Genomic DNA, 288,358 nt, shown 5'->3' with positions numbered 1-288,358 from the left:
GGTTCTGTTTTTATTTCCTATGACCTCAGAACAGTTGCTGCTCTTTCACGGTTCACTCCCGACTCCCCAGTCAAGTACACGTGTCACGAAGACTCGCAGCCACTCTCTGGCATGAGCTTGCTTTGTGTTGCAGGGAGGAAGATGGGTGGCATCTGATTTAAGAACTGAAGATGTTCAGGTTTCCCAAATAAAAACTCTCCTATCAGAGAAAAGCCTCTTAAAAACAAAAGAGTTCTGTTAATTGAGCTACAGATGGCTGGTCCCTGGATTGATACATATTATCTATTAACAGAAATATAAGATGTGAGCAAAATTGATGGCAGCTACTTGTCATTTTTAGGGGAAAGGCGAAATGTCCCCTCCTAAACGACATTAGTATAGGTTTATTGGGGCTTAACTTTTTGGATATTAAAAATTGTCACTGCTGTTTGAACAAGCGTAGATGTGACTGTGTGAGACCATAAAGGTTGGACTGTTCCACAGCATGAAGTGAAGAAGATGCTGAGACATTCTAAAGAAAGATGAGGACCTGGAATGACTGGAGACAGAAGAAGTCCGAGCATAGCTATATTAATCATTCCATGCTGGCCTTAAAAATACCACAGATCAGGTCATTTGGACAGCAATGTGCTTGCTCAGGCTTCTAGAGGCCAGAGAGTGTAAGACCCAGGCCAGCAGGGCTAGCACCCAAGTGGTGCTTCTTTCTGGCTTGTAGGCAACTGTCTTCTCATTTTATTCTCATCTTCTAAATTGGTTTGCTTGTTTACTGGGCATGCGCCCATGTGGAGCAAGAACGTCCTCTCTCTCTTTTCCTCTTCATATAGTTTAGGATTCCACCCTTATGGCCACACTTAATCTTAATCAACACCTAAGAGATCAGCCTATGAATACAGTCCTATTGGAGATTAAGGCTTTCACTTAAGAATTTGAGGGGGAACTAGGAGACTTGGGGTCCAGGAAGTTGTCCAAGAGTTGGTGCATAAGCAAAGTATGAAGGACACCCCCCACAGGGGATGGCTAGTGATCACGAAGTTCATGATGCAAATAAGTTTAACCGTTTGCTATAAGTGTGTTCCCGGGGAAGGACGGCAGTTCCGTAGCAACAAGAACAATATTGTTGAGGGATAAGGATGTGGGAGAAGGTTAGTTATAAAACAGTCCCCTAACAAAAGGCCCTGTCAAGATCGGGGAAGAACTAAAACAATCCCTATTCACTGATAACATCGTCTTACACATAAAAATCCTAAGGAGTGCATAATAAAACTATCAGAATTAATAAGCAAGTTTACAGTTATAAAATATAAGTTCAATATACAAAAGATTATATTTATAGATACTAGCAATGAACAATCCAAAATTGAAATTAGGAAGATACATCATCTCCAAACATCAAAGTGACTAAAATACTTAGGAAGAAATTTAACACAAATATAGGATGTGTGCAATGAAATTACGTGTGGAGTATAAACCAAAATACATTTATGGGAATTTCAGAAACCAATTAAGAAGTTTCAATATCCAAGCAAACACAAAGCAGAGGGCGGAATGGAGGAAAAGGTGCTTTCCCTTTGCCTAAGTAAGCCTCATGCCCAAGCTCAAAACCCATACAATATCCCAGCTGATGATTTCTGCCCTAAGGGGAAGAAAAGGGTTGTATGAACCCAGCAGTCCGGAACTTTGGAGAGCTATGAGAAACGTACTTCTGTCTGTTCCCAGTCAGTACTATCAGAATGGGTGAGCGTCAGATGCCCTGGGGGCTGCTGAGAAGGAAAGGGGAAGAGGAATTTTCTCTGTGGCCATCCTGGCACAGAGTGACCAGGCAAACCCATAAAAACACAGATCTTCTCCTTCGGGAGACAAGGAGATGAGAACATGTATCCCACAGCCTGACCTCTGAGAGCGCTGCTCAAAGGACGAGGGTCTGTCTTGAGTGAACAAGGACGCCGGTTGGAGGATGGAATGCTGAAGGTCTGGTGGCTCTTGAGGACAAGGAGTGGAGTGGCATGCTATTCTGGAACCAGAGTGCGACAAAGACACCAGGGAGAGCAAGAGAGCGCAAGCATCCCGAGAAGCAGTCGGTGTGATACGCTCGAGAAAGTATTCATACAGACCCAAAGAGGATACACCCCTTCCATGAGGACGTAGAAGCCTCAATTATCAGAAACCAAACTTAGGCAAAGTCTTCCCCTGGACGAATCACTCTGGAGAGGTGGTCAAGTTTTAAAAACTAAAAATGACCGAGTGTTGACCAAGCATGTGTGATCCCCGGTGTGACACATGCGTAATCGGAACTTTATCCTACCATATACAAAAATCAACTCAAATGAAAGGAAAACTTAAATGTGGAGTAACACTGAAACAAGTACCTGAGAGGAGACGTGAGGGAGATGTTCCCGACACTGTCTTGGCAATGATCTCTCAGACGTGACAGTAGGAGCCTGAGCAAGAAAAGCAGAATCCAGCCAAGTGAGCCTGAACCAAACTCGAAAGCCTCACCCAGCAAAGGAACAGGAGCAGCAGACACGCAGCCTACAGAACGGGAGAGGCGCTTCCAGGGTATCCCCCAATAAAGGGTTAATATAAACATACTGGGAACTACGTAAGCTTATACGTTTGTATCTTTTAATCGATGAAGTACTTTAAAAGTGTATTTCCAAAGAAAACACATAAGTAGCCAAAATATACCTGGAAAGCTAGCGGAGGTGACTACCTACCAAGGAGCTAGAAATTAAAGCTTGATGCAGAGTAAACTATGCTTGACAAAATGATCATTACCAGAGATTACTGATAAGCATTCACAGTCATTACTCAAAATATGTAGAAATTGGGAGTCCTATACGCTATGGGAGGGAAACTAAAATAGCATTGCTGCTACATAATGCAATACAGAGGCTCTTCGATTTACTGGAAAATAGCACTAGATATGATAGAGCAATTCCACCCTGAGTATTTCTCCAAAAGAACTGAAACCAGAATCCTGACTGGAGATCTGCGTTTCCAGGCTTGCTGTGTTGTTATTAATAATCACCAAGGGGTAGAAGCAGCTTACATTTCTATCAGTGGAAAAGCAGATACAGAAAATGTGGCAAGGCTAAACAGAACCCTCGCTCGGATATAAGACGGGAATCCTGCCACGTGGTATAACACAGATGAGTACTAAAGACATTCTTAAGGTAATGTCAGCCTGTCCCAGCAGCACAGAGGCCACAAGAAGACACGCCCGTGGTGGGGAGTGTCTGGCCTGGCCACACCCATTGACAAGCAAAATAGGAAAACCAGGCCCTGAAAGTGATGTTCAGTCGATAATTTCTCCCATACAGGAAAAATGTTCTAGACTCTACAGGGTAATATTTGTAATAATGTCACGCTGTTTATTTACAGTGAAGTCTTAAAAAGCCATAGCATACGAACGCTTGCTGCCAGAAGATACAGACATATATTCTTCCCTGTATCTGTAGGAGTTTGGCTCAGTGATCCCCACAAGGATGGTTGGCTGCCCTACTCTCTTTGATAAAATGGTGCGCATTTACAGACAACCTCTACCTGTATAGTTTATACCATCTCAGATTGCTATATGCTCGTTATATTGTTTTATTAGGGGGAACGAGACAAAAAGTGTGTGTGTGTGTGTGTGTGTGTGTGTGTGTGTGTGTGTGTGTGTGTGTGTGTGTGTGTGTGTGTGTGTGTTTGGGGCAGGGAATTACAGATCATTATGAGGGTTTACAGCGGCCGTGTGGGTGCTAGGAATTGAACCTGGGTCTTCTGTAAGAGCAGCCAGTGCTCTTAACTGCAGAGCTGTCTCTCCAGTCCCCACTGCTTAATATTTTAAAGCTTCTTTCTCGCTAAATACAAGCAGAGGAAGGTCGGCCTAGGGGAGAAAAACTGAGGAATGAAGCCCAGGGAATAAGTTCACTGCATTCCTAGAGAGACCCTAACAAAAGAGCGCTGTCCTTTTAATTCAAGAAAACTACAGATGGTTCCTGAGGCGTCCTCATACGTGAAGTGCTACACCAACAGGAGCAGCACCTAAGCTAAAGAACGGTTTTAGGTGGTCCTGGTTGGAAATAAAGGGAAAGAAACTTCTAAAAATGTTCTATTTTCAGATCTCTCTCTCTCTCTCTCTCTCTCTCTCTCTCTCTCTCTCTCTCTCTCTCTCCCCCCTCCCTCTCCCCCTCTCTGAATGGAAGATGTTCAAAGGAGATCTGTGTGCAGAATCCCCTGGCTCCCCAGTTGCAAACAATCCTTAGTCTCCTAAAGCTAGGGGATGTGCTCAGAAATAGCAGTCTGAGTGTATAACCAGAGCTAACACACACACACACACACACACACACACACACACACACACACATGAAGTGCTTATGGATATAGCTCTGGGCAGCCAGCGAGGTCAGAGAAGAGGGATTCCCCTGGTGAAGGCAGCTGTGACCCCACCCCTGCCTTCCCACCAACCTTCAGGATCTAAGTTAGGACTTTGTGAAGCTGCAGGACACATGGCCACCAGTTCAATGCATGCAGGAGCAACCCTGCAGGGCTGCACACAGATGCCATCTGCAGACCCCATCGCTGAGGTATAGCTGGAACCTCAAGCACACAGGAAGGGGGAAATTCTAATCCAGTCTAATTTATTCTAATTCCATTTTCTAGCTAATCTATTCTTCCAGCTCTATCCATCTACCCCCTTGCTTCCAGTTCTTTTTTTCACTGAGATTCATTATCCAGTGTGTCAGTGTTTACCATTGAGGGAACTCCAGACTTAACAGAATTTCCCTAGTGCCCCCATCAATGTTCGGGCCAAACAGCCTGGCCTCCACTTGCCCTCCCAATAAAGTAAAAAGGTCCCCACTGAGATGATTTTGCCCACACAGGGATTGCAGGGAAATGACTGGAGAAGGAACAAACAGTGAGAGGTACTGGCAGTGGGCCTTCAAGAATATTTCCCACAAAGTTTCCCCCAGATAGAAACCGGTCTTGTCATTATGCCAGGGCTGTATTTACTGGTTGTCCTCACACCTCTTTGACACTTGTCATCTGCTCACTAACTGAACAGTCTCTGGGCTCAAGCTGGGAAACCAGGAACAGAAGAAAGAGACCAAACAGGAAGACGTAAGAGCCTACAGGATGAGATTTGATGCCAAACTTGTGAGAACAGTCACGAGCTGCTAGGACTTGAGATGTTCCTCTTTCTGAAAGGAAGTGGGTACACCCTAGGGAGAAGTTAAAAGGTCACAGGGCCAGTGTATTAAAGGGACATGACTGCAGACAACCAAAGCCACAGGACAGAAGCATCAGTTATGTAAAGCCATCAGAAAACACCCCAAGCCTTGTTCCACGGTCACCCAAGCCCAGGTGGGAGGCTTCACTCTATGTGTAGAAAAAGTAGGTTCTAGATCAAGGGCAGAAATCTAAGAATCCCTCTGTCTCTAAAAGATAGCAGAGGAAAGGGGTTAATATCTACTTCTGCTTTACCAGGAGGGAGCAAAAACACTCCCATTCCCCCAAAGATTTGCCACGGTAATTTTTTATTATAAAGTTAACTATATATGGAATTAACTAAAACTCAAAAGATGGCTGGATACATGTGGGGGTCTTTTGCCTAATCATTTGAAGTGGGAAGACTACTTCTAATCTGAATCTTTGAGGTAGGAAGACAGACCTTTAATTCCTATCTTTTGAAGTGGAAAGACCCACCTCTAGCCTGGACCACACCTTGTATTGGACTCCTATGTAAGGACATGGAATAAAGAAGTTGTACTCTTTGCCTGCTTGCTCTCACCCTTGCTAGGAAATCCATTTCTTCACTGGCATTAGAGCCTACTTCTTGAGAACTACAGCATATTCTGAAGAAGAACTGAAACATCCAGCCTTGTGGAGTGAAAAACTATCAGATTTTTGGACTTTCTGTTCATAAGTAGCCATTTTTGGAATAGCTGAGCCATAGCCTGTAACTTATTCATTCATATATATATATATATATATATGTATGTATATGTATACATATATATGCATATATGTGTGTATGTGTATATGTGTATGTGTATGTATATTCATATATACACACACATGCATATGTGTGTATGTGTATATGTGTATGCTATACATGTCTATGTGTATATTCTTTCTATAAGTCCTTCTGTTCTAGAGAACCCAAGTCCTCCTCTATAAGAAGAGGCCTGCCTCACCCAGATCTCTCCCAGAGGAGACGCCTGCTCACCTAGCCGTCCTCCACAGGAGAGGCCTGCCTATTTGGTTTGGCCCTTACTTCAAGGCATCTCTGGAACTGTCTCCTGTTAGTGTTAAAATCTTTTGGCCCCAGTTCTGAAGTTGGACCATGCCAAGTTGAAACCTCTACTCTTTTAATAAGCTAAAACACCTAAAGCAAATGACCTTCTCTCTAGCCTCAAAAACATCTCAGAGAAATGATCACGTGCGTGCGTAGACTTGATGCTGAAAGAATAAGAAGGAAAATTAAAAACTAAGGTCAGCTATTGGAAGTAATTCAAGCTATGGCATAAGGCAAGAGTGCCCAGGAAGTACACGGAGGGGTCAGAGAACTTAGGGCTGGCAGGGAAAGGTCGAGGGTAGCTTGGTGAAGGAATACTTGCCTAGGATGGTGGTTTGAATAAGAAAGTCCTCCACAGGATCATATATTTGAATGTTTAGTCACCAGGGAGTGGCACCATTTGAAAGGATTAGAAGAATTAGGAGGTGTGGCTTATTGGAGGAAGTGTGGCACTGAGTGGTCTTTGAGGCCTCTGCGCCCAAGCCCCTCTCTGCCTGTGAATCAGGATGCAGCTCTCAGCTACTGCTCTAGTGTGATGATTGTCTCCGTGCTTCCTGCCGTGACTGATAGCACACTAAGCTTCCGAAACTGTAAGCAAGTCCCCAAGTAAAATTCTTGCTTTTAAAGGAGTTGCCTTGGTCATGATGTCTCTTCATAGCGAGAGAACGGGGACCGAGACATCTAGCACGTGTGAGTTCGGTCTTCAACAGTGAAAGAGTCAAAATCAGCCTTTGATGAGAGAGATTGCTGAGAGTGCTAGGCACCAGGTAGAGAACCTTCCAGAAGTTTCTATTTGTATAGCTGTGTTCAATCCCTTGCCTCAATATCAGTGGATCTATTTTATGTACTTCCAGGTGTAGAAATACAGCTGTAGAAAGATGGCGTAAATGGCTGTTGTCCGTAGAGCACTATGGTGGTTTGAATGGGAATGGTCTCCAGAGTTAGCTCCTCCCACCCCCATTGGTGGAACTGTTTTGGAAGGATTACAGATCACAAGGTATGATTTGTTGGTGGAGGTGTATCACCGGGCTTTGGCTTTGAGGTTTCAAAAGCCCATGCCATTCCAAGTAGCTCTCTCCAACTTTCAGATCAGGATGTTAGCTCTTGGGTACCAACACTGTGCCTGCTTGCCTGCTGTCTTGCTCCTCGCAACGATGATCATGGATTCTAACCATCAGAAACTGTGAGCCTCACTAAACATTTCCTTTAAAAGTTACCTTGGTCATAGTGTCTCTTCACAGCGATACAAAAGTAACTGGGACAAACACTGCGAATAAGTTTTGTCCCCACAGAAATAGCTGATAGAAATCACAATCCCAGTCACCATCTTTTATTGTTTCCTGGGAAGGTACCCATTCTGCACCCATTAGCAAGTTCACAATACATACCTGAGTGTCTATGTGTAGCCCTCATTCTTTTCTGTCCTGCATTTCCAAGTCTTGCTGGCCTCTTCATGTGTTAATAAGTCATATAACCTCTTGGCATGCCTCTTTTATTTTTGTGTGAGAGACTGATTTTCACCTTTTGGAGAAGTATGCTTTAGCAACAGACACCACACCCTAGGAGAAGACCATTAGAACAGCCTGAGGGATGGGCTTATCTAATGATAAGATCTCTTCTTACAAAGTGGATGGATAGTCCCAAAGCAGCCGGTGAAGAAATGGAAGTGTTTGGTCAAGGTAAGACGGGTCCAGGGAAGGGTGAGGAGTAGTCAGTAATTCTAAGGAGAATTAATGTTCTTAACCAAGGAATTAATCGTTCTTAACCAAGGAATTATGTTCAACACATAGCCCTCCCCATGGCTCTGTACCACCCATCCTCCTGGATGAGAGGCCTCATCAACTCATCAACTCAAAGTCCAATGTCTCTTCTTATGTCCACCTCTGCGGACCAGGAAGTCTACTCAGCTGACATTTACATAATCAAGGGAGCCTACCCATGCATTCCTTGAAGAATAGGGAATGTTTCCCTAGAAGGTGATTTCTGTTCTTAACTAGACCACAGAGCAGATGCCACTAAAAGAAGAGAGATCCTGAAACTGAATGTTGCGCGCCCCTTCTGATAGAGCGCACACTCCTGCTGCTATCGCATCTTTGGAGGCTACCACACTCCACCAATCCAGCTTACAGACGAAAAATTGAAGTCTACGGCTGCCTCTGAAAATGTATGAAGTACTCAGCCTCCTCAAATTTCTCTGTCTCAGGAAGCCTTATTCCCCCTTTCCTCCACCCTGTCCTCCCGACTCCGACCTCCAGACAGACTGAACCCAGAAGAACCATGAACTTCCCTTTGATTTCCCAACCCTGAACATGGAGGGGAGGAACGGCACAGGGATGGCAGGGTCTGTGGGGGAAAGCCATCGTGTTCTGACCAGTACTCCTTAAGAAGGCATCTCTGCAGATGTTCTCCAACCTTCAAGAGCATAAGTCAGATGGCATCTCTTAAAGAAACTTTTATATCATTCTCATTTGTCTAGGTCAGAGGAAAACTTCCCACCCAGCATCAGGTAGCATGAGTTCTCATATCTGAGCAGCCAATGGGTGTATCTGCCTCAGGAGCCGGGAGCTTCACTGCGCCTCCGAGTATGACCGCTACAGATGCCTGAAAAAAAGTGGTTTGTCTGACAAGACCAAGGTTTTCCTGTGCAGCAGAGGGCTTCTTCAGAAAAAGTACCCACGTGGCTAAAACTGAGGAGGCTGTAGCCACTGGCATCCCAGGTGGTGCAGTTTTTCAGCGTCAGAAGTCCTAGAAGGAGTGCTGCCGTAGAACGCCATCCCAGCAGCCACTGGGATGTAACCTTAGGGTGATATGGCACAGATATGCTGGCGTTTCTGAGTTGCAGAGTCCTTGATACCTCTCAAAGAATAAGCACGCCCCAAATTCAGCTGCTTGGGGAGGGGGCGAGTGCCAGTAACACCTAATTCCAACACTACTATTATTCAAGAAAGGTATAAATGCCAGTGTAATTCAAGAATGTGGCCGCAAGATGGCAGGCTTTAACCTCTAATCCTGAAGCTCCAGCTCTCGGCTGCCTGCAGGGCTGGGGGAGAGACCTAGGTGATAAACTGGATGCGGGCAGAGGCGTCACTTCGTTTATTAATATTCCCAGATGCAGTTTGAGGAGATTTCATGTCACTTGAGGGAGCTGATTTGTTTTGGCAAATCATTTTCTTTAAGAAGAATAATTTCCTAATCATTTGTCAGATAAGGCACTTTTCAATTTTAGTTCCTCCCTTCACTGAGAAAAAAGTCTGCCTGAAAGATTCAAGATAAAGAGGGTACTTATTTGGCCAGAATAAGTATCTATGTGTTCACAACATAACGATGCTGTTTTCCAGGGGTTCCGGGGGGTAAATAACTTATCTGCTGGTAAAACAAACATGGATGAACCCAAACCAGAAGGATAAAGTCATATTAACAGTGACTCTAAATGCTACTTCAAGTGCCAACTACAATTGTAATTTTCACCATCAACTCTGCTGGTTCTTTCTTCTAGTGATTTCACCACCAACTCCAAAGGGAAAAAAAATTGATTCAGAAATTTGCGTCTCGAGGCGTCTGAGCTTAGCATCTTTAAAAACCAGAAAACAGATAATCTGCTCCAATCTGCTTAGGAAGATGATTGCGTGCTTGTGTGTGTAGAGACTCTGTGGGTGTGGGAGGCAGGGACCCCCACCGAAGGGACAGACAAACTCACATTGGGGACTGTGGCTACCTAAATAGCATAATCTGAGTTCTGGACAAAACAGGGACGTAATTTGATTGCATCTGGATCAAGTAGGTTTCATAGCAATAAGAAGCAGATAGGGGAATAGAGAGAGTTAATGGGGAGCATTCTCAACTCAAATTAAGGCATAATTTCCTTAGGGTTTTCAAAATAACAATAGCTTGTTGTTAGCATGTATACTGGGAGGAGACTTGGCCCATCCTGTTCATAAAGACAAACTCCTGGATCCGCAAGAGCCAGTAATTAGATTCCACTACTCTGTGTCCCAAACAGCCTTCTAGGTGACCATTAGCCTCTACCCTAGAGGTGGAAGTGGTGATCCAGGAACGTTGCACGAGTCAGGACTCATGAAGACAGTGGCAATTAACCTCCCTCCAAGTGTGTCTGGCTGGGAGGGGAAGCAGAGACAGGACTGTGCATGGTACATTAAAAAGCATTTATGAACAGGCAGGTCAGAGGAGCTCAGGGAAAGAGCCACGCAATGAGTGATGGTTATTAATGACCACTATTATCCTTGTCCTGACCCAAGGACTGTTCCTTCAAGATTGTTTATTTAGTATGCAGAGGTGACGCCCGGCACGAGGGGCTCTGAGACTCTGCTTACCCACCGGTGATACACAGAGAGGAAAAATAGCTCCATAAAGTGAAATTCTCATCCTAAAAATTAATATATATAAATGAAAATTTTAGAACCCTCGTGTCCTACCAGAAGAGAAATGGATCGATTCTCCGTGCAGTGAATCACATAATGGAGGGCATCGGGCAGGTTTAACATGAATAAGATATTGATCTCTCTTGTTACTTGATTCAACGTCATTCCTTCTGGATTGCCAGAGGCCTCTGTGACAGGGTTGGCTTTGGTCTGGAGGGCAACCGAGAGCTATACTTTCTGGTCTTTTATTTATTCGTTAAAGTTTTAGGCTAACAATATTTCCACAGGGGAAAAAAGGGAGAATTCAGAGAAAGTCTTCATATGTGCCAGGTTCTTTTCAGATTAAATCAAGTGTGGACAGTCAGCTTCAGAAGTATGGGGAAAGGAGGTAGACAGCCAGGCCATTACAGTGTGATTCATGCTGTTGGTTGAGGTTTGGTTTGTAGTTTTCATTTGTTAGACTGTCATAATTCATTAATACAACTCTATTAATATTTTAGGTAGTACCTCCCCAAAAGAGAATCTAGGTAAGAGCAAAGTCCCCTTGTTATCAGCTCAGCTCAGCTCACCTGAATTATCTGTCTTCCGTGGATGACACTGCTAATGTGCAGTACATGTCTGAGAGTTTCTGTGTTCTTTAAATTTACACACACACACACACAAAATATACACACACAGTCACACATGTACATGCATTCGTGCATACACACATACACAGGTGCCTGTGGACACACACACACACACAGGTGAGCGTGGATGCACACACATGCACATGCATGTGTGCACACACACACACACACACACACACACACAGAGTCAGAGAGAGAATGAGACTACATCAGCTTTCCCTTACTATAACAAAACACCTGAGGCAATCCATGTAAAAGGAGGACGGTCTCTTTGGCTCAGTTTCAGAGATCTTAGCTCATAGTCACTTGGCCCTGGCACTTTGGGCCTATGGCAGACAAATATGGTGGTCAAAGCTTTATACTGTGTGGTGGCTGGGAGGAAAAAGAAGGACATGAAGGAATCCATGGCCTCAATATCCCCTTCACTGAACCATCCCAGAAAACCCAACTTCCATCCACCAGGCTCTACCATCCAAAAGTCCCACCACTTCCCATTAGTGCAGAAGGTTGGTAACGAAGCCATTAGCATGCAGGCCTTTCTCATGTGTTTACAATCTAAACTATAACAAAACTGTCCACATTACAGAACTTAATAGGCTTAGGAAATCATTCAGTGAAGGTAAAACTCCTTCATCTTTTACTACAAAAAAAAATTACCTTTTGTTGTTCTGTTTTGTCTTGAGGGTCTCATTTTATAGCCCTGGCTGTCCAAGAACTCTCTCTGTAGAACAGGCTGGCCTGAAGTTCACAGAGATCCATCCACCTCTGCCTCCCAAGTACTTGGATTAAAGGCTTGTGCCACACTACCCAGCATGCCTCATGTTTAAAATGAGGTAAAATAGTCAAATCCATTAAGCTGACACTATGTGGAACAGACACCAGCAGTACAGACAGTGTGCGGAGTTAACAACGCACAGAGACAGACCAGCTGAGTGCTTATAGAAACATTACTTCCCTCTCTAGATCATGATTTCCCTGTGTGCATGGCTGTGTCCAGAACCTCCCTTTTCATTAATCATATTAGATGGGAGCTCACCCTACTGCCCTCATGCTAATTCAGTTATTCCTGTAAAGACACTCTCCAAATAAGAGTGTGTTCTGAGATATAGGGTATCTTTAGCAGGAGGCGGGGAGGAGGTGGGAGAGAAAATTTTAATACATAACAAGTGTGAAGTCTAAAGGGAAACACGGTTCTACTTTTGGGCATCTAAATTATCCTCACTGAAATGTGTCCCTGCAATGCCATTCCACTTGCATCCACAAATAGATAAATTAGGGGCTGGGGATAGGGCTCAGTCAGTAAAGTACTTGCCACACAAGCCTGACCACATGAGCTAGATTCCCAGCACCCACATAAAAGCCAGGCACTGTGAAGGTGGAGGTGGGAGGATCCTTGAGCTTGCTGGCCGCCAGACGAGCCTAATTAGCAAACTCTGGGTTCAGTGAGACTCTGTCTCTACAAAGGAGGCAGAGAGCAGTTGAGGAAGACACTTGGCATGGATCTCTGGCCTCCATGTGTGTGCGTGCATACATAAACACACACAGAGAAAGGAGAGCAGAAGAAGAAACAGAAAAATCAATTGCAAAGTATACACTTAAAAATCCTTAAGCCAACAGAAGGAAAAGAGCCCAAAAGAAGGAACAAGAATCAGGGACCTACTTGTTCACTCACGCAGGAATCTCACAAAAACACTGAACTGGAAGCTCTGATGTAAGTTCAGAGGACCCGGTGCAGCCCCATGCAGGCCCTGTGCGTGCTGACCTACATCTCTGTGACTTCGCGTGAGCTTTCTCATGCTCCTTCTCTCGTTCCTTCCTTTTCTCCTTGCCCTCTGGTGCTTTCACTCTTTCTGCCTCCTCTTCTAAGGGGTTTCCTGACCTCTGAAGGGGAGAGTTTAATGGAGACCTCCCATTTTCTGTTGGTCTGTCTCCTCTAACTCCAAAGTGAGAATTTTTGTCTTATCTGACTATATTTTATTTTGTTATGTATTTTAAAAAGTGAATGAATGAAAACTTTGCCACTAGGGTAAAAATTAACAACTGAATTGTCACTTGCTGGGAAAGGGGGGAAAATCAGTTTTCTCCAATAGAAGGATACTGGGTATTACCAGCCACCCCAGGACAGGCCTCAGTTTTAGGACCCCACAAGGACACCTGCTTCTCAGCCATAACATATGTGCAGAGGGCCTAGGTCAGACCCCTTCAGGCTCCCTGGTCTCCATGAGCTCCCACTGGGTCCTGGTCAGTTAATTCCGGGGCCTGTGTTCTCGTGACTCCACAGACTTGAGTATGTGTGTTTTTATTCCGTTCCAGTTTGGTCTGGACTGCTTTTCTTTTAGGGTGTGGTTCTATTTTGTTTCCCTGGTTTGGGGGGTGTTTGTTGTCGCACTGGTTTTTTGTTTGTTTTCTGAGAAAGAACTTAAATTTGGAAAGGTAGGGAGGGGAAAGGGATCTGGAAGGATTAGGAGGGGGTGGAAAATATGATGAAAATATATTTAAATTTAAAATGGTTTTAAATAATAAAAAGAAAATATAAAAAGAAAGAAATTAAAAACGTTTAGGAACTGAACGAAAGTGGAAAAGATCTTAAATCTTCCTCTAGAATATGGCTTTTTATTCTGCCCAGTTTCACAGAATTTACAAATCATCTCTTGAAACGCACTGTCTGATTCGCTGTGTTCTAATTTCATTTCTGTTGCTGTGATAAACACCCTGAACAATTTAAGGGGTTGTTTCAGCATACAGGTCATGGTCCATCACTAGGGGGTCAGGGCAGGAGCTCAAACAGAAGTTCCTGAGAGCAGGCCTGCTGGCTGTACACACAGCATTGCCTCCAACGAAGGGACTCACTTCACAGCCAAAGTACAACAGGAACCATGGAACGTGCTATTTACCAGCTCGCTCACAACTGGCTTATATTCAGCTTTCTTATACAGCCTGGACCCGCCTGCTTGGGGATGGTGCTGCCCATAATGGGCTGGACCCTCCTTTTTCTATTAACAATCAAGACACTCTCCCATAAGTCAATCTGATCAAGGCAATCCCTCAACGTAGGCTCTCTCTCTCCTCAAGTGACTCTAGTTTGTGTGATACTGACAGTTAAAGCCAACCAGGAGACTCAGATTAGTCTTGCCACCAGACTGTGTCAGAGAAGAGGCTACAAGAGATGCCATGTTCTGGATTCAATGCTGCAAAAACACCAGAGCCTAATACAGCCAGGGGAGCTCCTGAGGTGCCTTAGCAGATCAAGGATGCTGAGCCTGAGGGTAGGGTAGAAGGCAGGAGCTCAGGCAACCGATCTGTTTGTGATGAAGCCTTCCTGGGACTGATCACATATCAGTTTCACTTTACTATTTATGTGGGAAGAACCAAGTTGTGGCTCCAAGGGTCTCTGGGTGCCAGACCCAGTTGTTGACTTAGTAACCCAGCAGCAGCATGAATGATAACTAGAATTGTGGGCAAGGTTCTTCCCACACTCAGAGGAAGACTTCTCAGAAGCTGGTACTCTCTTGACTGGTCAGTGCTTGAAATGAGGTCTGCAACGCTGCAACCAGAGGGGTTTGTTTGATTTCCACAGGACTGTGGGTCCCGCCATTCTCAGAAATTCCCGTAAGACCATATCTAGCTATGGTACCGGCTACAGAGCTTTGCTTAACAGTGGTTTCTTACATGCAAGAAATGCACAGCTATGTGAAGGTCTGAACCATTGCAGACTGCCATGGAACAGCCTACCAGGGAAGAGCTTAAACATATCCTATGGAAAGCAGAGGAAAAGCCCCAGGGGATTCTGAGTATCCCATCAACTGCTAGGTTAAATCAGATGCCGGAAAGCAAAACCACTGTCATGACAGAAAATGGGGAAGAGATACCCAAGTTCTCTCACATCCATCCAGAATAATTTGACGGTTCTTTTTTTTGTTAACTTCTCAGGGAGTCCTTCAGAGGCATAAGCTCCAGTGTCATTGTCCCTCTTTCCTGTGGTGGCTCACAGGTAATACCCTTGTCTTCAGGTCTCACTTCCTCTATTCCAACAAAGCCATGCCTCTTCCCAGACCGTTCCCCCAGCTGGAGACCATATATTCAACTACATGAGCCTATGTGGGCCAGTCTCATTCAAACCACCACACCCAATGCTGAATCCACAGAAGGTTTCTTAGCAAATCCACGCCCAAACTTTAGTTCACACTTTGCTGAAACAGAAACAATTTGATTGAGCTGGGTGAGTTCTCCCAGAGATGAGGATTTCTGTGCACCCACGGTTCACTGGGGAAGTCATGCCAGGGTACACTAGAGGGGAAGGGGAAGTGAGATCGGGAAGGACCACAGCCAATAAAGGTGTGACCAGTGAGTTACCTTGGCAGTGGCAGGGCTTGGCTGGGGTGGGGTGGGGGGTGCTGGAGCTGATGCCTCCGAAGGAGTTCATGCAAAGTCAAAATGACTGTTTACAGTTGTGGTTTACAACTCTCAGGTCACATCATTCAGGGAGGACAAAGCCCAAAAGCAGGAAATGAAGAAGCCCTGGAGGAACACAGGTTACTGGTTTGTTCTTCACGGCTTTCTCAGCCTGCTTTATCACATCATCTAGAACCACCTGCCTGGGGGTAGCACCACCCATTGGGCTTGCCTCTCCCATAGCAATCATCAATCAAATAAGTAGATAGATAGATAGATAGATAGATAGATAGATAGATAGATAGATAGATAGATAACCTCCCAGGGTTTCAGGAAAGCCAATTTCAAGGAAGTATTTTCACCACGAGAGGTTTCCTCTTCCCGAATGGTTCCCGTAAGCAGCCATGCATTTCTCTGCCAGGACTGTCTTCCAATTGATCCTGTGCTGTACTGTGAAATGCCTCACACCCACACCATCTCCACTGACACGGATGACGATCGTCTGCCTCCCATTGTAACTCTTCAGTTCCCTCAGCCTAGCGTCCACTGCCCCACCTCAGCTTGAGTCCCTGACACTCTCTCCTTCCGGCTTCCCAGCAAGACCATCAGAAAAGAGCTTGGTGAAGCAGAAGAGCAAGGAACCACAGCGTGGGCCTTGTACTGCAAAAGACAGTGCTGTGTCACCCATTCAGGACAGAAAGGCAAAGGTGTTTAGAAGAGCCACACCCAACCTCCTCAGGAAAACTCTGGGTTTATCAAGAAACTGTGTGTGATGGCTAATCCTGGTTTCATGATGTCAACTTGCCTACACCCGGAATCAACTAAGACCCAAGCTGCAGGCACTTTTTTAATTATTTGGGGGGTTTTCTAGTTTGTTGTTTTGTTTTGTTTTGTTTTGTTTTGTTTTGTTTTGTTTGAGACAGGGTTTCTCTGTGTAGCCTGAACCCTGGTACTTGCTGTTGGTCTGTATGTAAACTAGGCTGGCTTCAAACTCAAGATCTGCCTGCTTCTGCCTCTGTCTCCCGATGGGATTAAATTCATGCACCACCACTACCCGACAATCTTCTTAGTCCCATTATTTGACATAGGAAGGATCCAGCCTAAATCTTCTAGTGACAGTCCACACAAAAAGATGTAGAAGAAGGAAGCTTTTTGCCTGCTCACCTGCACTCCCATGGGCATGTTCATCTACTCTGCTGCGGAACGTCCCTTTCCGCGTATGTGAACTAACATCTCCAGGATCCAACACAGACTGAAGATAAGCAGCTCTCTGGGAGTCTTCTAGGACTCCATCACCAGACTGGGACTTCCTAGACACTCAACCTCATTGACTGAACTACTACCAGACTATAGACCTTTCTGTCATGAGACAGCCACTGCTGGACTCCCCAGATCACAGACACTAGCAAATCCCCATATGTATTTCTATTGCTTCTATTCCCTTCAAGAACCCTAACACACTATGAGAAAGATAGGAATAGAGAGTGTTTTCACAATGAGACCATTAGAAACAAGTGTTTCTAAGCCCCAGACACTGGCCTATATGACTCCAGCGAGGTTGATTTGTATAATATCACGTGAGGCTATGGAGTTGTAGGACGTTCACAGGCATGGATTTGACGAGCAGCATCCTCACACAGTAGGTTGACACTCTAGGACTGCCAACAGGCTTCCCACTGGGGCAGAGTCCCAGTGGGGACCTAAACAGGGCAGAGAATAGGGGTAAATAGAACAATTCTGGACAAGAAGGCAGAGAACCGACAGGCCCTCCTGCAGGAAACAGGGACAAATGACATTCAGAACTACAGATGTTTTTCCTCTGAGGTGAAAGTGTCAGTGTGGGTAATGATTTCAGTCCAGACGTTAATGCCCCCCTGGCCTGGGGACTTGAACTAATTCAGTCACCTTTCTACCCGGTTAGACACTGGGGCTTGGTAGTAGGCTTCAAATACTGTTCTCTTTTTTAGTACAGCCACTGGTATTCCTATCTTACCTTTGTGGTGGTGATGAGAATCCTGGGCCAGGGACTTAGCTCATCCCTAAAAGGAAAGAAATCTTTTTCAAATTCTAAATCCCAATTCTCTGCTTCAGATAATAGACAGATAAACCAGGGCATCTCTCTGCTTCCCTTCTATCCCCTAAAATATCTCTACTTTTGCTCATTTAAAGCTTCACAAAGGTTTAATTGCTTACATAGGCCACACTTAGGAAGCACGGGAAAGAGGCAGAGAGTGAAGAATAACACCCTTTTCAAGACACCATTAAAAAGTAATTTATATTTCAAGATTTCCATTCTGTCTTCTTGGAAAGCCTGAAAGGAATTTCTTCCTTTATCTGGTTGCCAGACAACCTTTCTATCCAGGCTTCATTTCCCTCTCTTAGAAAAGAAATAAAAAAAAAATCTGGCTTTCGATACCTGCTTAAGAGAAAAGGCTGACTTCGGGTGTCCCTCAGGAAGGACCCGAAGTATAACCACCCATCTGTAGGCTGACTGGAATCAGAAGAATTTAAGGAGCACACTCAAAAGCAGCTGCTGAAACTAAAAACTGCTAATAAATGCTAAACACTAGCAGGAGTTATAGGAAGGGCAAATAAATGGTGTGTTGTATTTAGTCCGTCTCTGTTTTGAGAAAAAAAAAATTTTTCCCAAAAAAGTGTTTTACCTCCACATTGGGCATTTTAATTCATGAGAAAATTGCATCTAAATGGGTGATTTTTCTTATTAATTTCCAGACTTTAAACTGACTCTTTTGGGGTGAAGGGGTCCAGTGATATCTGGGTCTGACCTCATGATTCTCTGGAATCTAGATTTTAGCATGTGACCTCTGGACAAAGATGAGTGTTTTCACCAGTGAGCTCTCTGGGCCAGCACGGGGAAAGGTGGAGAAGCAACTGGCCAATGAGACAGGGCAGCCCAAGGCGAGAGATCCCGGCTGACTTTTGGAATGGAAAAGAGAATCTGACTCTCTTTGGCTGAAGCCCTCATCCAGCTCCCAAGAGAACATTTGCTATGGGGAGCCAGTGCTTCTCCTCCCGGAAGGGACTCGGTGTGATATTTTAGAAGCAAACAGAAATACCCTCGATGCTTAGGACCTTAAATTAGGACTCAGCCAAGTTAGCAGTGCGGTTATAGATTTTTCTCCCCAGCACACTTTGCCAGTTGTAGAACTAAAGACTGTTTGTCACACAATAATCTGTGTGAAGATGAGGTATTTTTTTCCTCTGCCAAAGAAAGTTAGCCCCACCAGAGCCCATATTTCCTGAACTTCCCGCTCTGCCTCCCCTCTGGTTATGGCTGGCCAGTCGTGTCAGACTGTGACGTTGAGCTCAGACTTAGGGGATAAGACAAAATCATTACCTATGTCGGGAATAAAAGCCAGTGGCCATCTTGAAGAAATGTGTTTGCTAGCTTGTTTTGTGTTCTAGTGCCCCTTTTTACTAAAAAAAAAATATCCCTTTGCCAAATCACTTTTGTTTTGTCGTTGTGTTCCTTTGTATAGCATACAGAGTATTCTTTACCCAGCCTCTGTGTGTTTAGGTGAGCATGTTCCTATAATCCACTGAGGACAAAGACTGGTGACACATTCCGGTAGTTTCGAATAAGCAGAAAGAAATCACATGCATTTGCTTTGTAAGTTTGTAGTCTTGGTTTGTTAGGCCAGGAAGGTCAAAAGCAGCTGGGCTTCCACGGGGCAGAAGAAAAGGCGCTGCAGCCATCCAGAGCACCTCCAGCCCAGCGGGCCTCTCCCTTCTGCCACTCACCCTCCGCTTCCTGGCTTCTATGTAATGACTGCTTCGCACGCAGCTACCGTGTTCTACGAGTCTGGCTGGGGGAAAATGCACCTCACATGCATTTGCAAGTGGACTATTGCAGTTCAGTCTTGGCCGGGCTCCCATCTCAACAACTTTTTTAATTCCCATCCAAAACACACAAATGGAGACATTAACTGTCACACTGGCCCAGCTAGACAGTGTCCTAACCTGGATCTTCAGGCATTAATTCAATCTTTTTCTATTATACTACATAAATCCCCTCTGCTGAAAACACACAATGGTGTCCTGCGGCTTAGCCCACAACATTTAAAGGTTTTTCCTCAACATTTTCCCTCTCTGCTCTCTCTCTCTCTCTCGTCCTTCTTATGGCCAAACATATCCCTAGTCTCCCTCTTTCTACAGCTTTCTCTTTTCCTTCCTCTCCCTCCCCCTCCCCCACCCCCTTTCTCTTTCACACACACACACACACACACACATACACATACATACACACACACTCACACACATACATACACACACACACACACACACTCACACACATACACATACACATACACATACATACACACACACTCACACCACACACATACATACACACATACATACACACAAACACACACATACACACATACACACATACAGACACACTCACACACACATACACATACATACACACACACTCACACCACACACATACACACATACACATACATACACACACACACATACACACACACACACACACACACATATAGACACACACACACACACACACACACACACACACACACACACACCTTGGTTCTGTGGTCACGCTCTCAGATAACCTTCGGCCTTCTGCCTAGTTGGAGTTACTACTACTGTGACAGAACACCATGCAAAGCAGCTTGGAGAGGAGAGGGCTTATTTGGCTCACCCTTCCTCATCGCTGTGCAGCGGTGTAGAAAGTCAGGACAGGGATCCACACAGGGTGGGAACCTGGAGGCAGGAGCTGATGCCAGAGCTCATGGAGGGTATTGCTCACTGGCTTGCTCCACATGGCTTGCTCAGCCTACTTTCTTACAAACCTGGGACCACCTTCCCAGAGACGACACCATGCACAGTGAGCTGGGCCCTCCCCTGTCAATCACTAATTTTAAAAACATGCTCTGCGGGTCTGCCTACAGCCTAATCTTATAGAGGCATTTTCCTAATTGAGGTTCGCTCCCCTCAGATGACTTTACCTTCTGTTAAGTTGACCCAATACTAGCCCAAACTACTGACCACTTGTCAATTTGAAACAAAACACATCACTGTTAGGTCACAACCTTTCCTTTCTTGTTCATCCCCAAGATCACCTGTTAATAAAGACATATAAAACATTTTACAAACTCAAAAAGTCCCACAACCTTCAAAATTTTAAATACTTAAAAATTCGGTCTCTTTAAAATGCCATCTCTTTTAAAACCCAAAGTCTTTACAAGTATGTCTCTCAACTGTGGGATCCTATAAAATACGTTAAATAATTTCCTACTTCAAGAGGAGAGAACCATGGCACAGCCATAATCAGATCAAAGCAAAACCAAATGCCAATACTGAACCACTCAATGACCAGTGTCTGAGATCCACTCACACTGATCTCCTCCACAGTCTTCTGGGCTCCTCTGAAGGCTGTGGTGTCATTTCTCTAGCTCCCCTCTGCAGCACACATGGCTTGTCTTATAGTCTCAGGCCTGCTGGTGTTCTTAGTAGTCATCCCATGGTACTGGTGTCTCCAAAACTGCTGGGGTCCATTTGCTACAACCCTTGTACACTTTCACCAGGAGCCTCTCCCATGCTCTCTTCAAGGACTCCAGCCCCGCCACACAGTGCCAGGCCTCAGCTGCATTCCATGGCCACCTCATGCTTTCAAAGCCCAGTGCTACCTGGATGACTCTTACACTCCCATGAGGTACAATCTGGGCTACTCTGCAACAGTTTCTGTTTGCCGACCATGAGGTACCACTTCCCAGAAGACTTCTTCTCAGCGATGCTGGTCTCATCTTAATTACAGCTGGTTCTTCAGCCCTGACTGACCAGCATCCATTGTCTCAGGAAGACAAAGGTTTGACTTTAGCGGTTCTGGTCTCTTGTTCACCACAGCCGACTCTTCAGCCCCAGCTGACCAAAACCACAGATTCTTCACAGAGATGGCCCCGTAGAGTCTTTGAATCCCTTGGAAGCTTCACAAGCCAGGCCTCCATCATCTGCACTGCTCTCAACATTCTTACCTTCCAAGCTCCCACAGAACAGCTAACTGAGCTCTCCACACTCAATGGTATTTCTTGCCCAAAGTTTCAAAGTTCTTCTACAATCCTCCCTAAAACAGCATGGCCATGGCTGACACAGCAATACTCCACTACCCTAATACCAACCTCTGTCTAAACGATTGTTTCTAATACTGTGATAAAATACCTAGACCAAAGCCACTGGAAGAGGAAAGGGTTAAATAGACGTATGCTTTCTCCTCCTTGTCCATCACTGAAGAAATTCAGGACAGGAACTCAAACAGGGCAGGAGCGGATGCAGTGTCATGGAGGAGTGCTGCTTACTGACTTGTTCCTCATGGCTTGTTCAATCTGCTCTCTTATAGACCACAGGGCCACCAACCCAGGGGTCTTTAGATCACAGCACCACCCACAGTGAGCTAGGTAGGCTCTCCCACATCAATAGCTAATTAAGAAAATGCCTTACAGGCTTGTCTACAGCCCAATCGTATGGAGGCATTTTGTTCATTGAGTTTCCTTCCTGTTTGGTGACTCTAGCTTGTGTCAAGTTAACATAAAACTAGCCAGCACACCCTCTTTATTGTTTCTCCCATGAGAAATAAAAAGACATCTCCCAAGAGCTTTCTCTCTCTGCCACCCTCGCTCTTGTCAGACTTAGCAGCCACCTGAAAGAACTTTCTCTAAATTCATTCTAGAACTTTTAACCTATTCTCCAAGTTTCCTCGGTGCCTTTCAGATAAAGTCAAAACCTTTAGTATATATAGCTTTCTAGGATTCCACAGTCAAATCTCAAGCACTCCTCACATTCCCCTATTGAGATATCCAATATCAAGGGCAAGGCATACACTTCTATTCTTGCGTCCTCTTCTTCACCCTGCTCCCTTATTGGCAGCAGGAACTCTGCCCTTCTCTCTTTAATGATATTTTCCTAGTCTTTGGGAACCTATTGCAAATACCACCACAACAACCTTGCCTAAGCCCTGAGCTCGTTCTGCCCTTGTCTGGGCCTGTATGCCTCAATGCCATCCACACTCAGCACAGGGCATTGCCATTGCTGGTTGGTCAGCCCTGCTTTGCCCTTGCTGGCCTCTTGAAAGCAGCACCAAGCATCCCCTCTGCTATATCTACAGCCCCATTAACAGGGCTTAGCTCCTGGGATGCTCTCGGTGCTGCTGATTAAGTGAACAGATCGTCTTGCTCACACAGTGCTAATTTGCATTTGCTCTGAATCATACACTTTAGAGCTGAAAGAAATAATGGAAAAATATCTTTTCTAGCATGCTCATTTTACAAATGAAGAAAGCTCATAAGGATTTAAAGTGATTTGTTCACGATCATAAGGAGACATAGAAGGGCACTGACCCCTGGTCATCTGACTCATACCACCTCTCACCTTATGATACATGTGGAGTCATGATCCTGGAAAGAGGAGCTGGCTCAGCTGTTAGGGTTACTTTGAGTAGGAATAGTCCCCATAGGCTTGAATGCTTAGACACCAGTAGTAAGTAAGGTTTTTGATGAATTAGAAGGATTAGGAGGTGTGGTCCTGTTGGAGTAGGTGTGGCCTTATTGGAGGAAGTGGGAGTGGGCTTTGAGGTTTCAAAAGCCCGTGCTGGGCCCAATTGTCTCCCTTCTTCCTCTCCCTCTCCACCCCCCCTCCCTCCTTCCCTCTCTCCCTCTCAAGGTCAGGCTACAGCTCTCAGCAACTTCTCCAGCATCACGCATGGTTGCCACCATGCTTTCTGTCACCACGTTCCCTGCCATGAAGATAATGGACAGAGCCTCTGAAACTGAAAGCGAGCCACTAACGATATACTTTATTTTTTATTAAGAATTGCCTTGATCATAATGTCTCTTCAAAATAAGAGCAGTGACTAAGAGTTGATAAAATGCATAAGATCCTGACTTCCCAGCGCCCACATTACAAAAGAAAAACAAACAAACAAACAAACAACAACAACCACAAAAGCCAGTTCCTCATGGTCATGTGTATCTGTAACCCTGTCACTGGCGCTGGGAGGCAGAGACACGTGGATCCTCCGAACTCACTGGCCAGCAAATAAAGCCAATTTGTGAGCGTGTTGTTTACAAGTTCAATGTTTAAAAAGATAAAATGGAGAACAATTGTAAAGGACATTTAGTGTGGACCTCTGGTCTATACACATGCACACACTCACCCCAAGTCATAATACCAAAACCCAGGTGCTTGGCCCATGAGTCTGACAAAACAGAGAGAGCTGACTCTTTCCTCTGCCTGTCCCCTAGGACCCCAGACCCTCATTTGAATTCAAGTAGTTAGCCGTATGGCATCTGTCGATGGTGGTTTTGCTCTGCAACTCTGCTCTTGACTCTGGATGTCACTTTTGAGTGCTCTGCAGTGAACTGATTTGGTTGGTTTAAAATTTAAAACTTTTTCAGAACCGTTGATGCCTCTGAAGCTCCTTCCTTAAGATGGCGTGTATTGAAAGAGTTGAGTGAGATGATTTTGAAGACTAATGTCTCCTTCCGATACTCAAGATTAAACTATAATATTCCCAGCTTCCGAAATAATATGGACAAACGCCGATGTCTGGCACTTCTATTCAGACTCTGGGCTCAGAATGTGATGCTTAGGATAATTTTTACTTCTTAGATAGAAAATTGAAAGGAAGATGGCAATAGCAATCATCTTAATAATAATAGACTGAAGTGATGAAAATGGAGCATACAGACTCTTCTAGTTTCCGTTTGCCTAAGACACCCTGAACAAAAGGAAATGTTCTCTTCAGGGGACGGGGTGGGGGTGGGGGACTAAATGAGCTCCTACTCTTTGAGCCTTGCAAGGCAGCTTGTCCGTTCAGCTGTCACCCCCCCATCCTCCCTGCCCCACACCCACCCCTGTCTAAGGCCACCATCAACATCAGTTTGCATTCTTCTACAGAAAGCCAGTGTCTTAGAGGTTCCAAGAATTCTGTTCAAGTAAACACACAACAAAGATTTTTCAATCACTTGCCACAGAAAGGGAGATGGCCGTTTTAGCGAGAATGAGTAGCATTTAGCAGTACGTCCGTGCACTAATGTATGCACAGCCTGCAACAGAGGAGGTTATCTTCCTGCTGCTTCAAATACGCTCGGTTTCTACTTCTTTGTCCTGCTGATGGCTTGAACAGGCGTCGGCAGCCACATTACTGTCATTTTGTGCTATCTCAAAGTTAAATCGTAATGAGCTTTGAGAGTGTTAGTTGTTTCTCTCTTGTTTCTGAGGAAACGAAGGCTCCCTTTTCATTTTGGAGGATCTGAACCTCCAAGTTTCTATGATTGCCTCTCACGCCTTTTCTCTTCCTTTATTCTCTTCTCTTCTTTGGCTCAAAAAGCAAACTCATTACCAAACCAAATGTGTAAGCCTCCCACACAAAATCTGGGGGAGAAAGATATCCCATTTAATACAGGGAAACTATTTCAGAGGTTAGCCGCGGTCCACGGCTTCATCAGCCAGTGGGGTGGCCAAATGTGACCACCGCCCAATTCAGAAGTGCCTCACGGGGACTGAGCAGAGTCACTGACATAGAAAAGCAGCCACTTCTGCCGCAAACAACTTACAATTTAATAATTAAAGTGACAATGATGACAATGAGCTCATAAGCAGTGTGTGCCCATCTCATCGTACACACACCACAGGCACTGCACCCTTATCTTGGTTCTTCATGAAACACTGCAAACACAGTTCTCCTTGCAGGCAACATATTTTCCCAGCCTCTCAGTTTTAAAAACACAACCTTTAAAACCTCCCTTTGCTTAGCCAGGTAAAACTGGCTGTGCTTGCCAGGAATTCCCATGTCACCTGTGTAGTAAACAACATGTTGTTACTTCTTGTTGGAATAGACTTTTTTAAAGGCAAAACTTTGATATTAAATTTCTTGGCATCTCTATAGCCTGATTCAGACTAAAGACAACACCTGAAAGTTAAATAGTTTTGCCATCTAACACATATAGGGGCATCTATCACAGGATTCTGTGAAACTAGTGTCTGAGACTTGTGTTAAATGAATCTCTTACATGTATGGGTGTGTGTGTGTGTGTGTGTGTGTGTGTGTGTGTGTGTGTGTGTGTAATTGCTGACTCTGAGGTTTTGTTGAGGTAGTATCTCATGTGGTCCAAACTTACAGCACAGTTAAGACAAGTTTGAACTCCTGCTTCTGCTTCCCACGTGCTAGGGCTGCAGGGCGTGTCACCACATCAATTTAACAAATACTTGTAATAACTTGAAACCTATCTTTTCTTTACCACTCAACCGATACAATGAAGATTAACCCCATCAGTCATTCAAGATTTGTAGAGATCCACACATCTGATAAACATTTCTTTAGGCTTACCCAACAAGGAGTGTATTAAGACAAAATTTTTAAATAAATGATTAATGAAAAAATCAGTTTCATTGAGGCTAGAGCAAAATTTTAAATATTTTTCAGTAACTACAATAGAAAGACAAATGCTTCAAGTCAAAGAGAAACACACAGAATGTGTTCCTTCTCAGTTCTCAGACATGGAGGGTGAATAACAGAAGCAGTTGACAGTGCTTCCCATTTAGAATTGCTAAGAACCTAAAAATGTTCCTTAATTGGTTTTTCTTCCTAATTCTGGGTGGCAGGACCATATGGTTACCCAATCATTCTGAGGATGAAGAAAATAAACCACAGAGGGTTAAACGATTTGCTGAAGTTACCCATACCACCACCTTCTGCCAGCAGGAGCAGTAGTGATCATTTATTAGCATTCACTGAGTGGCAGACAGAATGGCAGGCATGTGTTCAAATTACCTCACTTCACATCGGCACCATGAGTGAGTGCTGTTCCCTCAACACCGATATGTGTGGCTTTTATTCTTTTTATATTCTAGCGTCTCTGAAGGCGATTCGTTTTACAACCAATGTTGTCATAATTTAATGGTCAGCAGTATTTCTACCTTAGTTGTAGATAGAACAATGGCGACATTCTAGATCCCAGGAAAGATAGAATTAAGCACATTCTTTTTGCAGGTAAGGAAATGGAAGCTTGAAGAGTAAAGTAGGGGTGGGAGAGATGTCTCAGTGAGTAAAGCACCTACTGTGCAAGCCCGAGGACTTGAATTTAGGTCCTCAGCACTGATGTAAAATGCCAGGTGCAGTGGTGCATTACTGTGATCCCAGGAGAGACCAGAAACTCTCTAGGACTGAGGAAAGGAGACTGGAAACTCTAGGACTTAAAGGGCAGACAGTGTGGAAAATCAGCAAAGTCTGTGTTCAGTGAGAGACCCTGCTTCAAAAAACAAAGTGTAGCACTATCGAGGAAGTCATTCAAAAGTGATGGCCTCATGTTCACCCACATACACACGCACATGCACAAGCATGCATGCACACAAGCACACATACATGTGTACACACACACACACACACACATGCACGCACGCAGGCATGTGCGTGCATGTACGCATGCACACATGCAGGCCCTCATCTAAGGTTGCTTGTGTATCTTGTGAGTGACAGAACAGGGCTGTGAACCTGGAAACCTTGCCTGCAAACCCGTGCACTCAGCTCTCTGCAGAAACACCTGCCATAGATATTCCACTCCCATTTCACTCAACTGGTGTCACTTTGTGTCCTGCAGTGACACAGTGCAGGAGGAAAGGCATCTGAGAACTGTGTGTTCTAACTAGAGTGTAGTTGATTGTTACACTTCCCAGCTATTCTACATTTCCCTTTTGCAAAGCAGACAAGTAAAACACTCCCTGAAATGACATCATAACCCTCTGTGAATTCTATCTCCTAATGCACAGCCTGACTTTTCCCCAAACTGTGGAAACCCTTCTAAGACCATAATAAAGTTTCTATTACTGGTTGTGCTTTATAAAACAAACTTGGCAAGGCTTAGAAACTTGACAATAACAAAGTGGACACGTGTTTTTCATTAATAGAAGTCAGAATGAGTTGTATGCAGAAATTGGAATACGTTAGCCACTGGGATAGGGAAGTCGTTGGTTCTAGCAGCAGCAGCGTGACTAATTAGGTTTGCTTTTGTGAAGGAATTGGTTTGTATTGATTCATTTATGTCTGATGTAGCTCAGCAGCCTTCTCCCTGCCTGGGAAGTCTGCCCAGACTGCTAAGGGAAAAGAAGCTGACTGGCCCTTTGAGGCTATATGTACCTTTTAGCGAAATCATGAGTGCAGAGCCAGAATGAACAGGTCACCTGTGCTGGTACCCATCCCTGCTCAGATACAGGCTAACTACAGAAAGTATGGCCACAGTCGGAAAGGCCTGAAAAATCACAGAGACACTTTAAGTGCATTGGAAAGTTGTTTCTTGACCCTCAACAGCTCATGAAGTACCCACACTACAGAGGATCTCAAACCCAGGACTACGGACAGCCATGCCTTCTAGATTCAATCAACTGAATCAAACAGGACCCCATATTATTCTTTATGATGGGAAAAGCTCCTTCCTCTCCTGCATGCAAACCTTCGCTTACTGGCATCCCATCACAGCCAGGAGAATCTCTACAGTGGCAGAAGAGAAGTCATGCAGACATAGCTTCTAGAACAACTCTGAGAATGGCTCTTCTTAGAGCATTTTCTGGGGGATCTGCAAGGGTGAGTTCCAGGTTAAGCGTTGTTGACTAATTGCCCCAGCCCATGGTTAAGTTACAGAACGTTCTGAATCTGTTCCGAGTCTATTTGTGATATCACATGTACAAGTTGATATTGGTAAACGTCACCTCTGGAGTTCCTGCAGCGCCATTTTCCCAAGAGACTAATGGTTTTTACTGAGTTTACCCTACTGTTTGTCCAAACCTTTATTTGCGGTATGCACTGATATTAACTCATGGACAATAGCTTGAAGACTGGTGATGAGTCACTGAGGGTAATGACCTCCAACCACTTTTTATCCTGGGATCAATCTGTATAAAATTTATATTCCTGACGAGAGTAGCTCATCAGTCTGGCACGTGTGAGCCATGACCCTCCCATTGGATGTTTTGCCAGGAATCGCACTGCAATACCGATTAAGTCGTTACCAGCAGGAAGGAATGACTGGGCCAGGCCAAAGCAATAATGGCAGGGTCCCGGATCAATTGTAGTAGGATTAAGAAGGAAACACTAGACCCTTGTAAGAGCTACATCTGGGAAGCTCCTGGGAGAAGAGAGTCCGTGGAAGTAAGCCAGTGCTCAGGAATGGGAGAAACTCAGGACCAGATACAACCAAAATAGCTTACTTCCACAGACCCTCTTCTCCCAGGACCTTCACCTCAGCAAGAATCATCATAGTCTACCTGTGGTAGAGACACACCCACAGACTGGCTTAGCAAGCCTGCAGGGGAAAGTGCAGGGAGGGGGGCTGTTCAGGAGTTGGAAACTGGAAAACAATGTTGCTAATGACAAGACAGAGAAAGTTGGCACAACTACACAACTAGCCTTGACTTTGCAGAGCAAGCGGGTCCATCGAAATGGCAGGAAATACCTCCCAGAAGGCTCCAATTGTGTACCAATGCACATATGGATGTGCAGACTGGTGTGGACGAGGTGGGGGTGGTGGAGAGAGAGAGAGAGAGAGAGAGAGAGAGAGAGAGAGAGAGAGAGAGAGAGAGAGAGAGAGAGAGGCACATCCTGGGGTAGAAGCAGGGAGTAAACGTGATCATTCTCAGTTCCCATGACTCCTCAAGGACCTGGCCTTTAAGCACTTCTCCGCCACGGTCCTCTCAAACATTAACAAACTGATTCACAGTGTGTTATGCTTTCGCATTTTGAGACCTATTATCTTTTATTCCAACTGTGGAATAAAATATTTTATTGCTAACGCATAGTGAAAAGAGCATTAATTTGGTGTCAGGAGGCTTGGGTTTGTGAATGTAGGCTGGGGAATCGTGTCTACACTGATCCCCTCCTCACAGACATTACTGCAGGGTGGGGTGCATGGGGAGGAATAGTGTTTAGTCACCTTCCCCTCTTCTCAGTGCTTCCCACCCCCACCCCAGGTCCAAAGCTTTTCCCAAGCTTCCCTACTCTATAGATCAATTGCATACATCTTTCTGGACCAGCCCAAGGCAAAGGGGCACAGAGGAAAGGATTTGATTGACTAGTATAAATCTCAACTCTGCCACTGGTGAGCAAGAAAGTCTTGAAAAAAAAAGTCTTTTTTTTCTCTGATAGTCTTTTGAACAATCTATAAAATGAAGATAACCAGGCCTCCCTTTCAGGATCCCCAGAGATGCTCTATGTAGGAATACCCATGTGGGCATCTGGTGCTCTTTATCTCCTCCTAAGTGCTCTCCCGGCCAACCTTTTCACAGCCAACTCTGCTTTCCAGACCTTTGTGTGAATTCTCTGTTATCAGTTAGATAGTTGTCAAGAGCTCTGGGCTGCTTAAATGTTAATTCTTATACCATCTAGATAAAGAAAAAAAGACCTTGCCGACATACTGTTTAGAAAATTATTTGGCAGTGTGTGACCTGGTTTGTTTCTTTTCCACGAAATGTCCTGCTACAGAAACTCCTCCATGATTATGTCCCGTTGCCTAGCAGCATGAGTAAGATGTTGAAAAGAGGATCATTGTAAGTAGAAGGCTTCTAACTATCCTTGATACTTCCTATCTGCACTTTTTTTTTCTATCTGTACATTTTTTTCCTACTCAGATTAACTCAGACGCAGTCCCGTGCGATTGGGCTTTTCATTGGTGAACTCTGAAATAAACATTTGTTTCCCTGCTGTGTCTCTTTTCCTGCCACACCAGCCACAGCCTGGCAGTCAGTCCTTGTCCTAGCTGCATGCATCACCCTCCAAGCTGCAGCCGAGATCAACACTGGAACTAGTCTATGAGACACAGACATGGGCAGCAGGAAGAGACAGGGTTTTGTAAGAAATCCCATTACCCTGTCCTTCACACTGCCTGGCACCATGGACCTCTGAAGAGCTACTGAATTTGTATTCTGTTTCAGCCAACTTCAACAAAACCTTAGCAACATCTGCTTCATGTGAGTAGAAACTAAGCCGAATGAACGAACGAGTAAGCAAGTTTAGAAAACTAATATCAGTTCATCAAGCCCAGGCCAGAGACAGGATCTGAGGTGAAAGAGCGTGGTTAATGGTTTCCCTGGGTGGAAGACACATTAAGTCTAAAGGCTGCTTCTGCTGAGTGTGCTTATTTGGGGGGTGTCTGGAAACATCCCTAATAATTGAAGAAGATCAAAGAGCTCATTATAGGGTGGCTCTATCAAAGCTTCTAGAAGCCAAGTCTTCTGTCCACACCCAGGAGAATCCACACGAATGGAAACAGCATTTTTTCCTTCATGTTGAAACAAACCAAGTAATACGCAAAGTAGGAGAGAGGGGGAGGGGATAGAAATGAGGGGAGGAACCTGGATCCCTGAGTACTTCATGGCCTTTTGAGACTCAAGAAAAATCCTGCCTCCTTCTTCCGCTTTTCATCACAAGTGCCCAACTAGTGCCAAAAATAGTTTCACTGTTTTTACTCCTTCTGAAAGGCAGCACGCTGAATGCTGGCAATGATATTTATTACACGATGTATAATTAGACCTGATCTCCACTCACATTCAGAAGCGACGAACCATGCAGCTCTAAGTGAAAGAGAAAACAGGAAGGTCTCAGGAGTAAGCACGAGCCAATCATTTTACACGTTTTCTTGTACAGCGCTTTCTCCTCCAGAGCCATAGTGAGGTTTAAAGATGGGCTCGAAGGTAGTAATGCTCCAAGAAGAGTAAAAGGAGAGACCTTTAACCATTTTACCTGCTTTTGAACCACAGGTGGACATAGGAGAGTTTTCTCCTGATCACAGATGACAGGTACAAGGAGAGAAAGGGACAAAGACATGCAAGGTTGTCTTTAGAAAAGGAAGCACACCCAACGAAGGACAGAGCCAAATGGCAACAAAGGTGCACGCAGTTAAAGATCCGTCTTCACCTGCTCTCCACAGCCAAGAGCCAGGCAAAAAGGAATAATGTATGGAATGTTTGTCCAACAGAACTCTGTACAACTGATGATGACTTGTGTAGACTCAAGGTTATGAGCCCCGATTTATTTTGTAAGGAGGATGTTGCCAAACATTGCCTCGTCCTTGCCAGAGAAGTCTTCTCTTAGGTATGAAAACATTTTAGAAATAGGGTGTTTTTCTTCACTTCCGTTCCTGTGGCTCCCAGTGGTTTGCATAGAATGAAATCAATTGTAGCAGAATTTGAAAGAACCAAAACATCATACAGTCCACTTAGGGTCTCAAAGGAGAACTGAGTTCTCTCACGTGATGTCTTTTCGTTAAAAAGCTGGATCCCCACTTCTTCTAATATTTGGGACTTGGCTGCAATTAGCTCTGTGCTTCCTAATTGGCTTGGGACTTTTTTGCTTCCAGGAAGTAGCACTTGAATGCAGAATTAGGATGAGATCTTGCTGGGAGGGGAGCCATAGCTATTCCAACATTACACCCTCCAGGGAACTGAATCCATACACTAAAGCACAGCAGTTGAGAGACGTTCTCAACAGACTTGCTATGGACATGCTGCTAGGGCTGGGGAGGGAGATGTCACTGCCCGTCCCATGTGGCTTTACGTTGGATTTTTAGGAAAATAGTGCAGGCCCTTTCCTCTTCCTGCTGAGAATGAGTCACTCGTGCCTGTGCTCAAGCAGAGAGAGGCTGACTGGGCCGGGAGCACTCAGCTAGCTGTACTACTCAACTACACTGTAGTTGCCTTTAAAGTTGGTTACTGACAAGGAAAACTCCATGTTTCCATCTATGTATCTAGACCCAGATGAGGAAGGAAAAAAAAAAAAAACCCCTGCCTTTATCTTACAAATTTGAATGTTATTGACTTGACAGCTATAAACTCCTCAAGAAATTGAGATAAAGACAAAACCTGACTTGAGGAATGATGGAGTCTATATTCTCTGAGAGCTTAAGTGTATGCACACATGCTCAGACACTCACAAACAAGATGACTTTCCCGGAGGTCAAGCCACACAGGGCACTGTTAGGCGGAGAAGGCAGCTTACCCTCCCTCCCACTCTCCGTGGTCATTGATTTTGACATTTATATAGCACTGCACTTCCTAAGCACTGCTATCAACTATTTTCCCAAGTAACCTTCCTGGAAAGATAGAGGCCAAGAATGTCAGATTGCAAATGAGACACAGAGGTTAAGATCACTTACCCAGCATCTTAAATCGAGAATCGTTACATGAGGACTATACCTTTTCATGGAGAACTGAAAATAAGATAGCTAACCGTGTTGTTCCCAAGACTCTGGTTAATCAGTTAGACTCTATCTAGCAGGAAAATTCAAGCCAAATTTGTAAGAACTTTCCTACTCAGTTCCTGATCCTGTTCTTATTCACTATGGCAACCATCTATGTGCTTCTAAGATGCCTCTTCAGATTTACTATAGCATTAATATAAGAAAAACACATATTTGAAGTTATCCACTTAATAGCTTGGCTTTAGAAAACCTGCTTTTGTTGTCTCTAGTCTTAGTATTCAGAAGCCATGTCTATGTATTGTTGTCCAACTCAACTAATTTCATATTTTTTAACTTCTGCTTCATTAGTCCATGTAAGTAAAGGATTCAAAGCTGTCACACCATTTTAAACAAAGGGAAAATCAACTTATTATAATTTAGCCCTTGCCTTTAACAACAACAGCAACAACAACAACAACAGCAATATGAAATAAAAAGAAATGCAGACTTAGTATCAGGTGTCTCGCTTTATCAGCTGTAACGCACCATACAAAGGAAGGTTCGTTGAAGTTAAAGTTGAAGGTAGTAACGATAAGACCGTGGATATCTACTTAGAAAAGGGAGAGGCAGGAAGGGGTGGGTGGTTGGGTGGGGGAACTCTTTCATAGAAGAAGGGGGAGGGGGATGAGATCGGGGGTTTATGGACAGGAAACCAAGAAAGGGGATAACATTTGAAATGTAAATAAAAAAGATCTAATAAAAGAAAAAGCATCAAGCTTCACTTCTACTCCTTGACTTCCAATGATATTGACATAATCAACCCTAACTAACCCTGAATCAGTTTTGGAAACATTAGAGGGGCTGTATGGCTGGTTGCCTGGTTTGGTTGTCTAAGCTTCTGACTAGAAATATGTTGCCTACGAAACTTACCTGTTTGCATAAGGATTCAGAATGCTGTGAAATCTAATTGAAAATGACCTGGGACTAACTTGTTCTTTTCTCAAGCAGAGGACACTGTAAACATCTGCTTCCTTTTCAAAATCAGAACATACGATAGCCTGTGGTGATTTTAGCCAGGTACAAAATGTGAGCATTTCGACTCAGATGGTAACTCATTAAAGATGTCTTATCTGAAATTCAGCAGCAATCAAGAAAATGAGTACCGACTCACGTACCTTAAGCCTAGCAGAACTAGGCAATGCGCTGTAAATAGCCCTCCACTTCATGCTGTTGTGAGAGTAACTACACAGAGAACGCAAGCCAACCAAAAAGTGGCACAAAGAACACCTTGACCCCATCCGGAAGCCCTTCTTTCAGGTGCAGCCTATGCCACCGTCATCTTCAAGCTTGTATTTCCCCCACTTGTGCTCTGGCCTTCGTGTTCTGGCTCAAGTCAGCCACTAAACAACCGACCATCATCAACCAGCCACTCCTGAGACACGGTGAAGGCCAGACCACCAAAGAAGCTGTAGGCTCTGCAGTCAGGCTGATTGGGTTAGACTTGAGTTCATTATGATTTCAGTCACTGTCACTGTCCCCAAATAACTAAAAGTGGAAAATGGACATCAATCAATGGTCCTGTTCTCGCAGAGGGTAGAAAGAAAGAAAGAAAGAAAGAAAGAAAGAAAGAAAGAAAGAAAGAAAGAAAGGAAGGAAGGAAGGAAGGAAGGAAGGATAAATAAACAAATGCGTCAGGTGGTGCTGAGTAACAAGCAAATACAAAGCAGGGGTGGAAGCTCCGTAGGATGGAGGTGAGGTAGGTAGCTCTATTACAAAGCACAGTGTGGGGGCCCTTGTCATGACATTCAGCTGAGGCACAAGTCATTTAGAAATGGGGGAACAGCATGTTCCATGCAAAGGATGAGAGAGGAACAAAATCCTTGAGGTTTGGTATGCTCAAGGGAGAACCAAGAGGTCACTGGCTCTGAGCAGTGAGAGAAGAGAGACTATGGTGATCCTAAGGACTAAGAAAGTGGCAGAGAGCTAGATGGTGTGGAAGCCCACTGGCTCACCCCTGAGAATCTATGGATTTTGAATTTGCTTAGAGCAAGAAGAGAGTCTAAGTATTTGTGCAAAGGCATGACAGAAGCAGATCTATATGTTTTAAAGAATTTTTCTATGCAGTGTGTACTGGGGATTGGTTTGAGGGTGGTGGAAGCATGGAGAACAAGTCAATGAGTCCAGATGAGGGATGGTGATGGCAAGGATAACTGATGGAATTATGGAGGTGTCAAAGGAAACAACTGTGACTATTGAAAAGATGCTACCTTGGAAGTTTCCTCGTGTAGTGCATGTGTACCAAGAAAGAGAAACAGCATCAGAGATGACCACATCAATTATAACAGTGATGATGGTGGTATCATGGCCTGATGGGTAGTTGAATAAAGAAAGGAAAATCAGAAGGGTTAGGCTCAGGGAGAAAAATGAGCAGCAGAGAGAATTGGCAAGACAGATGCAATTCTTTCGGAACTACTGAAATGAGACCATGTACATAGAGAAGTAGCTGGAAGGTGATTTGGGGTCAGAGGAAGTGAGGCTTTTTTTTTTTGAGATGGTGATTATCACACCTAATGTCTAAAATATCATCCTGTCCCTAGAGTAATGAACTCAGCACAAGAAGCTGCCTCTCTTGGTATACAAACACTGCAGCCAGGTAGAAATAGGAGAGTCACAGTGGCTCTCAGAGCAAAGTACCCAAGTGCAGTGAAAACTAAGATGACTTTATTCCCAGGAAGCACCACAGTCCCTAGCTAGCATTGCAGATGCCCTGCTGTCCCCGGCCATGAAAGCATTTGGTGAGCTGAATGCCTGAGCATGAGAATGCTACCACCTTCAGCCTCCTTCAACTTAAACAATGTCTGTTGACCTTTTAACAGCCTAGGACCTTGTTTCAGATCTCTAGCTCAGCTGCTTGGGGTCTCAAAAACACAACCCTGGATGGTAGGCCTGTACTTGGAGGATGCAGAGGCAGGGACAGAGAACATAACCCGCTTGGAGGGGTGGCTGCACACAACTCGAAGTCCAAGAGGTAATCAGCATTAGAGCTGACAGACAGACATGCAGACAGACAGACAGATAGACAGACCTATGAATCGTGAACTATGCACTCCAGCAGCTTCAGATGAGAGACGCCAGCGTTACCCAGACTGAGGAAATCATTCACTGCAATGAACCTGTTCCCTGTACCCTCCCAGCAGATCCTTTCTGTCCAGTGAACACAGCCCATGAAGTTGAAGACACAGGAGCGCTCAGCATCCAGAGGCAAAGTACATGCTTTATTGATGATGGTTTAAATACTTTCACTTGTAAAGATCTACCTGTTACCTTCTTTTGTACTTTCTTGGGAGTTGAAAATTCTAAGCTATATGATCCCTGATGTAATTTTAATCTTTAATATTATCTTTAGAAAAATTAAATGATTTAGACTTACAAATAGTTGGCAGCCTATCAACATTGATTTTATTAATTCTTCCACAGAAACCTGGTGATGTCTCTTTGTTTCTTCATGTGCTAAATACACCTTTAAATACACCAATTACCAGTCTGTTTTGCTATTTTACAGAATGTCTGTTTTACTGTATCACCAATTTTGGCTTTGAAAAATTTAAATGTTTTGTACTTTCCTTCAGGAAAGAGGCCAACTTTGTCTTCAATACCTGTTCTCATACCGTTCCCCCTTATGGATGTGTTTATAAAACTTACGATCAACACCAATATTTAATTTCTTTGAAAGATGGTATACTGACTGCAACCTGCTTGTGTGCAGGTGGTAATGACAGAGTATTTGTTTTAACAACTCGGTTAGATTAGACAGTCTGTTGAAGAGGGAGGTAAAAACATGAAGGGCAGCAAAGATCAGTGCAGATGTGAAGGTAAGAAGAGACCAGACGTGAGGGAAAAGAGCTGTTAGTGTCTACATACTAAAAAGAAAGGAAGAAAGAAAGAAAGAAAGAAAGAAAGAAAGAAGGAAGGAAGGAAGGAAGGAAGGAAGGAAGAAAGAAGAAAGAAAGAAAGAAAGAAAGAAAGAAAGAAAGAAAGAAAGAAAGAAAGAAAGAAAGAAAGAAAGAAAGAAAATAAAAAGTTGAAGCTGAAATCAGGATGCTTACAATTGAGAATACACAGGGTACATATTACCATAAACATTCCCATTACTTGCCATTGTTCCTAAGAGTCAAGAAAATAGTTGTAATGCTGCCTACAATTATTATACAGATGTGATAATAGGTAATTCAGAAATACTATGTTCTGTGATGATTACTGTTAATCATCAACTTGGCAGAGTCTAAAATCACCTGAACAAGGGACCCCCGGGTATGCCTGTGCAGAGTTATCTTGACTGACTTCAGTGGAAAGCTTTGCACACTGTGGGCGGCATCATTCCCTGGACAGAATCCTGGACTGGGTAAATAGAGAAAGGGAACTGAGCGATAACATACAATCATTAGTCTCTGTTCCTGACTGGATGCAATGTGTCCAGCTGCTTCAAGGTCCTAGAGCCCTTACCTCCCCATGGTGGTTGATTGTACCTTCCTGTGGGGGTCCCTGCAACTACCAGGGCTGACAAAGCCACTATCTGTGTGAGGCAAAGAGGAAATCCAGCTCAGCATGATGTAGTTAGCTAGGCCTGTTCACATTTCTACAGTCTGACACCAGGTAGCTTATTTTAGCCAGATTTAAACACAGTACAATTTTGGAAAAAAGTTTCCTGATGATAGATAATTAACTTGGTCCTTTGTGTACAACAAAACTTTTTTTACCAGATATTTCTATTATTATTATTATTATTATTATTATTATTATTATTATTATAGGATATTTTTATTTACATTTCTAATGTTACTCCCTTTCCCGGTTTCCCAGCCATAAGCCCCTTATCCCATCCCCCTTCCCCTGCTTCTATGAGGGTGTTCCCTCTCCCCAACCACCCTCCCCCACCCCACCCCAACATTCCTGTACCCTGGGGTTCCAGCCTTGGCAGGACCAAGGGCTTCTCCTCCCATTGGTGCCCAACAAGGCCATCCTCTGCTACATATGCTGCTGAACCATGGGTCTAAATGTGTACTTTTTAGGTAGTGGTTTAGTTCCTGGGAGCTCTGGTTGGTTGGCATTGTTATTCTTATGGAATTGCAAACCCCATCAACTCCTTCAATCCTTTCTCCAAGTCCCCCCCCCCCTCAATTGGGATCCCATTCTCAGTTCAATGGTTTGCTGCTAGCATTTGTCTCTGTATTTGACGTACTCTGGCAGAGCCTCTCGGGAGACAGCTATATCAGGCTCCTGTCAGCATGCACTCCTTGGCTTCATCAATATTATTTAGTTTTTGGTGGCTGTTTATAAATGGGCTGTACCCCAGGTGGGACAGGCTCTGAATGGCCATTCCTTCAGTCTCTGTTCCAAACTTTGTCTCCATATCCCCTCCTATGAATATTTTTGTTCCCCCTTTTAAGAAAGACTGAAGCATCAGCACTTTGGTCGTCCTTCTTGAGCTTCATGTGATCTGTACTCCATTGTGTAGATGAACCACATTTTCTGGATCCATTCCTCTGTTGAAGGGCATCTGGGTTCTTCTAGCTTCTGGCTATTATAAATAAGGCTGCTATGAACATAGTAGAGCATGTGTCCTTGTTATATGGCACACAACAAAACTTAAGCATTTACATTGAACTCTTTACAAAGTACATATGGCCTCTTCCATAAAGATGGGTTCTGTTGACTCAGAAACATACTCAACATAAGGGTTTAGGAAGAATGACTGAGATAAGCAATGTCTGTGAGAGCTGGGATTGATCTGGCTCTAAGATAGCACAAAAGTCACTTAGACGGTTGTAAAATGCATTCCACATCTCCTATAAGGAGAGGTTTTATTGACTGAGAAGCAATGCTCAAAGCATGGGGGGAGGGGATGTCTGGGATAAACAAACATAAGTCTGGGGGATTGAGGTGACCGCTGGTCCTACAGATATCGAACATCGTCAGGTTATAGACCACATCCATTCCCAACCTTCTGGGTGGAAAACAGGTGAGCATCTCCTGACTTTGAAGAGACAAACCTGCATGTTTAACTTTCCTGGGTCTCCTAGTACTTATCTGTGTGTATGAGGACATTATACCCTCAACACTTTTGAGCTATCAGTCAGAATAAAACTCTTTCTCACTTAGTTTTATCTTGCCAGAATATTTTATCACCAACAGGGAAATGAAATAAGAGACCTTACCTTCCTTCCATCTCTTACATTTCCTCTCCTATTCTATTCTCTTCTCCCTCTCCCAACACACACACACACACACACACACACGCACACACACACGTTGCATCTGACATCTTTCTAAAATAGAGAATAACTACTCAAATTTTAATTTAACTGAAACAGATAAAACTAAATCTGATCAAAGAACATCTATCCTTCATTGTATAGAAGATAGAGCCCGGGGGGGGGGCAGTGTGACATAAGAAGGTATGTCGAAAATAAAAGCAGAGAGGAAGAAGACAGGAAATAGTTGTCTCTGACATTTAGGGGAGCCTGATGCTGGATGTTTTCAGATTTGTGTGTCTGATAAATAATACACGAGTGCTTGTTGAGGACAAATCTAAGTTGAAAAACAACCCATGGAGAAGAGAGATGTGATCAGCAATCTCAACAGAGAAGACTAACCTACCTGACACCCAAGATACCAAAAGGACTGTTTTTCACCCATGGTAATTAATCCCCTCATAATTAAATAGCCTTCTAACTACTACCACCAACACCTCTCCCCCCCCTCCTCCTCCTTTCCTCCTCCTCTTCTTACTCTTCCCTCTCCTCCCCTCCCCCTCTCCCTCCTCCTCCCCTCCTCTCCCCTCCTCCTCGCCCTCCTCCTTCTCTTCCTCCTCCTTTTCCTTTCTCTCCAGCAATAGATTAAATTATCTACCTAGGTAAGCTAAGATTATGCCTACTGGATAAGAAAATTTCATCATTTAAAAAAAGATATTAGGAGTAGTCAATCCTGGGATGTTCTTTATTTAGAAAATGATGTTCCTATTTTCCAAAATCCTTAGCGATTTCCTTCCCATTCAAATGGTTTGGCAAATCTCACATATCTGGCATTTTGTAAGCCATAGGGCTTATCAGAGAAGGAAGTTGGGGATCTGGGATTATAGTGCTTTCTAAGGAAAATTTAAAACCCTCATACTTTTTTACATTTAAAATTAACATTTTAACATTCATATTTAGCAAAAGAAATGCAACTATTTAATAAGCAAATGAAAATGTTATTGTCATTTAAATGTGAAACGTTCCCCATTGGCTCATGTATTTGGATACATAGTCCCCAACTGGTAGTACTGTTTGGAGAGGTTGTGGAACCTTTAAGGGTGAGTCATGCTAAAGAAAGTATATCATTGGGGTTGGGCCTTGAGGCTTTTTAGTCTGCTCACTTTCTGCTCTCTGACTATGGATGCTATGAGACATATTCCTGCAGCTGCTTTCCTACCATAGTACATTGTATCCCCTTGAACTGTGAGCCAGCATAAACCTTTCCCTCTTAAGTTGCTTTTTGTCAAGTATTTTGTCACAAAACAAGAGCAGTAACCAGTACAGAGGCATTCATTATTACTGGATACATTCATTTAGCTTACTCAGAGCTCCCCATGGATCAGGCACTGCCGGAAGCACTAAGCAGCACTCTTAAGTCTTCATGACTAGGAACTCAATTAATCCCAGTAATAATCCTATGTGGCAAGAACTATCATTTTCCCAATTTCAGTGGGAATGATGAGACTGAGTCACAGAAAAATTATGTTAATTTATCAAGATCAAACAATGAATATGCTGTACAGTCAAGCAGTTGGAACTCTGGGTATACATACTTAGATACCAAGCTAGGCAACTTTTTTTTTTTTTATTAACTTGAATATTTCTTATATACATTTCGAAAGTGTTATTCCTTTCCGGTTTCCGGGCAAACATCCCTTCCTCCCCCCTTCCTTATGGGTGTTCCCCCCACCCTCCCCCATTGCCGCCCCCCCCACAGTCTAGTTCACTGGGGTTCAGTCTTTAGCAGGACCTAGGGCTTCCTTCCACTGGTGCTCTTACTAGGATATTCATTGCTACCTATGAGGTCAGAGTCCAGGGTCAGTCCATGTATAGTCTTTTTTAGGTAGTGGCTTAGTCCCCTGGAAGCTCTGGTTGCTTGGCATTGTTGTACATATGGGGTCTCAAGCCCTTCAAGCTCTTTCCAGTTCATTCTCTGATTCCTTCAACGGGGTCCCGCTTCTCAGTTCAGTGGTTTGCTGCTGGATTTCGCCTCTGTATTTGCTGTATTCTGCAAGCTAGGCAACTTTGTGAGGAAAACAAAAACTCAAAAGAGATACCATTTTTTTCCAAAGACAAAACCAAACAAACAACAGACAAATAAACCTTAAGCACTGGTGAATATTGGTAACATCAGTTTCCGGAAGGATGTGAGCAGATGAACACTCATGCATTATTCCAACATTAGAAAGCGACCCACAGCTGCTTTCTAAATTGCATGTTACACAAAACCTCTGTGCCTCTGAACCTCTGGGGAACTCTGATCTGCAAGAATAAAAGGACCAGTATGTAAGTTTACATCAAATCATAGGGGGTACGCATTTAAAAAATTTTAAAAAAAGCTGTCCATCATAGCACTGTGGTTCAATCATTTGTGTTACAGACACAGTATGAAAAATATGCAGCTATTAACTGAGTATAATTGGCATCTATCGATCTACAGAAAGTTGCAATAATGTGTAAAGTGTGCCTCCTACCCTTTTGGCAAATTATGAAAGCATATTTAACAGTGACCTGAGATACAGGACAGGAAATTATTAAATACATATACAAATATGCATTATGTTAGTTTTATATAGATGTGTATTGCCTATACAGTTTAAGTATCTAATTTAGCTAAACATAATTGTAAATGTAAATGTAATAATCAGCTTAGAAAATATGTTTTAGGCTTTCAGCTCTACATAGAAAATTATGTGAAGAATATAGCTTTTTTTTTTTTTTTTTTTTTTTTTTTTTTTTTTTTTTTTCGAGCTGGGGGGACCGGGCCTAGGCGCCTTAAGCGCCCTAGGCAAGCCGCTCACCACTGAGCTAAATCCCCAACCCCAGAATATAGCTTTTTAAATCAAAAGTGAAAGGTTCATTTATATTCATGGAGATTTCTTCCATACAGGCATTGCCTCGTACTGTTTCCTGCAATTATAGAATAAACATTATTTTTTCCTAATGGGTATTTCTAGCAACAACAATGAAAAAGCAGAAAGAATACTTTGTTCATTCTTCAACTAATACAGTTACTGATCAGTGGAGAGCAATAGCATTTAAAAAAAAAAATCAGTGCAGATCTGCAACCTTTGTGTGTTTCTTCAGCATCACAGGAGGGGACTGCATGCTGGGGAGGGTGTGTAGGGCTGCTGGTGTTGAAAGGTTTCAAAAACCTCCCTTTCCTTTGATAAAAAGTGGATCCTACATGCATTTTTTTTCACCTCTAAGTTCCTCTCTCCAGATTCCATGCAGTGCAAAGCTTGAAGAAGCAAAGGTGAAATCTGATGCTGCGGCCGAACGTGAGAATGGAAGACTGAGACCGAATGCTGGCATCTTAGGGTTTCTTCTTGCATGAAGCATGCTCGCCCTGCTTACTTGACGCATGCTCACCCTTCTGAGGCTGGCGAAATTTAAAGTGCTGCTGCCATCTTCAGGAGTTCCCCACTGTCATATCAGAAAACAGTTACAAGTCGGCTGGATACAGCCTCAGAGCCCTTTCCAGGAATCTGTCATTGTGGTTAGAAGACAGTGATTTCGAGAGAGGTGATTTCTGATAAGAACCTAAGGCTATTTCCTACTCAAGCAGCTTTCACTGTCTGCTTAATATTATGGGATGACAACCTCTCTTTGAGAGGCAATATAAACGAAAAATTAGTGTCCAGAGTGGGGAAAGACTATGTTGAGACTTTGAAAATCTGTGGAGGCTGAGGGTTATCACATTTTGAGTGGCACTGCTGGCTTGGAAGCCATTGACATGATCTCTTTATGGGAGGCACCTGCTCAATTTCCACAGGCAACATTAAATTCAGAGACCATTTGGTTGAAAGGAACCCGTGGGCTTTCATTTCTAACTGATAAGCTTGGTGGTGGGTTTACTGTTGTGAATCCTGAGCCCAGCCTCCTTCTCTGATTGCTTGATTGAGTTACAGGTTAGTTGAGAGGAAAGGGCAAATTATCTTCTAGTCTTCTTGGCAGGAAGCTTACTACTTGTTACTTCACTGTGTCACGAAGAAAATTAAGCCTGAAACAAAAATTGGTCCACTATCTTTCTTTAAGAAAAAAAAAGATTTATGTATTCATTCTCTGTGTAGGAGATAGGGTGTGAAGGGTACTAAGCTGTGTGGGAACCAGCTTTCTTCTACCACCTAGGTCCTGGGGATTGGACTCAGGGCATTAGGCTTGGCAGTGAGCCTGTTTACCTGGTAAATCATCTCACTAGCCAGCCCTCGCTCCCTCGCCATGGTCAGAGATGCTAATTGTCACGATTGGCATAGGAAGGCCATGGGACTATGGCCTCTTGGCAGGTTCTAGTTCAAGCATCACTTCTGAATACCTCACTTTGCATTTGTTCTTTTTGTTTGTCGTTTGGTTCGTTCATCATTTGAAGGAGGTCGAAGTGTATCGTACAGAGCCCCGGTTTGCTCATGGTTTGTATTATTAAAAGCTGAGAATAAGCCCTTCAAACTCGTGCTTGGAAAATTCTCACATTTCAGAAGATTTTCAAGTCCCCCTTCAACATGAATCTCACCACTGAAGAACATCCACAGAAAGAAGAATGCCACATGGGTACAGTATGCAGCCAGCACCGTAAAGGCTATTAGGTCATCTCCATGACACTGGACATATTCTGCTGTATTTATCCTTGCTGTCTGAAACCTCGCCTCCGGAGTTAATTATTTCTTTAACAATGAATTTCTGGGGGTCGGTGAATACTCTGGGTATTCTGGGAGGAGCATTGCGTGTACCAAGTCTTCACTTGGTGAAGGCCACACATCCTCGTTTAGCAGATAACTCGGAACTGTGCACAGTCACACAGGCTTGCGGCTCCAGTGTGCCTTCCTGATGTTCACACAGCTCTCACAACCGCGTCACTGAAGCTGTAGTCAGCTTTCTTCCTGAGCTCCTTCCTGCCCACCATGCTTACGAAACAGTCATGTGATGGATGCTCGGCTGTGCCACAGTTGAGGCGTTGTGACTCTTGTTAATATAGCCCTTAGACAGGAAAAAAAAAGTCAGGCCTAAAATTAGGCCATAAACCAAGAAAATGTAAAAATGGCAAGTATGACTCAACGCTCTTTGTGCTCACTGCCACTGGGGGCATCGCCGGCTTATACATGGCAGGAGAAGGAGTGAACAGATTGTAGGCTGGAGAAATTCCACAACCTGGAGATAATCTCGAACCCATGTATAATGCCATGAATTAAAAATAAATAGCCAAGGACCCAAAACATACAGAAATGCACTTAAACACAATCTGGCAGCAGGGCCCAACTACAGATTTGAATATTTATTCCTCCTTTACTTCCTACCCCTTATTACATCTGACCACTCGGGCCTTGAAATGTAAAAACAAATGGTCCCTTCCACAATACCCCCTATTTTGTTTTATGTGTCCTGATGTTACTATTCCTGAATCTCGGAACACAGTCTTAATTTAATGTTAGGGCAAATCCGGCCCAGTTTGATTTCACAGCACTTGCTGTTCTGTCTGTTCCTTTCACAGAGGTCTAAATGGCTTCTAACTCAGAAATGAAACAGTGAAGCCACTACATCTCAACCCAGTGCCCTCAGAAGCCTTTGGGGCCACCACACAGCTGCTTGCAGCTTAATGGACCGCTCGCTCTTTCATGCACTGCTACATGGGGTTGCAAAAAGTAGACCATCTCCAAAGGCATTAGGATTTAGACTTGAAGAAAGTGGTTCTCATATGACTTCACCTGAAGGTCAAAAACCAGTCCTGGACCTTTGTATCTGGGTAAACTTTGCATTCAGGCAAGTCCTTGGAGAGCAGATCCATGTCTCCTCATGCCGATCCGTTTTTCTGCTCTAGCAGTCATCATTAATATTAATGCTGAAGTGGAAGGTGAGACATTTCGGTCCTGGGGCAGAAAGTCAGTACAAACGGGCTCACTGTGGATCAGCCCTGCTGCTAATAATGAAGAAAACTGCACACTGCTCTAGGGTCTTTTTGGCAGGGCTCAGATAAACGCTACACAGACACAATCTGTAAACAGGGATGTCACCAGACCTATAATGACACTACACATACTGGAAAATGAAAACTTGGTAAAATTGTTGGGATTGTCGAGACTAGGGAACTACCCCTTCAATCAAGGAGCTCCTCTACATGGAAACGCGGATGGGAATTGCCCCCAGAAATTAAGAGTATGATGTTCTCCATCATGTAACCTCAGCACGTAGCAAATACAACTTAGCATCTGCAGCATCTGCAGACACATTCTGGTTCATTTACTTGATAACCACAGTTAAGCTAACATCTCTAAGTTCAGACCATAGGACCTCTCCTCCCCTTGCCTTTTGCATTCAGTGCCTCCTTAGTGAGGGCCACCTTGTCGATCTTCCATCTGTCCTTCCTTAGTCTAAACCCTCAAGGTATTCCTTGTCCTGACTGACCCCTAGGCAGTGTCCTGGACTTGTACTCTCTAATTCCCCTCGTGTGCCACCTTATCCCACCCAAATCTACCTGTGGTTCCTGAGCCTTTAAAGTAACATTTCGCCTTCTCAGCCTGGTATGAAAATTCTTTCGCTGCCTTGCTCTTTAGTTATTTCCCTGATACAGAGATGCGGATCTCACTCTTAGTATTTTCCTTACACTATGGCTGAATCAAAATCCTGATAAAAAGCAATGTAAGTGAAGAAAGATTGTCTGGGCTTACAATTTGAGGATGTATTGTATGGTCCATCCCGGTAGACAGATGCTTCAGGCAGCTGGTCCTTGCATCCGGTTAGGAAGGAAAGAGCAGTGAATGCTGAAGTTCAGATTGTTTTCTTCCTTAGTTGGTCCAAGACCCCAGAGCATGGAATGGTAGTATCTGCATTCAGGGTGGATGTTCTCGCTCTAACTAACCTGATATAGTACCTTCACAGATGTGTCCAGAGGTTTGTTTCAATGGTGGTTTTAAATCCCATCAAGTCGACAAGCAAAAATTACCATCACAGCACCCTAACTAGGCTAGCCTTTTTCCTTGTCCCTAGAAGAACCTCTACGGATTTCTGAGTTATTCTTCAGGCAGTTCTCTTCTCTGATATGAATCTTCTGTTTTTTATTTAAAAAAACCAAACAAACTGTTTATGTGGACACCAACCACTTCCCAGGGACTCTCCCAGTCTGTCCACTTGTGCTTTTCCCTTCTAAATAGTGTTTCTAAAGTCTGGCGCTCAACATGCCTCGGGATCAGCCTTCAGCAGAGAGAGGGAAGGATAGAAAGTTCATTTACGCCACAATTTCCTGAGAGAATTTATAGCTGCTGGTGCAGCACTGTGAGAGATGCTACTCATTTGTCACCTGCTATAATAATAGTAATGACACATATAGTACTTACTATAAGCCAGGCTCTATAGGCTGCTTTCGTATTTTAACTTATTTTTAAACCCACAGCACCCGATGAGGCAGCTGCTATTATTTTTCCCCTTTTAAAGATGAGAGATTTTTACCTCATTTCCCCAAGGTTACCAAGCTAGAGGACTACCACACCAAGGTTCTGATCTCGCACCAGGAATGCTCGTCCTTAACACACATTTCTGTTTGTCTTCCAGTGACTATTTATCCCCATGCCTGTCTTCCCAACCCTAAGAGCCATCACTCTTTTCTCAGACCTCAGATCCCTCCTTTCACCCCTTTCCATAGCTGGTTTAAGGTACTATGACTGTTAGCTGTTCGTGGTTTACTGACCATGTCTTGAGTCCTTCCTGGGAGGGAAACCATGATAAAATAGAAACAAATACATTTTGGAGCTTTCTTGCATGACAGTTGAAAAGATGCTAGAGAGATGGTTCCATGGGTAAAAGACCTGTTGTGCAAGTGCGAGGACCTGAGTTCAAAGCCCTAGAACTCACATAAAGCTAGGCACGGTATCAAGTGTCTGTGATGCAGCAAGATGGGAGGTAGAGACAGGTGAACTCTAAGCTCTTGGGCCAGATTCCTTGTTATAAGCAGCACCCCAACAGCAGGAAACTGTTTCAATCAAGGTGCAATGTGAGGGCCAAAATCTGTGGCATTCTCCTCACACCAATTCCTAGTAAGGTATTTAAAATGGGTTTTCTCATGGGAAACCTTTAAAACAGTCATTTCACACACACATTAAAATTAATGCCAATGAAGGTTTCAGGGAAAAGGTATCAGACTTGAAAGACTGATTACAATGTTATCCTGATGGAACTGTGTTACATGGAGCTCTGAATAATGCTATAATGTATCTTCCTAAATAACCCATGAGGTCACACACCCTGACTGATGTTATTCATATCTACATTGTGCAAAACCACCGAGCACAGTAAGAGACATCTATTAGCTCTTTCAAACCTCCAGAAAATGATTTGCCCAAGTCTAGAATTTTCTTGTCAGTGCTGTTTTCCTATTGTTTCCCAGAATATGTTTATTTCTCCCTCAGGGTCGCATCCTAAGCCTTTGGCCCCTGCAGTTTTGTTCTCTTTGTTCATCTTTCTCTGGGCCATTACACCATCTACACCATAGACTTAGCATGTGATACCATATTTGCCAGCAGGTGCTGCCATTTGCCACAGGATTTTGCTTACTTTTAAAATTCCCCAAATCTGAGACTCCAGATTGTAGAAAATAGTACAGTGCCTAATTTGTCAACTTGGCAGGTTTGAAACGCTATAAAATCAGTTCCTTGCAATGAATAACACTTCTAATGTGCAGCACAGTCTTAACGAGGAGGGCTCTATTGCTCTGCTAAGACAACAGGGGATCACATTACAAAAACAAGCAGCAAGAATGTGCGGTTGAAGAAGGGGTAGGAAAACTTGCTTTTATCCACAAGACCAGTGGGAACAATATGTTCAAAAAAGATAAGAGTTTCTCACTGGCAAGGAACAAGGATCCTGCCAGGATTCTCCGTATCTGTCCTCTCTCTCCATTTCCACACCAAGGTCATCCCTCTGTGCCTCATAAAAAAATCATCCTAGGGCTGGGGAGATGGCTATAAAGAATTTACTTCACAACTGTGAAGACATGAGTTCAAATCCTCAGAACCCACAAAGAAAGTCAGGTGTACTGGTGCATGCCTGTAATCCCGAGAGTGGCCATACTGGAAGCGGAGATGAATGGATACCTGTAGAGTGGCAAACTTTGTGGCAAGCAAGCCTGGCCTAGCTGGCAAAGCCCCAGGTCACCAAGAAACTGTCAACTGAGGATGGACATCTACGATTTTCCTCTGATTTCTACCTGTACCCACTCTCGCTCTCTCTCTCTCTCTCTCTCTCTCTCTCTCTCTCTCTCTCTCTCTCTCTGTGTGTGTGTGTGTGTGTGTGTGTGTGTGTGTGTACAAACTCCTTCCTATATGGTATCTTTGTTACACACACACACACACATTTTGAAAGGAAAATCTTGGACTAGCAATATGGCTCAATGGATGACATCTATGTTTAATCTCAAGACTCCACCATGGAAGCAGATAACTCACTCTCAACTTCTGCAGACACACACACACACACACACACACACACACACACACACAAACACATACAAACATTAATAGTAAATATGCTTTTTTTAATTTTAAAGAAAAAAATCCTTTTTAGTGTCTTATGCTCCCCACCACCACTTTCCCGCTAGTGTCTCTAAACTATCATGAACATTCTAGAATAGTCCTCCCGGAATGAAAATGAAGTCTTTAATGCTGCCCAGGTGCCCACAAACAGTGCAGCCGTCTTGCATCATGGGACACCAGACCCTATAGACCAGTCTTAAGTTACTTGTTTTAACCTTACTTTTTCCTGTTTCCAGATTCTTCGCTTTGATAAGACAAGGGATTTTATTTTTCCCTGTAGATTAAACTCCTTCCTATATGGTATCTTTGTGCTTGCTAACCTATACCCCTAAAATTCCCTCCTCTTAACCCCTCTGGTCAAAGGCATTGCCATATTAATTTCCCAGTAGTAATTAAATGTATGGAACCTTGCTGGTTAAAATAGTCCCTTTTCTTAGCATCCCTGGCAACATCTGAAATATAGGACAGGCATGCTAGAACAAGACAGAATTAATGACGTACACTGCTAGGTAACACTTATATTGAACACGGCATGCGTAGACAGCGTATAGATAATTCCTGGGAGATCAAGCCCTTCCGTGTGCCCACAGTCATTTCTTTTGCATTCTCAGCGGGAATGTAGTTTGAAAACAACCTCGCACCTTCTCAGGAGTTGTCTTGACTACATGAATAGAATCTCAAAGGTTCCCAGGAAAATACTCTGCCACATTGAAGGAACCTTTCCTCTCTGTCAGCTCAACCCTAAGTGACAAAGTTTATTGCCTTCCTGGAAGTCACAGGCTACCTAGTGTAACACGAGCACTGGAGGCCAAGTACAGAGACTAATACATCCACCGGTATCCCCAGTGGAAGGGCTGCCGTCATGCGATTCCCTCCTCTGTACTTTGATAGTTTGACCAGACTGAGTTTCCAGGTCCACTTGGTCCTCCAGAGGCCTCTCTACCCACACAATCAGCCAGATTATATCTCCTCTATGCTACTTCCTGGTTTTCTGGATTTGATGACATATATTGTTGGAATCCAAATCAAGACTTACATTCAAGTTCTAACTTAGCTACTTTCAAGCTGAGATATTTAAACCTCTGCTATGCCATCAGTGAATGGAAATGAAATTTTTTACCAATCCAAGAAATGAGCTTAAAGAGGATAATGTGAAACGCACTGGCAACTTCAAAGTGGCATACGCAAGTAAAATGTCATATATTTCTGCTCTCAGTCAATAGTAGTTAGACACACGCACACACACACACACACACCCATACAAACACACATACAATAATAGTAAACGCACACACACACACACACATACAAACACAATAATAGTAGGGTAATTACACACACACACACACACACACACACACACACACACACACACACACACACACTTTTGCACCCAGAGTTCATTCTTTGAGTGTATGAATAAACCTGAAACCCTAAGAGAAAGGAGACCCTGGCCGAACTGGTCGGCAGGCTCTAGCTGAATGCCATCTAGTGGACATAAAGCCCCAAAGAGGCTGTTGCAGATCCGAGCGGGCTTTAAGATCTCAGCCTGTCAGCGTCATCAGTGCACAAGGTAAGCTTTAGCTTTAGGAGAACACAAGTGTGGCCACCTGGGAGGTATGGCACAGAGACTCCCAAGAAAGATCCTAAAGGTTGGTGATTCTCTCCCCACCCCACCATACCCACATTCTCTTCATTAGAATTTTTTTCAAGCATCAAAAGCTTCTTTAATCTAAAAACATCTTTTATTAAAACTAAAAGGCCTGTGGCGAACAAGCCCTCAGATCTCTCATCTCATCACTTTAGCTAAGGTTTGCTGGAGGTGAATAAACAGTAATTCCTTTGGGGATAGAAATCAGGGAGGGCAGGGAAGAGTGGTCCTTGGGCATCTTGACAGGGTCAGAAAGAAGACTAGTTGAACCCAGGACAAATTTCACAGGACCTCCCCCACCCCCAATTTTGCCTTTATCCAGACCTTCTGAAAGCTGTTTAGCTGACTTTTTGTTTTGTTTCGAGACAAGGTCTCCTTCTGTAGCCCAGATTGCCTGGAGCTTAATCTGTAACCTAGGCTAGCCCACAACTCGTGATGTAGACCAAGATGGTCTTGAACTTTTTATCCTCCTGCCTCAGCTTCCCAAGTAATAGCATTATTGGGCTGTGTTGCCACACCCAGGTTTTGAATTGAAAGAGCTATATCTCGAAGCTTACACTAAAGCCCATAATTCAAGCAAAAGTGGCAGGCATGTGTATATTTTACATTTTAAATATATCGCTGAGGCCATCTCAGCACACAGGAGGCTGGGAGTCAGGGGGCGGACAAGAGGGGACTGCTTCATGGTTTGAGTCCAAAGCAGATGGGCTTTCCTGCCAACAGCCCTGGCTTGCAGCACAGAGTTGGAGGCCTGCCTCTTCGGAAATGTGGCAGAGCCCTGCTTCACTGTGTCTGTTCGTCTTCCACACACTTCCTTCTCTATCTACAGTATTTAGAAATATGAGAGACGATGCTGGGAAGAACACAAAGGCTTTCGCAAACTGTCTCTGGCTTCATTTTCAAAGCTGTCGCTATCAGGGTTGGATTTAGCAACTTGGCATTCACTGGGCAGGACCACCCCTGTTGGCAGCCATCTGGAGTGTCTTGGAGGATTTTTAAAGAGGCATCGCTTGGAGAGCATTTCGTAGTGGGAAAAGTGCTGGTGTTGAATGCAGGGAGCCTGGGTCTGAGCTCACTACCAGTAGTAGTAGCTAAGTGATTAGGAGATCCACTACCATCCCTTGGCCTGGTTCTTTACCAGTTATATGATCTGGCAATTCCTTAAGGCTTCATAGTAAGACTTAAAAATCTAGGCAGACTCCCAAAGTGTTATCACTGGATAGCATCATCAGGTTACCTGGACACATAATTAGGAATACACACTTTCTCTCCCCACCCACGCCACTCATTAATCAGAAATTCTGAGGGTAGAGGGCTCCAATATGCACTTGAGAAACTCTCCAGCTAATCTTGGTATGCGGTCAAGTTCAAAACCCACTGATAATTCCTTGTGCGACTTCCTCTGAGTACATGACTCACAATGAAGCAGTAGGTCAAAAGTGTACTGGGGAGCAACTTGCAAAAGCCAGATCGGAGTGTGGACTGGGGTCCAGAGCATGAGAACTTCGTGTGACTTCCCAAAGCCTTTCATAGCCAAAGTTCCAAGAGTACAATTGGGAATTTTCTTGATCTAGTACTCACCGGTTTCCACATCAGAAGTGATAAAAACAAATTTGGCTTTTGTTGATAATGCCAACATTCCGTGCCTTTTTTTTTTTTTTTTTTTTGTCTCGAATCCCCATAGATGCATGTCATTAACTGTTTCCTCTTCAGCCTTTTGTTTTTCCCTACCTTTTCTGACAACTCTTTATTTTCTCTAAGTTATCAGGGACAACCTGCAAGTGTGGTGTTGAGTTCCACATGGGAACCATGGTTTCCTAGCAACCGTCAGAGCCTGCTGGGCCATTCTGTGAGTCACCAGCTTGGGGCAGCTCTTGATAAGCAGCAAGGTTTGCAGAGGATCCTTTGTGGGCACCACGCTGGAGTCTGCCAGTCCATGCGTCCTTCCCAGGACTACAGTGTCTGTAGAGAAACGGGTCACAGATAGGACATAGAGAATGATGATGGAGAGGGTACTCTCCATTCCAGGCTGAATGGCTCCTGCTTTCGATTATTCTATGGGGTAATGTTGAGGAAAGACCGGAGGAATCACAGAGGGAGGGAAGGCTCTTTTTTAAACATCCATTCCCTGGGCACCCACGGTAGATCTTTAGCTAGATATTGGAGTTTGCGAAATCAAGAGACAGGGCCTTGCCCTCAGGAAGTGTAGATTTTAATGGGGGAAAAGAGGCTGGTAAATTAAATTTACTGATAGATGAGATGCATACTATATAGGAGAAATTATTCATATGTTATTAATATTGATTCTATGACACAGTGTAATTTCCAGACCTCATGAATTGTAATAAGCCCTCTTCCAATTTTATAATTTTTCTGTTTCACTAAAGAAAAAAAATCATCCTCACAATGGATATTTCCAAGTGATTTACGTCACAGGCAGCATGGCTCTTACAATGGATTTGATCTAATATCTGTGACCATATTAGCATTTACTTCTTTTTGTAAAAATTTTTTTTAATTTACTTATAGGGGTGAGCTTGAATGCCACACCACGAGCATGATTTGCAGGATCAGGTCCCCCCTTTTCACCATGAGAGTCCAGGAATTAACCTGAGGTTGTCAGGGTTGGCAGCAAAGTGCCTTTGGCCATCTTTAGCTAGCATTTACTTCTCAGTGCTATATATTTAGTTTTTCTTTTCTCCCTTGATTTTGTAAACTGTCTCTCTGGCTTCATTTTCAAAGCTGTTGTCAGTGTGTGTGTGTGTGTGTGTGTGTGATGTGTTTGTTTACGTGCATATGTGCATATGTGCATATGTGCATATGTGCATATGTGCCTAGAGTCTGTTTTCGCCTTCCACCTCGTAGGTTCTGGGGAATCAAGCTCAGGTCACAGGGCTTGACACCATGTGCTTTTATCCTCCGAGACATCTTGCTAGCCTTTGACTCATTTCTTTTTATGATGAGTTTTTGTCTTTTATTGATCTTTTTTGAAATGGGACCTTGGTGGATTTATCAGGTCCCCTCTTCTTTTAAACATATCGATTTCTGTTTTTGTTTTTATCGATTCTTCTCTCTTGCTTTCCTTAAGTTATATTGGTTTTTTATGTCCTCTTGAGTGGAAGCCATAATAGACTCCATCCACTCTCATTTTTCTTGTGGAATAACAGACGCACTCACAGTTGTGGATATCTGCTGTCATCTGTCTTAATATGAACTATTGCTGAACGTCCTTACTTATTCTTGGTGGCTTTGATCTATCGAAGACGTTAAGATCACCTCTATTGATACTGAATTTCTCATTGTAGTTGCAAAATAATTGCATTCTTCATTATGAATTGCACCTGTAGGCTATAAGAAGAGAGGAAGAAAGAGTAGGGAAGGTGGGAGAACCGGTGGAAGGGAGGAAGCAGACGAAGCAAACTCCTTGCATCATATTTATTGCCCCGCACCTTGAATTCTAAACCACCGTCTGATATTAATTTGTTGCTAGTGGTCTCCTTCCCTGTCTTACATAGAAACATGCTTTGGATTTGATCCAATGAACATGTTCCTGGATCGCTTCTCCCTCTTGTTAATTCCATGTTCGTCTCCCGCCAGTTTTATGTCTGAGAGCGCACCCTACAGACCGAATCAGCTAGCTTCCAGCTGAATTTAGCTGGGGAAGAACCCCATGAAGAAAGGCAGAAGCCAGCCAGCCTCTTTCCTTCCCGCCTGTGCTGCAGTCCCTCCTTGGCTCAAGCTCCGGATGCATCGCCCTGTCATGGTGCCAGCTTCTGCCCTGGTACCTGAGTAACTCTCCCTTCTCCCTGTGTCCTTCTAGGCAGGTAGACGCTTAAAGGCGGTACAGTACCTAGGCTGCCTCCTGCCTTCTGCTTGGTTTCTCTAGTCATGTGGACACGTAGTCAAATTTCTATGTTAAAACCCCCTTTGATTTAAATACAAGGTGGCATTTTCCTAAATGGTACACTCACTTTTTAAAATTTCATATTAAAAATTTAGCCTATTCACGTCTGCTGTCAGGGCTATGAGTTGACTCAACGTTCATTCCAAACTCTACTTCTTTCTAGTATCAAGGTACCAAAGGCTTTGTGGTGCAGTAACACCTAAGTAAAAGGCTACTGGGAGTTTTCTAGAAAGGGTTGTTTGTTTGTTTGTTTGTTTGTTTGTTTGTTTGTTTGTTTGTTTTTTGGAAATATAGAGTTACTCTTTCCTCCTGAGTCCTTCTGATTTGTTTGGACATTGGAATTGATACCTCAAAGCTTCAGCCTCCATTATGACACTGAGGAAAAGGCAACCAGGAACATGGTGAGACGGATCCTGACATCCTTGAGGCACTGAACCAGTGCCAACAACTGCCCAGACTTCCTGTCACGTAAACAAAAGAACATGTTTATGTTTTTAGACAATGACTGGTACATTTTTATATTATTCTCTATAGAATGCAATTCCTAGCTCATAATTGGCATTTGGAGTGGGTCAACTCTTTATTGTGTGGAGGCAGGAGTGCCATTCGCAGTATATTCAGAATCTTTGGGCCCAGCTGCTAAATACCAATAACACTATTCAACTACCGAGCGGATAAAAACAGCCGCTAAGTTCTTCTTAAAGAGATTCAGTTTTGTCCACTCTCCAAACAAAACACAGGTACAGATAGCCTGTTGCAAATACACTTTCAGAACAGTTTTTATGGAGTTCCTGCCTCCCCTCCAGAAACCCATCCATCCATCCTCCAGCAGAACCCTTGTTATTAAAACAAACAAACAAACAAACAAAACCATAAGGTAGAGTGTTCATTCCACATTGGGGTGTATGAGAGATTTTAAGTTAAAAAGAGTAACAAGATAATCACGGAGATTGTTCTTCAGAATTAATGAATGCTAGCATTCTGCGTGATTTAGATTTTAGTAAAGGAGGCGAAATGTTATGGGGATGAAATGCCATGTTGCAATTAACATTCCCCTAACTCTCTGCTCCATCCCTCCGAGGCAATGGCTATTACAATTCCATACACCTCTATGTCACTCTTATTCCTCAATGTTATTAGCTGCTTATATAGAGTCATGCTGTTTATATAAATGCCTGTATGGCTTTGAGAAGTATTGAACTATACCTGGATGCATGGTAAACATACCATCTTAAAATTTGCAGATCTCTTACTGAGGTTGATCCACTAATGTAATTTGCTAGTTGTAACACACACGTGCACACCCATGTGCACAGAGTCAATTGTGTGCTTTACTATTGTCCCTTTGCCTTTTTTCTTCTGATGATGTAGGTTGTTTCTAACTTTCTGCTATTGCAACCAATGCCAGAGTATATTTGCAATTGCCTTTTAGGTACATAAAAGCAGAAATCCTCAATTTGGTCCATTATCACTGAATTCCTCATAGTATTAGTCTAATTTAAAATCCTACCAATAGACTGAGTTCCTATTTCCCTAGTCATTATTCCTTTGGTAATGTCACACATACTGATTGACCTTCAACAATCATATTGATAGATTCAAACTGGTATATCTTTAGCTTCTCGTTTTCTGATTACCAATTAGATTGAAATCTTTTCTTCTTTCTTATTCTGTTTTCACTTTTGCCGTCTGGCTTTTCTTCAAATTGTCTCTAAAGTATATCGTTGTTTCATCTTTCTGTAGGAGACTTTTATTGTTCACATAGGATTCATTCATGGTAGCTTAACATTTAATAAATTTTATAATGCTTATAATGTTAGCAGAAATTTTTGAACAGTAATACGCTTATAGGTTCATCCTTTGAAAATTTTTCTATAGTGCTCTGGCCTATTCCGGTGTGTATGGGTTTGATTTGGTTTCATTTTTAACTTCTGACATCAGGCTTCTTCAAGGAATCCCACCATCAAATCTACCAGGTAGCCAGTGATGACTTTCAACCTCAGAGCCTTCTCTCCCACCTCCCAAGTATTGTAATCTCAGGGGTGTGCCACCCTGCCCAGTTCATTTAGTGTTGGGTGTTGAACTCAGTCAAGGTCTCTTGTATGCTAGGCTAGCACCCTACCCACTGAGCTACATCTCCAGGTCCCAAATAAATTCTTGAGTAACATTTTTTTTCCTCTCAATGTTTTCTCTCTCTTCTCCTTATGTTCTGGCACTTAGTGTGGTGAAAAGGCAGTGAGCTGAGACACTTATGTGCTCCCTTTTCCAGATGATGCTTTGTTTACTTTTTGGCTTTGCCTGAGTGTAGGAAGAAAAGTGCACTGGGCTCAGTGTGGGAGTCTACCCTAATTTTACTTGATAGCTAGTAGGTATTAGAGTTTTCGAGGCTTAGGACCTTTTTTCTCCTGTTTTTTGCTTTATTTTGGGTTTGTTGTTGTTTTTGGTTATTTGTATCTTTGTTTTTTTTTACCTTTTCTGTGGCTGTTTTCCCTTTTGAGGGTTGTTATTAAACTAGTGTAGATGTGTTGAATTGATTCTCCAAGTGTCTTTCTTTCATATATATATGATCTTGTTGGCTTATTTTTCTGTGTTCTGGAACAATTTTTCAACCTCATCCACTAATTCACCAATTCAATTTACTTTAGGATTCAATTTTCTCTCTGTAGCCTTTATTTAAAATTTTAATTTAAGGATTCTATTTTTGTTCTTATGGCAATATCCCCACCCTCAGAATATTCTATTTTCATAAATTGAGTGTCCTAGCTAATCTTGTATTGAAATATTAAAAAGAATTGGTAAATTTCCTATTTTTCTTTGTATATACTTTGAATAAGCTCATATCAGAAGTTATAACCTCCAGCTTTCTTTTTAATTATTCAAATATTTATTGAAATAACTTCCAGACTTGTTGATCTTCCCTCTTTACCAATCCTTCTTTCCTTGTAGATTTGATTTCCTTTATTTTATGTGTATGAGTATCTTGCCTACATTTATACATGCCATGTATGTATGCCTGATGCCTACAGATGTCAGGAGGACATTGGATCCATTGGAACTGTAGTTATGGACAGAGCCACTATGTAGGTGATAGAAACTGAACACAGGTCCTCTAAAAGGGCAACAAGTGCTCAAAACTGTTGAGCCATCTCCTGACCTATCATTATACATTTGTCTTTCTGTTTTCATTTTTAAAAATGTACAGTATATGCTGATCATGTTTTCCCCCTTACTCAACAGCTCGCAGATTCTCTCCACTCAACTCCACACCCTCTCTTTCTCTTTCTCTATCTTTAAAAATCAAGACCCTAACATGAACATGCACTCATGCATACACACACACACACACACACACACAATCCCCACAATAAAACAGAAATGAAAATATGCAAACAAAAGAAAAACAAGACACAAAAATGTACAAACAAAGCAATTTGAGACTCAGAGTCTACAAAAATAAAATTGATTTCATTTTGTGTTGGTCATCTAATAGGGCCATGGACCCTGCCCTGAAGTATGGTTAATATATTCAGTGACATTCTTTTAAAGAAAACTAATTTTTCCTTTGCAAGGAGGTGTCAAGTGCAAATGGCTTCTTGGGTAAGGGTGGGAGCTTGTGCCCACTTTCCCATCTCAGTTCTGGCAACACCCCTGGCTGGGACCTTGCAGGCCCAGTACATGCTGTCAGTCTCTATAAATTTCTGTGTGGATCAACACTGTTGTGCCTGGAAGACATTTTCCTTGGAGTCATCCGTCTCTTCTCAATCTTACAATCATTCCATTTCTGCGCAGCTCCCTGAGCCCTGATGAAGACATCCCCTTTAGGATGGATTTCAAAATTTCTCCAAAATTTCTCATTCTCTGTGTATTGTCCATTTGTCAGTCTCTCAGTTAGTTTGCATCTACTGTGAGAAGAAACTTCTCTGATAAGGGCTGAGTGAGGCACTGATCTGTAGGTATAGTAGAATGTATTAGGAGACATTTTATTGCCCTGTTCCTTTGACAGAACAATAGTACTTTGTCTTCCTCTTGGTCTGTGGCCGACTCAGTCTCAAGTTCATGGCTACCCAATCAGCATCAAGCATGGGTTTCATTTCATTGAGTGAGCCTCAACCAGAAAGTATTGATTACTCCAGCATTTGTGCCACCATTACACCAGCACATCATGCAGGCAGACATACCATGGTAGACAGGGTTTGTATTGATGTTTACCTTTCTCCTCTGGGAGCATGCAAATACCTTTTAGTACCATGAATGCTAATCAGTAGAAGTGAAGGCTTTGGTTAGGTATCAGGTTGAGTTCTACACATTTGATGAAATATGTAATTGTTGTTTGGAGGTTTCTTTGGTTCCCCTTTGACCAATAGCTCAATTATATATAGCTCTTTCCTGGCATTAAAGTTTTTACTTGGTGGTACAAGATGGGGTATTGTCTCCCTTGTTTAGTGACTCCATTAGATCTCTTTCATGTATGTATTTGCTTTAGGAAGCTTCTACAGTGATAGTTTTCTGTACAGCCCCTCAGTTGGCCCTTAGTGTTTCTCTGTATTCTGTCACTTCTCCCTCTTTTCCCCCTCCCTTCCTTCCTTCTCCCCATTTAGTCTTCCCACTCAAATATATTCTATTTCCCTTTCCTTAGAAGATCATCCCCTCCATTCAGTTCCTTACTTCATATCACACCTCTGAGGTCACACAGACTGTAGTACACCTATTGAAGGCTTAAAAGCTTACATCCAGGTACAAGAGAGAACACACAATATTTGCCTTTTGAGGTCTGTGTTACTCCAGGATGATTTTTTTCCATCACCATTCATTTACCCGCCCATTTCATAATTTAGGACTTTTTAACAGCTGAATGACATTCCACTGCGTAAACGCATACATTTTCATTATCCATCCAATCAGTTGATATGCATCCAGCTATTTCTAATTTCTGGCTATTTTAAGTAGAGCAGCAATGAACGTGAATGAGCATGTGTCACTGACCTCCATGGTGCCCATTCAAGTTTGCAGTCCTACCAGCAGTAATTGTTCCCCTATCCCCAATTCCTCACCAGCGTGAGTTCTCGTTCATTTGATTGATCCTGTCCATTCTGATTGGTAAGAGATAAAATCTCAAAGTAGTTTTAATTTACATTTCTCTGATGACTAAGTACATTGAACATTTATTAAGTGTTTCTTGGCCATTCGTGTTTCATCTTTTGAGACCTCACTGCTTACTTCTATACCCCATTTTTAATTGGGTTAATTGTTTTCTTGATGTCCAGGTATTTTTTAGTTGTTTGTATATTTTAGACCTAGCTCTTTACCAATTGGCCCTTGGTGTCAGCAGTGTTCCGCTATTGTGTGTAATTGTTAAAGATCTTTGCCCATTCTGTAGCCTGTCAATTTGTCCAGATGATGGTGTCCTTTGCCATACAAAAATCTTAAATTTCATGAGGTCCCATATATTAATTTTTGATCTTAATGCTTGTGATATTGGTGTCCTCTTCAGGTAGCCTTTTCCTATGTTAATGAGTTCGAAGCTATTGCCGTTTTTATCTTCTATCAGATTCATGGTACCTGGCCTTATATGGAGATTCTTGATCCATCTGGAGTTCAGTTTTGTGTAGGGTGATTAATATTGATTTATTTCCATTTTCTGCCTGCAACAATCCAGTCTAACCAGAACCATTTGTTGAAGATATTTCTTATCCAGTGTGTATTTTAGGCTTCTTTGTTAAAAATCAGGTGTCCAAAGGAATGTGGAATGTGTACTTATTTCTGGATCTTCAACTGAATTCCATTTGTCAATATATCTGTTTAAATCCAACATCATGTGTTATTATTATTACTATAGCTCTGTAGTACAGCTTGAATTCTGGGGTAGTGAAACCTTTAGCATGTCTTTTATTATTCAGGTTTGTTTTTAGCTATCTTGAGGTAGGTGTGTGTGTGTGTGTGTGTGTGTGTGTGTGTGTGTGTGTGTGTGTGTTTCCATGTGAAGCTGAAAATAGTGTTTTTAGTTTGGGGAAAGAATTGGGTTGGAATTTTGACGGAAATTGTATTGAATCTGTAGATTGCTTTTTGTAGAATGGTCATTTTTGACTCTGTTAATTCTACTGATCCATAAGCAATGGAGATATTTTCAACTTCTGATGTTTTCTTCAATATTTTTCTTAAACATCTTAATATTTTTATTGTACAAATCTTACACTTGCTTAGTTAGAATCACCCCAAGGTATTATTTTGAGAATACTGTAAAAGGTACTGTTCCTTGATTTCTTTTTTAGTTTGTTTGTCCTCTGTATTTAGGAAGGCTACTAATTTTTGTGTGTTAATTCTGTATCCTGCTACTTTGCTCAAAGTGTTTATAAGCTTTAGAAGTTTCTTTATGTAGTTTTTAGGGTCATTTACATATAAAATCATATCAAATGCAGATAAAGATAGTTTGGTTTCTTTCTTCCATATTTGTATCCCCTTGATCTCTTTCAGTTGTCTTGCTTCTCTAGCTGAGTAAATACTATATTAACTAGATAGAGAGAATGGAAATCCTTGTCTTATTTCTATTTTAGTGGAAATGCTTTGAGGTTCTCTCCATTTAGATTGATGTTGGCTGTCGACATGCTGAAAATTGCCTCTATTATGTTGAGATGTGTGCCTTGTATCCCTAGTCTCTCCAGGACTTTAATCATGAAAGGAGGTTGGATTTTGTCTAAAGCCTTTACTGCACCCACTTACATGATCATGTGGAATTTGTTTTTCAGCCTGTTTATGTAGTGGATTACATTATTGGTATACATATTTTGAAAAGTCCCTGCATCTCTGTGATGAAACCTATTTGATCATGATGGATAATCTCTTTTGATATTCTCGGCATCAGTTTGCTGGTATTTTATTGAAAATTTTTGCATCTGAATTTTTGCATCTATGTTTAAAACAGTATACTGGTCTGTAATTTCCTTCCTTTGTAGGGTCTTGGTGTGGAAAACTGTCAGGGTAATTATAGACTTATAAAAACAATTAGGAAATGTTATTTCAGTTTCTAACTGTATTGGCATTTAAAAATTGGGTAGAATTCTCCACTGAATCCATTGGGTCATGACTTTTGAGGGAGGAGAAATTTACTTTGGGGTCATGGGTCTGCTTAAATTGCTTATCTGATCTTGATTTAACTTTGGTAGTTTGCCCATATTAAGAAATCTAGTCATTTGGGCAAAAATGCTCAATAAAATACTTTCAGGAGCCATCATGGCAGAAGCTACTAGAAGGTGATCTTCCTGAGGTGAGTCTTCCTGAGGATTATAATCCATGACAGATTTTCTCCAATAGGAAAGGCCCAGGAGAAATTCATTTTAGAGATGACTCCTGCTATTCCTATGCTTTTCCTATATATAACAAAATATATAACACTCACTAGATATTAGCCCATCCTGTTGAGCATGTCTCTAGAGAACAATGAAGATGTACTTTCTTGTAGTGATGCTCTATAGATGGTTTCTTAATCCTTAATGGTGATCCTACAAGAATTCTTAAAATTATATTAGTAATTATTAAGCTCTTTTATAGTGGGACTGCTATTAAGTTCTCTCCAGTAATCAAAACTGCAGTGAGAACTCTGCCAGCTTTTAGTGTCATGAGTTAATTGCTTCTGAGATAGCAAGTAGGCAAATACTACTCAGAGCACATTCCAAAGGGTTGTAAAATCATTAACCAAGGTCATAAAAGGAACTAGCAATTTATTATAGATGCTAGAACAGAAAATAAAATATTGACTGTGTTTATCCCTACAAAACTTCACTGATAACTTTGTTATGGCTTTTAATTCTCCATGAACCTGTAGAGCTGTGACAGATAATGCATGTTTAGCCAGATAATTACTCCTAATGGATATGCATGTAACCATTGTCTGTTGTAAACTTCTTATTCAATTTATGATTTAAATTAATGTGTAAACCTGTGATGAACTTTTTACCATGTGATCATGTATGTATTCTGAAAGATGTATGTGCTGAAACAAAGAGAAGAAACATTCAGCTTATCCTCTTTTTCTTATACCCCTTTATTCCCCCCTTTCTTATAAGCCCTTTCCTCCTTTATCTTAGAGAGCTTTCATAGGAAACTTTTACAACTTAGAAATAAAATCACTTCTCAAATTGTAGGTATTTGTATTTGTACTGGCTAGTTTTATGTCAATTTGACACAATCTTTAATCATTGGAAAGAAGGAAGAGTTGACAAAAATGTTTATATAAGGTCAGGCTACAGGCAAGCCTGTAGGGTATTATCTTAATTAGTGATAGATGTGGGAGGACCCTGGGATGGTGGTCCTGGGTTCTATAAGAAGGCAGGCTGAACAAGCCAAGAGAAGCAAGCCAGTAAGCAGTACTCCTCTGTGGCCTCTGCATAAGTTCTTGCTTTGTGGTTCCTGCCCTGTTTGAGTTCCTGCCCTGACTTCCTTTGAGGACACGCAGTAATGTGACATTGGCATAAGCCAATAAACCCTTTCTATCCCAAATTGCTTTAGTCTTATGCTTTATCACAGCAATAGTAACCTAACTAAGACAATATGATTCTTGCATCTTGATAGACACCTCCTTATTTAGGTTGGGGAAATTTTCTTCTATGATTTTGCTAAAAATATTTTCAAATATTAAATATCAAATATTAAATATCAAATGTTAAAAATAGTTTCTTCTCCTACCTTTATCCCCATTATTCATAGATTTTTGTCTTTTCATAGTGTCCCTGATTTCCTAGATGTTGAATGGATTTTTTTATATTTAACATTTTCTTTCACTTAGATATTCATTTCTTCTACCTTGTCTTCAGCAGTGAGATTCTCTCTTCCATATTTTGTAATCTGTTGGTGAGGTTTACCTCTAAAGTTTTTGACATCCTAAAATTTTCATTTCTAGTTTTATTTCAGTTTGGATATTCTTTAGTGATTCTATTTCTTTTCTAAGTTCTACTTTCATGGTTTTAAAAATGTTTTCTTTATTTCTTTCAACTGTTTTTTTGTGTTTTCATGGTCCTCATTAAGGGATTTATTGATATCCTCTAAAGTTCTTGGTCATATTCATAATTACTATTTTGAATTCCTTGTCTTGCAAATGAGATGTATTATATTTCTAAGGGCCTACTGTAGAAGGGTTACTGAGTTAGAGTAGAGGCAAATTGTCTTAGTTGTACATGGCTTGTACTTTTACACTGGGGTCCAAGCATCTGAAGTTATAATAATTGAGGTTTTTCTAGGTTTTAATATCTAGTCTTGTTTTTGTTGAGAGGGCATTTCATTCTTTGGTTGCTGTTGCTGTCTCATGTATGGTAGCTGTGTGGTCCCTAGTACAGTGCTTGGGCATGTTGGTAAGTGGCAGAGAGGAATAGAGACATGCTAAGAGAAAAGGCTGAGAGGGGCTTGCAAAAGAGCTACAAGAATCCAGTACACACCAAAAATCAGGCCCCCAGGGAATGGAGGTATGGTGGGAGGAGGGGACTCCTTAAATTAGGCTGCATAGGACAGATAATAAGTCTGTAGGACAAGGGTGGAAGTGCTAGGGAGACCCTGGTGGAGTCTCCAGTGAGTGGAGTTTGGGTGTGAGGACAGCACACACAAGGCTATAAGACTGAAAATGAGAATAAAGAGATTATAATGGAGGGCTTAAAGGATAGAAAAAATTACCTACCTGAGTCTCAGCCCAGTGTGTCTGCTGAAAGTCTCTGGCAGAAAGTGTTTCTGGCTATGGGTGGCTGACAGGGAGGAATGGAGATAGCTAGAAGAGAAAGCTGAGAGGATCTGAGGAAGAGAACTAAGTTGGGTCTGCCCCAAGAGGCAGAGTCCTCAGGAAATAAACCTTTGTAGTTTTTAAAATAAACTCTGTTGTTTGTTTGATTTGGTTTGGTTTTAAAGACAGGGTTTTATTACGTTGGCCTGGAGTTTAATACATAATCCAAGCTAGCCTCGAATTCTCCATTCTACTGCCTTGGCCTACTGAATATCCAGCTTCAGAAGCTACTCAGTTAACCCATGTCCTCTTTCTCTTTTCCACTCTGGTGTTTGCATATGGTGTTACCTCTAAATGAAATATCTAGCTTAAGCATGCCCCCATACAAACTGCTGGATAAAATGTGAGTTTTAATGAAATAATGTCTGCACGCTTCCTGTTTCAGGATTTAAGATATTTTGCTCAACCAGAATTATGTGAGCCTTTCCAGTTAAACTGTTTGACTCCAAACAAAGGAAGGAGGAATGTTTTATATTTTTGTAGTTTTATTTTTACAACATTGTCAGTTTATTTTGTACCCTGGAATCTGGAGAAAACTTATGCAATAAGGTGAGCTCCTGAGCTTTTCTGCATGTGACACAAGTCCCTGTGCCAGCCTCCTCTCCTAAGGTTCATGGGAGCCTGCTGTGATAGCACCTTCATTTCACTTGACAGTGCAGGTCAGACCCAGCTGTTCCATGTGCAGTCAAGATCCAGATGTCTTTGGTCATTTATAGGCTTCAGATTTGTCCCACACCACATGAGCCCTGAAATTATCTAGGGTCTGCCAACTGCAGGTGGGTGAGCACATCCATGAACTCATTTTCTGACTTTTCCAATCAAACGTGTATTTATTTCCTAGAGTTGTTATCACAGGGAGATTTTAAATGATGGTTTCTCATAGTTCTAGAATAGTGCTTCCCAATCTTAACGCCATGTCTCTTAAATACAGTTCTTGCGCATTGCAGCAACCCCCAACTATAAAATAATTTTCGTTGCTACTTCATAACTGTAATTTTGCTATTGTTGTGAGTCATAATGTAAATATCTCTGTTTTCCAATGGTCTTGGGCAGCCCCTGTGAAGGGGTTGTTTGACCCATCAAAGGGGTCATAACTCACAGGTTGAAACTTTAGGAGGCTGGCAGTCTATAGTGAAGGATTCCGTGGCATCATGCTCCCTTGAGGACACCAGGCAAAATTCTTTCCTTACCCCTCTAACTCCTGGTAGTTGCCAACAGTTCTTGGCTTGTAGCTATATTAATCTCTAAATTTCCTATTTCTCATAAGGGCATCTACGTGAATTATAACACATTAGAGATTAAGTCAGCGTTATCAATAATGCATATGTTACATTAAGAAATAAAAGCACTGCCCCTTAGAGTCGTTTAGAGCACCTTCAGGCTTTAATTCTCTACTTCATGTTCCTTATATCTTCTGCCCTCTGTCTGTCTGTTGGAGTGTAAATCAGTGCCTTCCTGAAGGATATTTGGTGAATCTGTCCTTGTGTCCGGGTGTCTATCCCAATGTGTGTCCATCCCTTTGTGAGTTGTGTGACAGTGTCTGTCTGCCCCTAACAAAGGACTTCACTTTGTATTTATTAAACAACACAGAAAGCATCACATGGGGAAGGAATGGGATAGAAATTTTTAACAATTTGACAAGCGATTAAGTTACTGGTTCCAACTGATCTCAGCTGACCCAGATAATAAACATTACTGCTTACCAAACAACATCCGTATATGAGATGCTTTCAACCTACCAAGTTGCTTTCTGTCAGGTCCAAAAGAACCTGGGGACAAATGGCTCTCTGTGGTGCCTATTAGACCACTTGTGTGGTCTCTAGGCTACGTCACAAGTACCTACTACAAAATCTGTACTGGCATCCTGGCTTTTCACAGCTCTTCATACCCCATTCCCTACCCTAAATTTCTCCAGCTCTTGAGCTTTCCCCCTCCCGCCTTCTCATTCCCTTATAACCTGCTATTTTGGCGGTGTACTCTCTTGGTCATGGCCTTTTTCTCCTCTCACAGTAAAGTCCAGTCCACTGACCAAGTTCAGTCTACTAATTTCATTCTCCGCTCCCAACTCTTGCAGATGCCTCTGGCTGTACTCATTCTCAGACCTACATTAAAAATCTTCCCCATATGTTGAAGTGGTCATCAGTTTATACCCTTTCAACTTCTGTATTGGCCACTTTCAGCAAAAGATACACACACACACACACACACACACACACACACACACACACACTCCTCTGGGTCAAGGGTACATAATTTAAGATCACAGCTAAGTGTTAGCTTAGGCTGTAAGGTCGATTACATGGGAAACCCAAAGCAAGTGGGGTGGGTTATCTCTGTTTTTTTCTTAAAGGCAGATTTGAGCAAACAGTAGGCTAGCAATCTTAAGTCTTATGTGACCTTAAGTGTATTGTCAACTTTGGCTATGAGGTCTAGCAAAAGTTCCAATCTCTCAGAATGTAAGAGATATTACCAGAATATCGCATTGCCACAGGCACCTATCACTGGTTTTGAGCCCACCCTAATCCAGACTCCAGGGTGACTGAATTGACAAAGACCTAAATTCAAAATAAGACCACATGCACAGACACTGGTGGTAAAGTTTTAAACTTATTTTTAGATGCAATTCAACTCATCCATATACAAATGTTATTTAGTAAGATTTTTCTTATTACAACATATATAGTGAAATCCTAAGCTTAGTTTTATTTCAAACGTTTTCTACAAAGCTCTTCCAGTTTCTGGCCTGATGGTGGCATCGTTTTCTATTCTCTGGTTATTTAGAGATGTCCTTGGACATTTCAAATGAGTTGACTGGAAGGAAGAGGATTGAAGTGTGTGAATCAAATCACCCTCTTAAGGTGAAGTAATGTTATTTTACGGACTTTATTAACATCTCATTAACTGGTGTATATTAAGTGCAATTGATAATGGGCACTAGAAAAAATAATGGCGCTGGGCCTTTCAGCTATAAAGAAAATGCAGATAAAATGACCAGTGATGTCAGAGCTCCCTGCCCTGAGCCATCTGTCACTGAGTGTAAGCTCACAGTGCATTCTTGCTCTTCACTGAGGAGGAATCTTTCCTTCAGAGCGCTTGCTCCGGAACCGGCTGGGGAGATATTTAAGGGTGTTTTCCAATAATGGTTTAGTGTCAGTAAAAATGCAAAGATAATATGCAGTGACATTTTCTCATTCTTCCTGCTGAAGGGAGAAGGAAGCCTTCAGGCACAGTGTGAACTTAGGGGCTGTCCACTCCTGATGTGGCGTCAGCAGCCTGGACGAGGCACTGCTTCTGTGCCCACAGCTTACCAGGCCCTAGCATTGGCCCACTCGTCTAATCCTCACGACTGGGTAAAGCTAAGGCTTTCCTTTGGCCAGCATCCTGTACAAGGAGGCAGCAGTAGTAAAGAGGAGGAGATGGGTCGTTCTTGTAGAAATTAAAAAATATAATATATAATATGTGATGTGTGATACATATGGCTGAATGGAGTGGAGTCACTTCCAAGTGATATAACTTTAGAGTCAGATGTAGTTCTTCAAGTCTTGTCCTACTGAGTAGCAACCACTACCAACTCATCTTTGAGCTTGTTAACTCACCCACAAATGGAAAAATTAATACACCAGCCTGGTGACATCAAGCAAATCCAAGTATGTATAATATCTGCTTTCCTTATATGTGAGTCCTCATCTCCCACTTTTCCCATCTTATAGAGAAAAAATGTCCCTGAGAGAATTCTAGCCTGTCCAGCTAGTCAACCTGGGTTAGGAAAGTTCCACTTTCCTAACTACTGTTCTAACAAATGAAGAAATAATCTTAAAGGCATTGAGAAATCTTGCCAAGGTCACAGCTCTGGCAGGAGCTGGGCTCAGATCACCTGACTTCTGGTTACAGCTGCACGGAATGGAACCGTCCCTAAGCAGGGCACTCTCTGAATTACAAAGTGATGTAGCTGTACATCAAAGCCCAAAGCTGTAACAAGCTGCTGTGACAGCAATTTCAGGTTGAGTTTCTATTGACCTGTTAGCTGTCTACTCCTGACTGAAACATCAACTATCTTACCCTTCCTGTGTACAATGTGAGCTTTCAATAAAGAGCCAGGGAAGGACCATCCATCAGTGTCACCTGCTCTGTCTAGAGTCCTCTTGGAACAGAAGCGGGGGGAAGACGCAACATGTTCCACAATCTATGATCTGAGACACAGACTCACTTAACATTTGACCTGCTCTGCAAGGAGGACTTGGCTTCCTAACCTCACAAGGTAGTGAAACAATGCTGTAATGTGGAATAATTAAAATTATCAAAAGCAATATGAAGCAAATATGAGTTATCTACAGTTTACTGTTAATCAACAGCATATCAATACTCAGATCTCTACATCTACTTTTAGTATCTTTGTCTCTCTCTCTCTCTCTCTCTCTCTCTCACACACACACACACACACACACACACACACACACACACACACACACGGGGAGGAGGGAGATTAAGGTTTACTGATGTATATTCATCATGACTTTCACAGAAAACAAGGTAAATGTTAATAAATCCTTTTCCACATTTGGATCCAAGTCAATAATTTTTTTGAGAGTCCTAATACTCAGAGGCAAGCACCAGAGTAATGCTCGGCTCAAATGCTGTGCAGCCAGCCTCATTTCCACCTCACTGTGCTAAGCTCCTGATTGTTAGGCCTTCTGCAGTGGGAATCCTTTGCTTACTATTCCCCTCATGCACAGACTGCATGATTAGCCTCTCAAATGTGAGCAATATTTTATGCCCAGGTGATCACAGGCTACTGCGCACTTTGCATATAAGGGAAATAAATCTCCATAACCCTAAAGTCCTTCCTTTATAATCAGTTTTCTTTCCTATAACTGCATCTCTTTGAGGACTGTTGGGGGCTTTATCACAACAAATAAGTCAGTGTAGAAAAGGAAACAGATGGGTTTGACTGCGTTCTGGATTGTTTTGGGTTTTGTTTTATTTTTTTTTTTTAAACCAACTCATTTTGGAAAGTATATGTGTGGTTTGGTCTGAAAATTCCACAAAAGGGTGAAAAAAGAATGGAGATTTCGATCCAAAAAATAACAAAGGGCAGTAATTACGGTTTCATCCAACAAGTGGCCTGGGAATGCAGTCAGAAGCATGGGGTTCCAAAGGCTGATTCCAGGATGATCACCAGCTCTCTTTGTGATCTCGTGGTCAGTTACAAGCTCGGTTACAAGGCTTGGGATATTCGTTTGCCTCACAGATTTGATGTAAGAAATGTCTGTCTATCCTGAGCACATTACCTTTAACTAGAGATTCTTCTGCCTTGTCCTAAAGAAACATTCAAGGATCAGTTCAGTTTAAAATAATACAGGGTTGCTAAATGGTGGTGTCATGCACCTTTAACCCCAGCATTCAAGAGGCAGAGAGGCAGATCTCTGAGTTGGAAGCCAGCCTGGTCTACAGATCTAGTTCCAGGACAGCCAGGGCTACACAGAGAAACCCTGTCTTGAAAAACAAACCAAACAGCACAACAACAGAATCCCAATGTCACCAACCGATTGTCTCTATATTGATAACTATTAGCCCAGAAGGAAGAAATAACGAACGCCTAGACCACCCACTTCCTGAGAACTGTTTTGCAATGGGTATTTTTCTTACATGGCCTGCTATTCACCCCTATCTGGAGCTGTACTGAACAAGATACTTCTCTTACCCAGATGGACCCCACCACTGTGATTGCAGTGGGGCAATCCAATTCTATTCCCTAAATATTTCAATATAAAAGCCAGGCGAGGTCTATTGGAGAAATGCCTCAATGATTAAGAGCAGGTACTGCTCTTGCAGGGGTCCAGAGTTCAATTCCTAACACTCAGGTCAGGCAGCTTACACATGTGTGTAACTCCAACTGCAGGAGAGTGATGCCTCCGGCTGCCATAGATACTGCATTAGGGTACACATATCTAGTCACAGATATATATATTTACATATGTGGGGAAAGTAATACAAATAAACCATTTTTATTTTATTTTCTTGGATATTTTATGAATTTACATTTACCTCCTCTCCCATAACCCTTCCCCTTCCCCCTGCTCCTATGAGGATGTTCCCAATCCCACCCATCCACTCCAGGTCTCAACGCCCTGGCATTACCCTACATTGGGGAAAGGAGCCTTCACAGGACCAAGCCTCCTACTGATGCTGGACAATGCCATCCTCTGCTGCATACGTGGCTGGTGTCATGGGTCCCTCCATGTGTACTCTTCGGTTGGTGGTTTAGTCCCTGGGAGCTCTGGGGATCTGGTTGGTTGATATTGTTGTTCTTCCTATGGGGTTGCAAACCCCTTCAGCTCCTTCAGTCCTTTCTCTAACTCCTCCATTGGGGTCCCCTTGTTCAGTCCAATGATTAGCTGCAACCATCCTCATCTGTATCAGTAGGGCTCTCACAGAGCCTCCCAGGAGACACCCATATCTGGCTCCTGTCAGCAAGCAGCTCTTGGCATCAGCAACAGTGACTGGGTTTGGTGGCTGCATGTGGGATGGATCCCCAGGTGGGGCAGTCTCTTGGTGACCTCTCCTTCAGTCCCTGCTCCACTCTTTTTCCCTGTATTTCCTGCTGTGAGTATTTTGTTCTCCCTTCTAAGAAGGAATGGAGCGTCCACATTCTGGTCTTCCTTCATCTTGGGCTTCACATGATCTGTGAATTTTTTCTTAGGTATTCCAAGCTTTTAGGCTAATATCCACTTATCAGTGAGTGCATACCATGTGTGTTCTTTGTGACTGGGTTACCTCACTCAGGATGATATTTTCTAGTTCCATTGCCTAAGAATTTCATGTAGTCCTTGTTTTTAATACCTGAATAGTACTCCATTGTGTAAACGTACCACATTTTCTGTATCCATTCCTCTGTGGCATCTGGGTTCTTTCCAGTTCTTGGCTATTATAAATAAGGCTGCTATGAACATAGTGGAGCACGTGTCTTTTTTATATGTTGGGGCATCTTTTGGGTATATGCCCAAGAGAGGTATAGCTGGATCCTCAGGCAGTTCAATGTCAAATTTTCTGAGGAACCCCCAGACTGATTTCCAGAGTGGTTGTACCAGCTTGCAATCCCACCAACAGTGGAGGAGTGTTCCTCTTTCTCCACATCCTCGCCAGCATTTACTATTACCTGAACTTTTATCTTAGCCATTCTGACTGGTGTGAGTAGTATCTCAGGTTGTTTTGGTTTGCATTTCCTTGATGACTAAGAACGTTGAACATTTCTTTCCATACTTTACAGCCATTCAGTATTCCTCAGTTGAGAATTCTTTGTTTAACTCTCTACCCCATTTGGTAATTTGATTCTCTAGGGTCTGACTTCTTGAGTTCTTTGTATATTTTGGATAATAGCCCTCTATCAGATATAGAATTGGTAAAGACCTTCTCCCAATCTGTTGGTTGCAGTTTTGTCCCATTGACAGTGTCCTTTGCCTTACAGAAGCTTTGCAATTTTATGAGGTAGAGCATAAGTCATTGGTGTTCTGTTCAGGAAAATTTCCCCTGTGCCTATGTGTTCATCATCATGAAATGTGATTTTAAATCCAAATCTTGCTTTCCTGGTGTGTTGGGATTTCCAGTGTTTGCTGTCATGGCAGAATCGGGTTCTGATGATGCCAAGTAATTTTGGTTTCAGTTGCTTAGGTCCTTGTGCTTGCATCTTGCCATCTGGTTATCTCTGATGTTAGTGGGTCTCGCTGTCTCTGACTGAAGCTCTTCCCTCTTGTGGGCCTGTGAGCCTGTTATCTTAGGAGTGAGAGTGATCCTGACAGACCAGCTCTCTGCTGGTAGGTTTTGGGTCCAAGCGCTGTGGGACAGTCCCAGCTCTGGATGCAGATGGAGACCAGAAGCATCCTGGCCTGGCCTCCCTGCAGCTCCTGAGCCTGTGCACTCCTGGCAGTCTCTCTTTGGACAGTCAGTAGAGAGAAAGAGGGATCCTACCTGTGGGCTTAGGATGGAGAGTGCTTCTGGCAGACAAGTTCTCTGCAGTCAGGTTTTGTGTCTGTGGGCTGTGGAATAGCCCCAGCTCTGGGCCACAAATACGTCTTTAAAAACTAAAGTCTATCTCCAGTAGAAAGATAGAGCATCAAGTGGAGGGATGGGGTTGCCATCCCACAGTCAAAAATTCTGACCCAGAAATTGTTCCTGTTTAGAAGAACTTCAGGGAGAACAATGGAGAAGAGACTGAGGGAAAGGAGGTCCAGTGACCTGCTAACTTGGGACCCATCTCAAGGGGAGGCTCCAAGGCCTGACCCTATTTCCAATGCTATGGTATGCTTACAGACAGGAGCCTAGTATGACTGCCCTCTGAGAGACCCAACAAGCAGCTGACTGAGACAGATGCAGATACTTACACCTCACCATTGGACAGAAGCCGGAGACCTCTGTAGTTGAATTAGAGAAAGGCTAGAAGAAGCTGAGGAGGAGGCAACCCTATAGGAAGACCTATAGTCTCAACTATAGTCTCAACTAACAGGACCTCTGAGATCTCTCAGACACTGAGACACCAACCAGGCAGCATACACACATTAGAGCTGGTCTGACACATGTATAACAGAGAACTACCTGGTCTGGTCTCAGTGGGAGAAGATGCTAGTGACCCTAGAGAGACCTAAGGCCCCAGGGAGTAGGGAGGCCTGACGGGGGTTTGGGGAGAGAATCCTCTTGGAGACAGGTGTGTGTGTGGAGGAGGAATGGGATGAGGAACTGTGGGGGGGGATGGGAAGGGCGGCAACAGTTTACTGTAAGAAAATAAAAGTAACAATAATAATAACAAAAACAACAACAATAATACCAAAAACTAATGAGCCTCATCTCAAAATTATGGTAGGAATGTTAAAAATATTAGGTAGTCACTGTGGAAAAAGAATATAGTGGTTTCTGAAAAGTTTAAGTAGTGATATATCATATGACCTTGAGACTTCCTTATCATATATGAGTTCAGGAGAACTGAAAAAATAAGTTCCTCTCAAAATACTTTGCATCTTTTACCATAGCCAAACAGAAACACCACAAAAAAGAATATTGTAGGCTTAATATCTCTGCTGAAATAGACATAAAACTCTCAATGATATACTCTCAATGATATACTAGTAAGTTGAATTCCACATCATATCAAAATAATGATGCATTACGACTCAGTTATTCCTCTCCAAAGAGTCCCGTGTTCTACCAAAGAGATACATGCACATCCATATGTATTATGGTTCTATTTACAATAGCAAGGAAATGGAACCGACCTAGAAACCCGTCAATGGAGATTAATAGATAATGAAAATGTGGTACTCATACAAAGAGGAATATTATTCAGCTGTAAGGAAAAAATGAAACTATGAGGTTTGAAGCAAAACGGTCAGGCAGAGAAAGTATACTATTAATCGAGGTGATCTAAATTCGGAACGGAAAACATCCCATGTTCTTCTTTATATGTGGTTCCTAGACTATTATATATATATATATATATATATATATATATGCAGATGTGTAAATAACTGTAAGCGCAGGCATAGTATAAAACTCAGAAAGGAGACCAAGAATAATTAATGTTAGCCGATAAAAAGGCCTGCAGGCAAAGGGCACGGGGGTCATGAAAGAGGATGATGTAACACAAACCTTTCTAGTGTCAACTTCCTCAGAAGTTTCTTTTTCCTGTGTGTGTGGGGGGAGCAGGGGGTGAGCAGTGAATAAAAATGTGAGTGCTGGTTAAAATGTCAAACCACATAGGAAGCCCCATTGTTTCAGAATAGCCATTCTGACCCTACAGAAGTTGACTGTGATGTATAGTGTTCCAGACTGGGCAGGGGCTCATGTGGCTTCCTTAAACAATCTTTGATGTTTTTCTTTGTGAGCTTCTTAGAGTAAAACGATTGAAAGGTCTGCACTCATCATGATCAAGTGGGACTTATCTCTAAGTTACAAGGATAGTTTCACATATGCAAATCAATTTAAGAGATATTTTGCCTGAAGAAACGGGCAAAGGACTTGAATGTGTAATTCTCAAAAGGAGACAGAGAGGGAAGTCTAATCACTAGAGAAATGCAAAACAAAACCCTAGAGGACTTCCCCTCACATGGGTTAGAGTAACTGAATTAAACATATGACAGATAGCAGGCATTGTTGGGGATGTGGTGAAAAGAATACACTCCAACACTGTTGGTGGCAGTGAAAATTACCATACCAGTGTTGGAAAATGCTATAGAAGTTTCTCAAAAAATGAAGAATTGAATTATGATATAACTCAGTATACACCCAGAGGAGCCGAAACCAGCACGCCAAAGAGACATCTGCACTGCTGGGTTCCTTGTAGCATTATCCCAAGACACGGCAACAACCTAAGAGTTCATCAGCAGATGGATGGAATTTTTAACTGTATCGTGTGTATCAACATAATGTATTAATATCAATCAGGAACAGAAAATAAAATACTGCTGTTTTCACAAACGTGGCTGAACCCAAGGAGCATTGATTGAGTCAAGCAGAATAAGGCAGGCACAGAAAGACGTGTGCTCCCACTTCTGCGGAAAAGCTTCTGCGAAACCAGAGATGCACAACAGAATGGTGATGGGCAGGCACTTGAGGGAGGGTAGTGCTGGGGAGATACTGAGTAAAATGCACAAGGGTCGGTTAAACAGGAAGCAGTCCTAGGAACCTATTGTACAGCATGGCAACTGGCTGTAATTAACAATAAAAATGCACTTGAAAACTGCCAAGAGAGTAGATTTTAAATGTTCTCATTACAGAGATGATTAAATATATGAGGTAGTAGATGTGATAATTAGCTAGATTTAATCATTCCATAATATAGACACATACGAAAACATCATATTTGTTGGTGTAATAGGATACACCTGTAATTCTGGTACTTTTGAGGTGGAGGGTCATAGACTGCAAGTTCAAGGCCAGACTTGGCTATGCATAGCCAAATTTTGTCTCAAACATAAGCAAAAATTATATTGTACACATAATTTTGGGGTTTTTTTTACCGAAAAATAGATACTTAAAATTCCTTTTAAAAATATTCATAGCAGCCTTGTTGATAATAGCCCAAAAGTAGAAATAGTAGATATATCATTTAGCTGGTGAAAATGTAACATATCCATAAGTAGAATAGTATTTAGTCATAACAATAGTAAAATCTTACTATATGCTGCAATATAAATGAATCTTGAAAAGATTATGCCAAATGAAAGACGCATATGCTGTTTGTGTCAAATGTCCAGAGTTCGCAAAGCCATGCAGACAAAGTCAGACTAGTGGTTGCACAATGAATGAGAACAGGGGACAATTCTGACTTTCTGATAACTCTTTCCCAGTGATGGAAATATTCTGAAATTAGTGGTGATGGCTGGGCAACATAATAAATGTATTAAAACCACAGCATTGCACAGCTTAAAACGGTGAGTTTTATTAAAACATGCTTATGCTGTATGTGCGTGTGTAGGCTGTAGGATGATGGATGCACACATGTATGTGCAGGGGTGTCTTTCCATGCATGTACAGAAGCCAGGGTCAGATGTCTGGTGTCACCTTCTGTCACTCTCCATCTTTCTGAGAAAGAGCCTCTCACTGAACCTGAAGTTCATTATTTCTTCTAGACTGACTGGCCAGTGGCTGCCTCATTACTATGTGTCTCCGCACCTAAGGATGGGGAATGTGTAAGTATGCAGGGCCCTACCCTGCTTTCAGATAGGCTTTCACAGCCAGTGCTCTGGTTCACAAAACCATCTCCCCCAGCATCATAAGACACCAGAAGAATGAAATCAGGTACCTATGAGATCCAGGATACAAATCTCTCAAGACTCAAAGACTCGAGTACCATTTAAAGGCATCTGTGATAAGCTGCATACAAGTGAATCAGACCAAGTTCGTCTGCCAAAGAAAGAGAGACGAGGCAGATAATCAAAAGAGCAGCAAAGGCTGCTCACGACTCTCACAGAGGAGCATAGAGCACCCCATGTGGGTCTCTGAAAGTCCCAGCTGCACATCTGGAGACCCCACATCTGTCTATGGATGCTGGTGATGATTTCTGTTACTTAGAACTAAATCGTCCCTAGGATGCCTATCAGATAAATAGCAATAATTACAGCAGGTATCCCTCCCCACCTGCTCTAGTTTGCTTTCTGTTGCTGTGAGAAAGCCCATGGCCAGCTGTTTCTAGGGGAGAAAGGCTAATTTACCTTACACCTCACAGCCCATCAACAAGGGAAGTCAGGGTGGGAACTGAAGGCAGGAATCTGGAGGCAGGAACTGAAACATAGTCTATGGAGGAATGTTGCTTATTAGCTTGCTCAGCCTGCTTTCCTATACAAAAGGACTACCTCTCCAAAGTGACCCCATCCACGGTGAACTGGGCCACCCCATATTAACAATTAATCAAATAAAAAAGTCTCACAGACTTGCCTACAGGCCACTCTAATGGAGGCATTTTCTCATTTGAGGTTCCCTCTTCCAAGTCAACCCTGGTCTGTGTCAAGTTCACAAAACAAAACAAACACCATGAACCAGCATGTCTAGGATTCTCAGAATCTCTGAAGAACCTTTAAAAAAAAAAAGGTTTAAATAGCAAATATCTGAAGCTACTTAAGAAAAAAATAGGTCAAAACAAAGTGTGGTGGTACGTGGCAATAATCCCAGAACTTTAGAAGGCCAAGGCATAAACAGGAGAAGTTCCAACCTGGACTACATAGCAAGACCCTGTCTCAAAAAGAAAAGGAAAGAGATGGAGAAGGAAGAGAGGGAGGGAGGGAGGGAGGGAGGGAATAGTAATCTCATCTCACTTGAAAATTCCTGAGGCCCAAGCATGGCAGGGGCTTGACGTAACATATGTTTAGCCCAAGGGTCAGTAGGTAGAGAAGAGACAGCAGCAGCTAATCTGTCCTGACACCTCATTCGATGTTTGGGAAAAGCCTTATTTCAGAAAATTGCTCTTACGTTCTCTTCCTCCGTCCTACCTGCCCTGACCTTCTTTTCAACCGCAGGCCTAAATGGTTAAATGCTGGGCAGGATGCTGGCCAAATCTACAAGGGAGGGTTGGGTCATTACAATGTCTGTCTTTTGTTAAAATCACCCACGTAAGAGCCCAGCTTTTCTCCCAACGCATAAAGTAATGTGATATATGATAGGAGACAGATCTGGTGAACACCCTCCGTAATAGCATCTGGGAAAATTAACTTCCATTGATTTGCTATTAAAATTCTACATCCATAACTACTTTGTATAATGATTTACTTGGTGGCGCTGATCTTAAGTCATGAGCTGGCAGGTGCCCGGGTACTTGTATAGAAGAGAGAACAATCCTTTTAAGGACAAGGTGTGGGGGGGGGAGCCTAAATTCAGCATCGCTGTTCACCCCAAGGATCCACGAGACCAAAAACCTCTGCATTTTTCAAAGATGAGTACTTGGAAAATCAGGATGATATCTGTGAGGTCATTAGACCTAAGCCTAAATCTAATTTGAATAATCACATTTCATTCCACCCTGAGTCAGTGGAGGACCCTGATTAATAATCAGCATTTTCTACATGCCAGTGGAGTGTTTGTTGCTATAAATAGACAGAGTTAACAATCTAATTAGCTAGAGGAACTGGCAAGATGAATACTCTGTTCAGGGAGAAAGATAGATGACAAATTTTTAAGATCTGTGAGCACTGCGCTGTCCCTGACCCTAATCCATTTGCAGTTATTGTCAAAGGTCACTCTGTTAACCCTCATTTTAAAAACACTCCTTCCGGTAGCTGTTAATTTTTCTTCCTGGGGTCACCATTTCCACAATAAATATTCTGAAATGATACCATAGAACACCGGGGCCCACGGGAGGAAACATGTGGTAGACTCACTAGGCATTCCAACATTCCACCCATTGTTATAGCCTTGGACTTGCCATCCTCAGTCACCGGGCCCTGACTCTAGTGGCCAGGGAGGAAAGTTTCTGCCATTGACCTTGTCACAGCTGTCCCTTGACTCTCCTGGAAGCTCTTCGACTCCTCCATCTACTCATCTGCAAGGGAATAAACTTAACATGGGCCAGGCCTTCTCGGACAAAGGAGTGTTTGCATCTAAATGATTTATAATTATAATCTGAGATTCGTAGTCTGATTGTGGGCGGAGAGTTTACTGTTGAACTGCTATATGCTTTAAAAATTAGTTTTTCTTAAATTTGTGCACATGTATCATGTACGTAGATTGACTCTCCTCTCCTTTCTCCTCTCTCATTTCTTTCCTCTCCCCCACTACACTGCTTCCTCCTCCCCCTCATGTTCCTCATAAGCTTCCATGCCATTTTTCATTGAGTGTGTCCCATTAACTAGGGACACACTGCATGGGCACACATAGGGTTTATTTACTTGAGCAAGGGCACCTTATCAGTGGCTACACCACTGAAAACTATAACTCCCCCTTCCACGGTGACCATGAACAGTCTATACTTCCTTAGGGAGGGGTGGGGTGGGACCTCGTGAATCCCTGCCCCATCCACAATGCGATGTTGATGGGCCCTGTCTTGTCCCTATGTTGTGCTCGTGGTCCCTGGCTGCTGTGTGTTCGTGTGGAAACACATCTTTGACGACAGTAGGACACATCTCTTTTTCCTCCATTTGTATTTGTATTTCATTTGCCATTAAATGTCTCCTTTACTTCTCTTCTTCCTCAACAGGGGGTAGCTGATTTCCCAGCTAACAGCACAGATCCCTCTTGTTTAGTCAGTCTCTGGCCTTTACAGAACACTTCAAAGATGGGATCTCTGTTGTTTGTCTAAGTGCACGCAGCATGAGGAGCATGAGGTGTGAGAGGAGGGCCTGGGGGACATGTGGCTGCTCTTCCTACTGCCAAAATTCTCCACAGAGTACTCTGTATCTATGGCTTCTGTCTTCATCACTGTGCCAGGTGTCACCAATGGTATCTTGGGGACAAGGTGTCATTTCTATGGCTTTGTGAAGCACCCACCACCACTGAATGTCTTTTTCATCCTTCCAAGCCTCCAATCCCTTCATTCCTTTCATTTTTTCCCTTGAACAGTTTTGTGCTATGGATGCCAGTTAGAGCTGATCTCAGGTAAGTGTGCACCCAGTAATTTTATACGAAAGTTTATTTGTTACTTATCTGAATTAGTGGGATGTCCTTTGTTTTATCAGGCAGCCCTACTTGGTGATGATAAATTTTTGTCTCTTTCCCCCCCAGGCTTCAGACTTTGCACCTATTACTTCCTTTATCCTCACTCGTCCCTTGCTGAATTTATCTTTTGTACCAGGCTCAACCAACACATCACTTCTAGATCACCTTTCTCCTTCCTCTGAACTCTTTAAACATATTCAGCAGTTTTATATGCCTCCCTGTCACATACATCTCTTCTATTGTCTTAAATTATTATTCAAACCTTCCCTGTGTTGGTTATTTGTTGCTTACACTTGATTTTTAAACTCCTTAAGGTCACAATTCTTCAGATTCCCAAGTCCTGTTCGCCCAGCCCACTGATGAGCTGCCAACAACTTAGGAAATCCCCAGCCTTTATTTTCTACGCATCAAATAATCTCTTACATTTTTATCCTACACTGCTGCCTGGAACTGTTTCTGCTACATTTCAGTTTGCTCATTCTCACTCCACAGGAAGCATGTCCCACCTCTTCCCCCTCCTCATTCTTAGCCGATGACCTTGCTTCCCACACGGCTAGAAAAATAGAAAAAAAAAAATAGCAATCAGAAAAAAAAATTCCCATGAGCTCTCACTTGTATAACAAACAACCTAGCTAGCTGTGTCTGTCCCATACATCCTGTCTTCCCTCTAGTGACAGGGAATCCACTCAAGGCTCCTTTTTAAGGCTCAGCCCCTCCCCTGTGCACTGGCTCGATTCTCAAGAGCTGCTCAAGGACGTTGCCACAGCAAGTCTCTTTTCTGTCCCCTAGATCCTTTTTCTTCTTTGTGAAGGCTGCTGCCATTACCATGTTCCAGTATTTCCCTCTTTAATAAGTAAACAAAAAGACGAACCTCTCTCTTCTTGACATCAAATCACCTTGCAGCTATTTTTCTGCCCCTTTGCAGGAAAAAAAAAAATTCCTCCAAAGAGTTTGTCCTGAATTTCCACTTCGCCTGCTAACATTTTCCTTTGAATCCACTATAATCACGATTTTGTCCCACCTACGCCTCTACTGCTCTCATCAAGGTTACTTATTAATCACCCCCTAAATTGCTACACTGAAGGATAACAGCTCGGCCCTGCCTGACTCCACCAGTCAGCAGTATGTGAACGAGTTTATTGCTTTACCAATTGCCCCTCTCTCTTTTATGTGATAAGTTTTCAAACGTTCTTGAAATAGCCCCTTCTCTTAGCTTCTACATCATCACTTCTTGCATGCTAGAAGTCTGAAATCAAGGTGTCAGCAGGACATGCTCCCGTTGAAGCTTCCAAGAGTTTCCAAAGAAACCTTGCTTTTCCTCTTTTTGTGTCCCAGAGATTGCTCTTAATCCTTGACAATCCTTAACTTACAGATATATCATCACTCCAGACTCTATCCCTAACACTGCATAGCATCCACCCAATCTATCAGTGCTTGAATCCAAATTGCTTTTTATAAGGACATCTTCTTGTTGGGCAAAGATAAATCCAGATCTAGTATGACCTCATCATCGTTTGATTACATTCCGCAAAAGCCCCATTCCAAAGAAAGTCTCTTTTTACAGGTGTTAGGGGTAAAGCCTTGAGTGCCTTGGGGGAGGAAGGCAGAAGGAGCACAGTTCAACTAGACAGTATCTAACGGGTCTGGAAACATGCTCTAAGAGTCAGGTCAGAAATGGAAGTTTTAACATTGCTAGAAGGTGTGTATGTCCAAAGACAGCCCGGCCGTGCAATGGATCAGACACATGTCAGGGTTTCCTTAAAACTGAAAACAAGCAAAGAACATTCTACCTAAAGGCGTGAAATTGTCATCCTGGTGGGAAAGGGTTTGGCAGAACGCCCTTGCTTCACTAAGAGGCAGATTGATCCATAGAGTAATCTACTTTAATCAGTGTTATGTAATCCTGCAAAAGGGCATGCAGTGCGAGCTGGGATGCAAAGAGGAGGCAGAGCTCAGGAGGCAGAGCTCGGGGAGGCATCTTGCCCTACATTGTTATGCGGTGCGACTGCGCAGCTGGCACACCTTCCTGCCTGCTCTGCCTCTAGCACCTCGCCCGCCCGGCAACTAACCCACTTTAGTCAAACCTTCCAATGGTAAGGCAGGTTCTATATTTAGACAGTGTTCTCTGCCTGAGGGTGAACTGAACTGGCTGCAGTGTCACACCTTGACACAGCTCTGTTCCTTTGCTTTGTGTTGGTTGTGGGGACCCTCAGCCTTCTCTGGAACAGGAACTTAACGTGTTCTAAGAGCTAGCGCGACTTCCGAAGCTCATCAAAATCAATTCCTTTTCATAGCATCTAAGAGTCAACGTTGGAGCCTGAGTTGGAGCCAGTCTTAGTATTTCTTAACTGTGTTTCTTTGGACCAGACCTTTTGTCTGTGCCCCATTTAGAAAATGTAGACACTAGTAGTATTTGCCTCAAAGGTCATAAACTAATAAGAAGATGCATTCAAAGCTTCATAACGCTTTTCGGCACATAGTAAATGTAGAAGAGATTTTTGACTATTCCTATTGTCTTTGTATCAGGCCATCCCACTAAGGCTCAGAGACATGATGCGGCTGTCCAGGTTAAGCATCAATTTAGTACACAGTCAGATCTGGAATTGCTCTGCCAGGGCACTCCTCTCTTATTAGGTCCACAGTTGGCACACTTAGACTAGCTCCCGTGAGATAGATAAGAAAGGTAGGAGTCATGCCTCACCAACTCCATGGGCTCTGGCTTTAATTTGTTTCCCAGACTGCCTAATTGTCACTGTGAAAGCCTGGAGACGGTCCTAAGGGAATGAGATAATAACAGTAACAGCAAGTTAGATTGGAGGGGTGTGAGATTAAAGGCAAGAGTATCACTTAGTGGCCATTACAGTAGTCCAGCCGGTAATGATGAGATGGGAAGAAAGAATGGGGAAATTAAGTTTATTAAAAAAAATCACAATAAACTAAGATGGTTTATTACCAACAAAAGTGCAAAGCCAGTAAGTTAAGTGCTTTCTCATTTAGAGCATGAAGGCAGACTCTAGACTTGTGAGGCCAGTTTGGTAAGAGTTTGTGGTCACTTCACCCAGTTAGAAATTAAGAGGAAAAGAAAACTGCTAGGATGATTCCAGAACTACTTCAATCCTATGAGGAAGGAGAAGAGGAAACAAAGGAGAAGATGCCCCCCAAGCTACTACCTCCAGGTAAGAGAATGGTAACAACCAAACATTGACAAGCCCAAGAAAGTATTGGTTTACACAGATAAGGGGGTCCCATGCTGCTGAATAGAACAAACATTTTGAAGAAAAGCACACATAGCATTTCCCTCAAGACAAAGAAGGAAACTTATATTTGGAAAAAGAGAGGAAAGGTTTCTGAGGGTAAACAAGATGGCCCAGTAGGTAGAGGTTCCTACCACAAAGCCTGACAACTTGAGTTTGATCCCTAGGCTCCATTTGAAATATGAAGGAATAGAGAGCTGACTTTTGCAAGTTGTCCTCTGACCTCCACATACATGCTGTGGCATGTGTGTGTGCATGCACACGCACCTATAAAATAAATAGGTAGATGGAATTATTTTTTTCCAAATCTCTGTATCCCATTCACATCAGTTCACCAGGTCACAGTCTTAGGCCTCGCATTAGAACTCAGATTGTTAAGGGTTGAAACCAGGTGCCCCACCTTAGGTAGAAGGTTCCTGTGGTAGTTAGGTGCAGTCAGGGTAGGTAATTGGATATGAAGATAAGGGGAGATAAAACCTTGAGGGTGACTGCCTGATTTCTGAGCATCAGTTTGGAAGATAGAAGCCTTCCCCAAACTTAGAATAAACAAAATGTGCTCCTAATATCCAGTTCTTATTCCGAACTCCAGGCTAGACTTGAATTCATCATGATCCTCCTGTCTCAAACTCCTGGCTTCTGGGATGCCAGATATGCACCACCATGTGTTGCCAATTTTTTGGTTTTCATATCTACTTCCTAATAGAAGCCTTGAAACATCCCACAAGTCACACTGATTGTTATCGTTACAGATATAAGAACGAAGATTCGGAGCCATTGCAGACTTGACATCACATCTAAGTGCATTTTCAAATCTCTCTGGGTCACGGCAGAAGGTCTGATGGGAAAAGAGAACCAAATGTAAAGAAGAAAGCCTCACAAAGACAGCTTTGAGTGGGTAGCTCGAGATGCCCATCCAACTGGCAGGGTAAGGGAACATCCTAGCCTCACTCTATTCCTGGTTTGACAACCCCAAGATGGGAACATTTGGCAAAATACAGAATCTACCTAAGTGCTCATCAACAAATATCCATCCTTAGTGAAGGAAATCCTGCTATGGGTGACCTAGAACACATTATGCCGAGTGAAATAGCCAGGTACAAGAAGATGCATACTGCATGTTTTCACAAACATACGGGATCTGTGGAGGGCGAGCGGACAGTCGGCACAGAGACTGGGGTTGGGGATAAGAAATGCTGACTGAGCTATACAAAATTTCATTTAAATAGGAGGATTTGTTTTCAAAATCTGCTGTCCAACATGATAATCAAAGGTGATAATGGTGCACTGCCTATCTCAAAGCAATTAAAGAAAAAACTGTGTTCATCAGTGTCACGAAATCGTTCTACAGTATATTAAATCATCACATTGTTCTGCTTTAAGCATGTATGGTTGCCAGTTAAAAATAAATGTTGTGGGTGGGGGGAGGAGTAGGTAAACCTTTGAAAAATCCTAAAACAAATCCATGCGTGTGCTCACAGGTATGTTTGGTGTGTGCTATTAACAAGCTGGTTGTGTTCTAAATGCAAGGATACAGCAAGGGCACCGCAGAGTTCGTGCTCAGAGAAGGCAAATCCTAAACTAACAAGTAAGAAGTGTTCACAGCTCAGTGTGGTGGCACAGGCCTATAATCCCAGCACTCCAGACTCAGAGACTACAGGAATACAAATTCCAGACCAACCTTGGGCTGCATAGCAATTCCAGGCCAACCTGACAAGATCAGGTTCAGACAGACAGAAGAAGGAGAAGGAGGGAGGGAAGAAGGAAGGAAGGGAAAGAGAGAGGGAGGAAGAAAGAGAGAGGGAGGAAGAAAGAGAGGGAGAGAGAGATCATTTCAGAAGAGTCACTAAGTGCTACACATAAAATTGCTACAGAAAGCCTCTGCAGTCAGAATGCTGAGAGGTTCACTTTTATTCTAAGCTCAAGGGAAAACGAGTGTAGTGTTTGGGCAGAAGAGTGATTTTTCTTTTAATTTATGCTTTTACATTTTCCTTTAGTTGTGGCACGGAGACGGGATGGTGGGGCAGCACCAACGATAGCTGGAGGAGCACTCTGCAGCTTAAGAATTACCTGAGAGCAGCTTCAGTTGGGGTAAAAGCAGCAGAACTTGGAGAAAGTGGATGAATATGGCATAGCCCATATTTTGGGCAAAGCACTAATGGACCGGATGTAGACCAGCAAAAAAGAAAAATGTGGGGGCTGAGAATAACTCCTGGAGCTAAGTCCTTGTCTGTCCTGGTAAGAGGCGATAGCTTCCAGCTCAGGCAAGGAACACAGTGAGTCAAAGCAGCCAGAGCTGCAAAGCTGCACACAGAACCAGGAAGGAGCCAAAGCCTCACTGACTGTAAATGTGAATTCTGTTTTCACCACTGATGGTTTTAGATATATTCGCAAGTTTCCCTACATCTCTGAGCGTGCGTGCATTTGCTGTGCCTGTTTCCCAAGATTGCCATGCTTCACATAAAACACTTAACACAGTAGTAGGATGTAGTAACTGTTAATAAACACTAGACTGCTGCATTATTTTAAGATTTATTTTTAATTATGTGACTGGGTGCCTGTGTGTGGGCATGTGTACATGAGCGCCAGTGTCCTCAAAGGTCAAAAGAGGAGATTGTATTCCCTGGAACTGGAATTAGGGGATAGGGTGAGCCAGCCACCAGATAGGGGTTCTGGGAACCATCTCAGATCCTCTGGAAAAGCAGGAAACACTCTGACCAGCTCTCCAGTCCCGTTCTTACTTTCATTAATAATTATTTACAAGGAAATGAGCTGTTATGCGTTGGTTCCTCACTGTGCTTGACTTCTAGATCCCTTCCTTCTCACTCCTTACCACATTTCTAACTTCATGATATCTGAAAATAGTGTCCCTGAGTTGGGTTCACAAAGTGAAAGCAATCGTTCACCTGTCCTCCGGGTGCTCACGCTACGCCAACAAACACCAGGCTTCTAAATCTACCCCAGGCATCCTTGCCAGAGACATCTGGCAACTACACTGTTTTCACAGACTACCCCAGCCAACCCTGCTCAAGCTAACGAGAGTTTCCTTGATTATACTGGCATATTTACAAGCACAACTCAAGTGTTAATGTTATACAATAAAGTGTGGTTATTCATGAATGGGGTTTACATTGGAACGCAGATGCATTCATTATCTGATTGATTAGAGTTTGCAAGTTTAAATACATAGCAATGAGAAGATGATGATGATGATGATGATAGATAGATAGAGAGAGAGAGAGAGAGAGAGAGAGAGAGAGAGAGAGATAGAGAGAGGCTACAACATGTAGGAGAAATTTATCAGAACCCAGTTTTTACTGTATTATGGAATCAAAGCATCATGATACGGCCTTTACTCTAACCTCACATGGTATATACTGCAAAAGGTCCTGTTCTTGTCTTGTGGGCAAAGATCCACTGATCTCTGGTCCTGCAGAAATCAAAATTGGAACAGAGGTAGAAACTAGGCATACTCAGGTCCTGCTGGAGCCAAAGGCCTCCTCTTATCACTACCTTTTAAAAAATTCTAGTCACAGCAACTGACATTGATTTCAGGTCCTGTTAATAGGTCACAACTCCTAGTTTAAAAAGCTATTGCCATAGTAAGTTTTTGTCAACTTGATACAACCTAGAGATGCCCAAGAAGAAGAAGAAACCTCAGCTGAGGCATTGCCTCCATCAGACTGGCCCACGGCACGCCTGTGGGGCATTTCCCCGATTTCTGATTGTACCTGGGCTCTATAATTGGGGGTAGGGCCATAATGGGGGGAGGATGGGGAGGGGAACACCCATATAAAAGGGGAGAGGGAAGGGTTAGGGGGATGTTAGCCTGGAAACTGGGAAAGGGAATAACAATTGAAATGTAAATAAGAAATACCCAAGTTAATAAAGATGGAGGGGGAAAAAAAGGCATTTGAGCAAACCGGTACACAACATTCTCTGCTTCTGTTCCTGCTTCCAGGTTCCTGCCTTGAGCTCCTGCCTTAGCTTCCCTTTGACAGGTCTGAAAGCCAAATACCCACCTACTCCCAAAAGCCAAACAACCCACACCCCTCCTCCAGTGCTTTCAGTCATGTCTCATCACAGCAACAGAGAAGCAAAGAAGGGCAAGTTTGCTACAGGTCTCGGCTCACTGGCTTTTATAGAGTCAATGCTTGCTTCTCGGAGCGCTGCCGTCTGTAGCCTCCCCCGTGAGGTGGGCCACGATTTCCATGCATTCGAGCTCTCTGCAACTGGATAAGGCACTTGTTACTTGCAAATTTTCGAAGATGCTTTCAGTTCAAGTGCTTGCCCATCTGTTAAGACCTATTTATTGCTTTTTAAGAGAAAAAAAAATTAGCAGCACATTAGGGATTCCAGGCTCGTGCTAACCAGGATTTCCCCCTCCTTGTGGAAGCCTTCCATCTGTCTGCCCTCTTTTGGACACAACTCAACTAGGATCAGATAGCTCATCAAACCAAGTGTGGGTGCTGTCAAAAATATGCCAAACTATTGTGTCACTTGCTTTATTTTTTTAAGGAGAATTAAAATCATACTTAACATAATGAGTTGTTTGTTTTGGTGCCTTCTTTTCCTCTCATTGCAGAAACCTCAGTTTACTGCTCTACGCAGCAGCCCTCCAAGTCTCATCCCAGTGTCTTCCATGCAAGCTAGGTAAGACCATTCCACCAGAACATAGACCAGTGATGGATTAAAAAAAAACCACAGTGGGGCAAGAGGAAACCAAGGGCTCTAATCCTGAATCTCACTGAATCAGGATCATTAATGTGAGAGCAATTACCTCATCAGGCTTGTTTTGTAGCCCTTGCAACGCCTAGCCCAAAGGAGGTTGATGCTCTTCTAGAATCCAATCCCCACAATGATGAGTCATTTAATCTCTGACTAGTTCTCTTTCATGATGTAACTTTGATATTTAAAGTAATAGCTGGAACAGTAGGAACAGCTACCTACATTCCAATGATTTTTGAAGTGTTATCAGAAATTGAAGGTCATATAATAGAAGATAAAGAGTTCAGTAGTCACTGCCAAGTTACTGAACAACAGAGCCTGGTGTCTAGTGGTGAACTCTTCCTTTCCCCACCAGATGGAATCCCATGGTCTCAGTTCCCTGGCCCCGTCACAGCCATGAAGAAATGGATAACCTCTCTAACCCTCACTTTCCTCGTTAGGTTAACTGGAGATTAATAACAGCAAGTCATACGGAGCATTTAATATACTCACTTGCAAAAATTAAGCCCACAACCGGAGGACGCCATGGTTATTGTTGTGAAAGGAAGTGGAAATGTCTTGTCGAAGCAGAGTAATCCAAATGTGAAATCTGGAAGACAAAAAGGGAAGAAAAAGTAATAAGGAGATGTACTTGAGAAAAATCTGATTGCAAAATCAAATGCTGAGGTTGGAAAGGTAGTGAGCGCCACAGTGCAAAGTAAGAGGCTGGGGGAGCTGGGGAAGCAAAGCTGGAAAATTACCTCAAATGGAGTCTTTAGGAAGTGCTGCTTTCCTGAGTCTGCAATGCCACCGTGCTGGGCCCTGCTTAATCATGCAAATATCTTGTCATCTAATCACAGGAGCCTATCGAAGCAGACGCTTATTTTTCAATTTCGCTTCACACCATTTTCCTCTATCTCTTCTGGTTGCTTTCTGATTCTGGAGAGACCTCTTCAAGAAAGCTAATTTTTTGTTTACTCAAAATATGCTTGTTGTGGGCTCTGTCTCCACTAAGACCCACTCTTGTTCTATAATGCTAAATCGCTTTCCGTGGTTCTAATCAGTGTGCCCCTCGAGTAGTGCTTAAGTATTCTACATACGGTATCTGAAACAGAAATAATTAAAGAGGAGGGCAGTCCCTGTAGACTAAAAATAACTGTGGTAGCATTCCGATTAGGTTTGAGCAATGCAAGTTGCTGCACTGAGATAAACTATTTACCTGGTTTGCCCATTTCTTAAATAAGAATCCTGTCTGCAGCTTTCAGCTAAGCCCAGTGACTCTTCTAATACCATCTGACAGGGTTCTTTCGAGGCAAGGCTTCTAAAATGCATCTCCTAAATACCTAGGAAGACTATCTTCCCAGTCCAAATCAAACCACCTCTAAGATACATACATTTATGAAAAGAAAGGATTCGATTGAGTTGTGCTTTCTCAGTGATTTGCTTTACTATTTCTGTCTTAATTTCTAGTCTTGATTGGTTATCATTTGGCAGTAGGTTCCCAGCCTCTTCACCAAGTAAGTATTAACCAATAAACAAAATGCACCAATAGAATGTAATTTAAAGAAATCCTTCTCTTAAATATATGTGTGTGTGTTCATGCGTGTGTGTGTATGTGTGTGTGTGTGTGTGTGCGTGTGTGTGTGAAGTAAGCATTATTTTATAATGATAAATAATAGGCTCCTAATTTATTGATGTTATATTTAAATTTCTGCAGAATATTTTGTTTAAAGTAAAATCTCGAGGCTGTATTAAGATATTAGTAACTTTTTCCAGAGCGTTCTGGCAAGGTAGATAGCGTGTCGCAATATTAGTTCCCTGACCTGCTAATGGCAATGAAAGAACCTACCTCGAGATGTGTGAGGATTCGAAGTGATAATGGTCCGGCTTATGGTGAGCACTTGAAAAGGGCTAGCTATTATCATCGGAGTCTCTAAAGGGGAGCATGAAGCTGAAGGAGTAGAATGGTAAGAAATCTGGAAAATACTTCAGACTAAACAGCCAATTACTGTCTTTCCCCCAGTATGTGTGGCTTTGCGGGGGAGGAATGGGGGGATTCTAAAAACTTAAATTTCTGTCTCATTGGAAAACTTCTCTGCTCTGCTGATTCCCTGCTGTGTCATTTGGTTGAGTGGAGAACCTGGCTTATTTCACTCAAGCATTAGCTGAGGCTAAGCCTGTATTGACAGCTAATAATGACACATATTAATGAGGTGAGAAAAAAATAAATGAGGTCATATGAGGCTGGCATCTTAAGTGTTTGCTTAATGATACTATTTCCTGAGGATATTAGACAACTTAAGGAAAACACTCCCTTCAAGTCACTATTTTTAAATATTCTATGATTTAACCCAACACTGTTCCTATGATTCCCTGAAAACTGTACAAATACTCACATCTTCAATCATAAATCAGTTTTCTCAAAGCTGAAGGGGTTGTATAGCTTGCATGCCCACAAACTTGATTGGGAAACTATTACTGGTTCTTTCCTAGTTTATATGCGTTGGACTACAGGTTATATACGTAGGTTACAGGCCCTGCTGGCATTGTATATAATATACACAGGCTGTGTATTTCCCTCACAGTGGCCTGGAAACACTGTAATCTTGCATCATATCTGGAAACCCAGAGATTTATCTGTCATCAGTTCTTTTCCGACAGAAAGCCTGGTGCAGTCTCTTGCCTAAGGCAGCCTTCCGCATATAACTGACAAGGTTCTTCTGAAGTATATTTCTGCCTTGCAGCTCTTCCTGAATCTGGGTTCTAGCCATTTGACTTCCCAAAGGGAAAGATGGGAAAGAGAAAAGAGCCAAAATTAAATCAGCAAGACTGCCTGATTATAAGATACTTAGGGGAAAGGGAAGAAAAAAAAAAAACTTTAAAATCTATCGAGAGCCATTGAGATGGCTCAGGAGGCAAAGGTGCTCACTGCCAAGCCTGTGGACCTGAGATCAATCCCCAGAACCCACATGGTAGGAGAAGAAAACCAACTCCCACAAGCTGGTGTCTGACCTCCACACATGCCAACACACACGCGCACACACACACACACACACACACACACACACACACACACACAGTAAAACTGTTGTCACCACATAGTATGATAATGCCTTTATCTTCAAAAAAACAACTTTCTGGGTACTATCCTCCCCAAGTGCCTGTGAGGCACTTATAGAATACATGATGCCCATTTGCGAATGAGAAAACTGAGGCCCCAGTGTAGTTACCTAACTACCATGGTCAACATCAGCAGTAGTGCCAGAACTGGAGTTACCAGATGACCCTAAAGCAAGGTCTGTTTCTCCAGGAATAAGAAATCCCTGAATGTGGGATTTTCAGTGCACAAATTGAACATCCATAGGTCACTCAGGAGGAGGTGTTTGGCCTACTCTGAAGCCTCACTTAAAGTTTCTTTCTTCTCTTTTATGATTTAGAAAGGTGGCCATCCCACTTTTGAGCCTGTACGGCAGACTATCAATCAACTACCCTCAGTTACAATATGTACCCAGCTGTGCGTTGAAGTATTTTTCACAATATGGGAAGCACAGAGCAAGGTAGAAAGAAGCAGCGTTATTAATAGGGACATTTTGTTGTTCAAGCCTCTGCCTCTGCATCTTAACTCTTTTATAACAGACATTCACTAGAGTTGAAAATAACCCTACCATTCATAGTACCCAATAGTCTCACTATTAGGTGTCTGCCCCAGAGCTTGGACAGTAGGGACTGAAACAGGTAATCAGATATGATGTTCACTACAGCATTATCCACCATAAGCAAAAGTGTGAACTCGAGTATCCATCAGAAGACGGTGGATAAACCAAGTATTTTACATACATGCGATGGAATATTATTTGATTATAAAAAGGAAAGGATACAAGATAGATGAAAGACAGGACAAGTATTGTAAGACCCAAAGGGACAGATGTATGATCCCATTCATATGAAATCTCTAAAATAATTTCAGACAAATAAACTAGAGTCAATTGAGGGCCTGTGGAAAGGGGTAGTGGAGGTGGGAGTTCGTGCTTACTAGTTATGGGGTTTCTTTCTGTAATGAGAAAAATCATTTCATGAATAGTGGTGATGGCTGCATGTTCTGTGCATGTTTAATGCTGTGTTAGCTTCTCCTTCTCACTGTGAGGAAACACCTGACATAAGGGGAGACAGGGTCATGGTTCCAGGAGATACAGTCCACTGTGGCATAGAAGGCATGGGGGGGTGGGGGGAGCTAAGTAGCTCAACTCATTGCAGCAGGAACCTGAGTAGACAAGGCCACACATCTTGACCAATCAGGAAGCAGAGAAGGGATCAGTACCAGAGCCAGGCTCTAACTTTGAAAGATCGCCCCTAAACATTTTTCAGTTGGGGTTCATATCCCAAAGCTCCCATACCCTTCCTTCTAAGACATGCCAACAGCTGGGTGCCAAGAGCTGAGGTGTGGGGTGGGAGCAGGGGTGTTCCATTTCAAACCATAACAATGTTGCTGAATTGCATGTCCTAGGAAGATAAATTGGTAAATTTTATATTTTATGTACCTTCACCAAAATAAAAACATACCAAAAATTATTTCTCACATACTTGTAGTTTATAGCTAATGCTGCAGTAGCAATCCGGAATATACCACATAAAATATAAAACGGATCTCTTGTGTCTTCAAGCTGCCTTCCCTTCCTATGCATTGGTTTCTTGTCAAAGGTCAAGTATTTCCAAAACATAGTTGGAGATCTCTTCTGAGTTCTCTATTTCAAGTACTGCAGACCTGTGTGGGTGAGGTGAGCTGCAGCAGCAGAGCAACTCCTCAGCTTGAACTCGGTGTATAAACACTCTGTTCTTAGCAACTCTAACCATAAGCTAGAAGGCATTTCGGAACTTAAGGCACGAAAATTGCACCTCCAAATGGAAACACAGCGGAAGCATCATCTTCAGGCCACACTCTATAAAGCTTCCCAAGCCACTGTCTGTTCACAGAGTGGTTCTCACTAAAATGCAACTGGCGGGGGGAAAAGGTGGGGGGTTCTTTTCACATATAGCTTTTCGATTTTCATAGTACATTTGTTGAAAATTACATCTCCCAACTGGATTGCCTTATACACCGTCAAGGATTGGTTGACTGTGTGTTACAAAGGTCTGGTTTTAGACTCTCTGATTTGCTCTGTTCATCTACATCCACGTTACTCCCAAATCATATCTTCTTGATGGCTTAGCTATGTTTATAGTAAGTTAGAATCAGCTATTCTATGCCCTCAGACTTCGCTCTTGTTTGCAAGTGTTCTGCTTGATCTCTCATGTTTGTACAAACTCCAGAATTAGCTTCTCCGTTTAGGTGGGGATTCTGCTTGGATTTTGACATCTTAAAGATCCCGTCTTACTGATAGTCATGGTTTATTTCTCTTTAATTCAGGTTTTCTTTGCTTCTCAGGAAGAGTGTCTTGCAGTTTTCAGTATACATATGTAGCATTATTTTGTCAAATATACTCATAAAATCCCATAGTTTTTGATACTGTTACAAATACTGTATTTTTAATTTAAATTTCTAATTTTATTTCAAGCCTGGTCAATTATCTTTTAGAAATTTTAGCTGCATTTGTGTGTGCCTGCATGTGTCTGTCTGTGTGTACAGCAGCACACATGTGAAGGTCAAAGGACAATTTGCTGGTATCCATTCTCTCCCTCCACCATTTGGGTTCTGAGATCAAACTAAGGTCAGGCTTCATACCCACAGAGCCATCTTGCAGGTCCCTGTGCTTTTATTTTAATTCATCTATCCTTGTAGTTAAAATGTGGTGTTATAAAAAGAATAAAGTTGGGACTCTTTAGTCTGCCAATCTTTTCCTTTTAGCGGTACTATTTAAATAATTTATATCTTATGGAAACATCGATGTAACTGGCTTTATATCAATCTGCTTGCTGTCTTGATTTTTAAATTCAGATACCTTTTTTGGTAAATCTCCACAAATTAAATTAGGGTCTTTATTTATTTGTTGACCCAATGTCTCACCAGGTAGACCAGGCTAGCCTCACAATTCTCTTGCCTCAGTGCCCCTCCCTCTCAGCTAGGGTCTTTTATTCACCTACTTCCTTCACTTCATCCATTTGTCACTTCTCGGGCACCTCTAAATGAGAATTTAATGTCTTTGTCATATAATTCGATCATTTCCATTGCCTCTGAGTTTCTATGGACTTTCCCTTGATTACAGGTCATATTTTTGGGGAGGATGGTTGATGGCTTCGCTGGGTGTGGAACACTTAAGTTTTTCGATTGTGGAACACTAGCTTTAGAATACGCCTTTAGCTATTGCTAAGGTTTGTTCCAGGAGACAGTTAAGTTCCTGGAGTCAGTTTAGTCACCTCAAGTTTTGTTTTTAAGATTTACTATTATGAATTTTAAGGAACCTTTAATCTGAGGTTAATTTATCAAGTCTTTATCTTTTGGAGCACTCTACTTTAGGGCTTTAATGTTTAGATGCCCTACTGCTTGGGCTGTTCCCAGGCCTACTAAGTCTGGGTATTTCTTTCCAAGTTGCTCTTCAGGATCTTCCCTTGCATGAGCAGATAAGCAGATGAATACCCAGCTACAGATTCAAAAGTTCTCTCTGCAGCAAACTGAAGATATTCGTACCCCCTTCCTCCCCTCCCTCTCTCCCTCATGCTCCTATATTTATTTTACACTGAAAATTCTAAGAAGCTTGGTCTTCCTAACGTCCCTGACAGTTACATCTTTCCAGCTGTGATGTTTTGTATATGATTGGCCCGGGGAAGTGGCACTATGAGGAGGTGTAGCCTTGTTGGAGTAGGTGTGGCCTTGTTTGAGTAGGTGGACAAGGGTTTACCCTTGTTCTAGCTGCCTGGAAGCGAGTCTTCTCCTAACAGCCTTCAGATGAAGATGTAGAACTCTCAGTTCCTCCCACACAAGCCTGCCTGAATGCTGCCATGCTCCCGCCTTGATGAACCTCTGAACCTGGAAAACAGCCCCCAACTAAATGCCATCCTTATAAGAGTTGCCTTAGTCATGGTGTCTGTTCACAGTCCTAACTGAGACACCAGCTCAACACCTAGAGCTGGTCTCACTTTGGATTCCTGTCTTCTTCAATTTTTGCCTCCCTAGGGAACAGTGTCTTATAATTATAGGGATTCTTGTCTACTTTCCAGATCTCAGGGATCATGGCCCTGTGTTACTTGTTCAATGCCTCAAGCTTACCATTTCATCCATATTGTTTAGTTTTTATACTGTTGGAGAAATATTAGTAGATGTGCTTCTTCGCTGCTTCCCTGTGGCTGGATGCTCCCTAAGGGGCTCCTTACAGTACAAGGCATTGTTAAGACAATCGAAGACAGCAAAGAGGTATGGGTGAGAGGGGTGCTGGAGAGATGACTGTCAGTAAAGGACCTGAGTTTAAGTTTCAGAACCCATGGTGGTGCATCCTGTAACCCTAGCCCTGGGAATGCTAAGACAAGCAGATTCCTAGGGTTCAGCGCTCAGCCAGCCCAGCCTATCTGGCAAGTTCCAGGTTGGGTAAAGACATTGTATCAGAAATAAAAATGGACAGTACCTGAGTAACAGCATCCAAAGTTGTCTTCTGCCCTCTGTACACGTGTGCACCCATTACATGGGTGTTCCTGTATACATACACATGCATGAAGAAAATGGTGTATCTACCATAGAATATTATTTACCCTTAAAAAGAAAATCCTGCTACTTGAAACAACACAGATGAACCTGGAGGACACCATTCTAATGAAGTAGCCCACATACCAAAGAGCAAATACTTTATGACATAACTTACATGAAGAATCTAAAAAGAGCTGAACTCAGAGAAGCAAAAGAGTGGAATAAGAAAGGGGAGGAGGGAATGAGGAGATATGAGTGAAGGGGCACAAAGTTTTAGTAGACAAGATGAGAAAATCCTGGAGATCCATGGTCTAGCACAGTGCTCTGGTCTAGCACAGTGCTTTTACCCAGGAGTATTTTACTGAATATTAAAATTCAGCTAAAAAAGGTGGTGCTGATTGCTCTCTGCACTAAATAACAGTGATAGTAATAGCGGCAACAACAAAGGAAGAGGGCAGAGGGAACATGTTGGTGGCGATGCTTTTGTTCATAGCACAGATTGCGGCGATGGTTTCACGGGTATCTACTGAGCTCTAAACTTATCAAGTTGTGTGGACTAAATATATACTTTCATATGCAAATTCATAGTTACATAATGATCATGCATAATAATGCGTTAAAATAATTGAACTACGTTTGAAGTCAAGTGTTTCATTGTCCAACTAAGACCTAAGGTAGTGTTTGATCATAGGTGATTAAGTGGGCGGATGATAGAATGAGACTCCTCCAATCTCATTCCTACATCGTGCAGGCTGTGCGAGCCTGGTCCATGTTCTCATCCCTTCTCTTCCTCTGATTTCTTATCTCTAACATGAGAGTTATGATACTGTATAGGACTTTTACAAGCATTGAATAATCCATAGTGTAAAAACCTCTATCATCTATTGACGAGCAACTGACCTTCAAAACAAAATATCCCAAAAGGTAGAGACATAGCAGGAGAACCATTTTTTTTTATTTCAGCTTGCAATTTGATAGGTCATATTTTGGCTGTTCTGGAAAGTTCTTCCGCTAATCTCAGGGCTGCTTACTCACACATCCGAGGTCAGTGACTGATCAGCCAGCTCATCCTCCTTCTGGAGCTCAGCTCTCTGTGGAGCTGCTCTGATGGGGGAAGCGGGTAGACTGTGTGTCCTTCAACCTCCTCCTGGGTAGCCTGGGCTTACCAGAGTGTTAAAGGTTCTAAGAGCATCGACAAAACAGCTGTTCCACTCAAGTACCTTTTGAGCCTGCCTGTCTCACAGTTGCCATTTTCCCAGCATGAGTCATATGACCTAGCCCAGCGTCAGTGAGAGAAGGACACATCAGTGGGAAAGAGACTGAGGGAAAATATGTAGATGGGCTTCAAGCTACCATAGGCACTCAGCAAAACTGTTAATATTTAATATCTGGTTATTTTAATATATCAGAAGGATAATAAGCATATCAGTTTTTCCTATTTCTAAGCAAAGGACAATCGTAAGAACCATGCAGATGAGGTACTAACTGTTAACTCTGTCTCATCGGAACACCGTTTTAGCTCAAAACATAAATCTTTGCCTTGGTCCAGCTGATCTTTTCCGCCCTGCTTCTGTGTACTTTTTAAAATTTCAGGGGCCATCTCTTGCCTCTGGTTCCACAATCACATTCTGCTGCAAAATTTCCTCTCTCTGCACTCTTCAGTGGGAACACTTGTATAAATCACCCAGAATGTTGGCAAGAAAAGAGCTACTTCTGGGCTGAGAGCTTTTGGAAAAAAAAAATCTCTCCCTGCTACCCAGAAGTCATTTACATAGGTTAATTCCTGGGGGTTAAACTCCATGGCACCCCCCCTTTGCTGCAGCAGCAGCTGTGGGAGAGTCCTTTCTGCAGCACAGCAGAGGGGTAACAGCTTAGGCATTTTATGCATACTTACATGCAGGCACTCTTGGCAACAGAAATGCTATCTATTGCTCCTGTCTGGAGTCCTCCCTCCCAAGATGTGTTACTCTTCTGACACCGAACGTCACATTTATTATCCCAGTAAAGTATTGCTTGAATCTTCCTGAATCAAGCACTCATCTGCAAATCATTGCCCAATCATTCTCTGGTCCTCCATCGCCAAACTTGATTCAATCACAGATAGAGTGTGCATAGCCCACACGTCTTCACTGAACCTTAATAACCTACAAGTCACCTACCTCACTGTGGCAGATGATTCATTGCGATATTAATTTTACTTTGTTCTTGCTGCTGTAGGTGAATAGAAGGTAGGGAAGGGACATTTTCTTCCCCCTGATCTCTCTTCCAAGAAGAATAAGCAGGTCCCTATGACCAGCCTCCCTTGTGGAAATCATTGCAGTAGCTTGGCTCTTTTTCAGAACTTCTCTTCAGAAGAGACCCTGAAAGCAACACCCCCTGCCACTTGTAACAGCCTTAACCTCTTAATCTGAGGTTAAGAGATCTTAATTCTGGTAATGAACTGGTGCTTGAAGAGCGAGGGGTTCATGGCCTGAACTCTGAAGAAAGAGAAAGGATTGAATGATGGGAGGGATTTTGAGGGCTGCGATTCAGAATTGATCAACTTGAATCCTACTCCCATGCAAGAGCCCAGGAGTGTTGAGACCCCTCAAGGGGAGTGGTAAGGCATAGTTAACAGCTCTCGTTATCTTACAGCAATGGCTAAACTTGATGCATTAAACTATTCATATTTAAACAGACCAAATAGGCTTAGCTAATGAGCATTATTTTTTAAGCAATAAGTAAGATAAAATAAAGATTCAAGACCCACTCTCCAAGCTTTTAACATTTCCCAAACCCTGGTAGGGGGCTAGCTTCATACCCACTCCCTTGTCCCATATACCTGCAAGTAGCTTTACTTTTAGCCATAACATGACAAAGCCAGGTAAAGAAGAAAAGGACATGTAATATTTTTTTACATCCTAGACAAAGTGTACAATTATACGGATATACTCATAAGTGTAAAATTCCCAAGTTTCTGGAAGTTTATCTCCTTAATTATTTCCCATTCTTAATTTTGGGTGGTTCAAGCTAGTCATCAAATGGCAGTGGAAAACAAAGATATACAGTAGTAGCCAAATGTTGATGGGTATCTAGGATGTCAAGGCTAAAGTCTCCAGACTCAACACACAGTAGCTGACTAAGGACACCAGTGGGCCTGAGAAAGAGGATTCAAATGCAGCTATGGCCCCAGGCACACAATTACACAGAAATGCCATTCCAACCTAGCATTGAAAACTCTCCAACAGGTCTAGATGGATCTATCCTCTAGCCCAGTAGTAATTTCCTCCCAAACGTTTAGCATTTCACAATCTCTATACCCTAAAATCTGAAATTCCAGCTGTGTGCGCTTGCCTCTGACATCAGTGTTACAGCCCACCATCTGCTTGATGAAGCATGAAGCAGAATGGACTCCAGTAGACTGTTCCCTGCTGTTTCCACATGAGCATTATGAAACCTACTCATGCCAACATAGACGGTTGACTGTGACACAGTCTTAGAAGAAATTAGAATGTTAAGGGGTCCCAGGGCATAATTTCTGATGACCATCGCAGGCATCTTCTGGTAGCGGTTGCGGTGGATCTTCTCGTGTTATCTCATAACTTTCAAGGCTACTTTTGGTCATACTGTCTCCCCAGGAAGTCACCAAGATGACAGAAAATCTTGAGTATAAATGGTTGCGTTATAGAATAGGTAGCATTTCTTGGCTAGTTTCTTGTTCTTTGGATAAAACGTGTCTGTTCATTTCCTGTTTGGGATTCATATTTCTTCAAAAGCTTCTCTTTCTGTTTTTTTCCTCCTTTGCAACACCATGTCTGTGAGTAGAAATGTCCCACTGTCACCATTAACTGTTGTCTCTGCCTTCCTCCCCCAGCATTTCTGTCATTGCTGACTGTGGAAATATAAAGAGAAGAGAGAGACCAGCATCAACAAAGAAGAGGAGTAAGTGTGAGAGGTGTCAGCATGCTGGGGAGATAGATTTGCAACCAGGGGCTCTCAATTTCACTTTTGTTCTGCTGCATACTAAACGAGTGAGCTTTGTATGCTATCATTTAAACTCTGTGCCTCAGAATCCTAAGCTATAACGTAGAGAAAATGGAAAAAAAAACAAAAAACAAAAAAACAACCCTATGTGGGGAGCATCTGTGTAAACCAAGAAAGCCCTGTGGATAATATTTATTTAAGGAAATTTTAGCAAAGGGTTTTGAACTTCAGATCACAGTAAAAGTGGAAACAGTAAAACGGGGGAGCTAAAGAAAACTAGCTCCTGGTTTCTTTTCATTCTCCCGGTGAGCACTGGAGTAGGACTATATTTGTTTGGTTTAGTGACTTCATTACAAAAATGAATTCTCTAAGTAGGCTTCCTTGGCAGAATAAGAGAATTAGTCAGTCAATCAATCAATCAATCAATCAATCAATCTCTTCCACAGAATAAGAAAATCTCTCTCTCCCCTCTCTCTTACTCCCTCCCTCTTCTCTCCCACTCTTTCTAGCTTCCCATCCCCCTTCTCCCCTCTCTTTTCTATTCCTCAGTTACCTCTCTCCTTCTTCCCTTTCTTTTTTTAGATTTATTTATTATATGTATGTGAATATACTGTCTCTTTCTTCAGACACACCAGAAGAGGGCATCAGACCGCATTACAGATGGTTGTGAGCCACCATGTGGTTGCTGGGAATTGAACTCAGGACCTCTGGAAGAGCAGTCAGTGCTCTTAACCACTGAGCCATCTCTCCAGCCCCCTTCTTCCCTCCCTTAAACCTTTCCTGGAAATTTAGGACTTACTACCAGGTCTCCCTACCCTTCCTACTCACTCCTCTGTCTATGTTTTCTGGACTGCCCAGTTGTCCTTCTCTAACCCTTAGAGTCTGAAGTATAGAAACATGCATGCACAGCTTTGCTCTGTGTGATGGTGCAAACCTAGTGCCTTCTTACTTTGCATTCAGGGCACATGCGTTCCTCCTCCTGTAGTATTTGCTGATGTACTTTGCACTCCAGCTGCTGCAATATTTAAATCAGTGATTCAGTACATAGACCACACGATGTGCCACTACACTCCAACAAGCAAGGTCTGTCTCTCTGTGGGGACAGAGGATCTAAGCATCTGTCATTCTCCTCCCGTCGCTTATAATTAACCACACACCCCTTTACACACATAAATATTTATGTGCAAAAATAAAACTCCCTAGTGCTTTAAGCCAATCTCTATTCTCCTCAGTGAGCTTTGAAAGCTTCCAAAATAATTTTTTCACTTAATTCAAACTCTGAGTTGCTTTTTTTTTTTTGCGAAGAACTGGTAAGAGGCAATTATATTCTGAGAAAATAATTTAAAGTCTCAAACTTAGAAGTATGATGCATGCATATTTTTAGAATGTAAACCTCATGAGGGAGAATCTTTGCCTATTTCATTGTTTTATCTCAAGTGTTCAGAGGGGACCCTAGTGCATAGTAGGAGTTGGACAAATAATTTTTAAATGTTAAATGACTGATGTACAAATCCCCCAACTACAAAGCAAGATTCTGCTCATAATGAAAATTTTAAGCTGGGCATAGTGACACGTACCTTTAGTCAGAGCATTCGGGAGGCAGAAACAGGTGGATCTCTTGAGATCGAGCTACAGAGTGAGTTCCAAAATAGTAAGGGCTACATAAAAAATCCCTATCTCAAAAAAAGGGAGGCAGTAAAGAAGAGAAAAATGCGAGATTCCCCGCCCCTGCCCCCACTCCCATCCCCATGTGTATATGTGTACATGCATGACTGGGGGTCAGGTTTATGGCTTTGTGCATGGGCTAGGCAAAAATCAGCTAGAATTCATAGACAAACACTGCAGAACTCGGAAACACTTTGATATTACTGAGAGCAGACAGAGTCAGGAATAATCACATGGCACAACTATTGCCCATTCATTTGGTCTTTCAAAACTAATCAATGACCCCTGTCTCCAAGCATTTTCACCTTAGGGTGCTAAAGCAATTATTTGAAGTTCAGTAATAATCGGACTTACTCTCAGGAAACTCTTAGTTTATTGATTATTTTCAAAAGGGGGTCTTTTCTGTGTTTGGGGATTTATTGTCAGCTCCCTTGCCGCTAGGAATCAAAACGCCAGAGAGTTTTCTAAATCTGAATCTCTGAGGACCATGAAGGACCATATTTTCAGCTTGATAGCCGGCCACTACTATGAAGCTTGGAACCATGAGTCTTAGTGGAGCTCAAGCGACTTAACCTGGTTCAGGAATTCTATACTCTCCACTATGGAGACAGCATTTGCTTGGTCACATTCATTCCTCCCTCAGTGAAGAGCAATGTGCAATAAGATTCCAACGACATGGTCATCTTAAAACCATAGGTCAGCATCAATTGTCTGGAGCCTGCACAGCAATCCTCTTTGAATCAAATCCTTATGGAGCCGAGTGAATTAGTAAGAACTGAGAAGATGGACGTAGAGGGCAGACCCTTCCAAAATAGTCCTAAGCTATATTCTTACACATTCTCTAAGTTTCTAAACTTCTGCAGTTAGTTTTTTTGAAGGCTGCCTCAGACCTCATCAATTTCAAATAAATATTCCAGTGTCTCCATTAACCTGTCTTGCTCAGCAGACTCCACACTGACAGACACCTGCACATCCTCCTGCAAAGACTAATTAGGTCCTCGGTGCCCAAGACGTATTCAGAATCCAATACCATCAGGCTCAGGATGCTGCTGCCTAGCGCCCAGAGTGTTTAGGTTTAATTGTGCATCTGTGTGGCTCGATGAAATCTTCTGTGGACCACTAACACTGCCCATCTGCAAACGGTGTTGTTGACTTCCACGAACTGTAACATTGATCCCTCGGTTGTCTCTCCACATTTGAATATCTCCTTAGACCTGGCTGCACCAGGAAGAGCCTTTGAATCTTTCATTTCTCCCATGTCTTGTTTGCTTCTACTCTATATCTACACATTTTTCAACTCTAATGTCTCCCTGCTCCTGAACCTGTTTATGTGATACAGCTCCTGATGCTCACAGCCATCCTCTCCATTTTAATATTCTTGTCAACCCTCCTCCAACTCCTTATCAATTCTCCTTAAAAATTATTCGCAAAAGCTTAATATTTAATCAGGGATTTTTTTTTTTTGTTCCATGCTTCGGAACTGGGTTGCTTTACCATTTAACTAAGTACAGCGTTATCACACATTGAGAGTTTGGTCACATAGTAATGTCGATTGTTATTCACACATTCTATTATTTTCGCGTTCTCTGTGGAAAAGGTGTGTTAAATTTAGTGCCAGCCCCTCCCAAAGAAGCATTTTGGAAACTGCAAACATTGGCCACTAAAGATTGATGCAAATATCCTCTTTAACATCTGGGAGATTGAAAAATCAGATTAATAATGGCAGAGGGAAATGCCATTTAATGTCTCAATGTTAAACTGTGCATATTGCTGTTAATCAAAACAATTTTTCAACTCAAAGTGATGGTACTTAATGTTCTGTTAATTATGCAAGGAGCTAATCAATTTGTCCCCTAAATGGATATTCAACTGATTAAGAGAAGCTAATCATCAGTTATGAAATCCATAAGGCACAGATGAGTCAGGTTTAAAATGTTTCTTTACTAACTTGGGGCCAATAACTCTTTCTCCTTGAATTGCCTCTTATTTCAGTTGGGAGAACTTATTTTCCTTCCTTAAATATGTGTTTTGCTCTTCCCTACGAAAACTAAAGTCTAGTTTAACTTAAGAGTTTAGGAATCAAACCAAGGATAATGCGATAATGGATTCAATTTCTTATTTAATCTCTAAGGGACAGTAACTAGGCAAGAGACTTATGACTTGACGTTAAGAATAAGTTACTGAGAGTCAGCAATGTTGCTCAGAAGGTAGGAGCCACCAGGCTTGGCAGCCCGACTTCAATCCCTAAAACCCATGTGGTGAAAAAAGAAAACCAACTTTCACCAGTTATCCTCTGACTTCCACATGAGCCATGGCAGGTCTCTCCCTCAGTACATGTGTGCATACACGTGTGCATGTGCACAGACACACACATATGCATGCACACACACACACACACACACACACGCGTGCATGCACGATAAGTAAATGTAAAGAAGAAGTTGTTGTAATTTAAATGAGGCAGTTTAGACACTGAACTCCCCATACCTCTGGACAGAGGACATAGGCATGTTAATAGATCAGTACTCTAAAATTATCTGAAGCTCCAGGTATACTTTAGTGGTAGAGCACATGCTTAGCATATGTAAAAGGCTAGGTTTGATCCTTGGCATCACGATAGGAATGATCTAATGAAAAGATCATTTTTATCTGAACATACTCATCCATTCAGAAATATCCATTTCATGGCCATTACTATGCTATACACGAAAACTGTAGAGACACATACGGTATGGCTCTGGACCTTACAAAATGTGCTAGGAAATATAAAATAACCACTTTGATGGATAGTAAGATAAATAATTGTGTCTTTTACATGTAAGAGTCAACTAAAACAAACAAACAGGCATTTTGGAAGGAAGATAAAGAGTTGAAAGCCTACCTCAGCTATATTGAAAGACCCTTTTAGAAATGAAAGGAACAGAATTGAGAGAGAGAGAGAGAGAGAGAGAGAGAGAGAGAGAGAGAGAGAGAGAGAGAGAGAGAGAGAGAGAGAGAGAGGGGGAGGGGAAAGTAAACGCATGGACACATAGCAACATGTCCTGACTGACCTATCAGAGATTAACTGGTAGTGGAAAAAGCTATATATGTCAGAGAAAAAAAATGATACTTCAATGACTAAATTCAATGGTCTGGCAGTCAAGATGTTTGGTTTTTAAATTCTATTTGTGTCTGTAGCTAATCCCGCTTGACCTTGAGAGTACTTTAATTCTTTCTTTATATTTCATCTTCTCCATCTGCAAAAAAAAAAATTAGTGGCTTTTTTTCTGCCATGAATTATAGGTCAGTTTGAAATCATTTGCAGAAAAATGAGAGTAACCCCAAGCACTTCTTTACTTAGAATCCAAATGCGAGACATATTAGTCAATCAGTTAGTCAATAAATACTTATCGATTATCTACTGAGTGCTCTCTAAAGTGCCAGGCCCTGCTGGAGGCAAATAGAAGAGAAAACAAAGTGATCCCTTTCTTCAATTAGTTGCCACCCCCTTTTTAAAAAATCAGTATTCAGGAACAAAAGGAATGGATGGGTGAATGGATGAATGTTCGTTGGTAGTTACTATATGTCGGGCACAGGCTTTACTGGTTGTCAGGAACCTCCACATGTTATGTACACTATTTAATAGCGAGCAAATGTATGCCATCAAAAGCTGGACTGCAGTCTTTGAAGGGCTGCCTAAAATTACAGTGGAGAAATGCAAACTCTGCTACATTTGAGTGGAGGAGTTGGCCTGGGTGGGGAGCTGCTGTGGAGCAAGTGAAGCAGAACAGAGAGCAGCCCATGGAGGAGGAAAGGGGTGATACCTAGAGAAAACAATGAGCGTAGCAATGAGTACAGCGTGTTCATGGGCAGATGCTTTCCCTGGATCGGGTGCCTTATGGACAGATGGTGGGTGGCTAGTGGCGGACTTGGGAAACCCAGTAACAACGTTGCCAGAATGTCAGTCTAGGATAAAGTATGTAAGAAGATAGGAAATATTTGAAATGGGGTGAGTTCAAGATACCCTAAGTAGGAAATCATCATGATAGAGGAGGTTGAAGGGATAACAGTTCAGGTAATGACAAAGTGACTAAGCTCTCAGGGTAGAACCTGGACCGTCAGCATATTGACTCTTCTGATGAAATGCTTCCAATTTCTACAATATGCACATCACGACTACTACTATTATCACTTAAAGAACAATCTACCACTTGGAGATTTTTAGATCTCTTCTTTGTTTTTCTGAACTTGTGGTGACAGATGGGTTGTTCAATACAAACCGCTAATCCTGTTTGCCCATGAAAGGATATTTTTAAAAAGTGGAGCTATTGTTTATTTGCCCAGCCTTTGTTTCTTCACCATCTTCCTACTTGTGTTTTAGTTCAAGGTTGAGCTAAATCCGAGTCAGCAAAGTAATACCATTAATCCGTCTCCTTCCTTCAGTTTCCAGGCACAGTGAGAGCCTGGCGGAGATGAAACAGGGCCAGGAGTCCTGTGGGTACTTAAAGCTTTTCCTGGGATAAGCTCAAGGTCAAAGATAGAAAGAACCAAGATGAGAGCTGCCGAAGCAACTTGCCACTCTATGCATCTGCTAAAGAAAGTGGCGAAAGAAAGAGAGAAAGGTAAAATATCTAGCAAAAAGCAGAGGTGAGTGAGCTCTCCATGGCTGCAGGATCTGCTCAGAGCTCAACCTACTATAAAATCTAGGAGGAAAGACATGGGGTCACATCAAGACATGGGCTCAGTTTTATAGCTGCCTGTGGAATATGAGAAGACTCCCATCAGCATACACAGAAGAAACATCTATCTTTCCCCCTTCCTCCTCCATGTCCCCCTCTCTGAATGCCTCCACTCTAACTCGCCTGTTACCAGAGCCAGGCCCCATTCAATATGAAGACAAGAAAAATCAGTTCTTCACGGTCTCCTAGTTAAGGGAGAGAAGCGCGCAAAAACACCGAACATATGATTTCCCTAGTATTGACTGTAATGGAGCAGATACACTTTCCAGAATTAGATTGCACAGAAGAATTCCCAGCCAAGATGTTTCTTTCATTATTAACTCTGTCCAAGGCCAAGGACTCCCTTCTTCCCTAAACTGAGTCACTCTGACCAACACACAACTCCTTAAGATCCAAAAATCATTGTGGTATAACCTTCATGCTTCTTATCTCTCACCAGAAATTCAGTGGATGGGGGGCCTTACCAATATGACAGCAGCTTTATCAACCAGGAATGGCCTTGTGGTCACTGCACACAACACAGCAAGGGTGAGTGAGATATGTGTATTGGAGGTTAGAGGAGAAGAAAGATCACTGAGAGTCTCTTTTAAATCTTTTCAACGTCTTCTTTTCTTGATTTCCAAGATTCAACCCCACCCATACACCTCTTTTCTATTTTACAGCAAAAAGTCCCTACTCTAGTTTCTTGTATTTCTTCTATTCCAGTCATATATCAAAATATTAGTAATATTACTAAGTCCACGGATACTTTTGTTTGGAAACACTTTAGCAGTGCAGCAGGGTATGGGACAACCACTTCAGACCAAATCATGATTATTGCATCTTCACAGTATCCTAACCACTCTCTGTGAACGCGATTTTATAATAGGAAATGGGTAGATGTTGCTAAATATTCTTTAAATTCACCCATTGAGAACTAATCCTTGGATTACTTACTAGCTTTTTAATCAAGGTAATCTTGAAGTAATAAATTTCCATTAGGTAGCCAATAATAACTCTCTATTAGCTAATCAATGAACTTCCTTGCTTGAGTTTTTATATACATAGGAATTCTATAGAGAGAGAGGAATGGGGGCTGCAGAGACAGCTTAGTCAGCAAAGTACTTCCTACAATATGAAAACCCGAGTTAGCTCCCCAGCGTTCATGTAAAAAGCTGGGTACTAATCCCGGTGTCTGACGTAGAATAGCTTCCTGTGATATTTTGGTGACAGTGGACGTAGAGACACCTCCCATCATATTTGAACTATTGCCATTGCTCTTGCCCATTTGAACCACAAAATAAAACCCTATTGCTAAAGATAACACATACTCTGGCTGCAGGACGTAGAGAAATTAAGCTGGGAGTAAGGTAGTGACTTCCTCCTTGGGTCTTCCTGTCAGTGTTAGAGGGTGCTATGCAGGTTTCTGAGGGAGAAAGTGATCAACACCCTTACCCAGGTATGATCTCCATGAGCTACAGTACTGACCTGCCAGGCAAGATGTCACCATGGGTACAATAGTAGCATAAATGCTTGTGGGTGGCCAACTGCTTTCTGGCTGGATTTAAGGCCCACTTCACAGAGGAGGAAGCTCACGCCTAGTACTGTAAAGATGGTCAAATGTCCATAGTGGGGAAAGTCCTAGGCCCTAGAGGGGAATCTACTACTGTTGTTTTGCTAAGTGGGCAAAGTGTCAATCTTCCTTCTACATATATATGTTTATACTCACAGATTAGTGCTACTGTCATTCTGGGTCATAGAAACTTCATTGCAATGGACAACAGTTAATACAGAGACTCACATTTGGTCAAAGTACTAAGAATATGTGACTCTCGACTTCTCAGTTCTAAGTGGGACATCTGTAGCTCCCCTTTCATGGTTCAGGGAACATTGCAGAAAGAATAGAGGAGCCTGAGAATGGAAAAAAAAATGCAGTGTGATGTTGGCTCCTGAACACGACGGCAATAGCTGCTGTAACCAGGAACTGACAGCAACAGTAGTACTCTGTACATGGCCTGTCCTGGGCCAATCAACATTCCAACATTCCATCATGGATGAGGGGGAAGTTCATGAAGCCCCATCACCCCACCCACCCACACACACATACACACACATACACAAGAAGCAATAGGCAGTTAATAGTAGCTAGAAGAGAGGAAGTTGTGTTCTTCAGTGAAGTGGCCACTGGTAATTGATCTGGACCAAGTTTTTTTTTTTTCTTTTTTTTTTTTTTCCGAGCTGGGGACCGAACCCAGGGCCTTGCACTTCCTAGGCAAGCGCTCTACCACTGAGCTAAATCCCCGACCCCACAATCTGGACCAAGTTTATGACCCTCCACACCCATGCTTATGCAAGCAAACCTAATTAAATGCAATGGGACACACACAGAGAAAACAGGAAAATAAGAGGGGCATTTGTTAGCAAGGAGAAGCTTGAAGGGAGGGGGATAAAAAGATAATGGAGAGGAATGTGATCTAAGTGTATATGTGTGTGCATGTGTGTGTGAGTATATGTGCACATGTGTGTAGGTATAAGTGTATGTTAGTGTGAGTGTGTGTGTGAGTGTGAGTGTGTATGTGTGTGTATATGTGAGCATGTGTGAGTGTGTGGGTGTGTGTGTGCACATGTGTGTGTTTGTGTGTGCAAAATTGTGAAATAATTTAAAAACTCTCATTTGGGGTAGCATACACTTGCAATCCTAGCACCACGGTGGCAGAGAGAGGCAGATCCTGGTACCCACTAGCCAGCCAGGCTAGCATAATGAGTGAGCTCCTGAGGAATGACAGTGGGATTGACCTCTGGCCTCCATAAATACATAATAAATTCCAGGCAGAAATGAAATGGAAAAAATAAACCAGACCTTCCTTTTTCATATGTGAAGTACAGTATCATGCTCTCACAAATTTTGCTCCTAACCTCATAGTGATGATTTTAAAACAGAAAAGGGAGCATATGGACAGAGATTTAATGGTTTTTAAATGTACTGGCTCTGTTCTGCATGTATGGCAAAGCTACATTTCTATGATTTTCCTCTAATGCAGTAAAATGGCATTTTGCTAATTAAGTGCTCTCATTCCTTTTTAGCCTATTTTTTAAAATTAAAATTGCTTTTTTATTTCTTTTGCCTCAGAGTGTTTCAGACACATGCTGCTACATCAGACACATTTTACACCCACATTAATCAAAGCACAGAGAAATTATTACTAAAGATGTGAGATTGATAACACTGTCTCTCTAGACATCCAAAAGCAAATGCTACATTCATAGAAGATAATATTCAACCCGCACCCCCTACCTGGTCTCTTCCCACTTCTCGGTGGATTCCTATTGAAATTTTTATTTATAAGCCAAAGAAACCATCGTTCAGGGTAGAGAATCCTCTCCCTAGAAACCATGTTTGCTTTCATGGAGCAGCGATGACTATTATTACAGAATTCATTCACATCAACATCTACCATCTTCCGAAGGCTTATTCAATCTTCACTAAAAAAAAAATATATTTATTTGACATCTATTAAATCACAGACAAATTCATAGTACTGAGAATATAGAGTAATTTTGTGCTTGTATTCCATAGGATCACTATAAAATGAATCTCTTTCAGCAATGGGAACATTCTAGATCTTTGCAGTTGAATGTGGTTGCTACCGTGGCAACTCAGCACGGGAAATATGGCTGTTAGGATTAGAAACATATATTTTAAATGTTTGATTAGTTTAAATTTATATTTAAATAACTACATAGAGCTGGTAGCTACTGCACTGCACAGTCCAATGTGGTTCTAGTGAATACATGAAGATGCGATGTGTCTATGTCTACTTGTGTGCACTTGTGTGTGTTTTGAGGAATTAGTGATACATTCTAAATACATGAATGAATACAAAGAATCGCGTTGTAAGGATAAACTAAAGCAGGGTCATGTAATAGACACTGGAAGCCTGCTTTAGAAGGAAGATGGCTGAACAAAGGTCTCTGTAAGCGTGACTTAACTCACTGAGCTCTGAATGACAAGCATTCGTGCAAAGATGCCGTGATGAGCCACTCAAGTAAAGGGAGCGGCATTGGCTGTTCTGGTTGGGCTTTAAAGAGCCCTAAATTGTGAACAAACGTCATATTCTAATATCAATGACAAGAGAAAGCAGGGTTATTATGGGCGGACAACAAAGGGAGACAGATGCGCCACCAGGTCAGCCGCCCAAACGTGAATACAGTTTTTCTCACTTGTGGAAGCTGGCGGTTGAAGAAAAGGTGTCTGCAGGGTTCGCTTTACCCAAAGACTTGAGGTTCTAGACTCTTTAAGCTTCTGGCTACTCTTGAGAGTGTGAGTCCTTGTCACGTGGTTGTTGTACTCCAAGCATTACTTTCCCCTTCAGACGTCTTCTGTCTCCGTGTGTCCTCTCCTCCCTTCTCCCCCTGTGGTATCTCTCCTTTAAAGTTAAATGACAGTTCTTCCACGATGGTCTTTATCTAGCAAAGAAATTGCAGCTATACCAAGGGTGATACTTAACGCTTTAACTCTTCACTGCATTTTCAAGCAAAACATTTATCTGGAGGCCCTTTGTGTCTGCCCTGTTGTGGTTTTGTCCTTTGAGGCTTATTTGTTTCTTTTTGTTTTGAGATAGGATCACATTATAGCCCAGGCTAGTTTCAAACTCACTATGTAGCCGAGGATACTTCTGATCCTCCTGCATCTACCTTCCAAATGCTGGAATTATAGGTGTATTCCACTATACCCAACATAATTTTCTTTTTTTTTTTCCTTTCTTTTTTTTTTTTTTTCGGAGCTGGGGACCGAACCCAGGGCCTTGCGCTTGCCAGGCAAGTGCTGTACCACTGAGCTAAATCCCCAACCCCATAATTTTCTTTTTTATAAGGATGTCTGCCATTTGATTTAGGATATATCTTAATCTAATATGTCTCATTGAGATTATATTTGTAAAATCCTTCTTCCAAATAAAGTTATATTTTGAGGTTCAGGTAGGCTACTCACAGAGAAACCCTGTCTTGAAAACAAAGAGAGAGAGAGAGAGAAAGAGAGAGAGAGAGAGAGAGAGAGAGAGAGAGAGAGAGAGAGAGCGAGCACCATTCTGGATAAAAAAGGAATAATAATAGTAATAATAATAATATAATAATAATAATAATAATAATAATAATAATAATAATAATAATGATAATAATAATAATAATAATAATAGGAGAAACCAAAGTTTGGGGAATTCAGTTAGTAAGTGGCAGGGGGAATTGGAATCTAGGTACTCTGGCTACAGACCTATGCATTTCATTAATGAACATGTTAATTTCATATTAATGAACATGCAGTAATGTTCATTTTGGTGCATTAATGTCCGTAATATTTTAATGATCATGCTGCAATGTTCATTAAAATTTAAAAGGAGAGACTGAAGAGATGGCTCCATGGTTGTGGTCATTTGCTGATGATGCAGTGATCTATTCAGTTCCCAGCACCCACACGGTGGCTCACAATTGTCTCTAAGTTCAGTTCTATGGGATCTGATGCCCTTTTCTGACCTCCATGCACTCGAGACAGGTACATGACGCACACACACACAGATTCAGGCAAAGCTTCTGCACATATAAAAACGAAAATAAACTTTTACAGAAGCTAAGAGATTTGAAGGAGAGGGAAAACAGTAACAGTGGCAAAAGATTGTTCCATTTGATTTCTGTACTTGAATATATATTCATTTTATATATTTTACAAATGCTTTCGATGTCGATGTATATCTTTATCCACTTAAAAAAGGAAGTTTTTTTTTAAGTGCAGGTATCATGAAAAATATGTTTAATTGGACACTGCCAGGCATTTATTTATGAAGGTTTTGATAAACATCGTTAAAATTAAAACATGTCCAATGCCAGATGAGGTGAGACATGTTTTAATCCCAGCACTTGGGAAGCAGAGGCAGGCAGATCTCTTGGGGGGGGGGAATCCCCTAAACAACCTGTCTAACAGTTTTTTCCTAGAGAGTACAGTTACCACAATCTTCCCTATTGTGTCTATGTATCCTTAATTAACTTCTGGATTAATTAAGACATAATGCATTTATACAGTGGTAATTTTTCAGTGTCTCAAGAAGTTTGAATATCAAATGTCTACCATAAACTTATGTCTTGACTGCTTCATTCTGAACTATTTGCACTACTTTGGGAGACCCTGGAAACAGGAGGTAGGACTTTTGCTGAAAGAAAGATCTAGGGGTGGGTCCTTGATGATATCTTGCCAGCTCCCCTGATCCTGCATCCCCCTCCCCATCTCTGATTCCGGTCTGTCATTCGGTAAGTAGTATCTGTCATATGTCCCCAATACTATAATGACCTGACTCACCACTGACCCAGAATCAACAGAGCCAGGATTATGGGCTAAAATCTCTGAAATTATAAACCAACGTAAATCTTCCTTCAATTTACTATATAAGGTATTTTTGGTCACAGAGATAATACATCCAACTAATATAGAAACTGGTGTCAGAGAAGTGAGGTCACTGTTGTGTCTAACCTTGACTATGTGGTTATGATTTGAATATCCAAGCATTTGGAACCAGTTGTGGAGGAATTTAGAAACACTCGAAAATGCAGGCTACGGAAACTCTAGAATGCTCTAAGCAGAACTTAATGTACAACTGTGACAGCCACTCCTATACCAAGAGGCTGAAAGAAATGCATAGTTAGGTTCTGGTTGGAAATGAAGGTTCCAGGAGGAAATAAAGGCTCTATTGTGAGCTCGACTATAATTCATTATATTATATACTCTAGCAAATAATTTGTACTTTGCCTGTGTCCTGAGACTTTCAGAAAGGCTGAATTTAAAATTAAGGGACTAGTTTGGTAGAATAAATTTAAAAAGGTATAGAATTCAGGTCATGGTATGTTTTTCTTTCAAAGAATTAATTTATTTTTTTATTAAAATTTTATACAATAATATCATTACCATGTTCTTCTCCTGCCTCCTTATCCACCCACCTTCATGTTCTTTTTCTCTCAAAAACAAAACAAAACAAAACAAACATAAATAGAAAAACAAAACAAACACACTGGGGGAGACATAAAATATCAAAACAATCCTGCCCCTGGAAGCATTGTAAGTGTGGCTGCTGTGTCACATGTGCCTCAGGAGGTGGCAGAGAGGAGAGGGGTGTTCTGACCTAGGAATGGTATAGTATCAGAATGAATAGTAGCCTAACGTTCCCTGAAAAGAGCAAGCCTGAGAAAACCACCAGTCCAGTGCTGTGCAGCCCCCTACTGCTCCCAGGAGCAAGGACTAGGAGCGAGCTGGAGACTAGAGATCCCTCCCTGAGCCTGAGGGACCCTGGCAAGGGAAAACCTGAGGCAGGCAACCTTCTCATGAAGCCATTGGACAGGCCAGATGAGGAGAAGGTCTGAGATGACCACCAGACAGGCGCCATGGGGCCTGGACAGGGAGCTGAACTGAACCACCAGGGGGGAGCTGCAAGGGTCTGGGGGTTCAAATTATGCCCCAGAGCCATAATGCATGAGCGTGTCATAGCACTCCCAAGACCACTCCTGAAAGGACTCCAGACACTCAGAGATCCCGGGTGCCACTAAGAGGAGAAAGTAAGTGGTGGAGAAATAGAAGAGAAGGAAACAGAAGAATGTGGGCACAATGAAGAGAGACTGGAGACTTGAGGGTAATGAGGATCAGCCTGATGTGAGTAACCAGTGATGCTACCAGAGACCATGGTAGGGTCCTGACCTGTGCTAGCACCAGGAGCCATGTCTGGGAGCCATATCTGGGTTCCTATATGCAGCAGTAGGGTCCGTTACCACCAAAGGCTAGCAGACATCTCTGTTCTGGGCTGATACCCGGGGACATGTTGATGTCTGATTGCTATACAGAACTGTCCTTACCCTCACGTAGGCATTGTGGGAGAGCTGGCCCTGAGAGTGTGACAGCAGGAGAGCTGACTCCACTCCTAGCCAGCTACAGTACTCCAGCAGGTGGAGATATGAGCATGAAATGCCTGGCCCTACCACTTGCCTCCCGTGCACTAGTGTAGATAAGGAAGAGATAGCCTCTTCCTCCTTTCCCTGGTGGGTGAGTGTTAGCTACTACTCAAGCTGGTGACAAATCGTGTTGGTTTTGCAGGCAGGCATGAAGGATGCAATAGTGTCAGGGTCATGAGGACTACTTCAGGGCTTTAAAGAGAGGTGAAGACTAAATCATAAGGGAGAGCAGGATGCTGGAGATGCCAGTACCAGGGACGTCTGCTGAAGGTAGCAGATGCCACTGGGTAGCAGATGCCACTGGGTAGCAGGACCATGGGATGGAGCAGTTCAGAAGTATTGAGGCGTGCATCATGTAATGCGTGCCCTAGGTGCTGGATGTGTCCTCCTGAATCTGTCTCGCTTTTATCTGATCCTTCCTTTCTCCCATTCCACTACTCAGGCATGAGAACGTTTACTACGTCCTTGGTTTCTCACTACTACATCCCATAGCTAAGAGTTTACTTGAGGCCTAGACTTTGAACTTGGCTTTTTTTGAGGAAGGTCGTTGAGACCTTGGAGACTCTTGGAGATGGACTAAATTCATTCTGTATTGTGGGATGAAAATGAGGCCTTGGGAGTCAGGAGCAGAATGTTATGGCTTGATTATAACATATTTCCTGCACTCATGTGTTAAACACTTGGACCTGGATGGCTATACTGTTTGAGGAGGAATTTTAAAAGGCAAGACCTGGCCAGAAATAGATAACTGGAATAAGTTCTTTGTGGTAGATATTTTGTCTCTGGCACATCCATTCTCTGGCCAGCCTGCCAGTCTGTCTGCTTGTCTGTCTGCTTGTCTGTTGCTCCCTCCCCTTTCCTCGTTCCTTTGTCATGAAGTGAACAGTACTTCTCTCACACACTCGCAAGCTTCCCAGTACAGGAGCAGAATCAGACGATGATGGACACAACCCCTACAAACTTTGAGCTGAAATAAGTCATTCTGTCAAGTTTTTATCAGGGTGGCTCAAATGTATGGAACACAGTATTTTATAATTGACACTGATCAATTTATAAAATTACTTGCATATAAGGAATGGCAAATAGTAAAATTCTTAACGTTGTAGCCACGATTTCTTCCACCAAAATGAAATGCAGCATTGGTAGATAGCTAAAACTCTTCAAAAATGAAAAATTTTAGAAATATATCATGTGCTCCATAAGCTTTTGCTCTGGCACATTCTTGACTTGTCTGCTTCAACAGCCCATTTGCTGGATATAAAGGCAGCAATGGATAGGTGCTAAAAGCATGAAGAACCCTGATTTCTTCCATACACTACCTGTGGGGAATAGCGTTTGGTTTTTCTTATCTCCATTACTTTGTGTAGTTATGGTTGGATTAAAGTGAGGCAATACCTGGAAAATGTTTAGACTGCTACCTGACACATAATAAATATGCAGAAAGTGTTACCCGTTTTCAGATTTTTTAAAAGCTACATCTGTTCCTTATCTTAGTTAGAAAGAAATATGTAAGGGCCAAGTAGGAAATCTATGGCCCATGTTTCTAAAAGGCTTAGGCTAGGCTGAGTTCAGAAGATGTCTCAGGATGGAATGTCTGCTAAGTTTTGCATAGCTTTGGAGATTGTCCTAACTGGGGCAAAGAGAGAATGAAGAAAGGACAACCCTACAGAAAAGCTGGAAGTGGGTGGGGTGCATACTCTCCAATGAGACACAACAGTCGCTTGGAGCCTCACTCTGCTGACTTCATACACATGCATTGAGGAGGGAGGGTTTTAGTATACAACTCAACAAGGAAGCAGGTTTAGCTAATCTAAGCAGGAGCTCTCTGCAGGGTAGCAGTCTCAATCTGCAATCATTCTAGAAGAGGAAGCTGTAGCTGATAGCTACCACATACACTAACACCACTGTACGCAGACCAGAGCAAGGCTCTGCCATCACTCTGAGAAGACTTTGCTACTCATATTGGCCTGAAGCATTGGCCTCCTTCATATGGCTATGCCCCTGTCAACAAACACATTCACTCAGGGCTCATCTGCTCCACATAGTCTTCTCTCTCCCTCTGGTTACAATCTTGAGATCCATGAATTTCCTACTAACCAATCACTCAACAGCCCCATTATCAAGTAGCAACTTCCGTTCTATAGAAAGTATTACAAATTGTTGATCAGATTTAGCTGTGGTTGCTTTACTAACAACCATGAATAAATGAATAAAGAAAAACAGTGCTCAGCAGTAGAAGAATGGTTGGCCAAATTGGGGAATATCACATTGTTGGGGACCGGGACCAGACTGTCGGACTAGGCACCCTGCCCTGAGCAGATTCCTGAGAAGGGTTTGACCTTTTCAAAGAAAGAATATGTCCCCAGAAGACTGTTGCCTCTTTGTCTAAGGAGGATATCTTGCAGTTTAGTGATTCACCTTATGTCCTTGGGCACTTCCCAGTACCCCCCCCCACCCTAAGCTTCAGTTCCTGCTTCAATTCCTGCTTCAGAGCTTTAAATGCTGTACATTCCTCTCAATAAACAGACCTTGACAAGGACACTGCTTGGTCTCGCTCCTCTTTCTTGCCCGTTCTCCCACAGGTATGGGTCCCCCTCAACCCCCACAAATAACTGGGTCCCCGCTGGCGGGGACATCACATGTATAACACAATTTTGAGAAATTCTAAAAATGTTCTATAAAAAATGTGGAGAAAAAGTTCTTTTTTTTTTTGTTGTTCTTTTTTTCAGAGCTGGGGACCGAACCCAGGGCCTTGCGCTTCCTAGGTAAGCGCTCTACCACTGAGCTAAATCCCCAGCCCCTCTTTTTTTAAAATATTGTGTTCCCAAACAAGATATGCCATGTGATACTATTTTTTGGTTTTTGGTTTTTTGTTTTTTTGGTTTTTTTTTTTTTTTCATGTATGTCTTAGTCAATGTTCTACAGCTGTGAAGAAATACCATGACCAGGGCAACTCATAAAAGAAAGCATTTGATTGGGGCTTCCTTAAAGTTTCAGAGGGTTGGTCCATTGTCATCAAGGCAAGGATCACGGCAGCAGGCAGGCAGGCAGACATGGTACTGGAGAATTAGCTGAGAGTTCTACAACCAGATCTTCAGGCAGCAAGAAGAGAGAAAGCTACTGGGTCTGGCTTGGGGTTCTAAAACTTCAAAGCCCATCTTTAGTGACACACCTCCTCCAACAAGGCCACACCTCCTAATCCTTTCAAATAGTTACTCCCTAAGCATTCAAATATATGAACTTATGGGGGCCATTCTTATTCAATCCACTATAATGTATATGTAAATATAAGCACAGGGTATAATATATGCTTATTTAAATTTAATCTACTATTAGTTTAAGTATTACTCATAAATGACACGTGACCTGGGAGCTGATGTAAAAACCTACAGGCTCAGTCAAGTAATTTTATTTTCTTAACTATTTTGAAGCATTTATTTACTTACAAGCCTGATTTTGCAGCTAAATGGCTAGCTCTTTAGAAATCTCTTCCTATGTCATACTACCAAGCTATGTTTTTCTTGAGTTCCTCCAAACCCAGGAGGGCTCCTTAGTCCTCTTTCTTAGAATTCTGCTTCACCTGTGTCCTGCCAGCTGCTTCTCTGTGGTTCCTACAAGCCCAGGGAGAATCCCTCTCTCTTACTCAGAATTTCTTCCAGGAAGCTCTTCCAAGCCAAAAGGAAGCCCAACTCGAGGAGAGCCAGGCCAAAAAGCTAAACCCTGAAAGAGCCTCTTTCAAAGGTGCAACTGCTATAAAAGAAACCTCTAGCTCCTCCCCTATACCTGTGATGGGCTGAGCTGAATCACGGTCCCTATGGTGGTCTTCAAGCATGGAGGCAGAACCATTTCACCTGTGTGGTGTGAGGTACACCGTCCAGCTGACTTTTCCTCAGGTCATACAGCAAAGACCACAAGACCCTTCCTGAGCAATTTGCCTTAGAGCTGGTGAGAGCTTTACATTCTTCACTATTCATATCCAAGGAGGCTTACAGAGCCACACCCAAAGTGATCTCTACGGGCCACACCTAACTGCATTTATGAATGCAGCATCTTTCTAAGCTTTTGTGCTTTGCTAATAATTAGGTTTTCTATGAATCATGATCAAATATTATGCAATACACAGGTTATGTCTACCTTATCCATTTGACCCCCATTATGACCTGGGATAGCCATACTAGAAGGTGTAAATAACTCCTGTCCTGAAATCTCGGCTTCAATCGTCCCCTGTCAAGATTGGGTGAAAGAAGAGAACAAGCGAGAAGAGTATCGCGACGGTTAAACCTTGGCTCTCAACTTGACTGGATCTGGAATCACCGAGAAGGCAAGTCTCTTGACTTCACTTACTGGCAAGCTCCTCGGGCGTGTTTCTAGCATTTCTTCACTGATACCAGGACCAGCTTCTCTGGTCTTCCAGTGTAGGCTGAAAGCCAGCAGCTTCCAAAAAAGAAACCTGACGATAGATGCAGCCTCAGAGACTGAGAAACTCACAGATTCTTGGTCTTTCTGATGTGTGTCAGCCATGGTTGGGTTAGCTGGATTGTATCCCGTGAGCCAATGTAACACAACCCCTTTAATTCTACTCCTTCTATCAGCTCTGCTGCTCTGGAGAATCCTAATGCAAGATCCAACGTCTGTCAGTCTCAGGTTCTGGTTCTCTCCCATATGTTTTTTCCCCTTTGAGGATTTTTTCCCCTGCCCCTGAGGCTTCTCTGCGACAGTGTCATGAGCAGCTAAAGATGAGACTGATCACAGAAGCTGAGTCTTATTTTCTGTGTTGGACTTTGTCCATGTCACTGATATTGCTCTTGGATCATTCAAGTGATTATAGTCATTTAGGTATTTAAAATTATTCCCGTAGTGAGTGATCAATTAATTTCCCTGCCTTTTATCATTATTGGAAATATTTTAAACAAATTATAGATCCATTTTATTATTGTATTTTAACCACAGTAATTGGGAGTGCTTGTTTCAACATCAGAAATGGAAGAGGCTGCTGTGTGTTAAGGTAATCAATATTTAAGGCCATTAAGTCTTTTTACAATACATTCAGATGGGTCATTCCACAGCCTCTGGTAGGAGATTTGTGATTGAGCATAAAAGCCAGTAGTAAATGTGTCAGCTCTCGTGTTTTAATGAAGGTGCTATAATATTTGTTCTGATTTCTGAGATCACTTTTCGTTCTCTGGCATTTAGAAGCAAAGAAGAGGCCTTCTAATGAACACTAATGCACATTCTCCAAGTTTCAGTGTTCCCATCACTCGAAACTGGAGGTCAGAACTAGCTAAGGATCTGTAAGCTAAGTTCAAGCCTTGTGCAGCCATCATTTTTTAACCTACAAAAATTAGCTGTGTCAGATGAGTCATTCCAGTAGGGAAGTAGAAGTATATAAATTTTTTAAATGTTTATAATTTTTAAAAACCTGTATGTTACGTGCCACAGCTGTCATACTTTTCATCCGCTATTTACCAAGGGTTTCATATTGCACTGGTTTAATCCGCTTACACTCAGATTATGCTGTGTGACTTGCCATAGAAAGCAAACAGGTCAAAGAGACACTAGAGAAAAAGCTCGGCACGGAAATAACCGTACCGCCCATTCAAACATGTTTCTTGACTACACCTCACACAATCATTTGTTATGCTAAGTGCTGAGAAGATGCCAGTGAACAAAATAAAACTATGTGCTGGGTTTTTGCTTAGCTCAATGTAAAAACTCTCATTCATACGTTTCTTTTTTTAGATTTCTAGGAAACATTTAGCTTCTTGCTATTCGTTTTTCCCATACTAATAAAATATTTTTACTTATTGTTTTGTGTACAGTTATGATACTCAAACTACTGTTTATGTAACTTATAAGTTTATGTTCTTCTTTATGTGCCCTGCATATTAATGTAGTAAAGTAGATGTAAAGCTTCCTTCTTTAACCATCCTGGTTGTGTATTTATTATCGAGCATGTAAGGAAAATATTAAGCCTATGTGCACTTCGTATTGTAGGTGGTTGGCACTGTCTTGGGGTGCCCCAAAAGTTTAAAACCCAGAAAACCAAATCCAGATCATCAAGTCCTTTAAGAAGCCGGCAGTCGGAGCATGGCAGCAGGTTCCAGATGAGTGTCTCCAACATGTTTGATCCTGAAATACATTATAATGTGGCAATGAAATACCAGCATGAGCTCATGAAATATAATCCACATCTAAATTAAAGTGGGCAGTAAAAAATAGTGTCAAAGAAAGCATCACTGTTCTTAACCATAATTGCATTTTGTTCTATACCAAAAATATGCAGAGCAAAGGCTGAAGATCGTGGACTGGTATATACACATCGAAGATTAGAATGAGCTAACAAATCGACTGCTTGTCATTTATCCTTCCAGCAGCACATGTGTCCTGCTTGGCTCTTAGGGTCGCCTACCACTTAATAAAGATGGACTTTTATAGAATAATAGAAGAAGTGTGCTTGTGTATTTTCCTTGCATATGCTTTATATGCCTTTTGGAAGAAAATATTCTTAATACTAGGTTCGTGTTTTATTTTTTTTTCCTGAACCCATAAAATAGTTAGGATAGTTTGGGAGCATTGTTCTCCAGGCCGCACAAAGCCATAAAGGATTAGTAAAATGGGCCTTAGACTCGTGTGCCATGCCACTTCATTTTTTAAAAAGATTTTATGGACACAGAGACTATCTTCTAATTTTATGTGGTGGCCGATCTCACTTGCTTCTTTATCATATTGGGACATTAAACAGGAAGCTAAGTTGGCCAGTTAATTAATTAAGGACAGTTCCTTCTTTACATTATATACTCCAAGAACGAGATAATTAAGGCTTCTTTATTTATATCACTAATCAGCTCCCGTTTTATATCCTTAAAGCACCTAGCCCAGCACCTTGCACACGGCAGACATTTAATCCATACCTGTGGAAGAGAAGCAGGATGACCTCGTGAGGTACTCCTGGATTAAAATTCCGGTCTACCCTCTGAGCAAATACAAGCAGTGTGTTAATCTCAGGGTTTGTTTACCATGGAGACAACTTGTTCCATAGTTACGGTCTTGGAGACTGAACCCAGGGCCTTGAGCGAGCATGCTAGGCGACTGCCTTACAGCTGCTATACAACCAACATGATAACAATAAACCTAGTGTATGAGGTATAGAGATTCAATTAATGTTAGAGGCCTTCCCTTACTTTATTTATACTTTTTACACCAGAGTCAATCCTAAGGGCGAATGTTCAGGTGACACCCTCCCCATCTTCCTCTGTAATGTCCCACCCCCACGCTCCCTGCTCCGCCATCTTGCATTGGTATCTCACACACTGCTGAAGCAGAATAAGATGAACAGACTTTAATTCTTCTTCCGTCTTCATCCCTCCCTAGCGATCTATCTCGGTCAAGCTACTTAATCTGCTGTGGGAGAGGGAAAGCCTTGAAAGTTTGGTGAGTTGTGTGAGGTAATTTTAAGTCGCTTCACGTTGAAATAAATAAATAACATCAAAAGACCTCAGGTCCTCGAGAGTTCAGACTCCATCTCTCATCATTAGAGATGTGTTGCTGAGACAGCAAGTGACCTTAGGTTTCTCATCCCTTCCCCCAACCCCCTCCCTCCCTTTTCCTTTTTCTTCAGCTCAGGAGTTCTTTCACCCCCCCCCCACTTCCTTCTATTCTCCCACCAAATTTCAACTTAACCTGATAAAGTAGGCTTCAGGGAAAACCTATTGCATATTGCCCAAGGCTTCCAGAGGCAATTTTCTGGGCACAAGCAATTAGCTGCCCTAGGCAAAACTGCACAGTAGGCAAAGCTCGCCTCCTCCCTCTCCTGCAATACTCGCCCTCCCCCCTTACCTGCAGGCTTCATCCTCTGCCTTCAGTCTGCCAGAGCACTCACACCCACCTACGAGTTTGACTTCTACCCAAGCCTCATGTTCTAAACTTTTCCCCTTCCCTTTCCCCCATATAATGTTCTATTCCCTTCTGGGGTTAATCTCAGCTAGGTTATGCAAGGTGATCTGTTTTAAAATTTTTTTCTGATTGACACCCGCATTTTAAAGAATATGTTAGCATAAATAGTGAAATTATTTATAGGCGATTTTTTTTTTAACTCTCACACCATCAAGATAACCTCTGCTTGTTCCAGACTACCCGATCTTGCCTGGCCAGTTTCTATCTTCTCAAAAGAATAGGTCATTTCTTAAGACCCTTCTGAAGTACTGCCAATCTCTGTGGTAATCAATGAATAGCAATAGGGTTCTTTTAAATAGCATGCAAGTCACCTTTCCCCTCGGGTTCTTTCAATCCGTGTTACCTTACTATTCATCTATCTAAGTCAAGGGTCTCACGATGGTCGGTGGTTAAAGGTTTCTACAGAGCATGTGTTACGTTTTATTTGGCCATGCCACTGGGTTTGTAATAAGGCATGAAGTGGATATGACTCTTACCAGAAGCAAAAGCAGCTGACCACCCATTGGCGTGTGCCTGGTTTATTTCACATCCCTACGCTAACTGCACAGGGTTCTCGGGGTGTGTGCCCCCTACTTACTCTTCCACATCTCGTCCAAGCCATCTTTTCTACAAAGGGTTGAGAAGAAAAGTTCTGCGTGCTTTCTAACCAGTTGTCAGCTGCCTTAAAGACAGTGTTTACGCAGGAGCTTGCAGTTTTATGTGAGTTTCTAGAAGAGTTGGCTGCATATTCAGTTCAAGGGAGTGGTCTCAAGGTAGATATTTTACACTGTGGCACAGAAAGAAAGAGGTATTTTGAGACTGGGCTTCATGTGCTTCTAAATTGCATCAAGATGGGATGCTGACCCCATCAAATATAAAAATGCCTAGTGTTATTTATACTTCCTGTTGACTCTGGAGTCACTTTGCGTCCTTAGGTCTTACACGGACATTGTCAAGATTTAGATAATTTTGTGTGCATTATACATCACCACGCCATTTTCCCTCCTCGAACATTTAAATTATTTAGAACATTTGGACTGTGGGCAGGACTCACTTTCCTGTTGTCTCTTCCGTCATCCCAGTAGAATAAGTCATGGCAGAACATCCTACCCTCACTTTCTCCCCATTGCCATGACTCTTCCCAAAGTGTCAGTGTCATAATAATGACAGCAATCACACAGGAAGCCGTGAGTCTAGTGGCTGAACCCTTTTCTGTGAACCCACTATGTAATACTCCAAGTGCTTCCTGACCGATCGTCTTTGGACTCTAAGGTGAAAGGAGACACTATTCTTCTAAACCGCATCTTTTTGCATACAGAATAATGGCAAAATGCCAGCATAATAATACTGGACATTTCCATAATGCCCTTTTCACAGGCATTCATAGTGTTCTGCAAAATTTCTTATCCATTTTCTCAATATTAGATAAGGGAAGAGTGGGGATGATTGATTCTAGATGGAGGAAAAGGGGGATAGGAAAAGCTTGAATCCAAAAAAATCTAATAATAATAAAATAAAATGTGAGCTGAGAGCTTAACAAGGGACCTTCTGACTCTGTACCTCGTGTTCTTTCTACTACCCTCCCGATAGCAAAGGCTTTCTTTCTCTTTTTCTTCAGTCTGCTATTCAATGGGACCAAGTGAATACTGAGAAGCAAAGGGAGAACATTAAAATGGCCCTTAGAATTGAGCAGGAGGAACATTTAGAAGTGAGGATTTATTAAAAAAAAAAAAAAAGTCCCAAATAAGCCTATTTTTAAAAGGTAAGAAACCAATAGCACATCAAAACTGGAGAAAAGTCTGCAATTCCTACCAAACGAGCTGCTCTGTGTGCCCTAACGCTCTCATATATAAGGACTTGTTAGCTTGACAAAAGAGCAGATTGTGCTCAAACAACCAAGAAACAATCAGTGAGAATTATAACTCATTTAATAATTTCCTCAAAACAAATCCACACTGGACTGGACTTACTAGGATCATTCAGAGCAGTGCGTTGGTAGGGAAAAAAATACTTGAGTAAGAAAGGAGTGGGGACAGTGATATATAGAATTACTAAAGTTTGAGTCCGATTTTTTTTAAGCCAGTAAGAAAAGAACGAGTGATGTAATAACAGCCCCAGGGATCTAAAGTTTCCTCTAATATGTCTGGGGCAAAGGAAACACCGGAGAGAAAATAACCCCATTAATAAATGACAAACAAATGAGATGAAAAGAGGTTTTTAAATAGTTGAGCTACTGAGCTGGTTTGGGGGTTTTGCTTTGATTTTTAGAATGGATAGTTTAATAAGAAAAGAAAAGGAGAGGAGGAGCTCTCAGGGCAGAGAAGGAACAGTCCTTGTCAGCAGACTGCTGACAAACAGCAAGCCAGGGTTTTGAGTCCTTGCAAAAACAAGGACTTTCCAAATCAGCAGACTTGGGGGATGTGGCGGCTTCCACCTGGTGATGAGAGGGACTGAGTAATTGATATTCCAGACCACACTTTCTCCTGCTGCTTTGTGCAGCCAGGACCGTCAAGCTGTTTTACAAACCCCAGCAACTGCTGTTACCTCGCTCAGATAACCTGCCTTGCACTCTCACCTCTAACGTCGTCCGACAGTCCCGCACGCTTTGAAGAGATATTAACCGCAGTGTGCATGCAAAGAAAAGAGACAGTAACATCTTTCCTAAACCTTCTCCTTCACCTTGGGTTCCTCAGCACTGACTCAGGGTTCCATCTGCCCTCCCTCCCCAATCTCTGTGCTTACCTATAAGCCAAAAAACTATTTTTTTTAAATGACATTTCCCTACCTTTGTTCTTAACTTGAGAACACAGAAGCAAAACTGTCTTGTATATGAGCAAGCCAATCATATCCCGGTCAAGATCCTAGAGGGCAAAACTTTTATGAACAAAAAAGTATTAATAAGAATTTTAACGTTTACTATAAGTGATTAACATTCTGGTTTACGGAAGGGTGGCTATATAAACAAAAGCTTGTATTCCCACCCCATCCTAAATCACCATCTCTGTTCTCCTGACTGATCACTGTTGAATTATTTATATAGCTCTTGGTGTACTTTTCAGTTACAAATGAGTAGAAGCATGCTGATTTTAAACCATGATTTAAATGTTGCCCTTCTAACAACAGCACTTTCTTTGGGCCTATGGTAGTTCAGGCTTTAACTTTTGAGAAACCTCTGATTTCCACAATTGCTGCATTAATTCCTACCCCCACCAAAGGTCAATAAGAGTTCCTCTCTCTCCACATCCTCTCCAACATTTGTTGTCAGATTTATTGATGATGCCATTCTAACTGGGGTGAGGTAGAATCTCTATGTAGCAGCTTTAATTTGCATTTCTTGATGGTTAGGGATATTTTAAAACAGTCATGGCCATTTATATTTCTTCTTTTAAAAATTAGCCCATTTGTTGACTGACAGTTTTATTTCTTTGGTATTTAATTTCTGCATTTCTTTGTAAATTCTGGGTATCGGTCCCTAGGCGAAGTGTGGCTGGTAAAGGTTGTTTCCCACTCCCAGGGCTGTCTGTTAACTCTGTTGGTTGTTTCCTTTGCTGTCCAGAAACATTTTTTTTTTCATATAGTCCTTGGGCATATACACACAGAGCACGCATACCCTACTATACAGATAGTTGTAGCCCCGTGCTTACTGCTACTTTACTCACTGTAGAGAATTGGAGTCAATCTCGTTGTGCATCAACAGATGGATGGATAATGAAAATTCAGTATATTTGTGTCTATATACACTGAACAGTCCGTAAGGAAGGAGTGAATGCAGGTGATGGACATGAGTTATGAAAGAAGAAAGGAAACTAATTATTCTTCCAGTTATAATTTGTCACTAATTGGTTTTGATTTGGTGGTAGATACATGCAAAAAACACATTAGGTGCTGGAACTATAAAATTTATTGTGACGCTCCACGCCTGTTTTAATTGTGTGGAAGTCATTGAGTTGTATGGACTTTGAATCTAGTTACTTTTGTCATGTGACATTTTTATTTATTTGCAAGGGTTTAATTGTTTTGGTTCATGGTTTTTGTTGTTGTTTTTTAAGTCAGTGTCTATATAGCCCTGTCTTCAAACTTCTTACACAGACCAAGCTGACCCTGACACCCAGAGATCTATCTACCTCTGCCTCCTGTGTGCTAGGTTCACAGGCATGCATTACCATGTCTTGTTTTCACGCGTCGTTTGTTTGTTTGTAATAAAGTATATGAAATTAAAAAAGACCCTCCACAACACTTTCTCTTGGGTAATGTCTCGTATCATCACACAGAAGTCCTTAGACTACCTACTTATCATTTTAATGAGTTCTTATAATCAATGTACTAAATTTCCTATGGTGGGTATTTTGATTGCTTCCTAACTTTTGACTATTACACTGAGTTATGCTACTTGTGGATTTGCAAAAGAAAAGAAAAACAACAACCGGGTTATACTTTTACTCAGCAATAAATGAAAAGGAATAATTTATGTGAAGACATTTAGAATACCTGGGACATATTAGTTGTTTCCAGTACGTGTTAGGTAAATAAATAAGTGAACTGACGGAACAAATCAGCCAATAAAACTTCAGTTTTGCTCTTGACTGGAAAGAAAGTAGAGACCAGCCTTTGCTGCTATTGTTTCCTTAGATGTTTTGTTTCTGCTTTTGAATTTGTTTTGTTGTTGTTGTTGTTGTTGCAGAGATTGGTTGACTCCTAAGGCCTCATCTATGCTAAACAAGGGCTGCACCACTACTGACCTCCTCCACAGCACAGAGATCAGCCTTGTAGGTTTCTGTTCTGCTAAACAGTGAGCTCCAACAGTCACTTGCCCGGAGTAAGTGCTGAAATCATTTATCGATAAATGAATAAATATTGCCAAGCATTGTTCTTTCATCTGACTGTGATTTCAAAGCAAAAGAGCCCGTTTTCAATGCAAATATAACCTTCTTGCAATTTGTAATCTGATCTCGAGAAAATGATAGTACCAGGCCACACCCAGACCACCCTGGGCTTCAAGCTTCTTAGCTGCCTTTCCTGCATGAGATAATCCCACCCGGGGAAGGGAATGAACCATCTTCAAGAGATCAAAACACAGTGAAGGTTTCCTTATAACGCTACATTCACTACTATTAATTTCTTAACTTGGAAAGAATTAGAAATATCTCTGTGCTGCATACACCGTGGATATATGCCGCATGAGATGAGAATGTCATCTGTCCTGGGTATGGCTGGAGAGAGGACAAAGCTTTGACCACCACTAGTCTAGACTAGTGGCTTTTAAGGTCACGTGAACAAGTTGTCCAGATTTCTAAAGCTATATAACTACGTATCTGGGACGACCAAGGTATTAAGTTTGGGAATCGTGCTCTGACTCAGATAATTTGGGTTAAGTCTCACTCGGCCCATTCTCATATTCAAAGACACACAGCCAGGGAGTCACAAAATAATCGCTACTTGCTTCACTCTTTATTCTTTTGGATTCTTGATAAAAACTCTAGGAAAAGAAAGCACTCTGAGTGCAGAACACTAATGTTTTAGCCCGTCTCCCATCACTGTCTCCGCAGCAGCAGCAGCAGCGGCGGCTCCTGAAATGCTCATTTTCACTTATTTCTTAAAAAGATCCATTTACATGTGTGCGTGCATGTGCGCGTGCATGCACACGTGCGCGCACATTTGTGTGTTACATGGAGACCAGAACTGGGCATCAGCTCTCTTGGAACTTTAGTTATATTTTGTAGGATGCTCTTCTTCTTCTAGGAATGGTGGGCTCCAAATCCCCATCTTTGTGATTGTGTGCAAGCACACTTAATGGCTGAACCATCTCTCCAGCACCTTCTCAATTCCTAACTCTCGTAAATCATTACCCACAACCACCCTCTCTTTCTTCTTCCGCCACCTATAAGATGACTGTGAGTCGACCTACCTTCCTTCATGGGAATGTGAAGAGGAAACATAGTTTTCTAGATTTTAATGCTAAGTGAGACAGTTGTCCTTGTGCTGGGATCTGTGATTAGCTGAAGAATGATACCGCAGACTCAAATAGTATGCAAAAGCAAAGAGCGTTTTATTCTGAAGAAGTCCAGCATTCAGGTCTACCATTTACCAAGATAGAGATGCCTGGGTGAGCCTGCAGGCCCAATTTAAAGCACATTAGGGGAGTCCAGAAGAGGGGGTGTTGGTGGGGGAGTATTTGGGATTGACTAAGGCTCTGAAGTCCCAGAACCATTTCCAAGTGCGGGAGGCTGGAAACTGTTGCTGATTCATTGCCCTTGCCTCAGGCTGGGTGGCAGGGCAACTCCTGGGTTTTTCCAGTAGTTGACTTGCCCAGTTCTGGGAAGCAGATCTAGGGCTAATCTCCTGAACTGCCAGTTTGAAGCCTGTCATGGAGTCAGCCCATCTCAGTTCTCTCACTTGGTTGTCAGATTTTTTTCCAAATGACTTGATTTTTGTTTTCGATTTTATATTATTTTTACAAAGATGTTTCCATATTTTCCTTCCCTTATACTATATTTTTTTCTTTTTGATTTTAAGATGCTTCATTTTAAACAATTCCACAAGACTGAGCTTTTGGCCCATTCTGCTGTTACATAAGCCATAAATGCTCACTGAGCAACCATGGGGCTCCCTTTAGTAGCCTGTTTGAAAAGCATACTCATTATATTTGCTATTTATAAATTAATATGATTTTATAAAAGGCAAAGCTTTCATTTTAAAGGTTTATAGGTGCTTGTTAGAGGCAAAAGAATTTCAGAAAAAAATGGAAAAAACGACATTTATTTTTAAAAAAAATAATCTTGCCTTTAGTTCATTTTCCAGACTTCCATAGTTGACGTTGCGTCTTTAGCACCTTGTCTTTTTAATTAAACACCCCTAAAATATTATTTTATACTCCATTAGATGTCATTGCATGGATACGTCACAATTTATTTATCCACCTATTCTTAGACATTTAGGTCGTTTCCAATTTTCACAAATATGTAACTAATCTTCATTAACCTTTGCATCTGTCAAACTTCTGTAAAGCTAGTCACAGAAATTACAATCTGTGAGATAGATACTAAGGACCTGGTAATATGAGTCAGTAAAGTGCCTGCCTTGCAAGCAAGAGAAACTGAGTGTGTGTCTCTATTACTTACTGAAAAAGCCAAACTGAGTAGTGCATGCCTGTAACCACAGCATGGGAAGGCAGAGACAAGCAGATCCCTGGCACTCTCTGGTCAGTAGACCTATAAACACTTAGCTCGGGATTTAATGAGAGACCTGTCTCAACAAGTACAGTGGAGAGCAAATGAGGAGAAATCTGACATCACCCTCTGGCCGCCACACCCACATGCCTCTGAATGCACCAGTGTACACACCTGCATGAACGCATACACATACCAAAACAGACATACGTGCAAAATAAATACAAAGTTAAAATAAAACTTTTCTTTTTTTAGTTATGTGTGTGTTGTATTTGTGTGGTGCATGCATAGGTGTGCACATGTGCATGTGTGTGTGTGCATGTGTGTGCATGGCCATACCCTTTTGATGTAGGTGCTATAGATTTGAACCCAGATCCTCACACTTCTGCAGCAAGTCCTCTTCCCTGCCAAACAGTCTCTCCAGCCCATACACATTTAAATTTTGCTACATTTATTTCTATTTGAGAAGACAGTCCTATTTTGCAAATTGAACTGTCTTCTCTGAAATAAATATAGCAAATTCTTTTATATGTAATCTCCCACAGTTAACATAACAAAATTTTGCAACACCTAAGGTTTTGATATATAGAATATCACATAATTACTTTCCAGAAATGTTCCAGTTTCCACTTTCACCAGCACAGGAAGTTTCTACAAATTTTGAGTACTTTGGCAGATGTGGCCAACGTTTTCAAACATGTCTGCCTTACACTGCACCAAAAGTTCAGCCACAATTCTTTTAAGAATTAATTTCAAGTCTAAGTGCAGTTTCGATCTATCAGGATTGTCTGACGAGTTTCACTTGAATAGAAGATCTCAGACTTGGGCTGACAATCCTTCAGCTGTCGGAGAAGGACCGTGGGCAGCTCATGGCCTCTGTGAGAGGATCCTTGATGCACTTGGGCCGTCAAAGCTCATTCTGATCATCCGGTTACTCATCGGGACTTACTGCGAATAATAATGATTAAAGGTTGTTGGCAGCTTGTAATCTCATGTTCACACTTTGCGTGTGTCAGCCTTCCTCAAGAGCTGCATCTTTGCTGAATAGGCTAGATTTTGGAATATCTAATTAAACACAGATTATATGCATTATAAAAAACTAAGCTGATACATTTATAGAAAACCATGCACCCTGAGTTTGCTATTTTAATTTGAAGCTAGATATGGCAAGTAAAGAATTATGGTGATTATCACAGTTATATAAGTTATATAGTGACTCTGTAGTATACTGGTAAACTAACAAATGTGGGAATAAAGAACCAAATTTTGCTGGCTAATTCAACAGCTAAGCATAGGTTGCTTGCCTAACTCACGTGAAGCTGCGGATTCCAATCCACCACAAAAAAAATGTTTTGAAAATAAAAGTCAAATTGTAAACTTGGGTCTGCTATTAGTTCCTTATACATAATAGAGGGTTAGTTTTAAAATAATTTGAGACTTTATTTTGCTTCCCTTAGATTTCCAGTCTCTTTTATTTCTAAATTACAGTAACTTAAAATGCCTCGAGGTAGTCATTATCCATTTGTTATTTGTAAATATAGGATAGTCATATACGAACATTTAAAAATAATTAAGATTCTAAAAATAGCTTTAAAAGATGATAGGGGACCGGTAAGATGGCTCAGCAGATACAGACGGTAGCTATCAAGCCTGACGACCTGAATTTCTTTTCCGGGATTCTCGTAGTAGAAAAGAGATCCCATGCCTGCCAATGGTCCCCTGATCTCCACATGTGAACATTAGCATATGTACTTTTTAGAGAGAAATACTCTTGCCCAGAAACGTCAACAGTCTTCCCTTTGTCTCTCATTAGCCAGCACAAAATCACATGCATATCCTTAGACCTCTTTGTCACTGGAAAAGAAAACCTGAACTGCTCCACCTGGCTCAGACAAGCACTAAGTCTGACTCTAGGACTAGACGTAAGGAAGTGAGGTGGCAAGACTGTACATTAGTGACGGCCACACGTGACACATGAAAAGTTCTCAGCTGAAAAAAATGCTGATGCCTTCAACTCTCAACTCCAATTTGATTTAATAAGCATTGGATCTGTTCAGTGAATAAGAGAATAGAATACGTCTGTCTCTTAGGATCTCATGCCCAAGGAAGGGTTCGTGGGAAATGTCTCAGCACAGCTACTAACTTACTAAACCTTTTAAAGTCCTGTTTTTCTAGGGCAGACACAAAGTTTTAAATTTTGATTATTTTATTCTATGTGCATGTGTGTGCACGCTCGTGTGTGTTATCTGCATATATGTCTGGGCACAGGGTGTTTATGAGTGTGTGTGTTTTATCTGCATATGTCTGTGCACCATGTGTTTGTGGAAGCCAGAAGACAATAGTTCCCCTGGGACTGGAACTACAGACAACGAAAAGCTACCACGTGGGTCCTAGGAATGGACTCTGAGTCCTCTGCAAGACCAACAAGTGCTCTTAACCATTGAGCCACCTTCCCAGCCTATGTTATCTATGTCATAATTTCCAAAGGAATTTTATTTAGTTAACACAAACCCCTTAAATCAAGTTTTATGTCTTTTGGCCACAGGAATAAATAGTTCTTAATGAATTACAAAATCTACAGTTTACTAGTCTAACCCAGATCTTTTATTATTGTGATATGTCACTAACTAATGTGTTTTAGTTTATTTATTAGTAAACACTGCTTCATCTATAGATTAAGTTTATAAAACATGTACCCAAGTAATAAAATTTCATTTACTTAAAATGTTCTGTAAATCATAATGTCTTGTTAGTCAATTTTGTAATATTCAGAGTTTGCTGTAATGTACTCAAACTAAATTGAGTTAGTGTCTTAAACAGGAATGAAGAATTGGTGTGTGTGTGTGTGTGTGTGTGTGTGTGTGTGTGTGTGTGATTGTGTGTGTTGTGTGTGATTCTTGAGTTTGTCATCAGAACTATAAAGTCATTAAAAAATAAAATCTCTGCTCTGATACTGTTTCTATGTATGTTTCTAATTATTATTTATAGTCGCCTTAATTATTTATTTGGAAATGCAAATGAGAAAGTCCAGGAAATACTGATCTACAGAAGAAAGCCTAACTATGACAAATGTCATCTTCCTTTTAGCATTTGACGTTAAAGAAATATAAAGGCACATAATTATGCTTTTAAAAAATTATAGATCACTATTACTAAATTAAAAATAAAGCCCTAATGGGAAGAACTCTAGGCCCTCCATTTCCGTTGAAATGGCATGGGAACAAAAGCCACAGCTAAAGCAAATTTAGAGAATTAGTTGCTCTGTTTCAATTCCCCAACCTACTTTTTATTTCATTCATGGAATATGACTGGATTGCTGAATTTGAGACACATTATATTTCTCTACACCTTGACAAATGCTGCCTTTTATCTGCTTAGTGCATGCTTAGTCTGCAGTCTCCCTGTAATGCCTAAAGGTGGATATTATTATGCTTTCAATCGGAAATGTCCACTATAGTCCCCAGCTTAGGCACTATCTTGAAATCTGGGGAGCTTTTCAAGGGTGGGGTCCAGGTGGAAGAAGCAGGTCACGAGTAACCAGCTTTCTGGGCCTTCTCTCTGTTGCCACGTGAACAGCCATTGCCGCGTGCTCCCATCTCTATGAGCTGAGCCCGTCTGCAATACCCTCCCTTTTCAGCACGGGCTGAAATCTCTGTGAAACCATGAGTCAAAATGAAAGCTCTCTCCCTTCAATTGTTTCGGCGTGTGTTTTGGTCACAACAGTTAAAGGGTGAATAATTCAAATTAAAAATACATGTTGCTTTGGGTTGGATTTTGTTTTTTGAAGGTGTTACCTGCCATTCACTGGACACATCAAATCGGAATCCATCAAGCTAAGAGATGATATCAATATTTTAGGCAAAAATACAGTTTAATTTTCTACATGTAAATGCTCCTTTTGAGAACTACCTTGATGCAAAATGAAAACCTTGGAACGGGAAGAGCAAAAAACAAAACGTGATGTTGAATTGACTTTCCTACATATGCAGGCTGCAGGTCAAACATAACTCACAGATAAACAACTGGCTCATGAAGCCTTCAAAAGTCAAGAGATCACACAAAACATCTGGGCTTCTATTTTCTCTTGAAAACCATTAAGAACTGACAGGACTGAGTCTCCATTTTTGGTGGAGCTGAAGCCCCACCCTCATACCTCACTGTGTACAAGGCCGCTGTAGCCTTCTAAGCCCACACGATCCCCAGGTTACAACTTTCCTATCCCACCCAGCTTCGAACATTTAAGATGTCTGACTGCATTTGGCATATGCCTGTGTGGATGTCTCACTGACAAGGACAGGGCCTCATTGCCTACAAAGAGCATCCTTTTCATAGTGACAGAAGGAGACTTGCATCCTTTGCAGGCTCTAAAGAATTTAAACCTGGCAAATCCTAAGAATAATTTTGGTGTCTCATTTCTCTGTATAAACTTAAGGCTAGGCAAATCTATATAATTGGATCTGAAAAATGCAAGATGTGGGGGAGAGAGCAATCAGAACACATTATGTACAAGGATGAAACTGTCAACGAAATCAACAGTAAAAACTGTAGGACAAACAAATGGTTCTTGAGTTCATTTCTAGCCTTTGTTCTTTACCAAGATTGTTGTCATGGATTCTTAAAAGATTTAAAGTGTGTATGGAGAAATACTGGCACCTTCATAGTTACCATCCTATCGAGATCCTTCTAGATCTTCTTTCGGGTATATTCTGTGTACCTATAAACTCTCACGCTGCATCTTGAGAGATCCCATTTGCCATTTACTATTGTCGCACAGTCCCTTGATGGGGCTGAAGTCTGGGCATCTAATGTCAGTCACCTCCAAATGCTTTCAGTTTCTTACGTCCTTTTACCAGACTGTGGTCCTGAAAGGCCAGTGTGCCTTGCAGAGGAGGGCCAGGGCACTGGTGGTGGCCAGGGAGCGTTCAACACAGAATTGTGTCCTGAATAATTTTCTTTGCAAATGCTGGGATGGCTTCCTCCTCTGCAGCAGAACTCAGGGCATCTAAGTGAAGAGTGAAAGTGCCACACAGTACTGTGCCCAGAAGCAGCTTTTCTACAGACGGCCCAGAAACAAAACAAAACAAAACCTTACCAATGTTAAGCTTTTCTGCTGACTCATCGTGATTGAAGAGGAAAACTTGAAGCAGTTTTTCCTGAAGGCAGATCCACAGAATTCATGCCAGAATCACAAGGGAATGCTTGTTAGAGCCTCCCAGGCTCCAGCGAGAACCTCTGGGGCCTGAGCCTGAAAGTCTGTAGCTCTCACAGGTTCCCTCAGGGTATTCTTAAATCCCAACAGAGACGAAAAATAAAAAAAGCAAATAAATAAATAAAACCTTCTGCCCTACAACCATGGCCTCTAAGATGGTTTGCTTATGTACTACAGGAAACTTTTGAAAAAGTAGAAACCATTTCACATGTTTTTCAGTTGACATCTAAAATGTTTTAGATTTTAGGGCTGGCAACGGGACTGTGACTCTGTACTTAAAAGCTTTTGCCACGAAAGCCTGACAGCTTGAGGTCAATTCCTGGAATCTACATGCCGGTGGGCGAGAACTGATTCCGCAAAGTTGTTCTCTGACCTCCACAGGGTCCCCTGACCACACATTCATAACAAGATAAAGATTAAATATTTTCATGGTAATTTTAAATAGGTACAAAAATATAATTTCTGGAATGTTATGATATTTTCAAATAAAATTTTCCCTTTCTTTTTTGTTTTGAATTTTTGAGACAGGGTCATACTACTGGTTGTTTTGGTTGGCATAGAACTATTCAGACCAGGGTTGTCTCAAACTCACAGACAAACCTTTCTTGTAATCATTCATATTTAACGAATCATATATGCTTCTATCTGACAATACGTAAGTAATAGACCCTTCTTCAGCAGTCAAATGTTGTTGAAACCAGACCGTTCCCTGCTTTAAAATACTACAACAGAGGTTGTTCAGGCTTGCCCTGGGTAGCTCCCATGTTACAAGCAGCATCTTCCTCCAATTTTAATATCAAACATCAGGCTGAGGAGAGGGTGTGACAGACTCCCCTAGACCTGTAAAGAGGGTGATAGTCCCCAACAACCTAATGTAATGTGTACATCAAGGAACCAACAGGCACAGGACTCACAACTATCCCAGAGGCTTTGGTTCCGTCCCCACAGCTGACGCAGCCTCTGCCCCCATTTATCTGTCTGGATCCAGTTTATCTACGGTGATCCTATAGTCTCCATGGTCCCCTGTTAGACCCGTATGTCACTCTCTACCAGACCCTGAGGCTTCTCAGCTCTGACCCGGGTACCAGGCCGCTAACTGGATTTGTTAATTTATTTAGCCGCAACGAGTCTCTTCCCATCTGTAACAACCAGCTCCTCTTTTCAGTGGGGTCTCCTCTCTGGAACTTCTTGGACTTTGTGGCAGCCTCAGGGTCCACTAGTATGTAGCCTAAGAGTCGAAGAGGGGGACATTTTAGCGTACATCTCCACAGAGAGAGACAAGTGCATCTGCTGGGCAGCATGTAATGTATGATCTGGGGGCTGATGTTAACAGTCAAAATCGGAATAAAAACCCCCGTGTACTCTTTGACTAACAACCAAGGGAAATTGAGGCTAGTTGGCAAACTACAGCTAAGGAAACAGAAGTAGCTTCAGAATTTATTATTATTCAATAAAATCTGACATTGTAGAAAGACACAAATCTATTTGTTCGTAACAAAAGTTTTAACCATTTCAAAGGCAGTTTCTAAGAAAGACAATTTTTAAAATATTAAAATAAGCATTTTCTTCCTAGTTTGTCCGTGCATTTGCACTTATTCCTTGAACAAGATAGGTTTTTAGAATTAATTACATTCATACTGTTTGTATTACATGTAGTCCTCACTGCAGGGAAACCTTGTTTATACAAAGAAGTAGACTGAGATGGAAGATGTTTGTTATAGCAGTGTCTTTCAGATGTTTGGAACTCCTGAATTATAAGCCAAAATTCAAATAGTGATTCATTATCAATATTTAATTGTGATAAACGTAAGCTTGTAGTTTCATTAGATATTCCTTCATTTTGCTGAAAGCAAAGAACTGAAACATTAGACTTCCTGGTCACTAATGGTCCTTCACTCTTCCTAGTCCCAACACCAACATTTTGAATTGCAATTTAAAACATTACAACATGCACAGTATGTGCTCACTAATAAGTGGATATTAGCCAAAAACAGGGTACAGAATACCCAAGATACAGTCCACAGAATTCAAAAAGGTCAACAAGCTGAAGGGCCCAAGTGAGGATGCGTTAGTCCCACTTGGGAGGGAAAAGAAAGCAACCACAAGTGGGGAGGGAGGGAGGGAGGGAGGGAGGAAGAGAAGGTGGGAGGGAGAGAGGGATGGGGAAAGGGGAAGGAAAGGGGATGGGGTAGGGGGAGAGGGGAACATGATCTGGTATTGAGTGGGGGAAAAGGACTGAAGCCCCGAGGGCCAATAAAAAGAATAAAAACAGGCGACCTTGGGAGGAACTTGGGAGGTCGCTCTCAAATGTACCAGAGACGTAGGAAGAGAGAGATCCCCAGGACTCAAGGGGGGGAACCTAGATGAGATGTCCTACAGTAGGGAGAGGGGACTTATTGAACCCACCTTCAGCATCAAGTGAGGGATGGGGTTGCTATTTCACAGTCAAAGCTCTGACCTATAATTCTTCTTGTCTGAAAGAAATGCAGAGAAGGAAATGGAGAAGAGCTTGAGGAAAAGAAGGTCCAGGGACAGACCTAAAGCGGGATCCAGCTCAAGGGGAGGCCCCAAGACCTGACGCCATTACTGAGGCTATGGGGTACTCACAAAAAGGGACCCATCATGACTGGCCTCGAAAAGACCCAACAAGCAGCTGGAAGAGTCAGATGCAGATATGTGCACCCAACCAATGGACAGAAGCTGCTGACCACTCTGTTGAATGAGGGAAAAGCTGGAGGAAGCTGAGGAGGAGGGCAACCCTCTAGGAGGACCAGCAGTGTCAATTAACCTGGACCCCAAGATCTCTCAGACACTGGATCACCAACCAGGCAGCTTACACCAGCTGAGATGAGGCTCACAACACATATACAGCAGAGGATTTCTGGGTCTGAGTTCAGTCAGAGAAGATGCACCTAATCCTGGAGAGACTGGAGACTCCAGGAAGTTTAGAGTCTGGGAGGGGGCGGTGGCATCCTTGTGGAGACCAGAAGGAGCAGGGAGGAGGTATGGGACGTGGAACCGTTGGGAGGTGGACCAAAGGAGAATAAAATCTGCAGTACAAAATTTTTTTAAAAATTAAAGAAAGAATATTACACACTCTCAAAGAAAGTCACTGAAGTAAGGTTCAAGATGGTTGTGATGTATCCCATTCTTTCTGTAAGTGAGCAAAATGCATTTGGAAGGGGAAAGTGGGAATTAGACTGAGAAGTACTCTCAGGCACATCCACGTAGTGGAGAATTCTTGTGAATTTGAGGATTCAGAAAAGGATTCTCTAAAACATATCCTTCTCTTCTCTGTATTTCTTTCTTTCCATGGTATGTCCCTGCATATGTGTGTGTGTGTGTGTGTGTGTGTGTGTGTGTGTGTGTGTGTGTGTGTGTGTGTGTGTGTGTGTGTGTGTGTGTGTGTGTGTGTGTGTGTGTGTGTGTGTGTGTGTGTGTGTGTGTGTGTGTGTGTGTGTGCGCCATGTGTGTGTGTGTGGTGGTGAGCTGTGCCCCATCTATGCACTGGGGGACTGGAGATGTCTGCTCTATTACTCTCTGCCGTAGTCCCTTGAGACAGGATCTCTCAATAAACTGGAGTTGTCTTGAAACCAGCAAGCATCATCAAGCCTTTGTCTCCATATTGTACAGTTGGGGGTTACAGGTATACACAGGGCCATGTTTGGATGAGTTCTGGGATTTGAACTCAGGTCTTCATACTTAGCCATTTTCCAGCCCTTGCAAATATTTTCCTTGAAAAGTCTTTGTGGAAGTTTATACACTTGTTTGAAGACCATTATACCAAGAATCTGGAGACAATAAGATAAAGTATTACTTTCGAAGAACCAAACAAAAACTATCAGGAGTAACAGAAATTTATCTCAACTATCTCGAATATTGGATTCTCTCTAAACGTAGGTATAGATTAGGTTGGAGCAATTATAAGAACAGCTCCGCCAGGGGTCGGGGCGCACTGAAGAGCTAGCGTGATGTTTAAGAGTATACACAGCTCTTGCAGAGACGCCAAGCTCAGTTCCTAACATCCGGCCAGGCAGCTAACCACCAACCACCCATCACTCTAACTCCCCAGTGCCCTCTTCTGGCTTCTGCAGGTACCGCACCCATGTGCACATACCCACACATGCTCATACAGATAAAAATAAAAATAAGAGTGTGGGGGTGCACTCAATTCTAGCCTCTAGGAGGCAGAGATAGTTGGATCTCCATTAGTTAAAGGTCATTCTAGTCTACTTATCAAGTTCCAGGACACCCAAAGCTGAAGCAATAAATTTACTTGTAAAAAAGGGGAAGAAGCCAAAAAAATGATGATGACAAACAACACAGAATTATAATTCCCTCCCACTCTTCCTCCCTCTCTTCCTTTCCCCCTCATCTCTCACATTAATATGAAAATAATTGCCTCTACTTTTGGAGACCTGACTTAATTAGACTAATTTGACTTTCCGCTGGCAAAACTAACACTGAAACGGTTCAGAGTTCTCTAATTATAGAGCAATCACGCCTTTTCTTAACAGACACTAAAACCAAAGGCTATAATGGTGGATGAAGTCATTGTGAATAACCTGTGGTAAGGCCTATTTTGAGGTACCACATGAATTTCAGTGATTATACAGTGAAAGGAAGCAAAAGATACAAAGTTCCTGCAGAAGACATTGTGATTGCTGCTATGATTATCCAACTGGTGATGAAGTTCCCCAAGTTATTTCATAAGATGTGCCTCCATTACTCCGACCTCTGTTCTTCTATTCCACATTCCTCAATCTCAACTCCTTCTTGATTGTTCTCTCTCAGCCAACCCTGTAGGGACAATTTTTTTTGCAGCCTATTTTAATAAACACTCAATCTGTTCTCTTACCCACCACCCACCAGAGGTGGTGGGAAAAAAGTTATTAGGATTTGGCACAAGTGGACCTGTTTATCTAAAGTTCTTTGTGGGCATGCTCAGTAATCTTTGTCAGCAGTTCAGTCCTGTAGCAAACACCAAATACGAATCAACACCTTCAATCCAGTCCTCTCGGCAGGCAGACACCATGCACAATCCAGCAGCTGTATAGTTCAGTCCTGAAGAAACTCCAAGAACTGACCTGAAGCAGCAATCTGCAGGGACCTCACTGATAGTTCTTTGACAGTTTCTCTCAATGGCGGTGTTACCACAAGCAGAGCTCAGCAAAGCTATGTAGAACAAACCAATATATGTCCTTACCAAAGAATAGCAAGGTGGAGCAAACCAAACCCATGCCCCTGCTCCCACTGTGTGTGGGATCATATTTATACTACTTCATCACCTATTTTTGTGTCTGAATTAGCAAGGCATCCTTTCCCCTATGTGCTCCAGCAAAACATCATTTGACATAAATGACTTTCCAAAGAAACTAGAAGTTTCCACTTCACAACCCCTCCTCTTTTTTAATCCTGAATACCCTGAAGACTTAGGTGAACCTTTTGATGAACACTCACCAACATTCTTAAAACCTTCTTCCTTGAATTTCCACTTATTGGTTCTGCCAAGTTCAAGTCCAGAATCTGCCAATCACCTTTCTCAACTATAGTTTCCAGTTCTCCAGCTGCTGATGGGCAAAACTGTATACCTGCTGATTAATAGCATGACAGATCTTCAACTTCTAAATCCACCTTGACGTTTAGCACTACATAGTGATATTTCTGACTTTTTTTTTCTTCTTTTTTTTTTTTTTTTTTTTTGGAGCTGGGGACTGAACCCAGGGCCTTGCACTTGCTAGGCAAGCGCTCTACCACTGAGCTAAATCCCCAGCCCTGATATTTCTGACTCTTGCTGGTTGGCTTTCTTCTCCTACTGCTCAGGGGCAAGTCTAAAGCTCATGACATCACTCTCCTAGGGTTTTCCCACCAAATGCTGCCAATCAGCAAATGACCTACTTTCTACTTTGAGTTCCTCCACTTTTAATGATCATCTAAAACTCCCCCCTCCCTTCATCCTGCACTCCATGCTGATACAGAGCATCGGCTAGCTCCTCTCAATACCACCTGGCTTCTGTGTCAACGGATTGCTTTTGTTAAACGCTTTTCACTATACTATCCACATACACCACTAGAAGGTAAATATACTCCTTGGAATTCATATTCCAAGTTGAAGAAATGGACATTAGAATGTTAGGAAATAAACACAGCTGATTGGCTGTGGCAAAGACTACCTCAGAAAAGCAAGTGTTCTTCCTCTTGGAATCATTCACAAGCAAGGGCAGAGAAGAAGGTGAGTTGGGATGCTGCTTGCCCATTAAATGTTTTAATATTCTATCGCGGTTCTGCCTGCCAAATGTCACAACATGAAATTTAAATAGGCTATACTTCAGTGAGCAATGCCATTTTTGTCCTTTGCTATCTGCCACCACCTGCCACATATGTAGTCTAAGATACTATCAATAATAACCAGTCCATCCACTACCTCCTTTTAACAGTGAGAATTTTACCTCCCCTTCATTCAGTTGAAATTTTTTGTGGACATTCCTAGGCCAACCAACCTGAATTATTACTAACATGCCGTAGTTTTTCTAATTTAATATTTCTGTCACATACAACCTTCAAGTGACATTTGAAAACTTTAGAAAAAGTATTTGTAAGGACTGTCTGAAAGGAGCTTTGATGTAGAGGATACTTAGGTTTGTATTCTATCTAACCCAGGGCAGATCCATATTTTGCGAGACTCTGGTAATACATAATTTGTGAGACGTCTCTATTTTCAAAAGTGATTTTAAATTCAGAAAAAATGTTCAGAGCCTTTGGAAGAGACCTTGAAAATGAGAGACCTTGTGATTAAGCCTCACAGATATCAGCTTTAAAAAAAAAAATCTGGCCACTTAATTGGGGCATTCAACAAACCCAAACCAAGTAAAATCTCACTAGATGTGAACACCTGACATGAGCCAGGCACATCACATATTTCATGCTCACAACAAGCTTCCCAGGTCAGTATTTTATTCCTTTATGAAGGTGGAAACCTCATCAGGCTCAGAGAATTCTAACACATGCTCACAGGCAGCCCACTGCTCTCAGGGAAGCTGATACTCAAGCCAAGTTCTGACAAGATTTTGCATTTTTTTTTTCAGTGCAAAGGTTTGCCTTTCAAATTTCCCCAAAGATAAAGGACTGAAACTACTTTGGAAAAAAACTCCTCGAAAAATGTTTGGTCAGTGTTTGAAACAGCATGCCTTAAATTTTATCTGTGATGTCATAAAAATGAATTCATAAAACTTTTTAAAGGGCACATTTAAAAATATATGGTTCCTTGGACTGTCTTCTACTTCTTAAATGGCATAGGTAAGGAAAGTGATTTATTTATTTATTTATTTATTTATTTATTTATTTATTTATTTATTTATTTTACAACCCAATATCAGGCCTTTCTCTCCTTCCAGTGTTCCCTCACTTAAGTCCTCCCCCCATTCCACTCTAGGTATCACCCCCACTAATGACTTCCCTTCCTCCTCCCCACCATCAAGTCACTGGGGACTAGGCACATCCTTTCCCCCTGAGGCCAGACAATTTGAACCATTTAGAGGAATGGGATCCACAGGCAGGCAGGCAACAGGCTCAGGGACAGCCCCTGCTCCAGTTGTTAGAGGACCAGCATGAAGACCAAGATGCTCATCTGCGACACAGGTGCAGGGTGCCTAGGTCCAGCATGAGCTTGCTCTTTGGTAGGTGATTCAGTCTCTGGGAGCCCCCAAGGGTCTGGGTTGGTTGACTTTGTTGGTCTTCCTGCGGATTCTCTTTAGATCCCTCAATCCTTCCCCCAACTCTTCTGTCAGACTCCCCAAGCTCCATCTAATGTTTGGATGTGAGTCTCTACATGTTGGGTGGAGCCTCATGAGGACTGTTATGCTAGACTCCTGTCTGCAAGCATAAGAGAGTATCATTAATAATGCTAGGATTAGCTCTTGCCTATGGGATAGGTCTCAATTTGGGACAGTCATTGGTTGGCCATTCCCTCAGTTTCTGCTCTGTCTTTTTTTCCTTCACATCTAGTAGGCAGGGCACATTTTTTGGGTCAAAAGTTTTATGGGTGGGCTGATGTCTTATCCCACTACTGGGAGTCCTGCTGGTTACAGGAAGTCACACTTCAAGATCTATATCCCCCCCCATACCCCCTCTACACACACACACATACACACTGCTAGGAGTCTCGGCTGCAGTTGATCTTAAGCATCCAGAAGATGTGTGGTTCTGATGCAGGTAGAGGAACAGGGTCAGAACTGATCTGTGGAGGTGAGCTTAGGAAGGATAGGCTTCCAGAAAAGAACCTGGTTGGGGAAGATACCTGACAGTGTTGGATCTTCCCAGACTATATCATCTCCTTACATGCCCAATACTTTCCCCTTGACATCATATCAAAGTTGTTTTGTGTTGGCTGGGTTAGTTTTGAGAGACAGTCTTGCTACATAGCCCAAGGCTGCCCTAAACTTTTGATCCTTTTTTGCTTCTGCCTCCCTAGCACTAGGATTATAGGGGTGACTCACCACACCCAGCTGACAGATGGAGTTTTAAAGATTGGGGGGTAGGGGGTGACAACAGTTCAACCATTCCTCCATTACATCATAGAATTTGCCAGTTTAACCTCTGTCCTTTTAAAAATGTTGGTTAAAAGTGTTTTCCTTCCCCAAGCCCCCAGAAATGGGTGATGTTATCTTTTTATCCTTTTATCATGCACAAAGGTCTCTTACCATAGTGTTAGTGAGTTCTTCTTAATAAATCGCCATTTTCTAACCTAACAGTAATTTTATAAGGTAAGCACTCTCGCCATGACTCTATCCTATTCATTCAAAGATTTCAGAAGAAAACTTTGGGTTCTTGGCTAAACCTAAGACAAGAGTTAATATTGTAGTTAGGGTATTTTCAGTCATTGAACAGTTGCTGATGCCACTTAAAAGTATCTGCTGACTTTGTGGTCTTGGTGCTATTGTGACCTCAGCTGTAGCTGAAACCAGTCCAGTGCAATAGGAGCTCTAACAACAACAGCCCCAAGATGCTGTCTTAACTGCATAGGGAAAGGAGGCACATAGTTTCCAGAAGGCCTCTTTATTGTTAGGCATTTCCCTTCAAGATGACAAGTGGTGCAAACTCTTCAGAATCTGGTTTGTCCTCAAAAAGGTGAGTCTCTAGTAGGGGAAGCGAAATGGCAGCTGCCTGGGAGGGGGAAGGGCTGGGAAGGCCCAAGGTACAGATAGATCATTGTATCTGTCCTCACAGGAATCCTAAAACATATGACAGCTACTTGAAAGAATTGAACGAGGACTTAAAGTTAAGGAAGCAGGAACTTCTAGAGATGCTGAAACCTCTGGAAGATAAGAACAATCTCTTATTGCAGAAGTTAATGGCTAACTTGGAGGAAAAGCAGAGGAGGTAAGGGTCCCCGTTCAGTTTCTTTGAGGTAGAAAGTCAGTAGAACGCAACCACCATAGGATTAGTAATAAGTATTACTGGTTTGTTTTATTTATAAATTTGGACAATCAGCTCCAGTAGAATATAAAGAATTTCCCACTGCAAAAGCAGGACATATAGGAACCCTTCATTTTACTTGTTTTTAAGTATGACTTGGCCCTCATCTCAATCTACAGTTTCTCTTCCCATATTGCACACCCAAGAAACAGGTGAGCGCCTTTAACAGCATAGCCACATCAATATTATCCTGATCACTGGTGCTTTTGCTATCTGTGTTGGTAGAATCACTTTAGGGTAAACACCCGTTCTTCCTATATTAAGCAGGAAGGTGATGGTTTCTTTCTGAGTCTAGGAGCTCTTTGGGTTAGGGAGGTGAGAATTTAAATCTTTGCTGGGAAATTGTTCCTACGAACTTCCAAGCCTCTGCTTCCTTTCTGATCACAGTAAATATCACTTCAGTTGGTCTGTCTTCTTTCTATACCCTTATCATTAGCACTTAGGAAACTCAGACTTGAGGAGAATGAAACTCAGCGGTCAAACACCAGCTGTTTGTAATCCAGCAATATAGACTCTTGGAGCAAGAGATCATGTTAGATCTGGCATTCTACTCAGATCCAGGGAGGAAAAAGAGCAGTAACACAAACATAAACTAATGACTGCCTTTAAGTAGTATCCTTCTCATAGTCAGACTTGATACTAATTCATATTTGGATACTCACAGGGGTAGAAGGAAGCAGACAGATGTGTGACAGGGAATAATTCTGGAATTAATTTGAAAGATGTCAAAACTTTCAATTTCTTCTATATAGAGGCAGAAACACTCCTTCCCTCAAGTCATACACACTAAAACATTCTTTTCAGAGGGTGGAAAGCACTTTCACTGGCTGTTGGAGACCTAAGTTTTGAATATTAAAGAGCACAGAATTCATTACTGAGTATACACCCTCAACTAAGGTCAACTGGGAGTGGAATCATCCCAGGGACACTCGCGGTGTTCAGGACCTCTCTAATTCCTGCGTTTTCAGCCTCCTCCGTTGAACCTCCATGGAAGAATACTCTCTGGCTGATTGCAGATATTAAGTTTACCTTTTAAAGGGCTATGTATTCAATGGTTTCTCTCTCTTCTTCTAGTCTGCAGATCATGAGGCAGATCATGGCCGGGAGGGGAGGTGATGAATCTTCAGTCGAGGAGCTTATTAAGGAAGCCCAGGAAATGAAGCAGAACCTGGTGAGATGTCATCAGAACATGCTAAGGGCATAACTTCTGGAACCGCTGTTGTCACATGGAAATAACAAATACTCATCTCTGGTCTTTGATGCTTCAAACCTGTATCTCTTTTGGTCTCTTCCTGTATCTACAAAATCCAAGGCTAAGGAAATCAGGTTGGATGATGGAAAGAACAGGGGCTAGTTAGCAAGTTATTATTACTACTACTACTACTATTATTATTATTATTATTATTATTATTATTATTATTATTATTATTATTATTATGGTTTTTCAAGACAGTTTCTCTGTGGAATCTACATTTTTGACTTCAAAACGAAACAAACAAAAACAAGGTTTCACTTAGTGGTTGATGAATGTAAGAATATTAACTCCTGTCATTTCTAAAGGATTTAAAAACACCTATCAAAAGAAAAGGTTTGTTTTGGGTTGTAGATCTTTTTGAAGTCAGTAATGTAAAAGACCTTTAGATAGTAGAAGTTAACGATCTAAGCCCTCAAGAGACGTATCGTATGAGAACATCTTAAGAGTTAAGAATTTATTTCTACTGATAAAGTCCATAAACACTATAAAAAGTTATTGTTTGAAATAACTTTTTTACCACCATCACCACCACCATCATCATCGTCGTCCTCATCAAAACCATATTTTAGTTTCTGTATGAAGTGCAAGGCCTATTTACTGCCTTCTTCTGTGGTTTACTGTGTCTGCAAATCCCTTTTCTACCATTAATTAAACAGTTGTTTTTTTCTAACTTACTTAGCAGTCAGACAAACACATCTGTTTGTTTGATTCTTCCTCTTCTAATAGGAAAAGAAAAACGAGATGCTTCGGAAGGAATTGGAGATGCTATCGAACAAGGTGTGCCTCTAAGGATCTCTCAAAAGTACTGTCCTACAGATAATGCAAAAACAAACAAACAAACAAACAAACAACCCTCTCATTCCTCTGGCCCCTTACATTCGGCTTTTCACGTCATGCTTCCAGAGATGCTCTATTTGCACAACAAAGTCATATTTTTAAAAACATTCAACTTATTTCAGTTATCTGATGAAAACCCTTTACTGCTCACCTTGCTGTGACTTAATTGGTCTGTACCCATCTTAAAAGTCTTCCTCTCTCTCCATCCTTCTTTCTTTCTTGTGACATGGATTTTTATTATTTTTAATACTATATATTTTGATCATGTTTCCCCTCCCCCAACTCTTCTCAAATCCCCAAGGCTCAGGGATCTGTACAGAAGATTGTGAGACCAGTGGTGGTGGAGGACATCAGTTGGTCTTCCCAACCCAATAGGACTAATGCTCATAGGAACTCACAGAGACACGAGCGCTCCCCTGCTCTCTCTACAACTACCACAAAGGGCCTCCTTGCTGTATATCAAACTTGTCTTTTCTTAGCTGAAGGTCTTTGCTCTTGCTTTACTTACTCCCGCCTACAAAGTCATTTTCTCATGATTACTTACTCTCATCCTTCAGACCTCAGCTTAACTGTCACCTCTTCAGAAAAGCCCTTGCTTCCTCTGTGTCAAACAGAGCCTCCCCGACTTTCTTTTATTCAGCCCCAGTCATGATACTGTTAGGTATCAGCTTATGTTTTTAATTACATTATTTTTTAACTCATTTTTGGTCTCTATACGTAATGTTTAACCTTTATACAAGGAGAAATGGACAAGGGCAGTATTCACAATGGCTAACAACACAGGCTTCGGAGTCAGAAAGACCTGGTTTTATCTCTAGTTCCCTGTATTTCTGTAGCTGTATTACCATAAACAAGCGGTTTAACTAAATTGTGTAAGAGAGCCAAAGTCACAATTTCATCGATGATAAGAACAATCCCCAGACTTGTGAAGATTCAACAGGAAGGACTGTACTGTAGTGGTGAGAGTAAGTAATAAAATGAGAAGTTTTGCTGTCAGTCGCATATTATATTGGTTCACTTAATAGTTATTAGTATAAAGAACATTAAGGAACCATTTTGAATCCCTGTGGTAGGTACATGATTTCTATTTTGAGCCCTGAGAAGTTGCTGACTGGCAGGAGCCAAAGGCCTTGACTTCATAATTATCACTAATTTAAAGCTTTGCCAAAATATCTCTCTCCACAGACATTTGAGTCAGAAGAGCTCCGTGGTCAACAGAAAGCATTACCAAAAAAGTCCAAGGCAGACATGCAAGATGGGAAGGTGAGTGGACAAGTTGATGCCATACTGTTGGAAGCTGCCCTTCTATAATCAAGGCTAATTTGGGGATCTGGACTTTTGGGGTATATTTGATTTCTGGTCTGCGAAAACACTGTATTTTCCCATCTGGACTTGTCTATCCCTTTATTTCTTATCTTTCCCATCAGGCTCAGAAATCCTCCTTCTCACTTTGGAAGGTCAAGAGTGAGTCAGAGAAACCAGACATCGACAAAGTGGGAGACATACGGAAGGTAGACCATCATTCTGAGCAGTAGTGGTTTTTGGAATTGAAACATTAATCTTTAATCTGCTTAAGATATGGTACGCCTCTAAATAATGCATGTACCCTTGGGATACCGTATTTACATTAGACTGTATTACAGGCTTCTGCAAAAATCGTGTTCGTTATCCTAAAGTGAGAAAATCCATACCAACAATGACAATTCCATACACACTGAGCACTTGTTGATTTTCCTTGGAAATCTATTTAGAGGTATAACATCTCCATTCTATCTTCCCAAAGCAAATCATTCACAGAAAATGAAGTGTTCATTCCCTTCTTAGTCTTTAGAGAATGCATTACATGGCAAGGTCAATTAAGACTGTGAAATAAAAACCAACCCAACAGTGAACCTGTACTATAATTTTGTATAAGGTTGTTTCAGGCTCTTGAAAAAACTGATTTTTATCTCAATTTACTTTGTCACCCAGAAGGTCTTTCTTCCATCAGGAAAAGCAACAGAGGAAAATAAAATGGGTCAAATATGAGGAGCAACCCAACATCCCTCAGGTACTAAGGTTTTCCAGGGCTGGTCATGGGATGTGTTTGTTCATACAAATAGAACGTTTAACTGCAATGTGTTAAGGCCAATCCTCCCATCCTCATTGTTTGCTAAAAGAACTGAATTGTGTGAGAGCAGAAGTCACATATTTCTGGATTTACTTTGAATATTTTTAAATACTCAATATTCGATAATTTTGTAGAGTTTTGAATAACTACTTCTTCCCATGAGCTACTTCTAATTATGGGAAAAGGACAAATACCATCTTCATAACTCTAAAAGACAAAACCTGAGGGCTTTATTTTAACATCTCTATAAAGAAACCCAGGTAATAGTACATTTAGAAAAGTCAGTGTTATAGGCGTTGGAAAATGCCCTCTTTTGGAATGGCTTTCATGACAAAGTGATTGAGGTGAAAATTGAAGCCCTGAGGAACTACGAGGAGACCAATGACTTGAGTTATCCCTGTACCTACAACACGATTTTGAGACAAAGCAAGGAGCTTTGAATCTTCTGAGGCCTCAGGGTGGGTAGAGTATCATAGGCGCATAGTTTGAGGGTTTGTTTGTTTGTTTGTTAACATAGACGGTGCCATTACTTAACAGTGAGCACCACAGTGTCTGGCACACGGTGGTAAGTTAAATGTGATACAAATAAAAAAACTTCACGATTATTATTAATAGTGGATTCAAAAGCTATTGTTCTAAGGTAAAGAATCTCCGTGGCAGAAATCAAGTTTTCCTTCATAAAAATAAAGTAATATACCATATCCTTAGGATACATAGATGATAATAGTTAATATTCAAAAAAATTAGTTTCTTTTCCACCTTCACCCCTGAGAACTAGAATTGATCTCATAAATCACATTAGACTAGACAGATGTTTCAGAACTGATGGTGTAGGAGACAACAGACAGTTGGTAAGGGCTCTGAACTCACCAATTCAGATACTTTTCTGGAACTGTCAGTGATTTCCCCTAAAGATTTTGTGGTTTCATAGAAGAATCTTGGTAGTTCGGAAAAAGTAAAGTCATGGTTATGATGGGCAGGGGAAGGATTCTTAAATTTTCAAGAATCTATTAATCTGAAGTCTATATTTCTAAAAGGGGCCTGTTGTCGAGATCCTACTCCAAGAATGGCAATGTTCTACCAGCATTAGTAACTATGGATGTAACTTCTTCTCAGTCTGGGTCCTAGAGAGCTTGACTGCCTTACAAACACTGCACACACACATAAGATCTAATTGTCAGCTGTTAATTTGATCTTGAGCAAGCTGAAGAGAATGCAAAATAAGTCAGTCAGAAGCGGGATAACGTATGAGAGAAGGGCTATTTAGTGGAGGTGGGTTATAGACGTGTTCCTGGAATCCATTGGAAACTGGGTTGTCAGTGTCCAGGAGGTGACAATTAACCATTTGATTAGGACACATATAAATGCTCATGTTCCTGAGGCCTTGGAGTGATTTCTCCCCCAGGCTTTCAGAACGGGACAGGACTTCACTGGGGAATAACAGTAGTCAATATTTTCAGTATTTCCAGAATATCTAAATTCCCTAGACTGCTTCTTATCTGTTCCTTGACACAATATGTGAACAGGTCATTATTATTAAAAAAAAACATTTAACAGAATGGAGCGACTTAGTACAACCTGGTCCAGGCATGTGGCATTCAATCTTTGTTAATAGATAAAGTTAGGAACACCGAGAAAACTGGATCGTCTATATATGCTCAGGCAGAATTCCACACATATTTTTCTTTCTATCTATATTTTGAGAATAGGACAGCAGGAAGTCAGAAAGAACGAACCTGGAGTCATTAAGTCATTAATATACAAAAATTAAAAGACAAAGAAGTAGTACGAGGAAAACAGAAGGCTCTGTTTTTATGGTATTGAAAATTAGCCAGAGATCATCTCTAGGGATCCATAGAGTAAGGAAACAGTTCTTTAAATTCCAGATTTGAGTCAGCCCCTTGTTAGTGAATCCATTCTGTCTGAGTGCCTCAGGAGACCTCTCTACACACATGGAGAGCACTGAATCAGTTTCAATTGCGGCAGCCCACAGGTCTATACTTTTGTTCCATTCTCCTTCACTCTTAGCAAACAAAGTAATAGGTTTGTATAGTGTTCAGCCACTGCACATTACCACAGCCATGGGCAGGAGAGATCCGCTGATGCCGTGTTTTACTGACTGCATATATGCCTACACATACTCAAAAATCTTTTGTTTTATTTGAGCCCAAATGGATCTGAAACCCAACAGTCATTGATTTTGTTATGTTGACTTGTTGATAAACTCTAGTTTTTTATTATTATTTAAAAAAACACATGCTAGTTCTTATCATGGGCGTGCTGTTAGTTTTTTGTTTGTTTGTTTGTTTGTTTTTTGTCAATTTGATATACAAGATAGAATTATCTGGGAGAAGGAAGCCTCAGAGAAAAATGTTTCCCTCAAATTGGCCTATGGACAAGTCTTTTAGGGGCATTTTCTTTATTAATGGCTGATTTGGGAGGGCCCACTCTTCTGTGACAGTACCACCCCTGGGCTGGCAGCCTTGGGTTATTTAAAAAAAAAAAAAATGGGCTGAGTAAGCCAGTAAGCAATTTTCTCCCATGGTTTTGGCTTTAATTCCTACCTCCAAGCTCCTGCCTTGAACTCCTGCTCTAACTTCCCTTCATGATGGACTGACATTAGGACGTGTTAAGCCCTTTCTTCCCTAAGTTGCTTTTGGTCGGACTGGTTTTCTCAGGACAGAAAATGAACTAAGACGACGGGAGAATTGTTAGAATACAGGATTATCGGCAGGGGGACTCGTGCACGATTTTCTCAACTCCTCTGGGCGCTGCCTCTTACTGTTCATTCCCTTCTGCTGCTCAGGTGGTCTTTATTCTCATTCATACATTTACTGAACACAAAACCAGTTAAACCAAATAAGGATCTCACTCCATAGCCTAGGCTAGTCTGGAACTGACGATGTGGTTCCTCTTGACCCCAAACTTACAGTGATCCTCCTCCTACCTCAGCCTCCGAGGAGTCAGTATCACCAGCTACCTACCGCGCTCGGCCGCGAAATTTGTTATTACTAAGTGAAGAAACAATATAGTTTTCACAAGTAAGTTTAACAATGATGAAATAGAAAAACGAGCTCTAGAAAGATGGTCAAGCCCGAGGCCTGTTTTATCACTCTTGGAAAGTAAGGTTAACAAGACAGAGAGTTTTAAAGAAACAGGAATCGACTTTAAACTTTCTCCTCGGTTCTATCAAGTACAGAGCTTGGAGAGGGTAGTCAGGGAGTCAGGTACTGAGGCCATGTCACCCTGGGTTGAGAGTTCAATTCAAAATATTTTTCCACTGTGATTTACAGGATTTAAAGCCATGTTATAACACCTCTTAAATTCATTATAGGTGTCACCTAAAAGTATTTCAATGCCAAACCTTGAGACGTTTTATTTCAATGGGAAAACATGACTCTGGAGTCAGATATATGTGCTGTGGCCCTTACACCACGTGGGCAAGTTACTTGATTCAAGTTTTTCCTCTATCTCATATTTACAGCCAGCACACGTAACAGGGCACTTTAACGGCCTCTCGCTAAGTGTAACCCTTGTAACGGCTCTGTAAGATCTGCACTACGGAACAAGAAGCAAACTCAGAAAACCGGGTTTCTGTGTCCGTAGTTAAAGCTTGGGTTCTAGGCTGAACGACACAATGGTGGTATTAAAGTTTGATTTCTTATGTCTCTTCCAGGCCTAAAAATTATGATGGGACTCTAAACTTAACTCTATAGTGTCCTCCTCCCAAAGAAGAATCACGGCCCCTGAGGCTGTTTTTAGAGAATGTTTACAAAGGGTTGGAAGGCCTGTAATTATGTATTTAGTCCGGTAGGTGGCACCCACCACATCTAAGCCACGTCCATAACAAATGGTGATTCGGGAAATGTGAAATGCTGTAGGAGACGACTGGCTTTCTATTACCCCGAGGACAAAATGTGCCACATTTATAAACCAAATGAAAAATGAAGGAACAACTTATTGATGTGTTGTGTCGTGCTATATGGCATCAAGATGTATTACTGGCAGCCTTGATTAAAGATTAAACACGGTGTTCCGTTGTGCAACCCTTAACTATTATTATTACCCTCCCTGAATTAGTTCACACCATTCTGAACAAAGAAACAAAAAACGAAAGCAATTGCCTACTTCCTCCATAATTCTTGCCTAACACCTTTTCTCTCTACTACAAATAAATCAGGCAATTAGGGCACTGAAGTAAAAATAAGTTGGACACAGGGACTACTTGAAGGTCAAGTACTCAATAGTCCTTTTGGACAGTGTTCTGGTTCCTCTAGTTTCAAAAGAATTGAGTTGCTTAGACTTGGCTTAGAGGAAGGTGGCACGTAATTTTGGACACACCTCTTTGGCAAATCAAGCAGATACAGGTCTTTCCATCTCAGGTCTTTCCAAACAGAAGGAAGTTTTGCTCCATGCTCTTGGCCAAAAATCCTTTGTCCCCTGTTCATTGTGCTGCCTGGCTGAGTTAATGGTGCCTTCTATTTTGTCGGCAAATAAATAGAGACTTTGTTACGGTTCAAGCAAATCCCTATTTGGGGAATTCCCTGAAGCTCCGGGCATCTGATCATCTGATATACAAGAAAGTGTTTCTGTTGTTCACACTCTAGGATAAGTCTTTCCTTCCCCTACCCCACAGAGATATGGCACATGTGAAAGGGTTTACTTAGAATTCAGCTCAGGATTTGTGTCGGCCCTCCCCCACTACTTGTGCTGTGGCAAGACTGCAGTTTGTGACCTTCGCTAATCACCTGTCACAGAGAGCACAGGCACCAAGAAATCTCTAAATTCTGATGATTTGTCTTCAGCAATAATCTTCGGTAATAATGTAACTGGGATCCCATACTTGATTTTGACCACCATTCCCCCATATCCAAGGCTCTTAGCTTTCTTTGAGCTCTCCAGAAGGTTCTCCTTAGAAGAACCTGAAGGCCGGATACTGTGTTACATTCCTAATTGACACTGAAGCTCAGGGAAGTGGAAAACCAATACGCCTGGGAGCCCATTTACTCGCTAATCCTCTGTTCTCACCTTTCTCCTTTTCTTCCCTTCTTTAATTTCTCCTCCTGATGGCTAAAATTTTGGGAGGCAGAGGCTGAAACCACAACTAGCTCAAATCTGGATCTTTCACCAAAGCATTGCTCTTAAGTATTCTAGAAGCTTTGAGGCAACCTGAACCCTTCAAACATTTAAAGATATATTAATGGGCGATGAAACTAATTTGAGATCTTTTTTTCTATTTTCCATAAAATCTTACACAAGTTTAGACAGGAAGAATAAAGTTAGTTTTTCCCCCTAAACATGAATTTAGTTAAAAATTTAAAAAGCAAATTGCATCCTCATTAAGACAGTTTTAATGGGTGACAATGATCCCACCTGCTCATTCTAAGTGCTCAGGAGAGGAGCAAAATATCTGAAGTGGGGTTTTCATTTTCTTTTAAAAGATAGATTTGAATTTCAGCTAAGCAATGAATAATTATCGGTTTCTCAAATTTTACATGGAACATGAACTAAAATTTACTGTGTACTAAAATTCAAATTTAACAGGATTCCTCTAGTTTAGACCTAACCTAGACATGCTTGCTATGAAACACCTTACAATTTTTCCTTTCTTGCCTCCTGTTTCAGCCTGTATATTATTCATCCTGCCTGAATTGCTGAGCCCCTACCTTTATATCTTGGGCGTTTTTGTTTTCGTTTTCGTTTTTAACTACACAACTATTTTGTGGACTATATGTTTGCATAGTGTACCTATATGGAGTTGGTTTATCATCCCACTTCTTTCTTTTTTTTCTTTTTCTTTTCTTTTTTTTTTTTTTTTTTTTTTCGAGCTGGGGTCCGAACCCAGGGCCTTGCGCTTGGCAAGCGCTCTACCCCTTAGCTAAATCCCCAACCCCATCCCACTTCTTTCAAATGATTGAGATTCATTTCTGTAGGCACTCAAAATTTTAAAAATTTTTGTTTACATGTAATTCTGAAATGAGTTTTTCCACTATAGAACAAAAGCTTTTAATAGGAAAAAAATGTCTACCACTACAAATTTAAAATTTTCCCTTATTTTCTAAAACAGCAATTTAAAACTTTGTATCAATGCTATCATTAGTCTTACAGTTATATGAGTAGATAATGCCATGATGAATGTTAATAGACCTCATTTTCCAAATGCTTTCCTTCAGGTAGAATGGGCACCACAACCATGGAGAGAGCAACAACCAACAGAAATGCACTTAACATGGTGAAAGAACAACTTTCTGCAACAAAACCACTCCAACTTTAAAAGGCTTAGCTAACGGGTATAGATTTTTGCAAAATATTTCTTCGTTTATACATTTATCGATCTACTTTGGCCGTGTTGAGAATCCAACCCATGGCCCTGTGCATGGCAGCCAAGAGCTGTTTTGTAAGCAACCCCAGCCCTGCAATACATTTACTATGCATTCTAATTTATCATTGTTTACATTTGCAAACAACAGTTTTAACTCCGCCCCCGCCCCTCTTGTTCTCCTATTTTAAAGAGAATCTCAGGATCAAAGAGCTACAAGAAGGAACTAGAGAAAGTCACATGATGATGTAGGACAGAGGCTCTTTTTTCTGAAGTCAATGCCAGATGAAGCTCTGAAGGATTAGAAGGTTTTCACTACATTTGCTTTGGACAGATGCGAAGACTAGGTACGGCCTTTCTGTTCACTAAAATCTCTCAAACCTTTATTTTAGTTCCGTTCTTCCATTCTACCACCAAACTGTGGGAGCGATGTTGCTCATTTTGGCCCTAAGCGTGTTGGGGCTTCAGTCTAGGTATTGTAAACAGCCACTAGTTATGTTGGTAAATTTTGGGTGAAATGACTGGATTTCACATTGTTTATAAACTATAGCTAAATTCATAGAAAGACATTTTTCTACCACTGAGGTATTTCCTGATCACTGCTGGCGAGTAAGCAGTAGGTGAAAAATAAAGAAAACGCTATCCCTGGATGGCTCTTGCTCGTTCACGTGGCATTGCTTTGATCTATTCCTTGATTCCTTATACTCACTAGTATTACTGTTTTGAGTTTAGGCCCCCTTTCCTGCCTGAGTCGCCACAGTCTGTGAATTGGCATTCCTGCTTCCAGGCTTTCTTTTTTTTTTTTTTTTTTTTTTTTTTTTTTTCTTTTTTTTTTTCTGGGGACCAACCCAGGGCCTTGCGCTTCCCTAGGTAAGCGCTCTACCACTGAGCTAAATCCCCAGCCCCCTTCCAGGCTTTCTAATCCATCTCTCACAGCACCACACAAGCTATTTTTTTTCTTAAAGAGAAATTAGATTACATCACTCCCCATCACTTTTTATTATTAAGTTCAAATTCCTTCACAGACAACAGTTGATCTGACTCCTGCCTAGCTCCCCAGTCTCAACGCACACCGTTTTCCTTTCCCTCAGAGTCCTATAGTAAGTTCTTCGGAACTATTTCCAGTTAGACCAATGGATCATGAGTTCTAGGTACAAAGCTGAAATATTCTTTTCCCCTTTTCTGCTCGACGATTGCCCGTTTTGTTTTTAATCTTCATGTAAGTGCGCGCATGCGCTGTGGTGTACATGTAGAGGTCAGAGATCAAACCTTCCATCTTGTTTGAGACAGGATGTGTTATTCATCACTAATGCACAGACCAGGCTAATTGGCCCGAGAGCTTCTGGGCGATTCCACTGTGTCTACTTCCCACCTTGCTGTGGGAGATGCTCTTTCACATTCTGGGGATGTGAACACTGGCCCCTATACTTGTAGAGTATGGTTTGCTGTTTTTTGTTTGTTTTTCGTTTTTTTGAGACAGAATGTCACTACGCTGCATTGGCTCTCCTGGACCTCACTAGACCTTGAACTCACAGAGATCCACGTGCCTCAGCCTCCTGAGTACTAGTTACTAAAATGCCGGGCTTCCACTTTTCTGAAGAACTAAGTTTGTTATCTTTCTTCTATCCCAGTGATTCAAAATCCTTACTCTATATTAGGATTTCCCTGTAGACTCTGACAAATAGCATATTTTCACTCCCCAGGTTATTTAAATCAAAAATTTTGAGCGATAAGGCAAGATCCTCAGAAAATTCTAATGTTCATTCAGGTTTGAATTTTGTTTTGTTTTTAGACAGGGTCTCACTCTGTAGCACCGGATCTTCTGGAACTCGATATGTAGACCAGGCTGGCCTCTACCTTTAGAATGAGGGATTAAAGACACGCATTACCACATCTAGCTAGATTTGAGAATTCTTATTCTCAGTTCTTATATTGTAGCACTTAATGATTATATTGTAATTCTTGATTTACCCAGATCTCTCCCCCACCAGATGATGAACCCTGAGACATAGAACTATGCTTTGCTCATCTCTCCATTTTAACCAGTTTACACAGTGTCTAGGATTTAATGGAAGTCTATTAAATGATATTGTACAAGGATTTGTTATAGCTTACATATGAAAGTGGTCCCCAAAGCTCAAGTGTCAAATGAGCACATAGCCCATAGCTAGTAGTGCTGTTTTGGGAGATGTGCATAGGGGCCGAGCAGTAAGTACTAAGCCCTATGGTATGTGCCTTTGAAGCAACCTTTCTCTACTTTTTGTTTGCCATTAAAGGCAAAGAAATTCTATATACCTCTGCAGTTGTCAAGCCTTTCCTAAGTTCATGGGGCCAAGTGACCAAGTTGTTCATTCAAGTATTTTGATTAAAATAAACAAAAGTAATGAAAAAAATACTACTTTCCTGGTAATAAGCTAAGTAAGCCAATTGATTGTTTTTTTTTTTTTTCATTGAGGTGAAGGCTAAATTTTTAAAATGCATTTTATTTTTTAAAAATAATTTTCAAGTTATTTTAATTATATATCTCACGGTGAGGGGTGGGTCATGCACATGGATGCTCCTGCTGGTGTCTGCAGAGAACAGAGGCATTATATTCCCATGGAGCCGTAGTTCCAATTATGAGCCATCTGCTGTGGGTGTTGGGAACCGAATTTAGACTCCCTCTGGAAGAGTAGTGTGCACTTGGTACCCTTCTCCAGCCCCCTTAGAAATGTTACAGGTAACCAGTAACTGCTGAAAGAAGGAAAATTAGGGATGAGCTCCCCTGCTGGTTGCCTGATGTAGAGTGGTCAGCCCTGAAACAATATGTACACACACACACACACACACACACACACAACACAGGCTCCGCAGGTTTTATATGTGTGCATATGCATACAAATATACATTTATGCATTTTAATAATAATATTCAAGGAAAAAGAGACTATCAGCTTGAGAAGACATAGAAGGGGTTGGAAGGAAGGCACTTGAAGGGCCTGGAGTGAGGAAAGGGAGGAAGAAAATTGAAGTGATGTAATTCTATTTCAATTAAAACATGTTAAAATGAGGGGGCTGGAGAGGTGGCTCAGTGGTTAGAAGCACTGACTGTTCTTCCAGAGGTTCTGAGTTGAAGTCCCAGCAACCACATGGTGGCTCACAACCATTTGTAATGGGATCTGAGGTCCTCTTCTGGTGTGTCTGAAGACAGCTACAGTGTACTTGTAAAATAAATAATTCTTAAAAAAATGTTTTAAGTGAATTTTAAAGATAAATTTCAAAATATCAGCACATAATAATTGCATGAGGTGATGGGTTTCATCTGACACCTTCACACGTCTACGCAGAGTAGCTGGACCACATTAACCTTCACAACTCTAAACCCTTCTCCTTCACTGTCTAGCTTATTTCACTTAAAAGCAATCTATCTCTTATCGTACTACATCCATTTCCCCACAAATGATATAATTTAACTTTTATGGCCCAATAATCCTCCACATAAATGTACATTTCTTTCACCTGTTTTCCCTCAATGGGACCCTAGGCTGATTCTACAATTTAGCTTTTATAAGCAGTGTTGCAATAGACAAGCCTGTGCAGGTATTTCTACTGTACGTTAATTCTGGGCCTTTGCATATACTCAGGAGTAGTATACAAGATCAGGTAGTAGTCTTATTCTTAGCTTTTTTAAAGTGTGTGTGTGTGTGTGTGTGTGTGTGTGTGTGTGTGTGTGTGTGTGTGTGTGTGTGTGGGGGGGGGGGGTATGTGCCATGGTGTTATGTGTAAAGGTCAAAAGGAAAACACAGAACTCCAGGGATGGAACTCTGGTCAGACACATGACAACTGATTTTAGTTGTTGAGCCATTTTGCTCGACCTTATATTTAAATTTTTGAGTACTCTCCACATTGATTTCCATTATTAGCTGATAAATTTATTTCTCCACCAACAGTGTATAAGTTATTCTGTCTCCTTCCTGCTACATTCTTGGCAACATTTGTTTGTTTCCTTGATGATAGTCATTCTTACTGAGCTGAGATGGAATCTTAGTGTGTGGTTTAAATCTGATTTCCTTACAGTTAAGGAATTGAGGTGTTTTCCTGCCATGCATTTACTGGCTACTTATACTTCAAGAACTATTTTCTTTTAAATTCACTTGATCATGTACTGATTGAATCATTGTTTTTTCTTTTATTGAAAAGAATATTTAAATTTACATTTTAGTGTTTAACCTTTTGACTTCTTTATATATTCAGAATATTGACATCTTATCAAATATTATCAAAATTCCAGCAAAATTCTTCACAGAACTAGAAAAAAAAAGAAACATGAAATTCAAGGAGAAGCATAAAAGACTCTGAGTAGTCAAAGCAATTCTAAGCAGAGTGAGCAATGCTAAAAGTAACAGGATATCTGATTTAGGAAGCCACAGTAACAAACCAATATTGTATCATCATAGAAACAGTCACATAGACCAATACAACGTCAGAGGACTCAGAAATACATCCAAATATCTACGGTCATCTGACTCTTGACAAAGGTACCCAAAGCCTCTGTTAGAAGACACCTCCTCAAAAAATGGGGCTATGAAGACTAGATAGCACATGAACAAGGCTGAAATGACCTCTTTCTCTACATTCTCTGCATAAAAATCTATTAAAAATGGATCAAAAATTGACATGCCTGAAGAAATCATATGGAAAACACCTGAAGATACAGAAACCGGCAATGGCCTCCAGAATAGGATTTCAATAACTCAGGAGGAAATGGCAATAATTGACAAATGGGATGTAATCGAAGTAAGCTTCTGCACAGTAAAGGAGACAATTACTGGAGTAAAGGAAACTGCACGCAGATAGGAGAAAGGTAACTTTTCCTGAAAACAAGTATGTATGTGTGGTGTGCTGTGGAGGTCAGTTCTAGTTCTCTCTCCATCATATGGGTCCTGGGGAACAAACTCCAGTTATCAGGGTTGGGGGCAGGTGCTAAGCCACCTCACTGAACTCTGGAAGATTTTTTTGAAATGTACTTTTCAACTGGAAAAGGTTTATGGGTTCACAGAATATTAGCAATTTAAGTGTAAAATTCCTTCACTTTACAAGAGAAGAAACTGAACGTCAGATAGCTTGAAAAGTGTCCAAAGACTTCTAGTTAATTCAAGCCAGCGCTGGTTACCAGAGTGCAGATATTACTGCCCGCCCACACTCCAGCCTAACTCATCTTTCCCCTCTGACTATAAAAACAAGCGTCTCCAAAGCCCTGAGATGATTAGTTTCATGTTCTGCCAACAGTTAGCTGAGTATATAATCCACATTCTGTTTCAAGAAAACCACCTCTTAACTTAGACCCTGAGAGACTGGCAGACCTGAGATTTTTGAAACCAATTACATTAGACAGAGCCATGAGAACAGAACATAATAATATAAAATCTAACTACTGCTGACTCCCTTGAACTTTTTCATTTAACCTGAGGGCCTTAGACTCCTAACTTTAACACTGTATTAAGAGTACCCTTTGAGTGTGTATTAACATTTTTTTACCGCTATTACGATTTGAGATTGGTATATGAATACCTACTTTTTTGTTAATTAAGGTCTGAAATAATCTGGTTTGCTTGCTAGCAGAGGTTTTCATTTTCTTTAGAAATGAGTCCTGTTTTGCTGGACACGGTGGTACATACCTGTAAACCAGAACTACTCAGGACACAGGAAGCAAGGAGGTAGGTCATGCATTCAGGGTTAACCTTGGCTGAATACTGATATCATTGTCTCTGAAGCTTGGTATTGCGAGTTCAAGAACACTCAGGTTCATCATCTTTCCTTCCTTCAAATGCTCTAAAAATTTCAGTTTCTTCAATACATCACACAAAGATTTCGCATCAGCCTCTGGCTTTCACTGATGGCAATACAAAGTCATTTGCTAGACTGACTGGCCATTTACTAAGTGGTGTCAAACTCTGATAAATGAAGGACATGGTTCTCAGGCTTATGGGCATAAATAAATGTATTTGGTTAACTTAGCCAAAAGATTAGCAGCTACCAAAACTCTTAAGAGATTAAATGACAAACCAAGCATCAATTTAAATTACAGAGCATATAAACCTATAATTCTAGCACTTAGAAAGTAGAGGCAGCAGGATTAGAAGTTCAAGGTTATCCCTTGTATCCCTTGACTATGTAGTGAGTTTGAGGCCAGTCTGGGATATACCTCCCGCAGAAGAAAAACAAAAACACAGATATATCTTTCTATTGAGTTAGAGTATGTCTACACTTAAGGTATTCTTATGCCTTATTCAAATTATGGTGAACTGAATTGGTGAGCATGGGAATATTTATGTTTGAAATATCATTAGTTTTATTAGTATTCATGTTACAAGATGTTTCTTTGATAATAAAAACAATATCATGACCTTATTTAGATTTTTAAAAATACTTTTAAAATCTTTTGTGTGTGTGTGTGTGCCACACATGTACACCACAGCGGCTGTTGGATACCTGGACATGGAATTACAGGTGGTTGTAAGCCTCCTGATGTGGGTGAAGGAGTGTTAACTGCTGAGTCATCTCTCTAGCCCTCAAAGATTTTTTTTTTAATGTCAAGGCCAGCTAAGGAAAATCTTGTCCTATAAGCAATACATTTATGAACCATCTTTTTGGGAGACACTATTCATGTAACATCTCATTTGTAGGGTCTTGACTTCCTAATTTTTCAGAGGACATTTGCTGACATTTCAGCCTCCAAACTGCCCTTTGCAATGACCATAAGTGGCGAGCAAAGTTACCCTACTTTCCTAAATGTAGCAAGGCAATGCTATCTTTAGTACGGAACTACAATCATCAGACAGAAGGTGATAGTGTGTAACATTTTAAAATTTATGTTCTCATATCTAGGCATGAAGCTCATCTTCACTATTAAGTAAATTATAGCCACTTTAGACATCGGCTCGTTTCAAAGGTAGAGGCTTCTGTAAACTATTGCATCCCAGGCAAACATCTAACAGCCTCTCTGGCCCCTTAGGCGGAGCCTGAACTGCTTCCAATTCAAAGTCCCTGTTGCTTCACAGGTTCTGTAGTAGTTATCAAAGAGCAGGGAATGGACAGAAATCAAGGTTAGATTTGCCTCACAACCAATTAATTCAGCATTGGGAGATATGCAGGCAGATACAAATATAATCATTACTTGATGTTTCTTTTGTGGGATGGTGGGGGTAAGGACAAGAGCTCCTCATCTCATGATGGCCAGGAAGCAGAATGACTGCTAGCTGGTTTCCTCTTTTGGCCATTTTGTTCTAGCTGGGCCTTGGCCCACGAGACTGAGATGGAGTAGCCTACATTCAGGGTGGACCTTTCCTGCCTTACTAAATCTCTGGAAATTTTGGTACTCGCCCAGAGGTGTGTTGTACGAATCTCCCAGGAATTTATTTCTTCATTCAATAAACTGACCGTAAGAATAGACATCATACTTGGTAAAATGAAAATTTTTAGGGCAACTGAAATATCTATCTACTTTGCTTCTTTTACAAATTCACCTATGCTCCCTAACTTTTGGAACTTTTAACTTTTGGAACTTTTTCTAAAGGTTCGTTTTGACAAGAAAAAACAAAATAAACATTTTATAAATAGTATTTCCTCCAGTTACCAGTTATTTTGGTAGACAATAAGATTACTTAGGTTAAAATATTTTTTCCACATCACTCTCAACTCAAATAAATTATTTTAATCTGTATGTGTGTTCTGCCTACATGCATGTCTAGGTACCACATATCTGTGGATAGATATATGACAGAAGAGGGCATTGGATTTCTTGGAACGGGAGTTATAGATGTGAGCTGCTGTGTAGGTGCTGGAATTGAACCTGTGTCCTCTGGAAGAGACCCAGTGCTCTTAAAGCACTGATCCACTTCTTTGGGGGCATGACTTTTATATTCTAGGGAGATAATTTTTTTTCTCTAAAGTTAGACTTTAAGCTAAGTTCTTTGTTAGGAAACCAATGAAGGAAAATATGATGCTTTTGATTCGAAGAAAGTTAGCTTGAACCTAAGCCATGGAAGTTTTCACACATGGAATTGTGTTTTTTGGCTTACAGATTGAATCTTCAATAAATGATGTCATAATAGAACCCTTTCAAGAAATCAATCAGAAATAACAATTGGGATATCAGCAAGATAGTTAACTGCAGGTTATGAAAGCCTGTGCTCCCCATCAAAAGGACCCAAACACAAACCACTATTTGGAGTGTGTGTGTGTGTGTGTGTGTGTGTGTGTGTGTGTGTGTGTGTGTGTGTGTGTGGGAGGGGGTTACTGGAGTCTAGCAGTGAGGTTGGAAAGTACATAGTGGAACAGGAACGCTAAGGATGACCCCACAGAATAGAATGAAATATCCTTTCTCTGCTGCGTTGTTTTATCAGTTGAGATCAGCTCAGAATGAAGTTGACACAAGAGGGAGTCAGGAGGCCCAGAGTGGCACTCCATTATCACAGCCTCTACTGATAGTTGTGCAGTTCTGATGGGTTCTGGGCCCTGTTTAGACAGGTGCCTGGAGCTTAGACATTACCCAAGGAGCAATCTATGTTTTCTACCACTCACCCCACTCACCATCATTTTTGCTCCTTACCCTATCATCCTGACACTGGATACATCGTCAGTCTAGTATATTTTTCTGATTAGTAGCAATTGTTTCCCTCCTATTATACAAAATTAAACTTCATACATGGTAAGACACCATTCCCACAGGAGGGGTGTGTGTGTGTGTGTGTGTGTGTGTGTGTGTGTGTGTGTGTGTGTGTGTGTCATCCCCAGAAACAAACTGGATTGGAGGCATTCCACCAGCCACGGCCTGTTGAAGTGCTCTAGCACTGACTCACATTGTACTGTGTCCAAAAGAAACTAGTCCTTGGTAGTCTGGGCAGCAGGGGAACTGAATCCAGATTGGCCACATACACCTAATGGTTGTGTTCAACTACTTTTAGGGAAACCTCAACCCAGAACTAGTGGACCAATATGACAATTTTCCGCAGCCTAGGCAACTAAAGCATTTCACAAACATCTGATATTGAAGATATCTGAAAAAGGGCTGCAGAGACTTCCTACTTCAAAGCCAGTACGTTCTACCCAACTCTCATCTTAAAACATATCTACAGGTGTATGTCTCTGCCTATGAAAACCACGCTACAAAACTGGAGGAGGTGAGCATACTGCTAAATATAAAATAACACGGGTACAAGAAAGTTGAAACGCAAGAAAACATGACACCATCCCAAAAGCATAACAGCTATCCAACCAATGATTCCAAGGAAATGAAAAATTTATGAATTGCCTTTGAGTGAATTAAAAATGATGACCATATAAAAACTCAGATACAAGAGGATATAAACAGATAAGTTAATTAAATCAGAAAAACAATTCTTAACCAAATAAATTCAACGGAGGCATCATAAAATAAAACCAAGTATAAACATTAGAACTGAAGAACTCGATGAATGAATTTAATATACATTTAACTGGGGATGATCACTAGCAAACAAAACCGAGAATTTCTAAATGTTAATTCCTAATGTCTTTTGAAATAATCCAAAAACAATGGATGATAAAACAGTAAATAAAGCCTATAGAATTTAAGGGATGCAATTAAGCAATCAAATCTTTGTTATGGAAATTCCACAGGGAAGAAAGACAAAGGCACAGAGGACATTCAATAAGTAATAGCTGAGAGACTCCCAGGCCACAGGGGAGGGAAGGACATCCATATTCTACAAGCTCAAGCAATGCCCAGCTCTTCTCTGATTAACACCATGACAAGAACTGCATAAAAAGTTACATATAAGGAAATCCCTGTGAAAATATTAGCAGATTTATCAGATGATAACTCTGCAGGCTAGAAGAGAACAAAAGAAAAAAAAATAAAGCCAGCCAAGAATATTATGCCCTGAAAAGTCATCTTTCAGGTTTTTTCATTTTTAATGAGTATAATCTCGAACAAGCAAAGGCTGAGCTACTGGCCTAGCTACTGGCCTAGCATTTAAAAAACAATCGAATGCTTCAACAAGAAATAGAAGTACTTTATTAACATAAACACATTTGAAGTACGAATTTCACTAATATATATATAAACTCAAGTTCACAGTAACATATTACTCTGAGTAGAATATAACCTTTGACATACCTAGTATAAAGTTAAAAAGTGAAAGTTATCAATGGTAATTATATCTATAAAGTCATTAGGGAACACAAAGTATATAGATCTAAATTAAGGCCATAAAATTATAAGTACCTAGGTGTGGTGCCTAGGTGTTTTTTTAAAAATTTTTTTTTATGTTTGTCTTTTAAACAACATGACTATGACTGTTTGCCAGCCTGTATGTATATCATGGACGCGCCGGGTACATGAGAAGATTAGATGAAGGACATTAGACCCCCTGAGACTGGAGTTACAGATAGTTATGAACCACCATGTGGGCACTGGGAACTAAATCTGGATCCTCTGCAAGAACAAGTGTATCTTTGATAAATGGGAGAGTTTTGTTTTTGTTTTTGTTTTTTTTTAAATAGATATTACTGAGTGTCATTTAAAAAAGTTAAGAGGGGGCTGGAAAGATGACTCAGTGGTTGAGAGCACTTGTGTCCACAGAAGCCAGAAGAGGGTATTGGATTCCCTGAGATTGGAGTTACAGAGTCAACATGTAGATTCTGGAAACTAAAACTGGATCCTTTGGATGAGCAATCAGTCAATGTTCTTGACCAGAGCCATCTTTTCAGGCTCCCAACTATTTTATCCACCCCCTTTGGTCTCTGTCTCTGGGGTTTTTTTGTTTGTTTGTTTGTTTGTTTGTTTGTTTTTTTGAGACAAGTTCTCTCTACATAGCCCAGGTGTCCTGAAGCTCACTATGTAGATCAGACTGGCCTCAAATTCACAGAGATCAGCCTGTCTATGCCTCCTGAGGGCTGAGTTCTCCATTCTCAGCTGCCCAATTATTACTTTAAGAGGTTTGTTAATTATTTAATTTGTATAGGTATTTTGTGCATAGATATGTCTGTGCACCGGGTGTGTTTGGTACCTATGGAGGTCACAGAAGAGGGCATTGGATTCTCTAAAACTGGAGTTATGCACAATTGTGGGCAGATATGTGGGTGCAAGGAATTGCACACAGGTCATCAGCAATAACTGCCCTTCTATAAACAGGCAAGACTTCTAGTTGGATTAGGTCACCAACCCAACCACAAAAGCTTTGACTTACAGTTTGTCCTGCCTACAAGATGTGCTGGGGTAAAAGTGGTGTAGAACTTGTGGGAGTGGCCAATCAAAGACTGGTCCAACTTGAGAACCCATGCCAGGAGAGAGAGCTCATGCCTGACACTGCCTGGAGGGCCAGGAACCAGAAGTCAGATAGCCCAAAGGACTAGGATAGAACTAAATATCCCCCTCCCCCCCAAGAATTAAGTATTCTTAACCATTAAGCCATCTCTCCACTAGGAATTACATTTTAAATATGAGTTTTATGTACAGGTGTCCAACTTGCAGCCCCTAGGATATATGAATCCTAGGATAAATATGAATGTAGCCCAATACATTTTAAAATGACATCTTAATCACGATGTCAAAAGGTTGAACTGGTAGCGTATACACAAAGGAAAAATTACAGAATATAGAAAATTGAGAGACAAAATTAAAAGCTTATTACTATGGAAAACTATCAAACACCAACAGCAAATGATAAAAGGATCAAAGACCTACAGCAATCATAACATAGCAAATAGTAAGTATTCATATGTCAATAACAATTTTGAATGGAAATCAAATAAATTCTCCAATTAAAAGTTAAAGAGGTCCAGTGAGATGGCTCAGAGGGTAAAATCTCTTGAGGGCAGCCTGACTGGAACTGAGTTTGATCCCATGATAAAGGGCTCCTAATAGCTGTCCTTTGACCTCCACACATATGTTGTGGTATATATACACTCCAAATTCGTGTGTATTCACACACATGTAATAATATTACAATTTAAAGCTATAAAATGGCCAAATGAATGGACAGAAACACAGGATACAATAATAATTTGCCTACAAGACTTTACTTATAGAAACACACTGAAAGTGAAGAAACAAAATAGTCCATGCAAATGTAAACAGCACAAATAGTGTATTTATATGAGACATAACAGGGTTTAAATAAAATATCATAAAAATGATTATACAATAATCAATTCAATGAAGGGCATAATACACAACACAAAAATATATCATATATAAAACAATAGTTGTTAACATCTAAAGAAGAGACATTATAATCCAGTAAACAGATTTCAACATTCTATTCAGACAGAAAATAAACTTTGGTTTTAAACTACACTCTAAACCAAATGGACCTATGAGATGTTTAAGACATTCCACCCTACAGGTTTGGTGCACACATTTTTCTTTTCTCAGTGTAAGTCTTCTAATTAGATCACATGTTAGTCTACAAGAAAAGATTAGCATATTTTAGATGCCAGAATCATCCCAAATATTTTTTTCTGACAATGGTATATAGAAAACAACAGAAAAAACTTCAGAAACTACAATTACCTGGAAACTAAACAATACATTACTGAACAACCAGTGCGTCAAGGGGAAAAATTAAGAGAAACAAATCATTTGGGAATGAATGGAAATAGAAATATATCTATATCTATATCTATCTATATCTATATCTATCTATCTAATTTGCAAATATATATTTATATATTTATAAATATAAACATATATTTGCTATAAATCCAAACCTATAGTATATAACAAAAATAGCACCAAAGGAAGTTTATACCAATAAATATCTATATCAGAAAATGAAAAAATGATCCCAATTATTCAAGCAAGTATTGAAGGAACTAGAAAATAATTCAAAATTGGTAACAAACCAGGTTTCATTTGTGTACCACATGCCAAAATTAACTACTGAGAAAAAGGAAAATCCGAACCAAAAACCTTAACTTTGATTAAAGATACATCTGGGGAAAAAGTAGTTTTAGGTTCATGTATGAATTCTACAGTGATTTTAAAACAATGACTGCTTCTACAACTACTCAAGAAAACCGAATAGGGAATGAATCTATGAGACAGGCATTCCCCCAATACCAAAGCCCAACAAAGGCATGGCGACAGCAAGACAAAAACAGTGCAGGTCAATATCCTGGATGAAAATATTTGCAAAAATTTTCATCAGTAGCAAAACGAATGCCATGGCACAAGAAAAATTCACCCATGCTAAGTGAGACTCGTCTCAGGGATGCAAGGATAGTTTAATCTACGTAAAACAATAATGTATATTATAGTAAGACAAGACAAAAACTAGTCAAAAATTCATCAAAAAGTAAAAGAATATTCAAACAGGAGAGTTACCAGTCCAGCTTTCCCTGTTAGCAAATGGTGTGAGTTTACACGCACAATCTGTTACCGCTAATTTAGTGAAGTCACAGGATATAAATCACATACAAAATCAGTTTCTTTATTCTTTCTAAAAGCTTTACTTTTCTAGTGTTCGTGGCCAAACCCAGATATTTGATTGTGCTAGGAAAAATCTTGATCTCTGATATATTTTCACCACTATCCATTTGAAAGAACACAATACATTGTTTGTAGATACTAAAAATGAACTATCTGAAGGATGATAAGGAAAATAAAGCAATCCTGGGGCTGAAGAGAGGGCTCTATGGTTAAAGTATGTGCTGTTCTTGTAGAGATTCCCAGGTTTGGTTACCAGAAAATTCACAATGACTTCAAGTTCCAGTTCCAGGGGATCTTCTGGCCTGTGGGGCACTACACAATGTGGTACACATACAGACAAATAGGGCCCACATACATATAAATAAGAAATAAATAAAAATTTAAAAATGTTAAAAGGAAAAATCAGTTACAAATAGGTACAAAAATACTCGGAATAAGTGCAACCAAAAAGATGATTTTTAAACTGATAATTATAAAACACTGATTTGGTTGGAAAAATTAAAATATTGTTAAATATCTCTATTACCCAAAGAGATCTAAGGATTAAATACAACTCATACCAAAGTATCAAGATATTTATTCTTCACATTAATAGAAAAGACAAAAGACTAAAATTTGGAGTCATAAATGACTCTAAAACACCAAACCCCAAAAAGAATAAACCTGAAGGTATCACACTATGACTTCAAAATACTACGATCTATAGTAACCAAAACAGCATGATACTGACATAAAAATAGCCACATAGACAAGTAGAGCAGAACAGAGAGCCCAAAAGTAAATTTATCCACTCAGAGACACTTCACTTTGTTCCCCGGCACTTTCCTTTCCCTCCTCCCCTCTCAGTCTGCCAAACTACACAATCCACCACCCAGCCATTTCTTCAGAAAAGGGCAGCCCTTCCATGGATGGCAATCAGACACAGCATATCAAGTGGCAGTCAGATTAAAGCCATCTCACTTCTGACAACATGGTTGAGGACATATGTCTCCTCAGAAAATGATTTGGGGTAGGGGCAGAGGGCTGGTGACGACAGAGTTGGTAGAAGTGTGTGCTGTCAAACCCAAGGACCGGAGTTTGATCCCTGGGACCTATGCAGTGAAAGGAGAATACAATTAAATTCCTGATATTGCCCTCTGATGCCCCCACACACATATTGTGGCACCCCCCCCCACACACACTGTAATAAAAAAGTAATGCAGGGGGTTGGGGATTTAGCTCAGTGGTAGAGTGCTGGCCTAGCAAGTGCAAGGCCTTGGGTTCTGTCCTCAGCTCCAGAAAAAAAAAAAAAAAAAATGCAAGTCGGAAAAAAGTAATGCAGACAATTGAAAAAAAAATCATTAAAAAAATGTAAGGCCTGAACTATGTAGCTACTAGATAGGAAAAGGGATAGAAGGAACATTTTGCAGCAGTATACTAGGCAAGGACTCTTGGATGATACCTCAAAACACAGGCAATAAAACAAAAATTTAAAAAAAAGGGATGGTATCAAACTAAAAAGCAAAACAAAAGAAACACCAGAGGGAAGAAAAAACTATAGAGTGGGAGAACTATGTGAAGACTGTATATCTGACAAGAGATTAAATATCCAGATGATGGAAGAAACTCAATAGCAAAACCTAGTAATCCAGTTAGAAACACGACAAAAGACTTTATTAGATATTCAAAAGAAGATATGAAAATGGGCAAGAGATATATAAGGCAGAGAAATGAAAATTAAAGCCATAATATAATGTATTTCACCCAAACAGACTGGTGGTTATAAAAAAGACATTAGTTCTGGTGGACATGTGAAGGAAGCGGAGTATCAGTAAGAATGCAAACTAGTAGATAGACTGCTGGACTACGGGGTTCCGCAGAACAGAAAGATTGGCTCAGCAGGTTAGAATGCTTGGTGCCAAGACTGAGGACTTGAGTTTGACCCTTGGAATTCATAAAGTGCAAGAAGAAAATTCCCCCAAGTTGTCCTCCCAGCACTCTTCCTCTCACAACAGATAGATATGCACACATACATACACAGGGGTGAGGGGAGAACAAATGTCAAAGACCCCAACAAAACCAGGAAGATTAAAAAAAAGAGGACGTGAAATTAATATATTGACGAGACATCTGCACTTCCATGTTTATACCATAACTAGTCACAATAGCCGAGACAGAGAATCAAGATAGGTGTCCAATGACAAATGAATGGATGAAGATGTGAAATGCATGTGCAATAAAATATTTAGTTATAAAAAGAAAATCCTGCATCTAAAAGAATATGATGAACCAGAAAGGCCCTATGTAAAATGAAATGTTTGATATAGAAAGACAAATTCCACATGATATCATTCATATATGGAGTCTAAAAATGTTCTCATGTTAGTAAGAACAAAAGTTACCACAGATTGGCAAGGGGGATATGGAAGAGATGAGGAGAGCAGAATAAATGGATACAAAGTTATAACTGGATAAGAAAAAGGGTTGTCATCATGATCAAGTACGCTTCATTCCAGGGATGCAAGGATGGCTCAATATATGAAAATCCATCAACGTAATCCATGATAATATAAACAAACCCAAAGGGAAAAAAAACCACATGATCATCTCATTAGATGCTGAGAAAGCATTCAACAAAATTCAATGCCCCTTCATGATAAAAGTCTTGGAATGATTGGGAATCCAAGGCCCATACCTGAACACAGTAAAAGCAATATATAGCAAACCAGTAGCCAACATCAAACTAAATGAGAAGAAACTTGAAGCAATCCCACTAAAATCAGGGACTAGACAAGGCTGTCCACTCTCTCCCTACATTTAATATAGTACTCAAAGTCCTAGCCAGAGCAATCAGACAACAAAAAGAGGGCAAAGGGATTGAAATTGGAAAGGAAGATGTCAAAATATCACTATTTGCAGATATGATAGTATACTTAAGTGACCCCAAAAATTTCACCAGAGAACTCCTACAGCTGATAAACAACTTCAGCAAAGTGGCTGGATATAAAATTAACTCAAACAAATCAGTAGCCATCCTCTACTCAAAAGTTAAACAGGCTGAGAAAAAATTAGGGAAACAACATCCTTCACAATAGTCCCAAATAACATAAAATACCTCAGTGTGACTCTAACCAAGCAAGTGAAAGATCTGTATGACAAGAACTCCAAATCTCTGAAGAAAGAAATCAAAGAAGATCTCAGAAGATAGAAAGATCTCCCATCTCATGGATTGGCAGGATTGAAAAATGGCCATCTTGCTGAAACTAATTTACAGATTTAATGCAATCCCCATCAAATTCCAAGTCAACTCTTCATAGAGTTAGAGCAGTTTGCAAATTCACCAGGAATAACAAAAAACTCAGGATATCAAAGACTATCCTCAACAATAAAAGAACTTCTGGGGGAATCACCATCTCTGATCTCAAGTTGTATTACAGAGCAATAGTGATAAAAACTCTATGGTATTGGTACAGAGACAGGCAGGAAGATAAGTGGAATAGAATTTAAGACCCAGAAATGAACCCACACACCTATAGCCATTTGATCTTTAACAAAGGAGCTAAAACCATCCAGTGGAAAAAGGACAGCATTTTTTTAAAAAGATTTATTCATTTATTATATATGAGTACACTGTAGCTGTTTTCAGACACACCAGAAGAGGGCATCAGATCCCATTACAGATGGTTGTGAGCTACTATGTGGTTGCTGGGACTTGAACTCACGACCTCTGGAAGAGCAGTCAGTGCTCCCAACCACTGAAGAGGCATCTCTGTAGCCCAAAAGGCAGCATTTTCAACAAATGGTGTTGGTTCAACTGGAGGTCAGCAAGTAGAAGAATGCAAATTGATCCATTCTTATCACCTTGTACAAAGCTCAAGTCCAAGTGGATCAAAGACCTCCACATAAAACCAGATACACTCAAACTAATGGAAGAGAAACTTGGGGAAGTGTGTTGAACACCTGGGCACAGGGGAAATTTTCCCGAACAGAACACCAATGGCTTATGCTCTAAGGTCAAGAACTGACAAATGGGACCTCATAAAACTATAAAGGTTCACTGTCATTAGGACAAAACAACAATAAACAAATTGGGAAAAGATCTTTACCAATCCTACATCTGATAGAGGGCTAATATCCAATATATACAAAGAACTCAAGAAGTCAGACTCCAGAGAATCAAATAACTCTATTAAAAATGGAGTACAGAGCTAACCAAAGAGTTCTCAACCGAGGAATATCGAATGGCCAATAAGCACCTAAAGAAATGTTCAACATCCTTAGTCAACAAGGCAATGCAAATCAAAACAACCCTGAGATTCGACCTCAGACCAGTCAGAATGGCTAAGATCAAAAACTCAAGACAACAGATGCTGGCAAGGATGAGGAGAAAGAGGAACACTCTTCCATTGTTGGTGGGATTGCAAACTGGTACAACCACTCTGGAAATCAGTCTGGAGGTTCCTCAGAAAATTGGACATAGTACTTCCTGAGGACCCAGCTATACCACTCCTGGGTATATACCCATAAGATACTCCAACGTATAACAAGGACACATGCTCCATTATGCTCTAGCAGCCTCATTTACAATAGCCAGAGGCTGGAAAGAACTGAGATGTCCTTCAACAGAGGAACGGGTACAGAAAATATGGTACATCTACACAATGGAGAACTACTCAGCTATTAAAAACAGTGACTATGAAATTCTTAGGCAAATGGATGGAACTAGAAAATATCCTGAGTGAGGTAACCTAATCACAAAAAAACACATATGGTATGTACTCACTGATAAGTGGATAAGAGCCCAAAAGCTTGGAATACCCAAAATACAATTTACACATCACATGAAGTTCAAGAAGAAAGACAAAAGTGTGGATGCTTCAGTCCTTCTTAGTAAGGGGAACAAAATACTCACAGGAGGAAATATGGAGACAACATGTGGAGCAGAGACTGAAGGAAAAGCCATTCAGATTAGGTCATTCAGATTCTGCCATACCTGGGGATCCATTCCATATACATTCACCAAACGCAGACACTATTTCTGATGCCAAGAGTTGCATGCTGTCAAGACTTGTCTCCTGAGAGGTTCTGCCAGAGCCCGTCAAATACAGAGGTGGATGCTCACAGCCAACCATTGGACTGAGAGCATGGCCCCCAATGGAGGAGTTAGAGCAAGGACTGAGGTAGTTGAGGGGGTTTGTAACCCCATAGGAAGAACAACAATATCAACCCATCAGACACCTCAGAGCTTCCAGGGATTAAACCATAAGCCAAAGAGTACATATGGAGTGATCCATGGCTCCAGCTGTATATGTAGCAGAGGATGGCCTTGTTGGGCATCAGGGGGAGGAGAGGCCCTTGGTTCTGTGAATGCTCAATGCCCCAGTGAAGGGGAATGCCAGGGCAGGGAGGTGGGAGTGAGTGAGTGAGTGGGTGGGGGAGCACCCCCATGGAGGCAGGGTGTGGGGAAATGTGATGTGGGGTTTCTGGAAAGGAAATCTGGAAAAGGGGTTAATATTTGAAACGTAAATAATATCCAATAAAAGGAAAGAAAAATATATAATGAAAAAAAAGGGTTGTCATTCAATTGTCCATCACAGTGTCTATCACTAATACTAATGTATATTTAAAAATACTTGTAAAAGTAGATTTAAAATGCTCTTAGCACAAAGAAATAAACGTTTGAAGTGACAGACATGCTAAGGATTCTAACTTTATCATTACACAATTATGTATTTTTAATAGCGGCCTATACTCAATAATCACATCAGTTTAAAAAAATCAACATCATCAACATCAAATAACTTAATATGAGATTTTATTTAACAAAACTTTAAGTTCTCTTAGCCAGCAGCAATTCATTCCTTTGAAAAATATATCATTTTACAGATATTTTTCTATTAAGGAAAAAATGATACTTTCTTTACAATTCAGACACTTTTTTGTTGTCATCCCTGGTTTCCTTTATAATCAAATAAGCAGCCACACAAATAAGTTATGATTTTCTACATTTGTAAATTTTCAACACAGACCTGAGAACTCATCTACCTTCTAACTATCAATGAGAGAGTATGTGGGTGGTGGTATATATTGGGATCCCTCAGGAAAAAGTGAGAAGAGAAAGCTAGAGGCATGACAATCAATCTTGATTGTCAAGTTGATGAGATTTAGAATCACCATGAAAACAAAGCCCTAAAGCAGGTGTCTGAAGAATTCTCTGTTAGGATAATCGAAGAGGAAGACCCCTTGTAACTTGGTAGTATTGTTTCCTGGGTTGCGGTCCTGGACTGAAAAAGGAGACAGATAGCTGAGTACCACCATTATCCTGGTTTCCTGAAGATGCCATGTAACCTGCTGCCACAAGCTCCTAAGACTATTACTTCCTTCCCATGATGAACAACTACCACCCAAAGAGCCCAAATAAATACTTTGTAAGTTGGTTTTGTCTGTAATTTTGTTTCTGCAATAGAAGAAGCTAATTTAGGGGGTGAGGAGTAAGAGTGGACCTAACTGCTAAAGAAATGTTCTTCCTCAGAGTTTCTAGAGGATGTGCAGTTCTCCTGACAATTTGATTTTGGATTTCTAGCCTGAGAAGTATGAGATATACAGGTGTAGTTTTAGCCCAGAGTCTATGGTACTTAGTTATGATGATCCTAAGGTAGTGATGCGATCTGAAGTTCATCTTGATGGTAACTTAACTTTCTTTGAAGACAATATTGGTTAGAATCAAAGCTTCACTTTGTACCCAACTTTTTAATTGTAATAAAATACATACAATGTTCACCATTTTATCCACTGCAAAGTACACTATTTGGTGGTACTAAATATATTTGGAAGTTTGCTCAAACATAGTTCTGGGCATTTGCCAGTCAGGAAAGACACTGTGAATGTAGCCTTAGAGGTATAATCCATTCTGGAAGTGTCTAGGACTGAGTACTTTCTTGCCGCAGCAAAGCCCAGTAAGATTCTGACTTATGTATATTGAACATTTTGATAAAAGGAAAAGCAAAAGTTAGTAAAGTGTAAATACACTCCTTGTAGAAAAAAAAACACCCTTAGATTTGATTTCTTCTGGTGAACATAATTGTTTGCCTTCATAATGAAACTCTATGTTTACCTTTTATATTGTTTTAGATGGTAAACTTATTTTTTTAATTACTAAATCCATATAAACACAATAAACTCCTGGCCTACTCCAATTCCTCACAAATAAACTCAACTTTTTCCTGGTCCTGAGTTTCCTAAGATGAACTGTTAATGCTTGAAACTGCTACTTTACTTCTATCATCCAGAAAAATTTCCTTGATACTTGATTGTAGAATGTAGTTGTTTCTATACTGTTAAGTGCCATATACTGTAATATGGTAATTCCACTATGATTTCAAGACTCACAGTATCAAATCCTATATAGACTTTCCTTATTAGGTCTCCCTGTATACATTAATAACATCAGAAAGCTTTTACCTTTTCACTGTTGGGCACATTTTACAGCTCCTCTTTGGCATAGCTGAACTGTTACCACTAAGCACTTGGTACTGGGACAGCTGCCCTGATGACCAGGATAATGTTCAGTGACTAAGGGATGGGCTGCTTAGGTGAACAGGGGAATGATCCACAGTATAGGCAGGACCAAATGGAATTACATATGATTGTATTACACTAAGAATGGTGTGCATTCAAAACTTTTGAATCATTTACCTTGAGGAACTAAGGTCAATTATTTCTTTAATTTTCTTTATCCTTCAGAATACTATACATGTACACAATGAAATATGATATATATACTTTCTAACTTTCTATTTAATATTTTTGGAGCATAGATAATATGGAAATTGAAATCACAGAAAGGAAAACTGTGGGAACTGGGAACAGTGAAATTTTTTTTTAAGTCAAGTTTTTATTGTATAAATTTTAATTGTTACAGCTTATGGAATTGGGGAAAGGAATATATATATTGAGCAAAATAATTAGAAGACAAGCATCTACAATTGTCTAATTTCAGTATTTTTCAGTAATCTTAGTACTAATATTTAGTAAAAATATAATAATCTATGTAATCTTAAGATTTATTTCATATTCACCCTATACAACATAATTTTAATGAATTAGAGATGTAGTTCAGTAGTAGAGTGCTTGCTTTGTGTGAAGAAAATGAAATTCACCATTACTACTACTATAGATGCAGAAAAGTCCTCTGTTCTGTTATTGATTTGTGAAAGTGCTAGTTATTTTCATATGAAAAATTATATAAATATTCTAAGCTGGAAGACATGCCCATTTAATCTGTTAACCTTTAAAGTAAGTTTGAAGGAATCTTCGAGTGGGCAGGTTTAGAAGTTCTAAATACTAAGAAACTTTTCCAATCATATAGAACCACATAGAATAGAATAGGCTTGAAAGCTTATGACGTAATCAACAATTTTATTTCATCTTTAGTTTGGGATAAATGATACATTTGGGCATACTTTCTCACTAATCTCCTTCTTTTGAAACCAGTTAGGACTTCTTTTGCCACCAAGATCTTTGGTAGTAATTATGGGAGGTGAGTTCATGATTTGGCTTAAGAATTAAATCCACTGTCAGGAATACTAGCTACATATCTTCAAAAACGAATTATTTTATCCTTCCTCACTTCCATCCATTATTTATTTTGTACTCTATTAAAGACACAATGTGAATCTTTAGTAACAGGATGATAATGCTATGTTCTAACCAGAACAATACAAACCCCATTAACCACGTAACAGATTTTTTTAGACAAACTGCAGATTATTAGACATTTTGATACTTTTTTGTTTTGCTTTTAGGTTTTACTATGATGAACAAATGAGAAAACACATATACACACATAAAAAATAATTACAGAGCCAGAAAAGGGTATTTAGTAAACCTACACAAAATAGTTAAGAGGTGGTTAATAACACTTTATAAAAAAAAGACACGGAACTAAATGACCACACTTTCACAGTAATTTCATATTCCAGAAATACTGAAATGAAGTTTAAATCACACGGCAACTGATTGTGGTTCAGCGTGTATGGCACTTGTCCTTATTCTAAATAGATGGACACTTCTCACCAAAAAAGCAGAGGTCGTGGCTAGGAAGCTTAGGGCCACAACTAGGGGACGACAGAGAGAGAAGTCAGCTATCTCCACACCATGTGCCTTGCTGCAGACGCCTAAGCTTCATCTGCCAGTAGGCTGTCTGGTAGGCTGTCTCTGGAGGGGCGAAAGCGGAGTCAGATCGAAATCCTGTCAGGGATAGCTGACTGCGGGTCACAGATCGGGCGGCAAGGGGTAACCTGTCTCTGCCCGAGGGGGGAACTCCTGTCACAGTGGGTTCCGTTCTGCCACCCATGCAGCTTCCTAAGCCACCTCTAGGTTCTCCCGCGCCTTCAGAGGAGCTGAGCCCACCTCGCTGCCGCACAGGGTCCGGAGTGGCTCCACCGCGGGCAGAGCCGGCCTGAGGTGGCGGATAACTGACGAGGCTGCAGGCTCGGCGGGGGATTGCTTCTGTCTGGGGCCCGCCGAGGCTGCGTTCGTGCCTCGCGCGCACCCGCACCGCGTCCGCCCAGCCAATCCCGCGCTACTCGCGCGCCCAAGAACGTTCCTCAGTCCCACTCAGGCTGGGCCGGCTCCTTCCCGCTCCCCGCACTCTGCAGCCGAGCTCGCACTCCTCCCCTCACTCTCCACGAGTTGCACGCCTCGGGGTGTAGCTCCGCCCCTGTCCCCGAGTCCGCCCCCGCAACCTCCAGAGCGTGTGCTCCCTTTCCCCCTCAGTCTCTTGCCATCCAGGCGTCTCGGGTCTCACTCGGCAGAGCCTCTGGGTCTCGCCGGCCTTGCCCCGCCGCCTCCGCGTTCCGTCTTCCGCGAGGCCGCCGTTTCTCCCACCCTAGAATCGCTTCCTCCCGGCCGGACTCGGGGTCGCGCGGCCCGACTCCGCCCCCTCCGCGGACCCGCGCGCTCCTGGCGCGGCCTCTCCCCCCCTACGCAGGCCACTGGGCGCTCGGCCCCCTCCTTCCCGCTCGCCTCGCGCTCCCCGGGCGCCCTCGCTCTCGCGCTCTCCAAGGCAAGCGCGCTCCCGGCCGGCGCGCTCCGGGCTCCGGCTTCTCCCGGCTCCTGTCAGTGCGGTGACTGCGCTGGGAAACATGGCGACCGAGGGAATGATCCTCACAAACCACGACCATCAAATCCGTGTCGGAGTCCTCACAGGTAACCGGGGGAGGAGGTCTGGGGGCTGCAACGGCCACTGTCCTCGACTTGCCGGAGGTTTCTCGCCCGCGGTAGTGCTTCTCTGCGGCCTCGGGAAGAGGGCAGGCTGAGGAGGGGGACCGGGGGGTGTATTTTACAACCTCCGAGAGCTGCCGGGGATTCGGGTGTTCCCGTGTGCTCCCCGGGGAACTGGGGCAGGCCCTGTGGGGTGTCAGGCCCCCGAGCTCTAGCAGCCAAAGTCTCTGGCCCCCAGGGACCGAGGGGCCAGTGCAGCAAGGCGCTGCAGGGGCTCCGCGCTGCCAGTGCAGGCAGCGGGATCCCAGCTCCACAGTCCTGAAGCACGCTGCTCGGGGTTGGCCGGGCGCCTCCTCCACTAAAGCTCTTCCGAGAGGGGGAATCCCATCTCCACCCCTTTCTCCCTCCCCCACCCGGCGGCCCCATGGCACCTGCCTGACAGAACTCGGGGTTCGGCACGCGAACTCTGCTCCGCCTCTGCTGCCCCTTCGCGGGCCGGGTGTCCCCTCAGCAGACGACGGGACACTCCTCACCTCCCCCGGGAGCCAGGTGATAGGCTCTAGTCCGGACCCCGGAAAGTGCCTTCTTTTCTGCCTTTCCTAGCAGAGGGCCCTCCCTCTGTGTCTGCCTCTTCTCAGCGAGCACCAGCGGCTTCTCGTGGCCCGGAGATCCAGCCTTTTCTTTTCTTTTTTCCTTAAGAAGGAAGGATTCCCCCTTTCGGATTCTTTTCTCCCCCTCCCTTTGGGAACCCCCCATTTCTCACTCCCCGGTGGATGGTCCGGAGGCTGGTGAGGAGCGCACTTTTCCCGGGTCGCGTTTCCCTCCCTCGCGGAAGTCGTGTGTGCTCTGCATGTCTGATTCCATTGCGTTGTATTTGGGTGATATCCCTGGGTTTGGAGATAGGCAGTTGCTGCAGGGCACGACTTCCAAGATGAATAGCAAGCCTATTTTGTAGGGGTTTCGGCTGTGGTTCTGTACTTGGCATGGTTCAAGTGTAATTGAATGGAGAAGCGGGGGTTAAAGAATTATATTTGGAGTCTGAGGCTTACTGTGGAGTAAAGGAAATCCACGACTTGGTGATGTGATTTCGGAAAAAGAAGCTATGTAGAAGGGAATCCTGGTGTCTTCCCTACTTCATTTAAATTTTTTTTCTTGTAGAATTCTGACAGGTTGAGATGATGCCCGGGAAGGAACTAAATTGAATGAAACTGGCTTTTATTTTAAAGTAGAAACAAATCTTTGATTCTGCCAGTAGATACCGACCACAATGCTTAATTTAGCTGCTGACTTTTATGAAAAGAGGATACCCCTGTTCTTGTTCCCCCTTTTTAGTAACTGGGTTTCCTTTCTATGATGCATATTTGCAGATGTAAAGAGCAGTTTATTGAATTTTTCCCAATCAAATCCTCTGGAGTAAAGAAACTAATCTAAATCATGTGCAGGGGAGGACGCCCCCCCCATCAGAATATGCAGATGGTGTGCATCTTTTCCTGCTGAAACTGTTTCCTTGTATGAAAACTCAGTTGTAGCTTACAATTCTTAGATTTGATCTTGCTGATTTTGAAAGACAGTGTGATGTAAGTGTGCATACCCTTTACCAACTGTTAACTTTTAATTGGCCATGCTTTTTGAAAATTAATAAAGTGTAAGTGAAATTTTAGAGAAACAAAAATAGGTAAGCTGTCAATAGAAATTGAAAGGTGCTAGATGTTAAATTTTAAACTGAAGGGTTTGTGTTTAAAGAGCATGTTTTGTTGACTCTTACCCTGTATTTTTACTTAGTTAATTATCTTATTTTGGTCAAGTGACAGTACATAGGTGCAGAATGGTAAAAAGATACAGGCCTTGTCTATGCTCTGATTGGGATAACACTGATAAGTGATCAGTTAAAAAATGCATCATTGGGGTTGGGGATTTAGCTCAGTGGTAGAGCGCTTGCCTAGCAAGGGCAAGACCCTGGGTTTGGTCTCCAGCTCCGAAAAAAAGAAAAAAGAAAAAAGAAAAAAAAATGCATCATTACTGTATAAAAGTTGTCTAAATATATTGCCTGTGAATTTTGGGCATAGATGCTAAAGGAGAAGCAGGGTGTTCAAATTGATTAAAGTGAAAAAGTGATTACCCGAAAGAAAATTTTAGAACATTTAACAGGGTCAAGAAGAAACTGGCAGTTTAAAGGGGAGTTGAAAGTCAGTAGCAGCAACCTTATAAATAAATATGTGATAGAAGATGAGGCTCTTGAGCAGAATAAAAATGCAGCATAAAGGCCTTGAAAAGCCCATGTGAAGAGGTAGGTGGCATAATGTCAGGGAGAGAAGATAAGGTTAGCAGTGGAGTTAAAGACAGTTTAGAGGAGCAGTCTCATGAGAATGAGATTCAGCAGTCTGGGAGGAAAAGTCTAAGGCCAGCCATACCAGTGGTGTAGCTGAAGAGTGAAAAGAAGCTGCAGATTTAGATGAAATGTTAACAGGACAATAGAGTTAATGCTAAAATGGACATTTGAAATCGGAAGTAATTCTGGGGACTTTTCTTGAGGAGTTACTGATATAAGTGCAATATTGCTTAAAATGATAGAACCTAAAAGCATGGAGAAAAATGAGTAGAAACAGCACTAACTTCCAATCTATGAGTAGTTGATTTTATTATAAACAGCTTAATTCAATGGATTGACATTCCATGTGATCTTGAACAGTGGGAAAAACAATCCTCTGAAAGCGAAGTTATGTCATTTAAGTTCTGGGATTTTAGAACAGTTTTACTTTAAATGATTTTTCCCCCCTGAATTTTAGAGTAAATTAAAACGCTACACTTGAAACTGATTCTTTCAAGTTATAAGTTCTCCCTCCCTCTTTCCCTCCCCTCCTCTTTCCCCCTCCTTCCCTCCTTCCTTCCTTCCCCTCCCCTTCCCCTGACCCTCCTTCCCTCCCTCCCCCCCTCCCCCCTTTAGACAAGGCTCTGTAGTCCAAGCTATCCTTGAACTCTTTTTCCTGCCATCTTAACTCCTTTTCTCAAGTACTGGATTATGGGTGTGCCATCATATCCAGCTAGTTTATGACTTTCTATTTTATTTTCTTTTTCGTTTGTTATTATTTGTTTTGTTTTCAAGACGGGGTTTCCCTGTGTAGCCCTGACTGCCCTGGAACTCCATCTGTAGACTAGGCTAGTCTTGAACTATAGACCAGCTTGTTTTTGCCTCCCGTGAGTGCTGGAGTTAAAGGTGTGCACCACTCTGGTCCTGGCAGTTTATAGCTTTCTTAAAGGTAGAAGGAATGATTTAAGAAAATGTTCTGGTGCTGGACATGATGGTATATGTCCATAACAGCTCTGGTCAGACTGAGGTCAATGAAGGATCTCAATTTCAAGGTTGGAGTAGGAAAAAAAAAGTCTCCTAGCATGTTTCACAATACTAATTTTAAGTGTTTTGTCTAAATCTGTGTAGTAGGAAATGTGGAATGTGGTCTACCCCTGTAAACACTTTACAGTGTGCCTGAATAATACTGTATTGTTCATTCTAAAGTTTTTGTTTTTGTTTTTGTTTTGTTTTGTCTTTTTTGGTGTGAAAGGAAGTCACCAAGTGACTACTGGGAATTGAACTCAGGACCTCTGAAAGAGCAGTCAGTGCTCTTAACTGCTGAGCCATCGCTTGTTGCCAGTTGAAAGATAGTATTTGTTCTTCGAAACCTTCCATTCCCTTCCATTCCAGTGTTTTTCTGATCTTCATTTCAGTTACAAATTTAACAAATATAGTATAGTCTGCAGCTTATTGTATGAATTAACTTTTTTTGAATTTTAAAAGAAAAGGAAATATTTAGCAATGGAATTTTTTTTTTTTTGGCTTGACTAACGAATCACTTAGGATTTAAAACTCAGCTTGTGATAAAGTAATGCTGTTATTTTAGTTATACTGCTTCTTTATCAGGAAAATAAGAATATATATGCAGTATATATATGAAACTAGATTGAACATCTTCTAATTTTATTTGTTTGCATGTGGTGTGATGGAGAATGTGTGGAGGTCAGAACTTTCCAAAGCCAGTTCTCTGTTTCTACCATGTGAATCTTGGTGACCAAATTCAGGTTGCCAGGCTTCTCAGAAACAACTTTACCCACCAAACCCTTCTCTAGCCTTACATTGAAACATTTAATGTTGAAGATTATATACCTCTAAGAATAAATATATTACTTGTCATTATTTAGTGTAGATTTGTAGGAAAGGAAAATTATATAGTTTTTGGTGACCTAAGTCTAGCATTTTAATAATATTCCCTTTTCTAATGTTTTCTAATTATGTTACTATTTATAGCAGAGACTAGTGATAATTTGATAACGATTAATATAAGACAGGTAAACAAATACCTCTTACCACAAAACTAGAGATGCAGGGCAGATGTAGAATATTTTTAACATCTTTAGTAGTATTTATACTAGGAGTCTTAGTAATTATATAGCAGACAGTATATTCTGTATGTGTCATGTTTTACATGCTCTTTCCTATTTTGAAAGAAGCTGTTTATCAAGGCAGTAAATACTTTATTACTTTAAAACCTCTATAGCAATGTTGCCAGGGAAATAATGAATGCACGCAACAGTAGAGATCATGTTCTAGTGTGGATTCTGTATGTTAGTAGGTAACTCTGATAATGTTTGTTACCAAAGTACCAAAAAAAAAAACAAGTTCATTACTTAAATTTTGACTAAGAGTAGTTAGTACATGTTAGAAAAAGATGAACACTTTTTTTTTCTTTTGCGTGAACAAATTCTTTCTTTAAATGTTAAGTTTTTATGATGGATCCTTTCTGTATGACCTAAGTTGGTCTTGAACTTGATTTCTCTTGCCTCTGCACTGGAGTATTATAATTATAGATGTTTACCACCATATGTGGCTAGGATAAAACATTTTTCCTCGAATAATTATAAACTATATTAAATTGTAGATTCAAAATTACTAAGAGATGTTTGAAACAAATGTAAGAGTAGCAGTAGAAATTAAATAAAAGCTAGAACATATAGTATAGTTATATGAACATTTAGTGTTTCAGTCATTTAGAAATTATTATTTAGAATATCAAACAAGACACTAAATTGTCAGCTGAGGAGATGCTACTCTTTAACTCTGGGGTTGTACAAACTTTTTTTTTTTTTTCAAAGTCATAAATACTATTCCTTCTCCCCTACCCGACTCTCTTTCTGTTCTGTAGATTGAACCAGGGGATATTTGCAATCCAGGCAAGCACAACCACTGAGCTGCACTCCCAGCTGTATTATTTTTTGAAAGCCCTTTGGTTGTTAATGATATATAAAAGCATCTTTATTTTAAGAATAATGTCATTAAAAACCTAAATTCTATGTAAGAAATTGTGTGTTATGGCAATTTTGCCTTTTGTGAATAGAATTAGAGTTACAAAGAAGTTTACTTCTCAACTATGTTGTTTCGTGAATTCATAGATGTAAGCACTATTTAGAGAAAATGAGTGACTTATTCAATAAAGAAAAAAGCTGCTAGCCTTGCTGTACCCAACTAAGGATAAACATGAGCTTCTGATCCTCTTGCTTCCACTTTCCCAGTGTTGGGATTTAGGTATGTGTTACTATGCCTGATTTTATGGAGTACTAGGTTTACACCCAGGGCTTTGTTCATGCTAGACAAGCACTCTATCAGTTAAGCCTCATCCCAGCTTCCAATTTTACTTCTAACCAACTTAATATTAACATTACTTGCCAAGAACTATGTTATTAGTAGTTGCTATATAGCAAGTTTCAACTATATTAGAAACACATATGAGGGCTGGAGAGATAGCTGATTGGTTAAGAGCCCTGGCTATTCTTGTAGGAGGACCTGGCTTTGGTTTCCAGCAATCAGATGAAAGTTCACCCTGTCTGAAACTCTGACTTCCTTCAGCACCAAGCATGCATGTGGTAAATGAACATCCATGCAAGCAAAACACTGATACATACAAAATGAAAATAAGTTAAACATTTGACTACATGACTTCAGAGAATGCAGAAGAAAGTCAACAGTATGTTACCTGGGAAGAAGTGATGAATCTTTACTCTTGCTAGTGATAGATTGCTGAATAAGTTGATAGGGTACTTTTTTGGAAGTCAGTTAAGTAGATAAAATATATACTTTGCTTCTGTAAATAGGATTGAAGAACAATGAAATATATTTGGAATTTGAGGTGTTAAAAAAAGAAATCTTAGAAAAAGAAAGCAGTGCAGTGCACAGTCTTCTTCCTTTGGACCTGGGCTGAGGAAAAAAAAAAAACTAAGAAAGAAGAAAATATTACTTTATCTGGTTAAATGATAATTAAAGCAATTTTTGAGTGATCTCGAAAAGTAAATTTTAATATTGTGAAACAGAAATTCTTTCCAGGATGTTTAATGAATTAATAAGTTAATTTGTGTTTAACTGATTAAATAGAACTTTATGAAAATTTCATAACTTAACTCCAATAACTTTCATAGTAGTTTACAAGTATTTATATGTGCTGAAAGAGAAGTAAATCTGTTATACTTGAGACAATTGCTACTTTGAAAAAGGAGTTAGAAAAGGAGATGTGAAAAAGTATTACCATAGTTTTGGGGTACATGGCATTGTATCAGGGGATGATCTGACTCTTGAAGAGTCTAAGCTGTGTGGAAAAACAATATTTTTGCAGTGTCAATTATATTTGATCATTTGTAAATGGGTGGGGAGAACCCATTAAAATAAGCATAAGTAAATCAGGCATAGAGTGTGGAGTATTTGTGTGCTTTTAAAGTAAGATCTGAAACATCAAAGAAATTTAAAGAGAACATATTATTTGATTCCCAGTATATTTTAAAAATTATTTTTATTTGTGTATATGTGTATGTGCGTGTCTCCTTGTCTGTATGTGTACTGTGTATATTTAGTTGCTTAGGGAGGGGAGAAGTGGTCTTTGCATCCATTGGAGCTGAAGTTATAGACGGTTGTCAGCTATCTGATATGGGTGCTGGGAACTGATCCATGAATCCTCCGAAAGAACTGCAAGTGTTTTAACTGCTGAGCCATTTTTTCCAGCTCCTTCCTATTCTGAGATTTTAAACTTTTTTCTGATATTAGATATAGATCTTCCAACATTTTACAACACCATGCTCTTTAAATTTTTATCAAAGTATTCTAATACTTTTTTCTTTCTTTCTTTCTTCCTTCCTTCCTTCCTTCCTTCCTTCCTTCCTTCCCTTTCCTTCCTTCCTCCCTCCCTCCTTTCTTTTCTTTCTATCTATCTATCTATCGATCGATCTATCTATCTATCAATGTATCTTTATATATATGTATGTATATTTAATTTCTGTGATTTTATTGTCATAAAGTCTGCTTGGGAATGTGGAGTAACATGCATAAGCATTAGTTTATTCATTTTACAGCCTAATCACTGCCCCCCACCTTCTGGACCTACCCTCACACAGTACCTCTCCCTATCCTCCTCCCCTTCTCCTCTGAGAGGAGGGAGATCCCCCTCACCCCTCACCCCCAGTTATCACCCCACCCTGACACATCAAGTCTCTGCTGGTCTAGGCACAGCCTTTCCCACTGAGTCCAGACAGGACTTAGTCACAGGAATGGGATCCATTGGCAGACAACAGATTTATGGACTACCCCTTGTTCCAGTTGTTGGGGGACCAACATGAAGACTGAGCTGAACATCTGCTACATATGCGCGGGATGTAGGGGCTGGGGAGCACTAGGTCTAGCCCATGTATGTTCTTTGGTTGGTGGTTCAGTCTTTGGGAGCCCCCAAGGGTCCGGGTTAGTTGACTCTGTAGGAAAGGAAGTCCCTTTCCCCTCCAGGTCCTTCAATTCTTCCTCTAACTGTTCCATAAGACTCCCTAAATTCCATCCAAATGTTTGGCTGTAGGTCTCTGCATCTGTTTCAGTCAGCTGCTGGGTGGAGCCTCTTAGAGGACTGTTATGCTAGGCTCCTGTCTGCAAGCATAACAGTATCATTAATAGTGTCGCGGATTAGTTCTTGCCCATGGGATGGGTCTCACATTGAGGCAGTCATTGGTTAGCTGTTCCCTCAGTCTCTGCTCCATCTTTGTCCCTTTACATCTTGTAGGCAGGACACATTTTGGGTCAAAAGTTTTGTAGGTGGATTGGTGTTCTTATCACTCCACTAGGAGTCTTGCCTGGCTACAAGAAGTACCCACTTCAGGTTCCATATCCCTCACTGCTAGAAGTTTCAGCTAAAGTCATTCCCACCCAGACTCCTTGGGACCTTCCCCATCTCAGCTCTCCAGCACACCCTAGAGATGCCACTCCAATTTCTACTTTCCTGGCCCCCTTTCCTCTCTCTCCCCTCATTCCCATACTCATTCTCTCTTCCACCTATTTCCTTCCCTCCATCATCCTCCTCTGACTATTTTATTCATCCTTCTAAGTGAGATTCAAGCATCTTCCCTTGGGCCTTCCTTGTTATTTAACTTCTTTGGGTAGCAGACCCATATTTTTAATCCTAAGTTTTATACCCTTAAACACATTAAATTCTTCTCTTTGTTTCTCACCACTATAAAGGAAGATTTATTCTCTAAGATAATAGAGGCTCTCAAGACAATATTTTCTCCTTTAGGAAATATAGGATATTAGATTTAATTTTTCTTGTCCTTATAATTAGATTATGGGGGAAAGTAGATTATCTATAACAATTTAAGAAAATAAGAAAGACATGTTAACATTTCTAAAATTTTATATAATTATGAATTAATGGAAAGTTCAGACTAAAATGTCTAAACTAAAAGACTAAAAACATTTTGGGGCATCAAGTCATTTTAATCTCACACTTAGCTTAAGACTCAACTTAAACTTTATTTAATAAAATCTTCCCTAGAAATTAAACTCTTCAGTTATACGTTTCTCATTTTTCTATAAGGAAACAGTCTTACAAATATCTGTGTCCTGTAATCATATGCATTTGAGAGGCTTCCTGGTGTAGAAAAGACTTCAGAGCCAGACAGACTTGGATGTCATACTGTGGTGGTTTGAATGAGAATGTTCTTTACGGTTTATATGTTTAAATACTTGATCCCTAGTGATAGAACTATTTGAGGATTAGAGTTTATGGCCTCACTGAAGGAAGTATGTTACCTGGGCCAGGCTTTGAAGTTTCAAGAGTTGGGCCATTCCCAGTATATCCTCTCCATCTCTGTTTAAGGGACAAGATGCAAACTCTCAGGTGTTCCAGCTGTCATGCCTTCTCTCCACATCATGGACTGTAACCCCCCCTGGAAACCATATAAGCCCAGTTAAATGCTTTCCTTAGTTTTCTTGGTCATTGCGTTCTATGACAACTCTCACTAATACATATACCTTTTATTCGGGGAACTTATTTAGCCTCTCTGAATTTGTTTCTTTTTCCAGAACTACACTGGCAACATATTTCTTCTTCAATATAAACTTTTAAGAACAAAGATAATGCATGTGAAAATAGCTAGATCGTATTTCTAATCCCCTTTTATGTTGTTTTTATGTGGTTTTCTAGCAGTTTTAGGTATATACATCTTATATTATTAAAACTAAGTTTTAAAACTCTTCATGTGGGTGTTTGCATTTCTTGCTTCTTTTGTTTTATTACTTACTAATGAAATAATTACATAGAAGATAATTAAATAAAAGATTAGGTGCTGTGAAATGTATCCACTACCTTAGAAAGCAGCCACCCTGCAACATTTATATAAACCAGCATGTGGCTGTTGTTATTTGACTGATAGTTCAGATAGATGGAGTTGGGTTTGTTTTTTTTTAATTAAAAGTTCTACATTCCTTTTAATAAAATGATATAATGCTGTGTTTTGTAACAAATTTTTAGATAGTGCTTTAGTTGTTGACCACACTGCATAATTATTTTAGATTAATGGAATTTGATGTCTCCATAAAAAGTGAACATTTGATGGGGCTGAAGAGATGACTCAGAAGTTAAGGGTACTTGCTGCTCATCAGAGGACCTGGGTTTGCTTCCCTGTACCCACATCAGGTGGTGTGCAACTATACGTAACCTAAGCTCTGGGTATTTAATGCCTTCTCCTAGTCTCTGCGGACACCCGCACACACATGATATACACAAACACATATACATAAAAATAATTCTTTAAAAAATACCTTAACAATCTGAAACTCATATAACAATATGGACATTTGTCAAAAGTTATGCCTCCTCTGTCACTTATAAAAGACATTTGAGCCAGTTTTTAACTTCAGTGTCCTTGGGTTTAAACATATGTAATTATGCTTACTGTGTAGGATTAGTATGAGAAACAAATGAAATGATATACTTATGAATTTCTGAAGCATCAGTCCTTCTGTTAAGTAAGTAATGCAGCAGTAATGAGAAATTGTCTTATAACTTCAGAGCTTGATCCTTTTTCACATTTAGCAAGTTTTGATATTAAGATTTTAAGTTTCTATACCTTGTTTACTAAGATAAGACACTGAACATGATTTTTTGCTGAATAAAGTTTAAAAGACATTTATGGGGCACTTACATGTTCTATTTATATTAAGTGCTTTGGATATGCTATTAATCTACACAACTTTTAAAAGGTACTATCTTATTCCTTTCAGACTTCCTGAATAGTAGAGAGGTTATGTAACTTGTTTAGGATTATACTAGTGGCAATATCAAGATTCAAGCATAGGTGTGGCTATGTTCTTAACAATTATGTTTTTAATCTATTCTGAAGATTTGTTAATATAAACTTCAATACCTGAATCTATAATAAATTAATTTTAGTTATGACATTTATATACATGATATTCCCTTCTTAGATCCTATCCTATTATATCCTTGGGAAGTATTAAAATATCTTTGCTAAGAATTATATATGAAATTAGACTTAAAGTGAGTGTTTAAAAAATAAATATGACCAAAATAAGTGGTTTTCTTTGTATTTGACGATTTCAGGACCATGACTAGTTGTCTTGCCTGATTGAAATGTTAAGAAAAACAAAAGTATTTGCTAAGAAAATGACTTCAAGTACTTAGAAATTAAGCTTTAAAACTTGCCTATTTTCTGTTTTTTAAGCATTAAGAAAAAGTAATTTACATGATCTTTAGACTCTTTTTGTGTAAGAATAATTGAATATCTTAGAAATAAATTGAATACCAAAAATACTATTTTTTAAATATAAAAAAGATGAGACATTTCAATGATATTAGCCCCCTTCTTCATGTATTTAAAAGTTAGTGCTGCACATTTTGTTTTAATGTAAGCTTTGAAAATTGTAAGTAGGAAAGCTCAATTTTTGTCATTCTCTTAGTTTAAAACAACCTATTGCAATATCTTTTAAAAACAATTTATTCTTTTATTTTTATGTACATCTGGTGTTTGTCCTACATATATGCTTGTGTGAGGGTGTCAGAATTGAGTTACAAACAGTTGTGAGCTGCCATGTGGGTGCTGGGAATTGAACCCAGGTCCCCTAGAATTGCAGCCAGTGCTCTTAAACACTGAGCCGTCTCTCCAGCCCCCTATTAAAGTATCTTTATACTATAAATATGTAATAATAGATGATAAAGTATGAAATTGAATATCCACACCTTACTCCTACCAGTCTTTCTAGTGCTGCCACATTAAATTTTGCTTTTTGTCTATTCTTTATGTATTTGAATTTGTATACATTCTATCAGTATAATACATGAAAATTTACAAATCAATGAGCAGTTGGCCATAATTAACACCTGCATGTTTTATTACACTTATATAATACTATTTTTAGAGAAAGTATTAGTTTCTAAAACTCAAAAATTAAATATTTTACATAAAATTTATTTTCCCTGACATGACAGCTTTTAGATTGACAGTCGCCTTTAGATAGAGCATACAGTGTCCAGGTTTGTTTTTTTTTTTTTTTTTTTTTAATTTCTCAATTAGCCTATTTATATCTCTTGACCCTGAGAAACATAAGAATTGGCAATGCTTACTCTGTCTCTTCCTTTCCTCCTTCCTTATTTGTAGCATGTTTAGGCCATATTTTCCTATTAGCGAAGATAGTAATAGGTAACTTCAGTGGGAACTTAGCAAGCACAAGATACTTTCTAGAGCTGCTGCAGAGCTTTGTTAATCGGTACTGTCACCATTTTACAACTGAGACAAGTACAACCGAGAGTGAGTAAACTGACTTGTGCAAATTACTATGATAAAACACCAAATTCCAAGTTGAATCATATAGTTTGTTACTGGAGTGTGAGTGCTTAATATTCCCTTTTGGTCTGTACAAATGATTTCATGTAGCTCTTTAAAGATGTTCATATACAGCTTTCTTTTCAATGGCTCTATGGTATTGCATAATAGGTTATACTTCATTTAGTGAGTACCCAACTTGTGATCATTGAGGTTCTTTTTATAATCTTTCACTATGATAAATGTGAAATTCATTGTAGCATGATTTTAATTTTTTTTTGCAATATAGAATTAGTTAAATAGAATTTCTTAGGTTAAAAATGTAAGAATTTTAAAATTTCTGTGGAAATTGCCAACTTGCCTTCTAAAACAGGCCATACTAATTAATAGTCTCATTCATACTGAGTACCAGCTTTTTAATAAGTATTTTAAGGTATATTTCTTGAGTTTTATAAATAGGAAACATTGTTTTATTGCTAATGTAAGATATTGAACTTAAAAGTTAGCTTTGGTGTAAAGGGGAACATGATTTAAATAACCGTAGAGCATAGAGGAGGTGCTGACTTTTAAGTACTTAAATCAAGTGATCTTGGAATTATGTAATCATGTATCCTTTATTTCGTGGTCTGTTTTTGACTGTTACAGTTTATCTTACATTCAAAATTGGGAAGAGTGGTGCAGTTTGAGAAGTTACAGTAATGGGCAATTTTCAAGTTTTCATCTTCCTAACTAGAGAGTGTATAGGAAAGTTGTACTTCTCAAGATATTTTTACATGTAATACTGAGTCCTTTTGGGCCTCTCATTGCCAGAGTTGAGGACTTTTATTGGTCCCAATTCTGTATCATATATCATATCATATCCTTGGTAGAGAGATATTAAGTAGCTAGCTTTACCAGACTCACATTGTTTTAGGGTTTTATTGCTGTAAAGAGACACCACGACCATAGTAATTCTTATAAAGAACAACATTTAATTGGGTCTGGCTTACAGTTTCAGAGGTTTAGTTAATTACCATTGCAGGAAACATGGCAGCATTCAGGCGGACATGGTACTGGAGAAGTTGAGAGTTCTACCTCTTGATCCGCAGGCAGGAATCTGTCTGCCACACTAGGCGTAGCTTGAGCATATAAGATCTCAAAGTCTGCCCCCACAGTGATATACTTCCTCCAACAAAGCCACACCTCCTAATAGTGCCATTCCCTATGGACCAAGCATTCAAAACATGAGTCGGTGTAAGCCATGCCTATTCAAACCACCATACACAGGAATTTATAGCAGAAGAACTTTTAATGATTTAATTTTAATAATTTATTAACAATAATAAATTCCATAAATAAGCTGTATCTTGAACTGTACTTGTTGGAGTTGAATAAAAGTGACTGATCATAAGAAAAAATAATATGCATAAAAGATAATAGATGTTTTCATATTATATCAGGTGCAAAAGAGAATAAAATTTAGAGCATATTTTTGTAGAAAAGTTTGTAATCATTAACAAAGGTTAATATGGGTTTTGGATTTTCCAGTTTTCTTTTGCAAATGGGTTTATGATGTACTAATCTAAAAATTGTCAATTATGCATCATCATAAAACATTCATTACTTTCTGATTCTTACTGCCACTTGAAAGTGGGTCATGTATAATACATGATAGATTCATAGATGAATAATGGAGATTTTCCACTTATATAATATAATAGAAACTTTTAAGCAGTTAAATATTGACATACCTAGTTTTATCATTCTGTTATTTTCCTGACCACAACTAAGTATTACTTTGACTTTAGTTGCATTTGTTAGCAAATGATCCAACTAGTTATAAAGTACTAAATACTTATAAAGCTTAAGCATGAGAATTTGATTATGTGGTTGGTGTACATTGTGTGCATGTCATGTACATGCATGCATTCATGCATGTGTGTGGAGATCGGAAAACGACCTCAGATGTTCTTCTGGTGCAACAAGTAGACTGACCAGCGAGCCACAAGGGCTCCTTCTGTCTCTGTTTTCCCTAATCCTGGGATTATAAGTATGTCCTATCACACCTGGCTATGTTTTTTTTCCTGAATCAAAATGTATATGTATTTCTTTTTCAAAGTTATTTTTCTATTTTATTAAGTGCATGTGTTCATTTACAATGTCATACATGTATGTAATGTGTTCTGACCATTCCTGTGCCAAACCCCCACCCCCTTTTTTTACTTTTATTTTTACAATCCAGTCATTTGCCCCCTCCCAGTCTGCCATCCCACAGTTTTTCATCCCATTCCTCCACTCTGTCTCCAAGAAGATGTCTCCCCAAACCCTTACCAGGCCTCCTGCTCCTTGGGGCTTCAGGTCTCTCGATGATTAGGTACATCTTTTCCCACTGAGACCAGACCAGGCGTTCCTCTGCTGTCTATATATCAGGGGCCTCGGACCAGCTCTAGCTCCTGTATGCTGCCTGGTTGGTAGTTCAGTATCTGAGCGATCTCAGGGGTCCAAGTTAGTTGAGACTGCTGGTCTTTCTATGGGGTTGCCTTTTTCCTCAGCTTCTTCCAGCCTTCCCCCAATTCAACCACAGGGTCCTGACTTCAGTCCAGTGGTTGGGTGTAAGTATTTGTGTCAGTCTCCATCAGCTGCTGGTAGTTGCCTCGCAGAGGATCACCATGCTAGGCTCCTGTCTGTAAGCACACCATAGCATCATGTCAGGCCTTGGAGTCTCCCCTTAAGATGGATCCCAAGTTGGGCTGCTCACTGGACCTCTTTTTCCTCAGTTTCTTCTCCATTTTGTCCCTGCAGTTCTTTTAGACAAGAACAACTCATCTAAGGTCTCTCACTCCCTTTGAGTCCTGAAAGTCTTGATACTTTCTAGATAGGCCCTTCCAAACCCCGCCCCCCTCTCCCCACCACCAGGTTGCATATTCCTATTCTTTCTGCTGGCCCTCAGGGTTTCTCTTCTGTCTCTCCTCCCAACCCCCTATACCTAATCATGTTCCCCCTTTTCCCTCGCCTGTCTTATCTCATCCCATTCCATCCCATTTCTTCCTTTTTTCCTTCCTTCCTTCCTTCCTTCCTTCCTTCCTTCCTTCCTTCCTTTCTTTCTTTTCTTTCTTCACTCCAGATTTTATTCCCCTCCTGGTCCACCCCCCTGATAGTTCCACATCCCATACCTCCTCTCCACCCCCCATTGCCCGTGTCTCTACAAGGATGTCCCCACCCCACCTACCCCATCAGACCTCTCTAAACTTCTGGGACCTCCAGTCTCTCGAAGATTAGGTGCATCTTCTCTGACTGAACCCAGACTCAGGAGTCCTCTGCTGTATATGTGTTGGAGGCCTCATCTCAGCTGGTGTATGCTGCCTGGTTGGTGATCCAGAGTTTGAGGGGCCCTCTTATAGGGTTGACCTCCTCCTCAGCTTCCTCCAGCTTTTCCCTAATAAAACCAGAGGGGTCAGCAGCTTCTGTTCATTGGTTGGGTGCACATATCTGCATCTGACTCTTTCAGCTGTTTGTTGGGTCTTTTGGAGGGCAGTCATGATAGGTCCCTTTTTGTGAGTGCCCCATAGCCTCAGTAATGGTGTCAGGTCTTGGGGCCTCCCCTTGAACTAGATCCACTTTGGGCCTGTCCCTGGACCTTCTTTTCCTCAGGCTCCTCTCCATTTCCTTCCCTGCATTTCTTTCAGACAAGAATTATGAGTCAGAGCTTTGACTTTGGAATAGCAACTCCATTCCTCACTTGATGCCCTGTCTTTCTGCTGGAGGTGGGTTCACTAAGTTTTCTTTCCCCACTGTAAGGCATTTCATCTATGGTTACCCACTTTGAGTCCAGAGAGTCTTTCACTTCCCAGGTCTCTGGTACATTCTAGAGGGTCCTCCCAACCTCCTTTCTCCTGAGGTCTCCTGTTTCCATTCTTTTTCCTGGCCCTCAGGGCTTCAGTCATTTTCCCCGACCCAATACCAGATGATGCCCCCTCCGCCCCATTCCCCATAGTCCCTTCCTCTCTTCCCTCTTTTGGTTGTTTTCTTCTCCCTCCCAAGTGGGACTGAGGCATCCTCAGTCGGGCCCTTCAGCTAGTTGGCCTTTTTGAGTTCTATGGACTTATCCACTTATTAGTGAGAACATACAATGAATGTCTTTTTGGGTTACCTCACTCAGGATGATATTTTCTAGTTCTGTCATTTGCCTGCAAAACTCAGGATGTCCTTGTTCTCAATAGCTGAGTAGTATTCCATTGTGTAAATGAACCTCATTTTCTGTATCCATTCTTCTGTTGTGAGACATCTGGGTTGTTTCCAGCATCTGGGGAATCAGCATCCCTGACCTCAAAGCTCTACTACAGAGCAATAGTGATAAAAACTGAATGGCAGACAGGTTGATAAATGGAATAGAATTGAAGACCCAGAAATAAAACCATACACTTAACGCATACTTGATCTTTGACAAAGAAGCCAAAAATTTACAATGGAAAAAAGAAAGCATCTTCAATAAATGGTGCTGGTCTAACTGATTGTCTGTATGTAGAAAAATGAAAATAGGCCCATATTTGTCACCTTGCACAAAGTTGAAGTCCAAGTGGATCAAGGACCTCAACATAAAACCAGATACACTGAATCTAATAAAAGAGAAAGTGGGAAAGAGTCTTGAACTCATTGGCACAGGCAGAAATTTCCTAAACAGAACTGCAATGGCTCATGCTCTAAGATCAAGAATTGATAAATGGGACCTCATGAAACTGGAAAGCTTCTGTAAGGCAAAGGGCATAGTCAATAAGACAAATCAGCATCCTACAGATTGGGAAAAAAACTTCACTAACTCCACATCCACTAGAGGACTAATATCTAAAATATATAAAGAACTCAAGCAACCCAATCAAAACATGGAGTATAGAACTAAACCAAGAATTCAAAACAGGAATCTCGAATGACTGAGGAGCACCTAAAGAAATGTTCAAAGTCCTTAGTGATCAGAGAAATGCAAATCAAAATGACCCTGAGATTCCACCTTACACCAGTTAGAATGGCTAAGATCAAAACCTCAGTTGACAACACATGTTGGTGAGGATGTGGAGAAAGAGGAACAATCCTCCATTGCTGGTGGGATTGCAAACTGGTACAATCACTCTGGAAAACAATTTGGAGGCTTCTCAGAAAATTGGAAAGAGACTTATCTAAAGACCCAGCAATACCACTCTTGGAAATATACCCAAAAGATGCCCCACCATGCCCCATGGAGACATACATGTTCCACTATGTTCACAGCGGCCTTATTTATGATAGCCTCTCTCATTTCAAACTCGGCTCTTCATGTTTGATTTCAAACTCTGGTATTCACTTTTGTAAGGAAGAATTTTACAGTCTGAGTTGTCTTCCCAGCCCACACAATAGGTATACATTGTAAGATTTGTTGTTGTTGCTGTTGTTGTTGCTTCATGACTAGGCTTGACTTCTAACCAAAATCTTGTTTCAGCCCACCCAAATGCAAAGATTGCAGGCATACACCATTATGACTAGCACTTAAGTCATTTTTGCATTAAAACAGTTGCCAAATAGTGAATGATAGTGTTTGCTAGACCCTTTCCCCACTTTTCTGTAAAATGCTAGACAGTAGAGCTTTTAGGCTTTGTGGATTATAACATTTCTGTCACAGCTACTTAGCTTGCCCTTGCAGAGTGAATGCAAACATAGACAAGATGTAAAACTTGTCCTCTAGTAAAACATCATTTATAAACAAATGTCTGGCCAGCATTAGCTTAATGGCTATAGTTTTCCATTCCCCCCTCTAAGATATAACATATATTAGAATTGAACTTCTATATTGCTAATTTACATTTCAAAATTCCATAAAAATTTGTTACTTAGAATTTTAATTTAATAGCTCTTGTATTTCTGTAAATTAACCTGTGCTTTTACTTCAGGTGTTACTGGTTAGTGTTCTGATGTAGCTGTAGTCACCAGATAATCTTGGCTAACATTTGGCTCTCCTTCATATGAATTTCTACATGGCTATTGATTCATTAGTCTCATGGTAATGATGGCTGGTTTCCAAGAAGGCCTGAAATTGGCACAGCTCTACTTCCATTATTCTGTTGGTTAAAATAGGCATAAGCTCAGTCCATAGTCATTGTAGGAAGAGATTGTAAAGGTGTATGAATACCTAGGGTACATGGCTAATGAGGGCATCAAATTAAGTCTCTACATGATTGCTTGCATTATTGCAAGTAACAATTCGAATATACTAGCTTTAGTAAAATAGAACATTTTTTTTTTAAAAAAAATTATTAGGTTTCTTTTTTAACAAAATGCAAATAGAACATGGGATCGTAGAATTATTGGACTTAGGGTTAGTTGAAGGTTCATTTTTGCTTTATTCTGTAAACTTCATTTTCTATCACCATAGATCTATTTCACATTAGAAAGAACAATGCCATTAACACTTGTCTAATTACTTGTGCCTTACTGCTTAAACTATTCAGAGGACTGACTTTATTTTGTGTGTTTTTGGGGAAAAATTCTGCTTCTCCTAGGTCAATCAATTTAAAGTTGTACTAAGCACAGAGACAAATTGCTGAAAAGTTAGTATCCAATGGTTATTGAGTGTGTAGCCCTTAAACAGTCCACTTGTATCCTCTCTAGCCATGAATTTGTTAATGTAAACTAATCATAATTTAATAAGTCATTTCATCATTACAGAAGACTTAGTTTGCTTCTTTATTTGATTGTCTGGACTGTGTTTGGTTTATTATCTTGAACATTCATTTACACACTTTCTGTATTGAGTTAGGGTCATTGTTAGTATCTAGTATCTCACTTTACTACTATTAACATACATTCAGATAGGACGGTGATCTTATTCGATCGCTCATGATTTCTATGGTTGTTTTGGCTGATGTAGCTGGCTGAGTACATTCTTCCTTTGGAAAGGACTTACATGAAAGCATGTACTGTAAATGCAGAATGGAATAAGAGCTATAACAGGAGTACAAGCGACATGCTGTGGGTACAGAGGAAGGAACAATTAAGTTTGACTGAATGACTGTAGGAGGGATGACATTTAAAGAAGGTAATGTTTGAGCAAGGCCTAGAAGAATGAATAACTCATCCTTAGAAAAGAAAGGAAAAAATAATCTAGTTGTCAAATTTCTTGGCTGCTAAATGCGTGGCACCCAAGTGTCTAGGCTAAAGTAGATGAACTTGAATATAGATTTCAGGACCTAGGGAGAAACAGCAGCAGCTAGTTATGTGGTTTTAACCCTTTCACATTAGAATTATAAGAGGTAATGCAGTTTTGCTACATTTAAGCCTTCGGTGACTATATGTTAGTTTGAAATTTGAGTGTTTTAAGTTTTAATTCAAAAGTTCATTTTAAAGAGAGTTTTGGACTAGGAAAATTTTATATATACTAGCTTAACTCTAATAGGTAAAGAAACTAAGATGAAATTAAAGCGAGTAATTAATGTTACACATCTCGTTATCTTTGAGTATTGCTCATCTCCCAAAAGTTAACGTGCTGTAATTTGGTCACTAGTGGAAACATATTGAAAAGTGATGGAACTTTTAAAAGTTGCATCCTGGTGTAAGAGGATTGAATCCTGACTATTTTTGTGAAAGGAATAATGTTGGTCTTGTAAGTAGATTAGGTATCACAAGAGTAGATCAGTTCTTTTTTCTCTCTCCTTTTCTTCCTTTCTCTCCCACCCCTTTTCCTCTTTGCTCTCTCCCTACCTTCTTTTCTCCCTCCCTCTTTCCTGCCTCCCCTGTTATGACAGGTCTCACTTTGTAGCTGAAGCCAGTGTAGAACATGTATGTGGCCCAGGATGAACTTAAAGTGATCCTCTCATCTTAGTTTTCTGAGTGAGATTACAGGTATGAGCTGCCATGTCTGCTGTAGTTTCTTGAATTTTATATAAATGTAATGACTTCTTTCATTTAGCAGTATATTTATCATGTTCATCTGATACTGGAGTATAGTCTATTTTTCTACTGGTTTTATAGATCACTATTGTATTGATAGACATTTGCATTTATTCCTAATTTCACAATTATAAATAAGGCTGCATTGGAAATTCTTATATATGTCATTGATGAGCACATTGTTTTCTTTCTAGGAGTGAAATGACTGAGTAGTTGTTTTCCAAAACAGTTGCACAATATTACATCCCTGTAATCAATGTTGGAGAATTTGAGTTGAATATAGGAGGATCAAAGTTTGAGTGTTTTTATTAGTATTTTTAGCTATTTTAGTTGATATGTAGTGACTCTTCATATTTATTCTCAGGATAGTAATAATAGTATTTTTACTATATGGATTTTTGGTATATCTTAGAATTGGACTTTGTCTTGAATTTATTGGAATTTGTTATGTATTTTAAGTTTGTAGTGCCTACTAATAAATTAAAATTCATGATTTTAGTGAAGTTTAATTTATCATGTTTAATTTTTATAGGTAAGTATTTTCGTGTCTTGTTTAAGAAATATTAGAGCTGAAGAGATGACTTAGAGGTTAGGATCACTGGTTGTTCTTACAGAGAATCCTGTGTACTTCCTTTGCTGTGCCTCAAATCATCTCATGATCCCTCAAGTAGCACCACTGTTTTCCAACCGTTTTGGAAAACAACTACTCAGTCATTTCACTCCTAGAAAGAAAACAATGTGCTCATCAATGACATATATAAGAATTTCCAATGCAGCCTTATTTATAATTGTGAAATTAGGAATAAATGCAAATGTCTATCAATGCAAATGTATAGTTATTACACTGTATTGCTTAAGAAATAATAAAAGGGAAAAGTCTGGCTATGTGTGGTGGGGCATGCTCTAGACTTAGCATTTAGGAGACTGAAGCCTCGGCTCAATTCCTAGAGTCCAAATAGTGGTTTGCAACTGTCTGTAATTCAGTCCTAGGGAATCTGATGCTTTATCTTCTAGTGTTTGAGGGCACTAGGTACATAGATATAGACAAAACACCTGTGCATACTAAATAAAATTAATTGAAGAAAAATTTGCCAAACACTTTCTAATGTTTTCATCTAGAAAATGTCTCCCTTTACTTTAAAACTCTATATTTATATTAATTTGTATGAGTGAGGTAAGTACAGATTTCTTTGACATATAATTTATATGAATGGTATAAGTAGAAATCAGGTATTTTTTAATTATTTTTGTTTGATGTACATTGGTGTTTTGCCTGCATGTATATCTGTGTAAGGATGTCAGATCTTGGAGTTATAGACAGTTGTGAGCTGCCATGTGGGTACTGGGAATTGAACTCAGAACCTCTGAAAGAGCAGTCAGTGCTCATAACTGCTGAGCCATTTCTCCAGCCCCCAGGTATTTTTTTTAAAAATATGGATATTTAATTGATCTAGCACCATTTTCTTATTTTAAATAAACAAAATGGTTTTTTCCTCCCTGGCTTATATAGCACACCTTGATATAAATCAGGTGCATCTCTTATCTGTTCCTTCTAGAGTAGATATTCTGTTTTGTTGGTTTATTTATACCTATATACACCCCCCACCCCCGGGCGTGTGCATGTGTGTTGGGGATCAAACTCAGTGCCTTGCAAAAGTTAACATATGCTTTGTTGTAGAGCTAGTCTCTTGTTCCAGGAGAACAAAGGCCAACATCTTTATTATGGATAAACCATTAATTATATTAGCTACAGGTTTTTGCCAGTGTTCTTTATCAGATTAAAGAAATTGTTACATATTTTTACTATTCTGATAATTTTCAAAGTCATGAATAGCTGCTAAATTTTATCAAATGATTTTGCTGCTTCTATTGTGATAAGCTACATGGTTTTTGTTCTTAAATCAGTAATGTGGTGAATTACACTGATTGATTTTCAATGCTAAACCAATTTTATACTTCCAAGAAAGACTTTGAGTTAAATTTGTTGACATTTTGCTTAAGTTTTATATCTGTTGTGAGAAATATTGGCCCGTAGTTCTCCTTTCTTGTAAGTTTTTTTTTTTCTATCAGATTGGAATCGAGATTTGTTGGTCCTCAAAAGAAAATTGGAAAATCTTTTTCTCATTTTTACTGTTATTTTAAAAGATTGATGCATTTCATGTATGTATAAAAATATCATGGATTCTACATTTGTTGATATTAGTGGTTTCAATAAGGTTGATTTGCTTAATCATGTTGCTTAAATCATTAAAATGATTGGTTATTAAATTATTATCTGTGATTGCAGATACATGTATTTTCCTTAAAATTATATGTATTTTGAGAAAAGATTTATTACTTTATGTGTATACACTGTTGCTGTCTTCAGACACACCAGAAAGAGGGTGTTAGATCCCATTACAGATGGTTGTAAGCCACCATGTGGTTGTTGAGAATTGAACTCAGGACGTCTGTAAGAGCAGTCAGTGCTCTTAACTGTTGAGTCATCTCTCCAACCCCAAATTTTATGTACTTTGAAGTTCTTGTTAGGTGTATATAAACAGGGTTATTGCAACTTATGATTGAAATTACATTTTTGCCATTATGAAATAACCTTTATTTTTAGTTTTGAAATCTCTTTCTTGTTTTGAAGCCTATTCCTATTAATACGAAATGTATATTTCATTAGTATTTCCATGTTGAATTCTTTTTTTCTTTTTATTTCAACCGATCTGTTTTGTGTTTAAGGTATATTTCCAAAAATATAGTTGGGTTTTACATTCTTTAGTTTTAACAATCTTTCTTTCATTTGCAATGTTTATTCTGTTTATATTTAATATAATTGCTGATATATCTAGGTATAAATCTGTTAACTCACTGTTTACTTTTATTTCATTTGTTCTTTTAAAAACTTTCTTGTTTACTGCTTATTTTTCTAAATCTTAAGTTTTCTAATATATTTTTCTACATCAGTTTTTCAGTTTACATTCTTCTATAATATTTAGGAATTATATAATATTGAATGAACATTCTTGATTTATTAGTGTATCTTAAACCAATCCTTTACTGTTTTCTGAGTAGTACAGAACTTGTCATTTATTACCTTCTGCCATTTGTATCCTTTTATGTGGGTATGTGCATTCGGGTGCCCATAGAGGCTTAAAAAGAGCCTACGAATGGAATTACAGGTGGTTGTTAACTGTCTGATGTAGGTGCTAGGAAGTAAACTTTTATACTCTGTAAGATTAGGAAGCACTCTGAACCAATGAGCCATCTGTCCAGGCCCACTATTTTAAAAATAAAAAAATAATAATTTAAGATATATATGTAGATCTTTTGGTACTTCCAGAAGCAATATGGATATAAATTCTAAAAGGTTTTGACAAAAACAATACTTTTGATATTATCCATATATGCCCATCATAATGTTCTTTCCCTCATTTTAAAAAATGTTTTTTGTAACAGAGACTGAAGGGACACCCATTCAGAGCCTGCCCCACATGTGGCCCATATATATACAGCCACCCAATTAGACAAGATGGATGAAGCAAAGAAGTGCAGAAGTGTAGATCGCTCCTGAGAGACACAGCCAGAATACAGCAAATACAGAGGCGAATGCCAGCAGCAAACCACTGAACTGACAATAGGACCCCCGTTGAAGGAATCAGAGAAAGAACTGGAAGAGCTTGAAGGGGCTCGAGACCCCACATGTACAACAATGCCAAGCAACCAGAGCTTCCAGGGACTAAGCCACTACCTAAAGACTATACATGGACTGACCCTAGACTCTGACCTCATAGGTAGCAATGAATATCCTAGTAAGAGCACCAGTGGAAGGGGAAGCCCTGGGTCCTGCTAAGACTGAACCCCCAGAGAACCAGACTGTTGGGGGGAGGGCGGCAATGGGGGGAGGGTGAGGAGGGGAACACCCATGAGGAAGGGGTGAAACGGAAACCGGGAAAGGGAATAACACTCGAAATGTATATAAGAAATATTCAAGTTAATAAAAAAAAATGTTTTTTGTCATGTGGGATTTTTTTTAGCCCTAATAAAATTAATTTCTTTTTGTGGGAGTGTTAGTGTGCTACAGGCAAACATTCTCACTTTGTGTGTGTGTGTTTAAAAAATATTTATTTTCCATCTTTATTAAATTGGTTATTTCTTATTTGCATTTCAAATGTTATTCCCTTTCCCGGTTTCCAGGCCAACATCCCACTAACCTCTCCCCCTCCCCTTCTGTATGGGTGTTCCCCTCCCAATCCTCTCCCCATTAGCACCCTCCCCGCAAGAATTCTGATCACTAGGGGTCCAGCCTTGGCAGGACCAAGGGCTTCCCCTTCCACTGGTGCTCTTACTAGGCTATTCATTGCTACCTATGACGTTGGAGCCCAGGGTCAGTACATGTATAGTCTTTGGGTAGTGGCTTAGTCCCTGGAAGCTCTGGATGGTTGGCATTGTTGTTCATATGGGGTCTCAAGCCCCTTCAAGCTCTTTCAGTCCTCTCTCTGATTCCTTCAATGGGGGTCCCGTTCTCAGTTCAGTGGTTTGCTGCTGGCATTTGCCTATGTATTTGCCATATTCTGTCTGTGTCTCTCATGAGAGATCTACATCTGGTTCCTGTCAACCTGCACTTCTTTGCTTCATCCATCTTATCTAGTTTGGTGGCTCTATATGTATGAGCCACATGTGGGGCAGGCTCTGAATGGGAGTTCCTTCAGCCTCTGTTCTAAACTTTGCCTCCCTATTCCGTCCTAAGGGTATTCTTGTTCTCCTTTTAAAGAAGGACTGAAGCATCCGCATTTGGTCATCCTTCTTGAATTTCATGTGGTCTGTGCATCTAGGGTAATTCGAGCATTTGGGCTAATATCCACTTTTCAATGGGTGCATACCATGTGTGTCTTTCTGTGATTGGGTTTACTTCACTCAGGGTGATATTTTCCAGTTCCATCCATTTGCCTATGAATTTTATAAAGTTATTGTTTTTGATAGCTGAGTAGTATTCCATTGTGTAGATGTACCACATTTTCTGTATCCATTCCTCTGTCGAAGGGCATCTGGGTTCTTTCCAGCTTCTGGCTATTATAAATAATGCTGCTATGAACATAGTGGAGCATGTGTCTTTGTTATGTGTTGGAACATCTTTTGTGTATATGCCCAAGAGAGATACCTGGGTCCTCAGGTAGTTCAATGTCCAGTTTTCTGAGGAACCTCCAGACTGATTTCCAGAATGGTCATACCAGTCTGCAATCCCACCAACAATGGAGGAGTGTTCCTTTTTCTCCACAACCTCGCCAGCATATGCTGTCACCTGAGTTTTTGATCTTAGCCATTCTGACTGGTGTGAGGTGAAATCTCAGGGTTGTTTTGATTTGCATTTCCCTTAGGACTAAAGATGTTGAGCATTTCTTTAGGTGTTTCTCAGCCATTGGGCATTCCTCAGCTGTAAATTCTTTGTTTAGCTCTGAACCCCATTTTTAAATAGGGTTATTTGTCTCCCTGCAGTCTAACTTTGTGAGTTCTTTTTACATTTTGGATATAAGCCCTCTATCTGTTGTAGGATTGGTAAAGATCTTTTCCCAATCTGTTGGTTGTCGTTTTGTCCTAACCACAGTATCCTTTGCCTTACAGAAGCTTTGTCGTTTTATGAGATCCCATTTGTCGATTCTTGATCTTAGAGCATAAGCCATTGGTGTTTTGTTCAGGAAATTTTTTCCAGTGCCCATGTGTTCCAGATGCTTCCCTAGTTTTTCTTCTATTAGTTTGAGTGTGTCTGGTTTGATGTGGAGGTCCTTGATCCACTTGGACTTAAGCTTTGTACAGGGTGATAAAAATGGATCTATCTGCATTCTTCTACGTTGACCTCCAGTTGAACCAGCACCATTTGATGAAAATGCTATCTTTTTTCCATTGGATAGTTTTGGCTCCTTTCTCAAAAATCAAGTGACCATAGGTATGTGGGTTCATTTCTGGGTCTTCAATTCTATTCTACTGGTCTATCTGTCTGTCTCTGTACCAATACAATACAGTTTTTTTTTTTTTATCACTATTGCTCTGTAATACTGCTTGAGTTCAGGGATAGTGATTCCTCTGGAAGTCCTTTTTTTTTTTTTTTTTGTTGAGGATTGTTTTAGCTATCCTGGGTGTTTTTTATTCCAGATGAATTTGCACATTGTTCTGTCTAACTATCTGAAGAGTTGGATTGGAATTTTGATGGGAATTGCATTGAATCTGTAGATTGCTTTTGGTAAAATGGCCATTTTTACTATATTAATCCTGCCAATCCATGAGCATGGGAGATCTTTCCATCTTCTGAGATCTTCAATTTCTTTTTTCAGAGGCTTGAAGTTCTTATCGTACAGATCTTTTACTTGCTTGGTGAAAGTCACACTGAGGTATTTTATATTATCTGGGAGTATTATGAAGGTTGTCGTTTCCCTAATTTCTTTCTCCGCTTCTTTCTCTTTTGTGTAGAGGAAGGCTACTGATTTGAGTTAATTTTATAACCAGCCACTTTGCTGAAGGTGTTTATCAGGTTTAGTAGTTCTCTGGTGGAACTTTTGGGATCACTTAAATATACTATCATATCATCTGCAAATAGTGATATTTTGACTTCTTCTTTTCCAATTTGTACCCCTTTGATCTCCTTTTGTTGTCTGATTGCTCTGGCTAGGACTTTGACAACTATATTGAATAAGTAGGGAGAGTGGGCAGCCTTGTCTAGTCCCTGATTTTACTGGGATTGCTTCAAGTTTCTCCATTTAGTTTAATGTTAGCAACTGGTTTGCTGTATATGGCTTTTACTATGTTTAGGTATGGGCCTTGAATTCCTATTCTTTCCAGGACTTTTATCATGAAGGGGTGTTGAATTTTGTCAAATGCTTTCTCAGCATCTAATGAAATGATCATGTGGTTTTGTTCTTTCAGTTTGTTTATATAATGGATCATGTTGATGGTTTTCCGTATATTAAACCATTCCTGCATGCCTGGGATGAAGCCTACTTGATCATGGTGGATGATTGTTTTGATGTGCTCTTGGATTCGGTTTGCCAGAATTTTATTGAGTATTTTTGCGTCGATATTCATAAGGGAAATTGGTCTGAAGTTCTCTTTCTTTGTTGGGTCTTTGTGTGGTTTAGGTATAAGAGCAATTGTGGCTTCATAGAAGGAATTCGGTAGTGCTCCATCTGTTTCAATTTTGTGGAATAGTTTGGATAGTATTGGTATGAGGTCTTCTATGAAGGTCTGATAGAATTCTGCATTAAACCCATCTGGAATTGGGCTCTTTTTGGTTGGGAGACCTTTAATGACTGCTTCTATTTCCTTAGGAGTTATGGGGTTGTTTAACTGGTTTATCTGTTCCTGATTTAACTTCGGTACCTGGTATCTGTCTAGGAAATTGTCCATTTTCTCCAGATTTTCAAGTTTTGTTGAATATAGGGTTTTGTAGTAGGATCTGATGAGTTTTTGAATTTCCTCTGATTCTGTAGTTATGTCTTCCTTTTCATTTCTGATTTTGTTAATCTGGATACACTCTCTGTGTTCTCTGGTTAGTCTGGCTAGTCAAGTTTATCTATCTTGCTGATTTTCTCAAAGAACCAACTTTTGGTTCTGTTGATTCTTTGTATGGTCCTTTTTGTTTCTACTTGGCTGATTTCAGCTGTGAGTTTGATTATTTCCTGCCTTCTACTCCTGAGTGTATTTGCTTCTTTTTGTTCTAGAGTTTTTAGGTGTGCTGTCAAGCTGCTGACATATGCTCTCTCCTGTTTCTTTCTGCAGGCACTCAGAGCTATGAGTTTTCCTCTTAGCACAGCTTTCATTGTATCCCATAAGTTTGGGTATGTTGTACCTTCATTTTCATTAAATTCTAAGAAGTCTTTAATTTCTTTCTTTATTTCTTCCTTGACCAGGTTATCGTTGAGTAGAGCATTGTTCAGCTTCCACGTATATGTGGGCATTCTTCCCTTATTGTTATTGAAGACCAGCTTTAGGCCGTGGTGGTCTGATAGCACGCATGGGATTATTTTTATCTTTCTGTACCTGTTGAGGCCTGTTTTTTGACCAATTATATGGTCAATTTTGGAGAAAGTACCATGAGGAGCTGAGAAGAAGGTATATCCTTTTGCTTTAGGATAGAATGTTCTATAAATATCCCTTAAGTCCATTTGGTTCATGACTTCTCTTAGTCTATGTCTCTGTTTAATTTCTGTTTCCATGATCTGTCCATTGATGAGAGTGGGGTGTAGAAATCTCCTACTATTATTGTGTGATGTGCAATGTGTGATTTGAGCTTTAGTAAGGTTTCTTGTATGTATGTAGGTGCCCTTGTATTTGGGGGTATAGATATTTAGGATTGAGAGTTCATCTTGGTGGATTTTTTTCCTTTGATGAATATGAAGTGTCCTTCCTTATCTTTTTTTTGATGACTTTTAGTTGAAAATTGATTTATTTGATATTAGAATGTCTACTCCAGCTTGCTTCTTCCGACCATTTGCTTGGAAAGTTGTTTTCCAGCCTTTCACTCTGAGGTAGTGTCTGTCTTTGTCTCTGAGGTGTGTTTCCTGTAGGCAGCAGAATGCAGGGTCCTCATTGTGTATCCAGTTTGTTAATCTATGTCTTTTTATTGGGAAGTTGAGACCATTGATGTAGAGATATTAAGGAATAATGATTATTGCTTCCTATTATATTCATATTTGGATGTGAGCTTATGTGTGTGTACTTCTCTTTGTTTTGTTGCCAAGACGATTAGTTTCTTGCTTTTTCTAGGGTATAGCTTGCCTCCTTATGTTGGGCTTTACCATTTATTATCCTTTGTAGTGCTGGATTTGTAGAAGGATATTGTGTAAATTTGGTTTTGTCATGGAATATCTTGGTTTCTCCATCTATGTTAATTGAGAGTTTTGCAGGATACAGTAGCCTGGGCTGGCATTTGTGTTCTCTTAGGGTCTGTATGACCTCAGTCCAGGATCTTCTGGCCTTCATAGTTTCTGGCGAAAAGTCTGGTGTGATTCTGATAGGTCTGCCTTTATATGTTACTTGACCTTTTTCCCTTACTGCTTTTAATATTCTTTCCTTATTTTGTGCGTTTGGTGTTTTGACTATTATGTGTCGGGAGGTGTTTCTTTTCTGGTCCAATCTATTTGGAGTTCTGTAGGTTTCTTGTATGCCTATGAGTTCTCTTTCTTTATGTTAGGGAAGTTTTCTTCTATGATTCTGTTGAAGATATTTCCTGGTCCTTTGAGCTGGGAGTCTTCACTCTCTTCTATACCTATTATCCTTAGGTTTGATCTTCTCATTGAGTCATGGATTTCCTGTATGTTTTGGACCAATAGCTTTTTCCACTTTACATTATCTTTGACAGTTGAATCAATGATTTCTATGGAATCTTCTGCTCCTGAGATTCTCTCTTCCATCTCTTGTATTCTGTTGGTGAAGCTTGTATCTACAGCTCCTTGTCTCTTCTTTTGGTTTTCTATATCCAGGGTTGTTTCCATGTGTTCTTTCTTGATTGCTTCTATTTCCCTTTTTAATTCCTTCAATTGTTTGTTTGTGTTTTCCTGGAATTCTTTCAGGGATTTTTTCGATTCCTCTCTTTAGGCTTCTACTTGTTTATTTATGTTTTCCTGGAATTCTTTCAGGGATTTTTGTGATTCCTCTCTGTAGGCTTCTACTTGTTTATTCATGTTTTCCTGTGTTTTCAAGGGAGTTCTTTGCGTCTTTTTTGAAGTCCTCCAGCATCCTGATCAAATATGATTTGAAACTAGATCTTGCTTTTCTGGTGTGTTTTGATATTCTGTGTTTGCTTTTTTGGTGGGAGAATTGGGCTGAAGATGCCATGTAGTCTTGGTTTGTTGGGTTTGTGCTTGCCTCTGGCCATCAGATTATCTCTAGTGTTACTTTGTTCTGCTATTTCTGACAGTGGCTAGACTGTCCTATAAGCCTGTGTGTCAGGAGTGCTGTAGACCTGTTTTCCTGTTTTCTTTCAGTCAGTTATGGGGCCAGAGTGTTCTGCTTTCGGGCGTGTAGTTTTTCCTATCTACAGGTCTTCAGCTGTTCCTGTGGGCCTGTTTCTTGAGTTCACCAGGCAGGTCACTTGCAGCAGAAAAGTTGGTCTTATCTTGGGTCCCGAGGCTCAAGTTTGCTCGTGGGGTGTTGCTTTTGAGCTCTCTGTGGGGGCAACAACCAGGAAGATCAGTGCCGCCCTTTCCGGGAGCTTCCTTGCACCAGGGTTCCAGATGATGTTTGGTGTTTTCCTCTGGAATCAGTAATGTGGGCAGAGTGTAGTCTCTTCTGGTTTCCCAGGCGTGTCTGCCTCTCTGAAGGTTTAGCTCTCCCTCCCCTGGAATTTGGGTGCAGAGAACTGTTTATCTGGTCAGTCCCTTCAGGTTCTGGCGGTGTCTCAGAAGCTGGGGACCTGCTGCTGCTGTGCCCTTATCCAAGGGAACCCAGAGGCCGTATAGAGTTTCCTCTTGGGCCAGGGATGTGGGCAGGGGTGGGCAGTGTTGGTGGTCTCTTCCGCTCTGCAGTCTCAGGATTGCCCACCTGTCTCGGAGGTGAGCTCACTCTCCCACGGGGTTTGGGAGCAGTGAGCTGGAGGCAGGGAGTGCGAGATTGGGCGCCATAGTTTCTTTGAAAGATTAGCTATTAGATTTATTTTTTTAAAGATTTATTTATTTATTTATTTATTTATTTATTTATTTATTTATTTATTTATTATACATAAGTATGCTGTAGCTGTCTTCAGACACACCAGAAGAGGTCATCAGATTTTATTACAGATGGCTGTGAGCCACCTGAAGTTGCTAGGGTTTGAACTCAGATCTCTAGAAGAGCAGTCAGTGCTCTTAACCACCTAGCCATCTCTCCAACCTTCGATCTATTTTGATCCTTTAAAAAAAGTTTATAAACTTTGGGTGCTTTTAAGATTTCTTTTTTGTTTTGTTTTATTTTGAGTTTATAATGGTGTGACCATGAGGTACTTAAGCTTGAATTTTTCTTTGGTCATACCTTCTTTAGATATGTGGTGCCTTGATGTTTTCCATAAACTGTGTTTTTTATATTTTTAAATTTAACTTTTATTTCAGTTTATTCAACAATATTAGATGTTTGAATATATCTTACATGCTTCTTTTTCTTTCTATTCTTTTCTATTTGTGATTCAATTGGGTATTTTTGCATTCTTTAAACATACTAATTTTGTCTTTTCTTGTGCTAGTCTAATATAAATGTATCAAAAACTCAATATTCATTAGTGCAGGTATTCATGTAGCCCAGGATTGCATTAAACTCATGTAGCCCAGACAAACCTCGAACTTCTGATCTTCCTTCTTTAGCCTCCCAAGTACTGCAGTTGTAGGTGTGAGCCATCATATTTGCTAAATTTTAGCTTTTACACTTTTTATTTTCTGTTCTTAGAAGTCTAATTCGTTCGAAATTAGTTCCCCCCTTTTACTAACTCCATCCTTTGATAAATTTTATTTTTTGTATTTTTATTTACATGTTAATATTTGCTAATTTACCTCTGCCCCAAATTCTGTCTACATAATTTCTGACTTTACTCTGTTTTTTGTCTTTTGTTTGATTTTAGGTCATACTCTCTTGTCTCTTCCAGTATGTTATAATTTTAAATTTTATATTAAATACTATCTATAGTTGATCTATTTGATTGAGCTCACGATGATATTTTTATCACCTTTTCAACTCTTTGGCCAGGTGGGTGAATGAAACATTGCTCTTTCAGGATACTTAGTAATTGTGTTGTATTTTATTGGGTCCATTGGATTGTAGTTTAAATTGGCTTTAGTTCATACCTGGTTGTCTTTTATTGTCTTTGCTACTTTTTTTTTTACTTGAAAAGCTGCCAAATTTCTTCTTTACATGGAGAGAGCAGTGGTGAGAGTTTCATTTCTACACTTTGAAAGTTTTAAGATGAACCCATTGATCTCTTGTTCAAATTGTCTATATTCAGGCAAATGTTTGCAAGTCACCTGTCTGTTTCAGGCTAAGTCTCATTTCTCTAGCAATTTTTTTTCTAGCACTAGTAGCTAATTAGTCTTACATTTGGACTACTTCACTAAAAAGCTGCTCCATTGCTTTCTGTTTTCACCAGTGGAGTCCATCGTCCCCTGCCAACCTTAATACTCAGCCTATCCTAGAAACTTCTAATTCTCCTAGGAAAGAAAATGATGGGTTGTTGTTGTCTATAAAAAAGCTCTTATCTCTCTAGATCTTAGGTCATCTATTGCATTTTACTTCATAAATATTCTGATGTCTTAAAAATGGGCAGAATCATTTTTACCTAGTTTCTGTCAAAGTGTTTGTAATTGCTATCCTTAAAGATTAAAGCAGTGAAATCTATTTTTCTGATTATGAAGTAATACACCTTGCAATAACTTTTGCCTAGTTTTGCTGTATAACAAATGACCTCAATATTTCAGCAGCTTGCAACAGTAGCTTATTCTCCTCTTGCTACATGCTAGCTGAAGCTTGGCATTGGCTCTTCTATTGCACATCTCTTCTAATTCTGAGATCCAGGCTGGGGAACAACTCCTATTTGGGCCATGCTGTTCTTGTGACAGAGGAGGAAAAGAAGAAAATTGGCAAACATAAACAGTGGCTTTTAAAACTTCTGTTTGGATATTTGTTTTTATGTTACTGGCCAAAGCAAGTCAGTAGCTGAGACCAAAGTTAATAGGGCAAAGATGTTTACTTTTACAGAATATTCTGTGTTAACATGAGAACTGGTGGAAATGATTATTGTTTTGAATGAAAGTGGACAGAATATTTACAAATAATAATAAAATTTATCAGCTCCATTGTTTTTACTTAATATATTTTTAATGGTTACCTATTAAAATGGGTTAGAGAGGCTTATAGGTAGGATGACATTGCCACTAAGAGGATTCAATTACCAATAATATGCAGAAATCTTTTTCTGTTATGAAGTTACCATTGGATCAAAGTTTCAAAAAGTAGCCTCACCTGTAGGGCAAAATGTGCATTATTCTGTGCATATTGGAAGAGGGTAAGACATGTCATGAGAATCTGAAAATTGATATACCAATGAAAATCACATTTACAAGGCAGCCTGGTGATGTTGGTGATGTTATCATAAACAGAATGGTTTGAATGAGGCATGTGTGTGTGTGTGTGTGTGTGTGTGTGTGTGTGTGTGTGTGTGTTGTGTATGTGTGTAGGGATACACATGCACAGAAGCATAGAGGCCAAAAATTCATTTTAGTTATCTCCCTCCATTATTCTCTACTTTATTTACTGAGACACAATCTCTTGCCGAATCAAGTTTTCTATATATTTAGCCAGTTTAGTTAGCCCGTTTCCCCACATCTTGAGTGTTATGATTACAAGCAGCCCACCACACTTGCCCAGCTTTTATGTGGGTGCAGAAGATTCTGACCCTTATGTTTCTATGACAAGTGTTTTATCTAATTAGACATCTCTAGCATGTAAATCTTGTTTTTAAGTTGGGATAATTAATATTGATTCTACCATATTTTAATTATTCCTTTGTCTCTTCAATCATTACTTTCTCTTATATGCAACTTAAATTTTATGGTGCTTCTTTATCTGTGAAATGCACTCTTAACTCTCTAGCATATACCTGTGTTTTCTTGTGTTACTCTTTTTACACCCTGCCTCCACCCTCCCCTCTCATCCCCTGCCTCCCTGCCCTTGGACAGGGTTTCTCTGTAGCTTTGTTTATCCTGGAACTCACTATGAGACCAGGCTGGCCTCGAACTCACAGAGATCCACTTGCCTTTGCTTCCCAAGTCTGGGATTAAAGGCTTGTGCTATCACTGCCTGGCTTCTTGCAGTTCATACATTTTGGAAAAACTATTGTTTTTTAACCAGTCTTCTTTCAACTCAGAGTACCTATGTAGCTCAGTATGCAGAGAAAAATGCCAAATCCTGCTGATTAGTTTTGCATAAATTTATGGTCCCAATATCAGGTGACTCTTTAATACTGTCATATTTCCCTAGATCTTCTATTTTCTTAGGTGGTATTTCTTTTTCTTATCTTCTAACATCTTATCCCCAATCTTTTTGCTCTGCTTGTGGTTTTGCTCCCTACCTTACTGAGAAAATTGACACATAACCAAATTTGCCTCGGCTCCTTTTCCACCTACCTACCAGCATCTTTATCTTTATAAAGCTTGTCTTATTTTCTACTTTTCCATGTATTTATCTGTTTGATTATCTCTCCTTATGCCTATTTAAGAACATGGCCCCAATAGTTTCTATGTGATATTTTCTCAACATTGTACATCACTGCCATAAGGAAAAAAAACAAAAAACAAAAAACACATTGTTATTTCTACTTTATTTTTTTTTTGTTATTTCTACTTTTAATATCATTTCTTTTATCCATCTTTCCTTACCAGAGAATGTTTATTTGCTCCTCAGTTGTGGTAAACTCCTTGAAAGAACTCTATATTCTAAGCCCCCAATTGCTTATTTCCCATCTTCTCTCAAATTCAGTATAATTAGACTTTTATTTTCTCATGAAAATACTCTTGATAATGTCACCAGTGAATTTCATATTGCTAAATCTCCATGGATTTCTCAATTTTCATAATCTCCTTTAATTTAGCAATAACATTGGCTTCCCTTCCTCCCCTTCCCATCCCTTCTTTCAACAGCTTTTTCTTTTGGTTTCTAGAACATAACAACTTAACATTTCGCCTCCCTTTGTCAATTGTCTTTTTCCTTCTCAGTCTTTTACAAGTTGAGCATTCATTTCTGGTCCTTTTCTCTATGTACATTCACTCCCTTCATCATGACTCTGAATAACTGTATGCTGACAACTGTTAAATTTTGTATCCATGTAGGCTTCCTCCTTGAAGTTGTACAGGTATAAACATGCAAATCTATACAGAGTATTTGAAACCATTTATATCTAACTAATTAATATATTTAATATGTACCAATTACTGATTTCCTGCTTAAAGTTCAGCTCTAAGCAAAATATTTGTCACCCTAACAAATTATTAACTGTGTATTTATACTTTTTATGACTAACTTTCAAAGATGTTTTCCCTCCTGTATTGTCTTAAATATTTACTGTTTTGTACTCTTGCCCCTAGTCCTTAACCTATCTTATCTTTTTTTTTTTCTTTTTTTTCGGAGCTGGGGACCAAACCCAGGGCCTTGTGCTTGCTAGGCAAGTGCTCTACCACTGAGCTAAATCCCCAACCCCAAAATTGCCACTTTTCTAATCTTGAGATAGAGTTGTTGCTCTTCAGATACTCAGATTCCAGTCCATGCTCTCTGTTCTGTTGATTATCCTCTAAATCAGTGGTCCTCACCTTTCTAATACTGTGACTCTGTAATACAGTTTTTTATGTTGTGGTGACCTTAAGCATAATATTATTTTGTTGCTACATAACTGTAACTTTTCTACTGTTACAAATCGTAATGTAAACATCTGTGTTTGTCTTAGGCGACCCCAGTAAAGAGTTGTTGGACCCCTATGAAGAGTTGTTTGACCTGAAAGGGGTCACGACCTACAGATTGAGAGCCACTCTTCAACTCTTTCAATACTTCCTCTAATTCCCCCCAATGGGGTCCTATTCTCAGTTTGGTGGTTTGCTGCTAGTATTGACCTCTGTATTGGACATGCTCTGGATTTTCTCTCAGGAGACATCTATATCCGGTCCCTTTCTGCATGCATTTTTTTTAGCTTCATCAATCTTATCTAGTTTTGGTGGCTGTATATATATATGGGCCACCTGTGGGGCAGGCTCTGAATGGCCATTCCTTGAGTCACTGTTCTAAACTTTGCTTCCATATCCCCTCCCATCACTGTATTGTGTAATACTTCCTTTTAACCACAGGTCAGCATTTTGCTTCATTTCTTCTTTTCTTACTAAACTCACTGTGTTTTCTATAAGGAAGTAATGCCAATGTACATCTGTACAACTTCTGTAAATCATAGAATTTTAAATATGCTAAATTTTAAATAACTCATGGTTACATTTCTTGTGATTCTTAGATTGAATGTATCTGGTTTTATGAAGTCCCATTTGTGGATTGTTGATCTTAGAGCATAAGCCATTGGAGTTCTGTTCAGGATGCCCAGGTGTTTGAGGCTCTTCCCCACTTTTTCTTCTATTAGTTTGAGTGTATCTGGTTTTATGTGGAGGTCCTTTCTCCACTTGAGCTTTGTACAAGAGATAAGAATGGATTGAATTGCATTCTTCTACATAATTTATTTATCAGATGAATCAATAATGCTCTCTTTCTCTCTCTCTCTCTCTACAGAATCAAACAGGATGTTAACACGCTCTTCTACGGCTCTTTCCAGATCATCGCTAAATATCAGACCTTCCGCCTGATCACTGATTTTATCCATTCTGTGTCTTTGAGCTTTCTCAGTTGTATCCTCCCCCTAATCATCATCTTCCTCTTCTTCCACAGCATGTGGAGTACTAATTTCATTTGGTGGTGTAGGTGGTGGTGTCTTGCTGGTTGATACAGAGCCATTTTCCTTGTCCTCGCCTTTTCTATTTTTCTTTTCCATTTTTTCTTTTCTATATCAATGTCATTATTCTCAGGTGGGTTTTTGAGAATGATTGTATAGGGTTTATGATGTGTGTCAAGCCTGCCCTAGTACCCACAGGCTTTACAAGAATTACCTATTGTTTGCTTTTTTGGATTGACATGCAGGTCTGTTTCAGGATTCTTACACTCAGGACAGAAGAACATTTTTTTTAATGAATCCCTCCAATATGTCTTGCAGCTTCTTTGTTTCTGAGATCCATTGACAATGTAGCAGTCATTCTTAACGTCAAATTGGATCTGTGTTCCCAGCTTACAACCAAAATATTTGGTGAGATAGGTTGGAAGCTGATTTAGGGCCTTTTCAATGTCAACCATATTGACTATAATTCTCTTGATTCTATCTTCTTTGCCCTCAACCTTAGCACTCAAGTCGGGCATCTTGTAGTGATAGAACTGGTGTGACACACTGCGGTGATGTTGACAGATATTTCGGCTTATTAATGACTTTATCAATAAGATGAGCAGATCTTTGATTGAAACTTTTTGGTATCTTCTGTCTGGAGAAGAAGGGATGACATAAACAACTGCAAGAGTTCTTGGTCTTTGATATGAAAAATTATCACCACTCAGGCTGTAAGCTTCTTGCTTGTACGCTGTTTCCCCAATACAGAGGCACCAGTGGCTATGCAACAGCTCGTTTTCCTCAAATAAAGACATAAACCCATCAGGGCTTCCTCCCAGGACTGGGAGGAAGAGGTTTTGGAAACCTGGTTTGGCTGGAGCTGTGGAGCCAGCAGCAAGTGGAGGGGTGGCTGGGCAGGTGCTGCCCCTGAGCATCAGGAGGGACTGTCCAAGGGACATGCACACCAGGAGCGCCAAACCTGGCAAACTCTGGATTATTCTCTCTCTGACTGAGTTCTATCTCTTAATATCAGAAAATATTCTTTCATTTCATTGTAACTTGATTATGAGTTGATATAGTTTAGTATACCTTAAGATATTTCAGTACTTGTCTAAAACTTTCATTTGGGCTATTTTTAATTTTTCAAAATATCTTGGATTTTTAAATATGAAAACTAAAGAGCCACAGTTAATGTGTAATCCAGGGCAGAGATTGGATAGAATAATAAGACTAAGACTAGGTAGGTTCTGTAGAAACAGCAATACAACATATAGAACTATGGGTCAATATAGTCTTTCATTGAATACAAGTTCAGTAAATAATTGTATTTTGCCTGTGTTTTATTTTCCTATTATATAGCCAGGAATTACAGATTTTCCTATTATATAGCCAGGAATTACAGATAAACAATATTTGAATAAACTTTGGGAAAGAGCATGATGACTTAATCTCATTCTCTTACAATGTGTTTGTTAGTATTTCATAATAACTGAGTTATTTATTTTAGGATGGGAGGCAAATTTTGGGACGGAATCTATAATGGAAGTCCATAGAAAATAAGGGCTAGGTAGTAAGATTTGTATATTAGTTTTCTGTCTCATTGCTACGTCAAAATACCTGACAAAAGCAGCTTGAAGAAAAAAGGTTTATTTCTGATGTAAAGTTGAAGGCTACAGGAGTACATCATGGCAGGGAAGTCATGCTGTCAGGATTCTGAGGTGGTTGCCATTGCATCTGCAGTTGAGAAGGAGAAAAAAATAAATGAATAATGGTACTCAACTCTCTCTCTCTCTCTCTCTCTCTCTCTCTCACACACACACACACACACACACACACACACACACACACACACACACACACTCACCCCTGTCTTCATGATAATTCTAAATCCAATCAAGCTACCAATGAAGATTAAGTATCCCAACTTGTTGCATATATTGTTTTGGTATTGTCTGCTTTGTATCACTTTAAGAGCTTAAGGGTGTTTCTACTAATTAGAAATATTTAAGGATTATCATGCTCTTTCTAGTAAAGAGAGAGAAGGTGGAGAGATTATATATGCTTATCATCTCCATTTCTTTTTAGTTTTCCTTAAGCTCAAAATAATCCTTATATCAAAGTAGTATATATTAAGATGGTGTATTTTGAACTCCACATGTAAACTAACATATCCACAGATAACGGCATTAGGACATTTACACTGTTGCTTAGACTATTTGCCTATAGAGTCCATTTGTTTCTTTAGGGATATTGTTGATATAAACATATAATCTCTGGAGAAACTTACGCAAGTTGTAAATTTATAGACCTCATTAAGGAATACTATTTTAGTTTTAAGACATTAGATAAGTTTTTGTTTGGTTGGTTTTGGTGTGTCAAGACAGGGTTTCTCTGTGTAACAGCCCTGGCTGTCCTGAAATTTGCTTTGTAGAGCAGGCTGGCCTTGAACGTACAGATATCCATCTGCCTGCTCAGCCTCCTGAGTGCTGGGATTAAAGGCGTGTGCCACTGGTTTAGACAGTATTTTGAATGCTAGATAAATGATTTTAAAGTATAATAAGGGGTATAGCAATAGTGTAACTTCTATATAATATATATTAAGATACAATTTTAATTGCTGCAAGTGCTATAATAAGTTGACATGATAGATTAATTAGGGGAAAGACATACAAATTTATGCTTAAGAGGGTAATCAATCTAGTAAGGTTCATATGGTTATATTCTAAGTAGGAATCAGAGAAGTGACATAATGAAGTCAATTTTGGATGATAGTAGGTGATTTATAGGAAAAATGATTGGTAGAAGAGGGTAGATTGAAGTTTATAATTGCAAAATACATCTCTTATACCAAAAAGAATAAGAATTGTTTATTTGTAGCCAGTATGGGTGTTCATGGCCTAGTAACATAGATTTTAATTTTGCTAATTGATATAGTATATTGTGCAAACATTCACATGGTTGTCTAAATGCTTATAAACACAGAAAAAAGAAGGTCATAAGTGAGTATATTTATTAAATATATTGCTGGGGACATCAGGTAGGCAGTTATAGCAAAATGGGAACTCTGCCATTTGATGACATTCTTAGCTTTTTGTTGTCAAAGCTAGTGATCTGCTAAAATACATTCCAAAGATTGTACCTGACAATCAGAAGGAATTTAGATCAGATAAAGAATGGGTGATAAATAGTTATTACATAGATGAAAGATAGGCAAAGATAATTTTGGCTTTCAGTCTGCACTACAACATTCCAGCTCATCACATTCAGCTCTAATCTGTCAGACTGCCCTTTTCAGGAAACTTCTGTACACAAATTCATACATGATTTTCTTTGAAACAATAAATGGAAACAATGAATGGGTCTGGGAGAAGAACATGTTTTTGTTTGTTATACCTTTTAAAGTATAGTTAAGGTGTAGTTACTACCCTAATTCTTCTATTGGTAAGAATTTAGATTGCTATTAAAGAATAGATCAAAGATAGTTGTAGGTTGTCTGTCTTTAAGCAACCAAAGGGAATAATACAATAAAGCCACTCCTAGAGTTTTCTGTACCCAAGGACCTATAAAATAGGTCAATAGCTTACCATTGGCTGCTCTTCAGAGCTTGATCTTAAGATCCTGTTGTTAAAGACAACACTTAACCATTTCATTGAACACAGAGAAGTCAAGCTGGTGCCTAACTAGAAATTTCATCCATACTAGTTTCATCATGAAAGGTACTAGTGAAAGACAGTTTGCTGAATGGTATTCTGCATACTACTGCAGGAGAAAAGTAATCATCATTATTACCAGGTACAAACCCTGATTTCTACAACAGTGACCTGCCTATAAGGCATACTAGTGCAGTAGTGGTACAACTGATAAGGGAGTAGCCAAGAACTTTTTTTGTTTGAACTTAAGACCCATTTTATGAGATGGGACTCAAGTGACTGCTAAAGTGGCCAACAACCTGAGACCAATATGTCATTAGCCTAGGGAAAAACTTGATTCCTACCACCATACTTTTATACAAATAGATGGGTGCTTTGCCTGGCTCACATCAGAGATGGAAAGTAATTTAGAGACCGACAAATGAACAATGTGCAGAGAATCAGAGTCTGGGTTTTTAAATGGAATGGCCATTATAAAACCCGACCCCTGCTACTCAGGGAAATATACAGGCAGAAGAGGAGGCAGAAATATTTTAATAGCCAGAGGTGATGTATTGGCTAGTTTTGTGTGTCAACTTGACAAAAGCTGGAGTTATCACAGAGAAAGGAGCATCCCTTGAGGAAATGCCTCCATGAGACCCAGCTGTAAGGCATTTTCTCAATTAGTGATCGAAGGTGGGAGGGACCATTGTGGGCGGTGCCGTCCCTGAGCTGGTAGTCTTGGGTTCTAAAAGAGAGCAGGCTGAGCAAGCCAGGGGAAGCAAGCCAGTAAGTAACATCCCTCCATGGTATATTAATTATTAAAATATATCTAGCTTGTTTCTGTGTTGAGCAAGTTATCCATAAAAATGCAGAGGATAAAAGAGATAAGTGTGTCAGATTTTTATTTATTTAGAAAAGAATTGTGATTAACACAAGAAGGGAGTGTGTAATATACCAACTATTATATCCATTAAAAATGCAGTTTTTCATAATGAAATTTGTTTGGTTACTTTTATTGTTAATAGAGTGTCCATTTATTTTGTGCTGTTACTGTATGGCTAAGAGTTGTATAGTTCTTTAGTTTTTTTCCATTCATATCGGAATGCATAACTAGCTGTGACAGGTGGCATAACTATGGGCTGAGAATCCTTTTTTGATAAGATATTACTATGTAGCTCAGGCTGGTCCTCTATTTGGGATTTTTCTGTCTTAGCATTCTGAACGTCTGGATGACAAGTGTGTAACATCATCCCTGACCTCACTGGGTCTATAAATTTGATTTTGATATCAAAATAAATCTGCACATTTTGATCCCATCATTTCTTATTGTGTTGCTTAATTTAGGTGTTCTATTCATATTTAAAGACACTATTTAGCAGACAGTAACTAATGAGATTTGATGTGTTTGTCCTTTGTAAATTAAGTAACTTTAGCTATTTGTTCCATATGGTAATCAGATATTCTTGAATGAGTATATCATTTTAGACCCACTGGGATAATTCTGTAAGATAGCTAATTCTATATGATTTGTGAGACATTATAAATATAAACCATAGCAGATAGTATGTGTGAATGTAAATTTATATGAGTGTGTATATGCTTATATATGTGAATATACTTTCCTACTATTTTGACTGCATTGTTTGCATGGTATGATTTTCTATGTTGACAGTTGCTTGTGGGCCTTTTCTGAATTGCTTTGTATGTGAATGGACATATGTTTGTTAAGCTTAAGAAATATGCCTTTTACTTTTTAAAATTTTAAGAACTGTTTAAAAGCCGCTTTCGTTTTGTGAAAATAGTTTTTGTCTGTATTCAGATGATTGTGATTCTGGTGAAAACCACTACTAGTACATATTGTTTAAAGAGCGTATAAGGTTCAAAGTTGGGCAAGGAATTACTGCTATTAGGGTATGGGAATCTGATGTGAATTTATTATTGTCTAAGAATGCTTTTGAACATTAATTTTGTTGTTGTGGAGAGACCTAAGTTGAAAGGACAAAGATAGTTTTAATTTAATGTTGGAAAATAAAACTTAGTCCTTGCTTTGTTTTTGCTTCTAAACTTTAAAAAAAAATCAACAAGCTCATAAATTTGACTATTGTAGGTTTTAATTGAAAATGTGGGTTTCAGCCTCAATTCTGCCATTACTTAGCATATTACCTTGGGAAAATTCCTACTGACTTTAATTTCTTCATTTTGTAAATAGGAGAATTGAATTTCTAGTTTGTTGATGAAACCCTATCCACTTCTAGAACTCAGTGACAAGCGTTTTATGATGCTTTCTGTTTTTCTTCCTTTAGCTTAAGGTTATTATTTAATTTATCCTTTCTGCAGAGTCTTACATCACTTAATGCAGAGATACCTTCTAAGAGCATACCATATAAACTTAGGGAGTGCAGGCCAACACTGATCTGCACTTTTGATGCTTTACAGAAGAGGTAAATTTGAGAAATATAAGGCTGTTCCAGGTGTAAGACGCAACAAAAACTGTTTTATGGTAAACTCAAGGTATAGCTAGAATGAGTATGTGCTAGAATTAAATGTATAGTCTATGAATTGATAAAGTCTTCTAAAATTAAATACTATGGTATGTATATAATTGTATATGAGATACTTTTATATGATTCTCAGTATCAGAGGCTTGTCATTCATATCATTATCACAACCATATTGGTAATTTGTTGTGCCATTATGAGAGTACAACACCTATGATGGCAGTAGGCAATAGAGAGATTTTTGGCTCCATTATATTCTTATAGGATCACTATTATATATGTGGTCCATAAAAGGATAAAACATTATTATGTGGAATTTGACTTTTTAATATAGTCTAAATTAAATGGAATCTTGTTAATAACCCTTCTGTTGACTATACTACATCATTAAAATCAGTGAACTAAGGTTATTTCTAGCCTAGTGTAGGATAGACACAGTAAAATATGTACTTTTGTGTGTTGGAGTAGTGTGATAGCTTTCTGTTGTTACAATGGTGACATACTAAATTCTAAAAAGGGGAAAGTTTTATTTTGTATCATGATTTCAGGGGTTCATGTTCACTAGATGGGTATGACTAGATTGTATCATTTAGTTTGAATGGAATTATACCCTTATACATGGTTTGTAAGACTTATGTTTGATAAAGGGGGAAGACTAGGTGGTCCTAGGTAGCTGTTCAATTCTGGGTTCTGTTCTTCTCTTGTAGTTAACAATGAAAAATTCACTGAAATTGCCCCTATATTCATTGCATTTCTAGTAGGGGTCTAGAAGAAAGAGGGTAAAAATATACAACTTCCTGGGTGTGCAGTTCCTAAAATTTCACACTTTTTTAATAACCTTTAGCACTGTGTTAAAATTTACTAGTTTATTTTTATTCTCGGTAGTTTTTATAGAGTTCAGATGCATCTATCCCTAGGCCAGAAAAAGCTCTAATTTTGTTTTTCACTATAGGTGCATGCTATTCTATATTTCATGTTTTTTGCTTGACTTTAATTCTCTGTTTGATTCTGAAAAAGTAATTAATTGGAATTTTACAATGCTTTTGTCATATTGACGGGAGTAAAGAAGAAAGTCATTTACCTTAACATACTTTCATTTTAAAGATATATATATATTTTTTTCTGCATTTGTTAGTTTTTTCTTGTTTCTATTTGTTATATTTCTCTCTTTAAAACTATAGTAATCTAGTGGTGATTACCATGCAAACATGAGGACCAGAGTTTGCTCTCTAGTTCCCACTTAAAAATAAAACAAAATGGAAACCAAACAAAAAACCAACCCAACCCCCAAAATTACTGTGCTTTTAATTCCAGTGCTGGGGATTTAGAGAAAAGAGGATCGCTGAGGTCTAGTTGCCAGCCATTGTAGCTGAATTGGTGAACTCCAGGTTTAGTGAGAGACCCAATCTCAAGAGAAAGAGGGAAGAGCTGGACACATGACTCAGCAGTTAAAGTGCTTGTATGTAAACAGAAGGGATTGGCTCTCTAGCTCCTGCATGAAAGCAGGTAGAGGCCACCCATAGTGCTAGCCCACAGGAGGCAGAAACAAAGAATCCCTGGAGCAAATTGACCAGCCAGCCTAGCAAAAAATGGTGAACTCCAGGTTCAGAAAGACACCTTGCTTCAATATAAAAGGTAGAAATAGATCAAGGGCCATAGTTTCTAAACAGTATCATCAGGTGCATGTGCACCTATCTATGTGTACTTAACACACATGTAAATTCTCTCCCCCACACGACAAAGGTAGAGAGCTGGTGAGGAAGACATTTGACTGACTGGATCTTTACATGTGCAGCTTTTCTAGAACCTCATTTTAATATAATTTTCAATGTTTGTTCCTGCTCTGGTTGGCTAGGACTTCTATGTCATGTAACAGTTTATGACTTACAAAATATCAATTTAAAGGCATGCAAATCTTACAAAACTATAACTTGTATATGTGCAGCTTAGAATTCATCAAAACCTTATGCCCCTTTGCAGATTCTAAAGTGCTTTTCTTTATAAGTCTGTCTTCCTTTTGGTGATCTGTAAGTTTCATCTGATCCACTTTCCTAAGTTCTGTCTGAATCTGTACTTCCTTGAGGCTGCTATATTGTGTTTGGACTCTTTCTCCCTGTGGAGTAATATGGAATATGCCTCCAGGTAGGAAGACATAGACAAGCATGTGGTTTTTTTGTTTTTTTCCTATAGACTTGGAGGCCCAGGCTGTCTTCCAGTCACTATTAAGGAAAAAAAAAAATGCTATCTTGTATAGTTCCTCAAATTTATTGTATATGATAAGAGGACCTATTAGGTGCAAGTTATTCTGTCATAGTTGGACGTTTTGTTATTTTATTTTTTCTTTCTATTGGGCAAATTTTGTATGCTCTTTATGTTGTTAAACACACACACACTATCTATCTATCTATCTATCTATCTATCTATCTATCTATCTATCTATCTATCTCTATCATCTCTATCATCTATATCTATAATTTCTATCTATCATCTATATCTATCATCTATATCTATCTATAATCTATATCTATCTATCATCTATATCTATCTATAATCTCTATCATCTATATCTATCATCTATATCTACCTATAATCTCTATCTATCATCTATCTCTATCTATAATCTCTATCTATCTATCTATCTATCTATCTATCTATCTATCATCTATGCTTTCTTAAAGGCAGGGTCTTACTATGTAGCCTTAGATACTCAAGAATTAGCTATGTAGATGAGTCTGGCCTTGAACTCACAAAGAGCCACTTGCCTCTGGCCTCCATATGCAACCTTCCCCATACATACATACATATGCACCACACACAAATATGAACACATATACACACACATTACTGGAGACTTTGAAACACTTGTCCAGAGGCCTAGAATAGGATATTGTAAAGAGTTGCATCTCTGTGGAGATGGGTAAATATTTTAATATATAATTAAGATAAATTGAAAATGGGACAGACTAATGACGAATTAAGGAAGTAGAACAAAAGCTTACACTTTGAGTTACTTTTTATTCTGTCTTATTTCTTCAACATAAAATGAAAATGCCAAATCAATTAACCAGAAGTTCAACTTGCAAAACTTAGTTAATTAATAATTTTATTTCTTGTTTGTTTTAACTACTGTTAGACTTTGAACTTTAGCTCCTCTCTTCTATGGACTAATGTGAAGCATTTGTTTTAGGGGACACTAGTTTTCAAGAAACAGACATAATCTTTCTCTGGATTAGATTTGATGTAATATTCTTTTGATTCTTTTAGTACACTAGGACACAAAGACTATCATAAGAATTGTTTGTACTCCTTTTTGCTTATCCGGTAGAATGAAAAATGTGACTGTATTGTTTAAATATATTCATTTGAAGATGAAAAAATCAATTGCTATGAAATGTGTTGGCACTCAAAATTAGCCATTAGATAATAATTGTAGATTAGAAAAGAGGAGTGTTTTCCTTCTAATTTGTATCTATGCATCCATAGATACTGGTAAATTATTACTGCAGCAAGGCATGGTCTGATCCTTCATATTACTTTTTCTGTGGCAGAAATTGTGATATTTGCTGTTATCTTATTTATGAAAGTAGATACATTTGTCAGTTTTTCATCTCTGCCACATGCCACCAGACAAAAATACTGATAAGGTATTAGTAAGTTCAGAACCCTGGTAAATCTCATAATTGAGAACAGAACAGCAGGAGTTCAAACTAGCTTCTGACTAGGTTTCTGTCCTGGAGCATGTGACCATGACTCCTCACTAAGAGGACAATGACAACTGGTCATGTTAATAGAACCTAGAGTTCCCCATGCTAATGAAGTATCTAGATAGGCCTCAAGTGTTTAGCAGATGAGCTTCTTTCCTGAACATTCATCCCTTTCTACAAAAGGTATTTAATCTCTGGTTCACCTTGAGTAAGACATAGTATCCTCATCTGCCATGAATAAAACTGTTTGGGCAAGCAAGGACTATCTCCTTCATCAAGGACTGCTGGGGGAAGGGGGCTTTGCCATACAGAACTGTGCTGTGTGCCCAAGTCTCCTCCCATAGAGGGCCCCTTTTCTAGCCCCTTCCTCTCCTCTCATCACAGGTCTGTGAACTCCTGTTCCTAACTCCTCACAGTTCCCAGGGGTGTCTGGGTGCACAGGAGGTTAAGAACTTCAGCCTCCATCCCAGCCTCTGCTGTTTGTCATTCAGAGAAACACAGGCTGGGACCCCTATCTTAGACTGTATTTAGTCTTCCCTGAGCGAGGCAAGGCAGAAACACAAAACAAGATACTCAAAAATCAGCTAAAAGGAAGAATCTTTATTTGGCTTATGATAATAGAGGTTGCAGTCCATGGTTGGCTGATCATGGCAGGGAGCACACGTTAGAATAAAGCTACTCATTTTAGGACAACCAGGAAGCAGAGAAAACAGAAAGGAAGTAAACAGGGACAAGACCCACCTTTCAAAGGCTATCACTAAATAAGTAAAGATTTTAAAGATGGAAAGGGAGGCAGTAGGGGAGACGAAAGGCCACTTTACCAATAAAAAGTTGCTTTAAATGAAGGAAAAAAAAACTTACAGCACTCCTATCCTCCAAGCATGTTCTACCACCTAATAACCTATGAACTTAATGAATTTATCTGTTGACGGGGTTAACATTAATTTTTGTACACATGACTCTCTAGAAACTGGTATTTAAACAGGAATTTGTAGAAGGTATTCATTTCCTATAGAACAATAAGTAATTTAAATTGTAGGAATGTAAATGTTGCCTTTATTTCCTTGGATGAAGCAATGAGATGAGAACTGTACCCTAGCTGTATGAATATACAGCTTTGGGTGAGCCCAGAGCATCTTTGTTCTAATTATCCCTAGGCTTAGGACTCCATACAATCTAATCTTTCAAACTAACTGATTCAATCTGGCTTCTCTCAGCTTCTGACTGAATTGTTCTTCCTGCCCTCATACTAACTTGGGTAGTGTGTTTTAATCTACTTGTTCCTTCTCATTTTCTGGCTTATTCTTCTTTCACCTATATCTACCTTGTTCTCTCTGTAACCTATCTCTGTAAAGCTGTCCTGATAAAACTTCCATACATTCATACCACCCACCATCTTCTTTTCTCTCTCACTGCCCTGCTGTTCTCATGTGAGTTGGGCATATCCTATTTGTGACTTATTCTGTTAAATATTTCTCTGATTCATCACTTTGTCTGCCCCTCAGTTAGATGTCACCTTTAAACATGGCTGCTTACTTCTACTAATCTTACCTTCCCTGCTAGGGATTAAAGGTGAATACTAGGAACATGTCTGTATTCCAGCAGGATCATATCTTTGGATGTGATCCTTTGCCAGAGCAGCCATGTTGCTTGATTAAAATTCCTCTACATAGGAAAAAGTATATGAATTAAAAAACAAATGTTTGTCTAAATTATGAATTGTTAGCAATTTGGTTTTTATAACACCTTTGAGGATCTTATTATTATAATGATATAATACATCTAATTGGTGATTGCTGAGTATATATAGTGAGGGGCATTAGAATTCATGTGCTTTACCTGCATTTAACTTCAGAATTCAAATGCGTTCGGAAAAATATGTTTGTCTTTTAGTCTCAGTTTTCTCATCAGCAAAACTGAGTGATAAACAAGTAGAGAAGATATTTTGAAGTAGTTTATACATAATATGTATGAAAAGTGGAAGTATAAGGTATAAGTTTATAGTTTAAAATATATTTAAAGTTTTGGAACTTCTAAAGTGGATAAGAATTAATTTTTATAGCAATTCAGAAGCTATAGGAAATGAATAAATGGCCAAGGAATGAATTAAGGAATAAGTACCATAAAGAGTTAAAATGTGGGTTGGGGATCTAGCTCAGTGGTAGAGCACTTGCCTAGCAAGCGCAAGGCCCTGGGTTCGGTCCCCAGCTCCGAAAAAAAGAAAAAGAAAAAAAAAAAAAAGAGTTAAAATGTTTTAAAATATTTTAGAGAATAATTTTGTTCTAATTCTCCAAATGTTTTTTTTTTGTTTTAATGAGAAATGATTATAAATGAGGAAATGCCTTTCCAGACACAAAATTAAAATTATATAATCTTCTGGGTAAGATAATATAAAGGTTGCTTTACTTTAGACATAATGCCATGTTGTTTCCTCTAATACTTTGATATCTAATTATATAATGTTTTGATCTTTTGAAATATTTGACTAAGAAATTAGGAACCTAATTTTGTTTCTTCAGTAGAAAATTAGAGAGATTTTGTTTTAGTTTCTAATCTTTCTACCAATTGCTTCAAAACCACTCTTGGTCAAAAGTAAATTTACTTTAGTTAAGTGCTACAGCATTAATGTTTTCTTTGTAAGAAAAGTACTATTCAGTTTACTCTGATATGCTAAGTTTTAGTACTAATACTAAGCAAGGGTGGGAAGTAAAAAGTATAGTCAGAAAATATAAGGACTCTTATTTATAATAGCCAGAAGCTGGAAAGAACCCAGATGCCCTTCAACTGAGGAATGGATTCAAAATATGTGGTACATCTACACAATGGAGTACTACTCAGCAATCAAAAACAATGAGTTATAAAATTCATAGGCAAATGGATGGAACTAGAAAATATCATCCTGAGTGAGGTAACCTAATCTCGGAAAAACATACATGGTATGCACTCATTGATAAGTGGATATTAGCCAAAAAAACTCGAATTACCCAAGATGCAATCCACAGACCACAGGAAGCTCAAGAAGAAGGATGACCAAAATGTGGATGCTCCCACTTCTTAAAAGGGGGAACAAAAATATCCATAGGAGGGAATAGGGAGGCAAAGTTTAGAACAGAGACTGAAGGAACGGCCATTCAGAGCCTGCCCCACATGTGGCCCATATATATACAGCCACCAAAACTAGATAAGATTGATGAGGCTAAGAAGTGCATGCTGACGGGAATGGGATATAGATCTCGCCTGAGAGACACAACCAGAGCATGTCAATTACAGAGGTGAATGCTGGCAGCAAACCTCTGAACTGAGAACAGGACCCCCTTTGGGGGAATTGGAAAAAGGATTGAAAGAGCTGAAGGGGCTTGCAACCCCATAAGAGCAACAATGCCAACCAACCAGAGCTCTCAGGAACTAAACCAGTACCCAAAGACTATACATGGACTGACCCAGGGCTCCAACTGCATATGTAGCAGAGAAGAGCCTTCTTGGGGCACCAGTGGAAGGGGAAGCCCTTGGTCCTGCCAAGGTTGGACCCCCAGTGCAGGGGAATGTCAACAGGGGTGGTAAGGGGGGGATGGATGGGGGTAACACACTTATGGGGGAGGGTATAGGGATGGACATGAAACCAGAAAAAGGAATAACATTTGAAATGTAAGTAAAGAAATATATCCAGAGGTGTGCGGGTGGCTGGTGGAGTGAGGCTTTGGTAGACACGGCTCCCAACACGTTAGCTCCTGAACCGGAGCATCCGAAGGGCATCTGGGCCATGTTGCTGGGGCCCCCCTCGGGCTGGCAAGGGGACCCAGGCACCCAAATTGGCTGAAAATTTCTGTGTCTGTCATTTGGCCACTGGGGACATGCTGAGAGCCATGGTAGCTTCAGGCTGAGAACTGGGGAAAAAGCTGAAGGCCACAATGGATGCTGGAAAACTGGTGAGTGATGAAATGGTCGTGGAGCTCATTGAGAAGAATTTGGAGACTCCGTGCAAAAATGGCTTTCTTCTAGATGGCTTCCCTCGGACTGTGAGGCAGGCTGAAATGCTTGATGACCTCATGGATAAGAGGAAAGAGAAGCTCGATTCAGTCATCGAGTGCAGCATCCAGGACTCCCTGCTGATCTGGAGAATCACGGGAAGGCCGATTCACCCCAAGAGTGGCTGGTCCTACCATGAGGAATTCAACCCTCCAAAGGAGGCCATGAAAGATGATATCACTGGGGAACCCCTGATCCGCAGGTCAGATGACAACGAGAAGGCCTTGAAGACCGGCCTGGAGGCCTACCACACTCAGACCACTCCGCTTGTGGAATACTACAGGAAACGGGGCATTCACTGCGCTATTGATACCTGATGTGATGTTTGCAAGCATCCTGGCAGCCTTCTCCAAAGCCACATCCTACTAGCAGAAGGCCAGGCGCGACCGCACCACTGCTCATCTCCCCGCCGTGTGATCCCTATTCTTAGGTGCTGGGCAGAAGAGAAAAGGGTGCTCATGGGAAGGAAGGAAGGAAGGATGGATGGTGAGGGAGGTGGGGAGGGGCTCAAAAGGAGCATTTGGAACAGTGGCAGTGTTATAATTAGTAAGGTTTTTTTTTTTTTACACATAGGTGAGAATTTTTAAAGTATAAGCAAGGGAAAAGATTAATTTTTTTTTAAAAAAACTGTGATTGGAGGTCATTGGTACAAATAAGGAGACATGGTGTTCTTTTTAAGCAATCAGCCTCTCGTTTTCTCTGGACCATAAAGCTAATGCTCTTTAAGAGACCTCAGCGTCTACATAAGAACCTCATGGATCTCCAGGCCAAGAACACAGCAGTCAGACTGGGCCTGTGTCCTGTGCAGAGGAGGGACTATTGACCAGCGGTGGCCCCCATTCCATAAAGACTCCCCTGCACGTATGGAAGAGATAGGGGTGTGAGCTAATGGGTGCTGGTCAGGAGATCATGTTTACAGCAGCTGTGGGGAGCGGGGGGGGGTGGTGGGGGGGGTGGAAGGGACGGGACAGATCCCACACTTGTGACTTAAGAGTTGCCTGCTCTGGTGACAGAGCTGTCAGCCACCCAGCTCACTCTAGTCTTACAGTCTTGCCTTCATTCATCCATGGCACCCTTTAAATAACTGAACGAGGCCAAGGAATGTAGCTCAGTGTGTGTGCCTGGCACTATAAAGCCCTGTGTTAGGTCCTCTACAGTGAAGGGTTAGGGAAAAAGTTAACATGTCTTAAGCTAAGTCATCCAAAGATTGTCCTTCTCACCCTCAAATCCCGGGACTGGGATTGCCCGACAACACTGTGATATATTTTTCAATGAGGTACCTTTCATAACTGACCAAATGCTGCCATGTTTGGCCCCTGAGTCAATAAAATATGTTGAAAATTTGTAAAAAAAAAAATATATATATATATATATATATATATCTCCAATAAAAAAAGGGAAAAAAAGGAAGAAAATATAAGGACTCATAAGTGCTTTTAGAGGCTATTGTAATCTTTCAGCAGAATCTGATTTTGGAGTACATAACTAAATATTTTTATTAAATGTACTTAATGTGTGTACAAATTTTTAACCTTAAATATCTGCTAACATTAAATCAATTAATAATGTACAAAGGATGGTATAGCATGATAATGATTATTACTGATCCAATCAAGACTATTACTGTTCCATCTTCTTACAATAAATTTTTTTTAAATAAAAATGCAGTAATAAAAATATTATATTGTATATGTAATTAACAGGTACTAATTTTGTATTTAACCTAGATAAATATTTAAGATAGGTAAGGATATATTGAAGATGTGAAACTAAAAGATGATTTCTGATTTTATTTTTTCCAAGACTTGAGAAAAATGAAAACAATACAAGAGAACAACCAAAACAAGCAAGAGGAAAATTTTCTTTTAAATAATCACTTTAAGATTGATTGTGGTTGAATTAGGGAAAGGCTGGAAGAGGCTGAGGAGGAGGGCGACCCTATAGGAAGACCAGCAATCTCAACTAACCTTGATCCCTGAGATCTCTCAGACACTGAGCCACCAACCACGAGCATACACTAGCTGGTCCAGGCCTAGGACACATATACAGCAGGGACTGCCTGGTCTGGCCTTAGTGGGAGAAGAGGTTCTAACCCTCCATAGATTTGAGACCTCAGGGAGTGGGGAGACCTGGCAGGGGGAAGGAGATGAGGGTGTGGGAGGGATGGGGACATCCTATTGGAGACAAGTGGGAGGAGGAAAAGGATTAGGAACTGTGGGAGGGCAGACCTCTCTCTCTCTCTCTCTCTCTCTCTCTCTCTGTGTGTGTGTGTGTGTGTGTGTGTGTGTGTGTCAGGGGACGACTGGAATGTAAAAAAAAAGTATTATAAAAAATATAAAAAGAGAAATAACTTCTACAATCCCAATATCCAGACATTACACTCTTTATCCCATTCTGTCATATTTATATAAGTGGGTTCAGATACTTTTGCTCAAACAGTAGTCTACATCTAAGCTTTCAACAGTTACTTTATAAAAGAGGTTTTGTAAATTAAAAAAAAAGTCCAATTATCATTATGTGTCTTATAGCTACATTGTAGTAAACCATACAGTAGAATATTGCCACTTTTTATTTAAGCAGTAGGTATGAACGTTAAAAATAAAACTAATAAAAAGGGGTAAAGATATATGTTTATTCATAGTTTTAAAAGAACTTATATTTTTGTTATATCATCAGTTTATCAAAGGTTTCTTCGAATATTTTTGTTCTTTTAAGTGTTTTTGTTTTCATTAGGGTTGGTAATAACTGTACCTATGAAACTCTTTCATTGTGATGGTTTCACTTGCCCACCCTCCTGCCTTACATTACACATTACTAAGACATTTAGTTAGTTCATCTTCTTACTTTAAAGAACCTTAATGCAGCTTTGACATTCAAGTGGCTAATAGTGCACTTTAAAGGTTTTTATAGAAATACTCTACCAAGACATTATAGACTATTCAAGAACTTAACAGTTTTCATTGAGGAGATACTTCCTTTTCATCAAATCAGTTGTCATATAAGACACACAGGTCTTCAGTTACAAATGTAATAAAAAGTGTCCACAGTGACTTGAAAGGTAATGCCACTGTTTTATGAAAGAGTGAAAATTATATATATATATATATGTGTGTGTGTGTGTGTGTGTGTGTGTGTATATGTATATGTATATATATGAATGAAACATTTTGACTGTGTCTCTGCTGCATCATTTTACTTTGTCTGGGTTATATTCTTTTCATATCATGTTAACTTACTGTGAGCTTTTTAATCCTACAGCCTGGCCTTCTTGGAATGAATTTTATCACCTTCATTTGTTCTTTAATCTGTTTTCCCAATAGGTGGTAATCAGTTAGGTTTTTTCTTCATTGTTTTCTGAACTGAAGTTATAATGAATCTTAAAAGCTGTAAAGGTGTTTCTCGACTTCAGAATGAAGCAGAAGACATTACAATTTAGGGTATATTTAGGGGGTTGGTGCTTGTAAGTTATTAAGAAACTTGGAGCTTAGCTTCTTTTTAAGAATATACTTTGGAATACACATTTATAGTTTTGCTATTCATTTTGAGATCATTTTTGTTTTTATATCATCAGGTTTTAAATATAGGTATAGACTGTAAGCACAATTTTTTGAACTTCTTCATTGGGTTCTTATATATCTACCAAACCTTATCCTACCCTAATCCCTTTCAATTCCTCAGCATTAGGTAGGATGGAAAGAATGTTAGAAGGGAAAAGGGGCATAGACCTTTAGACTACTTCCTACTGACTAGGGACTTTCAGTTCCCAGGCCAAGTCCAAACTTCACTGTCAAAATATCCCCAGCCAGTAATTCAGCAATATTGAACCCAGCAACAGGGATCAGCAGGAAGGACATGGGAACAGCAGCTGCCACAGGCTCTCTAAGGGCTCTTGCATTTATAACTTTCAGAGTCCCCAGTGTAAACTATCGCTAGTTGGTAAAAGTCATGGGCTCCTCCTAGAGCACTAGATAATTATAGTTAGAGGCCCTGGTGGATATTCTAAAGCAACCCCATATCTCATACCTGGGATTAAAACAAAAACATATTCATATAACTGGGTTTTAAAGGAAACCAAAATTCTCACTACAGTAGCCTTTGACAGTTAAACTGAATGTGTGAGGGTAGCTGAACGACATTACCAGATAGGCTGCCTTTAAAATAGTCATGTTGACACTGAATTTTCTGATTGAACCAACTCCAAATATATGAATAGGACATATTAGATAATTTAATGTAAGTATACCATCATAAAAATATAATTATCATCTTGCACAGAATTCTGCCATGTAACAGATTTCTAGGTTCCTCAGATACAGGACTGGTAAGAAAACAAACAAATGTCAATGCAAAACCTGATTCTGTAGTTTTGGCCATACAGGACTAGAATAAACTGGGACTAGAACAACAGTTCTCAACCTTTGAGGCTTGAACAACCCTTTTACAGGGGTCACATATCAGATATCCTGCATATGAGGTATTGACTTTACAATTCATAACAGTAGCAAAAGTTGCAGTTATGAAGTAGCAACAAGAGTAACGAGGAGCTGTATTAAAGCTCCAGAACCTCTGCTCTAGAGCCACATTAGAGCCTGGAGTTGATGTTCCCTTTTAATCATATTAGCAGTCTCAGGGCTTTGGGATGCTAGTATAGCACTGAGAGAAGTTAGCTCTTTCAAATGTCAGTGCTAGAATACTAATACCAAGATGAATAAATAAGGCTATTTAGTACCAAGTCACTTTTAACCAAAATCTTCAAGTGTCCTGACCATTCTGTCTGAACTTCTAAAAAGAAAGCTAATGGGGAGGAGTGTGGTGGTGTGTGGCATATGAGCTGCTAGATGCAGGAATGCCTCGATTTCCTTAAGACACCATAACCTTTTTCTTTTAATCTATAACTATGAAGCCATGTAGTATATTGTAAGTTCTCAGTAAATATTTTGACTGAATGAATGAAATAATTGCTTACATTGTTTATGGCCTTACAATCCTATTTAAATTACATTAATTACTTTCCTTATGGACATAATAATCTTCTAACTTAAGAGCATGAACATAAAATTGGCAAGTTAAATTTCTATCTGGGTTATAGATTTTATCAGTATTACTTTTGTTGTTTTGGTTTAATAATGTCTCAACCCCATTTAGTGAGCAACTATTGAATATGTTTTGCTGAGTTTAGTGATGGACTTTATCTTGTGCCATTGTTAAGTAGATTTTTCTTGAGGCAGTATTAAGTATAAACACCTATGGTGGAATCTATAAAATGTGTTATGGGATAAAGAAAAAAAAAAAACATAAAATCTACTCCTGCTCCTAGGGAACTCAAGTTAGGATGGCCAGATGAAAGAAAGATAGGCTGCATTGTCAGCATATATGACCAATAGAGAACAAACGCAGTGGCAGCTTTAGATGCTCCGTTCACATAATAGTATATCAGAGTTTTCCCCTTTAAAAAAGGTTATCTTTTAAAAATTGCATATGTATACATATTTGTAATTTTACTATTATCATATAATTTTATTATATGTAATTTATACTACAGGTCCTTTGCATATGTATTATGACTTCCAGTGTAGTATTTGAAGGGATTTTTGAGTGTGCAAATGAGTGAGTCATGGTCTATATTTGTTTCTTGTGCCTTTTCTTGTGTTGTTTTCCTTGTGTTAGTTTGGTTTTATTCCAATGTGTTAGTTTCAGTTTTATCTAGTTATATTTTATTATTATTATTATCCTTTAGAAGCCTGTTTGCTTTCTAATGAGACAGAAAAGGGGGGGATGTAGACCCTGATCAGAGGGGAGGTGGGGAGAAGTTGGGAGAAATAGAGGGAGGGGATATATCATGTGAGGGAAAAATATCTATTTTTAAAGGGAAAAAATGTTGGTAGTTCTGCCAGTGAGTAAAAAGAAAAAATGTTTATGAAGATAGTCTTTATACTACACACTTAAAAATGAGTGTGAGGCCTAGTTAGATATTTCAGCAGCTTACTACAGGAACCTGCCCTCTGGAACACACATAAAGAAGGAGGACAGTGCTACAGAGTTGCTAGGCATGTGCAGGGCATATTTCAGATTTGAGTGTTAATATAAATGGTCAGAATATTGTTTTACATTTTCAGTTAAGAACACATTAGTGTTTTTGTTTCATCCTATGTGTCCTATTTCCTCACAGCATTTCAAGCCAGATTATCTGACCCATTTTGATTTAATGGGAACAGTGCCATCTACTGAGTCACTAGCATTATATACTACATATTATTTCCAGAGAATAGAAAGAAGTATGTTTATTCAGTTATTTTTATTACTTATATTTAAATGTAATTGCTTTTTATTTGATTTCAAAAGAAATGAAGCAATGTGAGTAAGCAGGTGTTTTGACTCTAAAAATTTCCTTGCTTGGAAATAGCAATTGAATTTGAGCCTTAAATATATTCTCTTTCTAGTACATTAAACAGAGTGAGTTCTATCAAAAGCTTGCTTGCACTACTTATAGTGTACACCACTCCATCTATTATCATTCAGTGTTTTCCTACGTTTATGTTCTCTGTTCTTGAACCATAGTTTCTGTTTCTTTGGTCAGAAAATTCTGAATATTGAGTTGAGTTCTTGCCTTTTCAACTCAGTGAGATAATAAAAGATTGTTAAAATTGTGCTGATATTCTGTCATTGATACTTTAAAGCATAGTAAATTTATAGACATTTTTCATTTGCCTTAAAAAAAGGAATTTAGGGCTGGAAAGATGGCTCAGAGATTAAGAACTTTTGCAGAGAACCCAGGTTAGGTCCCAATACCCATATGGTAGCTTACTTTCACCTGTAACTCCACTTTCAGAGGATCCCACACCCTCTTCTGATGTCTTCAGAATCATGTACCCTCTGCCTCTCTGAACTGCCTTTCATCCCAGCGTCTGGATCCTGAGTTTTCATTGATAAAATCGAGTGATTGAGGTTTTGTTAAAAACAACAGTATTCATTCGGCCTTTTATAAAATAGGAAAAAAAAAAAAGGGAAAACCATCTTGATGGAAACATGGGTAAATTATAGGACAATGAGACCTATGAAATAAGTCAAGCAGAGAGAAAAACACAATATGTAGAGATTAGATAGATAGATAGATAGATAGATAGATAGATAGATAGATAGATAGATAAAATACTGGTTCCCTAGCCTGGAATGGGGTATATGACAAGAACGATGATGACCAAAAAAATCCATCTTCTGAGGTCTTCTTCAATTTCTTTCTTCAGAGGCTTGAAGTTCTTATCATACAGAACTTTCACTTGCTTGGTGGAAGTCATACTGAGGTATTTTATATTATTTGGGACTATTATGAAGGGTGTTGTTTCCCTAATTTCTTTCTCGGCTTGTTTCTCTTTTGTGTAGAGAAAGGCTACTGATTTCTTTGAGTTAATTTTATACCCAGCCACTTTGCTGAAGGTGTTTATCAGGTTTAGTAGTTCTCTGGTGGAACTTTTGGGATTACTTACATATACTATCATATCATATGCAAATAGTGATATTTTGACTTCTTCCTTTCCAATCTGTATCCCTTTGATCTCCTTTTGTTGTCTGGTTGCTCTGGCTAGGACTTTGACAACTATATTGATTAAGTAGAGAGAGTGGGCAGCCTTGTCTAGTCCCTGATTTTACTGGGATTGCTTCAAGTTTCTCTCCATTTAGTTTAATGTTAGCTACTGGTTTTGCTGTATATGGCTTTTACTATGTTTAGGTATGGGCCTTGAATTCCTATTCTTTTCCAGTTTTTATCATGAAGGGGTGTTGAATTTTGTCAAATGCTTTCTCAGCATCTAATGAAATGATCATGGGTTTTGTTCTTTCAGTTTGTTTTTTGTATAATGGATCATGTTGATGGTTTTCCATTAGATATTAAACCATCCCTGCATGCCTGGGATGAAGCCTACTTGATCATGGTGGATGATTGTTTTGATGTGCTCTTGGATTCGGTTTGCCAGAATTTTATTGAGTATTTTTGCATCGATATTCATAAGGGAAATTGGTCTGAAGTTCTCTTTCTTTGTTGGGTCTTTGTGTGGTTTAGGTATAAGAGCAATTGTGGCTTCATAGAAGGAATTGGGTAGCGCTCCTTCTGTTTCAATTTTGTGGAATAGTTTGGATAATATTGGTATGAGGTCTTCTATGAAGGTCTGATAGAATTCTGCACTAAACCCGTCTGGACCTGGGCTCTTTTTTGGTTGGGAGACCTTTAATGACTGCTTCTATTTCCTTAGGAGTTATGGGGTTGTTTAACTGGTTTATCTGTTCTGATTTAACTTCGGTACCTGGTATCTGTCTAGGAAATTGTCCATTTCCTCCAGATTTTCAAGTTTTGTTGAATATAGGGTTTTGTAATAGGATCTGATGAGTTTTTGAATTTCCTCTGATTCTGTAGTTAAGTCTCCCTTTTCACTTCTGATTTTGTTAATTTGGACACACTCTCTGTGTCCTCTGGTTAGTCTGTTTAAGGGTTTATCTATCTTGTTGATTTTCTCAAAGAACCAACTTTTGTTCTGTTGATTCTTTGTATGGTCCTTTTTGTTTCTACTTGGCTGATTTCAGCTGTGAGTTTGATTATTTCCTGCCTTCTACTCCTCCTGAGTGTATTTGCTTCTTTTTGTTCTAGAGCTTTTAGGTGTGCTGTCAAGCCACTGATATACGCTTTCTCCTGTTACTTTCTCCAGGCACTCAGAGTTATGAGTTATCGTCTTAGCACAGCTTTCATTGTGTCTCATGAATTTGGGCATGTTGTACCTTCATTTTCATTAAATTCTAAGAAATCTTTAATTTCTTTCTTTATTTCTTCCTCGACCTGGTTATCATTCAGTAGAGTATTGTTCAACTTCCGTGTATATGTGAGCGTTCTTTCCTTATTGTTATTGAAGACCAGCTTTAGCCCTTAGTGATCTGATAGGACGCATTGGATTATTTCTATCTTTCTGTATCTGTTGAGGCCTGTTTTGTGACTAATTATATGGTCAATTTTGGAGTAAGTACCATGAGGTGGTGAGAAGAAAGTATATACTTTTGTTTTAGGATAGAATTTCTATAAATATGTTAAATCCATTTGGTTCATAACTTTTGTTAATTTGTCTATGTCTCTGTTTAATTTGTTTCCATGATCTGTCCATTGATAAGAGTTGGGTATTAAAATCTCCTACTATTATTGTGTGAGGTGAAATGTGTTCTTTAAGCTTTAATAAGGTTTCTTTTTTTTTTTCTTTTCTTTTTTTTTTTTTCCGGGGCTGGGGACCGAACCCAGGGCCTTGCTTACTAGCGCTCTTCCACTGAGCCAAATCCCCCAACCCAGGTTTCTTTTATGTATGTAGGTGCCCTTGCATTTGGTACATAGATATTTAGGATTGAGAGTTCATGGATTTTTTTCCTTTGATGAATATGAAGTGTCCTTCCTTATCTTTTTTGATGACTTTTGGTTGAAAATCGATTTTATTTGATATTAGAATGGCTACTCCAGCTTGCTTCTTCAGACCATTTGCTTGGAAAGTTGTTTTCCCGCCTTTGTCTCTGAGGTGTGTTTCCTGTATGCAGCAAACTGCTGGGTCCTCATTATGTATCCAGTTTGTTAATCTGTGCCTTTTTATTGGGGAATTGAGTCCATTGATGTTGAGAAATATGAAGAAATAGTGATTGTTGCTTCCTGTTTTCTTCGTATTTGCAGGTGAGATTATGTTTGTGTGCTTGTCTCTCTTTGTTTTGTTGCAAAACGATTAGGTTCTTGCTTTTTCTAGGGTGTAGCTTGCCTCCTTGTGTTAGGCTGTGCCATTTATTATCCTTTCTAGTGCTGGATTTGTAGAAAGATATTGTGTAAATTTGGTTTTGTCATGGAATATCTTGGTTTCTTCATCTATGTTAATTGAGAGTTTTGCTGGATACAGTAACCTGGGCTGGCATTTGTGTTCTCTTAGGGTCTGTCTGACTTCTGTCTAGGATATTCTGGCTTTCAGAGTCTCGGCGAGAAGTCTGATATAATTCTGATAGGTCTGCTTTTATATGTTACTTGACCTTTTCCCCTTACTGCTTTTAATATTCTTTCTTTGTTTTGTGCATTTGGTATTTTGACTATTATGTGATGGGAGGAGTTTCTTTCCTGGTACAATCTATTTGGAGTTCTGTCTGCTTCTTGTATATTTATGGGCATCTCTTTCTTTAGGTTAGGGAAGTTTTCTTCTGTGATTTTGTTGAAGATATTTACTGGTCCTTTGAGTTATGAGTCTTCACTCTCTCTATACCTATTATCCTTAGGTTTGATTTCCTCATTGTGTCCTGGATTTCCTGTACGTTTTGGGCCTGTAGCTTTTTCTGTTTTACCTTATCTTTGACAGTTGTGTTGATGATTTCTATGGAATCTTCTGCTCCTGAGATTCTCTCTTCTATCTTTTGTGTTCTGTTGGTGATGCTTGTATCTACGGCTCCTTGTCTATTCCTTTGGTTTTCTATATCGAGGGTTGTCTCCCTTTGTGCTTTCTTTATTATTTCTATTTCCATTTTCAATTCCTTCACCTGTTTGATTGTGTTTTCCTGTAATTCTTTCATGGATTTTTGTGTTTCCTCTCTAAGAGCTTCCACTTTTTTACTCGTATTGTCCTGCATTTCTCTTAGGGAGTTCTTTATGTCTTTCTTAAAGTCCTCCATCATCATGATCAAATGTGATTTTAAATCTATATCTTGCTTTTCTGGTGTGTTTGGATATTCATTGTTTGCTTTGGTGGGAGAATTGGGCTCTGATGATACCACTTAGTCTTGGTTCCTTTTGCTTGGGTCCTTGTGCTTCCCTCTCGCCATCAGGTTGTCTCTGGCGTTACCTTGTGTTATTTCTGACAGTGGCTTGACAGTCCTATAGGCTTGTGTGTCAGGAGTGCTGTAGACCTGTTTTCCTGTTTTCTTTCATCCAGTTATGGGAATAGAGTGTTCTGCTTTCAGGCGTGTAGTCGTTCCTGTCTGGTGGTCTTCAGCTGTCCCTGTGGGAATGTGTCCTGAGTCCACCAGGCAGGTCACTTGGCGCAGAAAAGTTGGTATTACCTCTGGTCTCGGGCTTGAAGTCACTCCTCAGGGCTGGATTTCAGCTCTTTGAGGGCAGCAAGCAGAAGGGCCTGCGCCTACTTCTGGTGTTAGGTGTTTTTCTCTAGAGTCAGAAATGTGGGCAGAGAGTAGTGTCCTCTGGTTTCCCAGGCATGTCTGCCCCTCTGAAGGCCTAGCTCTCCCTCCCATGGGGTTTGGGTGCAGGGAGCTGTTTGACAGGGTCTGTTCATAACTGGTCGCAGTCTGGACTGCAGGGCTCCTGCAGCTTTACTGCCCCTATCTTCCTGTTCCCAGAGGCTCTATACAGTTTCCTCTTGTGCTAGGGATGTTGGCAAAGGTGGGCAGAAGTGGCAGTCTCTCCTGCCCTGCAGTCTCAGGAGTGCCCATAAGTCTGGGTTATGAGCTCTCTCTCCCACAGGGTTTGGGAACAGGGAGCTATGGGCCGGGACCAGTGGAGCCTCCTGTTTTAAATATCAAAAATAGCCAGAAACCCTAGCTAGCCAGCATTGTTGAGCCACATGGCCTTAGTGGGGTAATTCATAAAACAATTTTATATCCTTTTTATTAATACCAATACCAATAATAAATAAAGAACTTGTCAAACTAAGATTTTAGCCCACAATACATCTATCCATTAAGCTGTGCAATGCTGCAGGCCCTGTGACTCTGGGGGTTGGGAGCTTGTGGTATTCCATGAGCCTCACTGAGTCCTAGTCCCCTGAGGCCTGCACACCTGGGACTGAAACCAGGAGATAGCTTAGGAACACTGCTCTGCCTGTGGCCCTTGAGTGACACGGAGTGTGCGGAGCCGCGGGGCTCAGGGCCTCTGAGGGCTATCTCCAGACTTTGCTGCCACCTCGACTCCTGCCAGGCACAGTTGCCCACCTCTCGCCTTGTCAACAAGACTTATGACACGTTCTACAGGAAAGATGATTTCTACTGCCCTGTCTGTCAGGAGGTGCAGACTGCCACCTGCCAGCCCGTTTTCTATAGAAAATCTTTCCTGACTTCAATGAGAGAAAGTTAGAGTACATTGTCCCCTGTGTCGTCGAAGTGTGACTGGAAGAGAAAGAGCCATAGATTTTGAAAATATTGTGAGGAGGGTTTCTGGTAGCTGTAGATGCTGTTCAAAAAAGATAAAATTCTATCGCATTAGACAAAATTATAAATCTTTTAAGTAGTATCAGGATGAATATAGTATTTCTTCTGGCATTCCAAACTTTAAGATTTCTCATGATTCAGTAAAGAGCAGTAATAGGAGTGAAACATCAGCATCTGATAACACTGAAACTTATCAAGAGGATACAAGTTCTTCTGGACATCCCACCTTCAAGTATCCCTTATGTCGAGACAAGTTTCACCAGACAGTGTTTATTGGATTACTGTAATAGTAACCACCTATTTCAGAGAGTTCCTGTGAATCTTCAGCTAGATGAGGAAATCCGGTATCAAACTGCTGTGGAAGTCTTTTCAAGTAAACATATGATGTGTATAGACATCTCTGCCTCCTTGCTAAATACAAGTGCCACCTTTAAGGACGTGAAGTCACCGTTTTCAGTAATTTGCTGTGCATATTAATAAAAATAATAATTCAGTCTATTGTATTAGACTTTTAATTGAAAATAAAAGTGGGCCACCCTAATTCCATTCTCTAGACAGTTACTTTAACTGCATGGAAAGTGTTGTATTTCATATCTCTTATCTTTTTCTTCCTTGTATTACATATTCTGAATGTTTCTTTAAGTTGGTTTTGATATTTGATACAGTTCCTTCTATTTAGTTCAGAGAATTCTGAATGATGTGATTCCTATAAAACTAAGCAACCTGAGCCGTTGAGCTGCAGAGTAGAATCTTTAAGTACAAGGTGGACCAGTCCAAAAGTACCAGTTTTCAAAAGTACAGATCATTCATAGCTGAGGAATACAATAAGAAAATTGTATTTATATAATGTTAAGTATTTTTGAGGATTAGTGAAATTTCTTTAATAATTTTACTTTGAAAGAATATTGTACAAATGTTTCTTCTTTTGCTGTTAGAAGAACATATCAAGAGAAGAGAAAAAGTTTTCTTTGGTGGTGTTTGTTATTTCAATCTAGGTTGAGTAATTTGTAAGCCCAAATATGTTATACAACCGTTCTTTGTAGTCAGTATTTCTCACTAGCTGATGAAATGTTTTAGTCAGTGAACGATACGATACGTTACACTTAAATTAGTTTTTTAAAAATCCAAAGTTGCAGATGTATGTGGATATATACATAGACTTTTTCATGTATATATACACATATATATCTTTGCTTCAAGTTTTTCAGGTTATGTATAGAATTTTTATTAATGAGTCTTAATAATGGGCAAGCAATATAGGATTGAAGTATTTATCTCATTTGTTTAAAATTTTGTATGTTACCAAGATTTTAAAACAGTAATCAAAATACTGTGTGGTATGGTTGCCTGTTTTTACACCTGAAAAATGTGTTAAACGGTGCCCATTTGTTATTTTTGAAAGTAATTCATAGCTGATGTGTGGTGAGAGATTTTACCAGCTACTGTTTCACTACATTTTAGTCAAAACCAAGTTTGTTCTTAATCTTTAGTATAAAGTAATGTAGAGAAGGCCAAGTCACAGAGTAAAGGGTGAAGAGGGAATTCTGACATTCCATGCTAAAATAACACTGTGATGTTTTCTTTAAAATAAATAAATGCAAAAGAAAATCTCTGAAGTAGTTTGCTGCTAATATATACATATATTGTAAAAAAGGTATATTTTGATTTTAATATCCTTGTTGACTTTTCTACAATGAACATTTTTTTTAACTTGATTTGATAAAAATGTTAATTTTGGAGGAACAGTTTTATAAAAACCTTTTTCAGTTATACAGTAATGACTTTATTTATGTTCAGTAATATAGACTCACAAGAAGCCACATCTTAATACCTTTTTTCCTGTCATTTCTTGAATGTGATGTTTACTGTGTCTAGCACTTTGAGTTGACATACAAGAGTATAATTCTAGGAACGTCTATATAATGAACTCTTTAAAAGGAGACGTCTGGCCACAGAAGCAATAACTTGGATTCTTTTGAAGTTAAATTTAGCCAGTGTGTTGCTAAATCATCCTGGGATGTACAAACTTAAAGGGAAACTTGTACTAGAGATCATTTTGGAATCCTGTTTGAAGTCTTGTGGATGAGTTAAATATTAATATATTTATAGCTTTTTCATGAGAATTATCTCTTTTTGCATTAGGAACTTATTGAACATGGGAAAAAGTTTTAAATTCTTCCTTTGTCAGTAGATTAAGAACAAGGATTGATTTTACAATTTAATCCATGGGGGGAAAGCCTCAGTAGTCTTGTTTAGTACCTATCAGGATAAAGGAGAGAAGCTATAGCAATATGCTGACATACCACTTTCATGGTACCAGTTAGGAAAGCCATTTCTCTTTCAACTTAGTTTAGTCTATGTCCTTCAATACAGTATTGCTTTATTTTTCAATTAAAAATGGTTTTCTCCAGAGAGAGGGGGAAAGGGAGGGAGGGAGGGGAAGAGGGAGGGGGGGGGAGAGGGGGAGGGACAGTGAGCTAGTTAGGTGGTCTCTGTATGAAACTGGTGTGGCAGTAACCTGCCAAGGAAGCTGTGAGTGAGGACAGGGCTGCTTGACAGGGTGCCATGCTGGAACAGCTCATGGAACACTTGGATCAGAGAGTAGTTGGAGGCACAATGGAGCTGCTGAGAAAAATTAGTGCTAGTTCCAATGGCCTACTGGAGCAGGAACTAGCGAGGGAGCGACCACCAGGGTACTACTTGCAGGAACCAGAACCGGTCTGCCTTATTTTTTAGTTGTTTTTTTTTTAAACCGTAACAGTTCCAAACTTAATGTCCCTCCTTCTACTTCTGTACATCTGTCTGTCCTCCTGACTTCCCATTCCTCTCTTATGTTTCTTTTTCTTAATAATTCTATGTCCATTCCTTGTCAACTGGTTGCTTGCTCTTGACCTATGTGACGTATTTAATCCTGTTTACAATATTCAAGAAGAAAGCTCTTGAATTAAAGGTGTGTGCTAAGGCAGGGCTACATCACAACTAGAAACATTTTTCTTTTCAGTAAACAATACAGTTTCAGGGTTTACAGTGTGACCAAATATCTTGCAACAGAATAGTTCTCTATCGTAGACATATACCGTAATTCATTGTCCAGTTCATGTGTTAATTGAATATCATAGAAGTGAACATGGGTGTGAAAGCTATCTCTTTAACACACTGATTTTATAGACATTGGCTGTATATACTTAGAAGTAGGATTTCTGGATCATATGGTATTTCTATTTTTAAATTTTAAGAAAACTCCATAGTGTTTTTACTAGTGGTTATGCTAATTACATTCTCACTAGCAGCATGAAGTGGTTCCTGTTTCTTTACAAGTTTTTTTTTTATGGTTTTTATGTCTTTTTTTTTATCATAATCATTCTACCAGCAACATTTCCTATTTTAGCAGATCTCATACATGCACCATTTCAGTTTTAATTTATTTTCCTGTGTGTGTGTGTGTGATTGTGTTTTATGAGTGTGGTGCATGTGAATTTATGTACGCAGATACATATACTTATTCACACACAGAGGCTAGGGGGAAATGTCATCTGTCCTGTTTTTTTCTCTCTCCACTTTATTCCTTTGACTGAACACAGCTAGGCTGACAACTAACAAGCTCTAGAGATTCCTCTGCCTCTATTTTCCACATTGGGATTTACCATTACCATTGGTGGCAGTCTTGCCCAGATTTGTGAGTGCTAAATCTAAACACAGCTTCTTATGTTTGTGTAGCATATGTTTTTACTCCTAAGAACTATCCTCCCCTCCCATCCCCATTGTACTGTAAGAAAAAAAAATACCAAAAATTGCCAAACCATGGTTTTGAACTTTTTTCCATGAACCTATCGATCAGTTGGATTTGGCTTCTTTTGCATCTTTCTCTATTTTGTAAAGATTTATTTGTGTGTGTGTCTGTGAGTGTCTGTCTGTCTGTCTGGAGTATATGTGTGCCTTAACATGCGTGCAGACATCAGAAAGGGATTGAGTGTCTTCTGTCTATTCCTTTGAGACAGAGTCTCTCCCCAAATCTGGAGCTTATGTTTTCTCAGCAAGCCTGGAAGTTAACAAGCTCTAGCAATCTTTTTATCTCTATCTTCTTATAGGTAGATATGTAGATGTGTGCAGGATGCCTAGCTTGTTCAGTGTATGCTAGGATTCAAACTCTCATCCTTAAGATTTTGCAGCAAGCATTCCGAACTGCTGATCCATCTTACCATTCTTTGAATATCTTCTTTTAAGAATAGTTTCTACAAGTACTTTTGTTCAATTTTAAAATCAGGCTTTTTTTTTTTTTTTTTTCTTGCTCTTTAGTTGTTTTAGTACTTTATAGACTTTGGACTAAATGCTTATCTCCTGTATGTTTATTCAAAATTTTGCTCCCATTCTGTGGGTTAATTCCTATTCTATTCATTATGATTCTTACTTTGCACTGTTTCTTTAAGGGAAGTAGTTATATCCTCTTTACAGGCCTCTGTTGTCTTCCTGAGATGGAATTTAAGGTCACAATCTTGCTCTTCAGGTGTGTTAGGCTATAGCTTGCTATAGTAGGAGTAGTAGTCTTGGGTTGGAGCAGGCCTCCCAGGAGGCAGGTGGAACTGTGTGTCCTGGGTCGGAGCAGTTCTTTGGGATTAAGGGAAAGCTGTGGAGTGGGGGTGGGGGTTATGTACTGATCTGAGAGTGCAGATGGAGGTGCAGGCTGAAGGGAGCTGGTGATCCAACAGGGTGGGGCAGAGCCCACATCTTCTAGGCTCTGTATGATCCTTGCAGGCAGAGGTATCGGGGCATGGGTCTCACCCATATCCCTCATTAGATCAGGTTTCCTGGAAGACAGCAGGGCTGTGGGGTGGGGTGAGAGGGCTATGTACCAACCTGAAGCGTAGATGGAGGTACATACTGGAAGGGAGCTAAAGTGCATTCTTATAAGCTAGTATCATGCCATGTTTTATCATATAAAGAACTTACCCTAACTGTAACTGTGATGTGCATTCTACCCTTCAACCTGGCACAAATATTTTGTTCTCTACTTCTATGAGTTCATCTTTCCTAGATTCCACAAGTAATAGATGTAGCATTTTTCTTTCTATACTTGATTTATTTTACTTAATAATATGTCCCTTAGGTTGATCCATCATGTCATAATTAATAGCATTTTCTAACTTTGCAGGGCCTAATGGTATTTCATTTTGACTATAAGTACATACATATGTATGCAAATGTTCAAGTGTTCACATTTTCTTTATTTCATTTAGTTGCTGAAAGATCTTTTGCCTAGTTTATTGTATCTAATGGAATTTAAATGTTCAATACAGATACAAGTATTCAATGCACTGGTCTTATGCCCTCTGGATATTTATATAATACTAGAATTACTTTGATCATATTGTGGTTCTGTTTTAACGTTTTGAGAACTGTCCCCAGTATTTCCTATAATTGATTGTACTAAATCAATTTACTACCTGTAATGTGAAATGCTTGTCTTTTCACACATCCTTAGCAACACTCAACCCACCCAACCACCCACAGAGGTGAATGCTAGCAGCCAACCATTGAACTGAGAACAGGGTCCCCATTGGAGGAATTAGAGAAAGGGTTGAAGGAGCTGAAGGGATTTGCAACCCCATAAGAATAACAGTACCAACCAACCAGAGCTCCCAGGGACTAAACCACTATCCAAAGAGTACACATGGACAGAGCCATGGCTCCAGCTGCATATATAGCAGAGGACGGCCTTCTTGGGCACCTATGGGATGAGAAGCCCTTGGTCCTGCTAAGGCTGGACCCCCACCCCCACCCCCACCCCCACCACCATTCAGTGCAGGGGAATGTCAGGATGGGAAGGTGCAGAGGGGTGGGTGGTTGAGTGGGAAAGGGGATAACATTTGAAATGTAAATAAAAAATATCCAATAAAGTAAAAGATAATTCCCATTAAAAAATTGCTTGATAGCATTTTAAGATCTTCCCACAATAATGGTGTTGGCTATCCTTAGTCTGTACTCTTTTACTTTTTAGTCACAATAGGAGGTGAAGGATTTTTTTTTTAAAAAAGTCTTATTTTTATTTGTATTATACTATGCCTTACCAATAGTTATGTGTTCACTTCTCTTTTCAAAAGTAGGACTCTCCACATATGTCAAGGATCTTGGTTATAGATATAATTAGTATCACTCTGGTTATTAGGGTTAGAAGTTACTAATAAACTTTATACTAACCCAGTCAATCCTATGTAAAATATTCTTATAATTCTGCCCCTAGTGCAATGCTATTAGTCATCTACCCTGCCAAAATTTCTTTTGATCTTTCTTTTCCTTTATTTAGAATTGGAATGAAAAATTTTCTGAAAAATGTCTGAAAAAGTAAATGCTATATAAGAATAGCAGGAATTGTTTTCAATTCTGGCAGGATATTTGCATATAGTCCTTATATTCTCTTAGTGCAGACATACAATTGTCAATAAGAGATTGGCAAAACTTGCCATAATTTAGTAGTATTCTAGGTTACTTGAAGAAAAAACAATTATAACATAGAACATTACAGGATTTTAGCCTTCCTGTATAGATTTATTAGATTAGCCCTTATGACACATATCAATGGAGCTTGAGTGCAAAGTACAGAGAAATTTTTATTAAGATAAGTTGGATTTCCAGTGACTCTACCAGGTGGTTTGGTAGCTTGCCCCTAGATATTTAATCTCTGGATTTTAGTGTCATTCAACAATACCACTATGAAATTACGGGGAATGATAATTTGAGAAAAGCAGTGCTATGAACTGTTTTTTAAGTTTCAGTTATTTGATAAATATCCAACTGCTCACTAGAAGAAAAGCATAAGGGTATTAAAGGCAGATAAACTGACTGGAGAAAAAGGAAAAGTAGTATTTCATGCCCTTTAAAGATTAGAATAACTCAAAAACAATAAGATTGAATAATGCTATTTCAAATTATGAATTATTTAAGTAGTTAGACTTCATTTTAGAGAGAAAGCCAGGGATAGGAAAATTTATTTTAGTAATTTTGATACAAAAGAAGAAGTTGATTAGCCAGCATTTATTAAGAGGATATGGACCCCTTTTTGAGGGGAATATTAACTTAAAAAATGAAGAATTTCATGATGGCACTTTGATATATACCTATCATTTTATATTGTTCTCATCTATACTCCTCCATAGCCTTCCCCATATCCCATTCTCTAGCTGATTTTCTTTATTCTACTACACCCACTTCTGTTTTCTTATTGCATGTGTTCCCTTGCCCTATTTCCTACCCCCTTAAGATATTTCTTTCTCTGCTCATGATCCATGATCCCCTTTCTCTTACACACACACACACACACACACACACACACACACACACACACACACACTTAAACTTAGGCTCCAAATATAAAAAAAAACAAAAACATAGGAAGAATCTAGTCTTAATTACATTTTTTTTTTTTTTGGTCTTTTGTTGTCAGCACTAGAGCACATTTAGGAAAGCATTTTCTTTCCATTATTTTCACCAAAATCCCTATCCAAACAAGTCCCCAAATAAACCCAGACTGTAGAAGCTATGCTTTCCATGTAAATATAAGTCTTTTAGATTTAAATCTCTCAAATGGATTTTTATCTTGGCATCATTGGATGTGTTTTCAAGTTAGAAAGCTGGTGAATGAGATTTTACTTGAGACTTTCAACAAGTAGTGACTAAGACATGATTTCATATCAAAGACTGACACTGAGTCTATTTCTTTTATTACGGAAAATTGTTTTTTCCTTGAAAAAGCCCTAGATTTATTTAAAAATAAGTAAAAAAAAAAAAGAAAATTACTTTACAAATAATATGCTTCTCTGCATGATGTGCTGGCTCATGCCTTTAATTCCAGCATTGGGGAGGAAGACACAGGCAGAACTTGAATTCGAGTCTACCCTGGTGTACGTAGAGTTCTGGGTCAGCCAGGACGACATAGTAAGACTATGAGGATGACATATAAGACTGTGTCTGAATTAATTAATTAATTAATTAATTAATTGATGAATAAATAAATAGTGCTCATTTTTTAAAATAATGGCTTTATGGTTCCAGCTTCTATGCAATCAGGTCCCAACTATATACAGTAAGGCTTCAGGGTCGCCCCAAATTGTAAGTTACCAGGTTAGAATTCAATATTTCAGGCTTCAAACTGACATGTAAAACTATAGCCCTGGGATCAAGGGTCTAGGCTACAGGAGACATGGTGTGCAAGGCTGCCTAGTAGATGCCAGCACTAGTCTTGGTTTAACAGGCTCAGGCTCTAGGACCTCCAAGATGAATCCAGATTTCAGACTGGCTTCCTTAGACCTAAGATTCAAAGTCCCACACCTGTAGACTAAAGTTTTAAGACCACTTACAATGGTATGAATGTGTCCTCCAACTTCCAAAGTTAAAAATACATATTCCCTGATGCAGCAGTATTATGCGGTAGGTTCTTTCAGAAGAGCTTACCTCTTCCCTGACAACTAGCTTTCATGGTACCAGAAAGTGCCATGCAGACTTACAAAGGAGGAAAGCTATCATCAGTTGAAGCCACTTATGACACCTATTAACCACAATAACCCTAAAAGGGGCAAGCTTGCCTGTGTGGCAATGAACAGCTTTCTAATTGGACTCAACACACATGTAACAAGAAGAAAATCATGCCTAGTACTAGAAACCTAGGCAACTACCAAGGGCTAATGAAGTCATGAATCTTGGAGGAGAATGTACAGCCCCCACTTTACTACATCAGTATAATTCCTAATTACATTATAAATATTTTTTCTTATACCTAGAGGTAAGTGTAATCCTCACCTTTCATCAAGGAAACTTTCTTTGCAACAGACAGAGACCATTACAGAAAACTGTACCGAATCAAACTCCAGAGTTATGGACTTCAGTCTCAATGTATTCATTAAGCAAAACAACTATCCACCTACAGCTTAGGGATCATTGTAGAAAAGGGACCAGAAAGATTGTAAAAGCCAGAGGATCACGGAGTTTGCTATGGGATTGTGTTGCCTAGTTAAGTCAGAAGATACACCCATAAAGCTTCAACATGACTGCCTGAACAAGGATAACAATAGACAGGCAAGAGTTGACAGAGGAAGCCCCGAAGCTTCAACTCTTCATAAAGACCTACAGTCAACTAAGGGATATATGCATATTTCAGAATTCTCTAGAGGAACACAACTTAAGAGAATGAATCGATCTGTCTGTTGGTCTATATCTATCTGTCTGTCTGTCTGTCTGTCTGTCTATCTATCTATCTATCATCTATCTATCTATCTATCTATCTATCTATCTATCTATCTATCTAATTTGTCCATTTAAGTATCCTAAGGGATTTATTAAAATGGCTTATAGTCTGTGGTGTAGCTATTCCAACATGACTACCAATGGAAGGTCCAAGAATCAGTAGTAGTCCATGAGGCTGAATGTCTCAGTTGGTTTTCACTATATGGCAGAATTCCAAAGAAATAGGCTGCAGTGCCAGTGAAGGAATGTACTTGCTAGCAAGAACAAGTAAGCAAGGAAAGACAAGCTTCCTTCTTCCATATTCTTTATTTTGGCCGCCAGCATCAGATGAAACCCAGATTAAAGGTGGATCATCCCACTTAAAAAATATCTGGATTATTAAAAGTGGCTCTTCCTACCTCAAAGATCCAGATTAGAATTGAATCTTCCCACTTCAAATGATTTAATGAAGGAAAAAAACCTCTCAGAAGTGTGCCCAGTCCTTTGGGTTTTAATTAATTCCAGATGTAGAACCATAGCCATCACAGTATATAACAACAATTAATAAAAGAACAGGCCATGGATTTGAAAATGGAGGTGTGTGTCAGAAGGTTTGGATAGAAGAAAGTAAAGTAGGGAATGATATAATTATATTAAGACCTCAAAAAAAATAATTGTAAAAATGGACACAATGTTGAGTGAATACAGAATTGGGGGAGATATGAATATGATCAAAATCCATTATATCAAAGAATTAATAAAAATTAAAAAGATTTCTATTGGTCAAAGTTTTGTTGCTTGTTAGTAGAAAAAAACTCAATTCATTAGAGAATTGAAATCATGCATGATTATGAGAGAAATGCAAAGAAGTAAAAATTTGAAAGAAGAAAATAGAAGCACAGAGAAAAGTAATGAATCAGCTATCCTGTGGTATAAGAATCAGTAGAGAAGTTAAAAGTTTGCTAGGGTAATAGGAAGCCAGGTATTTCAGATGTGGAGCGGGGTTTCCAACTACTGGAAGACTAAGTGTATAACAGGCTGGTGCCTCTGTTTTGATCTTCCACCTGTAACCATAAATAATCTTCAGAAATCAATAGCCTTGGTTTCACTTCTGCTTTTAAGTCTTGTACACATATCTCTGGGTTAGTTTTGAACAAATTAGAGAAATAAGTCTCAAGAAATTAGTTTAGCTGGTCTGAGTGAACACTATAAAATCACAAAAATGTGTTTCAAAGACTACAAATAGAATACATTAAACACAATCAACTATCAACAAGAAGTGTATTGATAAAATCTACTCCATTGATATACCTGTCTGTGTCTGTACCAATACCCTACAGTGTTTATCACTAATGCTCTGTAATACAGCTTGAGGTCAGGGATGGTGATTCCCCAAGAAGTTTTTTTATTGTTGAGAACAGTTTTTGATATCCTTGGTTTTTTGTTATTCAAATGAATTTGCAAATTGCTCTTTCTAACTCTATGAAGAATTGAGTTGGAATTTTGATGGGGATTGCATTAAATCTGTAGATTGCTTTCACCAAGATAGCCATTTTTCAATCCTACCAATCCATGAGCATGGGAGATCTTTCTGTCTTCTGAGATCTTTGATTTCTTTCTTCAGAGACTTGAAGTTCTTGTCATACAGATCTTTCACTTGCTTGATTAGAATCACACCAAGGTATTTTATATTATTTGGGACAATTGTGAAGGGTATCATTTCCCTTATATCTTTCTCAGCCTGTTTATCCTTTGAGTAGATGAAGGCTACTGATTTGAGTTAATTTTATATCCAGCCACTTTGCTAAAGTTGTTTATCAGACTTAGTAGTTTTCTGGTCGAACTTTTGGGGCCGCTTAAGTGTACTGTCATTTCATCTGCAAACAGGGATATTTTGACTTCTTTCTTTCCAATTTGTATCCCTTTGACCTCCTTTTATTGTCTGATTGCTCTGGCTAGGACTTTAAGTACTATATTAAATAAGTAGGACGAGAGTGGGCAGCCTTGTCTCATCCCTGATTTTAGTGGGATTGCTTCAAGTTTCTCTCCATTTAGTTTTAATGTTGGCTACTGGTTTGCTGTATATTGCTTTTACTATGTGTAGGTAAGGGCCTTGAATTTCTGATCTTTCCAAGACTTTTATCATGAAGGGGTATTGAATTTTGTCAAATGCATTCTCAGCATCTAATGAGATGATCACGTGTTTTTTTTTTTCCTTGCGTTTGTTTGTATAGTGGATTACATTGATGGATTTCTGTCTATTGAACCAACCCTGTATCCCTGGGATGAAGCCTTCTTGATCATGATGGATGATCGTTTTGATGTGTTCTTGGATTCGGTTTGAGAGCATTTTATTGAGTATTTTTGTGTCGATATCATAAGGGAAATTGCTCTGAAGTTCTCTTTCTTTGTTGGGTGTTTGTGTGTGGTTTAGTTATAAGCATAATTGTGACTTCATAGAAGGAATTGTGTAGCGTTCTTTCTGTTTCAGTTTTGTGGAATAGTTTGGCCAGTATTGGTATTAGGTCTTCAATGAAGGTCTGATAGAATTCTACCCTAAACCCATCTGGTCCTGGGCTCTTTTTGGTTGAGAGACTTAATAACCGCTTTAGGAGTTATGGGAGTGTTTAGATAGTTTGTTGATTCTGATTTAACTTTGGTACCTGGTATTTATCTAGAAAATTGTCCATTTCATCCAGATTTTCTAGTTTTGTTGAATATAAGCTTTTGTAGTAGGATCTGATGTTTGTTTGTTTGTTTTCATTTTCTCAGATTCTGTTGTTATGTCTCCCTTTTCATTTCTGACTTGGTTAATTTGGATACTCTCTCTGTGCCCTCTGTTTAGTCTGGCTAGGGGTTTATCTATCTTGTTGATTTTCTTAAAGAACCAGCTCTTGGTTTTGTTGATTCTTTGTATAGTTCTTGCTGCGCCAGCTCCAGTGGAGCCGGTCTGACATGAAACAATCGGAGTCAGCAGGCCAGAGATATGTGTTCCTTGGAACTTGGTCTCCTGGAGACACTTGGCCACTTCCTTCTCGACTTTCTGCCTAGCTAATTCGAATAGACTTTCTGCCTAGCTGATTCAAATAGGTATGATCGGGAGTTACATATTTGCTCTTTTGTTTCTTTCTCTACTAACAGGAACATCAACCTGATTTGGTCTTTATGGACCATGCCTCTTTTGAAAGCACTAGCAAAAATTAAGAAGAATCAAAATAAAACCCTAAGAGATGTGGTCAGTAACTTACAACAGGAAGAATTAACTGTAGAAAATCCAGACCTTCTAGATAGTGAAAAAATTAAGGCGCTAGCTATTAGAGGGAAAAGTTCCGTCAATTATAAAAAAATTCAAACATTTAGGAATTCCTATTAAGTAGTTACATGGAAAAAAACATTATTTAATTAGAGGAAGGTGGTAGGCCCCTCCTTTAGGTAAAAACAGCATGAGTAGATACAGGACTACTACAGAACCATTGCCCTACACAGGGACTATGATGAAGAAGGTAATAGATGGGTTAATATTGATGGAAAGAGAGTATTACATTATTCTTTAAATTTTATAGAACACTTGGCCAGATCACGTCCCCATGCTTGCCTATTATCAAAAGGAACTATTCTTTCTTTAAAAAGACAATTACATAAATTTTGGCTAAAAGAGAGTAAAAGACTAAAGATTCCTTACAGCTGACTGTCCTGTTGTTAACCTGAGAGATGATATTTAGAGATTGAGATAAATGAGGTATATGACCACCGTCTGATTCTCAGATAAATTTATTTCCTGTCTTGCTTTTTGTTCTGAACTTCATGTAAACTGTTAAACTTTTTCTTGGTTACTGTTTGAGTGTACCCTGGCAAGGAGTCAAAAAACTAGCTCCTGTTCAAACATTGTATATAACCGCAAAGCAGATTTCAGTAAAATCGCAGCAGATTCAAACCACCCTGAGTGTGTTGTGTCTGTCTGACATTGCGGCGAACCTGTGCCTTCCTGAGTACCAGAGCCCTGCTTCTCCCATGGTGTCCTCCATCTGAGTGGTCCGTGGCAAGTTCTTTTTGTTTCTGCTTGGTTGATTTCAGCCCTGAGTTTGATTATTTCTGGCTGTCTACTCCTCCTGTGTGTATTTGCTTCCTTTTGTTCTGGAGCTTTCATGTGCGCTGTCAAGCTGCTAGGGTATGCTGTCTCCTGTTTCTTTTTGGAGGCACCCAGAGCTATGAGTTTTTCTCTTAGCACTGCTTTCATTGTGTTTGGGTAGGTTGTGCCTTCATTTTCATTAAATTCTAAAAAATCTTTAACTTCTTAATTTCTTCCATGCTATCACTGAGTAGAGCATTGTTTAAGTTCCATGTGTATGTGGGCTTTCTGTTGTTTTTGTTGTTATTGAAGACCAGCTTTAGTTCGTGGTGATCTGATAGGATGCATGGGATTATTTCAATCTCCTTCTATCTGTTGAGGCCTGTTTTGTAACCTATTATATGGTCAGTTTTGGAGAAGGTACCATGAGGTGCTGAGAAGAAGGTGTGTGTGTGTGTGTGTGTACATATATATATATATATATATATATATATATATATATATATGTGTGTGTGTGTGTGTGTGTGTGTGTGTGTGTGTGTATGTATACATATTATATGTATATATAAAATGAAATGTTGGTTTATAACTTCTGTTAGCTTCACTGTGTCTCCGTTTAGTTTCTGTTTCTATGATCTGTCCATTGCTGAGAGTGGTGTGTTGAAGTCCCCCACTATTATTGTGTGAGGCGCAATGTGTGTTTTGAGCTTTAGTAAGGTTTCTTTTATGAATGTAGGTGCCCTTGCATTTGGAGCATAGATATTCTGGATTGAGAGTTCATCTTGGTGGATTTTTCCTTTAATTAATATGAAGTGTCCTTCCTTATCTTTTTTGATAATTTTGGTCGAAAGTTGATTTTATTCGATATTAGAATGGCTATTCCAGCTTGTTTCTTGGGACTGTTTACTCGGAAAATTGTTTTCCAGCCTTTCACTCTGAGGTAGTGTCTGTCTTTGTCACTGAGGTATGTTTCCTGTATGCTTTGAGCAAAATGCTGGGTGCTCTTTACATATCCTGTCTGTTAGTCTCTGTCTTTTTATTGGGGAATTGACTCCACTGATGATGAGAGATATTAAGAAATAATGATTGTTGTTTCTTGTTATTTTTCTGGTTAGAGATGGAATTATGTTTGTGTCACTCTCTTCTTTTTTGATTTGTTGCAAGGAGATTACTTAATTGCTTTTTCTAGGGTGTAGTTTCCATCCTTTTGTTGGAGTTTTCTATCTATTATCTTTTATAGGGCTGGATTTGTAGAAAGATATTGTATAAATTTGGTTTTGTCATGGAATACTTTGGTTTCTTCATGTATGTTAATTGAGAGTTTTGCTGGATACAGAAGCCTGGGCTGGCATTTGTGTTCCCTTAGGGTCTGTATGACATCTGCCCAGTCTCTGTTGAGAAGTCTGGTGTGATTCTGATAGGTCTGCCTTTATATGTTACTTGACCTTTTCTCCTTACCACTTTTAATATTCTTTCTTTGTTTTGTGCATTTGGTGTTTTGACTTATGTGACAGGAGGAATTTCTTTTGTGGTCCAATCTATTTGGAGTTCTATAGGCTTCTTGTATGTTTATGGGCATCTCTTTCTTTAGGTTGTGGAAGTTTTCTTCTTTAATTCTGTTGAAGATATTTACTGTCCCTTTAAATTGGGACTCTTCACGCTCTCCTATACCTATTATTTTTAAGTTTGACCTTCTCATTTTTTCCTGGATTTCCTGGATGTTTTGGGTTAGGAATTTTTTGCATTTTACATTTTCTTTGACAGTTGAGTCAATGTTTTCTATGGTATCTTCTGCCCCTGAGCTTCTCTTCTATCTTTTATATTCTGTTGGTGATGCTTGTGTCTATAACTCCTGATTTCTGTCCTAGGTTTTCTATCTCCAGGGTTTTCTCTGTTTTTGATTTCTTTATTGTTTCTATTTCCATTTTTAGATCCTGGATGGTTTTGTTCAATTGTTTCACCTGTTTGGTTGTGTTTTCCTGTAATTCATTAAGGGATTTTCATGTTTCCTCTTTAAAGGCCTCTACTTGTTTACCTGTGTTTTCTTGTATTTCGTTAAGGGAGTTATTTATGTCTTTCTTAGAGTCCTCTATCATCATCATGAGATGTGATTTTAAATGTAAGTCTTGTTTATCTGGTGTGTTGGGATATTCAGTATTGCTTTGTTGGGAGAATTGGGCTCTGATGATGCCAAGTAGTCTTGGTTTCTGTTGCTTAGGTTCCTGCGCTTGCCTCACTCCCATCTGTTTATCTCTGGTGTGTTAGCTGGTCTTGATGTCTCTGACAGTCTTACAGTGACTTGACCCTCCTGAAAGCCTGTGTGTCAACACTCCTGGAGACTAGCTTTATCCCAGCTGTATCTGGGTACAGAGAGCTGGGTCATAGTATTAGCTCTGGGTGCAGTCAGAAACTGGAAGGATCCTTTTCCAGACTGCTCCTAGGTGACTGTGTCCAGAGGGCTTCAGGTGGGTTCTTTTTCAGCCAGGCATGTAAGTAAAAGTGGTGGTCTTCTCTGTGCTCTCAGAATGGTCCACACTTCTGAGAGTCCCACTCTCTCCTAAGGAGATCTGGGTTCAGAGAGCTGTGGCACCTGGTCAGCTCCAAGCACAGGCAGAAACCTGAAGGATCCTGTCCTAGACTGCTCCTGGGTTCCTGTGTCAAGAGGGTTCCAGGCGGGTCCCTCAGAGCAGAAGTGATGGTCTTACCTCTGCTCTCAGGTGTGTCAGAGCTCCTGGAGACTGACTTTTAGCTCCGGGTGCAGGGGGGAGACCTGGAGGATCCTGTCCCTGACTGCCCCTAGGTTCCTGTGTCCTAAGGGCTCTAGGCAGCTTCTTCTTGGGCCCAGAATGTAAGAAGAAGTTGTGGTCTCCCCTTAGTTCTCATAATTCTCTGCGTTTTTGAGAGTCCAGCTCTCTCGCCCCCATGGGATCTGGGTACAGAAACCTGTGGGATCGGGTCAGCTCTGGGTGCAGGCCTCTACTAACTTTTTATTTTTTCTTCATTGTAGTATCTACTAGATATTTATCTGTTGTTCATTCCATGTTAATTCACTTTACTTTTAGCACCTCAGAGTAAACTTCAGACTTCTGTACATTTTCTTCCAAATACTTCAGTATGCATACTAGCTAGAATTTATTAGTGAGTTAGAGGTTTTTAATTTAAAATTTATTTTTCTGAATATTGGCAGACCCTGTACATGTATAATAGAAATCCATGTCACTGTATACAATAGTAATAACTGTGCCCAAAGGTTCCTTTAAGTCAATTATCATTTAGTACTAATTCTCATTTTTTAAAGGCAACCATATTTTGATGTTTCTTCTGCAGATTAATTTGACCTAAGAATAACACTAATATGAAGTATACTGAATACCTTTGTGTGAGACACTTTCAGTTACTATAATATTTTGGGTTTGTTTCTTCCATAGTATTGTATATCAGTCATTTTGGTCTTTTTTCATACAGAATGATATTTCATTATACCACAAGGTTTTCCTCCCCTCTCCCCCGCATTAATTAACATGTGGACTACTTCCTGATTGTTTACTGCATGTAAGACTTTTTTATTTATTTATTTTTTTTTTGTTTTTTTTTTTTTTTTTGTTATTTTTTTATTTTTTTTTTTTTTTTTTTTTTTTTTTTTTTTTTTCTTTTTTTTTTTTTTTTTTTTTTTTTTTTTTTTTTTTTTTTTTTTTTTTTTTTATTTTTTTTTTGTTTTTTTTTTTTTTCGAGCTGGGGAGCATGTAAGACTTTTTAATGAAGACATATCTAAGTGTACATAATAATTCATTTCTCCTGGATAAATACCTATAAGGAATTACTCAGACCAAAAATTGTCAGTTCTAAGCAATGATGAATGCCTTTGTGTGTGTGTGTGTGTGTGTGTGTGTGTGTGTGTGTGTGTGTGTGTGTAGGTCAGAGAGCAACTGCTGGAATTAGTTCTCTCCTTGAACCATTTCCCTTCCAGGGATCAAACTCAAGGTCATCAGGTTTGGCAGTAAGCACCCTTACTAGTCATCTTGCTGGCACCCTAATTTTAACCTAGTTAAGAACATTGTAGTAATAAATTATTGTGTTATTTTTTTAAATTTATCAAGATATTTTTACCGAGGCTATGATATGTTTATTAGTCTGGGTTCTCTAGAGGAACAGAACAGATAAATATATGGATATGTGATATATATGATTTATTAGAATAGATTACAGATTGTGCTCTAGCTAGTCCAATAATAGCTGTCTCCCTATAGAAATCCCAAGAAGTCAGTAATTGTTTAGTTCAAAAGACTGGATCTCTCATGTGGTCTTCAATGTGCATCTAAATTGCATAGACATAGTCTTTAATGCCAGTAAGAAATGCCTCAGCAGCAGGATATATAAATGTTTCAATGAAAATGAGGACAAGCACGAATAAAACAAAAAGCTTTTTTCTTCCATATAGGCTGCCAAGAGAAGGTATGGCTCAGATTTAGGGAGTGTCCTCCAACCTCCAAAGATACAACCAAGAATAATCCCTCACTGGTGTGCTCAGGCGCTTGGGTATTATTTATTTCCAGATGTAGTCAAATTGACAGACTTAGCAATCACATGGTTTTAATCTGAAATTGTTTCCACAGGCTTATGGTTTGAATGCTCAGTGCCCATTTTATGGTTCAATTCTGAAGGATATGAAACTTTTCATAGTGGCCCCTAAGTGCAGAAGTAGATAACTTTGGGTGGGCCTTTGATGACAGTACCTAGCATTGGTTCTGTCTTGTCTTCCCTGCTTCTTGGTCCTTGTCATGTGATCAGGTCTACACCACATGCATCTGTTGCCACAGCCTAGACAGAGCCACTGCCATGCCTATGTCAATGCTCGCTGTTTTGGTTACTATAGCTTTGCAGTGGTTTTTGAACTTTAATCACAATACCTCCTGCTTTTTTTGTTGTTGTTCTACATATATGCTTTGACTGTTTGAAGTTGTTCTTTCATACAAATGTTAGAATTTTTTTTTTTTTTTTTTTTTTAGTTCTATGGAGAGTATCAGTGGTATTTCAAAAGTATTGCTTTCACTCTTGGATTATGTAATATGGACATTTAAGTACCACTAAGGCTTCCTCCTCATTAACATATGATATCCTTCCATTTCTTTGTGTCCTTTTCAATTCTTTTCATCAGTTCTTTATAGATTTTTTTTTTAGTAGAGATCTTTCACATCTTTGAACATATATCTATCGTTGTATGTTTGTAGCTGTTATACCAGAAATTGTTTCCTTGATTTTCTTTTCATATAGTTCATTATTGAAGATAAAACACTTTGTGATTTTGTTTAAAAGCCTTCTGAACTCATTAACCAGTTCTAACAGTTTATTTTGTAGATTCTTCTATTGCTATTTATCTGTAGGATTATGTCAAGTGTGAATGGTGACATCCTGATTTCCTTCTTCTCAATTTGGATAACTTTATTTCCTTTTCTTTGCCTGATGGCTTTAATAGGTCCTTCCCTGGTTGTGTTTATTAATAGTGTGAAATTGGGCTTTCCTGTCTTATTCTATATGAAAAAGAAAACTTTTAGTTCCTTCTAATTCAGTACTTTGTCAATTATTTATTACCTATGGTCTTTATTTGAGGCATGCTTCTGTTGAATTTTATGATTGTGTGGTTTTTGTTTCAACCTGTCATTATTGTATATCAAAGTTATGTTGATAAGTGCATGTCTTGAGTCCATGCACACTCATTTGATGTAGAATCTTTTTATTGTGCTACTGGATTTAGTTTGTTAATATCTTCTTGAGTTTTTGTCTACTAAATATTGTCTTTGTTAGGGTTTCCTTGCTGTGAAAAGACATCATGACCAAAACAATTCTTATAAAGGACAACATTTAATTGGATTTGGCTTATGGTTTTAAAGGTTCAGTCCATTATCAAAATGGCATCAAATGTAGCAATGTGCAGGCAAATAGGTTGCTGAAGAAGCAGAGAGTTCTATATGTTGATCTGAAAGCAGCAGGAGACTGTCTTCTGCAGGCTGCCAGGAAGACACTGAAATTCCATACTGGGTGGAGCTTGAGCTTGGAGACCTCAAGCCCATACCCACCTTCCTCTTCCCTCCCCTTGTTCTGTCATTTGAGACAGGTCCTTACTATGCAGCCCCAGATACTCTGGAACTTGCTATGTAAATAAGTCACCTTTCAAATTCAAAGAGATCCTATGCCCCCTACTCCTACAGCTTCCTGCTTTTGGCTTTAAGGGGTGGTGTTAAAGGCATGCATACCAGGCCCAGTAAGCCATATATCCCTAACTTTTTAACTGTGTTTTTGTTTTTATAAGTATCATTTCTTGTATTGTCAAAGTCTCTTCTATTCCTAGTGTGTTGTTTTAAGCAGGAGACTTAGGCTTTTACACACTTTTTTCTATGTTGTGATTACTGTTGTGTCCTGATCTTGGTGTCCCCACAGACCACCAAAGACCACCAGAAATTCAAGTTGTATGCAAAAGTAAAGAGTCTTTATTCAAGCTCAAGCTCTGATCTCTCCAACTCAGTGAATGGGTGTGGAAATCCACAAGCTGCTGAAGCCTTGTCTATTTTTCATAGTTTTAGCAGGGTAAGGGGCTTTCCAACTTGGCAGTTATATGATTGGTTAACATTTGAAAATTGCAGCTTGGCTATTGGCTAGTAATGATTTCAGCTTGTTATGAGTAGTCATGGTTGGAAGCTGATTGGCTTTTTACCAAGAATGGAGTGGCTGTTGCTGTGGTGTCTTGGTCCCTGAAACAAGTTGTGGTTTTTCCAGTAACTAAGTTCAAGCTTAACATAAGATGACTGAATACAAAATGGAGTTTGTAATATTAGGCTATGCTTGTTGGTTACATAATTTTTTCACTTTATTAATGTGTTACTTTATTGACTTTTGCAAGATTTATCACTTTATTTCAATTTTCTGGTGTATGTCATTTCTTTTATTTGGAAGAAATCATATTTGTGAACAAACTCTAGACCTAAGTTCCTTCATTATGGACTTGTTATTTAACGGGCAGTATTGTTTTTATATTATTCCTGTGTATGTTTCCCCACATATTAATTAGTTAGTTTTATTTGGTTTCCAAATTGGGAAAAAAATGAAACATTCAGGTAAAATAAATTCAAAGATCTCTAATCATGCTCAGTTTAAACAATCTGTACCAAAATGTTATAATAAAATTGTCAAGAATCAAAGATAGAGATCTTGAATTCAGAAAAGGAAAAGAAACATGTTAGATATAAGAGGGTTGCATTGAGGCTGTCATTGTATGTCATAGCAGAAACCTGAGGTCCTTCTTGTCTACATACCAAGTTTGTGGTTGGTTTGGTCTCCATGAACTTCAGTGTCAAAAAGCCATTTAGTTGAAAAAATTTTAGTTATTGGAAAGCTTTTCATATGAGTTTATATAATTGTGAGTCTAGCCTTTACTAGAAAGTTTTCTAGATGAGAAACTAATATAACATGTCAAGAATATGTTGGGTAATTTTAGTTGACAATTTAATTATCCCCCCCCCTTTTTTTCTTTAGGAGTTAGATGAAGGTACCTGTGACTTTTGTCAACTGAGGTTTATTTTCTGAATTATAAAACATTGTTTTAGTAACTAAAGCTATGATGGGATTGCTGAAAAAGAAAATTTATTGACTAAGATGACTTTGATTTCAAAATAAACGCTTTATACTTAACAGTTCAACAAAAGCAATAAAACATAGAGAATAAACTTATTCCTAATTGGAATACTTTGCAGTAAGTCTGGAATTCTTGCTTATGCTTTTCTAGTAATTCCATATTAAGGATACTTTAAAACTGAAATTCTAGCATTAATTGGATTGACACATCTAGTTTTAAATTGTTGTCCCTTTAAATATAAATCTTGGGAAATATTAGTTTTAGATTTCACATTTATTAAAATACTTTGCTTTTATTTAGTTATCCGAGTATTATATTACAACTAAGAAGAAAATTTGTGTTTAAATCTCTTGAAACTTATGCAAATGATACCTACTCCTTTGAACAAGTTAGCCATTAAATAATAACAAATTTCTGTGCCCTTGACTCATTCTTGTTATTGCCCTGTTTAACAACATTATGGAATCTAATAATATTAATCATATTACTATTTGTGGTGGTTTGAATATGCTTGGCTCAAGTACTGGTACTGTTAGGAGGCATGACCTTATTGGAATAGGTGTGGCCTTTTTGGAGTAGATGTCACTGTAGGCATGGGCTTTAAGACCTTTATCTTTGCTGCCTGGAAGCCAGTCTTAGTAGCATTCAAATGAAGATGTAGAACTCTCAGCTCCTCCTGCACCATGCTTGGATGATGTCATGCTCCCACCTTGATGATAATAGACTGAACCTCTGAACCTGTAAGCTAGGCTCAATTAAATGTTGTCCTCATAAGAGTTGCCTTGGTCATGGTGTCTGTTCACAGCAGTATATCTCTAAGTCATTATTAGATTAAGTTTTCTAAATTTTTGTTATTAGGTTATATGGTACTGCTTAGTTTTGTCAACCTGATACAAACCTGGGAAGTTCCCACAATTGAGGAATTGCCTCCATCAGATTTGCCCTGTGGGTATGTCTGTGAACCATTTTCTTAATTTCAAATCAATATGGGAGGGCCTAACCCACTGTAGGAGTTGACATCCCTAATTGATACACTGGATTAAAAAAAAGTGGCTGTATAAGACAGAGAAAATAGGCCAGAAAGCATCATTTTTCCATTTTTTTTTCCATGTTTCTGCTTCTGTTTTCTATCTCCAGGTCCTTGTGTTGGCTTGTAATGATGATGGCTTGTGAGCTAAAAAATGCCCCTCCCCTTTTTTCAACCAGAGTTTTTTGGACTAGTGTTTTGTTACAGCAACAAAAAGTAAACTAGGACACTCACCATTTCAACAGTTTATAGAATAAGTCCATCTTGTCTATTGTGCTTTCTGTGGGCTAACATTTTAATTTTTTCCCCTTCGGTCCTTTTTTTTTTTTTTAATTAAAGCTTTGAAGTATTTAGGTTTATCTATTGTATGGAAAAATACATGAAGAAATTAAGTTAATGTGAAAAAAAAGATTTATATTTTGTCTCATGGTTTTGGAGGTTTCCATTTATTGGCCTTGATTCCATGGATTCTGGCCCTTATGGAGGCAGAATATCACATTATCAGGAATATGTTGCAGATAATGCCCCACTCTAGAAGACAGAAAGTAGAGATATGGGAGAAAGACTCCTGAGACCAGCAGTAAGTTTTAAAGGCATACCCTCAGTTATAGACCAAGTTCCAAAATAGATTTTTCAGCTCATAAGCAGGTGTTCAGTTCAATATATGAAAGTGTGTGGTACATTTTATATTTAAACCTTAATAGGTACATAGGTACATCTTTCATTTTTTTCCTTTATCTTATAACTAAGCAATATGGTTGTTCAAATAACACAACAGTAGTATAGTTCACATTCTGTTAACAGTTTTGTTTTTTTTTTTTTTTGTGAAATGGCTGTGCATTTTCCTCACCTCTACATATACCTCAGTTAACAAATGTGTCCAGCCATAATGACATTTCATGAATGCCTTCAGCCAAATATCATCTTTTAAAATTATTTTCCCTCAATACTCATCCTCTTTTCTTCCTCATAGTTCTTTTTGTATTTGCTACTTTTCATATTATTTTTAATATTTATTTGAAATTTTAAAAAATTGCAAAGTAAGCACATTTATACTATGATGAAACCTTATCAAGTCAATACTTATGTATACTATTTTCCAGTATGGTTTCTTTTTATGGCGCTAGAGCTTAAATGCAGAGCCTTATTCATGCTAGGTAAATACTCTGTTCCTAAGCCATTTTCCCTGCCCCATTATAACATTCTTATTTATTTTTTATCTTTTTCAGCCATGTGGTGTTGGCTTATGCCTTTAATCCCAGCACTTGGAAGGCAAAGGCAGGCGGATCTCAGAGTTCAAGGCTCGTAGAACAAGTTCCAGGACAGCCAGGTCTACACACAGAAACCCTGTCTTGAAAAAAACAAAAGAAATAAATAATTTTTTTGTACCTTTTAATTCATCATTTCTTGTTAATTCTATGAGGTAGAATTTATAAATATTCAAACTCACAAATGTTAGCTGAACATAAATAGTAATTAAGAACATAAATAATAATTAAGTTCATACCCAAGTTTCAGTTTCTGTCTTAGTCACCATTGCTGTCAGGAGACACCATAACCACAGTAGCACTTATCAAAAAACAAATAAACAACAAAAAACAAAACAAACATTTAATTGGGGGGCTGTTTACAGTTTCAGGCTTAGTCATTATCGTCATGTCATAGAGGAAGAAAGCGTGGTGGCAGGTAGCCGCATGTTAAAGAAGTAGTTTAGAGCTATGTTCTGATCTATAAGTGTGTGTGGCGGGGGGAGGGGGAGAGAAAGAGAGAGACAGAGAAAGACAGAGAGAGAGACAGACTCTGACTGACTGGGCCTGTTGTGGGCTTTTAAAACTTCAAAGCCCATCCCCAGTGAAACTCTTCCTCCAAGGCCACCTCTACTGCAACATGGCTATCTCTCCTAATCCTTCTCAAACAATTCCATTTCCTGATGACCAAATATGTGAGCTTATGAAGGCCATTTTTATTCAAACCACCACAGTTCATAACATTCTCTTCTGACCTCAAAGTCACCTGCATTCTCTTACACATACACACATATTGGTAAATATTTAGACAAAAAGCATTTATCATCACAGTTTTAAAACTACAAAGTGGAGATTGAATTTGTTTCTGATACTATGTATAGTATCCAAACGCGCGTGCGCATACACACACACACACACACACACACACACACACACACACACACACACACACACACTTTTGATTGTTATACCTTTATTTTTTTAACTTTTTAAATTTTCTTTTATTAAAATTTTTTATCTCAAATAATGTATTCTGATTATGGTTTCCCATCCCTCTACTTCTCCTAATTCCTGTACTGTTCCTCTCCTATCTGGAACTATGCCCTTTCTGTCTCTAATTGGAAAAAACAAAAAACAAAAAACAAAAACAAAGACAAAAAAAAAAGCCACCATGAGGCCTGGGCCAACAGACTAGACCTGAGATGAACCTCAGCCTGGCCTCATGCAGCTCGGGTGGGTAGCAAGCAACCCTCCCCTCAAGTCTGGCACCACTGAATCTGATGCCCACCAGCCCAAGACAACTCCTGCACAGTGCCACATGGCATGGGTCGGGCATACATTCCTTATACCACTTCTTAGCTGACCCCAGAGGAAACCATTTTTCCACCAGTCTTATTTTGTGTTCTGTAAATTCTTTGTACCTTTATACGTTTATCCTTCTTAAGATTAGGAAAATTTTCTTCTGTGATTGAATTAAAAATATTTTCGGGTCCTTTTTGCTAGGATTCTTCTATTCATATTGTTTTTAGGTTTGGTCTTTTCATAGTGTCTTAGATTTCCTGGATGTTTTGTGTCAAGAATTTTTTAGATTTAATTTTGTTTGATTGATATATCAGTTTATTCTAACATATCCTCCAAGCCTGAGATTATTTATTTTAACTCTTGTACTATGTTAGTTATGCTTGTATTTGTATTTCTTGTTCATTTACCTAGGTTTTTTCCATCTCTGGATTCCCTCAGTTTGTGTTTTGTTTATTGCTTCTATTTCTAATTTCTTTTAACAATTTTATTAATTTCATTTATCCTATACTCTGTATTGGCTTTAAAGGATTTATTTATTTCCTCTAAGTGTTTATTTGTGTTTTCCTGGGTTTCTTTTTTTTTTTAAATTGGATATTTTTTATTTACATTTCAAATGTTAATTCCCTTTCCTGGGTTTCTGGCCATAAGCCCCATATCCTATCCCCCTCCCCTTCTTCTATGAGGGTGTTCCCCCTCCCCAACTATCCCCTCCCACCGCCCTTGACATTCTCCCGCACTGGGGGTGAGGGATCCAGCCGTGGTCTACTCCCTTTGGTGCCCAACAAGGCCATCCTCTGCTACATATGCAGAAGCCATGGTTTTCTCCATGTGTAGACTTTATGTAGTAGTTTAGTCCCTGGGAGCTCTGGTTGGTTGGTATTGTTGTTCTTATGGGGTTGCAAGCCCCTTTAGCTCCTTCAATCCTTTCTCTAATTCCATCAGCAGGGGACCCTGTTCTCAGTTCAATGGTTTGTTGCTAGCACTAGCCTATGTATTTGTCAGGCTCTGACCGAGCCTCTCAGGAGACAGCTATATCAGACTCCTATCAGCATGCATTTCTTGGCTTCATCAATATTATCTAGTTTGGTGGCTGTATGTAAATGGACTGTATATCCAGGTGGGACAGGTTCTGAATGACCATTCCTTCAGTCTCTGTTCCAAACTTTGTCTTTATATCCCCTCCTATCATATTTTTGTTACCCCTTTTAAGAAGGACTGAAGCACCCACACTTTGGTCAACCTTCTTTTTGAGCTTCATGTATGTGGATTTTATCTTGGGTAATTTGAGCTTTTGGGCTAATAGCCACTTATCAGTGAGTGCATACCATGTGTGTCTTTTTGAGATTGGGTTACCTCACTCAGGCAGATATTTTCTAGTTTCATCCATTTGCATATGTATTTCACGAAGTCCTTGTTTTTGGTAGTTGAGTAGTACTCCATTGTGTAGATGTACCACATTTTCTGAATCCATTCCTGTGTTGAAGGGCATCTAGGTTCTTTCCAGCTTCTGGAAATTATAAATAAGGCTGCTATGAACATAGTGGAGCATGTGTCCTTGCTATATGTTAGAGCATCATTTGGGTATATGCCCAGGAAAGGTATAGCTGGGTCCTAAGGTCCAATTTTCTAAGGAACCTCCAGACTGATTTCCAGAGTGGTTGTACTAGTTTACAATTCCACCAACAATAGAGGAGTGTTCCTCTTTCTATACATCCTTACCAGCAACTGTTGTCATCTCAGTTTTTGATCTTAGCTATTCTGACTGATAAGAGGTGGAATCTCAGGGTTGTTTTGATTTGCATTTGCCTGATGACTAAGGATGTTAAACATTTCTTTAGGTGCTTCTCAGCCATTCAGTATTCCTCAGCTAAGAATTTTTTGTTTAACTCTGTACCCCATTTTTTTTTTTTTATTAACTTGAGTATTTCTTATATACATTTCGAGTGTTATTCCTTTCCTGCTTTCGGCAAACATCCCCCTCCTCCCCTTCTTTATGGGTGTTCCCCCCCCCTCCCATCCTCCCCCTTACCACGCCCCCCAACAATCTAGTTCACTGGGTGTTCAGTCTTAGCAGGACCCAGGGCTTCCCCTTCCACTGTGTACCCCCATTTTTAATAGGGTTATTTGCCTCTCTGGAGTCTAACTTCTTGAGTTATTTGTATATTTTGGTTATTAGTCCTCTATTAGATGTAGGATTGGTGAGGATCTTTTCCTAAACTGTTGCTTGCCGTTTCCTCCTAATGACAGTATCCTTTGCCTTACAGAAGCTTTGCGGTTTTATGAGGTCCCATTTGTTGATTCTTGATCTTCGAGCATAAGCCATTGGTGTTTTGTTCAGGAAATTTTCCCCAGTGCCCCTGTGTTCGAGGCTTTCCCCCACTTTTGTTAGTTTGAGTGTATCTGACTTTATGTGGAGGTCCTTGATCCACTTGGACTTAAGCTTTGTACAGGGTGGTAAGAATGGATCAAATTGCATTCTCCTACATGCTGACCTCCAGTTGAACCAGCACCATTTGCTGAAAATGCTATCTTTTCTTCACTGGATCATTTTAGGTCTTTTGTCAAAGGTCAAGTGACCATAGGTGTTGGGTTCAGTTCTGGGTCTTCAGTTCTGTTCCAGTGGTCTACGTACCTGTCTCTTTACGAATGCCATACAATTTTTTTTTTTTTTTTATCACTATTGCTCTGTAATACTGCTTAAGGTCAGAAATGGTGATTCCTCCAGAAGTTCTTTTATTGTTGAGGATGGATTTCCCTATCCTGGATTTTTTTGTTATTCCAAATTAATTTGCAAATTCTTCTTTCTAACTCTTTGAAGAATTGATTTGGAATTTTCATGGGGATTGCATTGAATCTGTAGATTACTTTTGGCAAAATGGCCAGTTTTACTATATTAATCCTGCCAGTCCATGACCCTGGGAGTTCTTTCTATCTTCTAAGATCTTCTTCAATTTCTTTCTTCAGAGACTTCATACAGATTTTCACTTGCTTGGTTAGAGTCACACCAAGGTATTTTATTTTCTTTGGACTATTGCAAAGAGTGTCATTTCCCTAATTTCTTTCTCAGCCTGTTTATCCTTTGAGTAGAGAAAGGCTACTGATTTCTTTGAGTTAATTTTATACCCAGTCACTTTGCTGAAGTTGTTTATCAGGCTTAGTAATTCTCTGGTGGAACTTTTGGGGTTACTTAAGTATACTATCATATCATCTGCAAATAGTGATATTTAGACTTCTTCCTTTCCAATTTGTATCCCTATGACCTCGTTTTGTTGTCTGATTGCTCTGGCTAGGACTTTGAGTATTATATTGAATAAGTAGGTAGAGAGTGGGCAGCCTTGTCTCATCCCTGATTTTAGTGGGATTGCTTCAAGTTTCTCTCCATTTAGTTTAATGTTGGCTACTGGTTTGCTGTATATGGCTTTTACTATGTATAGGTAAGGGCCTTGAATTCCTGATCTTTCCAAGACTTTTATCATGAGGAAGGGGCGTTGAATTTTGTAAAATGCTTTCTTAGCATCTAATCAAATGATCATGTGGTTTTTTTTCTTTGAGTTTCTTTACCTAGTGGATTATGTTGATGAATTCCATCTATTGAAACATCCCTGCATCCCTGGGATGAAGCCCATCCATCATGATGGATGATTGTTTTGATGTGTTCTTGGATTTGGTTTGAAAAATTTTATTGAGTATTTTTATGTCCACAATCTTAAAGGAAATTGGTCTGAAGTTCTCTTTCTTTGTTGGGACTTTGTGTGGTTTAGGTTTAAACATAATTGTGGCTTCATAGAAAAAAATTGGATAGTGTTTCTTCTGTTTCAATTCTGTGGAATAGTTTGGCCAGTATTGGTATGAGGTCTTCAATGAAGGTCTGATAGAATTCTGCACTAAACCCATCTGGTCCTGGGCTCTTTTTGGTTGGGAGACTTTTAATAACTGCTTCTCTTTCTTAAGGAATTATGGGACTCTTTAGATTGTTTATCTGATCCTGATTTAACTTTGGTACCTGGCATTCGTCTAGACAATTGTGTATTTCATCAGGATTTTCCAGTTTTGTTGAATATAGGGTTTTGAAGTAGGATCTGATGATTTTTTGAGTTTCCTCAGATCCTGTTGTTATGTCTCCCTTTTCATTTCTGACTTGGTTATTTTGGATACTCTCCCTGTGTCTTCTATTTAGTCTGTCTAAGGGTTTATCTATCTTGTTGATTTTCTTAAAGAATCAGCTCTTGGTTTTGTTGATTCTTTGTATAGTTCTTTTTACTTCCACTTTGTTGATTTCAGTCTTTAGTTTGATTATTTCATGCTGTCTACTCCTCCTGGGTGTATTTGTTAATTTTTGTTCTAGAGCTTTTAGGTGTGATGTAAACTGCTCATGTATGCTCTCTTGTTTCTTTTTGCAGGCACTCAGAACTATGAGTTTTCCTCTTAGTCCTGCTTTCACTTTGTTCCATATTTTGGGTATGTTTTGCCTTCATTTTCATTCAATTCTAAAAAGTCTTTAATTTCTTTCTTTATTTCTCCCTTGACCAAATTATCATTGAGTAGATCATTGTTCATTCATGTATATGTGGGCTTTCTGTCATTATTGTTGTTATTGAAGAGCAGTCTTAGTTTGTGGTAATCTGATAGGATGTATGGGATTATTTCAATCTCCTTGTATGTGTTGAGGCTTGTTTTGTGATTGATTATATGGTCAATTTTGGGAAAGGTACCATCAGGTGCTGAGAAGAAGGTATAGTCTTTTGTTTTAGGATGAAATGTTATATAGATATCTCTTAAATACATTTGGTTTATAATTTCTGTTAGTTTCTCTGTATCTCTGTTTAGTTTCCATTTCAATGATCCATCCATTGCTGAGAGTGGCGTGTTGAAGTCTCCCACTATTATTGTGTGAGGTACCATGTGTGTGTTGAACATTAGTAAGGTTTCTTTTATGAATGTAGATGCCCTTGCATTTGGAGCATAGATATTCAGGATTGAGAGTTCATCTTAGTAGATTTTTCTTTTGATGTATATGAAGTGTTCTTCCTTATTTTTTCTGAAAACGTTTGGTTGAACGTCAATTGTATTCAATATTTGAATCTCTACTCCAGCTTGTTTCTTGGGACCGTTTGCTCAGAAAATTGTTTTCCAGCATTTCACTCTGAGATAGTGTCTTTCTTTGTCACTGAGGTGTTTTTTCTGTATGCAGCAAAATGCTGGGTTCTCTTTACGTATCCTTTCCATTAGTCTGTGTCTTTTCATTGAGTCCACTGATGATGAGAAATATTAAGAAATAATGATGGTTGTTTCCTGTTATTTTTCTGGTTAGAGATGGAATTATGTTTGTGCCGCTCTCTTCCTTTTGGGTTGTTGCAAGATTACTTTCTTGCTTTTTTCTAGGGTGTAGTTTCCCTTCCTGTGTTGTAGTTTTCCATCTATTATCCTCTGTATGGCTGGACTTGTGGAAATATATTGTGTAAGTTTGTTTTTTTCCTAGAGTTGCTTGGTTTCTTCATGTATGTTAATTGAGGGTTTTGCTGGACATAGCCTTCGCTGGCATTTGTGTTCTCTTAGGGTCTGTATGACATCTGCCCAGGATCTTCTGGCTTTCATAGTCTCTGGTGAGAAGTCTGGTGTAATTCTGATAGGTCTGCCTTTATATGTTATTTGACCTTTTCTCCTTACTACTTTTAATATTCTTTCTTTGTTTTGGTGTTTTGACTTATGTGACAGGAGGAATTTCTTTTCTGGTCTAGTCTATTTGGAGTTCTGTAGGCTTCTTGTATGTTTATGGGCATCTCTGTAGGTTGTGGAAGCTTTCTTCTGTACTTTTGTTGAAGATATTTACTGGCTCTTTAAGTTGGGAATCTTCCCTCTCTTCTATACCTATTATCCTTAAGTTTGACCTTCTCATTTTTTCCTGGATTTCCTGAATGTTTTGGGTTAGGGGCTTTTGTGTTTGTTTTTTTTTTTTTATATTTTTTTGACGGTTGTGTCAATTTTTTCTATGGTATCTTCTGCCTGTATGATTAACTCAAACAAATCAGTAGCCCTCCTCTACTCAAACGATAAACAGGCTGAGAAAGAAATTAGGGAAATGACACCCTTCACAATAGTCCCAAATAATATAAAATACCTCCATGTGACTTTAACCAATCAAGTCATGATTGGCATGGCATTTGTATAGAAACAGGCAGGTAGATGAATGGAATAGAATCAAAGACCAAGAAATGAAACTGTACACCTATGATCACTTGATCTTTGACAGAGGAGCTAAAATCCTTCAGTGGAAGAAAGCATTTTCAACAAATGGTGCTGGTTTAACTGGCGTTCAGCATATAGAAGAATGCAAATAGATCCATTTTTATTGCCCTGTACAATACTCAATCCCAAGTGGATCAAGGACCTCCACATAAAACCAGAGACACTCAAACTAATAGAAGAGAATGTAGGGAAGAGCCTTGAGCACATGAACACAGGGGAAAATTACCTGAACAGAACACCAATGGCTAATGCTCTAAGATCCAGAATTAACCAATGGGACCTCATAAAATTGCAAAGCTTCTATAAGGCAAAGGGCACTGTCATGACAGTATGGCAACCAACAGATTGGGAAAAGATCTTTACCAATCCTATATCTGATATAAATCCAATATATACAAAGAACTCCAGAGAGCCAAATACCCATTTTAAGAAATGGGATTCAGAGGTAAACAAAGAATTCTCAACTGAGGAATATAGAAGCACCTAAATAAATGTTCAACATCTTTAGTCATCAGGGAAATTCAAAGCAAAGCTACCCTGAGATTTCACCTCACACCAGTCAGAATGGCTAAGATCAAAACTCAGTTTACAGCTGATACTGGCAAGGATGTGGAGAAAGAGGAACATTTCTTCGTTGTTGATGGGATTCCAAGTTGGTACAACTACTCTGGAAATCAGTCTGGCAGTTCCTCAGAAAATTGAACATAGTACTACCTGAGTTCCAGGTTATACCACTCCTGGACATATACCCAAAAGATTCTCCAACATGTAACAAGTACACATGTTCCACTATGTTCATAGCAGCCTTATTTATAATAGCCAGAAGCTTTCTGTTGTTTCTGTTGTTAATATCCAGGTAAAATTTATGGTGGTCTGATAGGATACAGCATGATCATTTAATTGTCTTGTAATTGTTGAAACTTGCTTTGTAGCCTACTATGTGGCCACTTTGGTGGAGAGTTCCAAGAGGTTCTGAGAAGTTATATTCTTTTATATTTTAGACATTTCCACATTTGTATTTTGTCTCAGTGACCTGTCTATGATGAGTTATTAAAGTCTCCCATTATCAGTGTGTAAAGATCAATATTTGATTTAATTTGTAGTAGTGTTTATTTTACAAATTTGGGTTCCTTTGTATTTGGTTCTTACATGTTAAGAATTTCAGTGTTTTTAGGTGGGTATCAATGAACAATGTTTGTTGATTTCTGCTATTTTGTTGTGGTTATGGTTGTGGTTTTGTTGTTGCTGGTAATGGTGGTGGTGATGTAGTGTTTGTGTGTGTGTGTGTGTGTGTGTGTGTGTCACCTCTTTTCATGTGCTACTCTGTGATTATTTATTCCTTCTGTTTTCTTGGGTGTAATTAACCTTTTCTAGGTTGACGTTTACCTCCTGTTTCCTTCTACAGGAATGAATTTTTAGATAGAATTGCCTTAATTTAGGTTATCATTTAATATCTTATCTTCTCCAATTGTGAATATCAATCGTTTTGCTGGGTTTGTTTGACTGGGCTATGTACGTTTATATTTTTTAGTTTATTTTTGTATATTTTTTAAAGCTTATTTTTAATAAGGGTTTTAGCCAAACACCACACATCAAAGCTAGTCGAAAGGGAAGGTTAATAGGAAAAGCAAAGGGGTTGGTCTCTTTAGAAATAGTTCTTTGGAGCAAATCTAATCTCAGTCAAAATATTAGCACTCCAGTTCATACAAATCAGCAAGAGCTGCCTGATCCAGAAGAAACCTCAAGGCTCTGCCAATCAGCCAGAGTCCATGGAAGCAGCAAGAAGCTGCCAGAACACCATCAGTAGTTCTTTGGTGCCTTTTTTTCTTTATGATGTCAGGGCAAACACCAATACCACAGAGCTTCATCAGGGAACACCAGCATCAGCAAAGCCCAACAATGACCAGCAAAGAATGGCAAGGCAAACCAGTACTACATAACAGTGTCCACTGTCTGTTGGGTTATACTTATCCTCTTTAAACACATCAGTGTCCCTCTAGCAAAACATTACATGCCCTTTTTCCAGACTGCTTCCAGAAAAATATCACATGTCTGTTCTTAGCAAAACATCCTCCCATGTGTCTGCCTCGCATCGAAAGATAGTTTACTTTAAAACATCATATGGTACATCTGAGTGTCCAAAAAAAAAAAAAAAAAACCCCAAAATTTTTACTTCAGGGCTGGCATCTGTGGTCTCTTCAAGTCTGTAGAACATCTGTTCAGTCCCTTATGGTGTTTGTAGTCTCCATTGAGAAGTCATGTGCTATTCCAATAGGTCTGCCTTCATATGTTACCTGGTAACTTTTTTCTTGCAGGTTTTAATATTTCTTCTATTGTTATTTCTGTGTTCTGTATGTTTAGTTTGTGCTAAGTGAACTTTCTTTTCTGGTCCCAGTCTATTTGGTGTTGTATATTTTTCTTGTACCTTGGTAGGCATCTCTTTGGGTTAAAGAAAATATTTTCTATGATTCTGTTGAAAATACTTTTCTGTCTCTTTAAGCTGGGTTTCTTTTCCTTCCTCTATTCCTATTATTCTTAGATTTCATCTTTTCATAGTATCTCAGATTTCTTGGATGTGTTGGGTCTGTTTTAATTTTAGGTTTATTATTTTCTTTGACTAAGATATCCATATTTTTTTTTATCATTTCCTCAATACCTGAGAGTCTCTCTTCCATCTTTTATATTCTTGGTGAGTATTGCCTCTGGGGTTCCTGCTTGAGTTTCTAAATTTATTATTTCTGGATTTCCCTCTGGGTTTTATCGATTCTACTTCAACTGTCTTATCTTGTACTGTTTTATTTATTTTCTTTCATACTTTACTTGTGTTTTAATAGATTTCCTTAAGAGATTTATTAATTCCCTCTATAAAGCAAATATAAGGTCTTTCTTGTGCTTCAGCTATGTCGGGATATTCAGGGCCTTCTGTGATAGGGTTGCTGAGCTCTTGTGGAAGGAGACATATTGTTTTGACTGTTCTTGATTGTATTTTTATTTTGACATCAAGGTATCTGAGTTGTGAAGATTGTAATTCTAAGTGCTGATATCTAGTCCTGTCTTTGTTGGGTGTCTGTTTGTGCCTTGCTTTCTGTTTTCCTCTCTTGTTCTTGGTAGAGTGTGATGTTCTAGGATCATCATATGATGTGTTCACTGGGAATTCCAGGAAAAATGTATTTGTAGGTATTAGGAACTAACACTGAGTAATGTGGATGGGCTAGGAAGGGTGTGGCTGAGTGAGTTCACAAGTGGAAAGAAAACAGAGTGTCCCACCGGTAACTACTTAGTCCCCTGGGAATAAGGGCCAAGAGTGTGGATAGGCTGCAGCAAGCAGGTGGCCTGCCATAGAGCTGGGTATGAGACTTGGATATTGGACTTAGAGGAATGGGAGGAGAAGTGAAGATCTATGGTTTTCTACCTGTTTCTCTGACTGAGGTAGTCTGTGGATTCCTGGGAAATGCCTGCTGGATTTGGGCCTAGGGTAAAGCAAATGGGAGAGGGGGAGTTGAGAAGATCTGTGTGATCACTGGAGATGCTGTGTGGGTGAAGCTGTAGCTGGTGTTTTTCCATAAAGATGGGGATGAGACTGAAGGATTGACTTGATAATGGCCAAGAAAGAGGTGAAGATCGGTAATTAGCCTACTTGCTTCCCTGATTGGAGAGTGATGTAACTTTATAATAATAGATGTGAAGTACAGGGTAGGTATACAATAAAAAATTAACTTCAAGAAGTTACATAGCATGTGACTCCATTTTTTGCATCCCCCCCAAAAGAAGCAAGCAAGCAAACAAACAAAACCTGTAAGAATGAAGAACAGATCAATGATTGCCATGAGGACTAGATAGTATAGGTATGTAATACAGAGAGTAGTAGCAAGCAGGTTATTTCTATCCTGGAGTTATTTCATAGTTTTGAAGTTGTTGTGTATCCTGGTAGTAGTTAAGCATGATATAAATTGCTTTGAAACTGACTAAATCAGTACATGCATATACATACAAATATTGGTGAAAGTTGAGGTTTGTATGCTAGTCAACAATAGTGTACAAATGTCAAATTTCCCTAACTTTGGTATTACAATAAATGTCACAACTGGTGAAGCAGTGTGAATTCTATACTTTTTTTCAAATTTTTATGATTGTGTGATTACTTCACTACAAAAGTTATATTCTCATCAATTTTTTCTCTCATAGATTGTATTCTTCTATATCTTCTAAGAAACTCCCAAGTTCTTAAAGAAAAACTCAACAATATTCTAAAATGTATATTTAGAAGTTAAGCGATACTAAGTTTTAAGTCTGTTATGTATTTTAAGGATTATTTAACATATAGTTTGAGGCTTGTATTAAAATAATTGTTTCTTTAATTGTTTAATTTTCCAACATTATGTGATGCAGACCTGTATTTCTTTTCTACTTTATTGCTTTTGTACCATTGTTTTGTCTTAAAACAAATGTGAGGATCTATTTCTGTTTTCTATTTTCTTTTGCCTCTGATTTTGTAGCAGTACAGCATTATTCCGATTATCGTACATTTATAATAAATTCCTAAAGCTTTGTATGCATTTTATTTCCATGGAAGCAGCTAAAGTCAGAGTACATGGACGTAGTGGGATAAGAGAAGCAAGATGAATAGATTTGAATTTTTAGTATGTTGTTAAATAAATACAGTTGCTGTCACTATTATTTTTCTGGTCCACATATGGAGGGAAAGGAGTTGACTAAAGTACTAAAGTCTGTTTTATTTTGTTTTTATTTTTTGAGATGGGGCCTCACTGTATAGCCTTTGATGTTTTGGAATTCACTATGTAGATCTGGCTGGCCTCAAATTCATAACAGACCTAAAACTTACAAGATCTGCCTACTTCTACCTCCTGAGTACTGGTGTTTTACAGTGCTGAAATCCGAGGTGAAACACTTCAGTGTTATGTAAGTCCCTGAGCTGGTGTGATTTCCAAATTTCAGAAATTACATAAAGAGGAACAATTGTGGGGCTTGTATCCAATCTGGCAAACAGCAAGAGGAGAGGAAAAAAAGCTTTGGTATCAATACTATTTCTATATATTATGTGCTATTTGCTGTTCCCCATTCTATTGTTGTTACTGTTATTGCTGATATATGCATGTCAAGTAGTTTGATTAATGTTTTAGTGTGAGGAAAAATATTGTTTAACTGATGGATTTTAATGTTTCCTATTCATTTTAATTTGTAAATAAAACCAACCCCTGAACTTATTCTGTGTGATTTCATCATACGTGTTTGAGCTTGTTTCATGAATGGTTCAGATAAGTGAAAAACTAATGGTGTCCACTGGGTGGCAGCCATCTACTAGATCCAAGGACAAGTTTGAAGAACTAGCTGGTTAAGGCTGATCAGCACAATTTGCTGAATTAGAGGCAGTACTTCTTCACCAGGAATTGGCTGATGTCTTTGTGCCAATCTGTCTGAAGCTTGATTTCATCCTTTTGAGCTTAGAAAAGATGTTTTTACTTTAAAAGAAATCCCAGAATTGTCAGTCCTGAAAATATGTGTGTGTGTGCGTGCATGTGTGTGTGCATATACATACCCCATACATACACACACACACACACACACACACACACTAAAAACAAACTCAGTAGCTTGTATTTGTGTATTCTATGTACATATACACATCTTTCTCTATATATAACAATGATAATCAAAAACAGGTTATCAACTTGAGAGTAGGAGAGAACCATGAGGGTATTGGAAAGAAGAGTGTTTTATGTAGGGTAGATGGGGAAATGATGTAATTCTGTTTCAAGTAAAAATATATTTTAAAAGTTTCAGGTTGGGAGGAATGAGAGAATATGTACTGTGTTCTTTTCAGAAAAAAAATGTTTGCCAACTACTGCAAGTATTTCAGTATGTTATATTCTCCGTTCGTTCTAGTTATAGATAATAGTAAATGAGAATAGCAGATTTACAGATACAACCTTGTATATTGCTGTAAGCTATGAAGGCCTAAGATTTCTGAGAAGTTCTGAGCCAATCATGTTGATGCTTAGGGCTTGTTTTCTGATGAGATTGATTATAATCAAGCTATTATTCAAGCTTGTATTTTCACGATTGCTATTAGAATAAAAATATTCATTGAAGAAGAAAAATTCAATAGGAGTGCTAATAGTACATACTTTGAGGTAAATCGTTAGAAAACTGTAACCAGTATTTTGAATCTATATTATTTTTTTTAAAGAAACACAAGTAAGAAAATGTGTATTAATTGGGTATAACAATTCTGCTGAGTTTTTACAATAATGTCTATAATAAGACTGCGTAATCATTTATTTTTTGGTTAATTACAGGTAGTTATGAAGATGAAAGCAGTATGTTTGATTTTTTTTTTGTTGATAGTTTTTTGTTTTGTTGTTCATCTGCTTTTTGTTTTGTTTTTGTCTTTGGTCCTATCCCAATGCTAAATTTCAGAATTTGTGGTGTTCACATGTAGGCTTAGTGTTAGATATTTGATTTATTGTAATAAAATTTAACTTGTATATCAGAGATACTGTTTTAGAAGATTAGGAATTTACAGTGATGGTAAAAAGCAATTGGAATCTCATAAATTAGGAAAACAATGTAGTTCCACTTACATTTTAATTTTTTACTATTAGAGCTATGTTTTATTAAATATAACCACTTTTAAATATTGAAATAATTATGTTTTACATAGAATCTTCTTTGTAGGAATAGGGAATACCAATATGTGAATCTCATATAAAAAGTATTATTTTAATGAATATCCAAGCGAACTACCAATGAACAAATTATATTATAGATAAACACTTACCTTTATCAGTTACTTTTAATTGTTAACGTTACATAATCTATAATCTCTTGGGAAATGAGTGATGATGAGGGATTGTCTAGGTTGCCTAGATTGGTTTAGCTTGTAAGCATGTCTGTGGTGGATTATCATGGGTGGCACCATTCCCTAGTCAAGGGATATTGGAATAGAAAAACTGAGCTTAGCACAAGCAAATGAGTGATACAGTCAATCTCTCTTTGCCCCTGATTGTGGATGTGAATTTAACTAGCTATTTTGAGGTACCCCCACTGTGACTTCACTGCTGTGATAGACTATACCCTGGAACTATAAGCTAAAATAAATCTCTTCTCCCTTAAGTTGCTTTTATTCAGGGTATTTTTTTTTTTAAAAAGATTTATTCATTTATAAGTACACTGTAGCTGTTCTCAGATAAACCAGAAGAGGGCATCAGATCTCCTTACAGATGGTTGTGAGCCACCATATGGTTGCTGGGAATTGAACTCAGGACCTCTGGAAGAGCAGTCGGGTGCTCTTAACCGCTGAGCCATCTCTCCAGCCCTTTTCAGGGTATTTTATCACATCAACAGAAATGAAATCAGAACATCATTCAACATATTGTCCTTTATTTCAAAGTTGGTGTTTTCTTTCTCATTCTTATTTCTTATACTTTCATACTTTACCTTATATTTACAATAAATGTAGTCTTTTTTTTGCCCTTCAAATTAATTTAGACCCTAAATGGACTCAGCAGTTTGTATTTATGTATTTATATCACAATAACAATTTAAAAAAGGGGAGACCAGAAATTGGAAAAGGAGCTGAGTAAAGAGGGACATAGAAGGAATTGGAGGAAGGAAAAGGAATGAGGGAGGAGGGGCATGATGTAATTATGTCATAATTTCTGAAAAAGCAGAAAATCAAAGTATGTATTATATTGTTTGAACAATTTCATACTGAAACCTGTATCTTTCAATTTTTTGTGACTCATCCATATTGATAGATCTAACTCTTCATTGAAACTCCATCAAGTATTTTATTGTACTAGCATTTATTTGACTTTCCTTTTGGTATAGCTTAGTCTGGGCTGGTAGTTGCTAGATACATAACATCAGATGGCCTTGGATTCCATTTCTCCTGCCTCCTTCTTCCTTCTCTTTGTGCTAGAATTATGCATACCACACAGCCGATACCAACAATTATACTATTGTTAGTTTTAAATTTTACACCATTGTAAACAGCTCTTCAAAGAGTTATGTATATGTAACAATTTCCTTGGGGTATGTATTTAAGTACCCAATTGTTGGCAAACAAACCTTTATTTTCAGTTTTACTAGCTTCATAATATTATTCTCTATATAGTAATATAACTTTATATCCTCAACAACAATTCAATTCATTGGAATTTTCATAAGACTTAGTATATTGGAATTAAAATATTCACAATGTGATACATATCATTTGTATATTTGCATAGTTTTTTATATCTATAAACATTTTTTTAAAAATGAAGCTCCAGTTCTTTGTGCTTTTTCTATTTTTTTCTAGTGGTGATTTGGTTAAATTTATCTTGTGCTGAAAAACCAAAGAAAAAAATAAAATGTTTTCATTATTAACTATCTTTGCTCTAAAAGATGGTATTTTCTCCTGGAGCAAAGTTTGAAGTCTGGTGTCTGGGGGGTAACAGAAGAGTGGTGCGGTGAGAGAGCAGTTGAGATCTAGTGTCTCACTTCTAGTTATCAGCGCACACAGTAAAACAAGCAGCGCAACACAAGCCTCACCATTTGATTCTAATGTCTTTGCAGGATAATTATACTCCACCTTCCTGTATTCTGTTTTTTATGTAATTTGAAATATTTTTTTCTGCTTCCCTAAGTGGCTTAATCAGTTTCTAAGAAAATCAAGTGACATTATTTACCCATGTTGATTTCTTCCTGAATATTAACTATGACATTTAAGGGTATTTTTTTAACATGTCAAGAGAGGAAAAAATTGATGGTGATTGGAGAAAAAATTAGTTTGCTTCCAAAGGAAGAATACTTCTTCTAGGAATCTTTGGTGCTAGGGGAAAAAAAATGATACTAGAAATGGAGAAGAGAAGAAATGAATGAGTTTTGATGCATTTTTAATGTAAGATATTCTAAGCAGACTTGAATATTTTTTGGGCTATGTTTCTAAATTTTTCATTGGATGCATGGAGTTTGAAGAGTTTGTAAATAGGTAGCTCAATAAAAGGAAGTTGGGTGATTGCAGTGATGTGTGCATGCTCAGCGTCGACTCATCATCAAGTGTAAGAATCTGCTCATGCTTAGTGACATGAAAAGTGAAAGCTGTCAAGGGGCCGAAGGAAAAAGCCTGCTGTGTGGAGTACAAATGTACCCCTGCCTTCAGTCTCCAGCCGAAGTCTAAGAGAAAGTGGACAAGTGCAGTCACACACCTGCCGTCACCTCTTCACACCCTCTCTTTGCTGTCTGATTTTTATGTGATTTGCCACAATTAATTGTAATCTTGGAAATCATGAGATAAGTTAAATCTTCCTTTAAATTGCTTCTTCAGATATTTTGTCAGAACGATGAAAATGATATTATTCAAATAAAATATCTGCATCTTATTGGTACAAAGCTATCTTATGTTTGGATAAGACAGTATCCAATAGTGAAGTAAATGTGAATATTTTTGATATTTAATTTGTAATATATAACCTAATATTTAAACTTTATTCATGATGTATGAGACTTATGTTTGCCATTGGAAAGATTTTATATGAAAGACAATGTAATATTCATTTTATTTGTTTTTAGAAAGGCAACTTTGGGCCTTTACTAGTGATTAGGCAAATACCTTTTAGAATATAAGATCAAAAGTATGAAAGTATTATATATTAGAATATAAGTATTAGAAATAATAAATATAAATAAGTATTATATAAAGTAATATAGTATTGGAAGATAAGATCAAAAGTTATTTAGTATTATAGATGGCTGCAACTGCAGTAAGACATTAACAATAAGGGATAGGAAACACTGAGATAGTGATTCTCAAATTTCCCAATGCTGCATCCCTTTAATACAGTTCCTCATATTGTAGTAAACCCAACCATAAAGTTATTTTCATTGCTACTTCATAACTGTACTGTTATGAGTTGTAGTGTAAATATCTGTGTTTTCCAAGGGTGTTAGGTGACTCCTGTGAAAGAGTTATTCCATCCCCAAAGTGGTAGTGGTCTAGAGGTTGAGAAGCAGTGCTCTATGGAGATAGAATGTATCATACATTGTTGTGCTTCTTCCTGAGTTGAGGTGTATGTGTCACAGTCTTTTGTGGCACAAGAAAGGGGAAAGCATTTATAATATTATTTTTCTTATCATAGTACAAATGAATTTAAAATGATAAGAATTACTTTGAACTATTTTTATCTTTTAGGATAGTTTTTTAAGTTTATCATTGTCTTCTTCTACCATAAAGTTTCAAATGATGTTACCTATTGTGTTTAGGGCTCAGATTACTCAGAAACTGTTTGATCTTAAATGCTACCTTGCATTTAATATATGAATGTTACAAGGGTAGAATTTACTTTTAAGTAGAACAGAGCATCTGTTGGAAAATAAGCATTTCTTCTTATAACAATAAAAATGAAGATAAAATATACATATTATTATTAAACAGAATTTACTTTAGAACAGATTTCAAGCCTCAGTTGCAAATTGTATGAGACTCGATCTTTCTCTCTTGTCCTGATCATATTGAATACCATTAAATATTCCAGCTAAATCACTATGTGTCAGACTATATAAAACCAGACAAAACAGTCCAATTTTATGCTTCATCCAAGAGACACATCTTAAACATAAAGACTAAGGGATCACTGGAGAAAATGTACCATTCAAACACATAAGTGAAAGTGCATGAAGCTATACTAATTGTCAACAAAGCAGCCTTTAAATTAAGACTAGATATGAAAATTGGATTTTTGTAATAATAGTCAATGTTCCAGGAATTTATCACAATCAAATGAATATCACAAAGTAAGAATGTTTTAAAATATATAAACAAATTTCTAAATCATATTTGTGGAATTTATGATACATCTGTCAGTAGTTGGTAAGATTTATAGATGACCCATAAGAGGGATGGGAGACCCAAATATTGATAGCAAAACGATGTGTAAGTTAACTGACAATGGAAGAACCTTTTCATTTTAGATGAAGATTATGTCCTTTAAAGTGTATATGGAATGTTGACCAAGAGATCTCAGAAATGCCTATACACTTAACTTATGATGGACACATATTCTAAAGACATACATTAGAGAAAGTATGCTTTCTGTGAATCTTGCTAGGGAAACTGGATAGTCACATGCAGAAGACTGAAACTTGACTACTGGCTTTCACTTGTACAATAGTCTAGCAAGGTGTGCTAAAAGTATGCATTTAAGACTTGAAATACTCAAATTTTAGGTAAAAACTAGGGAAATACTCTAAGATATTTGTACAGGTGAATGATTTCCTGAGTAGGGCCCCTAAAATACAAGAAACAAAACCAAAAATTGGTAGATAGAATAATATCAGGCTCAAAAAAAAAAGAAGAAAAAGAAAAAACCTTCTTCCATAAGCATCCAATCTTCTGTATCCATAAGCATACAATTATGGCATAAAAGACACCTTACAAAATATTAAGAAAAATTTTCCCAACTCCAGAGACACCCAACACATTCAAAATTAAACTAGAAATCCCTTTTATGGGTTAATAATGCATGTTTTGAGATAATGGCACAACTGATGTTCTAGCTAGTTTAATGCCAAGTTGACCCAACCTAGAGTGAGTTGGGAAGAGGAAAATAATTGAAAAAAAAAAAAAAAAAAAAAAAGATGCCCCTATCAGATTGGTCTGTGGGCATGGTCTATTTTTTTTTTTTTTTAAATGACTTAAGTGCAGGGGCAAGCTCACTGTGGGTAGTGCCTTACCTGGACTGGTAGTCCTGGTTGTTATCAGAAAGCAGGCTGAGCAAGCCTTGAAGAGCAAGCTAGTCTGAAAGTAACTTTTATTCATCTGATGTAATTGTCATCTTGGAGACTTGCTACTGAATAGGCTCACCTTTTCTAGTTCTTTCTGAACTCTAGCTGGCTGGTTCATCTCAGCTGTTCTGACTCACACTCCTCCCCAAGCTGACTCTTTCAATCTGGCTTCTCTCAGTTTCTCACTGAATTGCTTTGTTTGGCCTCAAAGTAACCATGACAATTCATTCTAATCTTCTGGGTTCTTATTCTCTGGCTCAAAGTGTCTCTGCTGTCCTGCACTGAACTAGTTGAACTCACTGCTCTCTTAGTTGCCTCTTTTTCCTGTGATCTTTCTCTTGTGCATTGGGCATATCATATCTCATTCTGTCAAATATTTCTGATTCATCACGTAGATGTCACTTTCAAAGATGGCTGCTTCCATCTACAGACTAAATTTACCTTCATTGTTTGGGATTAAAGGTGTGTACTAAAGCTGTGTCTATATTCCAGCCAAAAGGATAAAAGGCATGTTATTTCAGCTGGATTTCAACTTAGAAAGTCTGTGGATTTGATCCCTTGCCAGAATAGACATGTTGCTGAATTAAAATTCCTCTACAAGCCAGTAAGTAGGTTCATGGTCTCTGCATTAATTTTTGCCTCTAGGCTTCTGCCCTGATTTCTCTGTGATGGACCCTGCTGTGGTAACAAAAGCTGAAGCAAACTTTTCTCCCCAAGTTAGTTTTTGTCATGGTGTCTTGTCACAGCAGTAGAAAACCCAAGACAGTTGGTATAGTACTTTCCACACATGAATGTGAGCCTGCGTTTGTATCCCCAGGCACCCATTTAAAATCAAGACATGGTTTCTTGTGCTTGTAATTTCAGCTCCTTTTCACAGAGAAAAGTGCTTGCCCTAGCACACCTAAACCCTAACACTTGGGGGTAGAGGCAGGTGGATCTTTGAGTTCCAGGTCCCAGGACAGCCAGAGCTACACAGTGAAACCCTGTCTCAGAAAACATAAAACAAACCAAAACAAAAAAATAGGTAAGGCTGAGAGTATTAAAAGAATACACAGATATTAAAGAATACACAGATATTAATCTCTGGCCTCTAAATGCAAAGTAGCAAAGACCAGCTACATATGTATGCACACATATGCACATACACACAAGCACATATGTGTATACCACATGGATACACAGAGATTTTAAATGTGCATAAATGTCTATATAATTCACCCAATTTGTTGTCATTAGTCATTTTTAATTATTTAGAAGACATTTAGAAATAATAAAAGCTACTTAATATACAGTGACAGCTCCTTGTACCAGTCTATTTAACAGTGAATAGGGCTGGTAAAGTGGCTCAGTGCATACAGGTGCTTGCCACCATGCCAGTGACCTGAGCTTGATTTCCAGAGCCCACACAGTGGAAGAAGAGAGTGCATTCTGGCAAGTTACCCTCTGATCAGGCCATACATGACATGAGCCCTTCCCACTCTACCCATACAAAGCAAGGTGGACAGATATGAATAGACATTTCTCAAAAGGAGAAGTAGAAATATCAACAAATTCATGGAAAATGCTCAGTAGTATGAACCACATGGAAAGAAATATATAAATATAAATCTGCAGTTTGTTGCAGTTTCCTCTCCAACCCCAATCGGCCAGTACAAAGAAAACGCAACTCAATTAATATGAAAACAATCTAGCGTCTAGATTGGGCAGATCCACCCTACACTGTTCTATTCCTAGCTCCCAAATCCCTCATCCCTTGCACCTTTTATTTGCCAGGTCTCCAGCTTCTCCTTCTCCCACGACAACTCTCTCCTCGCTTCTTTCCTTTCTCCTCCCCTGACTCCTCCCTCTGCCTAAATCTCGAGCTCTTGCCTTTATTTTACAAATTCAGAGAGAACTCCAAGGCAAACCACAACATTTCCCCCTTCTTGTCCAGTTAAAAAACCTTTTCCCTATACATATGTGAACTAAGTATTATTACCATTCTGCAATTTATAAAACCAACAATACACTCATCACCCAGTCCATCAATTTTGTTCATTAACCATGTCATCTATACTAAAAACTGACTATATCCTGGTTCTAGATCCTATGCCACCTGAAAACCACCCTAACAGATTTATCATCTTTCTCAATACTAAACCGCTTGAGTTGTCTATGAGACAACCAGTCTCCAACCACATCAGAAATCCAAGAATGATTAATATTATCTGAAAATATGGGAAGCAAAAAACATGGCTTCCAAGCTTAGCCAATTTATAGAGACTGCTGATCACCTGGACAGTCCCCCTATTCCTTAATATGTCGGAGCATCAATCTTCAGCCTTCTGGCCCAGGATCATCTGACAGACCTTTGTAATGCAGATTTTGAAGGGCTGATCACCCTGCCTTGGCAGAGATTATCAGTCGACTATTCTGCATAATTTGTCCTTTTCTGGACAGTGTTTTGTCTGTAGATGAATTGAAGCAATTTGCTCAGTGGCTGTGTCACCACGATTTGAGCAACTCCATTGATGCTCAATTTCTTCTTCGAGTCTAAGGGGTCCTATCAGGGGCAGACAGGTCTCTAGTCAAATGATCTAGACGAAGAAATGTCCATAAACGGGTTATTCTGTGGACTTCTGACGCCCTTGAAGATTTCCTATCTACATAGGCGTTTCTGAACTGTTAAGCATAGACTACCGTTGGCCCTCTCTAATTGAAGTATTTCCAAAACCCATCTAAACTGACTCAGAACCATGCTATCTGGTCTTTAGCTGGTACTGGTTAATCAACTAAAAATAATGTATAATAGCAGTTATAGGACTGGGTCTAAGACTTGTATTCTTAGATGCATAGTGGAGGCACAATGCTTATGTTAAAGTAGCAATATTAATCTCAATTATAAATCAATAAGAAAGTATACCAATGAAAACCTCGAATTTGTGTAAAATGCATTCTATACCAATGAAAAGATTGCAGCTTCAACTTTGTATCAATTACAAACATTTCTATCAATGTAAAATATAGCTGTAAAATTTTGTTTAAGAGTAAGTTTGCTAATCTATCCCTGTTTGTCTATTTCTCTAACTTCTATGTATTACTATATCACCCCCCCTTTTTTTTTAAACTAAGAAGGATAGAAAAGAGGAAAGGAAAGGTAGCAATCCCTGAGTTTAAATTCTCTAGTTCCCCCTGCCCAAAGCTACATTTGTATAGTATCCCTTAAAAGAAAACATATCCACAGTTCTTAGAATAACCAGAACCATCCACCCCAACATAAGGAACCGGGACGATGATCTTCCTCGTCTGCTTCCAGCTGAATTGGGGCGAAGAATTCCTTCTGGGGCCCAAGGAATTAGGAAAAGTTGGCTTTGTCGAAGTAGAGCTAGCTGGATTTGCTCATGCAGTCACTCTGTGCTGAGAAAATTCATCGCTTAGCTGACATCTTGATTATGACAGTCTGAAGGGCTGGATAAGTAAGCTGGCCATTTTGGAAAAGTTCTGAAAGCAAGCCTTTAAATGAAGCAGCTTCAGTGTAATTGAGGGAGAATCAAACACGAAGTTGGACTGGAAGGTCCCGGAATCTCAGCAGTTTATATTTATTAATATAATATATTTCTTAATATGTTGGGTATATGAAAAATAATATAACTGGACATAATGGCACGTACTTGATTTAAAAATCTGTTTACATTAAGATATTGAATCTAATTTCTTCATTGTAAACTTATCCTTTCCTTTTGTGACTCATAAATACCCTTTGGTTACCCCCTCTAGGCTCCATAGAAGTTTTACTACTTATTGTAGATACCTCTCACTTGTTTTGTATGTTGCGTTTGCTATTCCTAAGTCTGCTTAGTCTTTTGAATCAATTTTTAGGTATTTTCTGAAGTTTCCAGTTCTGCTCAAAAAGTATTGTGTCTCCTCTCTTCTCGACTGTTTATTTCTCACTGTTTGATTCCTATATGACTTATGCTCTGTTCTTTTCATCTCTTCTTTGTTCTTTTTCATTTAGACATTTGTCAGCTGTTTTTTTTAAGTTCAATTATGTTAGGTTTTGTTACTTTGAGCTACATATGAAGCATACCAACTACTTAGTTTCATATATTATAATATTATTTCTAAAATTATATAATTTTCTTTGGTAGATTTTAATTCTCTGTTAACTTTTCCATTTTTGACTACTGGTGAGAATTTTTCTTTGCCTCCTTCATGTTAAATAGTTGTTTTGCTTCGTTTCTTTTTACTTTTTATACTTGTATTTAAAAAGTAAATTATATCTTCCTATAATTTTTTTGTGTTTTTTCTCTTAGTTGTTGTTGATGCTTTATGTTCCATCTCATACTTGTAAGTTATTATATATACGTATTACCCATGGGTGGTATAGTAAACATGGACATAATAGTGCCTTTTCTTTAATTCTAAATTAATCAGAGGAGAAGCCAATTGTCCTCCAAAACTCAATTGTTTGAACTTTGATGGCTTTTAGACTATCTACCTATCCTGTAATTTTCAAGAGCTGTGATGGTTTTCTTTTCCCCAAATCTCTTTTGATTCTTCATCTATATAAATGGTAAAAATTCTTAGAAATAAAAAAAAATAGTACATTGAAATTACACAAAAGAAGCTATTTCTGTTCTACTAGTTCATTATATTCTTTTATTTTCATTGATCTCTGCTATTTCAAACAAATGTTATAGCAAGAATACCAGAGTTGATTGTCTCTTTTATTTTAGATGTTGTGGGAACAGGGTCTTGCCACTGTGTATCAGTAAATTAATCTTCTAGATGTAAGAACAGAATTTGCACATTTTAATTCCCTTATATGTTACATTTATATAAGGTCACTGTGTTTTAATTAGCTACTTGTCATTGAAATGTTCGCTTTACTGAAATATTAATTGTTAGTATATTTTCTTCAAGTTAACATGCAAGAAAATTAATGATGTTTAGGAAAAAAACAAAAAGGATAAATTTCATTTAAAATTGTATTTCACCAAATCTAACTATAGTAAAACATAAACAAAAATTAATTTTTCTTTTTCCCTTTTTTTGTTTAGTGAGTGATAGCTGCTTCAGGAATCTTGCAGAAGACCGCAGTGGGATAAATCTAAAAGATCTCGTCCAGGATCCTTCTTTGTGAGTATTTGGTTTTTATCATCAAGTATAATTTAAAACTTTATTTTTGTATTTACTTAAAAAACAGTTTTCACAGCTAATTTTTAAATTTTTCTGGTAATTTTTTAAAATTTAGTGAAGACTAATGCCATATATATGTAATATTTATATTTATATGAAAAAATTTAGAAAACTTTAGAAAAGATGGTGTCATTCTTAAAGGTTGATTTTTCAAAAACACTCATAACTGGTAACAGCAATGTGGCAGTAGATAGTGGTCAAACGAACTACTTACTAATTGATTTGTTTGGGGAGATGAGAGTAAATTTGCTTACATCAATTTTAAGTTTCTTCCAATATCTTATGAATGATAACTGTTCTTAAAATTAGAAATATAAATTTATCACGTTTAACATTCTATATTAGAAAACTGCATAGCATAGAAAGTTTAGAGTTTTGTAGAATTTACTATTTTTTTAAATTTTTGTTTGTTGAGATATTGTCTCAGCCCATGTGGCTTGCAAGTCAGTCTATAGCCTAGGCCTGCCTCCAAGTCATGGTCTTTCTGCCTCTGCCTCCTAAGTGTCATGGATCTTAGCCCACTATGTTCCTTCCTGTTCTTTAAATTGTTATTTGTTTTTTTGTTTGCTTCCCAGATCAATTTCATTCCTTATAAGCCTATATTTTAGTATAATGTTATTATCTTTTAATTTCATGACGTTTTGGAATTTTATGTATTTTGAGCAGTAAGTTCAAAAAAGCAGGACTCAAAGAGACTATTTCACACTATAGATTTAATGTGATAGTATGCTGTAATTATCAAGACATATATAATGTGTGTGCAAAATTTTACATCCATTTCATTATAACAAACTAGAGGAATGCAGTGAACTGGATGAACTATTGTTTGAGCATGGTCAAGAAGGGATGCCATGGTGGAAAAGAAATATGAGAACATCCCAAACCTGGAAGGGTTATTTTGTCTTGTTTCTAACTTGCATTAATGGGAGCAAAGGTTGACTTGTGCTAAACTTGAAATGAGGTGATATCTAGTAGTTCCTTTTTTTCTGGGCAATTTTTTTCTATCTCCATTTTCTGGGTGTTAGATGTAAAACCAAGTAGGATTTGACACTCATTTTAGCTGACTAATGTATCCGTTTGAATTACCAATTTGCATGCATATTAAATTTCTAAATAAACAACCATTTTAATAGCTGGTTTTCTATTTCTGATTAAAAATCTAATGTTATATGCTCTGCTGTATGTAAAATTTGTCAATTTCTGTTATGTTTCAAGGCCTTTTTAGTTTTAGCATCTCAATGATTTAAA

The 288,358-nt window shown here is 39.6% G+C and overlaps 3 protein-coding genes and 3 pseudogenes across 3 annotated transcripts; 5 read left to right on the top strand and 1 right to left on the bottom strand.

The window, feature by feature from the left end:
- The first annotated feature begins 112,118 nt into the window (after positions 1 to 112,118).
- Positions 112,119 to 112,242, top strand: LOC116906472 (annotated as a pseudogene).
- A 30,164-nt stretch (positions 112,243 to 142,406) lies between these two features.
- Ccdc196 (coiled-coil domain containing 196) lies at positions 142,407 to 153,627 on the top strand. The gene is given in 11 exon segments (XM_032909130.1): positions 142,407 to 142,453; positions 142,553 to 142,705; positions 143,876 to 143,972; positions 144,783 to 144,833; positions 146,079 to 146,156; positions 146,321 to 146,404; positions 146,884 to 146,943; positions 147,297 to 147,390; positions 147,393 to 147,461; positions 150,720 to 150,813; positions 153,555 to 153,627. Coding segments are annotated over 11 exon segments (900 nt in total).
- A 124-nt stretch (positions 153,628 to 153,751) lies between these two features.
- LOC116906140 (proline-rich receptor-like protein kinase PERK14) lies at positions 153,752 to 287,410 on the top strand. The gene is made up of 3 exons (XM_032909128.1): positions 153,752 to 153,795; positions 176,132 to 176,962; positions 286,972 to 287,410. Exons 1-3 carry the CDS (start codon positions 153,752 to 153,754, stop codon positions 286,976 to 286,978), a joined length of 882 nt encoding a protein of 293 aa, XP_032765019.1. The 3' UTR covers positions 286,979 to 287,410.
- On the bottom strand, positions 213,207 to 214,360 carry LOC116905570 (annotated as a pseudogene).
- On the top strand, positions 226,907 to 228,175 carry LOC116905194 (adenylate kinase 2, mitochondrial-like). The gene has a single exon (XM_032907988.1). It carries the CDS (start codon positions 227,144 to 227,146, stop codon positions 227,576 to 227,578), a length of 435 nt encoding a protein of 144 aa, XP_032763879.1. The 5' UTR covers positions 226,907 to 227,143; the 3' UTR covers positions 227,579 to 228,175.
- On the top strand, positions 234,288 to 240,133 carry LOC116905569 (annotated as a pseudogene).
- Positions 287,411 to 288,358: the final 948 nt, after the last annotated feature.

The sequence above is a fragment of the Rattus rattus genome, chromosome 7 (genome assembly GCF_011064425.1).
Source record: "Rattus rattus isolate New Zealand chromosome 7, Rrattus_CSIRO_v1, whole genome shotgun sequence".
In the NCBI taxonomy this organism is placed as follows: Eukaryota; Metazoa; Chordata; class Mammalia; order Rodentia; family Muridae; genus Rattus; species Rattus rattus.
Note: the sequence above shows the minus strand (reverse complement) of the source record. Positions and strands in the feature narration are given on the sequence as shown.

Bases quoted from the DNA above. Each gene is read 5' to 3' on its own strand.
- LOC116906140 (XM_032909128.1), top strand. From the start codon at position 153,752: ATGTTGCTCATTTTGGCCCTAAGCGTGTTGGGGCTTCAGTCTAG. The intron at 153,796-176,131 runs GTATTGTAAACA...AGCCACCTCTAG, and splicing joins GTGTTGGGGCTTCAGTCTAG to GTTCTCCCGCGCCTTCAGAG.
- LOC116905194 (XM_032907988.1), top strand. From the start codon at position 227,144: ATGGATGCTGGAAAACTGGTGAGTGATGAAATGGTCGTGGAGCTCATT.